Consider the following 223,798-nt stretch of genomic DNA (forward strand, 5'->3'; position numbering starts at 1 on the left):
AATAGTTATAAATTTTGCAATATTTTCGTTTGATTATTTATATCTGCCAAACCATGTCACCTATCGCAAATTCCAAAAGGTCATTTTAGTGGACTGATATGCTGAACACATCTGTGAAGTTTCCCCTCGATAGGATAAAAAATGAGGGAGGAGCTAGGTTTTAAGTTTATGCTAAAAAACATTATAACTCCGAAACCATGTGACGCATGACGTCATGCTCGCTGACTTTTTTGTTCGTCATGGGTATGCGATTTTGCCTGCAAAGTTTGACCTCGATCTGTTCAGTCGTTCTGGAGAAAATTGGATTTTTGTGGTTTTTCAGGCTTTTCACTCAAAACAATATGGCGGCCGAACCCCATGAGCCATGACCTACTCATTACAATTTTATTTCTTCATAAATTTATACCGAGAAGATGCTCAAGAAATTTCATCCTGATCGGATAAAGTTTTTTACTTGTCGAATTCTGACGTCATAACGGCGGCACCTATGATGTCATCATTCACATATGTTATTCCACATGGAGAGTTCTTTGCAATGGAACCTGTCTCAATTATTTATGTGCAGCGGTTTTTGAGATATAGAGGTGCAAAGTTTTTTGTTTTTTCCACGTGCAAAAGTTTTGCAGACACGGCACACGGCACACACACATACGGCACACGGCACACATGCGCAACCGATTGCTGAACCCCGCTTTTCACTTCGCGAGCTCAGTGGAAGAAAAGACATTTTCCATGAAACACAATTCAGAGTAAACCATTTTGGGGGAATTTATTTGGTCAGTTGAATGTCCATATTGCCCAAAATAATGTAGTCTTCCTGTTAACCTGTGTTAGATAATTAAAACTAGATGGTATTCATAGAATACTTACCCTGTGCAATCGACTTGTTGCGAGCCAACTCTTCTGTTTTTGAACATTTTTTTCCTTTGATCCAATATGGCTGCCAGACCATGTGAGCGATGACATCATAAATTTATATTCTCTAAAATAATTGTTGCATCGATCACGCTCAATACATTTCAAACTGATCAGACCAAGTCAGACTGACCAGTCCCTGTCGAATTATGACGTCATAATTATGGCACCAATGACGTCATCGTTTATAACACCTTTTCCCCATATGGAGTTCTTTACAATGAGCCAGGTCTCAATTTTTTCCATGGAGTGGTTTCAGAGATATAGAGGTGCGAAGGTTTTCCAAGATGGCGCCTGTACCACGTGACCTACAATGTCGTAATAATCATTAAAATATTCTACAGGAGGAGGTGCTCCTGTGGTGAAAATATCACGTCAATCGGAGCAACGGTTGCCGAGAAAATGATTTTTTTTTAATGCAGACACATACGGCACACGTACGTACGTAAATGAATGCTTAACCCTGCTTTTCGCTTCGTGAGCGCAGGGTAAAAACATTACTCTGCCCTTTTGGTGAAGCCAGTTCATTATCAACTCTCCCCCCCCCCCCCCCCCTCTCCTCTCCTTCACCCCTCTCTCCCCTCACCACACACTCCATCATCTCCCTCCACCCCCCTCTCTGTCCCTTCCCTCCCCACCCAACCCTCCTCCCATATCTCTTCCCTCCTCACCCACTCATCCCACCACCCGATGTCTCTCCCCTCCCCCCCCCCTCACCCACTCACCCCTCCTTCCCTTCTATCTCTCCCCTCTCCCTCCCCACCCACTCACCTCACCTCCCCCTGTCTCTTCCCCCCCCCCCCTTCCTCACCCACTCAGCCCTCCTCCACTTCTCTCTCCCCCCTCCCTCCCCACCAATTCACCCCTCTCTCCTCTCCTCCCCCCATCTCCTCTCTGCTCTACCCACCACTCTCTCCCCTCCCTGCCTGTCCATTTCCACGGTCAGTCTCTTGAACTTCTCGGTCATGACCTCTCCTGGACAAACCACAGAGCAAAGCTGGCCTCCAAAGCCAGCCGCAGACTGGGTATTCTTCATCGATCCAAGTCTTTCCTTGGGAAATCAGAGGTATGTTTCGGCTACATGGCCTTTGTCAGGAGCTCAATGGAGTATTACTCTCCCATACGGCCTAGCAGCCCAGCATTGACAGATCTGTCTCTCCTGGGTTTTGTGAAATCTAAAGATCTGAACATTGGAATCTCCTGAAATGAGGCTGAAGAAGAAGGTCTGTTGCTTTCACATTGGCAAGCAGGTCGGTGGTTTCTCTGCTTTCCACTGCCTCGTCTCTGATATTTCTCCCTCTGCTCTCTGTCCTCTAACCCTCGCCAGGACCTATCGGATGCTCTTCCAGTAACCCTCTTCTTGTTAAACTTCCAAAATTGAGGCTGAAATGCACATCTCAACTCCTATTTCTTGCTTCTCCCATCTATGGAATCACCTTCCAGAGGTATTTCTTTCACACTCTTCCCCTCCCAACCCCCGCAGGTATTCAACTGGGTAGTGCACCACCAATCACCTTCCAGTGCACCACTGACCCATGATTATTACTCAGATTAACACTTCCTTATCCAACCCTCTTACTAACTGATTTTGTTGTTTCCTTCCTTCCTTTTTTCTTTCCACTAATGCTTCCAACAAAAAAACATTTCTGTTTCCCATAATGATGCCCAGTCTTCCCATTCTGATCATTTAAACGGTGCATCAAACATTTAGGATGGTTTCACCCTCATGTTATGAAGTAAAATAAGGACTTTTCATGAGTCATTTAGCTCAGAAGAAGGCAGCATTTACACATCATGCACCAACTTGTAGATAATGTTACCCCACTCAGGATTGATGCCACTTTACAAAGTTTACCCAGAATAGACCTGGTACCTTCAGCCAACAAATTTGGCCCACCTTCATGTGAGGATACAAATGTTTCTCCAACTCCTACAGATGCTGCTCTACCTATTATCACAGTTAATGAAAGTGTTTAATCTGTTCAAGACTCCTTTGGAGAAGTCTTCTGAAGAATATGCTCGGAGCACAAATCTTGAATCTGCATGATTTTATTTTGAAAAAAACGTTAACCTTTGCGCTTATTGCTTAGCGAAGATCTTTGAGGAGTTTCTGGGACCAGAGAGAGTTTGGAAACCCCAGGCGTCTCTCTGGTGTTGTGGAGAAAATGCCTTTCTAAACAAAGTTTCTGCTGCACCTCTTCACTTACCTCTGCATACTGTAGTTCTGAACTCTGTTCCCCGTGAGCCCAGTGCCTTGAATGATCCGTTGAACCTGCAACAGCCACCAACCCTCACTGGGCACATTCCAACAAAAGACTACATCACAGATCTCCATGACAACATGATGTGATGACATGGCATGACAACTTCCTTGTGATGGCAAAGTTTGAAAAACTTCCGGGTTGGGTTCTTCATGCATGCATGGTGAATTTTGAGCCGCTCGGTTCCACCTCACCAAAGCTTATTTTTCCGAACTGGATTTGTTGCGTTTTGGGTCATTCGTCAATGTGTTGCTGTTTCGTCCCGTGCAATATGTCAATTCATTTGTTGTTTTGTGCAATTTGTTTCCTCTTGTTGAGGCCTTCGGACAGAAAGTGTGCCCAGCCTTCTCCAGGGTGAAATCCCGAGTATCTTTGCCTCGATTTTCTCAACACCAACCTATCCTGTTTCTATTTCCTCTCCTTGTTTCAAAAAATTTAATTTCCTTCTGCATTTCATGCCCACCCCTCTTTTCTCCAAACTGAATCTACATTAAATATACATGCTTTTTTTTTAAACAAATTAAAATATAAATTTAATAACGTATTTCAAGCTTGTATCTTTTTCACAAGTTCCACACGTGTTTTTGTTCTTCTCCACCAAAATGCATGTCTTCTTCCTCTTCAAAATAATTATTTTTCTGAGGTTTTTTTCTTGTCTGTGCCCCACCCACAAACATCATCCCTCCCCCTCCACTTCCCCTTTCCTCCACCCCCACTCATACAGCACAGCGTTTCTCCATGCATTTAACAAGCATTCTAATCTTCCATCCCATGATCTTTACCTCCCTTTGTCAAAGTTGGGTATATGTCCCCCTTTCTGCATCCCTCTTCACCCCATCCTCTCAATGCTTCCCCTTCACCCCACCCCCTAAATGGTGTCACCTCACCTCACACTCTAACCCCTTCACTCACACCTCGCACTCAAACCGTCCCCCGCACAGGCCATCCTTGGTTGCGACACACACACACGCACACATGTTCTCATGGAATCATACCACTATCCTTGGGACAGGGTCGAGGGTGAACTGTGAGATTATGGAGGCCTGGTACTCTTTCATCAAAACTCCATCAAACATTACCAGTCAGGTCAGTCTTTTGGGACTGCCATTGGTAACATGTAACTCAGTGCTACCTGCCGCATGGTCGGGTTGTCCTCGACGAAACCGACACCTCTCACTGGCTTTGCCAGTACGAAGGGTGACTGTGACACCCTGCCAGGACTAAAAACAACACCAGGCAACAGGCGGATGAGCTCCCTTAGGGAGCCAACGGCCATCTAGTAATACTTAGGCAGTTAAGACCGAAAAATCACTGGTACCCTGAGTATCTCACACTCTTACGATGTCTCTCCGAAAAGACCGACTGGACAACCCTCCCATCCACTTTCTGAATAATCCTCTCCAAGAAGTTCTGTCACTCAAGCTTTTGGGTCTCACTATCTGCCATGATCTTTCCTGGAAAAACCACATTTCAAATCTGGCCTCCAAAGCCAGTCGCCGACTGGGCATCCTCCGTCGTGTGAAGTCCTTCCTTGGCACACCTGAGCTCCTCACCACATACAAGGCTTTCATCCGCAGCTCAATGGAATACTGCTCTCCCCTCTGGGCTGGTGCTCCTGCCTCACACCTAGCTCGTCTTCGCGCTGTTGAAACCAAAGCATTCAGAATCATTGGAATCTCACGCGATGAAGCTAACTCCAAGGGCCTCTCACTCACTCACCGCAGGCAGGTTGGTGGTCTTTCCGTCTTCTACCGACTCCTCTCTGGCCTTGCCCCCCCAGCTCTCTCTGGGCTCTCCCCGCAAATATTCCTACAGGTCGCACAAGATCTGCCTGCAACCCTCTTTTGGTTAAACTGCCAAAATCAAGACTCTCTGCTCACCTTCACTCCTTCATTCCTCTTTTCTCCCGCCTCTGGAACAAACTCCCTCACTCTCTTCAATCCCACTCCACCCTCCAAGTCTTTAAAACAGCTGTTCACCACCATCTCTTATCTTCCCCCATCCAAAACCTTGATCTTTTCTACCCCCGCTAATTTCACCCCAATTCCACTTTTTGAAATACCAACTTCTGTCCTGGAAGTCCTTGGTGTCCTTGTGCTTTATACTTCTCCCCCCCCCCCCCCCTTCCCATGCCTCCTCCCCCCGGGCCCTCTACCTTCCACACATCTCCCTGCTCTCGGATGTTGTGTTTGTGTGCTTCCCCTTTTCTCCCCATCTTGTCTTCCGCTCCCTCTTTTTGTGTATTTTGTTTGTCTGGTCGATTTGTTTGTGAAGTAAATGTTAGCTCTTTCACGAGCCTCGATTCAGTATACAAAAATAGGGCGTATCATTCATTTTTTCAGGAAAGCACCAAATTTGGCACAGATGTAGTATGGACCTATACAATTGTTTTCCTGAGGGGCGCCCAAAAATTCAGAACCCCTGGTGGCCGCCATATTGAATTTCAACATGACCGCCTTCTGTGACCTATTTCCCTCAATAACTTCTATACTATGAGCGATAACACCACAGTTCCAGTGTCTTACCCCATGTTTTCACGGCCTCTGAATCCAATGGGATCAATTGCATAAAGATTGGCATCCATCATCTTTAATTTCAAGATGGCCGCCATGGTGTTTCCATTTTCCTTGAATCTCTCATAGTATTTTAGGTAAAATTTCAATTCCAAGTGATACACATTGTTTTATTGGTCTCTGATAACAATGGAATGGTATTAATTAATCAAAGTTACACACAGTTGCAGTTTTAACTTAAAATATTGTGGGCACTTGAAAGGTGGAGGCTCTCACACAGACGCGTAGTACTACAAGCACTGTCCATTGCAGTCACACAGTGATGTGCAGGGCAGATTTGCCCTGGAGCATTTACAGTTGCCTTTACAGGCCGACTTACAATGGCAGCTTGTAAGCTCTGAACATGCATCCTGTATCAGTGGTATTGTGGTCCAAATTGGTGTCCAAGAAGTCCCTGTTTTCATCCAGCCCCAATCAGCTGGTGATGGAAGTTCTGGGTAGGGCACAAGTGCCTGACTCCATACATGTCCAGCCTGAAAACATGCACGTTTTAGGTGTTGTTCGAAGGCGTCTGCTGTTGGGGGAATGTGATCAATTGTTCTTCCCTTCTTCGTGAACAAGTGTCGGTGCATGTCATTCACTGTCTTTATCTCGGTAGACCGGTCATAGAGGATGGCAACATATCTTTCTATGCTCTGTAGTTCCATAGTAATAGCGTCCACAGATGGCCTATAAGCGAGAGCATGAAAGGTCTGCGTGATGCTGGGGTATGCCTCACAAGCCTTCCAGGCTGTCTTTTTCCCAATTTGGGCAAAAAATGACACTGTGACAAAAAAAAAAAAAAAGACAAAAATGACTGTGCCAGTGAAGGCATGAAATAATGGCAAAGACTCGGACTTCCTGCGGCCAAGGCCGGTGGCAATTTTATGGATGGCAAGGTAGCGGTAGCTTTTACCAGTGTCAATGGCGATCCAGAGTTCCTCCACACTGTGTGACTGGTAGGTAAAGTAGTGTGCTATTGCCAAGACCACAATATCAGAATCTAGTTCGAATCAATACCCGTTTTCTCCCCTTTTTCAAGCATCCAGGACATTTTTTTGGATTTTTTGAATTTTCTGAATTTTTGGGCGCCCCTCAGGAAAACAATTGTATTGGTCCATACTACATCTGTGCCAAATTTGGTGCTTTCTTGAAAAAATGAACGATGCTTCCTCTTAACTGCCTAACTATAAGGAGATGGTGTCTCCTAAAAAACATCCATCCGAATTGGACCGGTTCAATTCATACAAAAGACTTTTAAAATGTCATGTGCTGCTTCCTTGCTTGAAAAGGACAGTCCCCTTCAGATGGCATCCATGGGGAGGAGGAAATTCCTCTTGAGGAAATGCCACGTTGAGTACGGCGAGAAAAGCCGTTGTTATGATGTCACTGGTACCCTGAGTATCCCAGGAAGTGACGTTAATGACGACACTTCCCCCAAGCTGTGGCTGTGTTGTGTGTGTGTGTGTGTGTGTGTGTGTGTGTGTGTGTGTGTGTGTGTGTGTGTGTGTGTGTGTGTGTCAGCTTATGTGCATCAGATATTTCTGTATTTCATTTCATTATTTTGTAAAGATTTTGCTTTTTTTTTTATTCCACTATGACATTATGGGGTATTATGTGTAGCCCAGTGACAAAAAAATCTCAATTTAATACATTTTAAATTCAGTTTCTAACCCAACAAAATGTGAAAAACGTCAAGGGGTGTGAATAATTTCTGAAGGCATTGTAAACTGAAGGAACTCGAAACAAATTTATATATCGCAAACACGAACACAATACAAACTAGAAAGAGCAATCAGATTGCAGACCCTCGCCAGGACATGTTTTCAGTGGTTTTTAAGGCTTTTGGGTTCAAACAAACTAGTGAGGTACCCGTGCTACGCACGGGTGGGAGGCCAGAAGGAAGCAGGCAATGCAGAAAAGGCGAATGCTAAAGCATGAAACCAATAAATTCCACATTCCTGCAGCACCTTCAGTCGCACGTCAGACATGGACAGCAAGTTTGTGAAGAACTTCCATGAAAAACGTACCCGTTCGCAAACAAATGGGTACGTTCACATGTAGAAACATCGATCGTGGGTCCGTGGTGAATCTGCATATGGCGATCCGCGAAGTTCACATTCAGAAAGTAGAAACCATCATGGCATGTCGTCATTCACTTGAACTCGATATCTCTTTTTCATTCCAAACAACATAACTCCAATCACAAATTAATCACAAAATAAACTTTTAACAACTGTGTTAATGTTTCCTTCATTGTAAAAACTACCAAGTCAACAGTTAAAAGGATTTTGAGCCGATAGGTGTTACGGCCTTGGCAGATCGATGGAGACAGTGATCTGTTAGCATATACACCCCCCAAATAGCTATGTGGAATTCCCTCATGCAGAGATTAAACTCACGTCGTTTGAACTTTGGCCGAGGTCATTATTTACTTTTAATGATGTTTATATACGAATCAAAAAGAAGACAAGTAAAGATACATTCAAAGTACACCGCCCCCATGCCAAATAATTAAATATTCCACAGCGCGGCATTGCGGCGGCGCCTCTGGCGCCTGGCAATACCGCAGTGCAGCTCATAGAGGCTGCATTGGGAGGGAGAGGTGTACACTAATTGATTGATTAATTGTATAATTAAAATCAATAAAAGATTATCACAAAATATTTTCTTAATCAATTGGCTAATAGCATAACGAAACCACTCGTGCTTCATCCGAAGATGTATCTTTTAGAAATTTAATTAAATAGGTCATTAATAAAAAATCAAATAATTAATTGATTAATCAATAAATAATTAATCGATTAATCAATAAATAATTAATTGATTAAATGATTTATCAATAAATCAAAAATATCCTTGATAAACCACCACCATTTCATCTGAATCTGTAACTTAAAAAATTAATTAATTAGGTCATTAATCGAATAATTAAATAATTAATCGATTAAATGATTAATCAATAAATCAAAAATATCCTTGATAGCCACATCACTTGGTCACTGTTATGTCCAAATATTAGCTTCCCAGCTCAAAAGGTGCCTGAGATATTGGCCAAATGAGAAAGAATATAAATAAATGATTAATAATGAAAATAAATAAATAATAATCATAAAAAAATTAAATTATCAATCAATTCGGTCACAGAACACATAAACCACCACCATTTCATCAGAATCTGTAACTGAAAATGTTTTTGTTTTTTTTAGTAATTAATCGAATAATTAAATAATTAATCGATTAATTGATTAATCAATAAATCAAAAATATCCTTGATAGCCACATCACTTGTTCACTCATGTCCAAATATTAGCTTCCGAGCTCAAAAGGTGCCTGAGATATTGGCCAAATGAGAAAGAAAATAAATAAATGATTAATAATGAAAATAAATAAATAATAATCATAAAAAAAATAAATTATTAATCAATTCGGTCAGAGAACACATAAACCACCACCATTTCATCAGAATCTGTAACTTAAAAAAAATAAACAATTTTAGTCATTAATCGAATAATTAAATAATTAATCAATTAATTGATTCATTGATTAATTAATAAATCAAAAATAGCCTTTGCAGCCAAATCACCTGGTCATTGGCATGTCCAAATATCAGCTTCCTAACTCAAAAGGTGCCTGAGTTAATGGTCAAAAGAGAAAGGAAATTTGATTAATTAAATAAGTACTTAATTAATCGCTAATAATTAAATAACTCCTCAATTAATTCATTAATCAAAAAACAAAAATAGCGTTTTTGACAAAGGACTTGCTCACTATTGTGCCGAAATTTCAACTTCCTAGCTCAAAGGATGGCTGAGATATTGCCCGGACAAACAAGAAAACAAGAAAGAAAACAAGCAGAGTGAAAACTGAGTACTTCCTTTCAGCGTGCGTCACTGCCGAGCCCCCTTCGGTGCCCGGCAATGACGATATGCAATGCCTGGAGATGGCATAGGAAAGGTGCGGTGTACAATAATTGGTTTTGGGTCGTCCTTTCTGCATATCTCGTGGGATTGTGAGTTGGAGAGACGACCGTGATGGCGGGGAGGGGGTTGGCATTCTCTCAAGCCGGGATTCAACCCATGTCCTTATAAAAGGTCTTTGTCCGAGGTCACCGAGTCCGATCGGTGCAGCCATTTGTGCAGCACCCGGGAAAATAACGTTATGCGGGAGTTCAAACCTGAAAATGCTGGAGGCCAAAGCTGAAATTGGAAAAACAATACAGCCGATTTTACTCCAGGAGATCCCAGGATTACACACCCAAAATATCGTCGCGATCGGTTCAGCCGTTTTTGCGGTACCTTCGAACGGACGGACAGACAGACAGACATTTGGTGAATTATAGTAAGATATGGCGGCCGAACCACGTGACCGATGACGTCATTTTTTTTTCTCGACAAATTTATCACTAGATGACGCTCAAGAAATTTCATCTTGATCGGATGAAGTTTTCTACTTGTCAAATTATGACGTCATAATGGAGGCACCTATGACATCATCATTAACATATTTAATTCCGCATGGAGAGTTCTTTTCAATGAGCCATGTCTCAATTTTTTCTGCGCAGCGCTTTCAGAGATAGAGGTGCGAAGTTTTTTGGTTTTTCCAAGATGGCGGCCATAACACGTGACCAATAACGTCATAATCATCATCAAAAAATTCTACTGGTGGAGTTGCACCTATGGTGAATATTTCCTGTCAATCAGACAAACAGTTGCAGAGAAAATCATATTTATTGTATGCGGACAAACAAAGAAACAGACAGATAGACAAACGGACTCAAATGCAATACCCTCTACTCAGGCGAGGGCAACAATGCCCCATTATATTTCTTGTCCATTTGTTGAATATTAATATCTGAACTATTTAAAATGTTCATCGTTTATGTCATTGCCCATTTGTAGCTCACCTAGTCCGGTGAGCTTATGTGATCGAGCAGTGTCCATAGGTAAGTCAGTCAATTAGGCAGTGAGTGAGCGAGCCTGTAAACACTTCAGTTTTTATTGCTTGAACCAAACACAATGAAACTTGACCACAAGCCTAATGACGGCATACTGACAGTATCAAAATCTGCGCTAATTAATTAATGGGAACCCTCCCCCCCCCCCCCCCCCCCACCCTCCACCCTAAATAGGTGATTGCTCTCTTCTCCAAAACCACACACACTATTTCAATGAAGCTTGATCACAACCTTCGTCGCCCATGATGTACCAAAATTTGTTCACGGGATTTAAATGTCAGGGTCTAAGAGGTCTGTGGGGGGTTTGAGTGACTGTTGCTTCTGATCCAGGTAAGCTTCAAGACCCGTGGTCCTATTTTTACGGCGTAGCCCATAGGGCAAAGCCGTCTAGAACAGTGTTTGTCTATCCGTATGTATGTATGTATGTCCCCTCAAACGTACACCAATCAGAGCTGAGGATCTGGCCACATGACAGGGGTGATGTGATGTCATTAAGCATCATGGATAATAATGAGTTCATCTTCCAGGATTCATCAGTAACTTGATTAATAAATTATTATCAGAAATCAGAGTTCCAGAACCTCCATGTTTAACAGTTACTACTGTAGTATATACTGAACGGTCCTTAACCCACATGACTCACTTGCATCCTGTTCATTTAAGAATCGTTAATAGGTATCATCACACAAAGGTTAAAAAAAAACTAATCTTTTATTCAAGACATTTGCACTTCAAAAGGAACAGCAGCTTGTAATGCATTTACAAAATGAAGCAAGAACATCCAACACATTCACCATTTTCAATTAATCAAGTCAAACCTGATCCATCATGTGCTGGAATCCCAAAAACCTTTGCCTGGTCATGCGGCGCGTATTGTATCCCCAACCTTATTCTATCCCCAAACAAGGAAAAAAAAATCCCAATACAAATAAACCTTGAGGATAACTTTGTTAAAGTTAATATTTCCTACTTGATGGATATCATAATCCGTTTAATGACGTAGAATGGAATGTTATCCACTGACAGGTTGTTGGAAACAGGTGGACAAGAAACAACACCTGCGATTGTCAAGAAATTTGAAACCACGAGTGCTTGCCCATTTAAAGCCAGCTTGCTAGTTTTGATCCCATAGGAATGAGCACACAATTACCAACTCCGATATTACAACTGCACAACCCAAACATGTTCTGTGCTAAGGATAGTACATGGATTTTACAGAACACATAGGGGGAAAAGGGAAGGCAGGTGGAGATGCAGGGGAAGGTCAAAATAAAAGTGCGAAAACAGTGTGTAGTAGAAGTTTCAGCAAATTGGTAAAGTTAGAAAAGCAGCTCGACAAGATACTTCCATACAAAGCAGTTCGATTTCACACAGAAGTCGCAGCTTGGACGAAGAGCATGGATGATGAAGAAATGCCAAGTGGATTGGAGGATGGAAATGAGAGAAACTTAAAGGGGAAAAGAGCATTGATCTTACGCACACACGCTACTCAAACTCCATAATCATTCCAAGTGTCTTCATTTCCTGTCCATGATTATGGATCTTTTTGACGTGAAAAGGCCGAGCCACGAGACATCGTTGTACTAACTTTGCCGGTTAGAACAATTACTCTTTCAAAGCTCATACAGCAATGCAACTAATGGAAAGGCACTTCCTTTTTCCCCAAAACGTTTACACAATAGTTTTCAACTCTAACAAACCTGCATTCGTGGGTAAAACATCCATTTGCTGAGTCACTAACCAAGCAACCGAATGGATGTGGCATATACGGCACTTGGTTGCTGAGCAAATGCTTTAACCACTTTTTATTGCACTCCTACCCTACCTCCCTTTACATTACATCCCCACAATGTCACTCAGCTCATCACTGTTCATCTTTTTTAAGTTGCTGCAAATGTCGGCTCAAAATGCTAATATGCTGTCTCGCCATCGCCATGTCTCCCTCTGCTATTTGTCTATCCTGCAACATGTTACCATCAGGTTTGTCCACCTCTTTCGAGCAATCCTGGGTTTTACAATTCACCAGAGACCTTGAGTCTTGTTGTCGTTGCTCGGGATCCAACGACCTCCGTCTCCTTTTCAGATCATGTCCATCTTGAGCGTCTACGCGATCATGCATGCCTTCCTGTGTTTCTCTTACGACTCTGCTCTCCATTGCCTTCTGTTCTTTCACTTCTAAATCTTCAACTTTCACAGCTCTCTCAGCTTCTTTTGCTGGATCTACAGAATCTAGGCCATCGACATTCTTAGATAATTCTCCCTCATCCGACTTTTTCACTTGCATTGCAAGTGGTATCACTTTATCTGACGAAATGACACCATTTTTCCTTTCGATCTTGGTTTCCTCTCCGACTAGTCCAGCTTCAACAAGCAAAACATTTGCAATTGTTATCTCTTCCTTTGCTCTAGAAACCAAAGGAATTGGAGCTCCAACTGCTGCAACATTATTATGATTATTATTGACAACCTTGTTGCTATCTCCATCTTCAGCAATTTTCTTCTGTTCAATGTCGTTACTGGCCTTTGGCAAGGCAGGTATGAACCCACCATCCACTTCAGGCTTAGAATCCTTCAAGGCCAATCGATGGGTTTCTGATACCATGCCTTCAACTCTGAGATGGCCATCTTCCTCTGCATTGGCCACTTCCACTTGAGTACCTTTGGCATCGATAAAAAAAAAGAAATCAAAACAAAAGCAATGAGAGAGAGAACAAGCCTCACTGTGTTTGCAAACTATGAATGCAAAACGAGCCTCTTTTGAGCTGATCGCACCTGAAAGCAATAATAATTGTTAAGTGAGAAGTAACAATGTACAGTAGTCAGTTTGCCATTTTCGATAAAATCTTTCACCAAAGATCTCAACAACAAATTGGCTTTGCCTTACCACTAACGCAAATGTATAGAGTGCAGAAGGCAAGAGCAGAAGTATGCCAATCCCAAGATAAGTTGCACTGCCACTGGTAGTTAAGATAAAGTGGTGGGTAATTATTTAATGGGCACTCACCTCTAAGCCATCGAGCCTGGGTTAGAATCCCGACCCAGCTATAAACTGTCAACCTGGTGTTTCACAAGCAGGGCGATTCATCAATTTGTGCAGCGTCCCTCGGATGGACGTAAAACTGGGCATCTATCTTGTATGTCGGCATTAGTTGGTGGACATTAAAGACCCCACTGTGTCCTGCACAAGGAATAGGCGAGCTATCACCCGCACCCTGGCCAAATTTCAAAAGTGCAGTGAGAAGCCTGGGGGTGGGGTTTAACCCTCATTTCAATATATCTTCTTGGACTCCTTGAACGAGTGGGAAAACTTAGGTGTCAGTCCTACAGTGGCCTGCAAAAGTATTCACCCCCCCCCCCCCTCGTCCCCTCTCCAAAGTTTTCACATTTTGATGCCACCTGAGCTTATTTCATGATGCTTTCAAATCAAACTTCATATATATAGTCTTCACAAACTCCTCCAAAGTGATAAAGCTTAAAAAATGCAGTTAAAATGTGAATAATTTTGATTAGCAGAAAACAAATCGGATGATTCTCAGTTGCACGAGTATTCAAACTCTTTGTCTAATTAACCCTAAATCACTCCAGGGGCAAATTATTTCTTTAAAGGTTACAAGATAAGTAATAGATTTCAGATCTTCCCCAAAACCTCATATTTTTGGTCCTTGTCACACACACCCAACCTGTCCACTAAATTTCATCCAAATCCGTCCAGACTTTTTTGAGTTATCCTGTTCACAGACAAACAGACAGGGGTTAAAACTAATCTCCGCCCACCTTAGGTGGCAGAGGTAACTAAAACGACACTCGATGGAGGGCATACCTCTGCCAGGCTGAACGTTTTGTAGCCCACTGATAGGCTGGATGTGCATCCGCATTCTTAACCAAAAATTAATCGACTTGTTCTTGTTACCTACCCAACTCATCCACCTAGTTTTGTCATAATCTGTCTACAACTTTTTGAAATACCATGCCATATATAGTTTTTAGCCTCATCTCTAAATTGTGCAGAATCACTATAAAAAATTATATCTCATCAGGATCGGGATCTTCACCCAAATCCAATCAATCCATCCTCGTCACACACCCAACTGCCCACCAAGTTTCGTCCGAATCCATTCATAACTTTTTGAGATGTCCTGCTCTCAAGACAGACAGACAAACGGGTGAAAACATAACCGCCGTCCACCTTAGGTGGCCGATGTGATAAATATTTACAATGTTTTGTTAATGCCACGATAATTGTTCAGCATACAATATTCAGAGATTGACATTTAATCACCCACTATCAGTCTGGCATATAACGTACACAGTTTACATTGATGTCGGCACGTCTGGGAACCCCGATTGATGGATTGATTACTGCTTCCAAGGTGATAAACAGATTGCTTGCCTCTCGAACGATTCTTTGAATGCAAAAAATGAATTTTATGTTTTATTATTTGAGCACGTTGTGTGGATGGAAACGCTGCATTTGTCCGTGTTAGGACATTCTCAGATGTACATTATTGTGTCAATGTACATTCAAATGCACAATCTCTGACTTGCAAACTTAGAAAAATGAGTGATAGATCAGTTACAGATGTGGGCGACACTAAGAAAGAGGAAAGTGTGAAATAAAAATAAAGAACAACGAGTGCAAATGAAAGGCAAGAATATTTTCAGAAGCTTTTGAAGAGGTTTACTAATGACTACAAACAAACAGAAACCACACCTTGCAAATCCTGTCGTGGAACTTGCCCGTGGTGCATCTCCTTGTGCTGCTCTTCGATTACAGCGAGAAGTTTCACTTGTTGTTCCAGCAAGCGCTTTTGCTGCTCCTGCTGCTCCTTAATGAGCTCAAGCAGCTCGTGTCTTCCCTCAGGAGGTGCATCCTGTCGATCGACCCTTCCCTCATCTCCCATCTTCACCACTGCCCGTTCGACTCTCCGCTCCATTTTCGGCTGCTCCGGGATCACATCCTGAATGTCTTTCTCCTTGGCCCCCGCGGCTGCGGCCACTCCAACACCTGCTTCTTCTGCATTGGGTTGTAAAACTTTCATCTTTTCCCTATCCATTACCAGCTCATCTTTACCATCAGACTTCACTTGAGCATCGATTACCCTCGCAACATCTGCATTCACAGTGCCAATAACTCTGTTCTCCAATTGTGGTAAATCAACCAAGATATTTTCTTCTTTTTTCTTCTCCTCTTTCTTCTGATCCTCATGATGGTTTTCAATATTTGGCACATCACCCTGAATATCAGCACCTCTAGCCACCACAACCTCATCTCTCTTGCCAATCTCTCGTTTTTCTGCTACAGCCTTGACCTTTGGCTCGGCTACAATCACCGGTTGCTCCAGATTCTTAGCCTCCTGTCCTTTTCTGCCATCTGGATTAATTTGCTCCTGTTTCTCCATCTCCAGATCCTCCCCTGCAATGGCTAATGGGACAGAAAAAGCCTCATAAGTGGAATTTTAAACAAAACATTTCGGTTTTAAATACAACCTTTTTCTTTTCTACAACAATTTATGTAACATCACTGCACAGAGAGGAAATTATTTATCAGAATTCTGTTAATTATACAACACTCTAATGTCATACCCTGGGGTTCATTTACAGCTTTACTATTTCCCCCTTTCTTCTCCATCGTAAAATTTTCTTATGATGCTACTTATGACTGCTACTGCTACTTATGATGCAAAAAAGCAAGTTTACTTCAACAAAACAATTCCAATGTTTCCTCCTCAAGCACACTCAAATTGTCATGAATGATACATGGACAGGTATAACACCAAACCAAATTCAGTTCAAAGCATTGACTCCCTCATCACCAGACATTTGGTTAGGAAGTCAGCATTACTTCCAGTGCCGATAGAGTCTACACCCCCCTTTGAAAATTTTCACCTTTTGTTGCCTTGTATCCTAGAATTAAAATGCATTAAATCAGGCTTTTTTCACCTTTATTTACACATCATAACCCACAACTTCAAATGAAAAACAAATTCTACAAATTTGAGAAAATTAATTAAAAATACAAAACTAGATTATCTTAATTGGATAAGTGTTTTATCCAATCTAGATTGTTTATCCAATCCCCTGAGTTAATACTTGGTGGAAGCACCTTTGACAGCAATTACAGCTGCGAGTCTGTTGGGATAGATCTCTACCAACTTTGCACACCTTGACTGGGCAATATTTGCCCATTGTTCTGTCAAGTTGCGTTCAAGCTCAGTTAAGTTGTGTAGAGGGTGTTGATGGACAGGAATCTTCAAGTCATGCCACAGATTTTCGATTGGATTTAGGTCGGGGCTCTGACTGGGCCACTTAAGGAGATTTATCTTTTTGTAAATTAGCCACTTCAGTGTAGCTTTGGTTGTGTGCTTTGGGTCATTGTCATGGTGAAAGGTGAACTTAGTCCCAATTTCAGCTTTTTTGCAGAGGACAGTAGGTTTTCCTCTAGGATTTTTCTGCATTTTGCTCTGTCCATTTTCCCTTCTATCCTGACAAGTGCCCCAGTCCCTGCTGATGAGAAACATCCCCATAACATGATTCTGCCACCACTATGCTTCACAGTAGGGATGGTGTTCTTTGGGTGATGTGCTGTGTTGGGTTTGCACCAAATGTAACGTTTTGCATTTCGGCCAGAATGTTATATCTTGGTTTCATCAGACCACAAAACTTTTTGCCACATGGCTTCAGAATCTCCAGAGTGGTTTTTTTCATACCTCAAGCGGGACTCAAGATGGGCTTTTTTTAGTAATTGCTTCCTTCTTGCCAACCTACCGTACAGGCCAAACTTGTGGAGTGTTTGGGATTTTGTTGTCACATGCACACAATGACCAGTCTTTGCCATAAAGTCCTGTAGCTCTTTCAAAGTTGCCATTGGCCTCTTGGTGGCCTCTCTGATCAGTCTCCTTGCTTGGTCATCCAGTTTGAAGGGACAGCCTGATCTAGGTAGGGCCTTGGTGGTACCATATGCATTCCACTTATTAATGATTGTCTTGACTGTGCTCAAAGGGATATTCAAGGCGTTTGAAATATTTTTATACCTGGCCGGCGTGACCGGCGTGACCCCTTCACTTTGACCCCGTGACCATCTTCACTTCACTTCACTTTGACCCCGTGATCACGTGACCCCGTGACCCCTTCACTTCACAAATTATTCAGACCCCTTCACTTTTTTCACATTTTGTTATGTTGCAGCCTTATGCTGAAATAAGGATAGGCCCGAGATCCTGGTGGGAACAGCTGAAAAGGCTGGCCGGCGTGACCGCTTTGGCGCGGTTTGTACCATGCTAAGGGGTGTTGCAAAACATTTTACCTTTTTTCCCCCCCGAGAACCCGTTACGGTTGTGCACGCATTCGGGGGGAAAAAAGGTAAAATGTTTTGCAACACCCCTTACTGTGACAGCCCGGCGACTACAATAATATAATGAACATTAATTTAATTCTGTTAGTGCTAATAAAACTGGCCAACCCTTCAAATCTAAATACCCTATGTGTGTGATTGACTCACCCCAACCCCCCTCCCTCCAGTCTAACACATACCCCTTTGTACGTTGTCTCCATCACTCTCCCCCCTCTGCACCAACACCCCATCACGTGGTACAGGAGGTTCATGCCTATGCTCCTCGGGTTCTAAGAAGGTAACCATTGAAGCAATATAAAAATCTGCCAACAGCTCAGTGTACAGCCAGTGACAACGTTTTACAAATTACATTTTAAAATGCGGAATAAGTTTGACACAAATAGAGGCCGTGGCACAGTTTGTCATACAAGCCTATCAATCCTCTCATCCCATTTCCATTACCGTGTTTAGGTTTAGCAAGTTGGTCTATTCGCTGATCTTTGCTTTTCTACAACTTCATCCCAAAGGTCTTTTGAAAGGCCATTGGTGCTCATGGTTGAGTCTTCACTGTAAAATGCACTACCCAGCAGAGGAATCTACAGGAATAGATGAATTTATTCTGAAATAATCAGAATCACTACAATTTAACACAGGTGGAGGCCAATTAACTTGGTGTGTGATTTTGAAGGTGATTGGTTACACGTGAGCTAATTTACAGTTGCTATTATAAGGGGGATGGAAACTTATCCAACCACGATATTCTAGCTTTGTATTTTTAATTAACTTTCTGAAATTTGTACAATTTGTTTTTCATTTGGAAATTGTGGGTTACGATGTGTAGATGAAGTTGCAAAAAGTCTGGTTTAATGTAATTTAATTCCAGGCTATAAGACAACAAGCTGAACCGTAGCATCTGGAGGCCCAAAAGTTTTGGTGTAGGTACTTCAGAATCTGTGCAAAGTTTTAAGCTACTGCACGTTGACCTTGAAGGCTGTTTTGAGGCCACTATAAAGTGTATATTGGGATGTGGGATCAGGCATTGCTGCCGCCAGCCTGCAAGCAAAAGGTATCCACCATGAGGCCAATAACTCCATGGCTTTTCAATGTCCAACACATCCCGAAACCTCCAGTCGGAAAAGCTCACCCAGGCGGGCAGCACCGTCTGGTTATGTGTGCATTGTTGTGTGTGGGCACATCAATGGGGTTGAATAAGCTTGTTATTAATTCTTGTGATTATTTTTTGTCTTTGTATTCTGGATTCTGTGTCGTCTGTCTTGTGCTTCATAAACTATTTATATTTGCATAAGGCTGTGTGTGCTACGTGTTCCTGCGTCAACGATTTGGTTAGTTGAGAAACCTTGAGAGAAACAAATTAAGGTATTGCCTTTGTTTAGCTATTCGCCACACATGTTAACATGTGTGAGACTAGAGGCGCATCACAACTATCAGTTTGGGCGATGTTCTGTACAAATTTAGTCTTAAACCGGCTATCCATGGGATATAAATTCCTGGCATATGCAGTTCCTGTCTAAGGTCGCTTGCGTTTTTTTTGGTGGGGGCTGTATATACGAAAATGTGTCAATGCCTCCAACATGTTTCCAATCCAACAGACAGGAATCTGCACTGACCGGAAAGAACAAAACATAAAAACCATGATAGTGTTGCAAAAATGACTCCTAGCGGGTTAAAACTGTTCAGTGAAACTGAAGTTATTTTTTAGTACATGTTTAAATAAGTGTGAGGTGATTTTATTTGATTAGAAAATGCATCGTTATTTGTCTGGCCAGACATTCATTCATTCATTCTGACAGACTCTGTATGCCCTCTCCTAATACTTGTTTCGAAAACTGCTTCTTCGTTTACTCTTTTTCAATCAAAGTTCATTATATTGTTGTAATCGTTCTACCCTTTGTAATCTGTCTTACATGTCCTTTTGAGGAGAATTGCGGCCTTGCACACCGCGATAGGTGTGCAAGGCCGCAATATACAGTGCATTCAGAAATTATTCAGACCCCTTCACTTTTTTCACATTTTGTTATGTTGCAGCCTTATGTTGAAATAAGGATAGGCCCGAGATCCTGGTGGGAACAGCTGAAAAGGCTGGCCGGCGTGACCGCTTTGGCGCGGTTCGTACCATGCTAAGGGGTGTTGCAAAACATTTTACCTTTTTTCCCCCCCGAGAACCCGTTACGGTTGTGCACGCATTCGGGGGGAAAAAAGGTAAAATGTTTTGCAACACCCCTTACTGTGACAGCCCGGCGACTACAATAATATAATGAACATTAATTTAATTCTGTTAGTGCTAATAAAACTGGCCAACCCTTCAAATCTAAATACCCTATGTGTGTGATTGACTCACCCCAACCCCCCTCCCTCCAGTCTAACACATACCCCTTTGTACGTTGTCTCCATCACTCTCCCCCCTCTGCACCAACACCCCATCACGTGGTACAGGAGGTTCATGCCTATGCTCCTCGGGTTCTAAGAAGGTAACCATTGAAGCAATATAAAAATCTGCCAACAGCTCAGTGTACAGCCAGTGACAACGTTTTACAAATTACATTTTAAAATGCGGAATAAGTTTGACACAAATAGAGGCCGTGGCACAGTTTGTCATACAAGCCTATCAATCCTCTCATCCCATTTCCATTACCGTGTTTAGGTTTAGCAAGTTGGTCCTTCTCCAATTGTCCCTCAACCTCCTTTGGTTGCTCTTTCTGCTCCTCAGGCAAATCTGGTTTTTCAAGCTGGCGTCCCTCACCAATCCCATTAGCAACACCTTCGCCAGCAACTTCAACTCCAGGCTTATCTTTCCACTGCATGGCTGGTTTTTCTACTTGAAGGCAGACCAAGAACAAGGAAAGTCGAGAAATTGCACATAAAGAGACTTAAATACTATTACACTGCAGGAAAAAGTAAATTGTACTGAAAGTGGGATAACATAGTATACTCCAACATTCCATGTTTATCCAATCCTTAATTGAGAATAAGAAAAAATTGGAATTTGACACGAATTAGTCAATGCGTTATATGTCAACCTATGATCTGCAAAATTATTTTCAAATGCCATGACTTTTGACCAGCTGAACCCAAATTTTTGAATCAGTTCATACTTTTGCCAAGTTTGCTTGAAATACCTTCCGTGGTTCACAAATTATTGTGGTAACGAAAATATGCCACAAAAACGCATGTACAGATGGATGTACAGCCAGACGCACAGCCAGGCAGCCAACCCAAAAACATAATGCCTTTGGCTGCTGCGGCATAAAAAAAAGAATTAATCTCTCCAAAACTACAAAGTATTTGAACTTTTCAAAAAATACAAGATGAAGGCATAGCCTACAATATGACGAAGTAACAACCTGCAAGTCATGCTCGAGCATTAGCTGTGCATTTGTTTCATGCTGTGTGCACTTATAGTGTTCCCGGGGCTGTGCCCTGGCCAAAGTGTGAAAAATGCAACCTGAAAGGCTTTTATGATCAAGTATGAGTCTGACGTAAAATCATTTAGTTTAATGTCATAGCATCATCATGCAACATATGCTGCATGGATAACGTGGAAGATCCAGTTCAGGGGCAGCCAACATAACGTGCAGGCATAATTTGCACATTATGTAGATTGCCCCTGTAATGAAATTGTATCTAAGTTGAACCCAGGTGTTATGCTCTCTCTAACCACTGAGAGGCGTCTATAAGAACTCGGACGGCCATCGCTCCGGAACATTCCTGTGACATTTAATCTGTGACACGTAGACTCGAATGGTGCGTATATGTAGATGATCTAGGCTTGCTTGCACTGATTGATCATTGCTGAACTTCTCCTTGATTATATAATCCTGATATATTGCATGATTGTATTTCTACAGGATGTTGCCAGAGATCGAATTGTCATTAAACCTACTATTAGGACAATGTTGTGGATTTGACTTTCATAACAATTAATTACAATTCGTCTCTTCGTCTGAACGAGAACAAGAGGCGAACGAGAGCGACATGGCGAGTCACAAAATGATCCAGATGCCGATCTTCGCAGCTGACCCTCAAGCGGCGGACGCGGCTGCCGAATTGACACACTGGCTGAAAACCTTGGATAACCAATTCAAGGCTCAGGAAGCCGTCATCACCGATGAAACGAAACTAGACGTACTGCAAACAAAGGTACACCACAACGTGTACCGGGCGATCGAACAATGTGTAACGTTCGATGCTGCCGTGGCAGAGCTGAAGCGTATTTACATTAAAAAACGAAGCGCTGTCTATTCCCGGCATTTGCTCGCAATACGACGACAACAGCCCACGGAGACTTTAGATCACTTTGCTCAAGACCTCCGACATCTGCTGAACGAGAGTGCCCCAGAGGTACGTACTCATGAACAAGTCCGTGATGATCTTGTACGTGATTCTTTCGTCGCCGGACTTAGGTCCCCAGTCGTCAGACAGAGACTTCTTGAAGAAGCCGATTTGACACTCGCCGAAGCACTACGGCTATCTCACGTTTATACCCAAGCACGGGAACAATCCGACGCGTATGAACATCCATACGTCACTGCGGGGACATCTCGACAAACTCGACCGGAGAGAGTGACCGCCGAGGTCGTGGATGCAGCCTCGGCACCTCCGCCGGAATCGGAGACCCAGGCCACTCCCGAGGAGGATCCTGATCCGGGCTTGACGGCAGCCGCAGCAGCTGGACCCAAGCCCGGAAGTAACACTACGTGCTATTTCTGCGGGAATCAAAATCATCTCAGGTCTGTTTGCCCGGCTAAAAATGCGACATGTCATTTGTGCTCAAAGCCGGGTCATTTTGCAAAAGTTTGCCGATCGTCGTCGCGGGGCAAACGAGCCCGCTCGACGATGAATGTGCTTATCGCCGAGCCAGCGGACCGAGCGGTGCGCGGGGCACCTCACCTGACTTTGATGGGGATCGCCCCTTCCCGTGGGCCCCTAGCTGAGAGCTCGACCTTGGTGAGACTCGTCGCACCGACTAAACAAGTGGCGCAAACACGACAGTACGCGGTGCAACCGTCCTTGGCCGGCGTTCTTCCGACACCCTGCCAACTTCCTGGATCGGCCACCCGAACAGCTAATGTTGGCTTTGAAACTCCGCACGTGACACGAGCGCCATCCGGAGGCTGCACGTATGATCTACAAGCTACTGCAACGGCACGAACGCTGGGAACTTCACGCGTGGCACGTGCGCCCTCTGGAGGCGGCACGACTGGCCTACAAATGATTTCAACGGCACGAAAGACTTTAGCTGGCGTTGGATCCACACGCGAGGCACGAGCGCCTCGCCTTGACGACTCGATAACTACAGGTCCACCTGGCCTGGCTCATGCTATAATCCCACTTATGATCGAGGGAATTTTTGCTAATGCTTTGGTCGACACAGGTTCCACAGATAGTTATGTTGATTTTCGACTTGTGCAAAAACATGGATGGCCGATTCTTCGGACAAGACGCCGAATCTTTATGGCCTCTCAGGGGCTATGGCTCAGCACAAAAGGGGAACGTTGACTGAAGCTTGTGATTAAGGGACGAATGTTTCCGGATGTGCATCTCATGGTCTTACCAGCATTATGTGCAGAAGTTTTGTTAGGACATGATTTTCTCAAGCGACATGGACGTTTGGAAATGGAATTTGGTGGCACTGATACGCTTGCTGTGTGTGCTCTTGCAGGGATGGAAATTGAGCCGCTGTCGCTGTTCCCCAATATGACCACGGACTGTACACCTGTAGCGGTTAAATCGCGACGCTACTCACAAGCTGACGCGCAATTCATTGCTGAAGAAACGGCCCAGCTATTAAAGGAAGGTATCATAGAACATAGTCGGTCGCTATGGCGGGCCCAAGTTCTAGTGGTACGAAGCAAAGCGCATCGCAAACGCATGGTAATCGACTATTCGCAGACGATTAATCGGTTTACACAGCTGGACGCCTACCCCCTTCCGGGATGGACTCCCTGGTTCGACAGGTGGCCCAGTATTCGGTCTATAGCACTCTCGATCTGCGTAGTGCGTATCATCAAATCCCCATCTCCGAGGCCGATCTCATCTATACAGCGTTTGAATCGGGTCAAAGGTTATACCAGTTCACCCGGCTACCTTTTGGGGTCACGAACGGGGTCACTTGTTTTCAGTGGGCTATGGACGACCTCATCACTAAGGAGAACTTGACCGATGTCTTTGTATATCTGGATAATCTCACGGTTTGCGGGTATGACCAGGAACATCATGATGCTAATCTGAAGCGCTTCCTCAAGGTCGCGCAGAGGTATCGCTTAACTATGAATGAGGCTAAATGTCGTTACTCCGCTCGCACGACAGATCTTCTGGGGTACACCGTGACCCATGGCTCTGTTTCTCCTGATAAGGAGCGTCTGCGACCCTTGCTCGACATGGCCCCGCCCTGCGATCGTGCTTCGCTGAAGCGTGCTCTCGGGCTGTTCGCTCATTATTCTAAGTGGGTACAAAATTTCTCCGCGAAACTCCGCCCACTTGTGGACTGCGAAGCGTTCCCCATGAGCCTTGCCGCCAAGGCCGCTTTCCATAGCCTTAAGTCCGACATCGCTGGTGCCGCTGTGGTGACGATTGACGAAAATAAATCTTTTGTTTTGGAAAGTGATGCATCGGATCATGCGATAGCTGCGACTCTCTCCCGGGGGGCGCCCTGTGGCCTTCTTTTCGCGGACTTTCACCTCCGCTGAGCGGAGACATTCATCTGTCAAAAGGGAGGCGTATGCCATCATCGAGTCGATTCGGCGTTGGCGTCCCTAATTGCTCGGACGATGCTTCCAAATTATCACGGACCAACAGAGCGTTGCGTTTATGTACAACGCCCTGCATGCTCAACGCATTAAGAATGAGAAAATCACTCGCTGGTGCATCAAACTCGCCCATTTCTGCTACACAATCAAATATCGCCCTGGGAGGGATAACCTGGTTGCCGACGCCTTATCGTGGCCGGCAACGTGTGCGGGCCTCATATCTCTGGAGGATCTGCGCGCTTTGCACGACACTTTGTGCCATCCTGGGATGACTCGTTTCGCTCATTTTGTGCGTAGTCGTAACTTGCCCTACTCGGTTGAAGACATTCGCCAGGTCTGTCGCAATTGTTCTGTATGTGCTGAACTCAAACCGCGTTTTTACAACCCTCCTATGGGGACACTGGTCCGAGCAACTGGGCCGTGGGAGAGATTGGCGATGGACTTCAAAGGGCCACTGCTGGCGTCACTGGCATCGAGTAACTCTCGTTATCTGCTCACTATCGTTGATGAGTTCTCGAGATTCCCTTTCGCTTTCACGTGTGTAGATATGACAGCCGCCACAGTTAACCGGTGCCTGCAGAACTTGTTTTCTATGTTTGGGAAGCCGGCCTACGTGCATACTGATCGAGGTGCGGTGTTCCTGTCCCAGGAGGTGAGGAGCTTCTTACTCCAGCATAATGTCGCTTCTAGCTATACCACTCCGTATAGACCGCAGGCGAATGGACTGGTCGAACGCTTCAATGGTATTATATGGAGAGCCGTCACGCGAAGCCTTAGGTCCCTCGGCCGAGGCCTAGATAAATGGGCTTGGTCGTTTCCTGCGGCACTGAACTCGATCAGGACTTTACTGTGTACGGAAACCAACCAAACTCCCCATGAACGGATGTTTCATCACCCGAGGAGCTCGGGTAGTATCCGACCTTTACCTAGTTGGCTTGCAGAGCCGGGGCCGGCTTACCTCAAACGTGCGGCCCGCATGAGTAAGTATGATCCACTAGTGGATAAGGTGCAAGTACTCCAAGCTAATCCCGAGCATGCTCGCATGTTGATGGCTGATGGACGCGACTCAACTGTCTCCGTACGCCACCTGGCCCCTTGCGGGGAAATCGACGAACCAATTTACGAGTCTATGGACTCTCCCGTTGCTCCGCCTATGGAGCATCTGCCGGCCATCTCGCCGCCAAATACACCCCAACCTGTAGGCTCTGTGGTGCCACCTTCGTCACCTGACTTAGGCGGCTACTCCAACGCAGGGGACTCCGGACTTGGGGATGTAGTACCCGGTAGTTTCCGGACCCGTGCTGGAAGGGAAATTCGTCGCCCCGATCGCTACGGATGGACCGACTGACATGGACAGACAATCCCTGCCCTACTATTGCTGCTGCGTGCCTGATTCCTGCCTTAGCGGAAGTGTCATTTTAACGGCGGGGAGAATGTAATGAAATTGTATCTAAGTTGAACCCAGGTGTTATGCTCTCTCTAACCACTGAGAGGCGTCTATAAGAACTCGGACGGCCATCGCTCCGGAACATTCCTGTGACATTTAATCCGTGACAGGTAGACTCGAATGGTGCGTATATGTAGATGATCGGCCGCTTCGGCACGGCCGCTTCGTCACCCTCGCGCAACTACAACTACAACCGCAACTACTTCTCCGACCCTGCATCCTCGGGAGGCCCGCGGGGAACCTCGGCAGCCTCCCCCGAGGCCTTGACCAGCCCCTCGGTTGGCTCACCCGCTTTTCGCGTGCACCGCTCGAGCCTTCTCGGCACTGCACCCGCGACCTGCAACCTCGGGAGGCCCGCGAGGAACCTCGGCAGCCTCCCCCGAGGACTTGCCCAGCCCCTCGGTCGCCTCGGCCTACGCATAGGCCAGTGGAGTGCATTCTGGGGGGACGTATGTGGCGGTTACCTTATGTGATTACCTTATTTGGGCATAATACACGTGCACGGGCCTTTTGGACTTGTGGTTGTGCGGACGTGACGCACGCACGGTTGCCAGAGCCACGCCCTCCGAAGAGGGCTTTTGGCTTTATATAAGCATGCTGACTTCCGTTCGAGTTTAGTGTGCTGGATCTTGCTGTTACAATAAACCATCTTTGAACCCTACGAATGGCCTCGTTCTCTCGCCTTCCGCGACTCCTAAAATAACAATCCGAAAGCATGCTGAGGTATAAAGCAGCAGAATGAAAACTAGAACAATGTGACTGTGTCGCCAATATGCCTCCGCATAGTCCCACAACGGGTAGATGCCATCACTCTGCATATGTATGGGTAGGGGATCACATTTGTGAAGTTTCCTGTTGATCTGATAAGGTTCGTTTTTCTACCCAATATGGCTGCCAAACCACGTGACCTATGACATCATAATTTTCAAACTATATGCAACAGTCCTGTTAGATGATATGTCTAAAATTTCGCATCGATATGGTGAGCGGTTTCAGATATAATTATTTAATATTTTCCTTCAATCCAATATTGGAGCCTGGTGTTGGCTTAGCGGTTAGGGTGCCGGCTTGGGATCGGAGGATCCTGGGCTCGAATCCCGGTCAATGCCAGGGGGGTTGACTCAGCCTGTCATCCTTCCGAGGTCGCCAAATTGAGCACCAGTTCACTGGTAATTCCCTGTGCTTCGCAAGAGGCGACTAACAGGGTTGGCGGCAGGAAGGGCATCCGGCCATAAAACATTGCTTCAAAAAGGGGACCACGGTGCCCGGAAAAGGCCAACCCTTTGGTTATAACAAACTTCCCTGAAAATGTCTGCTGCTCTTCTTCTGCTCCAATCGGCTCATCTGATCATGTGCTTGTCAAAGTGGACATCTCTCTGACCATTCTCAGAGAGCCTCCTCAGCGTCGACGAGTCTGGCATTTCACTCAGGCCAACTGGCACGGTCTTCAAGCAGCCATCAATCATCTGGACTGGTCTCCCATCTCTACCGCCTCTGACATAAACTCATCCTGGGAATTCTTTCAAAGTAAATTGCTCTCTCTCATGCACAGATTTATCCCATCTCGTCTTCAGTTGTCATACCCTTCCTCCCGTCCATGGTACACGGAATCTTGTGGTGAGGCTGTTGCCCTGAAACAACTTGCTTTCGTCTCCTGGAAAGCAAATCCAATGGAAGGAAATCTCATTTCCTTTCACAAAGCCCGAAACAAGTGTGTGTCCACCCTCAGGAGAGCCAGGAAACAATATCTCACCATTCTCAAGACCGAACTCTCTTATCTGTCTCCCTCTTCCAAATCCTGGTGGCGTCTGGTCAAATCTGTTTCTGGTGTTTGTTCCCCCTCCATCCCCTCCCTCACCTCAAACGGCTTAACGGCTGACTCCGCACGTGAAAAAGCTGAATGCCTCAACTCTGTGTTTGCCTCTAAATCCTGTGTCCCAAACCCATCCCTCTCTGTACCCACCATACCCAGTCGTACCCAGCTGCTCCTGGACTCTGTGTCCTTTCCTCCTGACAAGGTGGAAAAGTTTCTGTCAACCCTCGACTCTGATTCTGCAACTGGTCCTGACGGCATCAGCCCACGGGTCCTAAAATCATGTGCTTCCACTCTTTCACTCCCTCTTTCTGTTCTCTTCACCCTCTTTTGCTCAAGGTCATCTGCCATCTGCTTGGAAATCAGCCAACATCACCGCTTTGCACAAAAAAGGTGCAAAAACAGATCCCAGCAACTACAGACCAATCAGCCTTCTCCCAATTATCAGCAAAGTCATAAAATCCATCATTGCTTCAGATATGAAATCTTTCCTCTTCTCCAATGGCTTGATCTCTGATCATCAATTTGGTTTCAGACCTGGTCACTCTACTCTGGACATGCTGCTTCTGCTTTCTCAACAATGGATGGAGGTCCTCAACGCCAAACAGGAAATTAGAGCCGTCTCCCTTGACATTTCACGTGCCTTCGATACGGTCTGGCACCCTGCTCTGCTCACCAAACTCTCCTCCTTTGGTATCCATGGAAATCTCCACGCATGGCTGGCGGACTTCCTCTCTGGTCGTAGTCAACGTGTGGCCCTGAATGGGTTTCTCTCATCTCCTCTTCCTGTTCAGGCTGGTGTTCCCCAAGGTAGTGTTCTGGGCCCTGTGCTTTTTCTGGTCTTCATCAATGATCTCTCTGACTCTCTTGAAAATCCTCTCTATCTCTTTGCTGATGACTCTACTCTCTGTCGCTCCATTCCTCATCCCCCAGATCGGCAGTCTGCAGCCTCCTCACTCTCTGCAGACCTGGACAAAATCACAGACTGGGCAAACAAATGGAACATGTCTTTCAATCCTGATAAATCTCACACTCTTACGATGTCTCTCCGAAAAGACCGACTGGAAAACCCTCCCATCCACTTTCTGAATAATCCTCTCCAAGAAGTTCTGTCACTCAAGCTTTTGGGTCTCACTATTGCCATGATCTTTCCTGGGAAAACCACATTTCAAATCTGGCCTCCAAAGCCAGTCGCCGACTGGGCATCCTCCGTCGTGCGAAGTCCTTCATTGGCACACCTGAGCTCCTCACCACATACAAGGCTTTCATCCGCAGCTCTATGGAATACTGCTCTCCCCTCTGGTCTGGTGCTCCTGCCTCACACCTAACCCGTCTTCACGATGTTGAAACCAAAGCGTTCAGAATCATTGGAATCTCCCGCGATGAAGCTAACTCCAAGGGCCTTTCACTCACTCACCGCAGGCAGGTTGGTGGTCTTTCCGTCTTCTACCGACTCCTCTCTGGCCTTGCCCCCCCAGCCCTCTCTGGGCTCTGTCCCCCAAATATTCCTACAGGTCGCACAAGATCTGCCTGCAACCCTCTTATGGTTAAACTGCCAAAATCAAGACTTTCTGCTCACCTTCACTCCTTCATTCCTCTTTTCTCCCGCCTCTGGAACAAACTCCCTCACTCTCTTCAATCCCACTCCACCCTCCAGGTCTTTAAAACAGCTGTTCACCACCATCTCTTATCCTCCCCCATCCAAAACCTTGATCTTTTCTACCCCCGCTATTTTCGGTCCCCTTGCGTTTTATACCTCTCCCCCCCCCCCCCCTCCCCTTCCCACGCCTCCTGCCCCCAAGCCCTCTCCCTCCCACACTTCTCCCTGCTCTCAAATGTTGTGGTTGTGTGCTTCCCCTTCTCTCCCCATCTTGTCTTCCGCTCCCTCTATTTGTATATTTTGTTTGTCTGGTTGATTTGTTTGTGAAATAAATGTTAGCTCTTTCACGAGCCTCGATTCAGTATACAAAAAAAAAAAACACAAAAAAAACCAAAAATAAAACCCCTGCCCCTGCCAGGGGGAAATGGCCTCTGAAGGTGTTTTTTTTTTCTTAACTCCAATATGGCTGCCAAACCATGTGACCTATGATGTCATACATTTAATATTTCAATACAAATGGGTCATAGATCATGTGCAGGCAATTTCAGATTTTTAGGATTAGGAATTTGATTAAAACATTTTTGGCTGGTATACCACTTCACCTATGATGTCATCTTTATCTTGCTTTTGTTCCCCATTTGGAGTACTGCATGGGTGTCACTCCTACCCTGAAAGTTTCGTCTCAATCGGACATGTGGTTGCTGAGCAAAACTAGGTTTAGCCCGTACGGATGGATGGACGGTCAACCCGAAAACATAATGCCTCCAGCGACTTTGTCGGCGGAGGCATAAACAAATACAGACAGACAGACAAAAGACCAGAAGAAAAATGGAGAGCATAATAAACTAATAAATTAAATTGGAAAAGGAACAATTACACCATTTTTCGCACAAGGTATGAGGGGAAAAAGAAGAGTAAATTAAAAAAGAACAAACCATTGACATTTGGCTCCACAGGCTGGGACGTTGCTGGAAGTTGAACCTCATAACCATGTAATTTATCAAGAGGTCCAGCAGCAAGAGCGGGATTTTCCGGTGGTGAACCCATGGGTAGAGGTGACAGTGCGGTCAGGGTGCTCATCACCAGAACTACGAGCCCTACCCACAGTACCACCTTAAAGAAATAGCAGATAAGTCTATTTGCTTCATTTCTACCACGACATCACATTCAATCATGCATCTTCCCTCCATCGGTGCCTTCCACTGTACCTGTGCCTCGATGCTGTTTTTATGCAGACGTTTGTAAATGAGGGCCGGGCACACAAAATATATAAGGGTGCCCATGGTCGCTCCTGTCAGTCCTAAAATAGTCTCAACTAGGGGGGGAATGAAGAGAGAGGAAAAAGTTTTATTCATTTTGAGAATATAAATAGGCATTTATAATGCTCAGTATAAATAGGCATTTGATCCCACAATGCCGTGTGTTACATAAGAAAAGGAAATCTTGAGAATGCGAGATAAAGAGCAACATACAACAGACGGTGAACGTCGGAATTGGACCTTCAGTCAAAATAAAGTGTGTCCTCTCCGATACATATTGAGATCACCTTTAGGAATGAAGACTGCTATAGCCATTGTGCAGTAGACGATGGCAGCAGTTACAACCTTGAACCTCAGCGCGGGCATGAAACCCGTGGCCACAAATGTCCCATCCTTCTGCTGTTGGGTACAGGAGATATATGGGAAAATGAAAATGTTTGATCCAATAAAATGGGGAGGAGTGGGAATGTAGAGGGCATGTGGTGAAGGTCTATACTCGATAGTAAGGTGTAACAGTGGTGAAATGGGTTTATCCATCTTGCGGCTTTATCCATCTTGTCCACCCCTACCACTCATTCTTTCCCACATCCATTACTTCTCCAAGTCTCCCTCTGTTTTGTCCCTCATCCATGATTTTGATATGTTCCCCTCCCCTCTCTCTTTATACTGTTCCTATTGTTCTGTTATGTCATGATTTATTGTATATTTTAGCTCTATGAGCCTCGACAATGTATACAAAAAAGTTGTTTTTCAAACCTTGATAATATATCTCTTTAAGCCAAAAAGATATCTCTTTATACACAAGATTGAAGTAATTAATAATGCTTTCATGGACTCCATCCTAAACATTCTCAGCGTGTTGATGAGCGACTACTAAATATCCCCTGAAGTCATATCTGGAAAATTTGCAGGTGTGAACTTCACCCAGACATTGATGCAAGCAGACCAGGCAGTGGATTTAATAAGCCCTTGTTATAATTAGGATATGCTTTGTATCACTCTCATCAGCATACCATGACCAAACACAAAGTATCGTTACCTCCACCACTGAAGATGGACAGAGGTTATGCCTATATTTTCACCCCTGTTTGTCTGTCTGTTTGTGAGCAGGATATCTCAAACATTTATGGACATATTCGGCTGAAACTTGGTGGGCATGTTAGATATGTGCCAAGGAAGAATCAATTCAGTTTTGGTGAAGATCCGATTCTGGATCCGGATCCGAGGATTTTTAAAGTGATTCTTCACCATTGAGAGATGGGCTATGAACAATATATAGCACGGTATCTCAAAAAGTTGTGGACGGACGAGTTAAGACAAAACTAGGTGGATGAGCTGGTTAGGTGACTAGTCTGGATCCAGATCCGACGTATCAGTGGGATACAACACGTATATTGTTCAGACTGGCGGAGGTATGCGCTCTATCAAGTGCCGTTCTACTTCTCTATGTTTTTTGCCACATTCTGGTTCTTTGTTACAATCGCCAGAGGAGAGGGTATTGCATTTGAGTCCGCTTGTTTGTTTGTCTGTTTGTTTGTCTGCACAGAATAAATATGATTTTCTCTGAAACCGTTGGTCCAATTGACAGGAAATTTTCACCATAGGTGCAACTCCACATGTATAATTTTTTTAAATTATGACGTCATATGTCACGTGGTATGGGCGCCATCTTTGAAAAAACGAAAACCTTTGCACATCTATATCTCTGAAAGCGCTGCATAGAAAAAATTGAGACATGGCTCATTGTAAAGAACTCTCCATGGGGAATAAAATATGTTAATGATGATGTCATAGGTGCCTCCATAATGACGTCCTAAATTGACAAGTACAAAACTTCATCCAATCAAGATGAAATTTCTTGAGCTTCATCTCGAGATAAATTGGTGGAGAAAAAAAACAATGATGATGTCATCGGTCATGTGGTTCGGCCGCCATATTTGTTTTAAAACAAAAGCCTTCAAAACCACTGAAAACACGTCCTGGTGAGGGTCTGCAATCTCTGAATGCTCTTTCTACTTTATCAATACTTTTCATGTGATGTCACATTCTTGTAAACATGTTTAGTTCAACAGTGATGCTTCAGTCCAAATACACTTGCCACAAGTACATAAATGCAATGTGAAAACAGAAAAGATGCAAGAACAAAGCACATGGTCCGTGATTTCCCATTACCTGCTTTTCAAAGAACAATGTATTCACTGCCTGGCGGCACGGTAGAATCATCAGTGGGAAGCTCACAGCCACCGACATAACAAAGCCACATCGTACCACCTCCGTCACGAAGTTTGAAGGGAAATTCACAAGGACGTTGCCAGAAATGTTGTCAGTGAAGGTTACATAGCCAAAGAAGCCAACCTGCAGGCCACGAGACATACTGACACTTGCTGTGATTTGAGGGTCATAATTAATTTTTTAACATAGGTTTTAATTTTCCAATCCTGTTATCTCTACTTCCCGATTTATGTCCATAACATATTCTCTATTGAAGAATCTCACCGGAGGTTATTTGAACTGTTTGCTTTCTCAGTACGAGTTCAGAATAAATAGTAGTAGTATATCTTACAATGTGAAAAAAATCCCTGCAAATTGGTAATAAACAATATAACATTAATGAAAACAATAATGTCTTCTCAACCGTCACGTAGAGAATGTAAACGATCTTGAGTGCATTGGTGAAGATTTTATTCATTCTATTCACTGAAGGTTCTTCCAAAGTATCATATGTTGGCAGGATTTGCCTGGATATAGATGAGAAAAAAGAAGGAAGGGAAAAGGAGAAGGTAGGCAATAAATGAGGAGTTTACCAGTGAAGTACACAAACTGTGAAGAAATCGTTTTTGGTATTTCTGATACATACGACTGGCAGCCAAAGGCCATGCTGAAGATGGAGTAGCTGTGGAAGAGGCCCTTTCCCCAGCGACACAGGGAAACAGATTCCCACCATTTACCGCTTAGCAATCCACGTGGCAAGGCCAAGAGCACCACCTTGTGAGGAAAAGCAAAATGGATCAAAATAATAATACGAGTTCCCTTACAAAGAACGTTGATGCAGGAGGAGGCCATTTGGACCACAAAAGCCTGCAATATTATTACTAGCATATGGTTGTTTGTCTGCAGTCTGTTATTTTTAAATGATGAGCGTCAAGCAAGGAAGCAGTACAAATAATTTTAAGTCTTGGTAGGACTCGGCCAGGGTTTGAACTGCTGACCACCTAGAGACCTAGACTTAGAGCGGACGCTCTAACCATTACGTCAATCAAAGCTGGAATGCAGGATTTTCAAATGGGATTGAAAATCCTGCATTGAAAATTCTCATAAAGTAAGGCATGCAAAAATAAAAGGTGCAAAATATGAAAGGCATTTGCTCTGTATTATTAGTACAAAGAGTATCATGGCAAGTTGAAGGTAACAGCATACCACAAACACAAAGACCGAATAGAAGATGAGAGCCAGTGCGCTCAGTGACTGGGCAGAAGACATGAGGTTGCGCTGGAGGCTTATGGGAAGCACAAATGCCGAGGCCACAAAAAGGAGAATCAATGCACGCAAACCAAAAGAGGCCTGCAAAGTAAAAAGAGGATATCACATGAATGCATCATCTAAAACAAAGATTTTTTTAAAACTGCCAATATTCTACAATGTGAACTAAAACCTATTAACTTCTAAAGAAATTTGATTGGTCAAGACAGCATATAATGAACTTTTATGTGAACTTTTCCCCCCAAACTATGACCAAATGGTGTTCAAATATATAATTTCAAAAGGTAAACCAGAAATAGGCAAATCTCAACACATTAAAGAGATGCAAGATGACTCCACATACCGGGATCATGATGGTGCGAGACAGGAAGCTGGAGCTGAGATCCGCGATGACGACATAAAAGGCAATACACGTACCCAGCATCAAGCCGATCATGCTGTAGTGGCACATTATAAATCAGCACAACATCCACCCGTTTTGTCAACATTAGGGAACACACAAAGTCTCTCTAATCAGTAGCAATAAACATACCACAGTGGTATCACAAAAACACCATAATTCATAAGTGCAGAAAGGTATACAGGATATCCAGATATATTCATTGTGCAGGCGAGTATGTTTAAAATGCAGCACCTTGCTTTCACAGCACAATGACAGTTAAATGGGTTAATAAATTATCAAACAAGCTTTATAGCATGAGGCAAACTTATCACATAACTCACGAACAAAAAATGGGAATTCAAATATACTACACCTTGCTTCAACAAAAAACTTTCCTCCTGTACCGTAAGCTTGATAGGCTGCAAAAGAAATGAAAAAAGTTAAATAAATGCAACAATTTTCATGCACTACTGCACTATTTTGACAAGTTGGTTCCAAATATCTTAACAGGTTTTATTCACATCACAGGCAGGTCAGGGTCCCCATGATTTTTCCTCGCATCTCCTCCGGTTTAGCTCCCTCTGAACTCCCAGCCCTCAGACCCTCCTCTGCTCCTACAGGAGGCACGTGTTCTCCAATTATACTTATCCTGGTTAAACTCCCAAAATCCAAGCACCCCTCATCAACTGATGTCCTTCACTTCTCTTCCATCTTCCTGAGACTGTTATAATGGAGCACGGCCCAGCAGGAGGATCCCGTCCTGGGACCGGTGTACAAATGGGTCAAATTGGGGCAAAGACCTAAGGGGGAAGAGGTCACCCCCCTCGGGGCACAAACAAAGGCGTATTGGGCTGAGTGGCAGACCCTAGAATTGAAAAGTAACATCTTGTATCGCAAGTGGGTGGAGGTTCCCTCTGAGAGAACTTCCTGACTGGTGATAGTCCCTGACAAATTTAAGAACGTCATATTACAACAGGTGCATGGTACCCGCTCCGGTGGCCATTTGGGCAGGACAAAGACAACATCTCTGGTCCGCCGGAGGTTCTATTGGGTGAATATGGGGCGCGACATACAGGACTGGTGTCGGAGATGCGACGCCTGTTCTGCCAAAAAGGGACCAGCACGGAGGATGAGGGCCCCCCTTCAATTACACCAGGTTGGGGCCCCCCTTGAGCAGGTGGCTATGGATATTCTAGGACCGCTACCCTGCAACCGCCAAGTTAACAAATACATCCTTGTTGTAATGGATTATTTCACCAAGTGGCCGGAGGCCTACGCCCTCCCCAACCAAGAAGCCGGGGTGGTAGCGCAGGCCTTCGTGGAAGGATTTGTATGTCGGCATGGGATTCCACAGGAGCTGCACAATGATCAGGGACGAAATTTTGAAAGCCAATTACTAAAAGATGTGTGCAGACTCCTGTCAATTCGGAAAACACGGACAACGCCCTTGTGGCCACAATCTGACGGGATGGTGGAAAGATTCAACAGAACATTGATACAACAACTAGCATTGTTCACCACCACCCGTCAGGATGACTGGGACGAACATCTCCCGTACTTGTTGATGGCCTACCGAACTAGCCAGCACGGGGCCACCGCATGCAGTCCAGCGTTGCTTATGTATGGGCGGGAGTTGCGGGCTCCCGCCGACTTGCTTTGCTGTCCCGTGCCAGACACCACAGATACACCACCGAGGGAGGGTTACGCACATCACCTGGAGGAAGGCATGGAGCGGGTCCATGCCTTCGCCCGCCGCCAGCTCCATCTGGCAGGGGCCAAGAGGAAGCGCAGGTACGACCACCGGAGCCAGGGGAGCCAGTACGCTCTGGGGATGAAGATTTGGTTCTTTAATCCCCGGAGGCAGAAGGGTAGGTGCCCAAAACTCACCTCCCCTGGCAAGGCCCGGGAGTCGTCCTGTCGCAAGTCTGTGACGTGGTCATAAAGATCAAAATGGGGCCACGAGCCCTCCCTCGGATCGTCCATGCCGACCAGATAAGACCTTACGCCGGCGAGCAGGCGCCCTCGTGGATTGCCTCGGCTCTAGATGCCGAGGCAGGACCCAGTACCTCTAACAAAGGGGGCTCGTAGTGTCAGAGGACTGGGGGGTGATAGTGGGAGATGCCCGATGTGGAGGAATGGCAACTCTGCCATCCCTCACATCATCCGGGCACATGAGCTATAGATTATGGGGTTATGGCGGTGCAAACCAAGCCAGGGAGGGTTTGGATAAATGTATAGGGACCTAGAGATGACCATAGGTAACTGTAGGGTTAAGTAGCGACATGTACCTGTAGTCGGGGACGTAGCAGATTAGTTGGATGATAACGACGTGGGAGCGCAATAGTATAAGGGGCGACTGGGAAGCGCGAGTTTCAGAAGGGGGATAGTCAGCTTAGACGATGCAGTGTGTGTGAAGGACGTGATGGAGCAGCGTATGGTGGAAAGTGCGATTGTGAGTTGTATGGAGCGAATGGTCCCGGAGGAAGGAGGGTGCAGAGAGCACCAGGTGTGTGTGAGCACAGGTGTGCAAGTGAACAGGTGTATGGAGAATGGTTGTGTGAAATAGCTAGTATGGAATGGAGTATGGAATGGATGGTGTGGAGTGAGTAGTGTGGAAAACGTGGAGTGGAGTGGTTGGTGCGAAGGGAGTGGATGGGGAAGCTGAACCCCTATCACGAATACCCGGGGAGGGTAGTTTAAGAGTTAGGTAGAGGGTATAGGTAAATTGTGGTTGGATATTGGCATCTATGGTGCGTGTGGTAGAATGGTGTTTGGATGGGTGCATTAGTGACGTGGAAATGGCTGGGCGTGTGGCCTGTTAGTGTGTATGGTTAAATGGGCACTCCGCCACTGTGAGGATGTCGGCCAGGTGAGGCCGCAGGTGGGCTCTGGGAGCCGGTAGAGTTGTGAATGGGGCCCGAGGATCCGGAGGACGGACCCGGGTAGCCCAGTGCCAGAGAGGACACCGAGGGGGTAAGTGCCAGGGAGGGCCTTCCCCAGTTAGATAGGTTAGGATAAGGAGCAGGTAAGCTAGGAGGCAACTGCAGTGGCGGAGGTGTGCAGGTGAGCGGACCTGCTGGGAGCGCCACACGGCCCAGTCCTGAAATTGTGCAAAGGCACAGGCAGTTGAATCGGGGGAGTGAGACCCCAAATTGGAGAGCGCCACAATATGTGCAATGGGAGTTCGGTTTTTAGAACCGCATAGTGTAAGACGGCCAATGGTTTGGCAGAGAAAGACCCCGGGTAGGGTAAAAGTGTTAAAGTCATTTAGAGGGTAGTTAGGATTAGAATCTCCTCGCACCATCTACATCCACTCACCTGAAGTGACGATAGAACTCCACACCATGGTTTGGTTATTTTTGTGCAGATGTTTTTGGGAATGTGAGACGCATCATGACGTGGGCGAGCCATTGTGCTGGTTGTTCCATCTCTTCCTCCTTAAGAGGGATTGATGATGAATTGGGTGATGGCAAATTTGGTTAGAGGGATTGTGAACCAATTTGGGATATTGGGGAGGACGAGACGATAGTGACGGAATTTGTAAATTGCCGTGTAAATACAGGGTAAGGGGCGAGGGTAGAGTAGGTGACAGGGGGGGGGGGGGGGTGACGTACGTTTGGGACGAGCTTTCTCCGCTCGATCTCCAGGCGCACCTCACCTCTGCATTGCCTTTATTGATGTGTACCCTTGCACCCTTACCCATCGCTGACTCTGCTTTGTCTTCCTCCCCACCCATGGACCGTGCTCTCTGGGCACTGAGGGAGAGCGTGCGGGAGCCGCATCTGTGTGCCCGAGCCACCGCTGCCAGCTGCCTGGATCGATGCACCACCTTATGGACCACACGTTTGTGGCTAAGCACCACACCCATATGGACCACAGTACTGTGGCCGAGCACCACGAATGGACCCCGCGTGTTGGGGCCTGGCCACTCTGCTGGGACCGGCCATGATGGCCAGGGAAGAGTTGGCTTGCAGACCACGGTGAGGTGGCCCCTTTTACCCGACAGGTGGACCACCCATAGTTGGCCCCTGTGGGCCATAAATAAAAATGGACACGTTTTGTGCCTTTTTATTATTGCAAATAGGCAGCAAGCCACCAAGAACGACAATATCTGGAAGAAACATCGGCCAGCAGAGGGAGCAGCAAGAAGAAGAACAAGACCATCAGTTTGTTTTATTGTGTGTGTGCAATGTAGCACTGGATGGTGCTTGATGGTGCTTATTGGTGCTTTGGTGCTTGCATACTCGGGGATGCATTGTAATATCAATTCTGCATCCCCGGGCATGTAGAGGTGGTGTATCGGTGCAGTGCATGCTGTTTCCTCCCTCCCACCGGATTATTTTTGTCTCCCAAAGAAATGACAGGTCCTGGGTTGCCATGTAAATACAAATAGTGCTGTGTAAATAATGCTCCCCACCGTACATGTATAGTTTGAGAATAATTCCGCAATTCGGTTAATTGTGGGTGCGAATCTGTTAGGCAGGATGCAACGTAGCAGGCGGGACATACTTAATTGTGTTTTAAAACTGTCGCACTCAAGGGCAAGGTTAATAGTAGAGGGGTATTACACCTGCGTGTCACATTAAGTTAAAGTTTTTTTTTCGGCCCGGGACGTGCCGTGAGGAATGAGGGTGCTGTGTTACGGTTTTTAGAACCTTCACATGTAAATTTAGTAGTAAATTCCCTTATAAATGACCCCTGTGTACATGTCCCCTTAATTGGCTGTTAATTAAAGATTGCACCTTAGTTAGTCCGAGTACAACACGTAGGACACTTTAGGATCTCTATAGTTATATCATTATTATGTGTTCCAGGTAAGGCTGTGTTTCCAATAGTTGACTCTACGTTGCATCAATCAAATAAGATAGGTCCCTTTCAGTTCCCCAATCATCTCTGCAAAGTGCCAGTAACAGTTGGGCTGTTTTCGTGGGCATCACACCGCCTCTGCTCGCCCAGCAGCGTTCGCTGCCTGGCACCAAACTCCATTACGCACGAGGCCAAGAAGGGGGGAGGAGCCGCCAGAGCATGGGCGTGGCACCACCTCATCATCAAAGGTGGAGTCAGAGAGCCCTTAACACCCAACCAGGGCTCGGTGGGCATGGCTTGATAGGGCGTGGCAAGAAACGTCTGGACTGGAGAGCTCGAGAGGGTTCCAAGGGCGTGGTAATAAAACCCTTGGCGCGAGGCCCCCACCAGAGACGGTGAGAAGGCAGAGATGCGTGAGGAGGTTCAAGAGAGTCGGTGGGAAGCAGATGAGCGAGGAGCACTGAAAGACGCATGAGAAAGGAGCACTGGAGAGAGACGCGAAGAGAGACGCACTGACGACCGGGTTTTGCTGAACCAGGAGCGAGTGCGTGCACGCGGGACACCAACGGCATGCCAGGATTCCCGAACCTCCCTGCCCACCAGTCCTGTGGACCGTCTGCCCTTCTCATCCTTCCCCCATTCTTGCCTGAAAACCCCATTAGTGTACGTGAGTTTGTTCTGTTTGTCTTGTCCCTGGGTATAAGTAAGAGTGTTTAAGAATTGCTCTGTGTATCTTCTTCTTCTTCGCCCTGTTAATTACTTTCGTTCCCTTCTTCTTTGGTTTTGGTTTTTGTATAATAATTAATAAATCCCTGTTCCTTCTTATTCTTTGGGTTCTTTCTCGTCCGATCGCTTTAGTGATTTCCCCATTGAGTACCTGTGGCGTGATTTCGGCCGAACCGCTTACAATCGGGTTTAGTCTTTTGTTAACGGCCCGCGTCGCAGCTCGCTTCGCTCGGCGCAATCCATCTATTACGCTACGGCCCGGGTGGGAGTATTTCCTCGCGTACCGGAAGGCGCTGGTACTTAGGTCATAGGAATAATTGGCCTACTACCCTATTCAGCGCTGACCGGGCGTGAGATCATACCCCCAGGACCGGTCGGACGGCCAGCTTAACAAGACAAGGGGATTAACCCCCCCCCCCCCCTTGCTAACGGGAGTACCGTCCCCCGGATCCGTAACAATATATATATATATATATATATATATATATATATATATATATATATATACAGTGGAACCTTGACTTACGAGTTTAATTCGTTCTGTGACCGAGCTCGTAACTCAAATTGCTCGTTTCTCAAATCAAATTTCCCCATTAAAATGCATTGAAATGCTATTAATCCGTTCCAGCCCGCCAAAAACCACACCAATTTTTTTTTAAATATACAGTATATATAAAAATATCTCGCGCTTTATATTTCACCTGTATGCAGCATACAAGTTGGCAGGATGGCCTGGACTGGAGGTACGCACACTTGACTCTAAAGTCTAAAATGTCCAGCCTGGGTTTGAATCCCGACCCAGCTATAACCTGTCATGGGTGAATCACAGGCAGCGTGATTCATCAATGTGTGTACCGCTAAACTGGGCGCCCCGTTTGCGTCCCATTAGTTGTTGGATGTTAAGGATCTCACCATGTTTTCCACAAAGAGAAGGCGAGCTATCGCCGGCACTCTGAACAAGTTGACGGCAGAGATACTGTACTTGCACGGCAAGATAACCACGTGACCGGAACCCACCTGGCGGCGTAAACTCAAAATAACCAACATGCGAAAACAAAAATGCAGCGCTATACGACAGAGATACTGTACTTGCACGGCAAGATAACCACGTGACCAGAACCCACCTGGCGGCGTAAACTCAAAATAACCAACATGCGAAAACAAAAATGCAGCGCTATACGACAGAGATACTGTACTTGCACGGCAAGATAACCACGTGACCGGAACCCACCTGGCGGCGTAAACTCAAAATAACCAACATGCGAAAACAAAAATGCAGCGCTATACGACAGAGATACTGTACTTGCACGGCAAGATAACCACGTGACCGGGTGGCGAAAGCTCGTAATTCAGATCTCGGCTCGCATCTCAAAGCAATAAACCGCCCGAGCGACGGCTCGTATCTCGAAAAACTCGTAAGTTGGGGCACTCGTAAGTCAAGGTTCCACTGTATATATATATATATATATATATATATATATATATATATATATATATATATATATATATATATATATATATATATATATACACACACACACACACACAGACTTGGCATTTAATATGGAATTTTTTTTTTTCTCGACTTGAGTTTCCTTTCTGAACTCAGTATATCAATCTGGTGAGTTTCTTTTATGCTTCGGTGATTTCTATGTTAAAAGAACCATGTCACTGATTGTCTGTCGCAACAAGACGTCAATAACAGGATTATATCACAGGTGGCGTGACAAAATGTACAGACAGGTACATTTGACGATTGGCTTCACAATCGGGTATATAAGGGTTGTTGCATTCTGTATTAGTGGAAAACAACTGCTGCATGTCTACAAAAGTTATTGCCGCTTCCTCTGGAGATGGTCCGTCAACTCGACAATGCTGTTTGTCATGGAGTGGTGGCTTTACGAAATTCCGGCATGAAACAGTGTGCTATTGCTCGGCAGTATGGCATCACTCAAGGTCAGGTGTCAAAGATCCCGAAACAAAATGCTCAGAGGGGTGTCCCTCCTCCAATATCGAGGCCAGGACGTCCCCACAGAACCACAAGGAGGGATGATCGCCAGCTGCACCGGTTAGTCCGCAATGGCCGTACCCAGTCAGCTAATCGGCTAATCGGCAGCTAAGTGGCAGCAACTGACAAATGTGCCTGTATCCAGAAGGCTAGTCAACCAACGACTGGTTCAAGCAGGCTATCGTGCCAGGTGTCCCCTGAGAAAGCCACGCCTGACAAGACAACACCGCCAGCGCCGATTGCAGTGGGCCAGAGAGCACCGTCAATGGCAGCCAGGACACTGGAATCACGTGATCTTCAGTGACGAGTCTTGATTTCTGGTCTATCGTCAAGATGGCCATGTCCGAGTGCGCAGACAAGTGCATGAAGCCTACAACGAAGATTGTATAGTGCCAAGAGTCCAAGCTGGAGGTGGTGGGGTGACCGTTTGGGCTGCTTTTCATGCAGGGGGAAAAACTGACCTAGTTGTTCTGAATGGAAACCTGAACCAGTTCAAGTACAGGGCCATTCTGGAAGAAACATTGCTTCCATTTGCTCGTGTAGCCTTTCGAGGAAACTTTGTCTTCCAAGATGACAATGCATGGCCTCATCGTGCTCGCATGATCCAACACTTTCTTGCTAACCGTGGTGTAGAGCATATGGAGTGGCCTGCCATGTCCCCGGATATGAATCCGATAGAGAACTTGTGGGCAGAATTAACGCGTCAAATCGACCACTTGGATCAGCAGCCGACCTCTTTGCGTGAATTGCAGCAGGCTATTGTCACTGCATGGCAAGCGATTCCTGTCCAAACCTTGGCAAATCTCGTGAACAGCATGCCTCGACGTGTACGTGCTCTCCTGAATGCTCGTGGGGGTTACACGAAGTACTGAACTGTAATTTTACTGTCCGTAATCCCAGTCGTGATTTAACTTTTGTTTAAATTTTTTTTAGCTGATGTGCAAAATAAAGAGATACTTCTGGAAAACGTACACGAAGTTTAACACAGTACTGTCCATGAATTGAGTTCGATATCAGTTTACATCACTTTCAAGGATCAATTTATTTGTTTCGAAATGTCAAATGTGGTTTTTGTTTCTTTTAAAGGTCACATTAACAAAATCTAGAATAATTTCAACATAATTCCAATGAACTTTTGGTTCTAAGACATCTTGAAAAGTAAGTTCACCCCCACAAAAAAAATATTCCATATTAAATGTCGTCTGTGTGTATATGTATATATATTATATATATATATATATATATATATATAGATATATATATATATATATATATCAATTGTTACGAAAACGGAGAGGGCTTCCCTCGTTGCCCTGCGGAGATCAACCCGCCGTTCCTTCTACTAACCACTCTCTGTTCCTGGTCGTCCCAACGCTCTCTCCCGCCCGCAGCGCCGCCAGGGTATTCGGGCCAGAAAGTCGGAATGGGCCTTCCCGGGACCTGAGTGCAACGCTCGGTCGTGAGACAGGGAAGAGACGGCCGTTCGAGCTACGGTTTTAGGTTACCGAGCGGGTTTAGTAACCCGTAGTTCGAACCATTAACAAGCTACACCCGATTATAACGTTGGCCAAATCGCGCTATGCTAAATCAATGATAGAAAAGACACGACGACTGGGAAAGATGAAACGACGCAAGGGGGTACAGTTCTCAAGACCTCCGGAGGAGGGTGTAATTACAGTGGTGGAGAAAAGGGGTAGATTACAAGGTAGAGTGAGGTAAAGAACACAGAAGAGATGGGCACTTAAATACAGGCTTATTTATACCCAGACAGACCACGGACAAACGGACAAGGCAGACTCACACAGGGGTTGATGGCAGGAATGGACAGGTAGATCGATGGCACAAGGTGCACCTTGGCTCGGGGACAGGATAAAGCACAGTCCAAAGATGCAGGGAGGTCTCACTGAACGGCAGAGGTCTCACAGCGCTCAGAGGGTACGTCTTTCTTGCTTCAAGCTCAGCGCGCATCTGACGTCACCTCTCTCTCTACTGCGCATGCTCAACGGGGAGTGACACGCCCTCAGCTGGTTGGTTCCGCCCCAACTGGGGCCGGTCCGCCGCTTCCATTGGGTGCGGGGGTTACCGGGCTCCGCCCTTGATGAGGAGCCGACAGGGAGCCATGTTCTGCCCCTGTTTGGTAACCCCGTCAAGCACATGTCCGATGGCGGCTCGTTGGGAAGGCCTGGTGTCCTTCCACCACTCCTACCAACCAAGCCGGAGTGAGGACGCGCACTCCCTGCGCTCGTTGTTGTTGTTGTTGTTGTTGTTGTTGTTGTTGTTGTTGTTGCTGCTGAAGAGAACTGTGAGGAAGAGCTGCGAGGAGGTATTGGGAGGTCCTAAACTTCCTAACGGTGCCATACAATCACATTCTGGTGCAACGAAGGGTCAGAATTAATGGAAACGAATCCTTAACTGACATAGACTAAGAATAACTAGCAAGATGTCCTATAGTTGTCTACATGAGATGCGGTGGACCTGGATGCGACATTTAATGGGGGAAATAGGGGGAGGTCGGGTCTACAGAGTGTTGTTTACAGAAAATGGGACTAGGGAATGGGGGATTGGGGAGAGTTGGGAAGTATTGAGGAAATAGGGGAATATTTACAAGCGGATATGGATGGATGCAAATCCCATATCCGCAACAATATATATATATATATATATATATATATAATATATATAATATATATATATATATACTGAAACGCAAAAGAAACTTACCACCTTTGAAACCTTTAAATATCAACAATAACACTGCGTGTAGTAAATGTGTGAACTTATTTGTGGACAATAGTGTCCTCACTGTCAGACAAAATGGTCACGGATGGTCACTTGAACCTTCAATGGTCACTTCATAGCACAGCTGTTGAACAGCCGTTTTGACTGTCAGTGATTAGCCAAGAGGTACGGGATGATTTTAATGAGCTGCACGTGATGTCTTGATATTGGCTTTAAAAAGGCCAGTGCAAAATGGGCATTTTGACCGAAAAATTTGACCATTTTGACCAACTTCAAAAAGACCGAAAACACAAAAGAAACTTACCACCTTTGAAACCTTTAAATATCAACAATAACACTGCGTATAGTAAATGTGTGAACTTATTTGTGGACAATAGTGTCCTCACTGTCAGACAAAACAGTCACGGATGGTCACTTGAACCTTCAATGGTCACTTCATAGCACAGCTGTTGAACAGCCGTTTTGACTGTCAGTGATTAGCCAAGGGGTACGGGATGATTTTAATGAGCTGCACGTGATGTCTTGATATTGGCTTTAAAAAGGCCAGTGCAAAATGGGCATTTCAATCAACATGCCACGATTGTCAAGGGATCAACGGCAGCGTGCCCTGGGCATGCTGCAAGGTGGACTGAGCTACCGTGAGGTGGCACGTCGCCTTGGCTGTTCACACCAGACGATATCGGCCCTGGTGGACAGAGACACCCTCCACAACTCTGCAGATGACAGACCTCGATCAGGGAGGCCAAGAGTCACCACTGCAAGGCAGGACAGGCAGATGGTCCGAAGTCACCTGCGGGATCGATTCCGTCCAGCATCCCACACTGCGGCAGAAACTCCGGGGCGTGCAAACCCACGGATCTCCAATGATACTGCACGAAGACGACTGCATGACTATGGTCTGACTGCCAGAAGACCATACAGAGGCCCCGTGATGACGGTTGCCCATCGCCGCAACCGTCAGAGATGGTGCCAGCAGCATCAGCGGTGGACCTTGGCGCAGTGGAACGAGGTCACTTTCAGCGATGAGTCAAGGTTCTGTGTGGACAGTCCTGATGGGCGTGAGTGTGTCTGGAGAAGAACTGGCGAGCGATATGCCGATTGTTGCGTGCGTCAAGCCAACAGGTGGGGTGGCCCAAGTGTGATGGTGTGGGCAGCCATATCAGGCCGGTACAGGACGCCACTGGTGGTTGTGGATGGGAATCTTAACGCCCAGTGGTATGTGGATAACAACCTGCGACCTCATCTGCTGCCATTCCTGCTAGACCACCCAGAACTGAGAACCTTTCAGCATGACAACGCTCGTCCCCATGCTGCTCGCTTTACCACTGCATTTCTCCAAGGCGAGAACATCAACACCATGCAGTGGCCTGCGCTCTCCCCTGACCTGAATCCCATCGAGCACCTGTGGGATGAGCTTGGGAGACGCGTAGTTGGCAGGGCCAGGACACGGGCAGAGCTGCTTCAGACATTGAGGACTGAGTGGGACAGAATCCAGCAGCAATCCATCCAAAGACTGGTAGGCAGTATACGCCGACGATGCACTGCCTGTATCCAAAACAATGGTGGCCATACACGCTATTGAAAGGGGACTGACATTGCATCCTGTGCTGTTCTGTACTGTAGAACAAACTGATGAGATGGTGTATCTTGGTCAAAAACTTGACATGTCATCAATAAAAGGCCAATGTTTCAATTAGCAATTGTTGGTTTGTTTTATTTTGAACTGTTACAATTTTATTACATTTCAAACAAGTGGTAAATTTCTTTTGCGTTTTCGGTCTTTTTGAAGTTGGTCAAAATGGTCAAAATGGTCAAATTTTTCGGTCAAAATGCCCATTTTGCACTGGCCTTTTTAAAGCCAATATCAAGACATCACGTGCAGCTCATTAAAATCATCCCGTACCCCTTGGCTAATCACTGACAGTCAAAACGGCTGTTCAACAGCTGTGCTATGAAGTGACCATTGAAGGTTCAAGTGACTATCCGTGACCATTTTGTCTGACAGTGAGGACACTATTGTCCACAAATAAGTTCACACATTTACTATACGCAGTGTTATTGTTGATATTTAAAGGTTTCAAAGGTGGTAAGTTTCTTTTGTGTTTTCGGTCTTTTGAAGTTGGTCAAAATGGTCAAATGTTTCGGTCAAAATGCCCATTTTGCACTGGCCTTTTTAAAGCCAATATCAAGACATCACGTGCAGCTCATTAAAATCATCCCGTACCCCTTGGCTAATCACTGACAGTCAAAACGGCTGTTCAACAGCTGTGCTATGAAGTGACCATTGAAGGTTCAAGTGACCATCCGTGACCGTTTTGTCTGACAGCGAGGACACTATTGTCCACAAATAAGTTCACACATTTACTACACGCAGTGTTATTGTTGATATTTAAAGGTTTCAAAGGTGGTAAGTTTCTTTTGCGTTTCAGTGTATATATATATATATATACATACACACATACACACATACATACATACATACATACATACATACATACATACATATATATACACACTAGCAGAAGTACCTGGCATTGCCGGGCGGGGGAGGAGAGGGGAGGGGGAAGAGGAGGGGAGGGGAATGGGGGGGAGGGGAGGAGAGGGGGGGAGGGGAGGAGAGGGGGGGAGGGGAGGGGAGGAGAGGGGGGGGGAGGGGAGAAGAGGGGGGGGGGGGAAGTACCCGGCATTCCGTGTATAAACATGAGGGAGAAGAGGGGGGAGGGGAGGGGTAGGGGGAGGAGGGGAGGGGGAGGGGAGGAGAGGGGGGGAGGGAGAGGGATGGGAGAGGGGTGGGAGGGGGGAGGGGGAGGAGGAGGGGGGAGGGGGAAAAGGGAGGGGGAGGGGGAGGGGAGGGGGTAGGGTGGAGGGGGATGGGGAGGGGGAGGGGAGGACGGAGGGGGGAGGGGGAAGGGGGAGGGAAGGGGAGGGCCAGTCAACAATGACGTTGCAGTTCTCATGGTCGGAGAGCAGCACAACAATCGCGACATCGTCCTGAATCTTCGCAACAGCACGAAGCGGATTTTGGAGACTCACCGATCCTGTGACGCCCTCCAGTACCAACGTTGCCGGGTGGGGGAAGGGAGACCCGTACATTCCCAACCCGTACATTCGCCCTCTCGACTCAAGCTCACTCGGACAAAAGCCTCGCACAAATTACACCGTGAAGGCCCAATGGCCATGTCTATGCCACAAAGCAAGTACGTGAGCGAGTCGGGCGCACTGAATTGAAAATATATAGAACGCTCATACTCCGTGAAAAGTGAAGCCAACTGGCGGCGGGGATGGAACATCACGTGATCGCTCTGAGCGAATCAGCGCGCTGCTCTGCCACCGGTCAGAATCCGTGTATAATATTCCTCGCTGAAAAAAAATCTATGTGAAACATGCTACTATCTATGCTAAATCATGCTAAATCATGCTAAATGCTAATCATGCTAAAATCTATGCTACTTGCTGTGAGTTTATGGCGGCAAGGAACATCACGTGATCGCGTCACGAACATCATTCGTGATCACGTGATCGTGATCGTCATCAATGAGCGCGAATGAGCGAATCAGCGCGCTGCTCTGCCACTGGTTCAGATTCCGTGTATAATATTCCTCGCTGAAAAAAATCTATGTGAAACGTGCTACTATCTATGCTAAATCATGCTAAATGCTAATCATGCTAAAATCTATGCTACTTGCTGTGAGTTTATGGCGGCAAGGAACATCACGTGATCGCTCTGAGCGAATCAGCGCACTGCTCTGCCACCGATTCAGATTCCGTGTATAATATTCCTCGCTGAAAAAAAATATGGATCTAAAGATGAAAGAAAAAAAAACCTATGTGGTGTGAATGGCAATGTTCCTCGCTGAAATGTGAAAAAACGCAATCGCTTTTCGCTCAGAATTACGTGCGAACGCGTAACTGTGAGTTTATGGCGGCAAGGAACATCACGTGATCGCTCTGAGCGAATCAGCGCGCTGCTCTGCCGCCGGTCAGATTCCGTGTATAATATTCCTCGCTGAAATGCGCTGAGGTAAAAATATGGTAAAAAAATATTATGAAATTTTTTTTTTTAGGTCGGCCATGTTCTTCCCAGGCTCAATGGCCATGTCTATGCCAAATATCAAGCACGTGAGCCTCTCCGTTTAGGAGTCTATCGGTAACATTACACACACACAAACTGTGTTTTATATATATATATATATATATATATATATATATATATATATATATATATATATATATACATACAGTCACGTGAAAAAGTAAGTACACCCCATGTAAAGTTTTGACTTTTTCAACATATTTCAACATACAGCTATTTGATCTTCATTTCAACAATACTGATAGATAAAGGTGATATAATTTAACAAATATCATGAAACATTTACATTTTGTAGTCCATTGTATAATTTAAATAAACATAAATGCAAATTTCGCATGTGGAAAAAGTAAGTACTTACACCGCAGCAAAGGGGGCAATACCACCCATTAGAGCCAAGGGTGTACTTACTTTTTCCACATGTGAAATTTGCATTTATGTTTATTTAAATTATACAATAGACTACAAAATGTAAATGTTTCATGATATTTGTTGTATTATATCACCTTTATCTATCAATATTGTTGAAATGAAGATCAAATAGCTGTATGTTGAAATATGTTGAAAAAGTCAAAACTTTACATGGGGTGTACTTACTTTTTCACGTGACTGTACATACATACATACATACATACATACATACATACATACATACATATAACAGTAAAGTGCCGATGGGTATGAACTAACAGTGGCGGACAATCGGTGGACACAATAAGCAAGGAAATTGATGAACAGGAGAAGAGAATGGGGAAGGAGGAAACACTCTAACCTACAAGTAAAAGGGTTGGGTATTGAAAGGTTAATGGAGGTAATTAGGGCGGGGGGGATGATATTAAATGGTACTGCACTGCCTGCTTGAAGCCTTGGAGGGAAGAGTGCCATATAACACTGGTGGAGGTAGTGTCATGGCTTGGGCTTTCATGTCTGCCTCTGGAACTGGCTTAACTCATCTTTATTACCTCCGCCACCAAAGGTGGATGGAGGTTAAATTTTCACCCTTGTCTGTCTGTCTGCCCGTTTGCCTGTCCATTTGTCTGTCCGTTTGTCTGTGAACAAAATATCTCAAAAAGTTGTGGACGGATTTGGACGAAATTTGGCAGAGGTGTAGTGTATGTGACAAGGACGAAATGATTAGATTTTGGTGAAGATCCGGATTCGGATCCGGCTAATATAATTTATAAGTGATTCTTCACCATTGGGAGATAGGGCCAAAAACGATGCATAGCAGGATATCTCAAAAAGTTGTGGACGGATTCGGATGAAACTTGATGGACCGGTCGGGTATCTGACAATGACGATTCAATTAGATTTTGGTGAAGATCTGAATATGGATTCGGATATGAGAATTATTTAATTCTCTAAGTGATTCTTCACCATTGGGAGATAGGGCCAAAAACGATACATAGCAGGATATCTCAAAAGGTTATGGATGGATTTGGACGAAACTTGTTGGACAGGTTGTGTGTTTGACAAGGAAGAATCGATTCAATTTTGGTGAAAATCCGGATCCGGATCCAGCTGGTAGAATTTTTAAAGTGATTCTTCACCATTGAGTGATATGGCCAACCAGGTGGATGTATGCTCTCTACTGGGTGCCGTTCTAGTTGATGATGTAACGAATGATGGCAACGGCAGAATTAACTCGGAAATGTACAGAAACATTTTGTCTGCCTATGTACAAGAAAATGCCTCCAAACTCATTCGGCAGCGCTTCACCATACAGCAAGACAATGTCCCAAAACACACTGCCAACGCAACCAAGAAGTTCATCAGAGGGGAAAAAAGTGGAAGGTTTTAGACTGGCCAAGTCAAACTCCTGATTTAAATCGAATGGAGCATGTATTTCACTTGCTGAAGAGGAGACTAGAGTCAGAAACCCCCCAAAACAAACAACAACTGAAAATGGCTGCAGTAAAGGCTTGTCAAAGCATCTCAAAGGAAGATACCAAGAGTTTGGTGATGTCAATGGGTCACAGGCTTGATGCAGTTATTGCATGCAAGGGATATATGACCAAATACTAACTATTATACTACTTTAACTTACTTTCAGTTAATCTGTTTCAATTCTTATGCTTTTCTAAAATGGGGGGACTGAACATAAAAAGAGCGAAAACACATCATCCCCCACGAGTTACTGTACAGAATGAAACACTCCACCGTATCTATTAGTGCAATTAGCTGTCCCCCTTTTCCACATTGAAATGATGCCCCGACATTCGCGGAATTTTCCTTTACATTTGCGGGATTTTCCTCGACATTTACAGGATTTTCCACGAATCGGGAACTGCTGGGAACCTATCCCCCCTTTTTCACTTGAAACAATGCCCCCACATTTGTGGGTCCGACTATTCTCCAATATACCATTCTTTAGACTTGAAGTTTAGATAATTATTATTATTTTGCATGCAGCTTGTGGGTGCTGGTTGCATCATTTTCTGGAAATGCGCCTGTGCCACTGATGCAGTGACCTGGTTTCAGTGAGCTGGTACTCATTTTGTCGACATTAGAAGGGTTTCAGGCTGAGTCAACCCACCTGCTGGTATGTAACGACACAACAGGGGTTCAAACTCAAGACTCTAAAATCTCAAGCCAGCCACCTTAACCATTTAGCAAGATTAAAGTTTAGATGGATTGGTAGATTCCCCTGGTGGAATTAAACCAAAAATGACAATTTTAGAGTCACAGGTTTGACCCTCATCAGGGATTGTACCCAAGACCCGATACTGCAAAGAAAAGCATGCTACAAACCAAGCTATCATGCACTATGAAGCTGAAAACATACCCAAACCAACGTATGTCCTGCGTTTGGTTGCCACAGCAGTTTTCACCAGCATGATGCAGGACTGGTGCGTCATCCAGGCACAGAACAGCAAGAGCAACGACCCCAAGATGATACCACACTGTGGGGTGTATTAACATATTCATTTATTTTCAACTACTGTACAGTATTATCTCATCAATGATATCCTGTTTTAAAATTCATATTTGTTTTATTCATGAATTAGATCGTCCATAGTTAGCTATGATCTAATGTAAAAATGGCTTTTGGTTTGGCAGAAAATATACTTGCTAACAAGTAGTAGTTAGGAATACAGGACTTTATTAAAGTTTTAGCATCAGAATTTCTTAAGGTTAACATCACATAGAAAAAAAGTATACATTTTAAAGAACTCATAATACATTAACTAATATTTTACAACATATATAATTATGTAAATGACAATTTGGTACCTTCTAGCATATCATAATGAATACCTGAACGGTACTCAGTAGAAAGCATACCTCCGCCTGGTTGGCCATATCACTCAATGGTGAAGAATCACTAAAAAAATTAAATAATTCTCATATCCAAATCCATATGCAGATCTTCACCAAAATTGAATCGATTCTTCCTTGTTACACACACAACCTGTCCACCACGTTTCGTCCAAATCCATTCATAACTTTTTGAGATATCCCGCAATGTATAGTTTTTGGCCCAATCTCCCAATGGTGAAGAATCACTTAAAAAATGAAATAATAATCATATCCGAATCCATATTCAGATCTTCACCAAAATCTAATATATTTTTGTCAGACATTCAACCGGTCCACCAAGTTTCGTCCAATCCGTCCACAACTTTTTGAGATATCCTGCTTTGTATCGTTTTTGGCCCCATCTCCCAATGGTGAAGAATCACTTTAAAATTTCTAGTAGCCGGATCCGAATCCGGATCTTCACCAAAATCGAATCATTTCGTCCTCGTGACATATGCTACATTTCTGCCAAATTTCGTCCAAATCCGTCCACAACTTTTAGAGATATTTTGTTCACAAACAAACAAACGGACAAACAGACAAGGGTGAAAACATAACCTCCATTCATCTTTGGGGGCGGAGGTAATAATAGTTAGGGAGCCAGCTTGATTTCAATTGAACTATTGCATACAAAAAGTTTGATGATCGCTATCTATAGGTGTCAGTAGAGTAGCAAAGAAAACCCATTTCTTGAGCGTCACATTCTTGGCATTCCGGGGGTGTAGACCCCCAACCCCTCCCTCACGCTCCTGATATAACTTCCAGTTACACTTTCACGTACCCGTCTCATATCAGTCCTATAATACTAATATAAACAGTGATTTAAAAATGCAACTCAATAAATGAAATTGACTGGCATTACTTTTCAAGGTTCAAAAAGGGGGGCAATTACACTTCCCCATACAAAGAAGCTTTTTTTCCTATTCTTATCACATCAAAGGTATCGAAAACCAAATTCATGCTCAAAAAATGTTCATTCTTGGCATGTTCAGATAAGAAGGGGGCATTTGGCCTTGAAGCATCCAAAAAGTGGGTCAAAAATCCTCAATTACACTTTTGCATACAAGAAACTTTTTCGCCGTGATTATCACATCAAAGGTATTAGAAATAGAAATCATGCTCAAGAAGTGTTAATTCCTGGCATTTTTGGACAAGAATGGTCATTTGGAAAGCATACAATAAAAAGGGTCGCAGGCTTTGACGTCTCAATAAGAGCGACATCTGATGGCGACATCCAGTTCAAAAGAAATTGTACTACAAGCTGATGTTAATGGCAGAACGTCTATGTTGATAGAATAATTCTTTAAACATAATCAATAATTTCCTGATTAGAAGATATGTCTGCAGGCTTAATTGAATGGGGTTCAAAAATTTGTATCATTAGACACGTCTCTATGACGGGGTTTGAATCACTGTTCAGGGTGGATTTTGATGGATGTTGATTTGGGGGGTTTACACTATCTTTCAGTCACACTTGTTCAGGATGAGATATCAAGAAGATGGTTTCTTCAGCTCCACAACGCTCTCGTTCACAGTCTTTTTGAAGGGTAGGCAAGAACAACATGCAACACTGCGTGCGACAGTATATGCAACTATAGGCTCGAGGCAGATTTGGTGGCAGAGTGTAACATGAAATTCCCATCAATCAGATGCGCACCGATTTCCTTTGGGTTCCCGTGTTCCTTTACCTTTTCTTCAAGCAGCGAGAGCAACACACTTTTGCCTGTTTCCACAATTGTACCATCGGCTTGATACATTGTCAATGGCACAGATGTCAATGGATATGTAAGCAGGAACTCAGGATCAACTGCTCTCTTTTTGGCAATAATTGCAATCCCAAGCATGTCTCTATTGCATCGCAGGTCTTTGACAATAGCATCATGTGAATGCGTGTTTTTGGTTACCTGATCCGCGAAGGTCTTCAATTTATTTCGTGAAATAGCTTTCTTAAACCGAGCTAAATCGTCGTCATATTCCTGAATGAATGCAATTGTGTCTTCCACTTCCCTCTATTCCGATGCTGAGTAGAAAATCAGATATATCTGGTTTGACACTTTTCCCTGTATTCCGATGCTGAGTAGAAAATCAGATATATCTGGTTTGACACTTTTCCCTGTATATGTATTTGTCAGTAATTCTGACTCCAAGTTGAAGGGATCAGCAGAGGCCTTTATGATTCTCATAAGTTTCTCAAGATCATCATTGTCACGACGGATACAGCTGTTAGACAACTCAGGTTGAGCGTCATTGCTTTTATGTATCCCTGCCATTTCAAGTGCAGCACTGATGAAAGCAGTTCTGCTACCCTTCATGACATTCAATCTGAGACGGGTGTTATAGTTGTTGTTGTTGTGTTGACCCAGTCAGTTCTGCTTGAACAGACCAGCGGCATGGAGAAAGCCAATCGATCTCACAGTAGTGACCCAGAGGTCCCTTATATCCAAGATGTTGTGTTCTTGCCTATGTGAAGCCAGGACAACACAGTCTTCCATGATATGTTTTATTGTGTGTGGGCAGTCTAGCAGTTGTTGCAGGTGTCATCAGTGGTGTCATCGAGTCTATGTTTGTAGTGTAAAAGTTGTGGGTGGTGTCCACAGCGAAGGCATGAAAGGTAAACATGATCAGACCTGGAGAGTTCTGTGTAATCAGTGATGGGTGGGGATTTTGTGCTCAAGATACTGTTTGGGTCCAGGTTGTTTGTTGCGTTTATGGTGATGTGGGTGTGGATGTGTTTTTTGTAGTTTCCGTTGTTTGGTGGAGGGATGTTACGAAAGATGTCACTGATGTTACGAAGATGTTACGAAGGATGACATAGAACTCCCAGTATATAGAATGAAAAATCTGATAGTATTTGCATTACTGTATATAAAATTTCTCTGATAGGAAAAAATTCCAACAAAATCTAGTTACCTCTGCTACTGAAGGTGGATGAAGGTAATGTTTTCACCCATGACTGTTTCTTACTTGGCAAAAAAAAATTTTTTGGACGAGTATGTTGATCACCGGTTTGTGTGTGTGTTTGTCTGTCTGCTCACTTATACTTGCTATTGACTTGAAATTTGAATATAATTTTCATATCAGCAAACTTAATTCAACCACCAACTATTTTGAGGTCAACATAGGTCACAAGGTCAACCACATTTTTTCAAATTTCTAAAGTCCTCAATTTTCATCCGATTAACTTGGAATTTGAATGGGATTTTCATATCAGTGAAATGAATTCAACCGCCAGCTATTTTTGAGATCACAATAGGCCAAAAGGTCAACCACTTTTTCCAAATTTCTAAAATCCTCAATATTCATCCGATTGACTTGAAATTTGAACAGGATTTGCATCTCGGCTAACTGAATCCATCCAACAACTATTTTGAGATCAGAATAGGCCAAAAGGTTAACATAGGCCAAAAGGTTAACATAGGCCAAAAGGTCAACCACTTTTTCCGAATTTCTAAAATCCTCAATTTTCATCCGATTGACTTGAAATTTGAATAGGATTTTCATATTGGCAAACTAAATTCAACCACCAACTATTCTTGATGTCAACATAGGCCAAAGGTCAACAACCTTTTCAAATTTCTAAAATCCTCAGTTTTCATCTGATTGACTTGAAATTTGAATCGGCTTTTCATATCAGCATACTGAATTCAACCATCAACTATTTTTGACGTCAACATAGGTCACAAGTTAAACATAGTATAGGCCAAATTTCTAAAACTGTCAATTTTCATCCAATTAACTTGAAATTTGAAGACGATTTGCATATCAGGTCATTGAATTCAACCACCCATTATTTTTGAGGTCAAAAGGATGCTCTATGAGTGCCATTTTACTTTGTTATATTTTGCCAAGTGTTGCTCTATGAGTGATTTTTCTTCAGTCTGATTGTCTGTGAACAAACTATCTCAAAAGTGATTCTTCACCATTGGGAGAATTGGGCCAAATACAATACATAGCAGGATATCTCAAAAAGTTGTGGATGGATTCAGACGAAACTTGGTGGACCGGTTGGGTGTGTGACAAGGAAGAATTGGTTCCATTTTGGTGAAAATCTGAATATGGGTTCTTCTTCATGAATAGTGATTCTTCACCATTGACAGATCGGGCGAAAAGCGATTATATAACATGATATTTTAAAAAGTTGAGGATGAGTTATGACTAAACTTGGGGGACGAGTTGGTTAGGTGACGAGAACAAGCCGATAAGATTTTGGTTCAGGTCCGAATCCAGATCCGGCCTATCAGTAGGATACAAAACTGATAAATACATTATCATACAGGAGTGAGTAGTTTTGTGGGATACAAACTCAGAAACTGATCAGCCTGGCGGAGGTATGCGCTCTACCGAGTGCCGTTCTAGTACCAGATGTTTACATTCCCTTCGCATATTAATTTTTCAACTCGCGTTCGTAGGTTGTATTTTTTAAATGACACCCACACGTAATCAATCTAACTTGCACTGTTCGTCGTTCGTATAATAAAAAAAAAAAAAAAAAAAAAAAAAAAAAAATGACGTCATCAATCAAGCTTACGTTATTTTAAGGCCCATGGAGGCAAAGTTCTTCTTCTTCTTTAGGCATCAACTGATCGTGGTGATATGTTTCATGCTTTCAACTGGCTATTACAGAAGTACATCGGCACTGCTACCGAAAGCAACGTTAGCCAGAAGCAATGAAACAAAATTATCCAAGTGGGGCAGAAAAACGAAAAAAAATAGAAGCAGAGAAGAAATTACATGTTTACAAAAAGTTACAAATTTCTTCAAAAGTAAATCCACGGATGAAGCAGCAGCGCCGGCAGCAGTCGGTTGAAACTGCCAGCGGCAGCAGTGGTAACGTTAGGGCTAACAGGTAGAAACACTCCAACCTCACGAACCCCATTTTTTGCGAGTTATAGCTGGAGTGTGTTGTTTTTTGAGCTCAATACAATGCACTTACACTTTGAGATGTCACATGGATCTAGATTCATTGCATTCCTATTATAATATTCATTTTCTTTTTTTATTGCAATAGTTCTACGTTTTCTGCCTTATTTTGGTGAATATTGGAGAATAAGGTCAAATCTCAAACTATAGTGCGTTATTGAAAGGACATGCATTGTGAAAATTGGGCGCTTTATTCTTCTTTAGTGGGTTGGTTGGGAATAAAGGGGGTGTGAGGGGCCTCATCCTTGACTTTTGCCCAGGTGCTCAGAATCACCTGGACCGCCCCTGCGTTTATCAGTACTTGTACAAAATATTACGGCATTTTACGTCATCACGAAAAATCAAATTTGCCGCTCGCAGACCCCGCCCATGTCCTTGTTTCTCAAGACTGTCTTCTCAAGACTCTCAAGACAAGTCTTTCCGTCTTCTACCGACTCGTCTCTGGCCTTGTCCCCCCAGCTCTCTCTGGGCTCTGTCCCCCAAATATTCCTACAGGTCGCACAAGATCTGCCTGCAACCCTCTTATGGTTAAACTGCCAAAATCAAGACTTTCTGCTCACCTTCATTCCTCTTTTCTCCCGCCTCTGGAACAAACTCCCTCACTCTCTTCAATCCCAGTCCTCCCTCCATGTCTTTAAAACAGCTGTTCACCACCATCTCTTATACTCCCCCATCCAAAACCTTTATCTATTCTACCCCCGCTAATTTCGGTCCCCTTGTGTTTTATACCTCTCCCCCCCCCCCCCCCCCCCCCTTCCCACGCCTCCTGCCCCCAAGCTCTCTCCCTCCCACACTTCTCCCTGCTCTCAAATGTTGTGGTTTGTGTGCTTCCCCTTCTCTCCCCATCTTGTCTTCCGCTCCCTCTTTTTGTGTGTTTTGTTTGTCTGATTGATTTGTTTGTGAAATAAATGTTAGCTCTTTCACGAGCCTCGATTCAGTATACAAAAAAAAAAAAAAAAAAAAAAAAAAAAAAAGACTGCCCGAAGTAATGTGTTCAATTAACTCTCTAGTTTTCAATGCCACATGTCCTTTAAAAAATAATTCGTCACCATTTTGTTCTATCAGCAACAACGATGAGAACCAGATAAAAGGTTCATGTGGAAAAGCAACAATAGAAAAAGCAAAGTGGAATAAGACAGCAACTTACCTCCTTAAAACAGAAGGGCATAGTCAGGAGACTGACACCCACAATGCTGTTCACCAAATTAACGGTCAATCCCATGTTTGTGACCGTCATTTTGCCGGGTGCTCCTGGACAGATAATACAAACAATAAAAAAATTAATATATATATATATATATTATTTCACCATTTGCTTGAAAATGCTCTTTAAGGTTTTGATTTCCCTTTGAAAAATAAATTTCTGATAGATTACATGCAAAAAGCAAAACTTGGTAGTTAAACTTTTCTGTGACGAATCAAGGGACTTCAAATAAATTCCACGTGGCAAGACAAACAATGGAAGGAATGATAATAAAAAAGTATTATTTGAATATAATATTTTATTCGCTCTATGCAGTGTCAGTGCTGCCAAAGCAGTTTCTCGGCTAAGGTAACAGTCCTGGACAGGTCGCCACTTTGATACCAGAAATGAGTGTCGGAACTTGTAATTTGTTCAGGGCGCCGGCAATAGCTCGCCTACTCTTCATGAAGGACACCATGGGATCTTTAACATCCGCCAACTAATGCCCGCAGAGGGGACGCCCGTTTAACATCCATCCGAAGGATGGCCCACACATTGACGAGTCTTCTACCTCAAAGCTCTGTCAGCCTTCAAAAAGGAGTAAACACGATATCACTGTGCTGCAAATGTAAAGCATGCATTGCATGTTGAAGCATGTTATCTCTTGATAGACTTGGAGGTGGATGGAAAGCTCGACCATCAGGCATTCCTTCGACAGCAACTCAATGTTTGCAATCAATATCGAAGGGCGAAGGAAGGTCCTAAATGTATGCCTCTACCCCCATCTAGTAGTGTACACACAACAATACATTATAATACATTATTGTACAGTTGCATACATACAATACATTGTAATACATTATTGTACAGTTGCATACATACAATACATTATAATACATTATTGTACAGTTGCATACATACAATACATTGTAATACATTATTGTACAGTTGCATACATACAATACATTATAATACATTATTGTACAGTTGCATACATACAATACATTGTAATACATTATCGTACAGTAGTATACACACACCAATGCATTATTGTACAGCAGTGTACACACAACAATGCATTATCGTACACCAGTGTACACACAACAATGCATTATCGTACACCAGTGCACACACAACAATGCATTATCGTACACCAGTGCACACACAACAATGCATTATCGTACAGCAGTGTACACACAACAATGCATTATCGTACACCAGTGTACACACAACAATGCATTATCGTACACCAGTGCACACACAACAATGCATTATCGTACACCAGTGCACACACAACAATGCATTATCGTACACCAGTGCACACACAACAATGCATTATCGTACACCAGTGCACACACAACAATGCATTATCGTACAGCAGTGTACACACAACAATGCATTATCGTACAGCAGTGCACACACAACAATGCATTATCGTACAGCAGTGCACACACAACAATGCATTATAGTACAGCAGTGTACACACAACAATGCATTATAGTACAGCAGTGTACACACAACAATGCATTATCGTACACCAGTGCACACACAACAATGCATTATCGTACACCAGTGTACACACAACAATGCATTATCGTACAGCAGTGCACACACAACAATGCATTATCGTACAGCAGTGCACACACAACAATGCATTATAGTACAGCAGTGTACACACAACAATGCATTATCGTACACCAGTGCACACACAACAATGCATTATCGTACACCAGTGTACACACAACAATGCATTATCGTACAGCAGTGTACACACAACAATGTATTATCGTACAGCAGTGTACACACAACAATGCATTATCGTACACCAGTGCACACACAACAATGCATTATCGTACACCAATGTACACACAACAATGCATTATCGTACACCAATGTACACACAACAATGCATTATCGTACAGCAGTGTACACACAACAATGCATTATCGTACAGCAGTGTACACACATCAATGCATTATCGTACAGCAGTATACACACAACAATGCATTATCGTACACCAGTGCACACACAACAATGCATTATCGTACACCAGATGCACAACAATGCATCACACAAGACAATACATCATCATACAGTAGTGAGTAGCGTACACACAAGACAATGCATCATCATACAGTAGTGAGTAGCGTACACACAAGACAATACATCATCATACAGTAGTGAGTAGTGTACACACAAGACAATACATCATCATACAGTAGTGAGTAGTGTACATACAAGACAATACATCAGTACCCAGTGGACCAGCTCGTGTCTGACAACTACCCTGGTCTGATTTGTCAGTGGAGCAAAGCTAATGCTCTTTTCAAGCCTCCTGTTATCAATGAAAAGGTGACCATCATGTCCAAGCTCAAGGAGGTCTGGAATCAGGCAGTGAAGTTTTCTCTTGGGAAGGGCAAACTTGATGCCAAAGAGAGGTTCATTGTCAATTAGACAAGTTATTTGATATTTTGACTTGCGTGTCAGATTACCAGTTGTGAGGGGGGAGGCTGTGAGGCCGGTGAGGGCTGTGTGATCCAAGCCCACCTTAACTGTTCCTGCAGCAGAGAGAAAATGATTCCTGTGAAAGATCTTGCCTACATCAAGGGACAGAAAGAGAAGGTTGGAAGTAAAGGACCCCACCAAATGGGGAGCCCTGATCTGCCAGAGCACAAGAGACAGGTGAGGACATTGGAAAGGCGGGAAAAGAAAAAGAATACAGAGAAAAGGAGGAGCAAGGAGGAAAATGCTGCAGCAGCAGAGAAGGCAGCCAGGAAGGATGTTGAGAGATTTTTGTCAGATGGTGACGAGGATCTGGAATTGGCGAGAAGTGGTGCTGAAGATGAGTTTGTCACTGAAGTTGAGCTCTTACCTGAAACTGACACTGAGCCTGCAGCTTCAGCAAAGGTCCAGAAAAACTATGATGAGATTCCAAACATTGCCCTTGCTAGTGTAAGGTATGGCATAGGGCTGAGGCCAACTGCAGCGATAGCAACTGCAGCTCTGATTGATGCAGGACTCATCACAGAAGACAATACAAGTAAAGTGATTGATAAGAACAAGGTCAATAGAGCACAGGAGAAGTTGATGACAGAGCTGGGGGAAGAGTTTGATGAGAAGTGCAGGGAGGAGGGGGGGATCTCCTGCATCCTCTTTGATGGGCGGATTGACCTGACCAATGTGATGATGGAAGCTGAGGGCAGTGACCAATCTTTTCCTGCAAAGATCAAGGAAGAACACTATAGTGTTGTTAGTGAGCCTGGTAGCTACTATCTGTTCCACTTTACCCCAGAGAAAGCAACTAAAGAGGAGTCACATGCGGAGCAGATTGCTAAGGTCCTGTTTGCCTGGCTGAAAGAGAGGGGTTTTGATAAGACCTTGTGGGCCATTGGAGGAGACTCAACAAATGTCAACACTGGTGTGAAAGCTGGAGTAATGCGGAAGCTTGAGCTGCACCTGGGGAGAAAGCTGGTCTGGTTGGTGTGCAACCTGCACACTGGTGAACTTCCCCTGCGCCATCTCATTGTTCACCTTGATGGCCCTACTCTGTCAGACAACACATTTTCCGGGCCAATAGGAAAGCTCCTTGCTTCTGCTACAGACTTGGATATCAATCCAAACTTCACCTGGATCTTTGTTGGCTGTCCACTGATCAAGCTGTCTGACAACAAGGCCATTGAAGATCTCTCAACTGATCAACACTATGGCTATAAAATTGTCTGTGCAATCAGGGATGGAGTGCTTCCTGCAAGGCTGGCTCTCGTGGAGATTGGACCAGTAAACCACAGCCGCTGGCTCACCACAGCGAACAGACTTCTCAGGCTCTGGGTGTCAAAGCGTGGACTGAAAGGAAAGAACCGGAAGAATCTGCAATTCATTGTGGAATTCATCATTGGAGTGTATTATCCATGTTGGTTCAACGTGAAAGTCAAGCACTCCTGGATCGAAGGGCCCCAGGCACATCTTGTTTCAGCTGGACTGCCTCAAGTCCCAGGGGAAGGAGGTGCTGGACCTTGTGATGCCGACTGTGAGAAGATCTGCTTGGTATGCCCACAGTGAAGCCATCCTCCAAACACTGCTGTGCTCTGAGGATCAGAAGGAGAGGGCTGAGGGGGTGGAGAGAATCCTGGCCATCAGGGGAGAGGGGGACCCAGACACTCAGCTGGGGGACTCCTCTGTCAGGACCAGAAAGACACCTGACATCAACTGTGATGCTTCCAGCATTGGTAACTTGATCAGCTGGTCAGGTGTGTCAGAGCCACCTCTCACCTGCTCCCTAAGCACCTCGGAGGTGAAGAACTTCATCAACACCCCCATGGAGGTGCTCAACTGGCCTCGCCACACACAAAGCATTGAGAGGGTTGGTAAATGGTGACTGAGGCTTCTGCTAAGTACTTCTCACAGGAAAAGAGGGATGGAGGCATCAGGGCTCAGGAGACCAGCAGGAGGCTGATGTCCAAGAATGAGTCAAAGCAGGACTTGTGCAACCTGGTAAAGTTCAAGAAGTAAGGAGATTGATCTTTGTAGTTGTAACCAGTGATATACATGCAGTTCACCTGTTAATAAATATGTACATTTGATTTGGCTGTGTCAGTATCAATATGAATGATTTCCCTTATATCTTTTAATATCTTATAAAGGGGTTCGAAAGGGTAAAATTGGCAATTTAGAAATACAAATTGATGTAGGTTAGAGTTATCCTATCCAAAAAATAAACTCATATTTGAATTCCCCATAAAAAAACACATAATATAGACACCCCTCATGTTAGGATTTCCTTCAGATTCATTTTGGCACCTGAGTATGACCCGCCCTAATACATTATCATACAGTAGTGAGTAGTGTACACACAAGACAATACACTATCATACAGTCGTGAGTAGTGTACACACAATACAATACATTATCATACAGCAGTGAGTAGTGTAGACAAAAGACAATACATCATCATACAATAGTGAATAGTGTACACACAAGACAATACATCATCATACAGTGGTGAGTAGTGTACACACAAGACAATACATTATCATACAGTAGTGAGTAGTGCACACACAAGACAATACATCATCATACAGTGGTGAGTAGTGGACACACAAGACAATACATCATCATACAGTGGTGAGTAGTGCACACACAAGACAATACATCATCATACAGTGGTGAGTAGTGGACACACAAGACAATACATCATCATACAGTGGTGAGTAGTGTACACACAAGACAATACATCATCATACAGTGGTGAGTAGTGTACACACAAGACAATACATTATCATACAGTAGTGAGTAGTGCACACACAAGACAATACATCATCATACAGTGGTGAGTAGTGGACACACAAGACAATACATCATCATACAGTGGTGAATAGTGTACACACAAGACAATACATCATCATACAGTGGTGAGTAGTGTACACACAAGACAATACATTATCATACAGTAGTGAGTAGTGCACACACAAGACAATACATCATCATACAGTGGTGAGTAGTGGACACACAAGACAATACATCATCATACAGTGGTGAGTAGTGCACACACAAGACAATACATCATCATACAGTGGTGAGTAGTGGATACACAAGACAATACATCATCATACAGTGGTGAGTAGTGTACACACAAGACAATACATCATCATACAGTGGTGAGTAGTGCACACACAAGACAATGCATTATCATACAGTAGTGAGTAATGTACACACAAGACAATACATCATCATACTGTAGTGAGTAATGTACACACACAACAATACATCATCATACAGTAGTGAGTAATGTACACACAAGACAATACATCATCATACTGTAGTGAGTAGTGTACACACACAATACATCATCATACAGTAATGAGTAGTGTATACACAACAATACATCATACAGTAGTGAGTAGTGTACACACACAACAATACATCATCATACAGTAATGAGTAGTGTACACACACAACAATACATCATCATACAGTAGTGAGTAGTGTACACACACAACAATACATCATCATTCAGTAATGAGTAGTGTACACACACAACAATACATCATCATACAGTAGTGAGTAGTGTACACACACAACAATACATCATCATACAGTAATGAGTAGTGTATACACAACAATACATCATACAGTAGTGAGTAGTGTACACACAAGACAATACATCATCATACAGTCGTGAGTAGTGGACACACAAGACAATACATCATCATACAGTAGTGAGTAGTGTACATACAAGACAATACATCATCATACAGTAGTGAGTAGTGTACACACAAGACAATACATTATCATACAGTAGTGAGTAGTGTACACACAAGACAATACATCATCATACAGTAGTGAGTAGTGTACACACAAGACAATACATCATCATACAGTAGTGAGTAGTGGACACACAAGACAATACATCATCATACAGTAGTGAGTAGTGTACACACACAACAATACATCATCATACAGTGGTGAGTAGTGTACACACACAACAATACATCATCATACAGTAGTGAGTAGTGTACACACACAACAATACATCATCATACAGTGGTGAGTAGTGTACACACACAACAATACATCATCATACAGTGGTGAGTAGTGTACACACACAACAATACATCATCATACAGTAGTGAGTAGTGTACACACACAACAATACATCATCATACAGTAGTGAGTAGTGTACACACACAACAATACATCATCATACAGTAGTGAGTAGTGTACACACAACACAATGATTGATGCGACGGTTCAGATCTCAGGACTCATCACGCACCGTGAGATTTCCGGGTCTACCTGCAATTGGGAAAACCAAAGGATAAACAAACGAATCATCATTATCATTATCATTATCATTATCATTATATTATAGTCACAATGACTCTTTCATCCACGGATGAATATCACAAACCGACAAGTTTTGTTGATCGTGAAATAGGAAGACAGATCACAGATTGACCAATGGCACTTCCTCAAGGCTTTCGCCGTGAACGACACAATTCCTTTGCAAATGAAGATTGAATATCCTGACAAATATTGGGGGATGGGGAAGACAGGATGGGGGAAGGGGTAAACAAGGGCCGAAAATACAAAGGCAAAATAAAAGCAGCTTGAGAAGAAGAGAAACTGACACCAACGTGGCGTCGAAAGAAGAAGAAGAAGAAGAAGAAAAATTAAATAGATGAAGAAGAAGCGTAAAGACGGAAGAAGGGTATGAATAATTTGTGATTCAACGGTTGGTTCGTTCAACTCGTAACCCAGAGTGGAGGTTCGAACCCACACAGGACGACGTTATTTTATTTTTTTGGATTACCTTAGGTAATACCACTTTTAAAGCGAGGCTTTATAGGAAAATCCTCTAAAACACATAAAATGACATTTCTTTTCAAATAGAACACAAAGTAGAGTAGTTACTCTTTTAACCAGACACGGCGGTGTAAGCTAATGTAATGGTTGAAGCGCCCGCACTGAATTTGTGAGGTTGGTGGTTCAAACCCCAGCCGAGTCATACTAAAGACTTTTAAAATGGTACGTGCTGCTTCCTTACTTGATGCTTGCCATTTAAAAGTACTCGTACGCCCGTTCACTACGACTACGAGATCGACCGGAACCGTCATTCCCGTCTGGGGTATGTAGATTAACGTAGATCTAGGATCGGGTCTCAGGAACATCGGGGGTATGTTAATTTACCAAGTTTCTTGTGGAGTGCTCGCTGAGCGCTTTAAGCATTCGAGCAAGCACTCCATAAAAAACCGTTGTTAGGAAGCGGTTTGCTTGGCAAGCGCTAGCTAGCTGCTTGGGAACTGAGCACAGCCTGGGTTTACCTCCCTTTCGGTTTATGGTTAACTAGCAGCAGCGACTGTTTCAAAAGGCAATTATACGTGTTTGTGGTTTATAATATTTTCAGCTCATCTGGAACGTAATTCTGGGGAGCTTAAGCGATGGCGCGCCGTCTGTCCGTCAGTCCGTAAACACTTGCAACTTCTTCTCCCGAAACCGCTTCTTGGATTGTAACCAAACTTGGCACAAATGATATTTAGTATGTTGCAACTCAAGTTTACTCACTGCTTTTTTAAAAATCGTGATTTTGTAGCGACCCATGGGTCCCCCAAAGCTCGAGACCAGCAACAGAATCTCCTGGCCCAAGCCGGTGACGTAACCGGCGGCCAAACCGCGGCGCCGAGGTTATAATCCTTTGCACCTGTCGGTCACATGACCACCAAAGCGTGCCTCGCCTGAGAGGCGTGGCTTTGGTTCTGATGTATGCTTTTTGGTTTGGATATATATATGCGAACCCGATAAACGGGCTTTTAGAGTTCCCGAGATGATTATACAATAAACATCTTCTCGGACGAGTTTGTGTCTTGTCCGTCACTTTGTCCGTCTCAAGCAGGAGCGCTGCTCCTTCAATTTCATATTTAAGAGTGCAACCATCTTGGATTTCCCTTCACCATGAGAGGACATACATTTAGTTCTCCCGCCTCTGGAACAAACTCCCCCACTCCTTTCAATCCCACTCCTCCCTCCAGGTCTTTAAAACAGCTGTTCACCACCATCTCTTATCTTCCCCCATCCAAAACCTTGATCTTTTCTACCCGCGCTAATTCACCCCAGATACACATTTTTTTCCTTTTTTTTTTGAAATTCCAACTTCTTTCCTGGAAGTCCTTGCAGTGTTCATATGTTTTATACCTCTTCCCCCTCCCACATTTCTCCCGTTGTCCCTGCTCTCAAATGTTGTGTTTGTGTCCTTCCCCCTCTCCTCTCTCCCCTCTCTCCTCTCTCCCTCTCTCCCCATCTTGTCTGCCGCTCCCCTTATTTTTTGTTTTGTGTGTCGGTTTGACTTTTTGTGTGATTAATGTTAGCTCTTTCACGAGCCTCGATCTTGTATACACAAAAAAAAAAAAAAAAAAAACTGCTTTCGGTTTAATTCATCCAAAAATGGCAGAGGTGCTGTTCAAATCATGAATTCAAAGTTGAGAGGGCATTTTCAAAAAGCAGGAACTGCAAAAAGAAGTTTGTAAAATTGGGAGAGAGCTGAAGTGAAACAATATATATCTCATTGTTTGAGCTGTCGCATGCCACCAATTTAAAAAGAAAATAAACATAGGGGCAATACCCCTGGCGCTCACCTGGTAGAATAAACAGTATACTGCACCGACTAATGGTATTTTAAACCAATTTCAATGGTTGCGAGAAGACAGGGCAGCATGTAGAATCATACTAACATAATCATAAGACTTTGAACAAACAAACCAAAAAAAATACCTATTTTGGGGGGCAACCTTCCACCCCCCCCCCCCCCCCGCCTCCCCCCCCCCCCCTTTCCCCCCCGTGTATCTTCTCAGACCCCAAATTTCCAATGGTACATCACGGATGATGAAGGTTGTAGTGACGTTTCATCAAAATTGTGTGTGTAGGTTCGGAGAAAAAAGCAAATACCTATTTTGAAGACCTTGACAAAAAGTGGGGAAAGGGGAAGACAGGATGGGGGAAGGGGTGAACAAGGGCCGAAAATACGAAGGAAAATGAAAAGCAGCTTGAGAGGAAGAGAAACTGACATAGAATAAAGAAGAAGAAAATAGCGGGGAAAGACTCCCCCTACCCCATAGACCACCTTAGACCCAGATTTTTTAAATGCCAGGAAAAAACCCTCACGGGTGATGAAGGTTGTGGTTAAGTTACATCGGAGTAGTGTGTGTAGTTTCAGAGGAAAATGCAAATATCTATTTTGGGAGGTCAAACCTGGATCCACTTTGACCCCCGGTAAACCACCTTAGACCGCGAGTTTTTTTTATGCCCTGAACAAACTTTAGTCACAACACAACAAATATAATTTGTGCCAAATTTGGTCGCAATCCCATCAGCGGTTTCGGAGAAAAAGTTTCAAGTGGTTAAGGATGGACGGACGATGCGCCATCACATATGCTCCCCTGAACTTCGTTCGATGTGAGGTAAAAAAAGAAGAAAGTTACACAATGGAAGCGAATCAAAATTTTAAAAGTTGACATTTCTCTCATTCGCATTTCAGAAAATGAAAAGAAATAGCATTGAAAAAATTATTGACACCCAAGACTTAATATTTGGTCGCACAGCCTTTGGACAAAATAACTGCAGTCAAGCGCTTCCTATAGTCACTAATGAGCTTCCGACACCTCTCTACTAGCAGCTTGGTCCACTCTTCCTGTGCAAACTCCTCCAGTTCTCCCAGATTTGAAGGGTGCCTTCTCCCAACTGCTGTTTTCAGATCTCCTCACAGGTGTTCAATGGGATTTAGATATGGACTCTTAAGAATTCAGAATAGTCCAGAGTTTTGTCTTGAACCATTCCTGGGTGCTTTTTGAAGTGTGTTTGAGATCATTGTCCTGCTACAAGACCCATGACCATCGACGGACACCCAGCTTTCTGACACTGGGTTGAACATTGCGCTCCAAAATGCCTTGGTAATCTCCTGATTTCATGATGCCATGCACACGTTCAAGGCGCCCGGTGCCAGAGGCAGCACAGCAACCCCAAAACATCACTGAACCTCCTCCATGTTTGACTATAGGTAAGCTGTTCTTTTCTTTGATGGCTTCATTTTGTTTTCTGTAAACAGAGATGATGTGCTTTACAAAAAGCTCTAATTTAGTCTCATCTGTCCACAAGACATTCTCCCAGAAGGATTTTGGCTTGTTCAGGTGTGTTTTGGAAAACTTCAGTCGGGCTTTCTTATGTTTATGTCTGTCTCTCTTTCTACCCACCTCTCTCTCTCTACCCACCTCTCTCTCTCTACCCATCTCTCTCTCTACCCATCTCTCTCTCGCTACCCATCTCTCTCTCTCTACCCACCTCTCTCTCTCTACCCACCTCTCTCTCTACCCACCTCTCTCTCTCTCTACCCACCTCTCTCTCTCTACCCACCTCTCTCTCTCTCTACCCACCTCTCTCTCTCTACCCACCTCTCTCTCTACCCACCTCTCTCTCTCTACCCACCTCTCTCTCTCGACCCACCTCTCTCTCTCTCTACCCACCTCTCTCTCTCTCTACCCACCTCTCTCTCTACCCACCTCTCTCTCTCTCTACCCACCTCTCTCTCTCTACCCACCTCTCTCTCTCTACCCACCTCTCTCTCTCTACCCACCTCTCTCTCTCTACCCACCTCTCTCTCTCTACCCACCTCTCTCTCTCTACCCACCTCTCTCTACCCACCTCTCTCTACCCACCTCTCTCTCTACCCGTCTCTTTCTCTACCCGTCTCTTTCTATCTACCCGTCTCTTTCTCTCTACCCGTCTCTTTCTCTCTACCCGTCTCTTTCTCTCTACCCGTCTCTTTCTCTCTACCCGTCTCTTTCTCTCTACCCGTCTCTTTCTCTCTACCCGTCTCTTTCTCGCTACCCGTCTCTTTCTCTCTACCCGTCTCTTTCTCTCTACCCGTCTCTTTCTCTCTACCCGTCTCTTTCTCTCTACCCGTCTCTTTCTCTCTACCCGTCTCTTTCTCTCTACCCGTCTCTTTCTCTCTACCCGTCTCTTTCTCTCTACCCGTCTCTTTCTCTTTCTCTCTCTCTCTCTCTCTCTCTCTCTCTCTCTCTCTCTCTCTCTCTCTCTCTCTCTCTCTCTCTCTCTCTCGCGCCCCCTGCTGGTCGTTTGCATGCTGGTTGTACTGTCATGGCGTCTGCTTGTGGAGGCCTGTGAGTGCTCTGTGTTGTTGCTCCATTCCCCCCCCCTGCTGGTCGTTTGCATGCTGGTTGTACTGTCATGGCGTCTGCTTGTGGAGGCCTGTGAGTGCTCTGTGTTGTTGCTCCATTCCCCCCCCTGCTGGTCGTTTGCGCGATTGCTGATCCTCGGTTGTTGACTGTCATGGCGTCTGCTTGTGGAGGCCTGTGAGTGCTCTGTGTTGTTGCTCCCATTCCCCCCCCCAGTTCCCCCCGCCCTCCAGTTTCCCCCCCCGTTTCCCCCCCCGTTCCCCCGCCCGTTTCCCCCCCCGTTTCCCCCCCCCTTTGCCCCCCTCCCCCCCGTTTTCCCCCCCTCCCCCCGTTTCCCCTCCCCCCCCCCGTTTTCCCTTCCCCCCCCCGTTTTCCCCCCTCCCCCCCCCGTTTTCCCTCCCTCCCTCCCCCCCCCGTTTTCCCCCCCTCCCGCCCTCCCCCGTTTCTTTCCCCCCCTCCCCCCCCCGTTTTCCCCCCTCCCCCCCCGTTTTCCCCCCCTCCCCCCCCGTTTTCCCCCCCCTCCGTTTTCCCCCCTCGTCCCCCCCGTCCCCCCCGTTTTCCCCCCTCTGTGTCCTTGTACCTGTTCGTGGAGTCTTCCTGGTGATTCCCATATACATTGAGACGGGAGAGAGAGCCGGAGAGCACAGGGTGATCGCTGGTAAGGGTCGCCGATTTTTGGGCGTCGCCCGATCGGTGTTTGCTCCTTCATCTTAAACCTCTATTTCCTTTTTTTTCCTTTCGTTTATTCCTTCCTTCAGTTTGTTTTGTTGCCTCCCTTTTCCGAGTTAGGAAATCGGAGAGGTCTGATTGCTTCCCATTCCCGGAGTTCGGGTAGGGAAGATTGTATTATATATTCACCCTCCCCGAGTTGGGGAGGGGTTGTAAGTGCAGCTGTTCCAGCATGGCAGCTGCACTATCTCGATTTACGGCCTTTCAGAGCCTGACCCGTAAGCACGGGTTCTTTTGTGTACCTCCGGAACGTGAGGTTAGTGTCGAGGACGTTGTCCTCGCAACCGGTCGTGTTGTCGGGATCGACAAGGTTGTTGCCGCTTCGCGGATGAACAAGCGGATCGTTATTTTTTTGTCCGACGTGGATTGTGTCCCACAAATTGTCGAACAGGGTTTGACAATCGATCCAGATTTATTTGTAATGATTTCCCCACTAGATAGCCCAGCGATAAAAGTCGTGATATCAAATTGCCCCCCATTTGTATCCGACGATGTACTAATTAAAGAGTTGTCCCGATACGGTACCATCGTGTCTCGTATCTCCATGATTCCCTTCGGGTCACGAAACAACGATTTAAGGCACGTGGTTTCATTCCGGCGGCAAGTATTTATGATTTTAAAAAATTCCCAGAAGGATTTAAACCTTATAATAAAATTAAAACATCAACAGAACGAATATACAGTGTACGTGTCCACCAACGTTCTAAAATGTTTTGGCTGCGGACAATTTGGGGATGTTAAGCATGACTGCCCCCGAAAAGAGAATTCTCCACAAGTGCAACCTCCCCTCCGAACCGGGAATAAGCACCCCCCCCCCCACCTTCCCACCACCAGTCCAAACCCTCCCACCACTGACCCAAGCCCTCCCACCACCGACCCAAGCCTTCCCACCACCGAACCAAACCTTCCCACCACCGAACCAAGCCCTCCCGCCGCCGAACCAAGCCCTCCCACCACCGACCCGAACCTTCCCACCATCGACCCAAGCCTTACCACCACTGATCCCAATCTGTCCACCACCGACCCAAGCCCTCTTACCACCAATCCAAACCCCCCCGCCGTACCCCCCTCCCCTCCCCTTGAAACAGGGGCCCCTCCCTCTACTGAAGGATCTAATTGCAGCCATCTCCTGTTAACTATAGATCTCACCCCCCAGGCGACATCGTCCAATCACAGCTTGTTGCCTGCTATAACTGATCCTACCTCTCCCGCCGTGGTAGCCGATGGGATCCCCCTCCCGATGATCACGTCCTCCCTCCCCCCCCCTCCCCCCAAACCCTTGCAATCTCTTCCCACTAACCAGGACGAGTTTCAATTAGTCTGCCCAAAAGGAAAAAGACATCTGCAAACAACAGATGAAAACGGTCACCTCTTTAAAAAAACCTACAACTGAAAACCGACAGCCCCTCCTCTCTGGCCTAGATTTGTCCCTCGTCACAGAAAATCGTTTCTCGGTATTGGAGGACATAGATGTGGATGAATCCTCGCCCTTGTCTACTGACCTAGAAACTGATATGGTTGAACCACAAAAATTAGTGCCCCCCCTCCCCCCCCCTCCCCTGAAGATGGCTCATTTCTCTCCCTCCCCGTCCCCCCCCCTCTATGGACTATGCCCCATCCGATAACGTGGAGGGATGTGATGACGGTGAGGAGATAAATGATGAAAACCAGTGTGACACACCATCTGAGCCATCTGATATATACACAAAGAATTAAGTTAAGCACCCCTACACAAAGAATTAAGTTAAGCACCCCCTAATATATATTCTTTGTGTATATGTATACATTGGCATATATTCTAAGGTTGCGAAGATGGTCCCTCCAATAGCCAATCTGGATGAATTGGAACGTGCATTACATCGGGAATGGAACAACCTGCCACAGCAACGCATACGACGGCTTACAGGGTCTATGAGACGTAGGGTTGAGTCAGTGATCCGATCACGTGGGTCCTACACACGTTATTGACGCAAAGATCGCTAGAGGTCTTCTCAGAACAATGACTGTACGTTAGAAAACATAAACGTCATCCACACTGTCCGTGATGGACCTATAGCTCCATACTTAAATTGAGGTGAAAATATGCCTAAAATTCCCAAAAAATTTCACCTTAAATTATTCAGAATAAAATATTGAAAACGGCATGATTGTTATGTTTTTATGTGACCATAATATCACTTCTCCAGAAAATATAGCAATATCATGGGTATATTACACTGTTTTGACGACAACAAACTTGTAATGTGCGAGGTTGTAAAAAAACGGGGGGGGTGCTTAACTTAATTCTTTGTGTATAGATGACTCTGTTAGTGAATGTGGTAGCCTTAAGGAAGAAGAAATCCCTCCAATCCCTCCCTCCGAGATAAAAAGGTTTCTTAAGGACACATTCCGAAAAAGGAATGTTGTAATAGAAACCTTTTTTCCGGAGCTACCTGATTTTATACATTCCGCTAAACTGATGGTAAAACGGCCCCACGTTTTTAATTTCAATTCCTCCCAACGTCACCGTTTAAAGAAGTGGTTGCAAAAAGCTAAGAATGAACTGCTATCAAAAAATTGAGTGGTGGTCACTCCTCCTTATAGCTGTAATGAGTTTTTCCATTTGTAGCCTGAATATTAACGGAGGATGTAGCTCTGTCCGTAAAGTTCAAGTAAGGGATTTTTTATTACAGAAGAAAGTTGACATTGCCCTCTTACAAGAGACCCATGCCAACGACTGCTGTGTCGCAGAGTGGTGTAGGCTCTTCCCCGGCCTGTCCTTCTTTAGTAACGGTGACTCCCGCAAAGGCGGTGTCGCAATAATTCTTAGCCCCTCCTTTTCGCCTTCATCGCTTAAATTCGGCGAAATACACAAGGGATCCCTAGCATCCCTAGAATTCCACTACTATGGAAAATTCTATACTATTTTTAATATCTATGCCCCAAGTACGCCTGTAGCTCGGCGAGTTTTTTTTAATGACCTCGGGACACACCTAACGTCCCTCGACAGTCAAAACGCCCTAAAAAACCAAGACAATCATGTTTGTATTGGTGGAGATTTTAACTGCACCCTCCAACCCCAACTCGACAGGAACAGTGCAGAGCCCCATCCTGCCTCCACAATCCCTCTCACCAAATTTTTAAAACAAATGAATTTGACAGATATATGGCGGGTACAGCACCCATCAATCAGGCAATACACATGGTGTCGATGCATTCAGGGTAATATTGTACTTGCTCGCTTGGACAAGTTTTATATTAATCCTCCACTTGAACGCCTCGTTCTGTCATCCAAAATTTGCCCATCAGGATTCTCGGACCACAGCGCAACATTTCTCAAAATTTCTGCCCCCTGCCCGAAACACAAGAGTGCTTTTTGGAAATTTAATAACAACTTACTTGATGATAGTACCTTTAAGGACATTTTTCCGGAAATTTGGAATATTCTGGTTGCCTCCCAAGGGAATTTCTCAAACCTCAGACAATGGTGGGATAATGCCAAAACGCACATCAGACTGTTCTGCCAACAATATCGTGCGTATGGTGTTCAAGAGGAAAGAATTACAGGAACAGCTTCAGGGAACCGCAAGTGTGAGCTACCAGGGAATGAGGCAACAAATCCATGGAAAAACGGCCTTACTGAATTCCATATCCGAAAGGCGAGCACAAAATGCTTTATTGCGCCTGAAGATGAGGTACATACACGACCTTGATGCTCCAACCAAATTCTTCTTCAGCCTTAAAAGGGGGGCCTCTTCGTCAATGATTACACGCTTGCTCCATGATGGGGAACTCCTTTATGAAGATGGCAGAATCAGGGAATGTGCCCGGAAACATTTTAAACAACGGTTTATGCGACATGACATTAACCAGGATGCAATATCGGAACTTGTTTCTAACCTTCCAACATTGGCGGAGGATCAGAAGCAGCAGTTGGAGGATCCTCTTAGGTTACCTGAGCTCACCGCTGCCTTGAAGGCCTTGGAACCTGATAAAGCCCCTGGACTGGATGGGCTGACAAGTGAATTTTTCCAGTTTTTTTGGGACACCATTGGACCTCACCTACTGCGGGTATTGAATGAATGTTTAGAGGATGGACAACTGCCGTGGAGTTGCCGGAGAGCAGTCACCACCTTAATTCCTAAGAAAGCGGACACTCAACTTATAGAGAACTGGCGTCCTATTTCTGTTTTATGTACGGATTATAAAATTTTAGCCAAAGCCTTGTCTAATCGAATGAAACCTTTTATGAATGTACTAATAGGAGAACATCAATCCTTTTGTATTCCTGGACGTACTATTTTTAATAATATCTTTCTTATCCGTGATACCATTCGGTTTTGTAACAATTTTAATATGAATGTTGGTCTGTTTTTTATTGACCAAGGAAAAGCCTTTGACTGTATTGACCACATGTACCTTTTTAGAGTTTTAGAGAATTTTGGGTTTGGACCTATTTTTATCTCGTACGTTAAACTTTTGTATTGTAATATATCCAGTGTTCTTAAAATCAATCAAGTATTGTGTAGCCCCATTGCTGTACAACGGGGAGTACGGCAAGGTTGCCCGCTATCTGGACTTTTATACTCTCTTGCCATCGAACCTCTTCTGCTCCAATTACGTACGCACATTTCTGGCTTCACTGGATCAATTCTTACCACACCGCTAAAAGTCTCTGCCTATGCAGATGATGTCTGTATTTATATAAAAAATAGTACTGACGTCACTGCGGTGGCTCAGGCACTAAAAACATATTGTCAGGCTTGTTCAGGCCAGGTAAACTGGAAGAAGAGTGAAGCCCTTTGGATAGGACCTGGAGATTGCCCGCCAATTGTCCTACCAGGAGGAGTGAACTGGCAGAAAAGTGGCATTAAATACCTCGGTATTTTCCTCGGAGACAACACCTTTGAGCAGCAGAACTGGGTGGGATTACCAGACAAGGTAATGGCAAAACTGGCCCGCTGGAAAGGACTTCTTTTCCAACTTTCGTACCGTGGAAGAACTCTCGTCATTAACAATCTTGTCGCCTCTATGCTATGGCATAAGATGATATGCCTACAACCGCCTGGGAGCCTTCTTATTACACTGCAAAAGAGCATTGTCGACTTTTTCTGGAGCGGGAAACACTGGCTCCAACCCCCCGTGGCATACTTGCCACTCGCTGAAGGTGGCCAAGGTCTTATTGATATCCGCAGCCGGATTATGGTCTTCCGGCTTCATATCGTGCGCCAACTTGTATATGGAGATGAAGCCCTACTCTGGAGGCCTCTGGCTAACTGCATATTACAGCTCACATGCAAGCTGGGTTACGACCGAGAACTTTTCTTGATGAACCCTCATCAAATCGATTCATCCTTGCTGCCCACCTTTTACCAAGGGGTGATGAACGCCTGGCAAGCCCTGTCCTTTTCCCGTGAAATGGCAACATACAACATGGAAATGTTGTTGAACGAGCCCCTATGCTACAACCCCTTCCTGGAAAACAGCTTGAATAATAGGGGACTCGTTCAACGTTTTGTTGATGCCAAGCTGCTGCGAGTGAAAGACCTCATGACAGAGTCTGGGAGGTGCCGGCTGAGTGCTGCCGCTGTGGCACAAAAAGCCGGAATAAAATCTGTCAGGATCATCTCTCGGTTCCTTCAAGGGATATCCACAACGTATCGTAATACCTGCGAGGAACTTGGCCCTTCCCCCGAGGAAACAGCGGGTGACTTCCCCAAACTCCTAGTCTTCAGCCCGCCACTTAATCTGTCCCCTGGCCTGAACAGCCCTGATGATACTGCATTATCCCTTCCCGCCTTTCCAAAGAAAACTCTGTACAACGCGTACGTTAAAATTTTATACGCAAAAACATTTTCTGAGCACCCGAGGCTTCGATGGCGGGATGTTTTACCCCCAATACCACCCAATTGCCCCAATTGGCGAAGTTTTTATCTCTTGCCTACTCCAAAGTATGTTGGAGATATTCAATGGAAACTTGTACACTGGATTTTACCTTATAATGTTTTACTGAACCGGTTTTCTACTGCTAACTCTAATCTATGCCCTTTCTGTGCATCCATTGAAACCCTACCGCATATATACCTGGAGTGTGAACGATTGCAACCTCTTTTTACATTCCTTCAGGAACGCTTTGTGAAGCTTGGTTCCCTCTTCAATCACAATGTTTTTATTTATGGTGTTTTAGGACCGTCTTCCCTTAGGAATGTGGTTTTAATGAATTTTTTAATTGGCCAGGCCAAGTTTGCAATTTATAAATCCAGGAAGAAAAAAATGGGAAACGCTTCTGACTCGTCATGTGATGTACTGCTCACCCTTAAGGCTCTTGTAAATGCAAGACTAAAGCTAGAGTACCGGTTTTTTAAAATGAACAAGAATTTAACATGTTTTAAAGAAAAGTGGGTTTTTAATGATGTCATATGCACACTTGATGATGATGATTTGAAAATAACCTTTCCTTGAGACCATTTTATTGTGTTTTGTTTCTTTGTGACTGAACATAACTGATTTTTTGTACTCTTGTAATAAAAGGAAGAAACAGTCAGTCTCTCTCCAGTTTGGTCCTCCTGGGTCTCCTACCATAGAATCCCCTTTCATTGAGTTGGCGATGGATGGTGTGAGTTGAAACTGTCATACCTGGTGTCTGAAGTTCAGTTGATCGAGGTGCTTTCTCCACCATTCGAACAATCCTTCGCTGCAATCTTTGATCAATTTTTTTTTTGCGGCCACGCCCAGCGATGTCGGATACAGTGCCATGGGCCTTAAACTTCCTGATAACATTACTTATGGTGGACACAGGAACAGCAAGGTCTCTGGAGATGAACTTGTAGCCTTGAGATTATCCATGCTTGGCTACAATCTTGTGTCTGACCTCCTCAGACAATTCTCTGGTTTTCTCTCTTTTCTCCATGCTCATTGCGGTACACACAGTGACATAAAACAGCAGAATAACTCCTTTTCTCGACTCAAACTGGTTGAATGAGTGATTTTTATATTGCAGGCACCGGCAACTCACCGCAGGTGAGTTCATTTCCAAAGTAAAGGAGAATCACCTGCTTGAAATCTCATTATTTCTAACAACTTCTAAAAGGTGCCAATAATATTGTCCGGACCATTTTAGGATTTCTGTGTGGAATAAGATAAGATTTCGTAATTTTTTCACCTTTTTTTGTTTTGTTCCACTGCAAACCAAAGAAATACATATGTGGATACCAAAATATTTTTTCATTTCAACAATTTTCTGGAAGAAATGGTGCATTATTTGAAAAAAGTGCAAGGGCGCCAATATTTTTGGCCACGACAGTAGATGGCCTGATGAAATGGAACATGTTTCAACTTTCAACCCTAATAAATCTTATTCTCACCATGTCACTTCAGAAGGATCGTCAAACTAACCCACACCACCTATTTCCCATGGTCATCCACTGGATAGAATAGGTTCAGTTGCTTGAAATTGTGGGCCTAATCATCAGTCATGATCTATAACTATGTAGCAACGCTGGTCTCCATAGCAAGCCACACACTGGGCATCCGTGGTCATTTATTACACTTACAAGTCATTCCTTGAAAATCTGAATTACTCAGCAGACAAGGCCCAACAGACATGCAAATTATTTGTAAAAAACAAAAAGCAGTAAAATTATGCTTAAAATGTCCTGCTGCCTTCCATGACGCAATCCAAACTGTTTAAAGTCTATAATATTGTTGTAACCATTCAACTCAAAGGGGTAATTATACAATACTTCCTGCCCATAGGTTCTGCTGAAGCAGTTGCTTTGGCTGAAAACAAAACCCTGAATGTGTCACCTATTTGATGTGGGGTGAATAGGTTATTGCAGGAATTGGGAATTTGACCAGGGCATCAGAACGCAATGATTTACATTTTTAGAAAGTGCTTTTATTTGTCATTGTCGTCATCAAATCTCCATGTGCAGTAGTCCGAAAAGCAGCTGGTCACAATGTTGTGGTAGGCCCCCCTGGATTTTAAGCACACATGGAGAAACCAGGTCCAGGTGCACTGTCCTTTTACTCGACATATGGTGGAGTACTTAGGGATTTGTAGGCAATGGATACGCTTCAAAAGAAAGAAAATTCGCCCACAATTAAAACAACACATGAGAATAAAATTAACTTTAAAATTAAAATAAACAACACAAATAAATAATGTATTTGATGAAAAATGCCCGCTGTTCCATGCCAATGCACATGATTGCTTTGGCTAACAGATTAATGGAGGCAAAAGCACAAACTCAGGCCAACTGTTACATCATTTTTGCTTTGGTTTATAATTTGTATGCATGAAGCATAAAATTAGTTGAAAGGTAGAAACCCTTCCCCTTCCTTTTATGCCTCGTCCAAATAGAGCATCTCATCATCCGTCACTGCCATTTTAGACATCACAAAGCAATTTTAAACACATGATGGAAGAATGTTAACGATAATGTCAAAGGAAATGACAAAACTTGGCAGAGTTGGTTTATTCATTGAAAGTTGCAGTTCAACTCAGTATAATGTAGTGTTTATACAAAAAAAAGCCAACTAGCCCCAAGCAAACAAAAAAATAAATTACAGGAACCGTTTGTGGGGTTGAAGCTGAGTTCATGTAACACAATGGAACAAACAATGTGATTTGATGGAAGTTACATGAAACAGCAACCTGGTACAAAAAGCTAAAATAAACCGTGAATTTGCAGAAGGCTGATGTAAAAGATATACTTTCCCTGTAATTTTTTAATCTATTTTTTAACAATCACCTGTTGGCATATCCCAAAAGTTACAACGCTTTGAATCATGAAAAATGTCACCAATTATTGTTTCTAAAACAGAGGGGGGAAAAACCAATCCCTTCAAACTCAAATCAATTTCACCAAATGTAAAGATATGAATGTTTATGAAACGATGATCATAAAAACGTTCCGTACGTGAAAACGTCCCCAAAGTACGTGAAACCGAAGCACAAACAAACAGTGTTTATTTACTAAAATTACATCCTCTTAAAGTGGCATCTGTTTCTGAAATCAATTACTTTAAAAAGTCTTTAATCCTTACTTGCTGAGCATAAATATACAAATGATTCCATCACATCTTGAACGTTTTTCTTTACAATGCTAAAGCTGTGTGCGCAAACATACGGGGAAGTTTCCAATTTCCAGCAACAAATGGGTTCACTTTCTTTGATCCACCTTCTTAATCGTAAAGTTATAAACATTCTCGTCAAAATTCACAATGCCTTCCCAGTTATCCACGAAAGCAAGAAGAATAGCATGCGATAGTGGAATCTCAATATAATGGAATCTCAATAAGTTCCGGGTCTAATTGTTGATTAAATAAAAACGATGCTACAAGCATCCTCAAGACAATTGAGCTTCCCATCATCTTTGTGATGGTTTCATTTCATTTGGCAAAGTCTGTTCTCAGTCTGTCCTGGTTCTGAATCCTTGTGGTGTGAATATCCTGAATATCCACGTCCTGAATAAGTGTGCACGCTATGACAATGTACAATTGATTTATCCTCTTACTTTGGTTTTCGGAAACTTGTGCTGTGGCCATACCCTGGTCATTCTGTGTTACCAGTTCTGCTCTCTGCGGCATCGGGCTGAAACCGGTTGACCAGAGTTATGGTAAAATGTAAATACGTAATTTCAAAATGATCCATCATTTCATCACACTTTATGACAGATTACTTATCGTCATATTCATATGTGGAGACATATTGAAACCACCTTTGGAGGCCATTTTCCCCCGCAGAGCAGGGGTTGGCCTTTTTCGGGCACCGTGGTCCCCTTATTGAAGCAATGTTTTATGGCCGGATGCCCTTCCTGTCACCAACCCCGTTAGTCACCTCTTGCGACACACAGGGAATTACCAGTGAACTGGTACTCAATTTGCCGACCTTGGAAGGATGACAGGCTGAGTCAACCCCCCTGGTTTTAATTGAGCGATCGACCGGGATTCGAACCCAGGATCCTTGGATCTCAAGCCGGCACCCTCACTGCTCAGCCAACACCAGGCTGATGTGGAGAGATATTGGTCCAAGTGTATTTGGAAGCGATCATTCTTGCAGTTATTCTGTAGTTTACGTTGCAATGCTTTGTTTTCTTGAGAATGCATAATGTTAAAGGTATAAAATTAGCCGTTTTCCAGCATTTTTCAGTCACTGCAAGACGAATGTCTCCCTTTATTTTTCAGAAGATAAAGGAATGTTTGGCCAACTTGCCAAGCTGCCAAGGTATGGCTTCACAAGAGTGAGCAGTCATGGGAATTTCAGCAAAAGGTATACTGACGATGAATTGTTTCTCTCTGTGCTTAACAACGTGACTCCGTTTTAGGTTTAAAACAGGTTTACACTATATTTTTCCTTCTTTTCTGGTTAGCACGTGACTTCACACTAATGAGGACTACTAAGGACCAGACCGCAGTGTTCCAACTGTATAGGGTTTCGTAGAGAACAAGATATAACAGGATAGTGTAGTGTGACGTCAAAATAACAGCTGGAAGGATAGATTGTAGCATTGTCACTCCATCATTAAAGACGTAAAAACATAATAATCTCTTATCTGTACATCGCAACTATGTTCAATAATGAGGCAAAGCATGGAACTCTCTGCAAAAATGAAGGTCTGAACACATGAGCAAGTATTTGAATATACACAACCCAAAGCCCTGCTTTGATTCATTGCAAATAGAGCACTTAGAACTAAAACATACTGAGAAGAAAAACAAGAGAAAATGACAAAAACAAAAAGTGATGAAAAAAGTGTCTGAACATGGTATTAAAAAGCTACTTATGTAAAACAGCAGCAACGTTTTTGTTAATACAGAGGTCTAGTTTCATGGAAGAACTAGAACGGCACTCGGTAGAGAGCAAACCTCCGCAAGGCTGAACAGTTTATGTTGTGTATCCCACTGATAGGCCGGATCTAGATTCGGACCTGAACCAAAATCTTACCGGCTTGTTCTTGTTACTTATACAACTTATCCCCCAAGTTTCGTACAAATCCGTGCATACCTTTTTTTAATATCATGTTATTTATCGCTTTTCGCCCGATCTCTCAATGGTGAAGAATCACTTAAAAATTAAATAATTCTCGCATCCGAATCCATATTCAGATCTTCACCAAAATCGAATCGATTTGGTCTTGTCACACACACAACCGGTCCACCAGGTTTCGTCCAAATCCGTCCACAACTTTTTGAGATATTATGCTAAATATAGTTTTTGGCCCCATCTAACAATGGTGAAGAATCACTTTAAAAATTCTACTAGCCGGATCCGGATCCGGATCCTCACCAAAATTGAATCAATTCTTCTTTGTCACACACCCAACCTCTCCACCAAGTTTGTCCGAATCCGTCCACACCTTTTTGAGATATATTGTTCACAAACAGACAGACAGACAGGGGTGAAAACATAACCTCCATCCACCTTCGGTGGCGAAGGTAACAAGTCATAGGTATAGTAACTATCATCTCCATGCTTACAGGAAGACTTGTTTGCTTTGCACTCTGATACAACCTATTCTTATTTTTGTCAACTCATCACTCATTTTCGTTTCGGCTCTTGTTGTTGGCTTATCAAACCCCTAAGCACCACAATGTTTCAGGACATGAAGCCACAGTTTTTGTGTTGCGGAAAAGCTCCTTTATGCAGCAGAAGTTAGCAGGCCTACCTAGTGTTCATCCTGTCACTACCCTTGAAGGGAGACCATTCCATACATTCACCGCATACAACCAAAAGCGGTTCTTTCCACAATGTCGACCAGGAAATGACATAATTGCAGTTTCAACAGATGCATTCAACTTCAGGAATGTAACATGTAAAATACATTGCTTCAAGGCAAGTATTGCTCCTTGCCAGGAAAAACCAAGAAAGTATTATTTTAAAAGTCTGTTATACACCTGCTCATTATAGTTACCCACCAGAGGTGCTAAATCTAAAATAACTCAGGTGTCCACTGTAAAAGTCCTTCACTGATACTCAACTCTAATCTGTATGTTACTTTCTTTCCATCGACCATTTCCTAATTTCCATACTATCTTTGCACTCCTCCCTTCCACCAACTCCATTATGACTCCTGACTACTCTGCCTTACTGCTCACATTATTCTGTACAGTAATTTTTCATCCTGTTTTGTCCCACGATCAAAGTGCCGCAGTGCCTTTCAGGCCTTCCGCTTGCGAGTCTCTGTGTTCCACATGCTTGATGTCAGATTTTGCAACATTCGAAGGCCTTTGTGGCCCTGTGTTGAGGTGCTCTCTGGATCACTTGGAGATGACTGACCATTCTACAGAAAGGGGCAGAAAAAGCGAATAAAAAGTCACGTATGTACCTTCGTGAATCATAAAATGACAATCCAAGATAGCCAATGGTGTCAGATATTGATCACAACTTTTTCAGTTAATTTCATATGGGGCGTTAGCTTTACACCTGTCTGTGTCCAATTGTTGGCGAAGCATAACGAGTTTATGAATACACACTCTAAAGTTTATGAGACTCAAAAGTTGTAATGTAATATTTGATGTACAATGAGGAAGAAGGGGGTGGGGGAGTGTACTTGCAAGCAGTTATGGGAATTCTCTATTGGAACATCCATATTATTATCTGATACAATGGAATACCTGTCTCTGTGAAGGCTAGTGTCAGTCTTCATCAACAGACATTATAAACAATGGATTTTATAGAAGGGAATACAAGGAACTTCAATGTAGAAGGCCATTAGGCCCATCAAGCCTGCCAATTGTGAAAACATCTTTGTAACCCTCCCCCATACCCACTACTTCAAGATCCCTATCCAACTCAATTCTAAAACTATCCACTGACTCGTCTGTCACTACCCTTGTAAGGAGACCATTCCATAAATTCACCTCTCTCTGAGGGAAAGACCTCTGCCTTACTACTGTCCTAACTCTCCTCTTCTTCACTCTTAAACCGTGACGCCTTGTCCCGTCAGTTTCCATTCTGCTGAAAAACTCTTCTGCACTTATTTTGTTTCTATCCTTCATTATCTTAAACATCTCAATCAAGTCCCCTTGTAATCGCCTCCTTTTCTAATGTGAAAAGTCCTGTCTCTTTTAGCTGCTCCTCATAGCTTGGGATTTTATCTTTGAAACGTTGATGGGATGTTTGCCACTGTGTGAAACGAGTTACCACTGACTTTTCATTAGTCTGTTGTCAGAACAAAAAAAACACATCTATTATTATCTCCTAATAAATTAGAATATTTTCACCTTAGCCTTATCAAGATGACCAAAATCAGTGCAGTGGATCCTTGACTCGGTCTATATCTGATATCCATTCTAACATTTCCTCACCTGTTCCACTGCTGGTGATGAACGAAGCAAGGAGTGTTCAGTGCTCTGTCATGACACAGATAAAAAAAGGCAAAGATTTGGAAAATGCATCTTACTTATGTTATAATTAAAACATTCACAGCTACGTGAACATACTGCACTCGCACGAGCACACCTTTGAGTCCTATGTCTGTATTAATGTCTTGAATATATGAATAGCTGAATGCAATACCTTTACCTTTATTACTCTGACTTCCCATTGAGAGACATTGCATTTGCCAGAAACCTATATTGTATTTCCTCGGTTGTTTTTGAATGATAAAATAGTACCTTTGTGACTATGTACAGTCCTGGCCAAAAATATTGGCACTCTCACACTTTTTCCAAATAACTCACAATTTTCTCGAAAAATAATAGACGGGTCAATATACTGCCTGACCCCAAAAAAATTGCAAATTTTTGTTTTATGCTTATTTCTAGTAGTTTATGAAGTGGAAGACAACATATTAAAAGTTGGACAATTTTGACGCATGGGAAAGTCCCTCAGTGACGTCAGAAAACAAGATGGCTGCCGGCAGATAAAACGTAAAAAAATTGACTGATAATCATCAGACCACTAACAATTTAAAGTAAATTTTGCACCAATATTTGTATTATGATCGTTGCTGGTAGTTTATCCAGTGCTAATCCTGAGACCATTCGCAATTTAAAGTAAATATTTGCACAAATATATGTTCTTTGATTGTTTCTGCCAGTCTATGACATGGAAAGCCACATATAAAAAATTGGACAATTTTGACACATGTGGAAGTACCATATGCCTTCTAGTCTTAGATTGCAGTTTCATCGTCCTCCTCCTCCTCCTCTATGTCTGGTTCAACACTCATATTGTCACAGTTGCTGTCCTGGCAATGTCCACATGCACTGGTGCACTCTAATCCATGCTTCCTACATGAACACCTTAGTGTTTTGCACCCCCCTGAACAGTTGCAGTGAATCATCTGAAGTAGTATGTCTGGAGCAGGGCTTTTGTCTGTCATCACTGGAACAAGTTTTCCTCCTTCTACCTTCCATCCCCACTCCGTTGGCTCCATTCCACAACAAAGGCCCATCCATTCCATTACCTGGTAATAGGTCCGCAGAGAATGAAACTTGCAGGCAGCGGATGTGGGTGGCAGTCTTTCAGGAGTGACAAATGCCTTAGCCCTTGCAACCTTTTTGCAGAGAATGTTGTATCTGATCGATGCCAATGAGTCGTTCTGATTTGCTTTAAACAATGCCACCATTGCTCTGCAGCCTGCAGTTTCAATAACATCCTGACTCTGCTGTGGTTTACAGAACACCTTTGAGCTGTCTATCAGTTCCTTTTCTTTCTTGATGATTCTTTGAAACCCTGACTTCTTTCCAATCCCAAAGACACGAGACGTTGCGTCACAGCCAGTTAATGCATGAAGGAACAATATATCTCTGCAGGCTGCATTTCCAAGTATCTGCTGAAGGACTTTGATATTGTAGACATTTGATTTTGCCTTGTCAGAACGGAAATAGAGTTCAATGCAGTTTGTCTCCACCATATAGAAGAGCAGGAGGAGAAGGAGATCTGTATCTTCTCCAATGAGGGTTGTAGATCTGGGAGCCGCATTTGCGACGGCCGCTTTTGCAATCTCAACATCAGCATCTCCCTCTGCTTGGATCACCTCACAGCCTTCCTTGTGCAACACCTCTATAATCAACAGTATCATTGCCTGCTTGTTTGACTCATTCGACAGAAAGTCCTCCTTTTTCCCAACAAATTTTGTTGACTCCGTAATGTTAACCTTGGTGGCATTCTTGTTTCTATTCCGACGTTGATGAGAACAGTCCTTTGTGCTTGGCCCAGCCTCATAACCATCAAACACAACAGTAGCTTTGCCATAGTGTCGTACTGTAAATGAGGCATATTCATCTGCAATGGAACTGTAGGTGAATCCCTCTGTCCACTTTAAGCGGCGAATAAGTGATCCCCCGTCAAGAACATAGTGATCTGTTCCTGGAACTGTCTGGTTGACAGCATTGTCAGATTTGGTTGTAGCATAATTCCTTATTGCCTCCGCCAACTGTGGTTTATCTGGCTGGCGCAGGATGTTTTTTGCCTCAAAAAGAGACATTGGGTATGGGCAGAGTTCATATTTCATCACTTCACCTATCTGGAGATCTCCCGTCTGTGACACCACTAAGAACCTCTGGAATAGTAACGCTGGATCTATTGTGCGGTCCTCAGCAACTTTGACTGCCCTGCTGAATGCAAGTGTCTTGGCTTTAGAACTCCTTTTGTGTGAATAGGAGTAAGCTGGGTGATCATCCATCTTCTTGACAATGTCACTACCTACTTTGAATAGGTCATGAACATTGACATCCTCATTTGCAGTAACCCCTGTGATGATATTGCGCAATGACTTGTCATCAGAAAATGGTGTGAAGCTGTCCAGTTTTTCGGCAACTTTGCCACGATCAGCTTCATCTCGACTCACCCTGGATGTTGTCAACTCCTTATGTTGTTCACTTGTTGAGTAGCTACTCGAGGTCAGTTCTTGCATAGCAAGGTTGTAGGAGGACGATATGGTTGAAGACAGAGTCCAAACTGCTCTCTGGTGCTCTGACATCCCACTTCCTCGAGTCAGCCCCCCTTGGCTTTTCAGTGAGCGCATTAATGTCTGTTCTATCACAAGATCAGAGCCTAGGCCAGCCCAGTATTGGTCACTGCACCGGATTACATGATAACCAGATTGGAACTTCTGATGAACCTCAGGGTTGTCATCCTCTAACGCAAGCATCTTCTCGAGATAGAGTCGAGCTGACTTCAGGTAATTGGGATGGCCAGCAGCTGCAAATATCGGCAAGCAAGCTGATATGGCTTGGAGATGCATCCCAGGACCCCGTCCGATCAGCTGCCACAAGTGCCCTTGCAATTCCCAACATACGCTGGTAGTTGATCCAAAGTGCACTGGTTTTCGAGTCCTTTGCAAGTTTATTCCTTTCCTGATTCAATCTATTGTCAATGAAATGAATGCACTCTGATTGCAACACAGACTCTATAGTGTCACTTTCGACAGTCTCCAGGGAAATGTACAGTCGCTCCAGTTCTGCCACTTGTTCTTGAAACCCAGGGTCAACTTCCACAATCTTGCCAACAACCTGACGTGTAAGACACTGATCCACAAGCAAATGGCCACGAAAAGCACGTTGCACCGCCTTCCCACTCAGCATGTGCACAACAGCATTTTGACCATACACTGTTTCCAGGATCTCTTTCAGTCCACTTCCATCCATCAAACTTCCAATGGCACCCAACAAATTCATTAATGTGTGGAAGCTCCCAAGCAGTAGCATTGCATTATGGATTGGGTTATCAGCAGGAAGAGCATTCACTATCTCAGAGGCCTTCCAAAACAGCGGTTGGTCAAATGTGATGATTGCTGGCATGTTGTGTTTTGATGCAAGTTTGCTCAGGTAATCAAGAGTTGACAAGATGCAGGTTTTGTCACCTGGGTTCATATCAATCATTGGGAGAAACTGTATTGAGGCTTTCCCTGGGTGATCACACTCCTCATGCAGAAAGTGCATCATGCCTTGCCAATTTGGTGCACTCTTTTCGAAGCAAAATGACATCTCCCATAATATGTCAATTGGGCGATCACAAATTGATAACAAAGGGAGGGGCTGAAATTTGAGGTTGCGGTTGACGTGCTCTGCATAGCGGTAATCTATTATATTGATCTTCGTCAGTTCGACGAGCTTCCTGTCAGACATTTTCTTTCTAGATATGATGTGGCTAGATTGACGCCCTGGTGTAATAGCTGCTATCATGCCCATCCCATGAAAGGTACCCTTTCCATCCAACGTTATGATGTTGTGGTCCACATTGTCTCCAGCAAATAACAAGGATGTATCAAGAATGTCGGTGTCACCTCCAAACACATCCGGAGCAAGAGAAGAGGCTGCATTTACTTCAAACCGTTGCACTTCGGAGTAAGATGAGGAAAAGCCAAAGGTTGATAGACTATCTATCAAGAAACGAGACCTATACAAGTGATGCATTTGCACTGCAAGACCAAGCTGCAATGGTGCAATTACAGCCCTTGGACGCACTGCTTGGATGACTGCTTGTCCAATACCAGCAACCTCCCTAGATGTATCTTTCCCGACCAAAAGATGCTGCAGCAAGAATCGCAGGCTAGTTGGGACATACCCCAATGCAGCAGTAAGGCTTAGGTCTGCAGTAGTTGGGTATGTATCCCCATGTGGTGCAACTGTTGTTTTTATGTCACTTTTTATTAGTTTTGCAGCAGTCTGAAGAATTGCACGTTTTTGTGCTTCTTCATCATCTTCTCGTGGTGCATTGTAGTGGTCACGGAGGATCTGGGACATTTTTTCTCTGAATGTCACAATATCTTTTAAGCCTCTACCCTCTGCCATGAATATAGATTCACCATATCGTTTTTTAAGCTGTTCCTTCATGTATTGGTTCCCATATGCATTGGATTCACTATCGCCCAGGTATTGTTCCATTCTAGCCACGAGGTCTGTAATTGTTAACTGTTCCTCATCATTGTCTTCAAGAAAAGAGCACACCTTATCGAAAGCCTCATTCTGGTCACTGTCCTTAGGCCTTCCCATTTTTCGTCTCTTGTTTGACTCAGTCGGCTTGAACCGTTGTGGAATGTCTCGCATTGTGCGGAAATTAATGTTGCAGGACTTGTGGTACACACAGTCAGCTGCATGGAGATCACCCTCAAAATATTCAATGCGGCCTTGAACAGCAAGGGCCCATTCATCGCTCCTTGTTTTGCAATGAACTGATATAGTTTTAACAAATGCGTCAGTCTTCACGTAGCCAAAACTGGCTGTTTCTGCATGGCCTCGCTTTGGGCCCTCTTCCTTAACTTCAGTGCCGCAGAAAAGGCAATGTGTTTTACTGTCATATAGTCCTTGAGCCAACCGGCCATTTTTTGAAGTGAATGCTCCGGGGGGGGGAGTAATTCTCATTATGATTTTCCATTAGACCAATGTCTCAAGTGTCAGAAAAGGTGTGATGGACATCTGAGAACGGTAGCTTAGTGCCCGGATGGACGCCATCTTTGAAACCACCCAGCTCGAAAATGCCCATTTGGTGGGGTACATTGTTGCACGTGTATCTGGACTTCTATACTAGCTATCGATGTGCGGTTGACGACTAAATATACGTCCGATGTGTACCGTCTAAATAAAAAATAATATGAAGCATTTTGTTTTAGATTAATTATTATAAAAATCAATTATCGAAAAAAAATCATATATTTTTCAATATTTTATTATTAGACTTGTACTTTTTTTAGTGAAACAACACTGGTATGATTTTCCAAATTATGCATTGTGCTACACCGTTTATCTGTCTATAAAAATAACTCAAAAACTAAAACATATCATCCACCACGAGTGTACACAAAAAATATATGAAAAGGCATGCACTTTCCACAAACCGAAACTATGTCAGTTGGAATTTCCCGCCGATAATCAACCCACAGAACCCAGTGCCGAAAGTGACGTCAGTCTATTCTATATCTATATTCTATATTCTATATCTCAGTCTGAGATTTGTTGCGGTGACCTGATTAATTTCTGAGGGGGGGGGGGGGGGGTGGGTGGCTTAAGAACTAAAAGTGAACATGTTAGATGGCGCCACATACAACTCTATTAAAGAGTTGTATTGTGGCGCCATCTAACATGTTCACTGACTTGGATGAGTATGTCTATGTAAGCTGGCGAGCTTTTCGGATATCGGAGTAATCTAACGTCAGTCTTTTTGTTCTTTCAGCTGAGATGGCCGGTGTCGAGGCGAAACGGGCGAAGATTGAACCTGAGTCCGGAACGTGCATCCTGTGCAGCAAGAAGTCGCCACTCTCTGAACTAAGCAAGGCAGCGGGCAACAGTTCTTGGAAGACATTGTGTGACGCAGCCGCAGTTAGAAACTTTTATCCAATTCTAAAGCTAGTCCAAGAAGGCGCAGTTGAACTTCCTAATATTCCAATATTATACCATAGGGCTTGTAGATCAGACTTCACTCACAAAAACCACCTAGCTACTTTGACCAATGCAGCTAGAAGTTCTTCAGTTGATACTGGCGATCATCACGGGAAGAGACAGGATCAACTTCAACGGTCTACGATGATAAATGCATTTTTTGCCAGCGTGCTTCAAAATTCATAAAAGGCAGTCGTACCCGTGAAACAGTTGTCTTGGCTGTTGAACTTCGAGCAGATAAGACAATAAGAGATGCTGCGATAGCTCGCAATGATGAGAGAGTTTTGGCATTGACTACACGAGATATGGTTGCAGCTGAGGCTCACTACCACTTCTCCTGCTATAGAAACTACACACGGCCCCAAAAACCTCAGGTAGAAACTGACATTGAAGATAATATCGAGAAAAAAGAAATGATACGATGTATATTCAATTTCATTCGCACTGACTTGTTCTTGAACCCGAGGATTGTTCCAATAGTTGATGTTGCAACAGATATCCTGTCTTCAGATACATTTTCAGTTGATGTTCGTGACTCCATCAAGAAGAATCTGCAGCGCACATTACAAAGAGAGTTTGGAGAATCGCTCATCTTCTTCAATGTGAAACACCGTGTATACTTGATGCCCGATAATCTGACAAAGCGAGAGATTGCTGCAGAGTGCGTAAACCTGAAAGCAGAAGTGAAAGCATTTGAACGAACGGACGGTGAAAGTAACATTGTGCGTGCAGCTACTTCACTGCGACACCAGATCAAAGATGCTCATTACAATGAACGTTGGCCGCCTCAGCCAGCAGAACTCACTTCAGATTACGTGAAGATACCAGATTCTCTTCGTGTATTTCTGCATACTTTGATTTGCGGGAGTGGGGGTAGCTCTGCGCGTGCCGACACACTGGTATGGTCGATGGCTCAAGATATCATCAATGCTGTACACCGGGGTACCATCAGAACATCGAAGCATGTCCTACTTCCGTGGGTCATGAAAACGCTCACCGGTAATACAGAGGTCATCAGAATATTGAATCGACTCGGGCACGGATGTTCGTACACAGTTCTGGAAGAAATCGAGACAGCGCTATGCATAGACAAATTAGCAAGTGTGGAGAAAGATACAGTACCACTTCCGTCACATGTGCACCCTTCGGTCCCGACTGTATTAGCATTCGATAACATCGACAGGCTAGAGGAATCGCTGAGTGGTGGCGGAACATCGCATCGCGTCAACGGTATCATCGTCCAACCGAAGTCGCAGTCGTGTTTGCCGCCCCAACCTCCATCGGCAGTATCCAAAGCAGATAAGAAGCGATCTATCCCGTCATCCAGCGATTTAGTTCCAATATACAGCGGTGGGAAACGAGAGGGCCCACCTGCAATCAAGCCTGCAGATCTTTCTGACACTCTTGCAGGCGCAACATCCCTTGCGCAGCGCCGAAATCACGTATGGATTATGACTCGCATGCTGGAACCATGCGACCAGACAATCAGTTCGTGGACTGGTTTCAACATCATGACTAGAGATCGTGTTCAGGTGACGGAAGATGTAGTTGGCTACCTGCCGACTATAAACGCGCCTGCCACAGATATGGCAACAGTGCAAGAAATCCTCAGAGAAGCTCTGAACATCATGTCATCACTTCAGCTTGAGCGTATACCGGTGGTGCTAGACCAGGCACTATTTGCTAAGGCGACCGAAATAGCATGGAAAGATGTCGATCGATATGGAAGAATCGTGCTCATGATGGGGAACTTCCATACCATCTGTAACTTCATGTCGAGCATTGGGAAAATGTTTGGAGATGCAGGCCTTCGGGATGTAGCTGTTGAGTCAGGAGTAATCGCTGAAGGTTCCATCAACAGGGTTCTGGAAGGCAAGCAATACAACCGTGCTGTGCGACTCCACAAGTTGATGTACGAGGCACTAATGCGCATCATTTGGAAGGGCTTCCAGGTGTGGATAGAAAGCAATCATCCTGACAAGGAACCCCAGATTCGAAGCACTGACCTCAAAATTCGCAGCATCAAGGAGGATGTTTGCCACGAGACTCTCGCTGCTGCTCTCGATGATGATTCATGTGTACAGAGCTTTGACATGTTCGCGAAATACCTACATTTTCTGCGAACCAAACATGGAGACCTGGCTCGCTTCTGGATGATGTATATTGATATGGTAGAGACCCTGCTGGGGTTGATTCGTGCGGATAGAGAAGGCGACTGGATGCTTCACTTGGCTTGTGTCAGAAGAGTGATCCCTTGGTGTTTCGCAATGAACAAGGTGAACTATGCTAGATATCTACCAGTGTACTATGCACAGATGACGCAACTCCACGAAACATGCCCCGAGTTGTACAGGCATTTCAATCAAGGCTACTTCTCCGTACAGCTTAGACCAGGGAATCCATTTGCCAGAATCGCTGTTGATCAGACAACAGAAGAAACAGTAAACAAAGATACGCAAACAGCTGGAGGAACACGAGGTTTTAGTCTTCGACAAGGGGCTGTGTCACGATACTATCTAACTGCAGAAAATCGGGCTACTGCACTGAGGCAACTACGAGAAACTATCCTTGTGAATGGCAGCGACACATCTCACGCCAAGCACCCTGACTTGTCTACTTCTCGCATCAAACGTGATGAGTCTGGCGTCACAGCTATCTGTGATCTACTGGAAAATGACTGGACCAATCCATTCGCCGATGATCCGTCATGTCTTCTCAGTATATCTACCGGAGCGGCTGCGAGGGAGGACGTTTCTAATGACCTACTCAACACCCTGCAAAAGGGGGAAGCGGCGTATCAAAGCTTCCAGAAACGTCTTGAAGAGGGAACAGGCTTTCATGACACATTGAACAAGCTAAACTTGAAGACCTTTGGTAAGATCAAGCAGAAAGTTGTGAAGGGCACAAACAAGGAGATCGTCCTGAGAGCTGACAGACAACTGTTTGCCACCATGATACTCATCGCCAAGACAAGGAACCTCGACATGCAACTTGTCCTTTGTCACCCACTAGGGCCGTTACCATGGTCTTTGGCAAACGTTGATGGGTCAATGAAAAAAACGAACAAAGCTGCACTTGCGAAACACATGGAAGGTCTTGTGGAACCAGCCGAGAACGTTGACAAGCGAAGTGCAACAATAATTGATGCGATGGCTCTCATACAAAAGATGCATGGCGAGAACGCCACGTTCGAAGAACTATCTGACCGCATCCTTGCTGCAGCGCTTCACGCTGGTCAAGGCAGTGAGCGCATCGATGTTGTCTTTGACACATACACAGAAGAATCCATCAAAGCAGCTGAGCGTGTGAACCGCGGTTCAAATGAAGGCATCAGTTTCAGCGAGATCAGACCCGCACACAAAATCATGAACTGGCGGCGTCTCCTTGCTTGCAGCCAGACAAAGGAGAAACTGGTTGTGTTTCTGGCGGAGTCGTGGAAACATGAAACAAATCGCGAAAAGCTAGGCAACAGAACACTGTATGTCACCTGTGGTGAAAAATGTCTGGTACTGACCCGCGATAGGTGGAAGTTGGTGCAAGCACTCGAATGTAGCCACGAGGAAGCAGACACGCGTATGTTTCTCCACGCAAAGCACGCCGCTACCCACTACAAGACGATCATCTTAGTGGCAGATGACACTGACGTTCTGATCATCAGTCTTCATCTCAGCAGAACCATCGATAGTCAGCTCTTCATCAGACGAGGAACAAAGGTTCGAGTCAGAATGATCGACGTTGGAAAGTTGGCTGCGGTATTGGGGTCTGGAGTTTGCAGTGCATTGCCAGGGCTTCATGCATGGAGCGGGTGTGACACTGTGAGTGCTCTGGCTAGCCAAGGAAAGATAAAGGCTTTGAAGCTTGTGCAAGCGAATGAGCTGTATCTTCAAGCATTCACAGATCTGGGATCTTCGTGGAATGTACCAACAGACGTCTTCAATAGCATTCAGGCCTTCACGTGTCAGCTGTACGCCAAGAACACGAAGATCGTCGGTGTTAATTCGCTCCGTTATCACATGTTCTGTGCAAAGAAGGGCCAGATCGAATCTGGACAATTGCCGCCTTGTGAAGACTCCTTGATGCAGCATACGCTTAGGGCCAACTATCAGGCGGCTATCTGGCGACGCAGCCTTGAAAACCTACCAGACGTCCCAACACCATCAGCAGGACATGGTTGGGAACTCGATGATGGCGGTTCGCTCACAATCCGATGGATGGCGGGTCTACCAGCTCCAGATGTCGTCTTGAATCTCATCTCATGCACATGCAGAAGGACGTGTCGACCGTCAGATTGCTCCTGCATACTGAATGGGTTGAAGTGCACTGTTGTGTGTAAGCTGCAGGGATGCTCCAACATGGTGCAGGATGATGCTATCGTGGCTCAGGATGCCAATGACTCTGATGGCGACTCTGATGATTAACTTTGTGTGCACTGTATATTGTATAGCATATGTTGTTCTCTATTATAATGCAGGCCAAATTGCCTGAAAATCTTTATAGACAGATAAACGGTTTAGCAAAATGTATAATTTGGAAGATCATACCGGTGTTATTTGACTAAAACATGACATGTTCAATGATACCTCCGCTTGCTTATTAGGAATATACATCGTATGGTGTTAAAATCAGCTCCATACGTCTTTCCAAACTCTAGTAATGAATAATTAATACAATTGGCGGCCATTTTGAAATCCAAGATGGCCACCAAAGTGCAGATTTCCTATGTAACAATTTCCGCCTGCTTATTAGATATCGTATGGTGTTAAAATCCTCTCCGTACGACATTCCTAACTTGCGTTATCGTCAGAATAGATAATGCCAGCGGCGGCCTAAGTCATTTTATGCCTCTTTACATTTATTTGTTGTAAACTCGTGGTGGATGATATGTTTTAGTTTTTGAGTTATTTTTATAGACAGATAAACGGTGTAGCACAATGCATAATTTGGAAAATCATACCAGTGTTGTTTCACTAAAAAAAGTACAAGTCTAATAATAAAATATTGAAAAATATATGATTTTTTTTCGATAATTGATTTTTATAATAATTAATCTAAAACAAAATGCTTCATATTATTTTTTATTTAGACGGTACACATCGGACGTATATTTAGTCGTCAACCGCACATCGATAGCTAGTATAGAAGTCCAGATACACGTGCAACAATGTACCCCACCAAATGGGCATTTTCGAGCTGGGTGGTTTCAAAGATGGCGTCCATCCGGGCACTAAGCTACCGTTCTCAGATGTCCATCACACCTTTTCTGACACTTGAGACATTGGTCTAATGGAAAATCATAATGAGAATTACTCCCCCCGCCGGAGCATTACTTTTGGTCTGGCTCAAGGACTAATATGGTCCCAGGGAAATGCGAGCACTCCTCTTGACTGATGGACCTGATTCCGCATGATCCTTCTTGGTTAAAGCAATGTCCTTTTTGTTTATGTGATTCACTCGGCATGATTTGTGAACACTGGTACCAGCTAGAATTCTGATGTCAACACCCCTTTCGGCACTTGCACGGTTGATGCCTTCTGCTCCTTTCTCACGAACTGATACTGTTTCCTCACAGTCCAATCCCCTTTGGCATAAAGGGCAGGTCTCTTTACCATATAAAGAGTTCATTTTCTATCTCTGAAAATACAAAAATGAGATCTTTTAGAAGCATGCAGTCAATTTACATTGGCCATATACATTGAATGCCATCAGAGCATTCTCCGCCCCTGAAACTGAGATATTTATGTAAGATATATATTAGGAGGAAACATACTATGGAATAATCTGCATAGTGGTCATCCCATTGCTTTCTGCATCTGAAATGAATTATATACAAGGGCTCTGTTGCTTAGTCACAAGGTGCACCAGGAAAAGATATGTATAGTCCAGAAGAAAAACATACTGATAGAACCCCCCTTCCCCCAATCAACTGGTCCCATTCCTATTAAATAAATATGCATCCCCACAACTCTAGAACCTGGAAAATAAATACCATCATACACTACAGTTGTAGGAGTACAAAATACATGTAGAATATATGGGGCAATTGTATGCATAGGCCTACCTGTCTTTTTGCTACTGCCTTGGCCTTGGTTGTATTGTACTGTATCTCCTTGGTTGTATTGTATTGTATCTCCAATGTTTACCATACAACGTTGTCCAATTGAGTCCTAATTAGGTGTAATTAACTCATTCATGTGGAGTTGTTACTCAGTCAAGCTGCACAACTACCAGTGAGGAATTAGGTCAATAGCCTACATGCTGGGAGGTCATATTGTTAAAGACATGTGTCAGGTAGCAGATGTAAACATTGTTAAAGACACGAAACAAGTGTTATAAAATGTTGCCTTTGCAGCTGGTCTCAGTGGAACAAATTAATTTATATAAACAAAAAGAAACAAAAATAAAAAACCAAAGACGTTTTCGACGTAGTGAATCGTGCATGGTTTTGTGACATTTTTATCATGTCAAAAATTTTTACTTTCCCATGGTCCATTTCTGTCCAACTTTTGATATGTTCCTAAGTAAGTCTTAAAATATAAGGAAATGCAATAAAACTAAAATTTGCAATTTTTTTGGGGTACGGCTGTTCTGGTTGTATATTGACCCGTCTATAAGTTGAAATTGACAAAGGTATTTGGTCTCCACAATTCTATATTTCACTGTTAATATTACAGAACCTTTGTTTTTGATTCAGAACTTAATATATCCTTTTAAATCAGAAAATAAAAAGAAATGGCATTGACAAAATTATTGACACCCGAGACTTAATATTTGGTCGCACAGACTTTGGACAAAATATCTACAGTCAAGCGCTTCCTATAGCCATGAATGAGCTTCCTTCACCTCTCTACTGGCAGTTTAACCTACTCTTCTTGTGCAAACTGCTCCAGTTCTCCCAGATTTGAAGGGTGCCTTCTCCCAACTGCTGTTTTCAGATCTCACCACAGGTGCTCAATGGGATTTAGATCTGGACTTATTGCTGGCCACTTCAGCACAGTCCAGTGCTTTGACTTGAACCATTCCTTGTGTGTTTTTTGAAGTGTGTTTGGGGTCACTGTCCTGCTGAAAGACCCATGACCTTCGACGGAGACCCAGCTTTTTGACACTGGGTTGACCATTGCTTTCCAAAATGTCTTGGTAATCTTCTGATTTCCTGATGCCATACACACATTCAAGTCACCCAGTGCCAGAGGCAGCACAGCAGCCCCAAAACATCACTGAACCTCCTCCATTTTTGACTATAGGGAAGGTGTTCTTTTCTTTGAAGGCTTCATTTTGTTTTCTGTAAACATAGAGATGATGTGCTTTACCAAAAAGCTCTAATTTGGTCTCCTCTGTCCATAGGACATTCTTCCAGAAGGATTTTGGCTTGTTCAGGTGTGTTTTGGCAAAGTCCAGTCGGGCTTTCTTCTGTCTTCAGCAGCAGTGGGGTCCTCCTGGGTCTTCTACCATAGAACCCCCTTTCATTGAGATGGCGACGGATGGTGTGAGTTGAAACTGGAGTGCCTTGTGTCTGAAGGTCAGCTTTAATCTGTTTGGCAGTTGATCGAGGTGCTTTCCCCACCATTCAAACAATTCTTCACTGCAATCTTCGATTAAGTTTTCTCTTGCGGCCACGTCCAGGGAGGTTGGCCACAGTACCAAGGGCCTTAAACTTCCTGATAACATTACTTATGGTGGACACAGGAACAGCAAGGTCTCTGGAGATGAACTTGTAGCCTTGAGATTATCCATGCTTGGCTACAATCTTGTGTCTGACTTCCTCAGACAATTCTCTGGTTTTCTTTCTGTTCTCCATGCTCATTGTGGTACACACAGTGACATAAAACCGCAGAATGACTCCTTTTGTCTATTCAAACTGGTTGAATGAGTGATTTTAAAAAAATATTGTGGGCACCTGCAACTCACCACAGGTGAGTTCAATTCCAAAGTAAAGGAGAATCACCTGCTTGAAATCTCATTATTTCTAACAACTTCTAAAAGGTGCCAATAATATTGTCCAGGCCATTTTAGGATTTCTGTGTGGAATAAGCTAGGATTTAGTAATTTTTTCAGCTTTTTTTGTTTTGTTCCACTGCAAACCAAAGATATACATTTGTGGATACCAAAATATTTTTTAATTTCAACAATTTTCTGGAAGAAATGGTGCATTACTTGAAAAAAGTGCAAGGGCGCCAATATTTTTGGCCAGGACTCTATATGATGGTCGTGTAATTTTTCTTTATGAAGGAAAGTAAAAACAAATGTCTGAATGAATTGAGCTGGAGAACATGTTTGTTTGAATATCCTTAATTAATTGGAGAATATGTTTATTTGAATATCCTTATTCCATAATTATACTCTTGCCCATAATTTTGGCTTTCATTTTAGGTGATACAGTCACATACTTTAAATAAGAATGGTGTGCCGTATAGCATCTACCTCTGCAAGGATGCACAGTTTATGTTGTGTATCCCACTGATAGGCTGGATCTGCATCCAGACCTTGACCAAAATCTATTCTGCTTGTTCATGTCACCTAAATAACTCATCCACCAAGCTTTGTCATAATCCATCCACAACTTTTTGAAATATCATGCGATATATAATTTTTGGCCCAATTTCTCCATGGCGAAGAATCACTTCAAAATTAAAAATGTATTGTATCCAAATCCGGATCTTCACCAACATCGAATCGACTCAGCCTTGTCACACACCCAAGTCATCCACCCAGTTTCATCCGAATCCATCCACAACTTTTTGAAATATCGTGCTATGTATCGTTGTTGGCCCTATCTCCCAATGGTGAAGAATCACTTTAAAAAATTCTACTATCCGGATCCGGATCCAGATCTTCACCAAAATATAAACAATTCGTCCTTATCACACCCCCAGCCTTCCCGCAAAATCTCATCCAAATCCATCCACAACTTGTGAAGATATCCTGTCCAAAAAACAGACAGACAGGGGTGAAAACATAACCTCCACCCACATTTGGTGGCAGAGTTAACATGGAAAGCTGCAAATAGAGTAGAATAATATAAACTAGAATTTCAGGCAATTACAAGTGAACGCAATATGTCTTTCCCTTGGATTTGGTGTGATATTTGTCGCAAGTTCAGATCTGAAAACTTCAATTGGCAAGGTAAGAGAAAAATTTCACACTACTGTTTATGATTATTACCTCCACCACCAAAGATGGATGGAGGTTATGTTTGCATCCCTATCTATTGTTTGTCTGTTTACTCTCTGTCTGTGAGCATGATATCTCCAGAAGTTGTGGATGGATTCGGACGAAACCTGGTGGACAGGTTGGGGGTGTGACAAAGACGAATTGATTTCATTTTGGTTAATGTCCAGATGCAGATCCGGCAGATCAGTGGGATACAAAACGTATACACTATTGAGCCTGGCAGAGGTATGCACTCTTCAGAGTGCCGTTCTAGTTTTCAATGCACTTATCAGGAAATATAACCAAAAAATAACAGGTTGTAAAATCTGTGTTCTATAAACCTTCAAAACAAAATAAAGATACAATATTGTGTAGTGTATTTGCTTAACTATTACCGTCAAGATTATTAATACTTTAAAACCCTTAACCACAATCCAACCAACCTTGAGGTCCTCATCTTCGCTTTGCATTGACAATGCTGCTGGGTTCAGTTCTTTCCTGCATGTTCCAATATTCTCATTATGAAGACAACCCTCTGCTGATGCCATTACGTCCATCTCCCTTCCACTTTCTACCTGCAACTCAGAACCATCAGTCAAGCTGGTGTTTCTTTGACTGTCCGCAGTCGGCGAGTTAATCTGATCTTCATATGGACTACGTGGCACACTCTTGGTTTGTCGACCATGAACACCAGATCCCTCCACCAAAAGCTCCAAGGTCTTCTTACCAGATCGACTACCTGAGCGCAGGGCTGAGGTCAGAGCAACCAATTGCTTACGTGGGAAGCGAATCTTGTACTTTGACTTTCCACAGTGGTCTTCTGCACCTGAAAGTGGTACTTGCCTTTGTGACTCCATATTTGAGGTTCTGGGATGCTTTGTTGATGTTTCTTTTGTGCTGGTTTCCCTGTCTGGTGGTGGTGCTGGTTGCATTTCTGCAAGAAGTCTCGTCTCATTAAGAGCATAATTAACACCTCCACCATCTGATCCATCGACGGTTTTCTCTGTTACAAAGTTAGCATCTTCTACACGTGAAACCTCTTGTTTCATTGTTAACTCATTCTGTTGCTCGAATCTTTCCTCAAAATCATAATTTTGAAACGAGTTCCCTTCATTATCCATCCTTCTTAAATCTTCCTCAAACTCACCGTCTTCGAATATGGTAGACAGTCGTTTGTAAGCTTGTCGGATGTCCATTGGTTCATCAAAAAACACCACAATCTGCTTGGATTTTTCTTTGGATTCGCCATCACCATCCTCTACTTGTCCCATTTCTGCAGGTGTCGCCATGTTCTTCGTCAAAGTATCATCTTCTGATACCAGTCTGCTCGCTTCGTCGTGCGACATTGCTTGAACTCTGTGTTCTCCAATCACAAATGCCAACTTCTCTTTTTCTATTTCTTGCTCACAATAACCATCATCACCCTTTGTAGCAAGTGGTGATATCTCCTCAATATAGCGAACTGTAATGCTTCTCCTATCAGACATTCTCTTAATTTGCTGTTCTGCACTTTTATTGCTGTCATTATCGACACATGTTTTCTCACCATATGATTTACTGAAATCACAAGAAGCTGACAATTTGCTCAATTTCTCTTCACTGCATTCATGTTCAAGCTCTGGCTCAACATCCTCCAGCAATGTCTGTGGCCTGTCTGGTTCAGCCAATTTAGTAACCGTGTATGGAGACTCCAGGTTGAGGTCCTCCAGAGATTCCTGCAAGAACAACTCGAGATGATTAAATGGTATTTGCATTCAGGTTCATGTTGATATGTGAGACTTCATTACAAGAGAGAAATGTCGATTTAAGTTATAGATGATGCTCACCCATTCCCTTGAAGCTGGAGAGCTCTCTTCAGAAGATAAACTATCGTTGCTCGAACTGCTGCTCAGTGAATCTGAGTGCTGCCACACAACACGCAGCATGTAACAGGTAGTCACTCCTCATAATACATATTTTTTATATATATTTATTTATTTTAGGGAATATCTACATATTATGTATGCAAAAATGGTGGATTCATCATTTCCTCATTGCATATTCTCTTTTCTCTTTCTCTTCTCCCAAACCCCTTTTCCTTTTCTCTCCTCTATTTCCCAACTCAACAAAGTGTGGCCAGAGTCAATGACAGATTGTCAGAGATTGAAGCATTTCTTGCGTATATGCGGCCAAACTTCATCAAGGTGAATTTCAGTGCTCTGTAAAAGTGACCTGGAAGGCCTTCAACAGTGACATCACAATGAAAATGTGTCCTTACTTTCCAAGTCCGCACTTACTGTCAAGATTCACTTGCTCATGATATTACGCAAGCAACATAGATGAGAAAAATAATGACAAGGTAGTCTTAAATGTCAGCTATCCCAACTGTCTTGGATATAGAGGTTATATAGCAAAACTTTTGGGATTGCCCTCCTTTGTATACAGTGTAAATATATGTTGGGGAATTAAGGGTAGGTGGTTGCAGTATGACGTGGTTTGCTGACTTTTCTCTCCCAGAAATTATGATTATGAAAATAAAAGCTTCCTTCTTTGTAAGGCTGTTTTTACAGCACAGCATATGTGAATAAAATCTTGATGTCTGCCTCAGGTTCCTCCATGCCAATGTAACGGAGTTTGTTGCCATTGACACCTGGTTCAGGCACAAATTTGCAAATAAACACAAAGTATGTGAGGCCTCATCGCACCTTCAGACTATCACTGAGTTTTTCTTCCATCTCTTCCTCTTCTTCTTCGGTTTGCCTCTGTTCCTTTGTTTGCTCTGCCACCTTCTCCACATCCTCACAACCATCCTCCTCAAGCACAGGGCTGCGTATAGATGGTACCTGTACATAGAAGAAGTCCCACATATAAGCAATCACTTCTGGGTTACAAATTTCAAAAACTATCATCACAAATGTCATGTCTTCTTCCAGATACAACACATGTTACTCTACAAAAGACTGAAGCTGTGGCTTGACTCATGCAATCAGGAAGTTCTGTCATACCATTAAAAGTGGCTAAATGTATAAAATAAGGATGGTTTATTGGCTTTGTAGTAGCAAGCAAACAAGAATAATAATTCATTTTAAAATTGAGGATGAGAGGTCTGTCCAATCAAAAAGCATTTTTTACTGATATATTATTAAGGTATACCTAAGATTTGACAGTATATAGTAATCAAACACTGTACTGCAAATGAGACTATCTACATAGTACATATGCAGGAGTGTGGGAATGAGGTACATCTCGATAAATAAATAAATGCAAGACAAAAAGGGGATAGAAGGAGGATGGAGGAGAAAAGAGAAAGCAGGAAAGTTGAGAGTAAAAAAGGAGAAGGGAAGTTATAGGATTAAGGGGAGGAAAGGAGGATGTACGAGACATCTGGAGTTGGGGTAGTTCAAGGTACACCATCTCTGCATCGGTAAAATATAGATGAGTACTCTATGTACAAAATTTATTGTAATGTCTAATGCGGTATATACGATATACAGTACTTATAATAAACATATTACAGAACAAAGGAAGTTATACATTATACTTTGAAAATACACGTGGCGGATGGTACCGGTACCCTACTGTATTTTTCTTTTCCTTACCTCTCTTACTAGTTACTACCCCAGCTACCAACAATCATTGAATAGTAAACATGCCTTAAAATTTCTGCAGTAGGCATTAAATTTCAAATTGCTTGTCCTTATCTTCGACAATGTCTGCTGACATCAAATTTATACAATGTGCCTGCGGTGGGAAGACAGACTGTCGATATAATGCAGTTAGGAATGTAGACATTTTACCAGCCACCTGATGTTTTATAGAGCAGAGAGGACGTCGTCGTACACTGGTTTTTACGGCTGGATTAATACCAATAAGAAGGGCACGAGCATCACTATGAACAGCTCTGTAAAATATGGTGCTAAATCCAACAAGGATAGAGGTCAGAAGGTCACGTGACTACAATTTTACATGTGTCCCAATAAGCCTTTTGATACAGCCGGATGGGCCTGGAAAGTGGTACGTCAACACAGACTACAGTCTAAGGTATTGCATACAAAGTAGCGATCTGAACCCTACCAATGTTCGTTAAATAGTTGGTTTAGAAAAAGGAAATCAAGGAACATCTAGCTGCCAAAATTGGAACAAGACAGTTTCCACGGTTCAGTGTTAGGCCATCAACAAGCTGAGTTAGATCATGGCAAGAGGTTTCCAGATATGACCCTCTGTAACCGTAGAACATTTACTGAACAGCTGTTCCTAATGGTGGCACTAACAGTCGCATGCACGATTGGGAATTATGGCTTTCAATTTACTTGACTTATTTGAATGCTTGTTGTACCATTCAATGTCACGAGAACAAGCAATGGGCGTTCGCTGGAGTAAAGGGTGGTGAAAGGTTTCCTGTCTGAAGCTAAATTATACATAAAGATCATCAAATTAACAATCAAGCACTTCACGTGTCGGGTCTATAGTTAGTAGAATACACCATCTTACTATAATTCACCAAATGTCCGTCCGTCTGTCCGTCCGTCCGTTCCCAGGTACCGCAAAAACGGCTGAACCGATCGCAACGATATTTTGGGTGGGTAATCCTGGGACCCCCTGGAGTAAAATAGGCTAGATTGTTTTTCCAATTTCAGGTTTGGTCTCCAGCATTTTCAGGTTTGGACTCCCGCCTAACGTTATTGTCCCGGGTACCGCAAAAAAGGCTGCACCGATTCCAACGATACACCTCCATGCCCGGGGGATTCCCACGGGTGACCCCACTAGTTCTGATAATGCAACAAGCGTCTTTCAAAACCAGAGTTGTCTTGTCTAACCTTCCACTGAGTATCCTTGAATGATATGGACACTTCTTTCATGTGTAGCATATGGCTGCAGATAGCATCATCTGCTAGGGGTGCAGCTGTGCCGCTGATGCAGTACCTCCTGTAGGTTAGTACAATAATTTAGAATTTTTTCAGGGTGTAGGCGATAGTTCGCCTACTCTTCACGAAAGACACCGTGGGATCTTTAACATCCACCAACTAATGTTGACAGACAGGACACCCAGTTTAACTTCCGTCTGAAGAGTGGCACAAACATTGATGTCTTGCCCTACCTGGGAAACACAACGATGTAAATTTGTAGCTGGGCCCAAAATCAAACCCAGGCTACACAGCTCTGAGAAGAGTGTGTGTACCTCTCGAGTCGAGACCATCGTGCCAGCCCTGCTATGAGCCCTGTTTGGAGTTGATGGTAGAATCAGGTTTGGTGACAATCAGTCGTAGTAAATATGACTTGGTCTTAGCTGCATGAATCCTGGCTTCAAACTGACCATTATTAGAGTGCAGGCCCTATGGATTTTAGCTGACCAAATAAATTTGTTGTCCATGAGACATATCCGTTTGCACATAGTTTGTACGTTTTTAGCTGCGACGAGCAGCTCTATCAGAGGACCGTGTTGTTGTTCTTGTTGTTGGGGTGCCTTTTTAGCTGCGACGAGCAGCTCGATGAGAGGACCGCGTTGTTGTTCTTGTTGTTGGGGTGCCTTTTTGAATAGCGCATGCGCATACACTCGGACGTGCGTTGGTATGAGGTAAGAACATCGCGGACTAAAATCGCGATTTGTTTGAAGAAACCAGAATAAATTTAGCTGAAAGACAAAAAGACGCTAGTGCCTGCGTATAATTTAATGACTGGTCGAATTTGGTAGCGCATATTGCAACGGATATCCTCATGATTCTACACGTCGCAGCTGGTGACCACACTGGTCATTTTTCTCTTGTTATATTTGGACAGAGCTAGCCTGGCTGCATGGTACTGCCACCTGGTATAAATGCAATTGCACTTGCTACCCACCCCATCCCTCTGCCCTGCAATACACTGCAATAGTATAATACCTGGGCCCTGGTAGTCTGAGACATATGGGGTTGGGGAATTACATCAAAGTCATACATCAATAACTACAGACAAATATACCAGGTTGAACAACAAATAATTCCATATTTTGTAGCATCCGTTGTCCTCCATTGACAACTGTTGTGCTTGTGCGATTATGTGGGATTTGTGAAGAGATTAGTTATGCAACTAGAAACTGTAAGCAACTAAGAATTTCAAGAGTAAAAATAAATAGGTCCATGCAAAGCACTTACACAAGTAAAATAAAAGCCAAAATCTATCTCGACGAAAAAGACAAAAAGATTAATCATTGTTGCAAGTTCCCGTCTCCTTTGTTGAAGATGTTCTTGGCAATTCTAGATGTAAAACTGCAATTATATGCTCAGTGGCTGTGTTCGTCGCGTCCAACAATCTTGTGTTGTGTCACGCATGTTCGTCTGTATGTCCATGCTATGTGCGGTAGCTCCCCTATGAGCCATACATCATGTAAAAAGAAAAATGACTAGACATAAATCATTTGAGGTCGTGACGTCGACCGATATGCCTCTGCCCACATTAAGTATTTGCTTGCCCTAACTTTGACCTAAAAGCTCAAGACATAAATCATTTGAGGTCGTGACGTCGACCGATATGCCTCTGCCCACATTAAGTATTTGCTTGCCCTAACTTTGACCTAAAAGCTCAAGACCATTTGACCTTATCTAATCTGTACGTACGTATGATGGTACATGTACTGTACTTAGTGTAGTTCAAATTTCAACCTCGATAACAAAATTTTTACCTGACATGACCTTTGGCCTCCTGATGCTAAAATCGAATCAGTTCATCTATGCATCATAAATACTTATATCAAGTTTGGTCAAAATTCCATCACTGGTTCACAAGTATCGAGATAACAGGATTTTACCTAACATTACCTCTGACCTTTGATCTCTTGACCCAAAAAATGAATCAGATTATCTTTACGTCATTATACATACTTGTACCAAGTTTGTTTTAAATCCCTTCAGCTCTTCTCAAGTATCACATTTTTACCTGACCTGACCTCTGACCTTTTACCTCTTGATGCCAAAATCTAATCAGTTCATCTTTGCATCATAATATATTGTTGCGGATATGAGATTGGCATCCATCCATATCCGCTTGTAAATATTCCCCTATTTCCTCCATACTTCCCAACTATCCCCAATCCCCCATTCCCTAGTCCCATTTTCTGTAAACAACACTCTGTAGACCCGACCTCCCCCTATTTCCCCCATTAAATGTCGCATCCAGGTCCACCGCATCTCACGTAGACAACTATAGGACATCTTGCTAGTTATTCTTAGTCTATGTCAGTTAAGGACTCGTTTCCATTAATTCTGACTCTTCGTTGCACCAGAATGTGATTGTATGGCACCGTTAGGAAGTTTAGGACCTCCCAATACCTCCCCGCAGCTCTTCCTCATGGTACAACAACAACAACAACAACAACAACAGCAGCGGCGGCGCGGGGAGTGTGCGTCCTCACTCCGGCTTGGTTGGTAGGGGGTGTTGAAAGGGCACCAAGCCTTTCCAACGAGCCGCCATCGAGCATGTGCTCGACGGGGTTACCACGTAGGGGCTCGCTGTCAGCTCCTCGTCAAGGGCGGAGCCCGGTAACCCCCCGCACCCAATAGAAGCGGCGGACCGATCCCATCTGGGGCGGGGCCAACGAGCCGAGGGCGTGTCACTCCCCGCTGAGCATGCGCAGGAAGAGGGAGGTGACGTCAGATGCGCCCTCAGCTTGGAGAGAGAAGGACGCCACCTCCGAGCGCTGCAATACCTCCCCGCATCTCTGGACCGGACCGTGTTTGATTCTGCCCCTGAGCCAAGGTGCACCTTGTGCTATCGACTGCCTGTCCTTCCCTGCCATCAATCCCTGTGTAAGTCAGTCTTGTTCCGTTTGTCTGTGGTCTGTCTGGGATAGATAAGATTGTGTCTAAGTGCCTATCTCTTCTGTGCTTTACCTCTTACCTTGTAATCTACCCCTTTTCTCCACCACCAATTATATCCTCCTCCGGAGGTCTTGAGAACTGTACCCCTTGTGTCGTTTCATTTATCCCAGCCGTTGTGTCCTTTCCATCATTGATTTAGCGTAGCGCGATTCGGCCAACGTTCGAGTGGAATCGGGTGAGTTGGGGGTAATCGGGTAAACTGTGCGAACACGGCGGCCATTCCGCTCGGCCCATCATAACATCTTAAGCCGTGTCCGTAACAATATACATGTACCATGTTTGGTCAAAATCCCATCACTGGTTCACAAGTATCGAGATAACAGGATTTTACCAAACATAACCTCTGACCTTTGACCTCTTGATGCCAAAATCTAATCAGTTCATCTTTGCATCATAATATATACTTATACTAAGTTTGACTTCGATCCTTTCGGCCGTTCTTAAGTTATCACGGTAATGAAAACCTATGAAAATGAAAAAATGTCATGAGTAAGATCGCTTATATATACAGTAACTGTGAATTACAAAAAGACACGGGTGTAAAGGAATAAAATAGATTGAAATCATTGATGGCTTGTGACATCATCGTGATGGTGGCTGATTTTAATCACCGTGAAAAGGCACTGTCTAATGGAAGACTTACCACCTTCATCTGGAGATTTCTGTGCACTTGATGCTATTTGGGGGATTCTTTGGGGGGGGGGGGGGGGGGTCTAAATAAAAAGTGTGATATAATAAAAAATATATTAGCAGTTATAGTAGTGGTAGTAGTAGTAGTAGGAGTAGGAGTAGTAGTAGTAGTAGTAGTAAAAATAGATGCATGCTTTTGAGCTTTAGACGCTAACTATTCTTTACCAGTTCTCTTTCTCCTTTGAATAGAGGTTCTTGCTCCTTCGACTTCTCAGTTTTGTTGTGAAGGCTAGAGTAATGTGGGATTGGAGGAAGTTTTGTTTGTGGTGGTGGGGGTGGTGGAGGCAGAGAAGGAGGTGGTGGTACTCTGGAAGGAGGCGGTGGCATCCCCAAGAAAGCCCGATTAGGAAGTGAGCGTGCAGTGAAGGACTTTGAGGGCAGTACAAAACGTTTCGGTGGAAGCACAGAACGCTTGATTATTGCACTAGGTGGTGGTCCTGGCAGTGATGGAGGTTCTGCAGTCGGAGGTGGCGGAACATGTGGAAGAATCCTCAAATTAGTGGTTGTTTCTGTGGTTTGTTTCTTCATGAGTGGTAGGCCTTCTGTTAATGTAGGATAAGCAAAGTCCAAATGGGGCCTATAAGAGAGAGTGGTTGGTTCAATGTCAACAGTGCTAGTTTGGTTTGATGTGATAGAAGGTTGTTGAACATCACTGTCAGGTGATGATGAGCGAGCATTGAGATCAAAAGGCTCAATTGATGTCAAGTTGGTTGAACTGGTGGTCTCGATGGGTTCCAGAGAATGCAAAACATTCACTGTTTCAGAATATTCAAGGCTGGCTGCAGGTAGAAACTGGGAACTATCAGCATTACTTGAAGTATCTGGATCTGAAAGCACCGAAGTCTGTGTAGAGGAGAAGCATGTGTCAGGTGAAGGTGCAGAAGATTGAAGTGAATCTAAGGACTGTGATGGTGAGAGGGACAAGGAAGGATGCAAGGGCGAGTGCGACTGAGGTGGTGAATGCTCAGGTGAGAATGAGCATTCGACAGGCAAGGTTGAAGAGCAGGTAGGAGAGCTTGTGGAAACTGTGGAATCCATGTCAGCATCGAGGACCTCGGTTGATTTAAAGACAGCATCTGAGGAACGTCCATCAATGGATTCTTCAGCATACTCCACAGAAAGTTTGTTTGCCACTGTTGGATGGACAGCAGACATCAAATATATGGTTATCCAATTAGGAAATACCATACTATGAAAATCCTTTTACAAAAGGCCTTACATTTTATAACGAGTTTTTAAAAAAAATACTGAAATCAAAAAAATTACCCTGATTGTGAAATGTTTGCTTAAAATACAATTGCACCCAAATGTTACGTCAATTTGAATGAGTACAGGTACTTTTCGTTTTTGTTCGCAAATAAAGTGAGTGGTACTTGCCTATTGACTCACCATTTGATTCAGCGTTATCTCCCGCTGAATGTTCATCGATGATTTCAATCGCTCTAGATGCATCTGTAATTGATTCCTGGTCCATGACGTCTGTAAAGGAAGATGGCCTTTCTTTACCCGAGTCGCTTCTGCTGGAGAAGGTCCTTGTGTCTTCTTCCTCGTTCTCAGTACTACGATCCTCATCACTAGCAATAATGGTGTCTGTTTCATCATCTTTCATCTCTCCTTCAAACATCTGAACAGAGTCAATTTCAGGAACGGTGCTTGATGAAAGCATTGCAAAATCTTCATCATCTGAAGACTTCTGATGAATTTCAGCAGACATTTTTGTGACCGTCTCATGCAGCTCTTTTAACACCTGAATCTCAACAGCTCCTCTAAATTCACCTCCGTGCTCTGTGCCATTCTGTGTGCATTCCTTTGGTTGACGACATGTTTCAACACAATTTTTGTACTTAGTGATGCTTCTCTCTTCTTGTTCAAGGTCAGAAACCTCCTTGTCCCCTGCGCATTCCTTATCCCTCTCCTTGCTTTCCTTGAAACCTAGAGTCCTGCGGGATGAAATGTAAGTATGTTAGACCAGCGTGAGGTTAAGGTTGAGCGTGTGTCAACGAATAAATCCTTAGATTAACACTGCAGTAAAATGCCTCAAATTTGTATTCATGCAAGTAAAAAAGATGTGTATTATTATCATCATCGTCATCATCAAATCCAGTTACAGAGTTAATAGTGCTGCACCCTTTTTGGAGGCAGAATTTTAGTGCCTATCCTGAGTTGCCCAAAGGGCTTTATGAGCCAATCATAAGTGTTGACTGGGTACAGAGACCAGGCAGATTACCTCTTTCCTGAAGTTAATTAGAGATTAACCAGCTTGGTTCTTCCTCGCAATTCAACAACACGTGATGTTTGTGATTGTGTGCTGGTCCTCGGACTACAAAAGTGCAACCCAGGATGCAAGAAGTAATTTCACTCAACTACTATCACTCCCTTAATCGCTCCTTTACTTTCTAATGCATCTCCCAGGAACTGCCTTGCACTTCCAGCAAATATTCAGCCCCTGTCCATCCTCCCATATTTCTCCGGCCTCTGCCCTACCCTCCTACCCCTCAACAATCCAAAGTCGCCAACCTTTCACCACAATACTCCAACACCCTCCCACACTCCTCGTCTCCGCATCCCCTCACTCACTCTCTCATTTCATGGATTTCAAACATCAGAGAACTTCACTCTTAGCCTTCTCCCTAACCAGGCAGCTTCTGCATCTCTTGACTTTACTTATCTGATAGAAACTTGTTCACACATAATGTTTCCAACTCATCTGTCTCTCTCCTTTTAATTACTCCCTCTTGTGCTTTGACATACTCAGCCCTTGTAATGGTAGGATTGTTACTTTCTATGTTTGCAACTCTTCACCACAGCCCACACCACTCATTGCCTGTTACAACCTCATAGAGTGTTTGTGGTTTTCCATCTTTCTCTATGAACAACCTTCTGTTTTCTGTGTGTGGTCAACTATCCCATATACTCCTTGGCAGCTCCCCTCCCTCCCGAGCCCCACCCAGCCAGCTGTGATGAGGCCTTTTCCTCAAACATGGATTATTTGCTGTCCTCCCTTCCAAAGTTCTCTATATATATTCTGTGGAGATTTAATTTGCCACCATTTCAGCTGACGCAGAGCCAATCCTCAAACTACAGTCCTCAGTATTACAGCCAAAACCTTCTGGAAAACAGCTGGCCTTGCTTCTTGTTCTTATATACTGTGTTGGTTCATTTTCATTTTTCTTATATACATAAACGACCTGTCCAAGGCTATGGAAAACCGTTTGTTCCATTTTACAGATGACTCCACATTATGACATACAGTAGGGTAGCAAATCCCACTGACAGGCAGGCAACAACTGCATCACTCTTTGCTGATCAGGGATTGATAAGATGCTGGTAAGATGAATGGAACATGTCTTTCAACCCTGGGAATTCCAAAAGCCTCGCATTGCCACTCCAGAAGGATCATCAAATTAATCCATTATTTCCACAGTCAACAACTGGAAAAGGTCCAGTCTTGTGAACGTCTAAGCCTCATTCATCCTCAGCCATGACCTCTCCTGGGCCAATCACATCGCAAAACTGGCCTTCAAAGCCAGCTGTAAACTAGGCATCCTTCATTGATCCAAGTCTTTCCTTGAAAAATGAGAGATACTCCCCGTCTACAAAGGCCTTTTTCCATAGTTCAATGGAGTACTGCTCCCGCCCCCCCCCCCCCCCCCCAATGGGCTGATGCCCCAGCATCACATCTGTCTCACCAGGGTTCTGTGGAATGGGAAGCTTTCAACATTATTGGCATCTCCTGTGATGATGCTGAAGCACAAGGTCAGTTGTTTTCACATTGCAGGCAGATTGGCGATCTCTGTATTTTTACCATCTCTTCTCCAATGTTGCGTACTCTGCTCTCTCAGTCCTCCGTAAGGACGCTTCCCCGGCGCTTCCCCGGTCCTTCCTTGATCGTGCCGCTTCCGGTCCGGTCCTGAGAGGACGCTGGCGTCGCTTGCTCACCGCTTCTCTGACTGGACCATTGTCCGTATCTTGCTTTTCTGGTGGTCGTGGCGGATTTTTGGCCATTGAGTCTGCCCTCTGCATGGTCCCGGCTCTGCTCTGTGCTCCTAGCATCACCTGCTCGGCTCCTTCGCTGTTTCCTCGGGCCCGCTCCCGTGGGTTGTGCCCATTGTTTGCAGCGGTGGTGATGGCGGTTTGCCGCCGTGATCTTGATTAGCGGCGGCGGTCGTTTGCCGCTGCATTTGCCGCTTTGCCTCCTCAACCTTGGCCTCGTGCTCTTCTCTTCGCTCCTGTCTGCCCTCTGCATGGTCCCGGCTCTGCTCCTAGCTTCACCTGCTTGGCTCCTTCGCTGTTTCCTCGGGCCCGCTCCCGTGGGTTGTGCCCATTGTTTCACTCCTTGACCTTGGCCTTGTGCTCGTCCCTTCGCTCCTGCTGGCATGGCTCTGCGGTACTCCGCCGCAAGGCTTCTCCTGCTTAATACCCGCTCCACCCCATCATGCATCTCTGCAATCAAATCCAATGGACTCCTGCGTCGACCCAGGTACATTCACCGTGGCTCCGGTCGTAAGTTTGTTTATTTACAATCAGGTCACTCCATCCCCGTCCTCTGGTCGGCTCAGCGCACTCCCACTCATCGTCCCAGCGCACCTGGTCACAACAACGCACACAATCGCACCTCCTGTCTGCGAACCCTGGCCAAATCACCTGAATTCATACCTGCCGTACAAAACAACATCAAGCTCACCCTGTTCAATACCCAGTCCCTCAACAACACATGCCTCATCCTGAACGACTACATCCTGGAAAATAAACTGGACTTTCTCTGTCTCACTGAGACCTGGCAACAACCTCTGGACTACTTCGCACTCAACCTCACCACACCCAATGGATATTCTTACATCAATAAACCACGCTCGGAGGACCGAGGTGGTGGAATTGCCGTTATTCACCGACAAGACATCAGGACCAGCCTCATCTCCATCGCCTCTGCTCCATCATTTGAACACCTGGCTTTTAAACTCTCTGGTCACACACAGTCAGTCATGGCTGTTGTCTACCGCCCTCCCAAACCACACCCATCATTCCTGTCTGACTTCTCCTACTTTCTGACCCAGCTATGTTCCCTCTCCCCCTCAATCCTCCTCCTTGGTGATTTCATTATCCACATGGACTCCACTGACTCCACGATAACCACTGACTTCACTGATTTACTCACCTGCTTTAACCTCACTCAACATGTCAACTTTCCTACCCATAACCGTGGTCACATTCTCGACCTTGTCTGCTCTACTGGACTAATTTTGCACCATCTCTCTGGCTCTGACCTCACTCTCTCTGACCACTTAGCCATCACTATGACCATCAACATCCCCACCCCAGCACCAAGGCATTATCGCACTATCAACTTCCGTAAGCTAAACGCTCTTTCACCGACCTCATTCTCACCCACCCTCTCTGAAAAAATGTCCACTTCTCCCTTCGTTGACCTCCACACCCCTTCCGACCTCACTGACTACTACAACCACACTCTCTCCTCCTGCCTTGACCAGCTTGCGCCTATGAAAACCAAAACAGTTTCTTTCACCCATTCTGCTCCCTGGTTTACCCCTGAACTCCGCCTGATGAAAACTCGTGCTCACCAACTTGAAAGACTCCGCAATAAAACAGGTCTCACAGTTCACTCCCAGGCCTACAAGGACCACCTACAACACTATAAAGATGCCCTCTCCCACGCCCGCTCCGCCTACTACTCTCAAATTATCCACTCTGGCTCCGGAAACCAAAAGCACTCTTCTCTACAATAAACAAACTCCTCAGCCCCCTGAACACCACCACCCAGTCATTCACAGTAGACAACTGCATCTCCTTCCTTTCATTTTTCCAATGCAAAACTGACAACATCTACAACAGCTTGACCACCGCCGCACCCGCTCCCCCTCAAACCACCTGCCCCCCCCCCCTTATCCTGCCATCCCCTGTCTCAGTTCTCCCCAGTCTCCCCTACTGACCTCTCTGAACTCCTCATAGGAATGAAAACTGCCACCTGCACTCTTGACCCCATCCCCTCCAGCTTTGTCAAGGCCTCCCTTCCTGCTCTCTCTCCACTTATCATTGCAACAATAAACTCCTCCCTGTCTACAGGCATCGTCCCACCGTCCCTCAAAATTGCTGCTGTTACCCCCATTCTGAAAAAACCTGGACTAAACCCTGACACCCTAAATAACTTCAGACCCATCTCCAACCTACCCTTTCTGTCAAAAGTTTTGGAACGTGCTGTAGCCACTCAACTCAAACATCACCTCTCTGCCAATAACCTGTATGAAACATTCCAATCCGGATTCCGCTCCAACCACAGTACTGAAACTGCTCTCCTCAAAATCACCAACGACCTTCTCCTCTCCTCTGACAACCTCAACATTCTCATCCTCCTCGACCTCAGCGCCGCCTTTGACACCATCGATCACACCATCCTCCTCACCCGACTTGAAACCACCTTTAACATTACCGGCACTGCCCTCTCTTGGATTAAATCATACCTCTCTGACAGACGCCAGTTCATCTCCATCAATAACTGCAAATCCCCCACTGCTCCCCTCCTCCAAGGTGTCCCCCAAGGTTCAGTTCTTGGCCCCCTCCTCTTCATCCTTTACCTGTCCCCCCTCGGTCACTTAATCCGCCGTCATGGTCTCCAATTCCACTGCTTCGCCGATGACATCCAGCTTTTCATCTCCACCAAGTCCATCTCCACCGCCACCCACTCAATCCTGACAAACTGCATCACTGAAATAAAATCCTGGCTTCAAATCAACTTCCTCAAACTTAACTGTGATAATTGATAAATCTGAAATAATCATCATTGGCCCAAAAACGCTCATAAAATCCACCCATAACTTTGTCCTCAACATCGACGGTTTCGCAGTATCCACCTCCCCTCACATCTGGAATCTTGGCATCATCTTTGACCAAACCCTCTCCTTCGACAAATACACTAAACAGATCACAAAGACAGCCTTCTTTCACCTGAAAAACATCGCCCGTCTCCGTCCATCCCTCTCCTCCGTGGCTGCAGAAACCCTCATCCACGCCTTCATCACCTCCCGTCTGGACTACTGCAACAGCCTCCTCTATGGTTCACCCTCAACAATCACCAATAAACTCCAATACATTCAGAACTCCGCTGCCCGTGTACTCACCCATTCCTGGACCCGTGACCACATCACCCCCGTCCTTTACAAGCTTCACTGGCTCCCCATCTCCCAGAGAATCCAGTACAAAATCCTCCTCTTGACCTACAAAGCCCTCCATAACCTGGCCCCATCCTACCTGGCTGACCTCCTCTCCAGACACACTCCCACCCACAACCTCCGCTCTGCTGGTACCAACCTCCTGACCCCCCCCCCCCCCATCCGGACCAAATTCAGATCCTGGGGGGACAGGGCCTTCTCCATCGCTGCTCCCACCCTCTGGAACTCACTACCTCACACCATCAGAGACTCCTCCTCACTCACCGCTTTCAAAACATCACTCAAGACCCACCTGTTCAACACTGCATTCAACATTTAACCCACAGCATCTAACCCCTGACTATCTCCTCTCCTTCTCCCTCCTTTGTGCTTTGAATATTTCCCTATTGATTCTTCTTTTTTGCAATTGTTTTTATGTTTTGCTATGCATTATGTTTTGCACTCTGTCAAAGCGTCTTTGGGCTTCCTGAAAAGCGCTATATAAAATAAATGCATTATTATTATTATTATAAGCCTGAGGTTGGCTTAATGGTTCAGGTGGCTGGCTTGAGAGCTTCGGGTTCCGAGATCGAGCCCCTGTCATGTTGATGAATTAACACCAGGTGGATTGACTCAGCCTGTCATCCTTCAGAGGCCGGCAAAAATGAGTACCAGATGACTGGTTATAGAGAGGCATCAGTGGCAGCCGCTCCCCGAGAAAATGATGCAACCAGCATCCACTGGCTGCACACGAACCACCGCCACTCAGTCCTCCGATCCTCCCAAGTAACTCTTCCAGTAACCCTCTCCCTCACTAACCAACCACCTTTAGAGGCCATTTTTCCCCGCAAAGCGGGGGTTGGCCTTTTTCGGGAACCGTGGTTGTTGTTGTTTTTCGGTCCCTTTTTTGAAGCAATGTTTTACGGCCGGATGCCCTTCCTGACGCCAACCCTTTTTGCCGCCTTTAACGACAAGCAGGGAATTACCAGTGAACTGGTACTCAATTAGCCGACCTCGGAAGGATGACAGGCTGAGTCAACCCCCCTGGTGTTAATTCAGCGATTGACCGGGATTCGAACCCAGGATCCTAGGATCCTAAGCCGGCACCCTAGCCGCTAGCCCAACACCAGGCTCACTGTTGCTCACCTCTCCCTCACTCCCAGTTAAAATTCCAAAATCCAGTCTGACTACACACCTCAATTCCTTTACTCCTCGCTTTTTCTGACTACGAAACTTCCCTTCCAGAAGCCGTTCTTTTCCACTCTTTTTCTCCAGGAATGCAAGCACAGAGTGCACCACCACCTCATGTCAACCCCCTTATCCTGACCCATGATCTTTATTACCCCTGTTAACCCTACTTAACGCTTACTTGCTGGTGGTTTCAATGTTTCCTCCTCTCTGTCTTATTTTCTTCTTATTTCATTCCCTTGCTGAGTGTGCCAATTTTGTGCTCCACTATGCCACTGTTAGTTCAACCTTGCTCTTCTACGAGCTTCTCTCTTGTAGAAAAAAAACATATTTCCCGCTGTTGTTCACTAGCTCGTACATGAGCCTAGACCTCTGGATTAAAAATAAATTCACAACATATAGAATGAATGACAAGCAATTATGAGTAAAGTTTGTTTGGTAAAAGCCATCCATTAGAAACATTCACATTGTGGTGAAATAAAATCTCCCCTGAATGGACGGCATTTACATAAATGATCTAATGATGACCATTTTTTCAGACCACCATATTACCTTCAACACCTAGGGATTTTTTTTTTTGAAACAGAGTGTAAATTAAGAAAATGTGTCCCATCTATAATCTGTCCATAAAACTCAACATCTACAGAATTTCATTGAGAAAGTCCCAGCTGGCTCCAAGATACAGCTTGGAAATTGATATTGCTTGGAAATTGGAAGTGTTGAGAGTGCAGGAAGGGAAAAAATTAAAATGGTGGTTTAGTACTCCTAGCGGTCCAAGAAACACCGTGGTACCATTAAAACTTGGGGAAGCTAATTATAGAAACAAACCCTACAACAGCAATAAACCTTCCCCTATGCTATGAGAGGGATGTGGGGAAGGTTGGAGGCTTAACTAGAAAACATCTCAAAATGCAAAACCCGTCCGCGTCCGCTTTGTACTCAAACTAAACTTGACGAAAAGGACAGGAAAAATTTTTGTCCCGTCTCCGACCTCGCGTACACAAGCCTGGTTACCAAGATGGTTGCCATGGCAATACAATTCAGCCAAGCACAGCCATGATATAATCAGGTGGAGATAATGTTATGAGGAATAGATATCTGCAATAAGAAAGATAAATGTTCAGCGATTTTTGAAATATCACATATACAAGCAAAGTTACAGAGATTGTTGCCATGGCAACATAATTCAGCCAATCACAGCTGTGATCTAATCAGGTTGAGATAATGTCATGAGGAATATATATCTGCAACATGGAAGTTCAACGGTTTTTAAAATATTGCGTACACAAAAGCATGGACAGATGATCGGTTGATCGGTCGGATGGTCAGACGGAGCTTATTGTAATGGCCCGCATCTCCGACCTCGTCGGTGGGGCAGGGGACAAAAATGCAAGAAAATCTCTCTCATAACAAAAAGGGAAAACAAATTTGCCAAATGGAGATGTGTGCACTTTCGGGACAACAACAGGACCAGGACATCTTCAACAAGCAAAGATTGACCTGACCCCCAGTGCTTGGAGCGAGCCCAACATTGAAAGTCAAAATTTTATGTTCAAATATTACCGTACATATGTTATACAATAGCTTGTATTAGCCTCACCCATGAAAGCGATGCAGAATGCCCTCCACATTGGCAGTGCGTTTGGCCAGGCTCTCCAGGCGATGTGGTTCATCCTTGAGGAACTTCATTGCCTCAACCTCAGCACGAAGCAGGGTGCAAAGACGGGGCTGCAAATTTTGGTATTGGTCTGTCAGGAGAAGTTGCAAACAACAGGACATCCTTGATTTGTTTATGTTCATTCCTCTCTTGCTGATGACATCTGTGACATCAGATTAATCATTAATGTATGAGCACCTTTACTATGACAAAACTGCAGTAGCTCCTTGACCATGGGTACTAACACACAATATTGGCAAGCTTTTTAAAAGATGTCTTGGAAACATTAATGTCCACACCTAAAAACAGAAGGCACATCTGGCTTTACAGCCGCATCACAAAGATACCATGTTTAAAGATGTACCAGTCTCTGCTAGAAAAAGCACAAAAATGGGAGATTTAGTCAAAAGGATGATCTCAGGGAGTTCAACCTAGATCCAACAGTTCAGTAGCAAGCTCAAGAGCAAATTCATTTGAGGAACAAGGACATGTGCCCAGGCTGTAATATGCCTCATGCTCAGTGTTTATGCATCATGTGGTAATCACAAACAAGTCATGGGTTTGAACATGAAAAAGAAAAAAAATACTTTTGAAATTAAAGCAACCACATACAGCTACCAATGGCATCCTGGCACGATAGATTGGCACATTATATTGGGCATTCAAAAAGCTCTTAGAATGATATACTAATGATATAATTAAGAATGGTCGCTCTTTATAGCTAAAAATGGTCACTCATTTACGACGTGCAAAACACCTGGTAGCATGAATTTATTTATCGTGTATGAGTTGCAGCCAGCACAGCAATCACATTCTGAGATAGCAAGCAGGGTAACCTGGTATCAATATCAGACCAATTTCTCACTTTATCACATGATCAGATTCACTTGATTACTCATGTGATCAGATTGGATCTGAGAAAAAAAAAGACCACTTGCTACCTGCAATTTAGGGCAGAAATTTGGAGTTTGTTCAGAGTGATAGCGATACCTCGCCTACTCTTCAATGTAAACCAGTGTGGGACCTTTAATGTCCATCAACTAATGCTAACGGATGGGACAACCACTTAAATATCCATCCAAGGTACCAGGTACGGCACACTAAATGATGTAACGCCCTGCTTGCGAAGCAACAATTTGATAATGTAGAGTCAGGTCCACAATTGAACACAGTCTAGACAGCTCAAAAGTAAGTGTGCTACCTCTGTATCTTCCTGTCAAAACGAAACTGGCAATGGTCCAATAAATGCCAGAGTTATTAATTTTTCAATAAATAAATACAGTAAGTGTAATTAGTAAGAAAAACTACTTTCTTTATGTATGTATGTATATATATATATATACAGTATATATATATATATATATATTGTTGCAGATCCCGAGTCTGTCGACATACTAAGCGGGGGTTTATGACACCCTTATCCCCTTAGACTCCGCGTCCACTGGGCCGTCGGCGGCGACGAAGCTCGCGCCCGGCGGGTTGCGAAGCAACTTCAATCGCCAGTCTCCCAGCCACACGCCGTAAGGTTGCTGGTCACTAAACCCAAATACCTTCAAGGACACGCGGCCAGAAAGACCGGGTATTGAAGCCCCTCGCAATTCACACCCAATTCGATTGAGTGCGCCGAGCAGTTTTGCACGGGGCGAATTGTGGTTTTACCCTGCGTGATTGATGGGCCTGATTGACTAGTTGAATTCGGTTTCGGACGATGCTTAGCCAATGAAGGAAAAGACGTACTCGAACAGGTTTGAAAGGAACAAAATGTACAGCCTTTTATTTGCAAGGTACAGATAAAAAATGGACGAGAGGCAGACTTTTCAATTCTTACCTAGCATAGATCCCGACAGGCGCCTTCACACACACACTGAGATGAAGCACACCGGTTATTTTTGTACCAGGAAACATGCAGGCGATGACTTGGTCTGGCAGTTCCTGCGCGCAGCTCAAAGGAGCTTCACAGGACGAACCGCCGCTTCGAAGTCCACACGAACAATGATTCAGGACGGATGAATTTCAGCGCAGGAAGGACGAACCAGCACGTCGGACAGCCAGCTTCCATATGAAAGCCGAGAGAGGGCTCAAATGACGATGGGAACGGACCTTTATTGGGTGGAATGTTCTTCTGGAAGGCTCCACGGCCTCCCATTGGCCGAGGTTGGTCACGTGCGGTCATTCAGCCCTGCCTCCCTCTAGGAAGGTTTCATTCCTCCTTCCCTCTTTCATTTGGGGAGGTTTTACAACCCACCATCGGTCGCCTGCCGGTGACGTGTCCACGACCCCTCATTGGTCGCTTGCTGGTGACGTGGGCTTCGACCTGATTGGTCGCCTGCTGGTTACCTGTCATTGGTCGCTTGTTGGTCACATGGCCTGTTCTTTAAGCCACGCCTTCCCGCGCATCAAAACGTTCCTTCCTCGACCACATGGAGGTTTGAAATCCTGCCTAACTCAGTGCATATTGGTGTGGATTACTAAACATTGGGAGGGGAGCTAATCTTTACATTTAATAAGAAATAACTAACTACTGCAGGCTACATGTTGTCGTGTAATTAACTATAGGGGGTTTGCCTTTATTGTAAAACCGCAACAATATATATATATTGTTATGTTTGTAGGGGGTAGGCAGTGATTACCCGAGAACCAGGTAGATTTGTAGCCGGCGAAGCCGGTGTTGGCAATGAACGCGTACGTATTATGTTGAAAAAACAGATTATGCTGGATCCCTTGGCTTGAGAATTTCGAAGCTTTGACGCACCAAATCGCTCAATGGAGGCCGCCATCTTGCGGATGCGGAAGTATGCATAACAAATTTGAAAAAGTTCAATAGGAGTTTGTTTCACCCGTTTTTGTTTGATTCACAATCTTATGCACCTCTAATTTGTAATTAAAATACTTTAAGACCAACCTCGGCCCGCACAGGCCTGGTTATCTTTAACGAAAATCGTCACCAAACACCGGAACCAATGAGATTCGAGCATTTGAAAAAATATTTCCAAAAAGCGTATTACCCGTTTCGGAGGCTGAAAACGGCGTCAAATATTCTAAAATTGACGAAGAATTATTTTTTAGAAACCTCGCGGCCACAGGGGATACTTTTTCACGGCCGGAAATATCCGAAGTTGAGACGGAATTCACCGAATTAATCAAGAAGGAGGTTTTATAAATTTTAATCTCATCCAGAATGCAAATGGTGTCATTTGAAACTAGGTCCGGTACCTACTACACCTACCTACGATCAACTACCTAACCTACTGATGCCAGAGTGATGGGAAAAATAGTGGCAAGAGGCTTTGGCTTCGCCGGCTCATTGCGGCTTTGCAGTCGGGTACTACTGTACTAGTATAGATTAGTGTGCCCCGATTGTCATGAGGAAGAAGAACCACCATGTAATAAGTAGGGATCCGGTAGACTGTGTGTTCGGACTAAGGTGTATCTTCGTCCCCATTACGAGGAGTGGGGTATGTTAACTAGCACAGGGATTATGGGTAAATTATCCCTTGTATGTCGATACCTCTAGTTTATTCCATTGTTCCTTTTGACACGTAGAGCTAGAATCGCGCATTTAATGGCACTCATTAAATAAACTTACCGGAAGCCAGGGCATTGAGTGCTGCCGCTGATAACACCAACTTGGATAGCAACATTGAAGCAGGCAGGTCCGTGGGGTCACGCCCAGAAGGGCAGTGAGTGGTCAGGGTTTTGATTGACGGGAAGGACTGGTAGGGAGCAACTCGCTGATTGACGAAGCACGACCGATGACGTCAGAGCGGTGTGTACAAAGTAGTTGGAGCGGCGGACATTTTCCCTTCTTGTTTTGGATGCCTTAATGGACGGTCGTATTTGTTTCTCTCTCTTGCGTCCCTTCTCGTGCTGGAGACGACAAAGAAGGGTCGCAATTCTCTCTTGCGCATTCTCGCCCTGAACCTCGTACGAACGGTGGCATTGTGCTCTCGGCTCAAGGAAGCGATCGGACCGGCCGTCTCCCGAAATCTTGCTGGTGGACGTGGAGAGGCACAACCGCAGTTCGGGAACTGCGGTTTTCCGTGCAGAGGACAAGTGGACGAGCACGGTGTGGAGGAGCAGGCTGCATGCCTGCTGTTCGCTTTGCGCTGAGACCTACTTCGCACCATTGGGCGCGGCTTCGTGAGGCGATGGCGGACTGAGGTCTACTCGCGCCAACGAACGAGCGGACTTCCCGCCAAGAACGGGGCCGGGACCTGGAAGAGCTCAGACGACACGCACCGGTCAAGTCGAGCTAAGTGGACTAAATAACCACACAGTTATTTTATATAACGTTATTTTATCCTTTGTCTGTGTGCAAGTATGTTGTGGGGACGTCCCAATTAATGAATTTAGTTTATGGCGCATTTTCTTTGAACTGGCATTTATTTAAATAAACCTGTTATTTTTGTACATTTTAAATCCCTTTGTACATTCAATAATATATTTAGTACCACAAATGATATGACAATACCCTTTGTTTTATATGGTCGTTTTGAGCTTGTGTTTTGATATATTTATTTATATCTACCATATAATATAATTATAAAGCACAATGTCAGCTTGTGTGTTTGTACAGGTCTGTCCCCTGCAAAAGGGTAGGTTTTAAAGGCCAATTTTTTAAACAAGAACATGTGTTCACTTTGGTCTATTTTGAGGATAAAACAAACTCGAATTTTTCCATAAAAGAGTAATTATGTCTCTTCTCCTGGAATTGTAGACAGTGGCTTGCAAACTGAGCCTCAAGGACGGTGTACAGAAGTGTTTTTACGGCGTAGCCCATAGGGCAAAGCTGTCTCGAACAGTATTTGCCTATCTATGTATGACCGTATGTCCCCTCAAACGTACACCAGTCAGAGTTGAGGATCTAGTCACATGACAGGGGTGATGTGATGTCATTACAGCGGTACGGCGGCTGAGTCCGCACACCGCCATTTTGATTCCAATTTCGTTCAGGCCGAACATATTGTTACGGATACGGGGGACAGCTCTCCGGTTAGCAAGGGGTGATTAGCCCCTTGTCCTGTTAAGCTGGCCGTCTCCCCGGTCCTGGTACTTGTAACGCTCTCCCGCGTGATGGAACGGATCAGGGTTATGGGTCCAGGGTTTATCCCGAATACCTTTATCCGTCCCTCCGCAGACCAGGGAGACAAGTACCGCTCGAACCCCGGTTTTAGATGGACTAGTTGCCGAGCGGTTTTAGCAACCCGAAGTTCGAGCCATTAGCATTCACTAACCCGATTCCGAAACGTTGGCCAAATCGTGCCACAGGTATTCAATTGGGAAAAGACAAGGACGAAACGGATGTGAAGAAGAAGAAGAAGGCAAAAGGTAGGAAATACGAATATGATTTATTACTACTATTTACAACCAAAATAAACCAAGGAAGAAGGAAGGATAATAAAATAGACAGAAAGAGGGACGGACCAGAAGGACACAGTGAAACTCTAGCTTAACTAAACAGGCTTAACTTATACCCCAGGACAAGACACACAGAACAAACTCACGTACACAGAAGGATGGAATGGCAGGAATGAAGGACTGGAAGGAGAGAGGAAGGTTCAGCTGGGGCAGATGGTTCGGGCTTGATCCCGCACGGGACGTCGGGCTGGACCTCGACGGCCACCAATGCCACCGATCCTGGTTCCCGCGGGGTAACGGGTCGAAGCTGCCTGGTGGAGCCGACGCTACTTGGTGGAGTCAAAGCTGCTGGGGGGGGGGGTCTGGCGTGACGGGTTCTCTCTCTCTGCTCTGCCGTTTCTCTCACACAACTCTCAGGACTCTCTTGAACTCCCTCCCGTTTCTCTCTCTTCGCAAAGGCTTCCGCGCGCGTTTATATATCGCCTCGGGCGATCAAGTCGCCGGCCTCCAGGACACGCCCATCGGCGAGCTCGCCTCGGCCCTGATTGGTCGCGAGGGCTCACCGATCCCGCCCTTAGAGGAGGCGTTGGCCAGGCCACGCCTTGCTCCCGGCGCTGGGCTGACTCCTCCCACCTTCCGCTCCGAGATGACCTCGTGGCTAATGGAGTCTTGCAGCGAAAAACCACCACCCCACAGCAGCGGCAGAATGCAGCAAACCGCTCAATGCAGTTGGCAATTGATGAAAGGGGAATGTGAAGGGAATCTACTCTATTTGAATTCGATGCAATGGAGTGTTAATTAATGGAAGACACAGCCTTAATCTAATACACATAATGAGATAACTACTGAACAAGGAGGAAATCTATGATTGGCTACGTGTGGTATATGGAATAACTAACGGGAACGACTTTTGACCTTTATACACAACAAATGGGAGGAAGGAGGGTGATATCTTACAATTAAACACAATTCTCAAATCCATAACAATATCGTCAAACCTGTCATATATCACAATCACCATGCTCTACCTTTACGTTTTTCATTCAGTGTAAAAAGAAAACAAACCGATTGTTAAAATGACCATAAAATATAAAAAGCATAGGTGTTACGGCTCTTCCAACAACACGGTACTTATCGGCCTTAGGCTTCGTGCCTTCATGCCTCATCTTCAGGCCGCTTCGGACAAATTAAGCCCAGGTTTCTTAATACAGTTGTAACGCTTCAGTAGTATCGTTTTCATAATAATAATAATTATATAGTAAATATAACAATAACACTTTAATCCCAATGCCGTGAATGCAAAGCTAATGGGTTGAAGCAGTGTATGGTAAATGAATCGATGATAAGCGGTGTACGGTACTAATAACTGCGGAAGTAAGGAATTAGCCTTGGTTTTTTGATAGTAATATCATTTTCGTAATAATGATTACATAACGTTAACATAATAGTAAATCTAATAGTAACACTAATCCCTTCATCGTGACTGAAAAGTTACTGTGGGTTAAAATATATCATCTTCTATATATTAAAGTAGCAGCAGTTTTCTGTCCGTCCATCACGCTACGTCATGACAGCTCTGATGTCATTACGATGTACAATGGCATACGGTGGCTGACTCCACTGACCGTCATTTTAATTTATATGCCCTATATGCCCTGGTGTTGGGCTAGCGGCTAGGGTGCCGGCTTAGGATCCTAGGATCCTGGGTTCGAATCCCGGTCTAATCGCTGAATTAACACCAGGGGGGTTGACTCAGCCTGTCATCCTTCCGAGGTCGGCTAATTGAGTACCAGTTCACTGGTAATTCCCTGTTTGTCGTTAAAGGCGGCAAAAAGGGTTGGCGTCAGGAAGGGCATCCGGCCGTAAAACATTGCTTCAAAAAGGGGACCGAAAAACAACAACAACCACGGTTCCCGAAAAAGGCCAACCCCCGCTTTGCGGGGGAAAATGGCCTCTAAAGGTGGTTTTTTTTTTTTTTTTTTATGCCCTACATGCCGAACATGTCGAAGCAGTCGAACCTGTCATGTGTTTTTACACACAGACAGCTGTACATTGCAGCGAGTAGGGTAGGAGACCCACTCGATCTGCGCATTTTTGCCAACCAGAATGAATTCCAGATAAGGAGAGGAACTGCACATGCTGCAGGCCGACTAACCCACAACGCTGTTAATAGTGAGATCATATAAACTCAGGAGCAGATCGAGTGAAACCTAGAGGGTTAATAGCTCCCAAGAAAATGTTGCTTTAAAATGTTTTTTAATGGTCTAAAATACTGTCGCATTCCTGGCGACTAAAATCTTCCCCAGGAAACGGATTGCCGAGCGAGCTTTTACTCTGAAGCGTTCAGTTCAATGGCGGAGTTAATACACGCGGGAGAAAGAAGGGGGGAGGAAGAGGATGAGGATGCTGAAGCACTTACCTGCACGGATCCCCACCACAGTCCTCACACCTGCGGAAAGTAACTCAAACAAAACCGGATTTTAAATGTCCAAAACACCAGCTTTATTAAAAGAAAATGCCGGCACAAAATAAAATGTGCGATAAACTAAAACTCCTAAATGGGACGTCCCCACAAACAGACACAAAACACAGACGAAGGATAAAATAAACTCGAAAATAATTGTGTTGGATTTATGTGATGGAATTAACTCAGATCACTGGTGAGGTCTCGTCAGGTTCGTAAAAATCGTCCGGGGCGCTGGCGACGTTGCACGCTAAGCGCGCGCGTTGGCGTGAACCAGGCCTCACTGTGCGTCCCTTCACTCCATGCCTCGCGCGCGAAACGAACAGGAGTTGTCACGCCGCTAGTCGCGCTTGCTTGGGAAAACCCGCAGCTCTCCGTCCCGGGCTCTTCCGCCTCACGTCCCCCAGCCCGACCAGGAACACGGCTGCTCGCGATGAATCCTCCCGTTCACTATCGTTTTTGGAACGAGAGGCACAAGAGGGAATGTTCGCTCTCAATGTCCAGACGCTAGACGAACAGGGGAACAAGGAGAAGATGCCGGCACAACCGTTACTGTCAGAACCGAAACCAAGAAAGTGGAGGAGAGGAGCACTACGACCGTTCGAAATGGCATCCAAAAACGATCAGGCACAAGAGAGAAAATGCCGGTCAGAGCGTTCTTTTAAAGTCCCGGCTCTAACGTCATCTGTGGTCCTTTTCCAATCGGCGAGTTGCTTCTTACTCATCCTTCCCTTCACCAATCAGCGAGTCCCTTCTTACTCCGGCCTTCCTGTCAATCCACAACCCTGGCCAATCACTGCCGCTTTTGGGTGTGGCTCTCGGCCTGCCTGACCTTGTGGTGATGTAGCTGGTTGCTGTGTCATCGCCAGTACTCAGAACTGGCTTCCGGTTGGTTTTTATTGTTATTGCGTTTAAATGTGGGATTCTAGCCCTACGTATGGTGTGGTGCCAAAAGAGACAAAGGGATAAATCACAAAGGGAAAGACATACAGGGAATTAACATAATCCCTGAGCTAGTTAACATGCCCCATTCCTCGTAATGGGGACAAAGATACACCTTAATCCGCCATCCGGGCTAAACAAATTCCCTACTTATTACATGGTGGTTCTTCTTCTTCACGACAATCGGTGCACACTAATATATACAAATCCACCTGGTCTAAAGTCATCACTGCCTACCCCCTACAAACATAACAATACTTTAAATACACCTTTTATAGTTCACCAATATATACATTACAACAAACGTCGGCTATATGTAAAAATAGAATTGTCCATGGTGACGGACAGCTTAGGCCTTAGAGACTTGGAGTACTTCAAAATAATTTAATACTCACATTATTTGCGAACTGGTATCTCCACCAGGTCATACTATCCTCTTCAACTAAAGTATCAAACAAGCCTGGCTACGCCGCTGTTAGACTTTCGGTCTTGTTTTTATATAACAATAAATACAAGGCGCAAGGAGGTGAAATTCGCTGCACGAGATGTGCAACGAGCGCAGAGTAAAACGAGTGTTCATTTACATCTGTATGATGTCTAATAAATAAAGAAGATAAAAGCACACCAGGCTGTGGCACACTCACGAGACTGCACCACCGAATAAACTGTTCCAACCCATAATTTTTCATGGACTTCTTACTAGTGCCTATATATTTAGAGAGTGTGTGTGTGTGTGTGTGTGTGTGTGTGTGTGTGTGTGTGTGTGTGTGTGTGTGTGTGTGTGTGTGTGTGTGTACGTACTGTATATATGCAGTACTTGGAATTTCAAAATAAAAGTTGATGTCTCGAGTAATTATGAGTACCAGTATCTTGTTATGAAAACATTTTGAATGTTGGTTTAAAGAGCATACAGTGGATTTACATCAGGAATAAATCCTGATCAGAGTATGGTAAAATAATGGATGACGAACAAGGACGGCAGCATGACATCCTCTCCTGGGTTTTTAAGAAGGGGGTCTCAAAACTTGATATCTTGGTGTGCACAGAGAAACATTAGTGTGCATTAGAAGCATTAGTAAGACATTAGTGTGCACAAAGAAATTTGGGTTTCTCTGTGCACACTAATGTGTTAAGTGTTGAAATAAAGTTATTGGAAGATGAAGTATCAAGGAACAAGATAAGGAGAATAAATGGTGAATCTCCTCAACACCCTACTCTATTCTCTCTACTCTCTTCTGTCTGTGTTTGTGTTATATTTTTTCAGAACTTGTCTCATTATTTGTTACAGGCATGAGTCATTCCCCACTCCTCTGAAAGAGGAGGAGGGAGGCGGGGGTCGTGGGGAGTGGAGTATGTAAAATCTGAGCACAATAGTAGTCCCTGATAAAGGGCATTTTGTGGCTAAAATGTTGGACTTTCTAAGTTTTCGTGGTTTTGGACAAAACCTTAAGTTGGTTGTGTTTGAGATTCTTGCAACTTTTGTGAATAAATACATCGGTATATATTGCTCAACATATGATGGAATGTCTTTGAATTATGACTTGGCTGGAGTGCAAGATATTCTGGTGCAGCATTGCCTCACCATGCAGCTGCCCCAACACTTGGTGCACATGTTCCAAATCCCGCCCGTTTCTCCGCAGCTCGGCATCAAGCACCTCTTCATTCTCACCCATATGACCATCCATTGCCCTCATTGCCTGCTCCAGTTCACTGCAATGGAGGCCATACACAAGCTGATTATATAACTTCAGAGCTTGCAGGATGATCCGCACACTTGCCTCTGAACTGTCTAGCCTGGGTTTGAATCCCGACAGATATAAGCTGTCATCCTGGTGTTTTGAGGGCACGGCAAGGCATCAATGTGTGCGCCGTCCTTCGGATGTACATTAAACTGGACGTTCAATCCGCTCGCATTAGTTGGTGGATGTTAAAGATCCCACGGTGCCATTCCAAAGAGTAGGCGAGCAATCACAGGCACCCTGAACAAATTCCAAATCTTGCCCTAAACTAAATGGGGAATTGTATCGGCAGCACAGCTTACCCCCTTAGAATTTCAGAAAAAGGAAATGAGAATGACATCGATCCCTTAGAATGAAATCAACCCCCAATGAATGACGCTAGTCACAATCATGTACTGCAAACGAAAGAAGATGATCAAAAAAGAAGAATATGTAACTTGAATTCACTTTGTTTTATTTACCTTTAGCATCTTTTGCAAAACCTCAACCTCAAATGTCCCACCAGTGTTTGGCATGCCTTGTACATCTTAAGAGATGAACTACAGACAAGCTAGCTAGGATGTTCTTGTGTGTCATACGTGATTACCTGTTAATTATTTCGATTAAGTTTGACACTCAGAAAAGAACTACATGACAGCTAGAGTATGAGAAAAGTGAAAACGGAATATGATTGTGCGGGCAAGCAATGAATGCAAAGAAAACCTAGAACGTAACACGGTAGAGCGCATACCTCCGCCAGGCTAAACAGTTTACATTTTGTATCCCACTGATAGGTCGGATCTGGATTCGGACCTTAACCAAAATCGAATTGATTGTTCTTGTCACCTACCCAAATAATCCACCTCGTTTTGTCAAAAGTCATCAACTTTTTGACATATCAGGCTCTATATCATTTTTGGCCCTATCTCAATGGTGAAGAATCACTTGAAAGTTTAAAAAACTCTCTGATCCAGATTCGAATCTTCACCAAAATTGAAACAATTCTTTGTTGTCACACACCCAACTTGTCCACCAAGTTTCGTCCGTATCCGTCTTTGACCTTTTGAGATATTGTGCTATATATCGTTTTTTTGCCCTATCTCCTAATGGTTAAGAATCACTTAAGAATTCTTAGATCCAGATCTGTATCTGGATCTTCACCAAAATCGAATCATTTCGTCCTGGTTATATACCCAACTTCTCCACCAAATTTAGTCCGAATCCGTTCACAACCTTTTGAGATATCCTGTTCACAAACAAACAGACAGACAGGGGTGAAAACATAACCTCCGTCCACTTTCGGTGGCAGAGGTACAAAGGCTGTTTCACCACACCTGAGCTGCCAGGAGAGTGTCTGGGCCCGTGCAGCATAACGCTGCCGCTGAGTCTCAGCCTGCAACCGCTCCTTCCTGCTGGCATCATTGCGGGCCATTTTGCTCATCATTGAAGATACAGCCACTGCCAAGTCATGCTTCCCAGCATGAATCAGCGTTGCACAGGCCTGTTGCTGTTTTAACTAGGTAAATGGAGTAATGAGAGTTATGTAAATAAGTGGTGCAATGAAAGATTGCTCGTGAATATTGAGCAAAACTGAAGACGATGTTACCTGCATATGCCTGAGATTGGCAAGTTCTGTCCGGAGATGCTGTATTCCCTCCTGAAGTTGAAACAAAGCAACTCGTTGTCTGGGTCTCGCGGCACGCTCTGCCCTCGGTACATGCAGAATATCTGTGACAGAAAAAACAACAACTCCACTTTCAGATACTGCATAAATATTTCCTTGCCTCAAGAAAATCGAGACTACTTATTATGTGATGTATCTTCTGAGTTAAATAAATAACACCGCAAAGCAGGCGTAACCCCTCAGCCCGTGCATGGTGGAAACCAATTTCAAGATGGCTGCCGTGGCGGCCATATTGAAAATCGCAGCACGCCCATTTTCGAAAGGAACCTTCCTCTACCCAACCCCAACACACACTACAAACATGGATTTAATTGGACAAACCATTCTGCTCGAAATTGACGGAAACCAATTTCACGATGGCTGCCGTGGCGGCCATATTGAAAATCGCAGCGCGCCCATTTTCGAAAGGAACCTTCCTCTACCCAACCCCAACAAACACTGCAAAAATGGATTTAATCGGACAAGCCGTTCTTGAAATTGACGGAAACCAAAAGTTGACGGAAGCCCGGACGCCCGGACGACAATACCCCTTAGCCCAATTTGGGCTGAGGGGTGAAAAGCGTTTGATCCATAAATTTATCTTTGGATAATACAACCAGAATCTTTATGAATTGTTCTACCAAATGATGGCAATCTTACAAACGAAGGTCTACATTCAAAAAGGTTCAAAGCATTTACATCAGTGCACCGTTTTTTTTTTTGGCCCAATTGTCCATATTATATATCCTGAGAATACTGAGACATACTCACAACAGCACTCACAATATGGAGAACTTTTCAGAATACAACAAAGAGCCTACGGAGAAAAAGCAGGCCCACCTCCTCTTCCCAGATATGAAAGGGAGGAGAATAATGGTGGAGCTGGTGGGTGGGAAATATAATTATATAGATATATAATGTCCGTCTATTTGTTTGTCGTGTTATAACTTGAGAACAGATTAATGGATTTCAATAAATACATCTACAGTTGATTCAGGGAACGCCCAGGACAGCAGAACAGCCAGGACAGGACCAGGACAGCAGGATAGGAACAGGTACAGTGTCATCCTTCAGGTAAATACGCATGACCCCACCCTCCATAGGTCGAATGCTATAGTCTGTGGTGAAAACGTCTGCAAATTCGGCTATCAGATGATCACGAACCTGCGATCATAGTTGCTGATTAGGTTCATCGCCGAAATCCCATGCGCTGGAGTTCGTTGAAGACACGGATTGTGAGTCATCATCGGATCGACTGACCGTGTTATGTTGTACAGGTTGTGTTTTCCTGTTCGACTGTTCGAATGGTCTGCCACAATTGCACCATGCCAAGTCGTTCAACAAATAAAATGCCAGACAAGGTGTTCGGACCCCATCGCGCACGTATACAGTCTCATAAACAGTTTTACCTCCATGACGGATACCAACGTGAAGAGTGCCCATGCACTTCATTGAAGCACCATCTGCGTTCACCACTCGGAGGTCGTCACCATCATCCAAGTTATCTGGATGCATGCCAAGTTGCTGCAGGTGTCCAGGACCGATGATAGTTGCCTCAGCTCCTGTGTCCGGGAGCGCCTCCAGGGTACCAATATAATCACCCTCGAAGTCATCGACGTCGACACAAATCCGCAGTGAATGTTGCTTCCTCTGCAATGTGTGAAACACATCAGCGACCAAGACAATCCGCCGAACAGCTGGTGGTTGCTTGTTGTCATTGTGCTGTCTAGCTCTCCATACAGGCTTGTCCCCCTTCGATTTTCGACATCCACGTGCAAAGTGGCCCATGGTGCCGCACTTCTGGCACTTCCTATCACGAGCCGGGCAGCTCGTTGTGTTCTTGTGGGCATCGCCCCTGCAATTTCCACAATTGGTGGTCTCAGGTCGGGACTGACTGGGACGATAAATTGGTCGATGAGAGTTTTTAGCAATGACAGCCCGGGACTGACGTCTGGCCATCATATCAGCCTTCCTGCTGGCTTCCTCGCTACGGCACATGTCCAGAGTACGTTGTAGTGTGAGATCTCTCTCAGCCATAAGCTTACGACGCACCTCTGAATCAGGTATGCCAGTGATGATCCGAATAACAAACTGTTGTTCAACAGTCATGGTTGAGAAATCACAATCGACAGCAATCTCCTTTAGTGCACAATAAAATGAGTCCAAGGTCTCTCCATCCCCTTCGTGTCGCTCATGAAAATCAACCAGATTGTGGATGATGTGCCGCTATCCTCGTAGATGTGCTTCGATGCTGGCGAGAACATCCCTGACAAAGTGTGTCCGATGTGAAATCGATATTGTTATGGATTCGGCCCTAATTACTGTTGGTATTATTATTATTGTTGGTTCTCAGTAAGGGTTATTGTGGTTAAAAGGCTTAAAAGCGCTCATGACAAAAATGATGCCGGAAATCGGATAGGGCACCGGAAGAGGTGGAGCAAGGAAGAAGAGCGCGTGAGGCAGGGGTGAAATGAGGCGTTTGGTAACAGCTCTGCACCCAGCGTGGTCGAGCGTCCATGGAGAGGGAACTTTGAGTCTTGGAAAGGAATCTCGTGCGATCGTTGATATCGTTGGTGTCGGGGAAAAGCCTGCGAAGCCAGGTACAGGTGGGAGATTCCGGAGAATCTTCGCCTAGCGGCTGCGGCCCGAGGAAGAACCGACCGCCATTTCGGGGGCCTCGCGCGTCGTTCGCGGACCCTTGGTTAGTCGCGTCCGCTGGTCCCGCCCTCCGGTGGTTTGCCGAGGATGTGTGTGCGCGACAGTGGCCTTTGAAGAATACGGTGCGGTTCGCGACTGCACAGTGTATGTGCACGTATTTTTTGTTTTTTTTGGGGTTTTTTTGTATACAAGATCGAGGCTCGTGAAAGAGCGAAAGAGTTTGTGAAAGAGTTTTGTGAAAGTGAAAGAGTTTGCTTGAAAGCTCGTGAAAGAGTTTGGATAGCGTCTTTGGGATTCCTCTTTCCACCGCCAATTGGGGTTGGCTGGGACCACGTGACGGTCCCCGCCTTACCTACATCTCCTTACCCACCTCATCGCCATCGCCTCTTCGCAGGGAGCACCGTTGTGTTCTAGAGACATTGAGAAGGGCTCTGCTTTAGTCCCTGGGGTGCCGTGAGTCTGAGCTAGGGTACCATATTAAGATTGGATTGCAGGGTTGATTGCCCCCATTGTTGTATGGTGCTTTTTGTGTGCTTTTAATATATTGTTTGTTCATAACCCTCGGTGTGGTTTCATTATTGGTTAATTTCAACCAAGGATAACATATCTTTCTGCCGGGGACCCTCTTGGGGTTCGGAGGTTTACCGAGACCAGGGGATAGGGGAGGACCCCGTAACAATATCAATGGCATTCTTGAGGACTGATCTCATGCCCAATGTCAGACAGTTCTGGAGAGTTGCTAACTGCTCACACGCTTGCATACAATCGAGACGTGTGATGAGGTAGTAATCATCCCATTGTTCTCTCCGTGCCTTGAAATCCCGCAAGGTCGTAGACTCGGATAACACTGGCGGTTGTTTAACCGAGAATTTCCGAGCAGATAAAGATGATGTCCCAGGGGTGTTTTGACGATCTGGAACACCATCGTCACCGACGTTCCACGGCGGCCTGCTATGGCCTCACGTAGCAGTTTCATTTCCTGCATGTGTGCCTGTTGTTGGTTCAACAAAGCACGTTGCTGCATAGCCATCATGTCCTTCATAATAACCACCAACGAGGTCACATCCTGAGAGTGCTCCGCAGGTTTCTCTTTGCGAGGCATGTCTGTGTGTTAAACGTGTTGGTAGGTTTCTCTTTGGGAGGCATGTCTGTGTGTTAAACGTGTTGGTCGGTTTCTCTTTGGGGAGGCATGTGTGTGTTAAACGTACTCACTGAGAAGTGAAACAGACACGAACGTGAGAAATCCCCTTCCCGCGAACGATGACGGACGGAAATCGAAAGTCAATCCGCTGCCATCCACCGTTATCAGCTTGGATTGGAACCGATGATCACACCCAGAGCTGCGCAGAATGTTCCTTTTGCCGACTACGCCATGTTAAAAGTTAAAGGAGGCAGAGATGAACATCTGAGTTTATCCAAACAACACAGTGACCGAACACGCAAGCCTTCGGCTGCAGGGCATCATCGAGCAACTGACTCCGCCTACCCGGAAACGGAAACAGCTTTACATAATACGTCATGCGTAATACAAAAGGGTTTTGCAGTATCCAACAGGTTTGTGATGTAAAAACATTATTTTAAAATAAAGGTCGGTTTGTGTGTATGGGTACATGGTCACACATGTCGAAAGTGCAAATGCCAAGTTGTGACGCTGGTTTTCTCCCAGACTAAGGGCAGAATTTTCAGGAATCATTAGCTCACCTGGAACGAAGTTCAGGGGAGCTTATGCGATGGCGTCGTCGATCCGTCCGTCAGTCAGTCCGTAAACACTTGAAACTTTTCCGAAACCGCTGATGGTATTGTGACCAAATTTGGCACAAATGATATTTGTTGTGTTGTGACTAAAGTTTGTTCATGGCATTAAAAAATAATCTGCCCCTTTGGGGATCTATGGGGATTTGCCCCCAAAATATGTATTTGTTTTTTTCTCAGAATATACACACGCAATTCTAATGAAACTTGACCACAACCTTAATCACCCGTGTTGTACCAAAGTTTATTCACAGCATTAAAAATATTTGGGCTGTGAGGGGTCTACTGGGGAGTTGCCCCCCAAAATAGGTATTTGCTCTTTTTTTCTGAAACTACATACACAATTTCAATGAAACTTCACCACAACCTGCATCACCCGTGATGTACCAATGTTTTTTCAAGGCATTAGAAAAATTGGGGTCTGAGGAGGTATACAGGATGGGAGGGGTGGGGCGGGGAAAGGGTTTGCCCCACAAAATATGGATTTTTTTGTTTGTTTGTTTAAAGTCTTATGATTATGTTAGTTTGATTCTACATGCTGCCCAGTCTTCTAGCAAGCATTGAAATTGGTTTAAAATACCTTTATTCAGTGTGGTATAGCTTATTCTACCAGGTGAGCGCCAGGGGTTTCCCTCTTTGTTTTGTTCTTGTGACATATATGAGCCATCGCAGAAAAGATTAGTATTTCCGTCAGCGAAGTGATGGGTCTTATATTCTCGCATATATAACATGTGGTGAAGATATACAGTACAGTATATACCTGTGTGTGTGTGGTGTGTGTGTGTCACTGTGGTAGGTATGAAGACTTTTCCTTGATTTTCTATATAATTACACACCTCTGCCCCAATCTTCACCAAACTCTGCATTTGTGCTGAGAGTACCCAGGGTCAAGTCATGGGCACACACAAAAAATATCCCTCTCCAAACCCCCCCCTCTCCTCCAACAAGGACATTTTCTGTACAGTATGTGTGAGTGTGTAAGCCTGAAAATCACAGAAAAAAACGCTGCGAAAATCTCCACCAAACCTCGCATCGGTGCTCGGGGTACCCAATGTCAAGTCATAGGCACATGACCCCCCCTCCCCTCCCCCACAAGGAAATACTCTGCATGCATATGTGTGTTCGTCTAGAAATCATAGAAAAAAATGGCTGGGACAATCTCCATCAAAGTTTGCAAATGTGCTGGGGGTGCCCAGGGTCAGGTCATGGGCATAAAAAAATCCCTCCCCCAGTACTCTCCACCCTCCCCCGGCACTCTCCACCTTACCCCAGCACTCTCCACCCTCCCCAACCCATCAAATTTACTTTTCTGTATGTGTGTGTGTATGCCTGAAAATCATGAAAAAAACAAAAAACAGCTGGGCCAATGTGATTAGATCGTGCATGCATGCTGCGAGTACCCATGTTTCCCCAACATCCCCCCCTCCCCCCTCTAAAATCCAAAAGACAAATCTCCGTAAGTTTGTGTGTACATTAACAAATAATAGAAAGTAAAGACCGCTGGGCCAATCTTCACTACATTTTGAACACATGCTGGGGATTCCCAATGTCGGGTCTTGGGGACAAATACCCCTGCTCCCCCCACCCCCTCCCCTGCAAATAAATTCTCTGTATATATGTATGTGTACCTCGTAATATCATAGAAAGAAAATGTCTGGACCAATCTTCACCATGTTTTGCATATGTGCTGGGGGTACTCGTTGCATGCATTCTGGGGTTCAGGTCTTTGTTGTATTCCTGGGATTCATGACCAGGTTCAGGTCATGGGAACAACCCCTCCCCATTAGGGTGTGGTTCCCTCTTTGTAAGCGGGTCACCATAGCGGGGGGTGGGGGGGAGCGGGTGTTTCTAGATAAATGAAAATAAGGGAATTACCTGTCTGTGTATGTGTTTCCATCTGATCATTATAGAATTGAAAACGGTTGGGCCGATCTGGGGAGACTACTTGCAATTTTTGCATGTACATGTGGAATAGCTGTGCAAGTAGTTTAACCATTGATCCATGCCTCAGAGAGATATTGACACCTTATTTACCTTGGGGTAACAGGTATTTCTATAGTTAGAATAAAGACAGACAACAGACTGCTCGACAGACAACATGATGTTGAGGAGAAACTGACCCCAAACAAAGGAATTAGGCCATTTGCCCCAACATTGCAACACTTTCCCCTGGTCATAGTACAGGCATTTTATGAAAAATCTTTTCTCGACCTTGAACAAATTGCAAGAAAAAGTATCTCTGCTGTTTTATACTCCAGAATATGTCCTCTATAAAAAGTCTTAAGGGTTGTTAGAAGGGGGAACCTGTGGAAATCACTGGAATATGACCCCACCCAAAAATGTCATTTTTCTGCATCTCGGCCTTCTTTAAACATATTAAAGCCTTTATGAACGTTTCAGTGGACCGTTAGATTCTGATTTTTGTTGAAAATGTTGGCAAACAGTTAAGGATTATGAAGGCAGAAGAGACAGCCCCAGTCGATAGATTAAAAAAAGTTAATGCTAAAAGAATGAAATGAAAAGGCAAGACAAAGGTACAATTGTTCTTGACACATAATAACAAATGTCAACGAGTTAGGACTGATGCTTCTATAATTATGTTATAAATGGCGAAATAAAACACTGAAGACCATTTGCAATGATTGCAGATTGCCAATTAAATCGAAATGCAAATATTGAACAACATCAACTGGCAGGACTAGTAATGGTAAAACGTAATACTGTACCCAATTGCAAGCATAATGCAAGAACCTTCACAATACTGGGAGCTTTCAGAATACAACAAAGAGTCTGCGGAGAACTTGGCAGTGAACATGTATGTGTTATATTATGCAAGAGAAGCATCGATCTGCATAGAAGATGAGTAGTTGCCATGTTGCCAGCATCTCTCCACCATGAGTAACCTGCGTCAATGTACAAGATGCATTCAGAAGCCAACGATGTCAAAATCTTCATCTTCACCAAATGCCAGCTGTGTTGTGTTTGTACAACCAGATCCTCTGCAGATTCCACAAGCAGGAGTACACTTAACATCGTTGTTCTTGCAGGTGCACCTCAAGCTGTTGCAGTTGGTCCTGCAGTTGCACCTGATGACCTGCACTAGCTCCACAGGTGTAGGGGCTCGGTCTGTCTGGAGACGAAGAGCCCCTTGTCACTCTGCTGCCATTCCCACACTTTTGAAAGAAGTCCATCCCCAGATCCCTTCCACCCCTGAACCAGAAAGTACACATGGAGGCTGTGGTACTTTGCTGCTGCCGATCTAGGTGATAAGCTCTGTGGCGGAACATGAGACGTGCTTGAAGCCACAGACATTGAACCATCCATCAGCTTCTGATATAGGACAGAAACCTCGCCCAGTTCTGTTCTCCCGCTCGTATCAGCCGTAGTGTCGTCATCTGATGGGGTAGCGACTCCTCCATCAGAATCCAGATCTTCAGACTCTGTGTCTACTGATTTGTCAGGTTGGCATGATATAAGGACCTTGTATAAGGACCATATACACACAAAGTATATGTTTTTCGCCTCCTTTGTCCACTCAACCCCCTCATTGTTGCTGTTGAAGGCATTACACAATTCATCTCCGAGGGTCTTCAAGGTTTGGTTCACTATCAATTACGAGTCAGATGGAAAGCTGGGTCTGGTTTCAGCCAACTAGCACACCCACTCCGTACAAGAGCGGCAGGAAGGGTCGTGGTATTATCCTCTCTGGGGTATATAGATTACAGTAGATCTAGTCACGGGCCTCAAGAAGGTCAGGGGTTACCAAGTGTTCAGTTACCAAGTTTCTTGTGCAGCACTCGCCCAGTGGCTTCAGCATTCAAGCAAGCACTCCATTTGAAACTGTTGATAAGGAACGGCTGGCCTGACGAGCGTTAACTAACTACTTAGTAACTGAACATACCCCGGTTTTCTTCCCTTTCAGGTTAATGTTATTTTGGGCAATGAAATTTTTTTTACCTCACGGCTCGGCTTACATTCTCTCATCTGTCTCATTAACCTTGTGCTATGTCTGTGCTGTGTCTGTGCTGTGTTCCCCTGTGAATGAATAAGATTAGATAGAGACGTGTCTATCCAGTGCTCCCATATGAATGAATGAGATTATATGGAGCCATGTCTGTCTGTGTTCACATGTGAATGAATAAGATTAGATAGAGCCATGTCTGTCCATGTTCGCTTGTGAATGAATAAGATTATATAGAGCCATGTCTGTCTGTGTTCGCATGTGAATGAATAAGATTAGATAGAGCCATGTCTGTCTGTGTTCGCATGTGAATGAATAAGATTGGATGGAGCCGTGTCTGTCCTGTGTTCGCATGTGAATGAATAAGATTATATAGAGCCATGTCTGTCTGTGTTCGCATGTGAATGAATAAGATTAGATAGAGCCATGTCTGTCTGTGTTCCCTTGTGAATGAATAAGATTATATAGAGCCATGTCTGTCCTGTGTTCGCATGTGAATGAATAAGATTATATAGAGCCGTGTCTGTCCGTGTTCACATGTGATTGAATAGGATTACATGGAGCCATGTCTGTCCGTGTTCACATGTGATTGAATAGGATTACATGGAGCCATGTCTGTCCAGTGTTCACATGTGAATGAATAAGATTATATAGAGCTGTGTCTGTCCTGTGTTCGCATGTGAATGAATAAGATTATATAGAGCCATGTCTGTCTGTGTTCCCCTGTGAATGAATAAGATTAGATAGAGCCATGTCTGTCCTGTGTTCGCATGTAAATGAATGAGATTAGATAGAGCCGTGTCTGTCCTGTGTTCGCATGTGAATCAATAAGATTATATAGAGCCATGTCTGTCCTGTGTTCGCATGTGAATGAATAAGATTATATAGAGCCATGTCTGTCTGTGTTCCCCTGTGAATGAATAAGATTAGATAGAGCCATGTCTGTCCTGTGTTCGCATGTGAATGAATGAGATTAGATAGAGCCGTGTCTGTCCTGTGTTCGCATGTGAATCAATAAGATTATATAGAGCCATGTCTGTCCTGTGTTCGCATGTGAATGAATAAGATTATATAGAGCCGTGTCTGTCCGTGTTCACATGTGATTGAAAAGGATTACATGGAGCCATGTCTGTCCAGTGTTCACATGTGAATGAATAAGATTATATAGAGCTGTGTCTGTCCTGTGTTCGCATGTGAATGAATAAGATTATATAGAGCCATGTCTGTCTGTGTTCGCATGTGAATGAATAAGATTGGATGGAGCCGTGTCTGTCCTGTGTTCGCATGTGAATGAATAAGATTATATAGAGCCATGTCTGTCCAGTGTTCACATATGAATGAATAAGATTAGATAGAGCCATGTCTGTCCAGTGTTCGCATGTGAATGAATAAGATTGGATGGAGCCGTGTCTGTCCTGTGTTCGCATGTGAATGAATAAGATTATATAGAGCCATGTCTGTCTGTGTTCGCATGTGAATGAATGAGATTAGATAGAGCCATGTCTGTCTGTGTTCGCATGTGAATGAATGAGATTAGATAGAGCCATGTCTGTCCAGTGTTCACATGTGAATGAATAAGATTATATAGAGCCATGTCTGTCCGTGTTCGCTTGTGAATGAATAAGATTATATAGAGCTGTGTCTGTCTGTGTTCGCACGTGAATGAATAAGATTGGATGGAGCCGTGTCTGTCCTGTGTTCGCATGTGAATGAATAAGATTATATAGTGCCATGTCTGTCCGTGTTCGCTTGTGAATGAATAAGATTATATAGAGCTGTGTCTGTCCGTGTTCGCTTGTGAATGAATAAGATTATATAGAGCCGTGTCTGTCTGTGTTCGCTTGTGAATGAATAAGATTATATAGAGCTGTGTCTGTCCGTGTTCGCTTGTGAATGAATAAGATTATATAGAGCCGTGTCTGTCCGTGTTCGCATGTGAATGAATAAGATTATATAGAGCTGTGTCTGTCCAGTGTTCACATGTGAATGAATAAGATTATATAGAGCCATGTCTGTCCGTGTTCGCTTGTGAATGAATAAGATTATATAGAGCCATGTCTGTCCAGTGTTCACATGTGAATGAATAAGATTATATAGAGCCATATCTGTCCTGTGTTCGCATGTGAATGAATAAGATTATATAGAGCCGTGTCTGTCCTGTGTTCACATGTGAATGAATAAGATGATATAGAGCCATGTCTGTCCAGTGTTCACATGTGAATGAATAAGATTATATAGAGCCATGTCTGTCCGTGTTCGCTTGTGAATGAATAAGATTATATAGAGCCATGTCTGTCCGTGTTCCCATGTGAATGAATAAGATTATATAGAGCTGTGTCTGTCCGTGTTCGCTTGTGAATGAATAAGATTATATAGAGCCGTGTCTGTCCGAGTTCGCATGTGAATGAATAAGATTATATAGAGCCGTGTCTGTCTGTGTTCGCTTGTGAATGAATAAGATTATATAGAGCTGTGTCTGTCCGTGTTCCCATGTGAATGAATAAGATTATATAGAGCCGTGTCTGCCCGTGTTCCCATGTGAATGAATAAGATTATATAGAGCCGTGTCTGTCCGTGTTCCCATGTGAATGAGTAAGATTATATAGAGCCATGTCTGTCCGTGTTCCCATGTGAATGAATAAGATTATATAGAGCCGTGTCTGTCCTTGTTCACTTGTGAATGAATAAGATTATATAGAGCCATGTCTGCCCGTGTTCCCATGTGAATGAATAAGATTATATAGAGCCATGTCTGCCCGTGTTCCCATGTGAATGAATAAGATTATACAGAGCCGTGTCTGCCCGTGTTCCCATGTGAATGAATAAGATTATATAGAGCCGTGTCTGTCCGTGTTCCCATGTGAATGAGTAAGATTATACAGAGCCATGTCTGTCCAGTGTTCCCATGTGAATGAATAAGATTATATAGAGCCATGTCTGCCCGTGTTCCCATGTGAATGAATAAGATTATATAGAACCGTGTCTGTCCGTGTTCCCATGTGAATGAATAAGATTATATAGAGCCATGTCTGTCCAGTGTTCACATGTGAATGAATAAGATTATATAGAGCCGTGTCAGTAGTGTAATAATGTTGCTTCTGGGACACCTCCGTTTAACATGGGAAATCCCTATCTAATGTCATTTACCCCCTTGTCTTTTTCAAAAATCATAAACACCTCTATTTCTCCCACCCTCATCTTTATGAACCTTTTGTCTGTAGTACCTATCCTTAATGTTGTTCATTAGACCACTCAAACACTACAAATATTTGTTTTCTCTTATAGACCTATCATCCTTCTTCTACATATCATCTGGCAGATTAATCTTTGACCCACTCAAACATTGACCCATTCACTTCCATATTAATTCTTTCCCTCCCTCATTGCCCCTAAAGACCTCTATTTCTCTCACCCTGTTCTTTACGAACCTTCTAACCTTTTGACATGTTATCCTTATTCATTAGACCACTTAAACACCTGTGATCCTTCTGACCTTATGGACCTTTTAACCTTTTACTCTTAATATCATCTGGTGAATATAACCCACTCAAACATCGACCCTACAAATATTTGTTTATGCGTGGGAAATAATTTAATTCTCCTCCAACTTCCATCACCATACTCAAACCTTTTTAAAATTAATTATTCGCTTTTGAGAAATGACGTTGTTTCACTGACTTGGATAACTTCCCAGAAAGTTTTCATTGTCTTATTTCCTGTTTCCTCGAAATGTTAAAGCTGAGTTCTGTTCCCGAAAATACATTTTGGTCATTATAAAGGTCGGGTTGCCGTGCTGTTTTTATCATTACGAACCGAAGAACATGAGCATCAACATGTCTTATTCCAGTGATGAAGAATACTCACAAGGGTAAGTTTGAACTGTTTGAACATTCAGAATTGAACTGTTGGTGAGAGCTTTGTATGTGATTAATTTAAATTTATATAACTCATGATATATTTTTTTATTACAGCAATTCAGGTTTTCAAAATGACCTGGTCTTGGCAGAGTTTCAAGTTGTTCCACAAGAGGTTTACAACGAATTGAACACGGGTTGGAGCGACCTGCCTCACAGATTGAATGAATTTGATGTTTCACCGTTCTTAGAAGATGATCACCATCGGAGTTTGTCTCAGGTAATTAATTATTCATTTCTCTGATTGGTACCATTAAACGGGAGCTGTCATTTATTTATTCATTGTCAATACAATGTATCTTTTAGGAGAAATTATTAACGTTTTTTCTTTCTTTTTTGAAAGAATATAACACCATCAACAGATGACCACAACCACAACCACGGCTTTGAGTGGGATGCTTTTGATTTTCCAAAGAGTGGTTATTTCCCGTCAACATGTGGTACCCTAAATTTTCAACTCGACCACTTGAACACAAAGCTCGATTTTTTAGAGGTATGTATCCCAATATCCTCATATCCTTGTGTGTGTGTGTGTGTGTGTGTGTGTGTGTGTGTATGTGTATGTGTGTATGTGTGTGTGTGTGTGTGTATGTGTGTATGTGTGTGTGTGTGTATGTGTGTGTGTGTAATATTTTCTCTCCCCTCTTGTCCTCTTGTCTTCAGGAAGAGATTCAAAAACTCAACACATCTGCTGTCTTTGACTTGTGCTGGGAACAAATTGATGACTTGTGCTGGGAAGAAGTTGAATGTATAATACCTCAAGGAAAATGTTTTAGTAATATGAAGCTTTTAATGTTTTCACTATTATTTATATATATTTGTTTTGTTTACAATTATTTAATTATTAATTACAAAAAGAGAATAAAGGAGGGAACGGGGAGGTGCACCCCTGCCAAAGACCCTTCACCCCCCTCATCCCACCCCTCCCCTCCCCTTGTGTGTGTGGGGAAGGTGGGGGTGGGATGAGGGGGGTGAAGGGTCAAGGGTGGGGGTGCACGGAGGGTGGGGGATGATGGGTGTGGTCTGTGTGGGCGGGGTCTGTGTGGGCGGGGTCTGTGTGGGCGTGGTCTGTGTGGGTGTGGCTTATGATTTTAATTTATTTAAATTTTTTTTTATTACCACTAATTAAATTAGCTAATCTGGGTGGGGTGAATAGAAATGTTGTTTAATGAATTATTAGCTTTGTTTTTTGTAATTCTTGCGAGTAAAATGAACCCAAGATTTCCTCTCCATTTAAATCATATAATTTGTAGGTCCAAGGGACTGTATCCATTACATCAATGATTTTAAATAATTCACGAGTCCATTTTTGTGTATAACCTTTCTCAAAATGGCTTTTCCATTTGTATATCCTTACCATATCACCAACTTTGAACTTGGGCTTTCTCAAATTAATCTCCTTTTCATATTCTAATTTTGTAAATGTTTCTGATGGTTTTGATTTTGTTGATGAATGAACTGTATTGTTGTAATCATCTACAATATCCTGAATTAAATACACCCATTTTTGAGAACCGAGTTCTGTGAATTTTTTATATAATTTCTCTTTCAAAGTACGATTAAAACGCTCAATAACAACTGCCTTTCCTTCATTAAAGGTGCTGTATAATTTAATACCCTTCCCCTTAAGAAATTTCATGAATATTTTGTTATAGAACTCTGTTCCCTCATCAGTCCATAACTTCTTTGGTTTCCTTTTATCCCGATCAAATATTAGCTTAAAGGCTAACATTAAAGTATCACCCCTTTTATTTTTTAAAGGGACAACCCAGGCAAATCTACTCCTCAAATCAATAACGGTTAAAGCATACCTGTATCCCCTGTCATTATTCAATTCAATTAAATCAGCGGACCATATGTGGTTGGTGTATTTAGAATAAACCTTCCTTCTTTTAAACTTTGTGATTATAGGTTTGTGTAATTCTTCAGCCAAAAGCTCCTCAGTCTTGATGACATCATTAGAGCCTAATAGTTTTTTGAGGAATAACCAAGACCAAGTTTCAATTTAGCATTTATCAAATTTCTCACAATAAACCTATCAACTTTCTCTCTCAACGTTGGATTTTGTATCAAAGACAAATTATACAACATTTCGCTGTCGGCTTTATGTTTTTCAGTCAACGTAGTGGTTTTCCCATAAGCAATATCATGCTTCATACACACTTCGTCAACCCTATTTGTAGGTTTAGACCAAGGTTTAGGATTGTCAGCCTCATCTAATCTTTTATCCAAGTTTGTTCCTGGACCACAGAAAGAATACCCTGGAAGGTGTAATTCCCCTGGAATTCCAGTTGTTGTAAATTTACTTCCTGACAGAAACTTTTGTATGTCTCCTCCTCTTTTAGGAGAGATGAATTGGCACTTTTTAGAGCCACATACTTGACATATTCCTTTTTGATAAACTCTATTATTTTTAGCTTTAACATAAGAGATATTTTTAGATTTAGTTTTCTTTTTACATTTGAGACAATAACTCATATTTATTTATCAGAAAAATTCCGACAGAGTATCAAAACCTTTTTGGTTTTCAACATATACATTTCAATCTTTATTTTTAAAACATAAAGAATCCTAAGGAATGCCTTCACTCTCTCCTCCATTTATTTACAAATAAAAACTAACTAAAGTCAATGACACCAACATCATCAATCACATAATCTTTTCCTTCTTCTTCTTCTTCTTCTTCTTCACCACTTTCTCGTTTAAATCTCCTCCCTGAAATTGAAGACATTGACGTTCTTATTTTTGAAACCATTATCTTCATAAGAGTTGTTAATTCTTTAATTTCCTCTTCGGTGCGTTGAGATTGATTTATTTGCTTTAATACACTCAATCTTTTATGAATCTCACTGATTTCCATCTTTTTATATTTTTCCTCCCTCTCTCTTTGCTCCCTCTCCTCCTCCTCCATTTTCTCCCTCTCCTCCTTCTCCTTTTTCTCCCTTTTCTCCCTTTCCTCCTTCTCCCTTTTCTCCCTTTCCTCCTTCTCCTTTTTCTCCCTCTCCTCCTTCTCCTCCTTTTTCTCCCTCTCCTCCTTCTCCTCCCTCTCCCTTTCCTCCTTCTCCTTTTCCTCTCTTTCCTCCTTCTCTTCTTCAACTCCTTCCTCATCCCTTGCTACCCTTGAGTTTGAACCCCAAAGAATATTATACATATACTCATCTGGATTTTGAGATATTCTTGTATCTATAATTATTTTTCTCATAATAGGATACCAATAAGATTTGTTGACGATTTCTAAAAGAGTTTTATATTTCATAACTTTGAGAAGTTCATTTTTATTTAATATTTTAAACAAGTCTCTATTTGTGGGTTTAACAATATCAGTATAAGGCCAGTTTTTTATGACAAAATTCCCATGTATATGCTCCAAATCATAAGGTATGTAATACCGAGCACCCTTTTCTTGTAGGTATCCTTGAATACAAAAATTATAATTCTCTTGTAGTCTTCTTCCTGCCATTTATGTATCAGAAATATATGTGAGATTAATATTATGACAGGTAATACCACCCCATCTTCCCACTACCAAATCGGTTTGTATTCCTCGGCTTTCTATCCTTATCTCATTACCTTCCTTCTTTGTCATGCGAACCATCGCTATACTATCATATATTTTTATTTTCTTAAAATCACGTATTTGTTGTTTACTAATTGTACTTCCACATAAATCCTTATCTTCACCAAGTGGATAATATTCTTCTTTACGAGACTGATTTAAATCATGTAGGTCTTCTATGTTTATTGAAAAAGACCAATTATACCCTAAATCAGGCATATCATACCCCCATTTATTAATTCGCATATTAACTAAATGTCCTTCTTTATAAAATTCAATTGTAAGCAGGTAGTTAAATTCAATGAGGAAAGGTGTATGGTCAGTATAACCAGGTGTTGTGGTTGTAAATTTTACTTCTTTCACAAAACGTGCTGTTTTCTTTAAAAATATATATTGTGATAAATCACTTAATCTAATTAAGTCATTCGCATCTGTAGGGTTTGGATAATTGATTAATTTATAAGTATTCTTCATATTAATATTTTTACTTACACTATATTTTTGTCGTTCAGCCTGTGCCTTTGTATAATAATTTGATAAATCAATATCCTGAGAGGATTTTCCAAAGATAGAACCATCTTTTCCAACATAAGTCATTTATATTAGATTAAAAATGATATCATAAAAATTTTCATTATTGTTGAGTTGAAATAATACATATAAACATAATTGACCACAACATTTAGAATTAATTTCTTGAACTTGAAATGTTTGATAAACACCATTCTGTAAGAATTGTATTACTTCAACAGGTGGTGGCATACCATAACTATCAAAATAATATTTATCCTGAATATTATGAATACAAACCCAATGAGAACCATTCTGTGTGTCTAAATTCATAATAATATTCTTTGTATTCTTATTTATATGTGTTAATTCATCTCTCATACAAATAACCACATTATCAATTTTTAGTGTTTTACAATACTTAGCTAGTTCTATATTTGACGTTGTATTCTTTCCAAATTGTTTAAACCATTTATCCATTTATTTATGAGAAAGATACAATCCATTACCCCGTTTAGTTAGTTTAACACCCGCTTGAGCGATAGAGGAAAGCATATCTCCAACCAACAATCTAGCTTTATCAGGTAGACTTTCAAGTTTTTGAGCAAAATCTACAATTACACCACTTCCACTAATTTGTTTCTCCAACTCCTTGTTATGTCTTTCCAATTCTTTTTGAGCTTTTAGTTGTGCCTTCCTTTCGTTAGCAGTTTTTACCGCTGCTGAAATACCACCAGTCAATGCTCCCGCCGCACTTAAACCAGCAAATAAAGGAATTGGAAACGGGAGAAATCCTCCTCTTGACTCGTCTATTGAATATTTCTTTAACATAGGTTTCGTCATTTTAATTTTAAGTGATCCAACATCATTTAGTGTTTTTACTTGTGTGTGTGTGAGTAAAACATCAATTCTTACAGCTCCTTTTCTTTGAATTGTATTAACATTAATAATACAAGGCTTTTGATTTTGAATACAAGATGTTAATTTATTAAGATTGATTTGATTAACATATACCCCAACCATTTATTTATGAGAAAAAACCTATGTGATATTAATCATAACACCATTATCTGTATTAATCTGTAATTCTGTTTCCTCCAAAAGCAAACAATATGCATTAACCTCTTCACTCTCCCCTCTTTCAATGTATAGAGAAGTATCCACTCGATTAGACTTTATAGTTTCCTTTTGAGAACTCAGGTCAATTGCGTAGATTGTATAAAGTTTTTGAAACGCAACCATATCCAAAATAGGATCATTATTACCATTACTTTCACACACCTTTTGGTAGGACTTGTAGGCTTCCGCATAATCATTTTTTTCCCAATCAATTTCCAATCTATCTCGCGGATAAAATGTGCCATCAAGAGAAACCCGAAGTTGTTTCACCTTTGCATTATCACTCAGGGCATTATTCTTATTAGTACCGTCCTCTCCATCTGGTTTTTTAAAAATGAGCCAGAGGTATCGTGGCTTTCCTTGAAGAACACCTAAATTCCAAGTGTAGGTAGTGTGTTCCAGTTTAACGTGTTGACATCTTCTTTTAAGGTATGATACATTTAGCGGTTTCTTTGAGTTAAGTCTTCTATTTAACATCTCTTCCGTTTTAAGATTAGGAGTATATTCACTGATATACCAACACAAATCATTAATAACAAATTTATTATTTTCTCCAAAAGCATTTTCATCCCCAAAAAGCAATCTATTTACATTATCATTCCTTTGTAGTTGAAATCTAATTTTAAGCCCATACAAAACTTTATCATAATCACAAAATCCAAATATACCTTTCAGAGGTACTGCTACGGTAAAACTATTCTCAGCTTTTGCGTCATCATTATACATTGACTTCCTTTGACTATAACCAGGGTCTGCGTTTGTACCCGTTGACATATCAGGAATAAAACCCTCAACAGCTCCCTTACCCATTCTATCACTAAACGAATATAGTGTAAATTTCATCATTTCAGATGTAGCAGAGACATAATCAACCGCTTCAACCTCTTGTGTTCCAATATACAGGCGGACACTGTCAAACATTTTCCAGAAGAAATCATTTACGAGTGTAGCATTAGTATTATTCGCAGCCTTAGTGAATTTAAATTTACACAGCAAGAAACTATCAGCTATATTCAAGTAAGTTTGTTGATTATTTATTTCAAAACTTTTTGTTCCGTTTGAATTCCAGTCTGTTCCTGTTATAGCATTTACCTTAAAATAGTCTTCCTTTTTAGTGGAGTTTGAAATGATAATCGTATCATCCAAATCATAGATACTATCAATCGCTTCCATACTTGTATTTATATAGCATTAAAATTGTTGAAACCCTGACCCAAGTATTTTAATGATTTTTTGTCGTTCTTGTGAAGATAGTTGAGTTTTACCTTTTTTTATTTCTTTGATTGCTTGTAATTTATGAGACTCCTTTTGAGCATCTTTTATACTCTTTATAGCACCCGCAACGGAGCCCACGGCAGAAGCAGTTGAACCAATTAGGTCTTTATGTTTAAGGATGGTTGAACCAATACCCATTAGAGTATCAATTATCCCATCTCCTTTATTTCGAAATTGATGACCTACACCTCGTTGTCTCTTAGGTTTATAGTATCCTCTACCCACATACCTTGTATAGTCTGGTGAAAGGAACATGCCCTCCCCTGTAATTATTTTATATTTTCCCAACTCGTGTTTTCTCACAATAACCATTATTTATTTATTGAAAAACTTCACGTAGGTGAATTCTGATGGATATAATTTCATCATTAAAGGATATCATACGATTATCTTGGTCGGTTATCCTAAAATTTACTCTGTATATGGTTTTTCCTGACACAGGTAAATAGACAAGATTTTTTGGTTCCATATTAAATTTATAACCAATCGGGGTTGAGTATGCACTGAATGAAAATATTGTATTTGTTCTTATTCCATCGTTATAAGCACCATCAATCAAATCACAATGAATTAATACTGAATTTATACCGGAGGATATTTGGATAACATTATCACTGTAAAACGTCCCGTTATTTTCAATCTTTTTTGAAGAGAAACCCAATAGCTCTCTAAACGAATTTTCAATCGTGAAATCAACTTTATAATTATTTTTAAGTTTAATAGTTGATTTTGAAGTGTGTTTTTGAATATCTATTACAATATTTTTTGGTTCATCACCTTTTTCTTTCATAAGGCGAGAGACTTCTGAAGATATTTGAGAAATCTCGTAAGCTCCAGGTGAAACGGTTATAGTTTTATATCCACTTCCTGGATTATAACTAAACTTGTTGTTTTTCTCTGTGATATTAAAAAGGGTATTGTAAGTTTCCATTGACAACAAAGATGCCTCATATGAGGTAAGGGGGTCAAGTTGTAGTGGGTAAGGGAATGAAGCTGTGTAATCGCTCGTTGTGAAATTAAAACTAAGAATTGTGCTTCTCATCTTATTTAATATCTAATAAAATATCTTTGTATTGACATTTATTAATTATTTTCATGTTCATCAACTGATCTAAAATGGCTGAGGATTCATTAAAACAATTGTTGTTTCCAGCCTTCTTACTACCTAACAACAATAATAGCCTATTAACTAATTGTGATGGGTCATTTGGAAGAAAACTAACACCCGAACCAAGCTTACTTAAAGCATCAATAATATGTTTCTCCTTCTCATTCTTCTTACTTTTACCAGCAACAGAAACTCCATAATCAAGTGCATTTAGCAACTCAATATATACCCTATCTTCCTCTCTTTCCATATCAAGTGGTTCCTCAAAATATTTTGAACCGCTGAATCCGGGGTTTGTTAGAAGAAACATTAATCTTGGAGTTAATTTAACATTTGGTTGAGTAGAACTCAAGAACATCAATTCATCATTAAATATCAATACCTTTTCTTCCACAAGATGAAACACTGCTGGTTCTTCTGTTGGAATGAGACCTGCTCTGGTTTTTGAACCCGCCGAATATTCATTGTTTTGAAGAGCTTCCACAACATAATTAGGGGGTTGATTTACCTCCTCAAGTTTCCGAAATAATCCCTCGTCATCATATTCTAATTCACCAAGTTCTTGTTTTGTTATCTGACTAAAATCTTTGAGCATTTGAAGTTTTTTCGGAGTAAATTCTACCGTGGGAACTGTAGGTGAGTGTTGAGTTTTCAAAAGTGGTTTAAAGAATTTCTCTTGTTTTCTTTCAAAGGCTTCTTCACCAGTTAGTTTCTGTCTCCGTTTCTTCTTTATCTCTTCCTGTTGTTTAACAACTTTTGAAACTAATTGTTGATGTTCCTTAAACTTTCTTTCTCTTTCTTCGGTATTCATTTTCTGTATTTATTTATTGAAAAATATCATTTAGTATCTCATCTTGTTTCACAACAATATATTTATATTTTCCAATCGTGTGTTTCATATAATTTTCAAATTCTTTTTTACTACATAACGTAGAGCAATTATCTCTCCAAAAATTATTTACATCTATTGAATTTAACTTAAATAAAATAAAAGTATTGGCATTGTTTCTTATTGAGCGTCGAGGGAGTTGAAAATATGATTGACTAAGATATATACAATTACAAGAAGAATGTCTCCCTCTTGTATAGTAGCTATCCATTACTGTTTGGTTTCTCTCATTAACACAATCATCAAAGATGACGAGGTTCTTTTTTGATTTATCTAAATCTTGAGGTGAAGGTATATCATCCGTATTATCACTGAGAATACAAGTTATGGGTTTCGATTTTGATTTCTGTGTATCACAAAATAATTGTATTATATCTTCAATATTATAATCATTCAGTTTGTTTTGAAGTTTAAATAAACCGATAATGTCTTCCTTTTTAAGACCTGCATTAAAACCCTGGGAGAGTAGTTGATACTCGGGTTGAAAACTTGACTTTGTAAAAATTATTAAATTATCATAATCTAAAAAATTAGGACCAAGGAGCATCTTTAAAAGTAAACAGGTTTTCCCACATCCGCTTGAACCAACTATTAGACATCTCAATGAATTTGGAATGTTTTTATGGTTATTAAATTTTATCTTATTTTCCCAAACGGGTAAAAAATCATTCATTTATATATTTGGAAAACAAGTCATCCAACTTTTTTTGAGCTATTTTAGAAACTCTATATTTTATCCTGAGTTCGGGTTTAATTTCAAAATAATTCATTATTTTATTTATGTAGTATCTTGTATTAACATTTCCATTAAAATTATTTTGAATAATAAATATCATTAAACCCTTATACATTTCCTCAATACAAAGAGTCTCTTTCCTTGTAAGAAATGGTGTATTATCACCATAATGCTTAACATTCATCTCTCTTATTAATCTTGTAAAGTAATTCATTTTTGGTTCTAATTTAAAAGAGTTATATGTTTTTTTATATTTCTTATTATCATTAATTAGAATATAATCACAGAATAAACATTGTTTATATGAATCCTCATCATTAAGCCCCACTCTATCACAAGCCGGACAATTCTCTAATTTATCATATGGAGAGTCTGGAAATTCTAAATATCCTTCAGAACTTATCATATTTATGTGGTAAATTTTTACTTAAACTAAACGCAAGTTTATTCATTAATAAATACAATGTTTCAAAGCACAAAAGACAAATTTCAATCAATCTCTACTTCGGTGGAAGATATAGAAAAATATGTCAAAGATGTTAAATTGAACAAAGATAAATATGGAAATTTTTGGGTAAAACCAGTTATGGAAAATAACATGAGCCCCTCTATTTCATTTAAAGGAAGAGCTCTAACTATACCTGGAAAGACATCCATTAAAGTAAATCTAACAAAAGTTTCTCCTCTACTCCTGGCAATTTATTCAAAGCTTGAAAAAGTGATTGACCACGATACTTTGAAAAAGAATGATAAGACCATTAATAATTCTAGAGGAGACATTTGTATTTTCTTTAATAATCCAAAGGGTGTAGATCTAAGTAAAATGAATGATGTTAATATTTCTGGTGAAATGTCATTTCGTTCTATGATAGTTAGAGATTATTTAAAGATAACTTTTGATATAAAAATTGTAGAGATTGAATCTGTTAATGAAAGAAAGTATATAGATATTGATGGGAATATTTTTCTTGCTAATTAAATATGAGTCAATACAGCAGTGAAGATTTTACTATTTCATTGAACTCGGACGATAGTGATGATAGTATTTCATTGAACTTGGACGATGGTGATGATAGTATTTCATTGAACACAGATGATAGTTATGATACTAATAGTTTGTGCTCAAATGATAGTTATGAGAGTAGCTTTATTGATGACTCTGAGTATGATTCTGAGTATTCATGTGATAGTTATGACTTAGATGATTCTGAGTGAAAAAGTGTTTTAGTTTAAGCACAGCGATATATATAAAACGGAGCTGTAAAGCTCAAAAGTGTTTTATTTTAAGCACAGTGATATATATAAAACACCACGTTTTCTCACGCTATAAATATGGTTTATTGTGATACTTGCGAGAAGGAAGTAAAATATTATAAACAACATATTCTCACCGCAAAACATACATACAACATTTTAAACAAACTTTCCCCTCTTCCACCTGAAACAAAACACTGTTCTACATGTAATAAAAATATCCTCAAGAAAGGCTTCAAAATACATCTTAAAACAAATCTACATTTATCAAATTTTATCACAACTAAAAACTCTGATGGAGCATTCAAAGGACATATTAAAATAAGAGTCTTTAACTTCAAACCTCCTGAACCAGAGTCTATAGTTGATGCTGTAGAAATAGTTAAACCTGCTGTTCAAACGTTGATTGAAAAAACACTAAAGGAAATGAAACCACTTAAATTTTATATGGGAGTAAAATTAGAAATGACAAAGGATGAAGGAGTTATAGATGCACCATACATGAGAACTGAGCCACACTTTATATCTTCATATCAAGATTTTAAAACATCAGGAGTCTATGATGAACTTATTAAACAAGAGCAAGATGTGGATAATTCAATCGTAGGAAGTGGATTCAATATAGGAAAAATTATTTACATAGACATTCATATTCTTAAATCAGATCCTCTAAAAGCTTCTTCTTACATTGATTTACCCAGTGTTATCAAAAATAGAAAAGCAGTTATCAATATCAAAAATAAAGACAATAAATGTTTTCTCTGGTCTATTTTAGCACACTTACATCCTCCACATTTTCATGATGAAAGAGTATCTCATTATAAAAAATATGAGAATACATTAAATACGAAAGATCTAAAGTTTCCGATGACTTTAAATGATATTCCTAAATTTGAAAAGATGAATAATTTATCAGTTAATGTTTATGGTCTAACAGAAACAAACAACATTCAGGTTTTAAAGCTTTCTGACAATTGTAAACAAACTCATATTAATCTTCTATATTTTAATTCAGACGAAAATTCACATTATACATACATCAAAGATATTGCTAAATTAATAAAACCACAAGTCTGTAAGAGAACAAATAAAATATATATTTGTTTGCGTTGTCTTAACTTCTTCAATTCACAAGAAAGATTAGATAAACATTCAAATTATTGTGGCGAACATAAATCAACGGTAATCAATATGCCTAAAGAAGGCTCAAAGATCACATTCAAAGATGAAAATAAAAAGATCAAACATCCATTTGTTATATATGCTGATTTTGAAAGTATTTTAGAAAAAATTGATACTGCTTCTCAAGATCCAAAAGAATCATACACAAATAAATATCAAAAACATACTCCTTGTGGTTTTTGTTATTATATCAAATCATCCGTTGGTGATAAATATAACAAGTTAGAGATGTATAGAGGCTCAAATACCCCAGAGGAGTTTGTGAAACGACTAGAAAAAGACTGTGTTCGATTAACCAAGATAATGAGAGAAACCAATAAACCAATGTCCTTAACAAGTAAAGAAAAAAGGGAATTTATAAAAAACAATGTCTGTCATATTTGTGAGGAGAAAATTGGTAAAGGTCTAAAGGTTAGAGACCATTGTCATCTCACTGGTAAATATAGAGGTCCGGCTCATCAAAGTTGTAATATTAATTATCAACTCCCCTCTTTCATTCCTGTCTTTCTTCATAACAACGCTCATTATGATACACATCTATTTATCAAGGAACTCTCAAAGACTTCTGGAAGTATCTCAGCAATTCCAAACACGGATCAGAAATACATTTCATTCACAAAAACAATTCACACATCTCCTATTACTCATATCAGATTTCTTGATACATTTAAATTCATGGCAAGTCCATTGGTTAACTTGGTTCAAAATCTAAAAGAGTTTCCATGTCTTTCAGAGTATTTTTTAGATAAAGATTTTCTAACACAAAAGGGAATTTACCCCTATGACTATATGGACTCATTTGAGAGATTCAATGAAACACAACTTCCTTCAAAAGAAAATTTCTATAACAAATTAAATAATAGTCATATATCTGATAAAGATTATGTACACGCACAAAATGTTTGGGAAAAATATAACATCAAGAATCTTGGCGAGTATCACGATTTGTATCTCAAAACTGATGTGCTTTTATTGGCCGATGTATTTGAAGCCTTTAGATCTGTTTGTCGCACTGGATATGGATTGGATCCTGCTCACTACTACACAGCACCTGGATTGGCCTGGAGTGCGATGTTGAAAATGACAAAACAAGATTTGGATTTGATAACCGATGTTGATATGCTTTTGATGATTGAAAAGGCAAAAAGAGGTGGAATTTCACAAGTCTGCTCGAGTAGATACGCAAAAGCAAATAACAAATATCTTCCAAATTATGATCCAACGAAAGAGAGTTCTTACTTGATGTACTATGACGCGAACAACCTGTATGGCTGGGCAATGTCTCAGGCTCTTCCTTATGGAAAACTTAGATGGGTAAAGGAAAAAGACTACAAAAACGTTTTACAAGATGTATGTATCTCTACACAAAAAGAATTGGATGAAGAAAAAGTTGGTTATTATTTTGAAATTGATTTAAAATATCCAGAGGAACTCCATAACCTACACAAAGATCTCCCATTTGCTTGTGAGAAAGAAAGTCCAAAGAAAGAATGGTTGAGTGATTATCAACGATCGTTTGATATAGGTGAATCAACAGAAAAATTACTTACTACATTATATAACAAGAAAAATTATGTTCTACACCAAAGAAATTTGCGACAATATTTATCAAAAGGTCTAAGAGTAGAGAAGATCCATAGGGTTCTAAAGTTCAATCAAAGTCATTGGTTAAAGGGGTACATTGATTTTAATACACAAAGAAGAACAGAGTCAAAAACAGATTTTGAGAAAGACTTTTATAAATTGATGAATAATGCGGTCTTTGGTAAGACTATGGAGAATGTGAGGAAAAGACAAAATATCAGACTATCAACATCTTGGGAACAAGCATCAAAATTAATTAATAGACCGAGTTTTACTCGAGCTGAGGTCTTTACTGAGAACTTTTGTGCGATCCATTTGATTAAAGAGAGTATTGAAATGAACAAACCTATTTATATTGGAACAACAATTCTTGATTTATCAAAGTCATTAATGTATGATTACTTTTATAATAACTTGAGGAAGAAATATCAAAATGATGTTAATCTACTTTATATGGATACAGATAGTTTTATTTTGAAAATTAATACCAACGATGTTTATTCAGACATGAAAAGAGACATTAATATCTATGACACGAGTAATTACAGTCCAGAGAGTGAGTTGTTCTCTTCTAAAAATAAAAAGGTGATTGGAAAGTTCAAGGATGAATTAGGAGGAAATGTTATGAGTGAATTTGTGGGATTGAGGTCAAAGGCTTATGCTTATAAATACATTGTGAATAACGTTGAAAAGACTGATAAGAAGTTAAAAGGTGTAAAGAAAAATGTTATTAAAGAAACAATAAACTTTAAGGATTATTATAACTGTTTAACAACAAAGAAAGAAGAGTTTAGAAAGATTAATGGAATAAGAAGTTATAAACATCAATTATATTCAGAAGAGATAAATAAGAAAGCATTGGGGGCTTTTGATGATAAGAGGTTTATTTTAGAAAATGGAATTGATAGTCTCCCTTATGGTTATATAAGTATATAAGTGATAAGATATATATATAAGTGATAAGATATATATAAGTGATAAGATATACATAAGTGATAAGATATATATAAGTGATAAGATATATATAAGTGATAAGTTAAAAAGGGGGGGGGTTGGGGATTTTAACGGGCTACCGCCGCCTTTTTTACTATTATATAAATGATAGAACCAAGTATCAACCAGACTAAAGAGTGGAGGTGTAATCAACCTTGGTATATAAATGGAAAACATAATGAATGTGAAAAATATCAAATAGGTATAATTGAAAAGGCAACTGGTAAAAAAATTCACAAAACAAATAAGAGAATTAATTTAAATACCGGTGAATTGGGTAAAAAAGATGGAAATATTTTTGAGTGGACGGAAAACTTTGATGGTTGTCAGGAAAATATATACTTTAATTTTAAAATGGTATGTGGCACTGGAGGTGCTCAAACAAGAACATTGAGGGAGGTTTACCATTTTATCTTAGCTCAGTTAAAATATCTTAATAAAGAACCAAACTCAAACATATTTTTTGTTAATATATTAGATGGTGAAGAGAGTGGCAAGAGAATTAAATTATTTCCCACGCATAAACAAATATTTGTCGGATCGATGTTTGAGTGGGTTATATTCACCAGATGATATTAAGAGTAAAAGGTTAAAAGGTCCATAAGGTCAGAAGGATCACAGGTGTTTAAGTGGTCTAATGAATAAGGATAACATGTCAAAAGGTTAGAAGGTTCGTAAAGAACAGGGTGAGAGAAATAGAGGTCTTTAGGGGCAATGAGGGAGGGAAAGAATTAATATGGAAGTGAATGGGTCAATGTTTGAGTGGGTCAAAGATTAATCTGCCAGATGATATGTAGAAGAAGGATGATAGGTCTATAAGAGAAAACAAATATTTGTAGTGTTTGAGTGGTCTAATGAACAACATTAAGGATAGGTACTACAGACAAAAGGTTCATAAAGATGAGGGTGGGAGAAATAGAGGTGTTTATGATTTTTGAAAAAGACAAGGGGGTAAATGACATTAGATAGGGATTTCCCATGTTAAACGGAGGTGTCCCAGAAGCAACATTATTACACTACTCGTGTCTGCCCGTGTTCCCATGTGAATGAATAAGATTATATAGAGCCATCTCTGTCCGTGTTCCCATGTGAATGAATAAGATTATATAGAGCCGTGTCTGTCCGTGTTCCCATGTGAATGAATAAGATTATATAGAGCCATGTCTGTCCGTGTTCGCTTGTGAATGAATAAGATTAGATCGAGCTGTGTCTGTCCGTGTTCACATGTGAATGAATAAGATTATATAGAGCCGTGTCTGTCCATGTTCACTTGTGAATGAATAAGATTAGATCGAGCTGTGTCTGCCCGTGTTCCCATGTGAATGAATAAGATTATATAGAGCCATGTCTGTCCGTGTTCGCTTGTGAATGAATAAGATTAGATCGAGCTGTGTCTGTCCGTTTTCACATGTGAATGAATAAGATTAGATGGATAGGATTCATTGCGATTCCGAACAGGGAATTTATTTGATATTGTTACCTCAGTTTTGCTATGTCTCTCTCTCTCTCTCTCTCTCTCTCTCTCTCTCTCTCTCTCCCGCCCTCTCTCTCCCGCTTTCTCTCTCTCCCGCCCTCTCTCTCCCGTCCTCTCTCTCTCCCCCGCCCTCTCTCTCTCCCACCCTCTCGCTCTCTCCCGCTCCCCCTCTCTCTCTCTCTCTCGCTCCCCCCTCTCTCTCTCTCTCTCTATCTCGCCCTCTCGCCCTCCTGCACTCTCGCCCTCCCGCCCTCCCGCCCTCTCTCTCTCCCGCCCTCTCTCTCTCTCTCTCTCGCCCTCTCTCTCTCTCTCTCCCGCCCTCTCTCTCTCTCTCTCGCCCTCTCTCTCTCTCTCTCCCGCCCTCTCTCTCTCTCTCCCGCCCTCTCTCTCTCTCTCCCGCCCTCTCTCTCTCTCTCCCGCCCTCTCTCTCTCCCGCCCTCTCTCTCTCCCGCCCTCTCTCTCCCGCCCTCTCTCTCTCCCACCCTCTCTCTCTCTCCCGGCCTCTCTCTCTCCCGCTCCCCCTCTCTCTCGCTCCCCCTCTCTCTCTCTCTCTCTCTCTCTCTCTCTCTCTCTCTCTATCTCGCCCTCTCGCCCTTTCGCCCTCCCGCCCTCTCTCTACCGCCCTCTCTCTCTCTACCGCCCTCTCTCTCTCTCTCTCCCGCCCTCTCTCTCGTAATAAACTGTTCGTTCAAAAAAACCTGTATGTGGTCATTCGTAGAATCAGACTTTATCATTATGCGCGAGTGAATTGACTAAAAATCCAGTAACAGGCCGATTGGGAAATGCGCATATACTGCACATATGGGGCCGTTCAAAAATTACATAACTCTATTTTTTAGGAAGGCATGTACAACCTTGATTGAACCTTACTAATAAAATAACATTCGACCTAGACAAAGCAAATAGGAAATATGACACACCGAGTCCAGGCATACGTATAATCAGTAGAGGCCAACAGGCCTGTGTTACGCCCACCAGGAAAAAAAATATGGCAGCCATATCATTTTGTCTCTGTACTCGGGTGGGTGTAGTCAAGTGACTGATGTTGGTGTGGTGTGGCAGCTGTCTGACCAATGGGTGCACATTTCAAAAATTGACCCACAACAAGTACCCCAACAACAATACGAAGGTTTTTTTGATATGTGACATGTCGCAAGTAAAAATTAACAAAACCACTGAATTTAATTATTGTTTCAGGTCATTTGTTGAACATGCATACTTTTACAATTCTTGATTTTATTTTTTATACACATTAAAATTTCTAAATAATTTTCTCGTTTTTTGCTATGATCAGGAATGATTTAGCCCATGATTAACATTTTTTTGTATATGTTGTTACAGTTATGGAAAACCGACCCCGGGGAGTCACATTCAACATAAAGGGAATTCCCAGTTAGTTATTCCATCCGTATGTGTGTTTACATAGGTCCCCTTACTTTGTACAGGGGATGGGAGGGGGGGGGGGAATGCATCGTGTGGGTTTAGCTAGGTTTTTGCCCTTCATCTAACTCTCCAACTTTCCCACTTTCCGACTTTCAATCCATCCTTCAATCCATATTTTAATCTCACAATCCATCAATCCACCACTCCACATCACTCACTCCCCTCCAGGTCAACTTCCCCCATGCTTCTTTAAACACCATTCATCTTCTCGCACCTCATATCCCCACTGGAACACCCACCCTTCCCTCATTTAACATCAATCAATCCTCACCCCTTTGTTTCCTAACCAATATCTCCCATACCCCACTCCTTCCCCTCCCACACCAACCTCCCCACCCCCACCAACCCCCACACCTCCCACTGTAAAACTCAAACCAGGCTCCCGTACCGGTTCCACGGATGTTACAATTGGTTGCCAGGATTTGGACTCAAACCCGAGGTGCAAATTCTTGCACATCAAAGTGATATTGCAGAGCCGTGTGTTCATTATTTTTTCATAACCAGCCACCACAATGTTGAGCCAGGATGGGCAGAACCCAGAGGGTAAAGCTGACTAGACACAACCGCTCTTTCCTAGTCTTCTCCTGATAGACTCCTCCAAGGGGCCTTCTATCTGGGATGTTTCCATTTCAGTCATGCTTGCCTCTTCATATATAACAAGTACAAAAAGTTTTAAAATAAAACAAAAGCCGCGTCGATGTTACACAATGCCTAGATGCAGCTGTGCCTATAACGTCGATGTTATAGGCACAGGACATTCCTATTGATTCGATTACTTGATGTTATTTTTGTGCAAAGTGAAAATATATCTCTGCAATTTCCCGTGTGTGGCGACGAATTTTTAATATATCTCGGCATTTTCCCGTCTGTTATTTCAGGCGGTGTATGACTGACCATGCCGCGATTTAAAAAATATATATCTCGGCAATTTCCCGTGTGTGGCGACGAATTTTTAATATATCTCGGCATTTTCCCGTCTGTTATTTCAGGCGGTGTATGACTGACCATGCCGCGATTTAAAAAATATATATCTCGGCAATTTCCCGTGTGTGGCGACACGTGAACGAAGCTATGCTCCTCTCTCCACATTATTGTGACGACGTATAAATTAAATATTTCATCGTGACGATTGTCATCAAATGGACGAATTTTTAATATATCTCGGCATTTTCCCGTCTGTTATTTCGGGCGGTGTATGACTGACCATGTCGCGATTTAAACAAAATATATATATCACGACATTTTCCCGTCTGTTATTTCGGGCGGTGTATGACTGACCATGCCGCGATTTAAACGAAAAAATATCTCAATGGACTTGAAGTTACAGGCCTTTGAGAATTCATTTCGTTCTATAAAGGGCAACTTTCATCGGAATTTCTTCCCGTTTTTTTTCAACCGAGTCTAAAACTATGTTAGCGACTGTGAAAAATGAAATGATATCGAATTTGATTTGAAATAAAACTGTGTGAGAGAGGAAGACACCACGGGCCTACAAAACAGGCCTCAAAGCTATGCGAGTTAATAAAATGGTGGATATTTGTTTATATGAAGCCTCTCCCACAATGGGTGGAGCTATGGTTCCCAGAATGGGTGGAGCTTTGAGGTTTTGTCTTCTCTGCAAGAACAACAAGAAGAACAAGAAGAACAAGAAGAACAAGAACAACAGCAGAGGGCACTCTATGACCAGCGTCTTGCGACGCGGCTAATAATGACCAGGGTATTGTTCCACAAACAGGGCCATTTCCATGGCCAACTAAACCCGACTGTCTTGGATGATGTAGAGAGGATAGTGTCACGGACAAGAGGCCAGTACTGTTCCGAACACAAAAGCGAACATTTTTTGTAGGCCTGATCCCAGATCCACACTCAGGTATCTTAGACAATCCTCGTCCAATTTTCTTCATCCAATATCCAACCCACGGATCTTTCAGCCATTGGTGTAGCATGAAACCATCTCGATTTGCATTACTACAACCACCAAGGACATATCGACCTGGCACACTTGTATAAATTCAAACATTATTCGTCATTTCAGTTAAATCGTTCCTTAATGTTATCTGTAAACAATACGGAAGTGGCGGTCAGTTTCATGGTGTGACATCATGGCTTATCATGAAGAAGAAGAATAAGATTTCGACTTTTAATCGCAAAATTACCCACTTCATAAATAGCAAATCGGAAAAGGCAAATCTCGGCTCTCTGCTCACCTTCACTCTTTCATTCCTCTTTTCTCCCGCCTCTGGAACAAACTCCCTCACTCTCTTCAATCCCACTCCACCCTCCAGGTCTTTAAAACAGCTGTTCACCTCAGTTGTTCAAACAGCTGTTCATCTCTTATCTTCCCCCATCCAAAACCTTTACCTTTTCTACCCCTTTTAATTCACCCCAGATCCACTTTTTTGAAATACCGACTTCTTTCCTGGAAGTCCTAGCAGTGTCCATGTGTTTTATACCTCTCCCCCTTCCCATGCCCCCACCCTCCAAGTCCTCGCCCTCCCACAGATCTCCCGATGTCCCTGTTCTCTGCTGTTGTATTTGTGTGCTTCCCTCTCCCCCCCCACCCCCATATTGTCTCCCGCTCTCTTGATCATATGTTATATGTGTCAGTTTGTCTTTTTGTGATCAATGTTAACTCTTTCACGAGCCTCGAACTTATATACAAAAAACAAAAACAAAAAAAAACGTTATCTGAGTTTTCCCAGAGCATCAAAATGGTTCTGGATGGAGATGTTATATCAGGCCATAGCTTCCACGTTCAAGCATCGCCCAGGTCTTGCTTGATGATGGTATACAGAGTGCAGTCAGATATCAGCCACATCTAATCTGGGGTCAGTGTTTGCCAAAACTCTGTTTGTTGCATAGATAGCAAAGACTTTGTGTTGTTCATGAATTGATGTGGATTATGCTGAGAGAAATCTGGGGGGACTTACTTACTTTTTCCACATGCGAAATTTGCATTTGTTTATTTAAATTATACAATGGATGACAAAATGTAAATGTTTCATGATATTTGTTATATTATATCACCTTTATCTATCAATATTGTTGAAATGAAGATCAAATAGCTGTATGTTGAAATATGTTGAAAAAGTCAAAACTTTACATGGGGTGTACTTACTTTTTCACGTGACTGTACATTACAAGCGCTGATGCTAAAACAGAAACTGGCATACATTGGACACATCATGCATGCAGAAAACTAGTCTGGCGAAATCAACCATGCTGGGTATGGTTGAGGGAAGAAGAAGAAGAATAGAAGAAGAAAAAAGCAGACCTATTTGCTGGATGGGTGGGGTAGAGGCTGCAACCAAGCTGTCTGCCAGAACTTCAGGAAGTAGGAGTCGGGCATGGAACTGGATGATGACTAAATGATATCTTTGAATTGTTTTGAAATTTGAAGTACCACATTTTAAAGTTGGTGTGCACGGATTTTGTTTCAAAAACTCCTGTTCATATGCTCGAAGTAGCATTTCATTGAGTCCACGGCAAAGGTAAGTGAAGTAACATTATCAAACCTTAAATATAATGTGAGGCATCTATTTGCCGCATCAATGTATCCGCAAAAGAATTAATCTGTGGGGCTCTTGTTCAACACAAAATAGATGAAAACGGCTTAATGGAGTCTCACATCACTTAGGTGAGTACTTTATAAGATATTTGGTTGGTTGTTGACTTCAGGCATATTAGCCCATCCCCCACGCAGTGGGAAATGGGATTTTACAATCACTTTTGTGTGTGTGTGTGTGTGTGTGTGTGTGTGTGTGTGTGTGTGTGTGTGTGTGTGTGTGTGTGTGTGTGTGTGTGTGTGTCATAACTTTTTATCATTCGAGTTTTTTCATCAATTTTTCAACAAAGAATTATTATGAGAATATGGAGAAGACAAATTAATAATTTGGTCAAAAGGCCAAAGGTCAGTGTCACAAAATTGTCAATTTTCATCCGATTGACCTAAAGTTTTAAGAATTTTCATATTGGGTCACTGAATTGGTTCACCATTCAAAAGCTAGAAGACAATTGTGGGGTTTTTTTTAGATGAAAAGGTCAAAGGTCAAGGTTGCATAAAATTATAAATTTTCATTTGATTGACTTGAAATAAGAGCAGGTTTTGCATATTGGGTTACTGAAGCATATTGCTCTTGAGGTCGAAAGGTCAAGATCTCCTAAAATCGACAATTTTTTACATTTTTTTTCAGTTTTCATCACATTTAGCATACGGAAAAAAAAGAGTCGAAATACAAAGTGGATGCGGATGGGCTTTGCATTTTTGTATGCTTTCTAGTTAAAGTCTGTTTTAGGGTTATTAATTTTAGACATCTTTATTTTATGGTTATAAATGACCCACTGAGATCAGTTAGTAAATTACAATGGATACTGTTATTCTGGCACCCTTACCAAATTTCATATTCCTGCTCCAACCTACTCATTCAAATATCAGATCGGGCTTATAATGATAATACATTTTATTTATATAGCACTTTTGAAATACAAAGAAATCTCAAAGTACCCAGCAAGGGAAAAATCAGTTGATCAAGTAAAAAAGAAAAGAAAAAAAATGTAATAAAAATCAAAGTAGAGTAGAGTAAAATTACATAAAAAACAAATATCAATGAAAAAATAGAATCAAATTTCACAAAATACAAATAACAATCGGGGGGGAAAAAATCAAATTACATACAAATGAAATAATAACATCGTCGACCTTTTTCTTATTTTGCAAAACTTTTTGCAAAGCAGGTTACTTCAAAACGAGGCAATAAAGGTGGGTTTTAAGCCTATATTTAAAAACTGTAATAGAACCAGTTGCCTTCAGGTGATCTGGGAGCTTATTCCAGAGGTGGGGTGCAACCGAGCAAAAAGGCCCGATCCCCCATGGTGCGCAGCCGAGTCCTGAGCACAGATAGGAGACCAGCAGTGCTAGACCTAAGGGTATGCATGTGAGGTCCTGGGCACAGATGGGAGACTGGCAGTGCTGGACCTAAGGGAGTGCATGTGGCGTCCTGGGCACAGATAGGAGACCGGCATTGCTAGACCTAAGAGTGCGCATGTGGCGTCCTGGGCACAGATAGGAGACCGGCATTGCTTAAGGGTATGCATGTGAGGTCCTGGGCACAGATGGGAGACTGGCAGTGCTGGACCTAAGGGTGTGCATGTGGCGTCCTGGGCACAGATAGGAGACCGGCATTGCTAGACCTAAGAGTGCGTGTGGGCGTGTAATAGCCAAGTAAACTTTCCAAACATGTTGGGCTGATGCCATGTAAAATCTTAAAAACCAAAAGTAAGCCTCGATGGGGTTAAACTCAATTCGATATGTCACTGGCAACCAATGCAAGGAAGCCAGCACATGAGTGAAGTGCTCTAATTTGTTCGTTTTGGTTAAAATCTGTGCAGCATTATCCTGAACATATTGCAGCTTTTGAAGGTATTTGGCAAGTAGACCAACAAAGAGTTAATAACAGTAATCAAGCCTGGAAGACATAAAGACATGCATGAGCTTCTCTGCATCAGGCATCTTTAAGGAAGATCTCAATCTGGAAATGTTTCTGAAGTGAAAAAATGAAGGGCGAGCCGGTTCGTGAAAGACTTGGGCCAAATATTTTCCCCTGCCAATCCCACGAGGGGGAAATACTTGTGCCCATTCTTTAAAGACTCATCACATTCCAGTGCACATTCATACAGGAAGTGGGAGAAGGGGAGGAGGTTGAAATCTGTCGTGGGTATGTAAGTAGGTCACCACCATAAAAAAGGCCCACCATATTTGCTTGCATACATAATAAACAGATGTCAGATGATGTCAGATGGAATACTGACAAATATTATATTTTCACCCTATGCATGGAAATCAGATAATTAGTGACTGAAAGCATGTTAGCAACATTCACTTCATCACGGGAAGTACAATTCTCAATTTGAATAGCTTGCATGTTAATAATAAAATATTAATCTTAATAATGGCATTGTACTCAAGTACAATGACAATGGATCAAATTTATTCTTACACCATCTACAGTTCAATACCTTGGCAGCATGACCCACCTGATGCCGTACCATAGCCCTCAGGCCTGGTTCTCCTGCCTTGCCGCTCTTCAGGATATAAGTAAGGGCGTGTAGCTTGCCTTTCTGGACAGCTCTCCAGACCTCCGTGGGAAATCATCTGCCTCAACATATCTGTCAGACCACCAATTTGTCTCTCCAAGGACTCCATGCGGTTACTGTGGGGGTTTCAGGCAGATAGCCCAATTAACATCAGTCACACACCTGTACATTTTCTCCATCGTGGCAGTTGCACTTTGGCAACCAGGAAGCCATTCACAATTTGCCATATTGCATCGTTGATTTACAAGTGGCAGACATGGCTGCAACGCTTTCTGTGATTGGTCAGTGAGATCAGCATTATTTTACTCGACCAATGCGAGCCAGAAACTTTAGGCGCTAAGGGGTTGAAGAGTTATGGTGTTTCTCCACCAAGTGCAAACAAACAGTGAGCAAACAACTTTTTTTGCTCCTCCTAGTGGATTAACGCCAGGGGGGTTGACTCAGCCTGTCATCCTTCCGAGGTCGGCTAATTGAGTACCAGTTCACTGGTAATTCCCTGCTTGTCGTTAAAGGCGGCAAAAAGGGTTGGCGTCAGGAAGGGCATCCGGCCGTAAAACATTGCTTCAAAAAGGGGACCGAAAAACAACAACAACCACGGTTCCCGAAAAAAGGCCAACCCCCGCTTGCGGGGAAAAATGGCCTCTAAAGGTGTTTTTTTGTTTTTTTTTTAGTGGAGAAATAGCATGCATCCGTTTTGCACCTTTTTCACTGACAAATAAATAAGTTTGATAATATTTAAGGATACTGATTTTTTTTTTTAAGTGCTGGTTTGTCGCATGAACCACACGCATTTGAAAACTCAGATATATTTATTTTTCCTTATTCACTTACAGGAGGTGGCTGGAATTGTTTTCAAGCGGACAACGAGCGCGCCCATTGCAATTTAACCTGCGAAGATGTTGGTGGACCAGTATGTTTATATTGTTGTTTAAAAGATTCACATCCATCAATTTAAGGCTAACCCCCGCTCTAGCAGGGAACATGGCCTTAAAATGCATGTGTTGTTGTTGTTGTTGTTGTTGTTGTTGTTGTTTAAAAGATAAAACAATGGCTTGAAATAACACAAAAATGCTTCATTAATACACACAATCCCACAAATGCCAAAATAAATAATAAATTGGCATCACATCTGCATAAATTCTCGGACTATGTTCATAATATCCTGGATGGGTTATCATCAGATGGTCTTGGTGACTGGTGACCAATGTGAGAATATCACAGATGAGCCCATTTGAGTCGCTCTCTTTCCTTGAGGTGATGGCTATATTTGCTCAGTGTACACATTTTTATGTGACAAATTATTAACCAGATTTTAGATTTTACATGCACTTTTGTTCACAGTTGTCACAGTTTGTTTGTTTGTTTTATGCCAAGTGGGAATGCTCCTTTATAGATGATGTCAGACATGTTGCTGTTGCCGGAATTGGTCAACCCTGCCATGACAAGCCCTGTATTTCAGTTGTTAAGTTTCATCGACACAACTGCAATTATATTTCATGAGCATGGCATTATTCAAAAGCAATGTGGCAACAAATTTGTATTAATTTTCATGAACGTGTATGCAGCAACTGCAACATACGGTTTTGTATCATGTCTGAGGACGTGATTATTCCGTTGAAGTGGTGCCCACTGTAGATCAGGGCAGGAAAAGAGAATTTGGCCAGGATGTCAGCAAGCAAGATGCCTACTCTTCTAAAGGAAAAAAGCTACCTTTCAACCTTTCAGGGCACAGGTTGCAAATTAATAATAATGATAATAATATAATTATAATTATAATTTGATATATGTGGGAAAATTACACACCCAAACAAGGAATTGAACCCAGGTCCTCTGGTAAACCATACCAGTGCTCTCCCATCTGAGCTATCTGGGCGACCCTGACCAAGTATGCAATTTTCCCACACATAGAATTGCCACTCTCTTTCCGTCAATGCTTCCTGGGCACTCGCTGCCAACCATAGGAGCACCAATGACCTGCTCATGAGAGGACCTGGGTTCGATTCCTGGTCTTGGCATGTAATTTTCCCACATATGTCAATTAATTAGTTATAATCCTGTTCATTTATTTAATTGTGTTTCTATGCCCCCAGTGGTGTTTGTAATAGAGGAGGTGGATTTGTTCCTCCATTGAAGGAGCGCGCACAGCTGTAAGGACGAAGGACGGGAACAGTGGTGAGTTTGAGGTGAAGGTGGGAGTGCATCAGGGGTCGGTACTAAGTCCACTACTATTTGAAGCTGTGATGGAGGTGCTGGCTCAGAACGTAAAGGAGGGTTTACCGTGGGAGTTGTTGTATGCAGATGATCTGGTGTTGATTGCGGAAAGTATGGATGGACTGAAGGAAAAGATGAACAAGTGGAAGGAATGTATGGAGACAAAAGGTCTGAAGGTGAATATCGGAAAGACGAAGGTGATGGCAAGTGGTAAAGCATGTGGTGAGGTGGAAAGAACTGGGAAGTGGCCCTGTGCTGTGTGCAGGAAGGGTGTCGGAGTGAACTCCATTCAATGTACAATGTGTGCTGAGTGGGTTCATCAAAAATGTAGTGGTCTGAGAGGGTCATTAACCAGTGTGGCAGCTACATTCAAATGTAAGGTGTGCACAGAGGGAGCTACAGATGGAGGAAATGTTGAGTTGGATCTTGGAGACGGCGTGAAGCTGGAAGGTGTGAAAACATTTTGCTACCTCGGAGACATGCTGAATGGAGAAGGTGGATCAGACTCGGCAACGGTTGCTAGAGTGAGATGTGCATGGAAGAAGTTCCGGGAACTGAGTGGCGTGCTGATGAGGGGAGTGTCGTTGAAGCTGAAGGGAAAGGTGTATGCTGCATGTGTGAGAAGTGTTATGATTTATGGGAGCGAGACATGGATAATGAACGTAGAGCAGCAACGAAGGTTGGAAAGGGTGGAAATGCGAATGGTTCGATGGATGTGCGGAGTATCGTTGAGAGAGAGGAAGACAAATGATGAATTGCGAAAAATGATGGGAATAGAGCCTGTGATTGATGCTGTGAAGAGGAACAGGTTGAGATGGTTTGGTCATGCGTTGAGGAAGGATGAAAGTGACTGGTTGAGAAGAGTGATGGAAATGAATGTAGAAGGAAGTAGAGGACGGGGAAGACCGAGAAAGACTTGGCTAAAGATGGTGGAAGAAGAAATGCGGGCAAGGGGGTTAACAAGGGGAGATGCAGAAAATAGGGCAAGATGGAGAAGATTGTCATGGGGACCGCAAGGCTAACCCCCGCTCTAGCAGGGAAAATGGCCTTAAAATGCATGTTGTTGTTGTTGTATTGAAGGAGAACCCTCTTGTGAGCAGGCCATTAGTGCTCCTATGGTTGGCAGCGAGTGCCTCAGAAGCAGTGATGGAAAGAGAGCGGCAATTCTATGTGTGGGAAAATTGCATGTTTGGTCAGGGTCGCCCAGATAGCTCAGATGGGAGAGCACTGGTATGGTTTACCAGAGGACCTGGGTTCAATTCCTTGTTTGGGTGCATAATTTTCCCACATACATCAATTTAATTATTTAATTATTTAAATATAATAATATGAGTCCTCTTCCAAGAAAGGTCAATGCAGGAGGAGGCCATTAGGCCTCCTGTGAGGACTGTGTTGTGAGGACACTGCCTGTGAGGCACTGCCTCCTGTGAGGACACTGCCTGTGCTATGGTTGTTTGTCCATTCTCTTTCCTTTGTAAATGCAGAGCAACAAGCAAGGAAGCAACATGTACCATTTTGAAAGTATTTGGTATGACTTGGCTGGGGTTCAAACCGCCAACCTGCCAAACTCGGAGCAGACGCTCTAACCTTTATGCCACTGAATTTGCCACGACATATTTGTAGCATGTGCCTTGAGAAGGTTAATGCCACCTGGGGGATTCTAGGAGACTGGACAGAAGAGTGAACATTAGCTGTGAAGGTGTACTCATTGATACAACACCGTGCCTTCAAAGTACCAGGATGACCATTTATAGCTGGGTCAGGAATTCAACACCCACCATGCAGCATAAAAGTGAGCATGCCACCTATTAGTTATGCTATAGGCCCAACAAAAGTAATTCAAAGGTTGAATTAAACTGCATGTGGATGGGATTATGGGCAAGTCAAATAGAATGTGTAACTTAAAGAGACATGGGAACATAATTTTTCAGGAATTCAATCAATTCTATCTAAACAATATTCCCAAAATCATTGGGAAAGCAACATAAATGAATGATAATTAATTAACAATTGCTTATTTGATTTCTAACAGGGTTTTCATCCGCCTTTGGCAACAAACATATCTCAAGACTCTTTCTATAGCAATTTTGGGAGATCATTTGGCATAATTTTGTGGCATTCTACATTGTAAGGTTTTTCTAGTTGATTTGCCAATATGCTGTCGTACCTGTTCTATTTTTTCAACATGAATACAACCTGTTGCCTTCCATTTCTGATTTACCCACATCTGACTTGGGAATGCCCAATGTGATGGAAATGCTTCAATATCTGGTACGTATTGACAAATCCATATGATGACTCTTTGATTGCCAATCAGCTCATTATCACATGGAATATTGATTATAACTGAGTTTCAATACCTGCAGTATAGGCTAACTTACTTACTGCTTTGCAACCTGCCAAAGTATGCACGTGCATGCTGGGAAGGTGTGCTGTGCACTTTTCGTGATATCGTGAATTTAAATAAAATAGTTCGAAGTTAGGTGAGACAAGCCTGACCTAAAGTAAACAATCAATCACCTTCTAATATAGCAATATATTAAGAAGTAAAAAACATGTCAAATAGCTTTACAAAGAAGAATGAGGTATGAAAATGCAAATCTAGAAAATATTGTATTTCAGGTGATGTTTCTAAACTGCAATTGATGAGGCTGTGGAAGTTTTAAGAGGCAGTCTCTGGAGTAGAGGAGTATAACTGAATACTGCTCGATCCCTAAAAGTAAAATAAAAAATGTAGAGATTTCAGGTTGGAATAGGTCAGAAATTTAGGCAGGAACCGATTTATATTTGCCTTGAAAACTTATATCAGCAAAGTTTTCAAATCTGTCCATTGGTATACTGAGAGCCACAGTGTTTTGACAATTGGAATGATGTGGTCAAATTTATAAGCGTGCATCTATAATAATAAATGTCAGTGTGTGTGTTTGTCTCCTCCATAATTCCAAAACCATTAAATCTAGCAGCCGAAAACCTTGCATGCATAATCAAGGGAACTCCATTGGAGTGCATGAATGAAAACTGGGTATTTGAATAAATTTGAACACCCCTTTTGAAGATGATTAATGGATTTATCAAATTACAACAAAAACAAACAGGCATTACCTTTGGTCAGCTCATGTTCACCTCGCAAGGGGCTTAATTAATTCAGCCTAATCAAAAACACCCTGCCTTGAAACAGGTTGTAATGGTTTCTGTATGATATAACTTCATACCGACAAATCGTTATATACATCGCTAATCGCTTGCCTAGCCATCGCTTCGCTTCTTATCAACCGATATTTGCAAGCCATGCAATATAGTACACAGTGGTGCAATTGACTTTTTTGGTCATTTTTGAAAATAAAATTACAAATTGACATTCAAGACAATATTACGGTGATAAAGTAAACAAAGTACACCTATAAGTGTGTGGTTCGTTGTCTTGGTTAAATCTGACAAAAGTTTAAAAGGTAACATTCACCTTGAGAGTCCCAGTTTCACAGCTGGTACACGTCTTTCCTCAAGGTAAGACGTTATAATCTCTTTTAAAATGGTACGTGCTGTATACAAGTGATGGGTGGTACTGCTATTCTGTTTGAACAGGACATCCGGAGATGCGTGCGCACACACACACACACACACACACACACACACACACACACACACACACACACACACACACACACACACACACACACACACACACACACACACATAAACACACACAGACACACACACAGACACACACACAGACACACACACAGACACACACACAGACACACACACACACACACACACACACACATTCTGACGAGACAAACACATAACATAGCCACTGAGCTTGGGGGAAGTTCGTTTCCGGCGTTTCCGGGCGAGGGGGAGGGGATGGGGGGAAAGGGGAGGGGTGGATGTGGTGGTGGTGGTGGGGAGGGGGGGAGAGAAGGGATCTATAGTATAGCAGGCAGCGTGGAGTTTGGCGGCAAGGATGGAACATCACGTGATCGCTCTGAGCGAATCAGCGAGCTGCTCTGGCACAGGCTGAGATTCCGTGTATAATGTTCCTCGCTGAAATGCGCTAAGTTAAATATGAATAAAACATATGGATCTCGTCGTCGGAGATCATTTTTAGGTAGGCCATGTCCTTCCCAGACCCAATGGCCATGTCTGTGCCAAAAATCAAGTACGTGAGCCTCTCCGTTTAGGAGTCTATAGGTAACATACACACACACACACACACAAACACACAAACTGTGTTTTATTTATATAGTTTTCAAAAAGTTATGGGCGGATTCAGATGAAACTTGGTGAATGAGTTAGTTCGGTGACAATAACAAGCCGATTAGATTTTGATGCAGGTCCGGATGCAGATCCGGCCTCAGTGGAAAAAAACAAAAAAACACCTTTAGAGGCCATTTTTCCCCGCAAAGCGGGGGTTGGCCTTTTTCGGGGACCGTGGTTGTTGTTGTTTTTCGGTCCCCTTGTTTTGAAGCAATGTTTTACGGCCGGATGCCCTTCCTGCCGCCAATCCTTTTTGTCGCCTTTTTACGACAAGCAGGGAATTACCAGTGAACTGGTACTCAATTAGCCGACCTCGGAAGGATGACAGGCTGAGTCAACCCCCCTGGCGTTAATTCAGCGATCGACCGGGATTCGAACCCAGGATCCTAGGATCCTAAGCTGGCACCCTAGCCGCTAGCCCAACACCAGGGATAAAGTCACTTCTCAGTGGAATACAAAACGTAAACTGTCTAGCCTGATGGAGGTACTGCATGTGCTCTACCGAGTGTCCTGTTCTAGTTCATAATGTATTCCCATTTCAATATGCATTTGTTAACAACGACCGTAATGAAACTTATTTTCTTCAATAATTGTAACTAACATTTTGTATATTGTCAGTTTCTCATAATTTTAATTTTTTAAGTGAAGGATCAATTGTTTGTTTATTTACTTATGCATGAGGCCACATAGTTACTGACCAGTCCTTGTAACTTTCTAATAAGGATAAGTATGTTAAGTATACAGTAACATCAACAAATTATTATAAATTCAAGTCTGTATGATGCTTGTCGTGTCACTCAATTTTTGAAAAATACAAAAATATATTATGCTATGAAAATGGACAAAACAAATAGCAACAAAAAATACAGATATATTAGTGTCGTTTAAAAACATGGTGTTTGGTCCTCACCGAGTTTCATTATTGCTTGCCATGGACGAGCGTGAGGAGAAGGAACTTCTTCCCAGATCCCCACGCCTCTGTGCCATCTCCCAATCAATCATTGCCCGGTCCCTTTCCCGTGCTTGCATCCAACTACTCAAAGTCATTGCCATTTGCTGCAAACCATGTTGCAAATTATTTCCATCGTAATCTGTTGTGTCAAACGCCATGTTTGGTGGACCCCGCCATGTTCTCTCTCCGGCCCGCTTTCCTTGTGTCTCAACCCAGTCATGCCTTGATGTAGTGGCTGTACCATCCCAAACTGGGTGCGCTGTGGCTCTGTAGTCGGCAGGCCCTGGCTTGGGGTTCATCCGTAAGTTGGATTGGTGACGAGATGGCTTACCAGTGCGCTGTAAAAACCCATCATTCGGACGCACATCACGACGCTCCAAAATCCCTCCAGGAGGCATGATGGTCGTGCTAAATCCTGGAGAAACAGGGCTGGAAACTTCCCCACCAATCCAATCTGCATTTGCGTTGTGAGGTGAATGGAACATTTTGTTTTGGTGGGAAAATGTTGAGTCTTTTGAGAAGAGAGTCCGGTATCCAGGTGCATTTTGCCAGAGCATATCATCCTAAGAACAGGAGGTTGGAAAAGACGCAATTAAAGTGAACCAGAACAACAGTGCATATATTGTCAGTTCATATAAAAATAGTCTGGAGTCTTTATGGATTCGACAAATTGCTTTGTGACATGAGTCTTTGAGAATGTTTTAATTAAACACCAGGTGTCATCAGGCAAAAGTGGGATGTGGGTCACATTTGTTCAAACGAATGATTGTATCAAGAATCAAAACACGCCACCGAAGGAAACCAGTGCCTGTGTACCTCACCGACAACTCCCCACTGTTAGGAAAGTCATGTTTCTGGGTTGAAGAGCCCAGCACAGCATGGGAGCTTGAACGGAAGCAGAGCTTGAGGACACTTTGGTCAAGTACGTCCCTAGAAATGACAGGATGGAAAATGTCGTGGGATTGTGCTTAAAAAACATTCACGTGTTGAGGTTAAAACTTTGTAGGTGATTTGTGAGAAATATGACGTGAACGAAAATAAAGGGAATAATAACAATTGACAAAGGAAGGAGAGAAAAGGAGAGAGGGAATGTAGAATATCAGAAATGAAGAAAGGAAAGAATGAAAGAAGGAAAATATTGCAAAAACTAAAGAATATTCAATTGTAGAAACAAGCATTACAACATCAACAAACAAAACGGGATTAAAATAATAAACAACAGTAAGGTTATAAAGATAAACATAAGATGACATTTCCATAATAAAACTAACATATATCATATAATAATGTATTATTATGATATATTAAAGTCTTTAAATTACCAATGGTTATCGAGCGGTCGGAATGTGTGTATTCCTTCATCCAGAATGTAGAGCCGTGCATCTGGTGAGTTTAAAGCTGCCATGGACAAACGTTCAGGAAATGTTCGGACAAAGAGTGCACGGACAGTGTCCAAGGAGGTCAGCACATTGGGCATTACAGCCTTACGTGTGTCATTGCCTACCTGTAGAAAAAGAACACCTGGGAACAAGGAAAATGAATCTGTGAATGTCGTAGGAATAAACCGCAATGAAGAATTCATCATTTTCTCTAAATTATAAAACAATGATGACCAGCTGTTTTAATGTGGAGATCCCATAATTAATTAAATTTGAGTGAAAAGCCAAAGGAGACTGTGAGAGATGTCAGACTTGGTGGACCTCACCCATGGGCCTTTCCCTGCTTTGGTTGTTCGGGCGTGTGATCGGCATGGAGGCCCGGGCTCTGCTCCCTCTCAAGAAATTTTCTGAGTCGCCATTATAGCGCACCTTGTCTGATCCACGCCTCATCATGTGTGGGTCCATTGTACTGCTCGTGTCCATTATGTCCACTCTGATAAACAGGAAATGATGCAATGAACAGGTGGGGAACCTGTCAGTGTTTTGAATGATTGCCAGCCAATGCTCATGCACACAAGGAGGAAAGAAATCTCTAAGTCTCATTTAACTCTTATTTTAACTTGCACTATAAAACATCATTCAAAGCTGAAAAAGAGGTAGAATGGCAAAACACAAGTTAACTAGAAAACAAAAAAAAAGACGTCATGCAGAGTACGATACTTGCAAAATCCACCCCTCCTTCCCCCAAAAAGGTTGCCATGGATACATCAAATTGACCATTTCATTAAGACTTAAATTGACGATAGTCATCAAAGCTCAGTTTAATTGGATAAAAATTGATCATCTTTCAGATTGATGATAATTAATGATTTTAGAAGTTTGACCTTGAGATAGCCTTTGACCTTTTCATCTCAAAAATAGTTGCTTTCCCAATTCAGTGATGCACTTTGTAATTGCTGTTTAATTTTCAAGTCAATCGGATAAAAATCGATGCTTTTTCAGATGAAAATGGATGATTTTAGAAATTTGACCTTGGGTTAACCTTTGACATTTTGACCTCAAATAGTGTTTCCCAATTTAGTGACTCAATATGTAAATGCTGTTCAACTTTCAAGTCAATCGGATGAAAAATGACAATTTTAGAATTACGACCTCAAGATGACCTTTGACCTTTGACCTCAAAATCAATGGGATTCTCCCTTATGACCAACTCTATCATTTGTTGAAGTTTCCTGAAGATCAGTTTTAAATTGTGACCTGTAGGTGATTGACAGACAAAGAGATAAACAGACAGAGAATAACGCACAAGACCAACCAATATACAGTACTTGAAAAATCTTCGATTTTGCAAGTAAAAAGAAAACTACATGTAAATTGATGAATAAACACATGAAAGAACTGTGGAAAAGGTTAACAGAAATCAGGGTGGAAAATTGAATGAAACTTTGTGGATAAAATATTAAAAAATTAGGAATATGAAGCATGGATTCATCATGTTTCATTCACATTCACCCCTTTTTGTCAGTGAAGCTTTTAAAGGTCAATATTTGTCAACACTCGCACATTCAGACTGAGACTCGCACGTTTAATGTTCCTCTCGAGCTGTAACGCATGCCAAGGATCATTGTACTCGTTAAAAATAAAAGATATGAAAAATTGAATTGTTGGTAAAACTGTTGGTGTAAAATTATTGGTGGTGGTAAGCTTTGAAGATCCTGTCCACCACAACAAAGCATTCCATTTTTTAAACTTCTGTCTGTGATTACACCTAACCATATTCCTGTGGTGGTTTCTATAAATACATACTTCTTAATTACTGTAGTTTGCCTGATGCACTATGGCTACAGTCAATTTCACACTCATTGTTGCAGTCATGTCTGAAAAGCCATATTCTACCCTCCTGAGCAATCCAAAGTAAAATATCCTAGGTATTGGGATACCTTTTGCAGTTTATTATATAATAAATCATGATGAGGGTGGGAAGTCACAATGCAAGTGCATTTTACATCACTCTCTTAAAATGCAATGCCAATAAACAAAATACATAGTGTGTGTGTGTGTGTGTGTGTGTGTGTGTGTGTGTGTGTGTGTGTGTGTGTGTGTGTGTGTGTGTGTTAAATATACATGTGCACACACACACACATATATATATATATATTATATATTCTGTAAATACTGTATATACAGACGGCATTTAATATGGAATTTTTTTTTTTTCTTGACTTGGGTTTACTTTCTTAACTCAGTATATCAATCTGGTGAATTTCTTTTACACTTTGGTGATTTATTTGTTAAAAGAACCATGTCACTGATTGTCTGTCGCAGCAAGAAGTCAACAACAGGATTATATCACAGGTGGCGTGGCAAAATGTACGGACAGGTGCATTTGACGATTGGCTTCACAGTCGGGTATACAAGGGTTGTTGTGTTCTGTATTAGTGGAAAACAACTGCTGCACGTCTACAAAAGTTATTGCCGCTTCCTCTGGAGATGGTCCGTCAACTCGACAATGCTGTTTGTCATGGAGTGGTGGCTTTACGAAATTACAGCATGAAAGAGCGTGCTATTGCTCGGCAGTATGGCATCACTCAAGGTCAGGTGTCAAAGATCCTGAAACGAAATGCTCAGAGGGGTGTCCCTACTCCAATACCGAGGCCAGGACGTCCCCGCAGAACCACAAGGAGGGATGATCGCAAGCTGCACAGGTTAGTCCGCAATGGCCGTACCAAGTCAGCTAATCGGCTTAGGGCTGAGTGGCAGCAACTGACAAATGTGCCTGTATCCAGAAGGCGAGTCATCCAACGACTGGTTCAATCAGGCTATCGTGCCAGGCGTCCCATGAGAAAGCAACGCCTGACCAGAGAACACTGCCAGCGCCGATTGCAGTGGGCCAGAGAGCACCGTCAATGGCAGCCAGGACACTGGAATCATGTGATCTTCAGTGACGAGTCTAGATTTCTGGTCTGTCGTCAAGATGGCCGCGTCCGATTGCGCAGACAAGTGCATGAAGCCTACAACAAAGATTGTATAGTGCCAAGAGTCCAAGCTGGAGGTGGTGGGGTGACCGTTTGGGCTGCTTTTCATGCAGGGGGCAAAACTGACCTGGTTGTTCTGAATGGAAACCTGAACCAGTTCAAGTACAGGGCCATTCTGGAAGAAACATTGCTTCCATTTGCTCGTGCAGCCTTTCGAGGAAACTTTGTCTTCCAAGATGACAATGCACGGCCTCATCGTGCTCGCATGATCCAACACTTTCTTGCTGACCGTGGTGTAGAGCATATGGACTGGCCTGCCATGTCCCCGGATATGCATCCGACAGAGAACTTGTGGGCAGAATTAACGCGTCAAATCGACCACTTGGACCAGCAGCCGACCTCTGTGCGTGAATTGCAGCAGGCTATTGTCACTGCATGGCAAGCGATTCCTGTCCAAACCTTGGCAAATCTCGTGAACAGCATGCCTCAACGTGTACGTGCTCTCCTGAATGCTCGTGGGGGTTACACGAAGTACTGAACTGTAATTTTACTGTCGGTAATCCCAGTCGTAATTTAACTTTTGTTTTTGTTTAAAAAAAATTTGGCTAATGTGCAAAATCAAGAGATACTTCTGGAAAACGTACAGAAGTTTAACACAGTACTATCCATGAATTGAGTTCGATATCAGTTTACATCACTTTCAAGGATCAATTTATTTGTTTTGAAATGTCAAATGTGCTTTTTGTTTCTTTTAAAGGTCACATTAACAAAATCTAGAATAATTTCAACATAATTCCAATGAACTTTTGGTTCTAAGACATCTTGAAAAGTAAGTTCACCCCCACCAAAAAAATATTCCATATTTAATGCCAAGTCTGTATATATACAGTCACATGAAAAAGTAAGTACACCCACCCCATGTAAAGTTTTGACTTTTTCAACATATTTCAACATACAGCTATTTGATCTTCATTTCAACAATATTGATAGATAAAGGTGATATAACATAACAAATATCATGAAACATTTACATTTTGTAGTCCATTGTATAATTTAAATAAACATAAATGCAAATTTTGCATGTGGAAAAAGTAAGTACACCTCGACATTTATCACTACTTCAAATACCTAAAATTAGAATCAGGTGCACCAGCTCAGGTGCAAATGATTAGAACATCGTTAGAGAGGATCTTGGAGAAACCTTTCTTATTTAAACGTCAGACATTTCGTTTGGTTTGCTCTTTGTTGTTGAAGTGTGCAGCGTCACCATGCCTAGATCAAAAGAGCTCTCTGAGGCCTTCAGAAAGAAGGTTATAGATGCCTACGAGTCTGGGAAGGGATTTAAAAAGATCTCCAAACAATTTGAAATCAATCATTCGACTGTCTGGAAGATCATCTACAAGTGGAGAAGATTCCAAACAACTGCCAACTTGTTCAGGACAGGCCGCCCCAGCAAGTTCAGCCTGAGAGGAGACCGCAAGATGCTGAAAGAAGTCTCTAAGAACCCCCAGAATGTCATCACGGGACCTACAGGTAGCTCTTGCCACTGTTGATGTCAAAGTGCACGAGTCTACCATTAGAAAGAGGCTGCACAAATCTGATCTACATGGGAGGTGTGCCCGGAGGAAACCTTTGCTGTCCAGAAAGAACATCAGGGCAAGACTAAAGTTTGCCAATGAACACCTAGGTAAAGACCAGCACTTCTGGAACAATGTGCTCTCGACAGATGAGTCAAAGGTAGAGCTATTTGGCCACAGTACCAGAAGACATGTTTGGTGAAAACCAAAGACAGCATTTGACCACAAGAACCTGATACCAACTGCAAAGCAGGGGGGAGGGGAGGGAGAGGGGGGAGGGGAGGGGAGGGGGAGGGGGAGGGGGAACGGCTAGCTTGGCAAGCGATAGCAGGCTTTTTACTTTTATTTTTACCTCAATGAGGGCTATATATTATATAGTCTGTGCTTGGAGCCTTCAAGTTCAACATAAAGTTTTTTTATGAAAAATAATGCAGATGTATAACAATCCACCAATGCAAGTTCAGAAATGAATGCAGATCCTTTACTTTGCGATACAAACGCAATTCCCGCCATTTCCACTCACGATCGAGGCCTCCACAGTGACCGCGCCTCTTCTTCCTCCTACAACCTCGTCTCACTTCTTTCACTCAAAATGCACGAAATTCTGCCGCATGAAATTATGTAGAGGCCTCGTCGGGGGGATATTTAAGGTAGATAAGGAAGGCGTTGTAACAGAAGAATCAAAATAAAAGTGGAAGAACATAAGGAAATGGGAGCTATTCTGGATCCACAGCCAAACCCGACAAACCATTGCAATACACCCCGAACGTCTATCGCCGCCACAAACTACACCATGGAATTGCAGCTGGCGCGGTTTTTTTAAACCATTGATATTAAAATAAAACGTAGCCTAAAACCACCGGGATTTTATGCTGATTCCGAATCTGTGTCTAAAACTTTTCTCCGATGTGTAGTTCTTGAGTTATAAGCGGACATCCAGACAGACACACACACACACACACACACACACACACACACACACACACACACACACACACACACACACACACACACACAGACACTCCTCCTTTATATATAGAGATATATATTGTCGCGATCCCGCCTGGTAAATCAATATTTTGTATTCAATCTGAAAGACATAACCACTCACTGCTGAAAGCAGTATCAGATGGAAAATGCTACCTCCAGGAAGAATTTTTTTGGCAATGCCTGCCCATTCCTTGGGGAAGCAATGCAATTTTAATCCTTTATCCTTGCTACAGCACAAACATAATCAAAAGGACTGAATGTCACAATCAACAAACAAAAAGCCATTGAGTGAAAAATAAGTTGATGTTGGTTTGAAAAGTTGGACAATATCACATGACAAGTCGAGGGTCATAACCAAATTATACATTAAACAATTACTGGCCAAGTGAACCATATCTATATGTTTGCTGGATTTCGTTCACAACATTGATAAATTAAATGCAAAATAATAAATTAAATTAACACCGAGTTAACTAAAAAGATATATTTTAGACCTCACCTTTTAAGTGTGTCTGTTTGTGGGCTGCCCTTAATACAAATATTGGTCTTCTACTGCCATGAGGACATTACATTTCGATGTTGGGGCATGGAAAGATAGCCCGATTTCGCCAGCTCATCGTGGCTTTCTGCCAAGATGACCACCCTCCTCCCTTGAACCTCTGCCTTTGGAAACAGTGGGACATACGTCACATTGTGTGAAGGGCAAAGAAGAGAGAGGAAAGGAGTTTTTGACAAAGATGTTATGCACACATACCACTAATGCTTTGCCGATTCTGTCGTTTGAGATACGTATTTTTAATATCTAAGAATTATACAACGATGACTGTTTATACCTCACTACTGTATATTTCTACTGTATATTTATTACTGTATATTTACTGTACTGTTACTGTTACTACTGTATTTACTGTTATTACTGTACTGTTACTACTGTATATTTTTACTACTGATGACTGTATATTTCTCACTCTCATCTTCCCTCACAGTGTCTTTCAGCCTCCTTCCTTTTTATCTCATCTGGTGTCTTTTTAATGGCAAAGACAAATCTCTTCTTTCCCTGCACTTCCTCCAATACACCTGGGTCGGACCCAGATTTTGGCTTATTTTCAATCCAAGGCCTGAATCTTTAATGCTATGCTACACACGGAATGTGTCCTCATTGTTCCGGTTGAGCTTGCCTTAAGATAAACACAGATCCAGGCAACATAAAATGAACAGTTTTTTTTTAAACAAAGGATTAAGCAGGCAATACAACATAAGACAAGAGAGCAAAACAAAGACCAGATTTAAAAAATTTTAAAGCAATGTTGAGTTAAAGGGTGAGCCGGAGGTAAGCAATGAGGATGGAGTTACATATTTTTTTAATTAAAATTGGACAATCTAGCAGACCAAGTTGAAACGTAAGCCAGTAATGACTGGGGACAAGAGGGTGTGTAACAAACAATTACCTTCAGTAATGTTTCCAAATGATCTCAAAGATAATAAAGTGACATCAGAGCTATCTGAATGCCCTGAATGGGTTTCTCTCATCTCCTCTTCCTGTTCAGGCTGGAGTTCCACAAGGCAGTGTTCTAGGCCCTGTCCTTTTTCTGGTCTTCATCAATGATCTCTCTGACTCTCTTGAAAATCCTCTGTATCTCTTTGCTGATGACTCTACTCTCTGTCGCTCCATTCTTCATCCCTCAGATCGGCAGTCTGCTGCCTCCTCACTCTCTGCAGACCTGGACAAAATCACAGACTGGGCAAACAAGTGGAACATGTCTTTCAATCCTGACAAATCTCACACTCTTACGATGTCTCTCCGAAAAGACCGACTGGACAACCCTCCCATCCACTTTCTGAATAATCCTCTCCAAGAAGTTCTGTCACTCAAGCTTTTGGGTCTCACTATCTGCCATGATCTTTCCTGGGAAAACCACATTTCAAATCTGGCCTCCAAAGCCAGTCGCCGACTGGGCATCCTCCGTCGTGCGAAGTCCTTCCTTGGCACACCTGAGCTCCTCACCACATACAAGGCTTTCATCCGCAGCTCAATGGAATACTGCTCTCCCCTCTGGGCTGGTGTTCCTGCTTCACACCTAGCTCGTCTTCACGCTGTTGAAACCAAAGCATTCAGAATCATTGGAATCTCCCGCGATGAAGCTAACTCCAAGGGCCTCTCACTCACTCACCGCAGGCAGGTTGGTGGTCTTTCCATCTTCTACCGACTCCTCTCTGGCCTTGCCCCCCCAGCTCTCTCTGGGCTCTGTCCCGCAAATATTCCTACAGGTCGCACAAGATCTGCCTGCAACCCTCTTATGGTCAAACTGCCAAAATCAAGACTCTCTGCTCACCTTCACTCCTTCATTCCTCTTTTCTCCCGCCTCTGGAACAAACTCCCTCACTCTCTTCAATCCCACTCCACCCTCCAGGTCTTTAAAACAGCTGTTCACCACCATCTCTTATCTTCCCCCATCCAAAACCTTGATCTTTTCTACCCCTGCTAATTTCACCCCAATTCCACTTTTTTGAAATACCAACTTCTGTCCTGGAAGTCATTGGTGTCCTTGTGTTTTATACTTCTCCCTCCACCCCCCCCCCCCCCTTCCCATGCCTCCTCCCCCCAAGCCCTCTCCCTTCCACACATCTCCCTGCTCTCAAATGTTGTGTTTGTGTGCTTCACCTTCTCTCCCCATCTTGTTTTCCGCTCCCTCTTTTTATATATTTTGTTTGTCTGGTTGATTTGTTTGTGAAGTAAATGTTAGCTCTTTCACGAGCCTCGATTCAGTATACAACAACAACAAAAAAAAAAAAAAAAAAAAAAAAATATTTAAAAACCACCTTTAGAGGCCATTTTTCCCCACAAAGCGGGGGTTGGCCTTTTTCGGGAACCGTGGTTGTTGTTTTTCGGTCCCCTATTTGAAGCAATGTTTTACGGCCGGATGCCCTTCCTGACGCCAACCCTTTTTGCCGCCTTTAACGACAAACAGGGAATTACCAGTGAACTGGTACTCAATTAGCCGACCTCGGAAGGATGACAGGCTGAGTCAACCCCCCTGGCGTTAATTCAGCGATCGACCGGGATTCGAACCCAGGATCCTTGGATCCTAAGCCGGCACCCGAGCCGCTAGCCCAACACCAGGGATCAGATTTAAAAGAAACCAGGGACCAGAAATATGAATGCATCATAATATTTCCAATGTTTAAACAAGAAAGATGTCATGCATACGATACTTGTGAAATCCAAACAAACAAAAGTTGCCATGGAAACAACAATTTGGTAATTTGGGAAATTTGATCTATCAAGTGTTTTACATAATGGAATGTTGGGCACAACAAATTTGGTTGATACATTTTTCGAATTGCCACCTATTAGATGTTTTATATGTTTTGGATGGCATTGACCTTGACCTTTGACTAATTTTAACCAGATTTTGTACACATACACTACACATGCATACAAATAAGCTGTTTAAGTGTAAATCTGATACTTTGAAAAATTCCTGAGGTTTGGCAAGAGTAAAATCACAAAAAAATGTGGAAAATGGCAATTAGAAATTTGACCTCCAGATGAGCTTTCACCTTTGACCTCAAAATTAATAGGCTTCTCAATTGTGACGACCTCTATAACTCAGTGAAGTTTCATGACGATTGTTTTAGAATTGTGACCTGTAGGCAAGTGACAAATAAACAAACAGACAGACAGAATAACAAACCCAACTGACTAAGATACTTGAAAAATCTTAGATTTTGCAAGTAACAAGAAGACGTCATGCAGAGCAAGATACTTGCAAAATCCACACCCTCCCCAAAATAAAGAATTGCCATGGATACATCAAATTGTCCATTTCATTAAGATCAAAATTGATGATCTTAATCCAAGGTCAAGTCAATCAAATTATTAATTTTTTTTTCAGATGAAAATTGATATTAGAAGTTTGACCTTGAGTTGACTTTGACCTTTTGACCTGAAAATAGTAAGTTTCCCAATTCAGTGATGCACTATGTAATTGCTGTTTAATTTTCAAGTTAATAGGATGAAAAGTGATGATTTTTCAGATCAATATTGAATTGATGATTTTAGACGTTTGACCTTGAGTTGATTTTGACCTTTTGACCTCAAAATAGTAAGTTTCCCAATTCAGTGATGCACTATGTAATTGCTGTTTAATTTTCAAGTTAATAGGATGAAAAGTGATGATTTTTCATATCAACATTGATGATTTTAGAAGTTTGACCTTGAGTTGACTTTGACCTTTTGACCTGAAAATAGTAAGTTTCCCAATTCAGTGATGCACTATGTAATTGCTGTTTAATTTTCAAGTTAATAGGATGAAAAGTGATGATTTTTCATATCAACATTGATGATTTTAGAAGTTTGACCTTGAGTTGACATTTTAGAAGTTTGACAGTTTGAACTTGAGAGGCTCTATCTTGTCAGGTGTTCTCACTGAAGGTTTTTGACCACTGTGTCCTTTAATTTGGTATTTTACACTTCCAGTATCTCTAAACCTTTCGACAACACAGTTGATGTTTTTTTTCATGGAATTATTGCATTTGGATGGACCTTACAAAACTTCCTTTTTGTGTGTAAATATCATTTTGTCACAAAAACGTCTCTAAAATGAGTGTCTTCTGGGGCATAGAAAAATTATTCAACATGGTTGAAATTTCTATGGGGAAAAAAACTTTAAACCTTGTTCTTTATAGGCAAACTAAAAATACAAAAGTGTCACATTAATAAATAGTGGGGTGGCTTAGCCCAAATATTCAAAAGAATTGTGCATTTTGTGATACAAGCACCAAATTTGGCACACTAGTAGACTATCATATTATGAAAAGATCTGGATATTGGGCCATCTCAGATTCAGAGATTTGATTTTTGCAAGATTTGCAGATTTTGCAGATTTGCAAGCTGAGATTGCAACGCCAGGGACGGCCGACTCCTTCCTGCGAGCTGCCCACGTCACCCGCACAAGAAGAGCTCATCAAATCACTGCAGCGGCACTGCACATCCTGCAACACCGTGCGTATGAACGCCACTGTATGACATATGCTGATGATGCAGAAGACCTGCCTGAGTTCGAAGACTGGTGTCACCAGAGAGAAGAAGACATTCCCAACTTTCAGTACTGGGCAACTGTGCTGGAACTAGAGATGTTGGTACTGGTCTACGTGCGTTCTCTGCGGCAGGCTTCATTCACGATGTACCTTGATGCCCTGACGGAACTGGTCCCATGGTTCCATGCCTTAGACCACACACACTATGCCAGGTGGGTCCCTGTTCACCTGAGGGACACGGTTGCACTCCCAATGAAGCACCCAGATGTAGCCAGAGAATTCAGGGCTGGCAACTTCACTGTACAGAAGACGAAGAAGGTGTTCTCTTCGATCCCAATCGAATCGAAATCTTGCAAAAATCAAATCTCTGAATCTGAGATGGCCCAATATCCAGATCTTTTCATAATATGATAGTCTACTAGTGTGCCAAATTTGGTGCTTGTATCACAAAATGCACAACAGGTTTGCTATGCTGCTACACTAAAAACCAGAACAACACTCTACGACATAACGACGTCAACCGATATGCCTCCATCCACATTATTATATCATTATAATACTTGTACCAAGTTTGATTTAAATCCCTTTAGCCATTCTCAAGTTATCACATTTTTACCTGACATGACCTCTGACCTCTTGACTCCAAAATGTAATCAATTAATGTTTACCTCATTAAATATACCTGTACCACGTTTTCATTTAAATCCCTTCAGCTGTTCACAAGTTATCACATTTTCACTTGACATGACCTCTGACCTTTGGCCTTTGACCTCAAACCGCCAAAATCTAATCAGTTAATCTTTACATCATTATACATATCTGTACCAAGTTTGAATTAGATCCCTTTAGCCATTCTCAAGTTAAAGACCTATTACAGACTTTGACTTTTGACCTCTTGACCCCAAATTGCGTTGTGACTAAAGTTTGTTCACGGCATTAAAAATATTGGGGTCTAAGGGGGTTTACCAGGGTCAAAGTGGATCCAGGTTTGACCTCTTCCCCCCCCAACTCCCCCCCCCCAAATAGATATTTGCTTTTTCCTCTGAAACTACACACACTATTTCGATGAAACTTTACCACAACCTTCATCACCTGTGATGCACCAATGTTTGTTCAAGGCATTATAAAAATCGGGGTCTGAGGAGGTATATGGGGCTGGGGGAGGGTGTGGGTTGCCCCCCAAAATATGTATTTTTTTGTTTGTTTGTTTAAAGTCTTATGATTATTTTAATATGATTCCACATGCTGCCCTGTCTTCTAACAACCATTGAAATTGGTTTAAAATACCCTTAGTCAGTGCAGTATACTGTTTATTCTACCAGGTGAGCGCCAGGGGTATTGCCCCTATTTTTTTTAAGTTAAACCACTGACCACATACAGGTGAAACCTATTATATTTACTTTTTAAGCTTTCAAACAAATAATTAGCTCCTGCAGTGATTTAGGGTTAATTAGGCAAAGTGTTTGAATACTTATAGAACTGAGAATCATCTGATTTTCTCTGTTAATCAAACTTATTCACATTTTATCTGCATTTTTTGCTTTATCACTTTGGAGTAGTTTGTGAAGACTCTTTATATTAAGTTTGATTTGAAAGCATCATGAAATAAGCTCAGGTAGCATCAAAATGTGAAAACTTTGGAGGGGTTGAATACTTTTGCCAGCCACTGTATCTCGATCATTTGATACAGTCTGGCATTCCACCTTGCTCACCAAACTGTTTGCCTATGGCATCGAAGGCCACCTCTACACATAGCTTTCTGACTTACTCTACTCTTGTAGCCAACGTGTTGGCTCTTAACGAGATCCCCTCATCTCCCCTCCCTGTCAAGACTGGAGTGCCACAATGTATTATCTTGGGCCCAGCTAGTCCTATTCCTAATTTTCATCATTGTTCTTTCTGACTCTGGAAAATACTGCTTATCTCTTTCCTGACGACTCCACCCACTGCCGTAACATCCCTCACCCTTCAGATAGGCAGGGATCAGCTTCTTCCCTCAAACACTTTGAATATGTCTTTCAATCCTGACAAATATCACACTCTTTCCAGAAAGACAGTCTGGCGAACCCTCCCATATACTTCCATAGCAATCCTCTTGAAGTTCAGTCACTCAAACTTTTGGTCTTCTCTATCAATCATGATCTTTCTTGGACAAGACACATATCTAATTTAGCCTCCAAAGCCAGTCACCGACTGGGCATCCTCTGTTGTGCAATCTCTTTCCTGAGCACATCCGAACTTTTATATACCTACAAGGCCTTAATCCACAGCTTGATGCATTACTGCTCTCCCTTATGGGCTGGTGCCGCTGCCTCAAAGGTTGCCAATTTGAAATCTGGAAACAAATTCCTTCAAAATCGTATGAATCTCCCACTACGAAGCCAATTTCACATCGCAGACAGTTCAGTGCTCTCTGTCTTCTACCACCTCCTTTCCATTCTTGCACCCTCTACAGTCTACCCTTTCCATGGTCTATCCCGCCATCCCTCTTCCCACATCCTTCTTTCGGTACGCAGATTGGGCTCGGCTGCAGGGTGTATGCAGTCTGCCAGTAACCCCTAGCTGGTGAAACTCCCAAAATTCATACTAACTGCTCACCACCACTCATTTGTTCCTCTTTGCTCCCACCTATGGCACCAACTTCCTCAGTGTCTTCAATCTCATTCTTCCCTCCAGGGCTCAAGACAACTGTTCCCCACCATCCCCCATCAATAACCATGATCTTTTCTACCCCCATTGATCACCCTCCCTAATCCCACCTCTTTCTGGGTTTCCAGTTTTTCCTTCCACTTTTGTGATTGTGAGCTGTATCCATATTGTTTACCCCCTAGCTGTGTCCTCCCCTTGCTCTCATTCTTCCCCACATCCCTTATTCCTCCCTCTATGTTGTCCCAAAACCCTGCTGTTGGTGCCCCCACCCCCACAATCTTTTTACTCTTATTTTCATTCTGTTACGTCTTGATGAACACCGTGTATAAAACAAAAATTGCCATATTGCGTTCCCAAGATAGATTTTGCATACTGCTGTAAATAACAATTTTTTTGATGTTTTATTAAAGACCATGTTGTAGCGGTTACCGCTGGATGCACACAGTCGCCTTGCACCGGCCAGAACACGGCCAGACGCGCCTCTCCCGGGCACGCCCGAACCTCCCGGGCACGCCCGGTCTCGCCTTTCCAGGGCTCGCCCAGAGCGTCCGGGCATGCCCGCTATCGCCTTTTCAGGGCTCGCCCAGAGCGGCCGGGCATGCCCGCTCTCGCTTTTCCAGGGCTCGCCCAGAGCGTCCGGGCATGCCCGCTATTGCCTTTCCAGGGCTCGCCCAGAGCGTCCGGGCATGCCCGCTCTCGCTTTTCCAGGGCTCGCCCAGAGCGTCCGGGCATGCCCGCTATCGCCTTTTCAGGGCTCGCCCAGAGCGTCCGGGCATGCCCGCTCTCGCTTTTCCAGTGCTCGCCCAGAGCACCCGGGCACGCCCAGCCTCGACTTGCCAGGCCGCAGCCAAACACGCCCGGGCAGGTCCAGACTCGCCTTTCCAAGGCTCGCCCTTGACACCCGGGCATGCCCGGTATAGCTTTTGCCGGGCAAACTTCCCGACATAAATGTGTATATATATTGCTGCCCGATAAACGGGCTTGTCAGAATACCTGAGCTGTTTTGTTTCAATAAAGCAACTCGGACGAATTCCGTCTTTGGTCGCGTCAATTCTTTCGACTCGCGTTGGAGCGCAGCTCCTTCAATGTGACATTATAACCCAATCTGGATTGGGTAACCCAACATGCATTAAATTATATATGCTTCATGCAGCAGGGAAAAGGAAGGAATGGTGTAATCATTTGAGAAAAGGATGGAAATGAAGAAAAGGGAAGATAGGAATTGTGAAGAGAAGATTAAAGAGAAAGGAGGTTGGGGATCTCGGGTAATGATGCAATGGAATGGAAGGTAGATTGGATGGAGCATATGAGGAAGGTGGCGTTTTAGAAGGGGAGTGCCAAGCGTTTCCATTTTTGCATTAGGAATCTGGAAATTCTTCCTTTCTTGGCACATCTTTTGCGAAAATGATGCAACCAACATACCCATTTTATATGGCATCCTATGAGATATCCATTTTATAGATAGATTCTCAGGTACTGATGAACATAAAGCTATGAATCTACATCTCACACAGTTAAATTTGGTTAGGGTTAGGGTTAGTAAATATATATTTCAATAAAGCATAACATCTGTAGCAACATCAATTCAACTAAAACTTTTCAACTTCTTAGGTTCTGCAATTATGAACTTCGACAGCATTTTTCAGGATTCAAGCTTTGCATCCGCTGCTTGGGATGAAGGATAGGTTCCCACAGGATGCGATCCGGAAAATGGTAACTGCCATGTTACCGGTGTGAGAGAGCACAAGGGAAAACTGACGATAGAAATTCCGTAAACAATGAGGCAAGAGCGCAGGCCTCATCTCCTTGACCAAATCTGCACTTTCTATAAAAATGGAGATTTTGGGAGATGATACCTGACTTCATCAAGATGCCCATGATAGCACAATCGTGTTTTTAATCCCTTACAAACCCAGTGTTGGTTTGTAAACAGTGAAATTTATGGATATTTCAAGAAATGAAGGGTCTTTCAATTTATTTATATATTTTTTGAATTCCCTATTTTATTTTGTACATTTTACAGGGTCTAAGGCTCACAAATAAATGCAGGCAGCACGGGGCTTGACTTTAGACAAACAGCTGATGACCTTCGGGAAAGTGATGTGCCTTTGCAATGCAAACAATGGTAAATATGATTTCATAATATTTTGTGGAAAATAAATATAATTTTGAAATGAGAAAATTGGAAGAAAGAAAAAACTTCCATGCAATGGTACTTTTTTGTATACTTGGTCAAGGATCATATAATTGCTAACACACAGAACATATAATAAAAAGAGAGGGAGATAAGAGGGGGAGAGAGAGGGAAACACAATAGTAGCGAACAGGGACAGTGGTAGATCTGTGGAAGAGAGGGCTAGGGCAGGCGGGGTATACTGGATAAACAATATGGATACTACAAGGGATTTCAAGAAAGAAAACAGGGAATTTGAAGGATGTGGGTTCAGGGTGTATTAACAGGGGTAGAAAAGATCAAGGTTTTGGATGGGGGAAGATACGAGATGGTGGTGAACAGCTGTTTTAAAGACCTGGAGGGAGGAGAGGGATTGAAGAGAGTGAGGGAGTTTGTTCCAGAGGTGAAAGAAAGAGAATGAAAGAGTGAAGGTGAGCAGAGAGTCTTGATTTTAGCAACTTCACCAGAAGAGGGTTGCTGACAGATCTCGTGGGGCCTGCAGGAATATTTGGGAGACAGAGCACAGACAGAGCAGGGGGAGCTAGACCAGAGAGGAGTCGATAAAAGACAGAAAGACCACCAACCTTCCTGCGGTGAGAGAGTGAAAGGCCTCAGAAACAGCTTCATCGCGGAAGCTACCAATGATTCGAAAAGCCTTGGTTTCTACAACGTGAAGCCGAGCTTGGTGTGAGGCAGAGGCACCAGCCCTACTCCATCAAGCTGCGGATGAAAGCTTTGTATGTGGTGAGAAGCTCAATACTGCCAAGGAAGGACTTCGCCTGACAGAGAATGCCAAGTCGGTGACTGACTTTGAAGGCCAACTTGGAAATGTGGCTTTCCCGGGAAAAATCATGGCACATAGTGAGCCCCAAATGATTGAGTGACAGAACTTCTTCGAGAGGATTGTTGAGAAAGTACATGGGAAGTTTTTCCAGATCTTTTCTTTTCGGAGAGACATAGTGAGTGTGTGAGATTTGTCAGAATTGAAAGACATGTTCCACTTGTTTGACCAGTTTGTGATTTCATCCAGGTCTACAGAGAGTGAAGAGGCTGCTGCCTGCCGATCTGAGGGATGAAAGATGGAGTGGCAGAGAGTGGAGTCATCAGCAAAAAGATGGAGAGGATTTTCAAGAGAGTAGGAGAGATCATTGATGAAGACCAGAAAAAGCACAGGGCCCAGAAAACTGCCTTGATGAGCTCTGGGGTACTGCAATCTTTTGATGCCCCTTTTTTCTCTGACGTCAATGAAGCAATTAAGGAGAAATCAATGCCAACCATAGGGTTTGTCCATGCTCTATCCCCTAATGCTGTGTATCAAGTAAGGAAGCAGCAACTTCTCCAACTAAGAGTGGATGTTCTAACCATAAGGCCACTAATCTGGCCAGTTTTATCCAGCTGATTAATCTCCACATTATGGAAGAGTCCAAATGTATTTGCCATGATTCTGTGTTTGTTGAATCAATATGACAAATAATACCTATTGCTATGATTTTAATCTATATAGACTACATGGATTTATGGAAAAAGGCCATGGATAAGCTTCTAAGTGCATTTTTGGGTAAAAGTTGGGAACCTCACTTTTTAACATAATTGGGGTATGCTGAATTCGATTAACCCGGTTCCCAAGCCGAATTTTGAGGGGTTGTTTTGAGTTTTGAATGAACTGCTCAAGAACTTGGGCATTGGTGAACTCACAGAGGAGACAATCAAATCTGCAGAAGCGTTGGTCTGCAGAATATATAATGTGCACAGAACAACCTCTGTTGATTCAGCACGACATATGTTGTTCTCCAAGACTGGTAAACCAGAAGCAATGTCACCGACAAGTGATGTTCTTCATTTCCATTTGATGCGAGTGCACTATCAAGCCCAAGGTATGGAGAAATGCTCATTGTGCCATACCTGATCTTCCTGCACCTGTGGAAATGGGATGGAAACGTGGTGATTCAGGACTAGAGCCTATTCTGATGTCATTGAGTCCAATCCCAGAAAGTTGCCTCGAGATGATTTGTTGTGCAACCCAGAAGCAATGCAAGACTCGACGCTGCAAATGTCGCTATTCAGAGTTGAGGTGCCCATCAATGTGTACCTGTCAGCATCAGAGTGATGATCAGACCCCGTGTATGAATTTGATGTAGTTTGGAAAAACAACATGTGTGGCATTCCTGAATGTTTGTACTTCATGGCCATGTATACTTAATTTTAGAATAAATGGTTGTATGAAACATTGTCTTATTAAAACCATTTCCCATTTTATAGTGTCCAATTTCAATATCAGTTTGAATGTCTCTTTCAATATGTCGCCAACCATAATATAGACGAGGGATTTATGAAAAAAAGGCCATGTATAAGCTTCAAGGTGCATTTTGGGGTAAAAGTTGTAAAGTTAAAGTAAAAGAGCTGCATGTATATACATAATATATAAATGCTTGTTAAAAGAAATTGTCCAAAAATGGAAATTTGGCGGCCATTTTGTTTATGCTAATTAGAAGATCAAAAACTCAAAATTCGGCTTGGGAACCGGGTTAATCGAATTCAGCATACCCTAATTATGTTAAAAAGTGAGGTTCCCAACTTTTACCCAAAAATGCACCCAGCATTCACATTTCTCAGAAATCCGTCTCGTCCAACAGAAGAAGAACTATATTTTCACTTTTGCTGCAGATTACATCACATGATCAGTCACCTACCATAATTTCTAAGAAAATGAGCTTCTTCCTGAAAAAACAAGTTTAATGGAAGTTTTTAATGGACTAACCAGTCATCATGTGTAAAAATAAATATAGGCAGGTCGATATACCACCTGACCCACAACAAATTGCAACAAAAGGTTTCTCAGTGGTTTTCATCCCTACTGGGTATACTGATCAACAGAAAAAAAGTCTACCAAAATGTGACCTCCGGAAATGGGTTAAAACTGGGTCATTTCAAAGATGGCCGCCGCCGGGATTCAAAATCACTAAAACAGCTATAACTTCTTCAATAATTCTGATAGAAACATAATTGTTGGTTCTAGTCCATGGTTTTAAGGGGTGAGCAATCCACTGGTGTCATTTAATTTCAGATCTGGGCAGTATTTAACCTGAAATCCAAGATGGCGGCAAAAATTCAAGACCGAAAAATCAATAAATTGTCCATTATATAATATATCCCCTATCTCGAAAGGCAATGATGTATGAATGATATGGTTGGGTCACTTTTGTGCATCTCTCATATAATAAACTAGACCGAGAGAATGCTGGGTCCGAGAGAATGCTGGGTATAATGATAGATAAATATCTTTGAAACCCAATCCTGAGCAGGCCTGGATACAAATCTGCGACCTGGTGATCGGATGCTCAGTCCAATACCACTGAGGTACCGTCTCATCTACTTTTTTTTTCAGTTGTATTTCATTTCTGAATTTTGTTATTTGTAAATCCTAATTTTATAATCTTTGCTGTATAGATTGTATTTTTCATGTGTATCATGACAGATTGACAGTTGCAAGATGCTCAATATTAAACCTGCAAAACTTCATCTTTATGTCAAAAAATGCCCGTCAGTACCAAAATGACTGAACACCAGGTGTCACTGATATATTTATTCGTGGACATTACATAATGACAGTTTAGGTTACGTTTTCATCCAAGAATGTTATGTCCATTACACTGCCTCAGTTCAGTCCTCATCACTGTCCTCTAGTTCCTCAGAGACTTGATTTAGCGGATTGTCACAACACGTCACTTGGCACGATCCACATGCAGACGTACATGGAAGCCCATTCTTTCTGCAGCTGCAACGGGGCATACCACAAGCTGTAGTGCAGTTGCAGTGTATCATCTTCAGAAGAGTGTCTGGTGCAGCATTCATGGCAGTCATGATGGGTACGAAACGATTGTTTTCAAGTCCCCAGCCCCAGTCCAGAGGATCGAGGTCACTCTCCATCCCCATCCAAACCATGACCTGGTAGTACACTCGGAGACAATGAAACTTGGTGGCAGATTCCGTTGGGGGAAGACGTTCAGGTGTAACGAAAGACTTAGCAGCAGCGACCTTCTTGGTGAATATGTTGTAACGCATGGCTGCCAGAGAACATGTGCTCTCCCCACCAAATATAACGGTCATCGCTTGGCTGCCAAGGTTCTCTATTTCAGCGAGGCTCACGCCTCTTGAAGTGAATGTATCTGCACACAACTCGAGGACTTGATCATCTTTCACGAGTTTCTGAAAGACTGATTTCTTCCCAACGCCATACACACGAGACGTTGAATCACATCCTGTGAAGGAGTGCAGGAATAATAGTTGGGTGCACAACTTATTCCCAAGAAGATGCTTCATCCGATTGATGTCGTATACTTTCAGATTGCTTCTTGACTGGTTGTCTGATCTGAAATATAGTGGTTTCCCATCTGCCATACAGTAATGGAGCAGAAGCATCAACAAATCCGTGTCCTCTCTGATTAGTGTGGTGGAATGCAGAATTGTGCTGTTTACTGCTGTCTTTGCAATGTCCACATCAGCGTCCCCTTCTGCCTGAATAACTGTGCAGCCCACTTCCTTCAGCTGATCACCTATTAAGGTGATCAGTTGTTGCTTGTTACTGCCGATGGATAGGAATTCATCTCTCTTTCCGTCAAATTCGGTTTCTCTGGTGAAGTCCACAGTCGGATAGCTGTTGGTTTGTCCCCATCTCTGCTGAGTGTTATCCTTTATCGAAGGACCTGCACCATAGCCATCAAAGACAACAGTTGCTGCCCCATAGTGCTTTGTTGTGAAGTCCGCATATGCTCTGGCTATTTTGCCATACGTATCTCCCTTCTTCCACTTGAGGTTGTGCAGCAAGGATCCTCCATCAAGCACATACCTTTCAGTCTGAAGGTGTGCTGAAGGTGTGGTGTCAGGTGCTCCTTCACATGCCAGTGCCTTGGTACAGTGGTCACTGACGGCTTGAGCCAGTTGAGGTTTGTTGGCCTTTATCAAGATCTTGTTGTCCTCAAAGAGGGATGGTGGGTATGGACTGAGCTCAAAACTCATCACTTCCTCAAGTGACAAATCACCTGTCCGGGATACCACCAGGAATCGTTGGAACAGCAAGCTGGGATCGATGGTTCTGTCAGGAGCAACCTGGACAGCAGTTGAATTTCCCAGGGTCTTGGCTTTCTCTTTCCTCTTGATGGAGAAGGAAAACACAGGTTGTCCAATCATTCTCTCGATGATTTTGTTCCCAACAGATTCATATTCATGCACGTTGATGTCTTCTTTCGCCACGATACCATTGATGACATTTCTTCATGCAGGATCCGAGGAGAAGGGTGAAAATGCGTTCAGCTTTGTGCTTATCTTCGAGAGGTCGGATGTGTCTCTTTCAATTCTGGCACCAGTTGCTTCTTTATGCTGTTCGCTTGTTGCGTATGTGAGGTCATTGAAGTCCTGCATGGCGATGTTGACCTCAGATGTTATGGGGGCTGACATTGTCCACAATATCTTCGTAAATCTCAGGAGCACTCATTCTTCAAACCTGAGTAAGATATAAAACAAAACATTCAGGAAAAGAGCATTCGAAGAAGGGGATACTTAATTAGATCAGAGCCAGTGACACAACCACTCAATCGATGATGAACATATGACATCCTGGAATGAAAACAAAGTTTATATCAATAACCCCCAAAGAAACGAGGTCATCGTGGATGGATTACATGTCGTTTTCCATCTCTGCTCCTGTTATTGATGGATGAAAAAAAATTGGCTTGAGTTATGGAAAATGGTAATCTGAATTAGTAGAGATCAAAGAAATGTCAACATATCAATCGGCTGCCATCTTGGATTTATGGATTCAGCAAGCTCAATGGAAATTCCGTTTTTGCACAAGTGACTTCCTTGACCCATAAAATCCTGGGGTAGAATAAAAACAGATTTACTGTTCTACAATGAGCTCTGGGGAACAGACCAGTAGCAGTTTAGTAGTCCATAAGAGTCTGCCTTGGCAATCTTGACCATCTGCAATGTGACCGACTTTAAACTTTCGAGGGCAGATTTTAACTTTCGAGGGGCAGATTTTAATAAAATATTCCCCTGACATGGAGTACATCACATATAATTACCGGTAGGAGAAGACTGAAAACCCCTTTGTTAGAATTTGTTAAAGGTTGGGTGATTGCCTAACAGGGATTTGATTATATACGGACAATTTATTGATTTTACGCCCTTCCTTTTTTGCCGCCATCTTGGATTGCAGGTTAACATGGTTAAATACTGCCCAGATCTGAAATTAAATGACACCAGTGGATTGCTCACCCCTTAAAACCATGGGCTAGAACCAACAATTATGTTTCTATCAGAATTATTGAAGAAGTTATAGCTGTTTTAGTGATTTCGAAGCCCGGCGGTGGCCATCTTTGAAATGACCCAGTTTTAACCCATTTCCGGAGGTCAGAGTTTGGTAGACTTTTTTTCTGTTGATCAGTATACCCAGTAGGGATGAAAACCACTGAGAAACCTTTTGTTGCAATTTGTTGTTGGTCAGGTGGTTGTTTGTCATAAATTGACCTGCCTAATAAGAAATAAAACATTTTAAAATAAATATATACGAGTATTTTTAAACCTTGAATAAGAGAAGCGTGAATGTAGAAGCAGGTCACGTGATATGAATCACGAATATGCTGGGTCCGCGAATGTTGGGACCACGAATGTTGAGGTCCGACTGTATCAAACCAGCAAATGTTTCTGCTGAACCCAAGATTGTGTTTACTTTCAGATTGGGAGCACTTTTGTACAGATCAAAAGTCAAAATCATAATTGTATTGAGATATTTATGAAACTTCTCACCCACCTTGGGACACCCGCTGGGACCACAAAACGTTCCACAGAAGGTTTGGTGGGGCTATCCCCAAAACTGAGGGAGTAGTTTGGCGATGGACAGACAGATGGACAGACACTCCTGTTTTATAATATTGTTACGGATTCGTCACTTCCGTTGATGTGGTTTTCCTCCACTTGAAACATTTCTGGTTCTATGTATTATTATTGTGGTTTGAAGGAAAGGGCGGTTATTGTTGTTAAAAGGGAAAAGGGTTAATGTTTTAAATGAAACAGGAAATCGGATCGGGAACCGGAAGAGGGAGAAGAGGAGGAAGGAAAGGAGGCGTAGCGAGTGAAGTCGGACAAGAAGCGAGTCGCTTGAAGCTCCGTAGCGAGCGTTGTCGAACGAAAGTCGCGAGTGAACTTTGAGTTCCTTGAAAGGAATTCCTGCGATAGGTGTTATCGCTGGGATTGAGAAACCTGCATGGTGAGGTTTGGCGTTGGGATTCTGACGAATCATCGCCGGGTTGTTTCGACTCAAGTACGAGCCATCGGCCATTTTGACCCTCGCGCTTTGTTCATCGCAAAAGGTCTTCGCTACCCGTCAGCTTTTTTCACCATCCTGTCGTCTGTAGGGGATGTGTGACTGTGTGTGCACAACGCTGAGTTTGAAGAGTAATCTGCGGTTCGCCGACTGAACCGTGAACGTTCACATCTGGAGGGCGCCTTTGGATTTCCCATTCCTCCGTGAGTTTGCCGTACACGGTGTTGGACCACGTGACTTTTTACGCCGCTTCGGCCGCCTACGCCTGTGAGCTGTTGTGGCAGTGTGACCGGGACCGTCATCTGAACGGGGTTCGGGTTTCGATTAGATCGCGCTCTGACACTCGCTGGAGGGAATCACCTTTGAGTTATAGAGACATTGGGGAGTGTTCTTTTTCACTCACTTGGAGCACAGTGAGTTATCTTACCCTAGCTGATGGTACCATCATAAGATGTGTTGATTGTATGGTTGATTGCTATCATTGTTGTATTGTTATTCCTGTGTGATTTTTAATACATTATTTGTTTGTTGATAATCCTTGGTGTGGTTTCAATATTGATTTTTGACACAGAATAACACATTATTCTGCCGTGGCTCCTCTCAGGGCTCGGAGGTACATCGTGACCAGGGGTCGGGGAGGAGCACGTAACAATATATACTAATGGGGTACCCGTGGGAAACCCATGGGTATAAATGTGTATGACATTTGGACATCTTAAGTTAGATGCTGCACCAAGAGTTTTACAAGATGGTTACTGGCAACTTGTCAGATCCAGAAATGATGTAATCTACACAATTTCTTTACTGCACATAATATCTGAATGGATGGATGGATGGATGGTGTGAGTCGTCGCTTTTGACGAATCTCTTATACATGTGAATGCAACATATAACAAGAAAGAGCAATCAGAGATTGCAGACCCGCGCCAGTATGTGTTTTCAGTGGTTTTTAAGGCTTTTGTGTAAACACAAATATGGTGGCCGAACCACATGACCGATGACGTCATCACTTTTTTTTTTCCACCAATTTATGCCTACATGGCACTCAATCAATTTCATCTTGATCGGATGAAGTTTTGTACTTGTCGAATTATGATGTCATAATGGCAGCACCTATGACATCATCATTAACATATTTTATTGCCAATGGAGAGTTATTTACAATGAGCCATGTCTCAATTTTTCCTATTCAGCGCTTTCGGAGATATAGAGGTGCAGAGTTTTTCGGTTCTTCCAAGATGGCAGCCGATCTATGATGTCATAATTATCATTAAAAAATTATACAGGTGGAGGTGCACCTATGGTGAAAATTTCCTGTAAATCGGCCCAACGGTTGCAGAGAAAATCATATTTATTCCGTGCGGACAAACAAACAAACACACAGACAAACAAACAAACGGATTCAAATGCAATACCCTCTCCTCTGGCGAGGGTAACAAGCAGCATTTAAAATCACATGTTCCCCATGCAATATATAACAAATGTCATTTAAAATGCCGTGTTCATGACGTGTTCTTGCTTTTGGACACCTCTTCCTATCTCCAATCTGATTGGTGCCTGGCATAGCAATAGCTCCTGAGGATTTCCTCAACTTTAAGGAAATCCTTTGCTGAGTATTTCCTAAGAGTTGTTTACAACAGCCCTTAAGGAAATCCTCAGATAAAGAATTAGTGTACCCTTAAGGTTAAGGTAGTTTATGCAACTGGCGGGGCAATGTGTTCATGTGGCAGACGACACTTGTTGCTTACAGATCATGCAGAGGTCGTGCAGCAAGGGCTGTGACAGATACCATCCTAGTTTATCGGTGATGTGTCCACATAATTTTTGTGCATGACGTGTGTTATGTCACATATCGGGTCAATGTGCTCCTTTCATTAAATTGATTATTCCCGACTGCAAACCTCCTAACTGGTGACCAGCAGGGCAGAGACAATGCGTTCGTGTGGCAGACATAACTGATGTTGTGGGCCCACATTTGGAGAGGTTCTGAGTTAAAGGGTCAAAATCTCAGTGAATAATGGAACCAAGCTAAGGATAAGGGTGGTCATATAAAAGTTAGTTATAAGTCAGTTAATCTATCTATAATTCCAGTAATCTCTGTACGTCTGTACGTCTGTACGTTTGTTTGTCTGTGACCGCTGTTTCTCGACAACCACGGGTCCGATATACTTTTAACTTGCCAGGTATATTGCTGGGGACCCGAGGATGTGCCTTTTCAAGGTTTCATATTAATCGGACAATTACCGAGCTATGTCCAAAAAACGATTCAACCAATCAGAGAGCAGCGAACGATCGCGTGTGCCGAACGTGGAGGACACACTCTGCCTCGGATGGCACATTTGACAGCGTATTCATTTATTTCACGTTTGCAAACTATGTTGGCGTTAAACTATGTTTTAAAACTAATAAAACCGAATTTGCGATTCATTCGCTTTCCTGCGCGTTTGTGCACGCGATGGCGATTTCTTTACCAAACTCCGGAAGCCGTTCGCTTTGGACCAAACCATTGCATGTAAATAGAGGGGGGGGATTGTCACCGTACTCGCAAGCCGTTCGCTTTGGACCAAACCATTTCATGTAAATAGAGGGGGGGGATCGTTTTGGCGTTGCGAATGGACCAAAACATTTCATGCACCAAACCATTTCATGTAAAGCGTTCGCCGTTCGCTTTGGCGTTGCGAATGGACCAAAACATTTCATGGACCAAACCATTTCATGTAAAGCGTTCGCCGTTCGCTTTGGCGTTGCGAATGGACCAAAACATTTCATGGACCAAACCATTTCATGTAAATAGAGGGGGGGATATAATTTTAGATATAGATATAGTACGGGCATGCCCTAGTTGGTTTCAATGTAACATATTGGACAGAGGTGCAGATGTAAGTGTGATGTGAGAGTACATGGTTGTATACATCTTTGTGTCAGTGTTGTGTCATGGTTCGTAAAAGCTGCAGGAATCTTTCAGTTTCATTCTCATTCTCATTCTCCCACCCTGCTGTCCTCCACCCCACATCTTCTTTCTTCCTCAAACCTTTCCCTATCCATCTTCACTTTCCCCTCCCAACACACCCATACACACCTACCATCTTCACCAGTTGGTTTCCTTGCCCGACTTCATAAAAAAACATGAGGCGGGCATTCAAAGTGGGAGGGCGATAAGTTTACTCTGCTTGCATTCCAGCACAGTTACTTATTCACAAAGGAGGAAGGTATAAATGTATACTCCTACTGCCATAACTGCACTGGTCCATTGGTCAAGCCAAGAAACATCGCTACTGCTAAGATTATGCAACTTTCGAGATTTCTTGCATGGTAACATAATACAAAGCAAGTCAAAGTATCTTTTTCGGATTAAACACCCTTCAAAGTGTCCATAAAGGTGGACCATAGAACCGCTCTCTGAGAGTAGCTGTGACAACCAAGGGCAAATAAAGTTAGAATAAAGTAGGAAGCGACAAATACTTTAAGTAAAGAAATGTCTTGCAAATACCTCAACCATTAAATAGTTTTGACTGTAAATAACTCATTGGTTAATTGTACACAATGTACACAGTTGTGACACAGAGGAAAAGTTTGCAGATGTTTTATTGTTTGCTTGTTTGTTTGTTTTTTTACAACAGTTTAGTACAATTATTTATACAATAAAACAAAATATTTGGGGGGCAGAGGAGAAAGGGAGTTGTTGTTCTCATCTGAGAACGTAGTTCATGATAAAGTGACTCTAGGTTCAAATCCGTAAACCGCGTTGATTAGTTATTTGTTGAATAATTTCCTTACAAGTTCATGTACAAGTGCAATGTTGGCTCTTATTGCCCTTGTCCTACATAAGGTATACAGTATAGGCAACTTCTACACGATCCTCAGATGTACTGTCAAAATTAAAAAGGAATGTATTGCTGAGAGTGACGTTCTCAAATTAAAAAACTAGAACACTCAGTAGAGTGCATATCTCCGCCAGTCCGCCATGCTGAACAGTTTAGATTTTGTATCCCATCAATACACCAGATCCCAATCCGGACCTGAAGCAAGCAAAATCGAATCGGCTTGATCTTGTCGACTACCCAACTCATCCACCAAGTTTTGTGATATCTCATCTACAGCTTCTTAAAATATCGTGCTATAGAGTTTTGGCTATACTGCTTGAAATATATAGTTTTGGCTATACTTCTTGAAATATATAGTTTTGTCTATTCTTCTTCAAATATATAGTTTTGGCTATACTTCTTGAAATATATAGTTTTGTCTATTCTTCTTGAAATAAATAGTTTTGACTATACTTCTTGAAATATATAGTTTTGGCTATACTTCTTGAAATATATAGTTTTGTCTATTCTTCTTCAAATATATAGTTTTGGCTATACTACTTGAAATATATAGTTTTGTCTATTCTTCTTGAAATACATAGTTTTGGCTATACTTCTTGAAATATATAGTTTTGGCTATACTTCTTGAAATATATAGTTTTGGCTATACTTCTTGAAATATATAGTTTTGGCTATACTTCTTGAAATATATAGTTTTGGCAATACTTCTTGAAATATATAGTTTTGGCTATACTTCTTGAAATATATAGTTTTAGCTATACTTCTTGAAATATATAGTTTTGTCTATTCTTCTTCAAATATATAGTTTTGGCTATACTTCTTGAAATATATAGTTTTGTCTATTCTTCTTGAAATACATAGTTTTGGCTATACTTCTTGAAATATATAGTTTTAGCTATACTTCTTGAAATATATAGTTTTGTCTATTCTTCTTCAAATATATAGTTTTGGCTATACTTCTTGAAATATATAGTTTTGGCTATACTTCTTGAAATATATAGTTTTGTCTATACTTCTTCAAATATATAGTTTTGGCTATACTTCTTCAAATATATAGTTTTGGCTATACTTCTTGAAATATATAGTTTTGTCTATTCTTCTTGAAATACATAGTTTTGGCTATACTTCTTGAAATATATAGTTTTAGCTATACTTCTTGAAATATATAGTTTTGTCTATTCTTCTTCAAATATATAGTTTTGGCTATACTTCTTGAAATATATAGTTTTGTCTATTCTTCTTGAAATACATAGTTTTGGCTATACTTCTTGAAATATATAGTTTTGGCTATACTTCTTGAAATATATAGTTTTGGCTATACTTCTTGAAATATATAGTTTTGGCAATACTTCTTGAAATATATAGTTTTGGCTATACTTCTTGAAATATATAGTTTTGGCTATACTTCTTGAAATATATAGTTTTGTCTATACTTCTTCAAATATATAGTTTTGGCTATACTTCTTGAAATATATAGTTTTGTCTATTCTTCTTGAAATATATAGTTTTGGCTATACTTCTTGAAATATATAGTTTTGTCTATTCTTCTTGAAATACATAGTTTTGGCTATACTTCTTGAAATATATAGTTTTGGCTATACTTCTTGAAATATATAGTTTTGGCTATACTTCTTGAAATATATAGTTTTGGCAATACTTCTTGAAATATATAGTTTTGGCTATACTTCTTGAAATATATAGTTTTGGCTATACTTCTTGAAATATATAGTTTTGTCTATACTTCTTCAAATATATAGTTTTGGCTATACTTCTTGAAATATATAGTTTTGTCTATTCTTCTTGAAATATATAGTTTTGTCTATACTTCTTCAAATATATAGTTTTGGCTATGCTTCTTGAAATATATAGTTTTGGCTATACTTCTTGAAATATATAGTTTTGTCTATACTTCTTGAAATATATAGTTTTGGCTATACTTCTTGAAATATATAGTTTTGTCTATACTTCTTCAAATATATAGTTTTGGCTATGCTTCTTCAAATATATAGTTTTGGCTATTCTTCTTGAAATAAATAGTTTTGGCCCCATTTTTCAATTGTGAAGAATCACTTAAAAATTAAGTCCATCACTTAAAAAATTATCGGATTTGGGTTTTCGCCAAAATCGAAGAAATTCTTCCTTGTAACATACCCGACCTGTCCACTAAGTTTTGGCCAAATCCGTCCACTACCTTTTGAGATATCCTGTTCACAGACAGACAGAGGTGAAAACATGTCAACCTTCGATGCCAGAGGTAATAATTAAAGGATGTAAATGTACCAAAATACTTGTAATATGTCGCTCAACTTTTCATGCAAAAAGCTAATTTTTGTTCCTCGTTTGTATTTTTAAATCATTACATAAAGTATACTAAAATCTGTACAATGAATATTTTATAGATCCTATTTTGTCTATTGTCTTTCAAATAGAAATACACAAAGCACATTCTGAGCCTTCTCACAAAGCCAAAATCTCAGCCACATGTTAAGAGAAATAATTCAATGTGTGTGTGTTTTCCCCATGTGTGATGTATAGCATATGGAACCAGGCTTCCAGTTGCAAGAAGAAACGAGTCCAGTTGCATGTTGTTCAAGCCTGTGTTGGCACCGCAATTACAAGCTCAACGATGTCGACCATAGGGATCCACTATGTGAGGTCTGGCAGATAATTCCACCTCTGACCTATCAAAAAGTAGCACGAGATGTGGTCCAGGTTGTGATTAGAGCACAAGAAAGGCCAGAAAGATTTTAATGTGACAAGTCAAGATTAGTTGTGCATCGTTAATAAAATTGTGTCCCTTGACCATTGGTGTGCACTTGCACTGTGAGAATGCACAACCTCACATCGGATGACGCACATAAACAATTCGACAGGCCAAAAGACAAATTACCGAATGCGCACCACTGTACTTGGTTAAACAAACTGTACAGCTGCAATGGTAGACAATTGCTGTCCAGTATCACTAACTTCAGACCCATGAGGACATTTTTCATGATGAGCTTGCAAGTTTGAAAATAAATTGTGAAATAAGAGTTAGCGATGAGATGAGATCTACCATACTCCTTGCAGAGCGTTGGTGCTGTCGAGGCAGTTTCTTGGCACGGAATATACTTGGTGGTTTACCATTGCCATGCCAGCAGTTAATGAGGGTAGGAATTTGTGATTAGTTCAGGGTGGCAGTTGATAGCTCACCTACTCTTTGAGAAAGACACCATGGGATATTTGACGTCCATCAACTAATGCTGACAGACAGGATACCCAGTTTAACATCCGTCCGAGGGACGGCGAACACATTGATGAATCGCCCAGCCTGTGAAACGCCAGGATGGCAGTTTATAGCTGGGGTGGGATTCAAACCCAGGATAGACAGCTCAGAGGTGGAGGAAACAAGAGAAAAAGACTGTTGAGTAAGACTAGAGTATAAATTAGGTCAGTAATATAAAAAGAGGAAGCAATGGCAAGCAAAAATTGCAGTTAGCAGTATACACCTGGACAAGGGCTCTGCAACATTTAAACATTCAAAAAACGCCAACGAAGCCTAAATATTCAACTTTAACTGTGCATCAGACTGGGGAATTTAAAAAGACTTCTTCTGTCGATGTGATATGCAGCCTTGGATTTTGTACCGGTCAAAGGCAGGTTCCTTAAAATTACCATTCAAACTTGATCATTTGCCATGTGTTATTGGTTTGTCCTGGTTTTAAGGGTTAATAATGTTAAATGATTTCTGACAGCTGGCTGGAATCTGGAGATAAAAAAAATTCTTTTGTAAATTTCCGCTTAATCCACTCGTATAGTTTACAAGCAATTTCTGATTGAAAGACAAAGTTTGAAAAAAAAAAGTTAAACTTGATCCTTTGCCATGCGTTATTGGGTGTCCCGGATTTAAGGGTTAATAATGTCAAATGATTTCTGACAGCTGGCTGGAATCTGGAGATAAAAAATTATTTTGTAAATTTTCTGCTTAATCTACTCGTATAGTTTACAAGCAATTTCTGATTGAAAGATAAAGTTAAAAAAAAAGTTGTATTCAATTTGAGGCTCAAAGAAGAGTAAGGTGACGGACGTAGTGACAGTGAGGCCACAGTAGAACACAACAAGTAATACAAGGGGCAGTGAAGAAAATGATAACGACCAGACCAAGAAATCTGAGGATCTGAAACTTCATTTTAAATATAAGATATGAATATAAACATCAGATGTCTTTAATGTGCCTCAATGTCTTGTACGAGACATTAACGATGAATTAAAATAACTAGTGGGGTCACCCGTGGGAATCCCCCGGGCATGGAGGTGTATCGTTGCGATCGGTTCAGCCGTTTTTACGGTACCCGGGACAATAACGTTAGGCGGGAGTCCAAACCTGAAAATGCTGGAGGCCAAAGCTGAAATTGGAAAAACAATATAGCCTATTTTACTCCAGGTGGTCCCAGGATTATATTAAAAAATAATAACCACCTTTAGAGGCCATTTTTCCCCGCAAAGCGGGGGTTGGCCTTTTTCGGGAACCGTGGTTGTTGTTGTTTTTTGGTCCCCTTTTTGAAGCAATGTTTTACGGCCAGATGCCCTTCCTGCCGCCAACCCTTTTTGCCGCCTTTTACGACAAGCAGGGAATTACCAGTGAACTGGTACTCAATTTGCCGACCTCGGAAGGAATGACAGACTGAGTCAACCCCCCTGGCGTTAATTCAGCGATTAGACCGGGATTCGAACCCAGGACCCTAGGCTATCCTAAGCCGGCACCCTAGCCGCTAGACCAACACCAGGATTACCCACCCAAAATATCGTTGCGATCGGTTCAGCCGTTTTTGTACATGGGAACGGACGGACGGACGGACAGGCAGACGGACGGACATTTGGTGAATTATAGTAAGATGAGCATTTTTATTATGGAAGTTTAGGTGTTGCAGGTGATGTGGAAATGGAAATCAGCCATTTCATCAGGTGTGCTGATCTCTCATAATATGTCAACAAAAGACATCCACATATTACGTAGGCAAGAGAGGAAAATCGAGAAAAAGAAGGATGAAGGGAGAGGGAAGAGGAATGTATTAAGAGAAGAAAGGGGGAAACAGAGAGGGGGCAAAGGTGGTTGAGTGAAATATTTGGGTTTTGTTTAATAATATGTAAGCAGTCCCCGACAGAACTACCTGTGCTCCACAACAAACTGCTATGTATATCCAGTAGTGTGGACAATAATCACTCTACCTTACTGTATAAAGTGCTGTGCAGTTGTGACGTCAACGCTGTGTCCAACTCGTGCTGTGCCATGATCGGCCACATTGAGCAAACAGGAACAGCTGAATTCCCTTTACCTTTAATTATCCCCCAATAGAATTAATGTAACGACCAATAAGGGCGGCCGGGGAAATAAACGACGTAAAAGCTCAAAATATCAAGTCTTCCCGATTCATTCGGCGAAACGTGTTTTGGGGGATCAAAGTTTCATTACACACGGATTTCGTGGGGAAAGTCGATGACGTTTTAAATACAGTCGGCAGGTAACACCGCGTCTCGTTCCCGCTTTCGTACCTTGGGTTGCGGTGCTCACTGCTCTGGCCGGATCGCGCAACGTCCGAACAGGTGAAATCGAGGAAGCGCGATCCACACCCGGCCCATTTGCGTGCGTGCCTCCGTCCGAGCTTCCTCCGGTATTCGTTTGCTTGCCCTGTGTCTCTCTCTCGCTCCGGAACGCAAACCGCGCCTCTCCTACCCCTCCCTGTCCCCAAAACAACCAGCCCGATCCGGTCCGCCCCATTCTCTCCACTCGAGCAACACCGTCTCGTTTGGGCACGACTAAACACGCAGAGCCACGGGCAGGTAGCCAACCACGAGAAACTCCGGGGCTCGGAAGCACCAACAACGATCTCGTGCTGGAAACAGAAAATTCCACACATTCAGGGCCGGGCGCACGTGCATATCCCAGATTCCCAGGTTCAGATCAGATTGATGGATCGGCATTCCAGGACAACATTAGAGGGAAGCTTACATCAGTGATTCAGGGTCAAAGGACGCGAGTACAGAGGTAGACTTGCAACAAAGTAACTCTACAGCAAAGGTACGACTTACAGGTAGAGATGGGTATAGAAATCTGAGGATATTGTCCAAGCACGGAATCAAAGGAATGTACAGATGGGATAATGTCTGAAGGACGACTGATCTGGCTCATCATCCAGGACTCAACTCCAGCAGCAAACAACTTGGTGCATAAGCACTTTGTATCTGTGTATGTATAAATAAATTAAATATTATAATAATATATACGAGCGTGACGGCGCGCTTTGCGCGCCTCACCACACGTCGTTTCAGAGGGGGAGGCATCTTTGACCATTTCGGTGTCTTTTAGGTCTTCATGGTGTTTTGGGTCTTCATGGCCATTTGGATCTTCAGGGTCTTTTGGATCCTCTGGGCCTTTAAGGGTATTTTGGGTATTTGGTGTCTTCAGAGGCTTTTGGGTCTTAAGGGTCTTCGGTGTCTTTTGGTTCTTCAGGGGCTTTTGGGTCTTAAGGGTCTTTTGGTTCTTCTTGGTCTTTAAGGGTCTTTGGGACTTTCTGGGTCTTTGGGGTCTTTTGGGTCTTCGGGGTGTTTTGGGTCTTTGGGGAGCTTTGGGTCTTCAGGGTGTTTTGGGTCTTCGGGGTGTTTTGGGTCTTCAGGGTATTTTTGGGGTCTTCAGGGGTCTTGGTCGTTTGAAGGGTCTTGGGGAAATTAAAGGGTCGTCAAAGGTCTGAGGGGTCTCAGCAGTCTTAACGCAATTAAGAGGGTTAATTAAGAGGGTGGTAATTTTTTTTGAAGAAGAAGAAGACGTTTTCATCGCATACAAACATAGCGACATACATAACCATATACGTTTGCTCTATTATAATAAGATATATATACTCTATAAGAGAGCCTGTCAAAGCCACCCCACCCCACCCCCCCCCCCCCCCCTCAAATATGTATATGCAGCATATCTTTCCCTTCTCTCTCTCCGCTCATCCTCCCCTCTCCCATCCACTCCCCCTTCAACTCCCCCCACTCCCTTCCTCAACCCTCCCTCTCCTGCTTCCTCCCCCCTCCACCCCACCATGGCAACGCCGAGTACTCCTGCTAGTATATATATATATATATATGTACACATAAATAAATAAAATATAATAAATAAATATAATTAATTAACAGATATATAAACATGCCCTGTACGCTGAACTAATGCAGTTTCGTTATTAAATTTCTCCCAAAAGTTTGTTCGAATAAGAAATTACTGCAAAGAGCTAAACCAGTAAACGAAAAAACATGTTTTAGGGCTACACACTTTTTTAAAATAAGTTTGAAACCAATGTTTATTTATTTATTTTTAAACTTTTTATTATTATTAAAATTTGATAGATGAAAATGCACCAGAAAAGAGGACCGTGGGCCAAATATCAGCTCTCTAGGACGTATAGAACCTAGAAAACGAACGGCTCAAATATTTGAAACGGGACAAACAAACAAAGTTCAGATGAAGTTAAATAAAAGTGTGTAAAAAAAAATATATATATATATATATATATATATATATATATATATATATATATATATATATATATATATATATATATGTATATATATGTACGTATATATCATGAAAATATGTATATATATATACGTATATACATATATATATATATATATATGAAAATATGTATGTGTGTATATATATATATATATATATATATATATGTTTATATATATATGTTTATGTTTATATATATATGTTTATGTTTATATATATATGTTTATATATATATATATATGTTTATATATATATATATGTTTTTATATATATATATATATGTTTATATATATATATATATGTTTATATATATATATATGTTTATATATATATATATGTTTATATATATATATATGTTTATATATATATATATGTTTATATATATATATATGTTTATATATATATATATGTTTATATATATATATATGTTTATATATATATATATGTTTATATATATATATGTTTATGTTTATATATATATATGTTTATATATATATATATGTTTATGTTTATATATATATATGTTTATATATATATATGTTTATGTTTATATATATATATATGTTTATGTTTATATATATATATATGTTTATGTTTATATATATATATATGTTTATGTTTATATATATATATATGTTTATATATTTATATATATATATATATGTTTATATATATATATATATATATATGTTTATATATTTATATATATATATATATGTTTATATATATATATATATATATATGTTTATATATTATATATATATATATATGTTTATATATATATATATAATATATATATATATATATATATATATATATGTTTATATATATATATATATATATATATATATATATATGTTTATATATATATATAGTATGTATATATATATGTTTATATATATATATATATGTATGTATATATATACTGTATATATATATATATATATATATATATATATATATATATATATATATATATATATACTAATACTATATATAGTACTGCTATACTATACTACTGTACACTATATACTATACTACATACTCTCTACTATCTATACTCACTTCACTACTATCACTCACTCTACGTGCAAAAAAGAAACGCAAACACCTCGCAAAAAAGAACCGCAAAGTGCTTTTAGATGTATACTTCTATACATCATATAAATAATCACCAGATGGTAATCGATTGTTCAAAATTGGCACACATCATTCTCATTGACCCAGGTTCCATATGGCACACATGGAACAGTAGATTTTCAAGGTGCAGGTCATCTGTGCTCAATATCTTGTATGGCCACCATTAGAGTCCAAAACTGACTGGCATCGTCGTCCCATGGAAGTAATCAGATCCCGAATTGTGGCCTGGTGAATGTTCACCCATTCTGCCTGCAGTGCTAGTGCCAACTGTCGGAGGTTCTGTGGTTGTTGCTGACGTGCTCGCAGTCGTTGCTCCAGTGCATCCCATAAATGTTCGATTGGGTTTAAATCTGGAGACCTGGAGGGCCATGGCAGGACCTGGATGTTGTGATTCCTCAAAAAGGCTGTTGTCAGTCTTTCCGTGTGAGGTCGGGCGTTGTCTTGTTGGAAAATGACGTTCGCATGTTGCATAATGGGAAAGACGTGTGGCCGAAGAATCTCATCCGTGAGTCGTGGCATGTTTTCGCTGTTCACTTGCTGTAAGATTGTGATGGCATGAAAATGAAAACCCAACATTTTTATAGCCCAACAAGTGATGTGTCATGTTGGTGTGTTTCGGTGCCAGGCTCACGTGGTTGTGTTTTTGCGATTGTTCCATCTCTTCGCCAAATTTCTGCAGTACCTCATTCTTTCCACACAAATCAATCCCAATCCATGCAGAAATGACCAATTCATTTTTGGTATTAATTTTGTATGGATATCGGCTACACTCTGTCAGATATTTACGATTTTACTACTTTTGCGTTTCTTTTTTTGCAGGGTATATATACAGGGGGCTGCAAAAGTAGGTATACAGTAATGAAAAACAAAACGTGCACACAAAACGTATTTTATTGATTATACAAGCCTATCAATAATAACATATCAATAATAAACATATTAATCCCTCAAATGTTCAAACTGTTTGTCCCCGGCATTCACACACTCCACTAGTCGAGTGTGGACACCCATGCACACTCTGGCACAAAGGTCTTTATCAGCATCAATTTCCTGGCAAGCCTCCCGTATGAACTGAATCATGGCATCAACAGAACGTGGCTTGCGTGCGAAAACCCTGTCTTTTACACATCCCCAGAAAAAGAAGTCCATAGGGGTGAGATCCGGCGAACGTGGTGGCCAGTCAACGGCTCCCCGACGTCCAATCCACCTGTTGGGAAATTCTTTGTCAAGTAGCGCACGCACAGTGAGTGCAAAGTGCGGTGGCGCCCCATCCTGCTGAAAGTAGAAGTCGTCCTGCTGCTGTTGTTCGCGTACCTGTGGTATGATTGTATCCGTCAGCATGTTCAGATACACGTGTTGATCGATAGTCCTGTGCAGAATGATAGGTCCAACGACACCTTTGCAGGATAGGCCAGCCCACACTGTCACCCCAGGTTGATTGAGCGGTTGCTCAATCGTGACTTTAGGGTTTTCAGTTGCGTAGTACACACAATTGTACCGATTAACGGCACCCGATAGCTTAAAGTTTGCTTCATCGGACCACACGATTTTGTGCAGAATGCTGTCACCCTCTCGTTCCTCGTTCAGGATGGCTTCGCAAAATTGTAAACGCCGATCCGAGTCGTCCTCTAATAAACCATGTATCAATCGTGGCACGTACATTTTCAGTCCTGCACGGTGCATCAAACGACCCAACGATCTGCGTTCAATACCCAATTCAGATGACGCCCTGTTTTTCGATTTCTGAGGGCTCTGGGTAAATGCCAGGGCGACTTGCATTGCATTCTCTGGCGTTGTCACGGTGACTGGTCGACCACTCTTCGGCGAGTTGTGGATAGACCCCGTCCTCTCAAATTTGTCACGTATCCGGTAAATCGTGAGCCTCGTTGGTGGAGGCGATGCAAATGTTTCTCGCCACTGCTCTCGCACACGTTCACTATTCTCTGTCTTCCAGAACTGTTTCAAAATCCATTTGCGCTCCTCGTCCGTTGAATTACCAGCCATCGTTAAATTTCCACTTCACCTGCAAATAATAGATGTATTATAGAAAAAATTACGAAAATAAAAATATTAAAAATGGTAATAATGATTTTAATGAATTAAATGAATTCTAGTATTAAATGAATCCTAGCACCACTATTATAATACTGGTAATACTGGTATAATCCTTACTGTATACCTACTTTTGCAGCCCCCTGTATATATATATATATATTTATTTTTTTATTTTTTTCTTTTTTTTCTTTTGATGTCCCCAAAGTATAACAAACTTTTCAAAGTGTGCGGAATCGAACCCCAAAAGCTTTAAATAATGTATGGCATATAATTGTCATGGAATACCACGTCCAGATTCTGATTGGGGAATTCGGGAAACTTCTTTTCTAATGCAGGCATTTAATCATGATCTTGTTCTTTGTTTAAAAAATATTTCATGCATATTCTATGTTAAACGGGTGGCGGGATGACCTGCAGGCACATACACTGTGCCTTGTGCTGTTTAGCCTGGGTTCGAATCCTGACCCAGCTATAAACTGCCATCCTGGTGCTTCACAGCTCAGGTGATTAATCAATGACGCCCGTAGGTGGAACGCCAAGTTTAATGTCCATCCGAGGGCGGCACACCCATTGATGAATCACCCTACCTGTGAAACAGCAGAAGTGACAGGTTATAGCTGGGTCGGGATTCAAACCCAGGCTAGACAGCTTAAGAGACTAGTGTGAATACCTCTAGACCACCCTGCCAACACTATGTTACATGATGCGGATGATATATGTTATGCTAAAAGGATTTTCACATCATAATGTAAACAGGTTCAGTGACTACGTCATCGCCTTTCTGATAAACAGAACCTGGTGCGTCAAAGCATTTTTCAGAATAAGCATATCACTTTCGCCAACTGTGTTGAAGTTTAAAATTTCTGTTGTAATATGATCTGCCCAGTATAATGTCATAACGTGATACCGTGGAATACACCAATCAAGCTTCCATGCCCAGGATGGCCAAAATATCTTCAGCGATGGTATTCAACCTCCATTTTGTTGTTTTCCAGAGATGTCGTACGAAATGGCAGGTGCTGGCTCAGAAGACTTCAACTCAAAAGCAGATCGGATACCTGCTGAGAGCACAGTTGATTTAGATTTGAATCACGTAATGTTATTATATAGTACGCTGCCAAAATCTGCCTTTCATATTTATATGGCAAGTATGGCAAGCAAACACAAGAGATTAATTATGCTCCTCGGGCTACAGGTATTTGCCAAGTCACAGTTTGCCAACCCAGGTATCCAGGAGCCATTTCCATAATATAATTTTCTCCAAGTTAGAGTATATACAGTCACGTGAAAAAGTAAGTACACCCCATGTAAAGTTTTGATTTTTTTTCAACATATTTCAACATACAGCTATTTGATCTTCATTTCAACAATATTGATAGATAAGGGTGATATAATATAATAAATATAATGAAACATTTACATTTTGTAGTCCATTGTATAATTTAAATAAACATAAATGCAAATTTTGCATGTGTAAAAAGTAAATACACCCTTACATTTATCACTACTTCAAATACCTAAAATTAGAATCAGGCGCACCAGCTCAGGTGCAAATGATTAGAACATCGTTAGAGAGGATCTTGGAGGAACCTGTATTATTTAAACATTAGACATTTAGTTTGGTTTGCTCTTTGTTGTTGAAGTGTGCGGCGTCACCATGCCGGGATCAAAAGAGATCTCTGAGGCCTTCAGAAAGAAGATTATAGATGACAACGAGTCTGGGAAGGGATTTAAAAAGATCTCCAAACAATTTGAAATCAATCATTCGACTGTCCGGAATATCATCTACAAGTGGAGAAGATTCCAAACAACTGCCAACTTGTTCAGGCCAGGCCACCCCAGCAAGTTCAGCCCGAGAGCAGACCGCAAGATGCTGAAAGAAGTCTCTAAGAACCCCAGAATGTCATCACGGGACCTACGGGTAGCTCTTGCCACTGTTGATGTCAAAGTGCATGAGTCTACCATTAGAAAGAGGCTGCACAAATTTGATCTACATGGGAGGTGTGCCAGGAGGAAACCTTTGCTGTCCAGAAAGAACATCAGGGCAAGACTAAAGTTTGCCAATGAACACCTAGGCAAAGACCAGCACCTCTAGAACAATGTGCTCTGCACAGATGAGTCAAAGGTAGAGCTATTTGGCCACAGTACCAGAAGACATGTTTGGCGAAAACCAAAGAGAGCATTTGGCCACAAGAACCTGATACCAACTGTAAAGCATGGTGGTGGAAATATTATGGTTTGGGGCAGCTTTGCTGCATCAGGGCCTGGGCATCTCACCATCATAGAATCCACTATGAACTCTTCATTGTACCAGAGGGTGCTTGAGGATAATGTGCGGCCATCTGTCGGAAAGTTGAAGCTCAACCGAAGGTGGACCTTGCCACATGACAATGACCATAAACATAACAGTAAATCCACCAAGGAATGGCTGAAAAGAAAGAAATGGAGGGTTCTGGAATGGCCAAGTCAAAGCCCGGATCTAAATCCCATCGACATGTTGTGGGGGGATTTGAAACGAGCTGTGCATGCAAGAAACCCCTCAAACATCGCACAGCTGAAAGAATTCTGCATGGAGGAGTGGGCCAAAATTTCTTCCAGTCGATGTCAGAGACTGGTAGACAGTTCTAAGAAACGCCTAATTGAGGTTGTTTCTGCCAAAGGGGGCAATACCACCGATTAGAGGCAAGGGTGTACTTACTTTTTCTACATGTGAAATTTGCATTTATGTTTATTTAAATTCTACAATGGACTACAAAATGTAAATGCTTCATGATATTTGTTATATTATATCACCTTTATCTATCAATATTGTTGAAATGAAGATCAAATAGCTGTATGTTGCAATATGTTGAAAAAGTCAAAACTTTACATGGGGTGTACTTACTTTTTCACGTGACTATAAGGTAGTAATCCGCACACACCGATATAACAGAGGGCAACAGTTGGGCTCAAAAGCAGGGGAATGAATTAATTGGAAGGAGGATAAAAACTGAGCAGAGGGAACCTGAAAGTAAGAATGTTGGATATGGTAAGGGGGTATAAAAGATCGTGGATAAGGAATGGGGCTGACATTACAAGGTAGTAGCCCACCTGCTTGAAAACCTGGTGGGATGGGTTCCCCAAATGTGAGAAAAGAGGAACCAAAGAGATGAGGTGTGCGGAAAGGCTGCATTTTGGGGTTTTAGCCAGAAATTGGTTATCAGAAAAACAGGTGCATCCTGGAGGAGCTGGGGAGGGTAAGACGAGAGCTTGACTGGAGGAGGAGATTCAGGTAAAAACTAGAGTTCATATAAAACATTACTCTGCACAGCCTTGAGAAACAAGTCTTGGGCGGGGTCTAAGAGCAGCAAATTTGATTGGTCGTGATGGCATAATATTTTGGATTATATAACACTTGTGAGGTACCCGTGCTCCGCACGGGTGGGAGGCCACAAGCAAACAGACAATGCAGAAACGGTGAATGCTGAAGCATGAAACCAATAAATTCCACATTCCTGTAGCACCTTCAGTCGCACGTCAGACATGGACAGCAAGTTCGTGAAGGACTTCCATGAAAAACGTACCCGTTCACAAACAAACAGGTACGTGTGTTCTATACCCAGTCAATGGCGAATCTGCATATGGCGATCTGCGAATTTCACGTTTAGAAAGTAGAAACCGTCACTGCATTTCGTCATTAACTTGAACTCGATATCTCTTTTTTCACTCCAAACAGCATAACTCCAATCACAAATTAAATAGCATTAATATAAAAAATAAACTTTTAAAAACATTTGTGACATAAACAAATATTTAAATCCTGACGTGAAGTTCCATACGGTTGGGTGAATACAATTACGAATTCAAAATCGTAATTGTATTCACTCAATTCCAATCATCAATTGATACTTTAACAAAATACTGTTTTAAATGACGGTTGTATTGGGATATTATCAAACCAGCTCATAGCCATAATCTGTCCACTTCCGCATTCGCGGCAGGTTCGTAATTCATCAGGATTTTCCTCAATTCTGCAATGAAATGTTCAATGAAATACTGTTCAGCCGTTTTTAATTTTCATGTCATGTTCTTTTGGTGAATTATCGTAGGATTTTACTGCAGGGGTTCCAGGAAATCGTTGCGATCGGTGCAGCCGTTTGTGCGGTACCCGGGACAATAATGTTATGTGGGAGTCCAAACCTGAAAATGCTGGAGACCAAAGCTGAAATTGGAAAAACAATATGGCCTATTTTACTGCAGGGGGTCCCTGGATTACCCACCCAAAATATCGTTGCGATCGGTTCAGCCGTTTTTGCGGTCCCTGGGAACAGACGGACAGGCGGACATTTGGTGAATTATAGTAAGATAACAAACTTACCAGGTACTGTTAAACAGGATTTATAAAGTGTCAAAAACGTGATTTGTGTCCTATAGTGTTCAAGTATATAATTCAATTGAAAGAAAAAAATGATTTTATCGGGCGCACAAAAAAAAATTTTTGGAAGTTCACCACCGTTGATGCAGCATCTTTTACACCACCCAATCTAACATGTTACATTCATTCTTTGTGCATGTTGTTTGTGTCCTTTATGGCGTCCTTACAAACAGTATGTTTCCTGGTTGGATTGATTTTCAATTTCGTTTGACTGCCAGACAAAGACAGACTACAACTAGAGTAATGCGACTGTTTCGCCAATATGTCTCCGCGTAGTCCCTGCCCGTGGCAACGGGTAGATGCCCTTGTTCACTGTCCTAAAAATAAACAAGTTTGATTTAAATCCCTTCAGCTGTTTTCAAGTATCACATTTTTACCACAGGACAGGTTTCACATCGATCGTTGAAGCGGTTTCGGAAAAGGGATTTTTTATAATATCGCTTTTCAAGTTAATATGGCTGCCAAACCACGTGACATATGACATCAAAAATGTTCATTCTGCATTTGCATGACTAGCACTAGGGGGTCACGTTTGTGAAGTTTCGTGTTTATCAGATAAGGTTCGTTTTTCTATCCAAGATGGCTGCCAAACCACGTGACCTACGATGTCATCATTTTCAAACTATATGCAACAATGCTGTTAGATGTTATTTGTAAAATTCCACATCGATAGGGTAAGCTGTTTCAGAGACATAATGATTTAATATTTTCCTTCAATCAAATATGGCTGCCACACCATGTGACCAATGAAGTTTTCGTGATCAACTTTGAATTGCCATGCCTAGTCAATGACACATAAAGTTTCGAGTTTGGAAGAAATTTGGTGGTTTGGGAGAAGTTGTTTTTTAAGCTTTTAGGTTAAATCCAATATGGATGCAAACCATGATCTAATGAGATTAATTAGTATCTAATTTTAATTTTGATTACGATTAATTTTGATTACAATTTTAATTTTGATTACGGTCTAATTTTGATTATGATCAAACCTCTTATGTCATACATTTAATATTTCAATACAAATGGGTCATAGATCATATGTATGCAATTTCAGATATTTAGGATAAGGCATTCGATAAAAACATTTTTGGCTGGTATATCACTTCACCTATGATGTCATTATCATGCTTTTGTTCCCCATTGGGAGTACTGGACAATGTGCCAAGTTTCAAATTTTTCCATTCAGCGGTTTCTGAGAAATATTTTTTTTATATATTTGTGTTTAATCCAAGATGGCTGTCATACCACGTGACCTATGACGTCACAATTATCATTTTAAAAAACATTCTGCATGGGTGTCACTCCTACCCTAAAAGTTTCGTCTCAATCGGACATATGGTTCCTGAGAAAAATTAGGTTTAGCCAGTACGGACAGACAGACAACCCGAAAACATAATGCTTCCAGCCACATTCGGGGGCAGAGGCATAAAAATTATCTCCAAAGAGCCAAAGTCATGCTAAACTACAGGTCAGTGTTCCAATTCATGTTCCGATTTGTGTTCAAATTCTAACGTTCAATTAAAATTACGTTGTTCCTCAATCACAAACTGCCGTTTGTAGACAGACAGAAAGGCAGACAAAGTAAAATAATTGCTTAACCCCGCTTCTCGTTTAGTGTGCGTGAGGTAAAAACATAGGCCAGTAACCTGGCTTCATTGTAACAGCAGCAGGCGTTGTGCTTACGCCTCAACACAGGAGATGCCAAATAACGTTGAGAGCTTTGGATTTCACATATTCCAGGAGAGACGGAAGTGAATCTGCAGCGCCAGCCCATAGGGGAGAGCAGCACTCCATGAAGTTACACTTATAGCCTTGTAGGCTGAGTATTTGAGATTTATTTCATCTAATCTCTCAAATCCCCTGCAATATAGCATGTGACGAGTTATATCATACTCGGGAAGCAATCTATTACTCAAACTAGAGGGAAGTAAATGGCGCGTCATCGCAAACCCCCACGCTTCCCACCTAAAGCAAAGTTGAAAGATGGAAAAGCGTTCCACCAGGAAATACCCATATCAAAATGGGTGTGTGACAAGGATGAATTGATTATATTTTGGTCCGAACGATCCGGATAGGACAATTTTAAAATAGATTCTTCACCATTGAGAAAAAGGGCCAAAACGATATATATAATGATATCTCAAAAAGTTGTGGACGGATTATGACAAAAATTTGGTGGAAGAGTTCCTTAGGTGACGAGAACAAGCCGATTAGATCTGGCTGGGTTCATGTATGGATGCAGATCCGGCCTATAAGTGGGATACAAAACTGTTCTGTAAACTGCTCAACTGAAAAAAAAAAAAAAATTGTATACAACATCGACGCTCGTGTAAGAGCTAACATCAATCACAAAAAAAACAAAAAACAGACATAAAACATGATAAAGGGAGCGGGAGACAACATGGGGAGAGAGAGGGAAGCACATAAGCACAACAGCAGAGAACAGAAATATCGGGAGATCTGTGGGAGGTAGAGGGCTTGGGCGGAGGAGGCATGGGAAATGGGGTGGGGGGAGAGGTTTAAAACACATGGACACAGCTAGGACTTCCAGGCAAGAAATTGTAAACCACACTGTAAACTGTTCAGCCGAGCGGAGGTGTGCGCTCTACCAAGTGCTGTTTTGTTCACTATTGAGTGATGGGTCCAAAAACGATGTACAGCGCCTTCAGAAGGTATTCACACCCCTTGGCTTTTTCACATTTTGTTGTGTTACAGCTTGAATTTAACATGGATTAAATTGAGATTTTTGTCACTGATCTACACATAATACCCCATAATGTCAAAGTGGAATTTTTCAAAGAATTTTTTACAAAAAAAGCTGAAATGTTTGGAGTCAATAAGTATTCAACCCTTTTGCTCTGACACTCCAAATTGAGCTCAGGTGCATCCAATTTCCTTTGATCATACTTGAGATGTATGCTGAAATGTATGTCCATAGAACCCAGAGATAAAATTGTGAGGAGGCATAGATCTGGAGAAGGTTATAAAACAATTTATAGAGTGTTAAAAGTTCCCAAGAGCACAGTGAGCTTCATCATTAGGAAATGGAAAGAATATGGAACTACCCAGACTCTTCCTAGAGTTGTCCGTTTGACCAAACTGAGCAACGGGGCAAGAAGGAACTTGGTCAGGGAAGTGACATAACTACAGAGTTCCTTTGCTGAGATGGGAAAACCTGCGGGAAGGACAACAGTCGCTGCAGCACTTCACAAATCCAGGCTTTATGGGAGAGTGGCCAAATGGAATCCATTCCTGAGAAAAAGGCAAATGACAGCACACCTGCAGTTAGCAAAAAGGCAGGTGAAATGTCCAGAGCATGAAGCAAAATATTCTGTGGTCTGATGCGACGAAAGTTGAACTCTGGCCTGAATGCCAAGTACTACGTCATTTAAATCCTGATACAGACATACCCAATAAGACTCGAAGCTGTAATCACTGCATTGGTGCTTCTACGAAGTATTGACTCAGGGCATTGAATACTTATGTAAATTAGATATTTCTGCATTTCATTTTTAATTGTTTTGAAAAAATTTCGAAAAAAATCCACTTTGACATTATGGGGTATTATGTGTAGATCAGTGACAAAAATATCAATTTAATCCATTTTTAATTCAGGCAGTAACTCAACAAAATGTGAAAGAGGTCAAGGAGTGTGAATACTTTCTGAAGGAGCTACATAGCACGATATCTCAAAAGTTATGGATGGATTTGGAAAAAACTTAATCGACAGGTTAAGTGTGTGACAAGGACGGATTGATTCAGTTTTAATAAGGATCCGGATACGTACAGTCACGTGAAAAAGTAAGTACACCCCATGTAAAGTTTTGACTTTTTCAAAATATTTCAACATACAGCTATTTTATCTTCATTTCAACAATATTGATAGATAAAGGTGATATAATATAACAAATATCATGAAACATTTACATTTTGTAGTCCATTGTATAATTTAAATAAACATAAATGCAAATTTCGCATGTGGAAAAAGTAAGTACACCCTTGGCTCTAATAGGTGGTATTGCCCCCTTTGGCAGAAAGAACCTCAAGTAGGCGTTTCTTATAACTGTCTACCAGTCTCTGGCATCGACTGGGAGAAATTTTTGCCCACTCCTCCATGCAGAATTATTTCAGCTGTGCGATGTTTGAGGGGTTTCTTGCATGCACAGCTCGTTTCAAATCCCCCCACAACATCTCGATGGGATTTAGATCTGGGCTTTGACTTGGCCATTCCAGAACCCTCCATTTCTTTCTTTTCAGCCATTCCTTGGTGGATTTACTGGTATATTTAGGGTCATTGTCATGTTGCAAGGTCGACCTTTGGTTGAGCTTCAACTTTCCGACAGATGGCCTCACATTATCCTCAAGCACCCTCTGGTACAGTGAAGAATTCATAGAGGATTCTGATGGTGAGCTGCCCAGGCCCTGATGCAGCAAAGCCACCCCAAACCATAATATTTCCACCACCATGCTTTACAGTTGGTATCAGGTTCTTGTGGTGAAATGCTGTCTTTGGGTTTCGCCAAACATGTCTTCTGGTAGTGTGGCCAAATAGCTCTACCTTTGACTCATCTGTCCAGAGCACATTGTTCCAGAAGTGCTGGTCTTTGCCTAGGTGTTCATTGGCAAACTTTAGTCTTGCCCTGATGTTCTTTCTGGACAGCAAAGGTTTCCTCCTGGCACACCTCCCGTGGAGATCAAATTTGTGCAGCTTCTTTCTGATGGTAGACTCATGCACTTTGACATGAACAGTGGCAAGAGCTACCTGTAGGTCCCGTGATGACATTTTGGGGTTCTTAGAGATTTCTGTCAGCATCTTGCGGTCTGCTCTCGTGTTGAACTTGCTGGGGCGGCCTGGCCTGAACAAGTTGGCAGTTGTTTGGAATCTTCTCCACTTGTAGATGATCTTCCGGACAGTCGAATGATTGATTTCAAATTGTTTGGAGATCTTTTTTAAATACCTTCCCAGACTCGTAGGCATCTATAACCTTCTTTCTGAAGGCCTCAGAGAGCTCTTTTGATCTAGGCATGGTGACGCCGCACACTTCAACAACAAAGAGCAAACCAAACTAAATGTCTGAGGTTTAAACAAGACAGGTTCATCCAAGATCCTCTCTAACGATCTCCTAATCATTTGCACCTGAGCTGGTGCACCTGATTCTAATTTTAGGTATTTGAAGTAGTTATAAATGTCGGGGTGTACTTACTTTTTCCACATGCGAAATTTGCATTTATGTTTATTTAAATTATACAATGGACTACAAAATGTAAATGTTTCATGATATTTGTTATATTATATCACCGTTATTTATCAATATTGTTGAAATGAAGATCAAATAGCTGTATGTTGAAATATGTTTTAAAAAGTCAAAACTTTACATGGGGTGTACTTACTTTTTCACGTGACTGTATAAGAGAATTTTTAATTTTTTAAAGTGATTTTTCATCATTGAGAGATGGGGCAAAAAACGACATTTTACATGATATTTTAAAAAGTTGTGGACGGATTATGATAAAACCTGGTGGATGAGTTGGGCAGGTAGCAAGAACAAGCAGATTAGATTTGGGTTAACGTCCAGCCGGATGGGGATCCGATTAAGAAAGTGCTTAAGAAAGATTATGGTTGTAGATCCAGCCTATCAGTTTGATACACAACATAAACTGTTCCGTTTGGCGGAGGTATGTGCTCTCGTAAGTGAAGTATGAGTCGTTCTTGCAATCCATGGAATTTTTAATATTCATCTACAACACCACATTTAAACTGTCAGACTTCTTCCTCTTTCTTTTTCACTGTCCACGACTCACATCCACACATTGCAACTGGAAATACAAGAGCATTCAGCAGCCCCCTCTCGGTTTGCATTGTCACAATATTGTGTGTTTCCAGATCTTTGTCAATCCTGATATTGCTGTTCTTCCCAATGTTAGCCGTCTATGAATTTCTCCTTTAAATTCTCCACTCATTCCAACCTTAGAACCAAGGAATATGAAACTTTTCCACGATTTCCACATTATCGTCTCCCAATCTGAACACATCGATCTTCTCAGTTGACAAGATTTGGGTCTTTTTTAGGTTTAAATAAAGACCAGCTTTTTCACTTTTCTTCTTCACTCTCTGCAGCAGTTTCATCAAGTCCTCTTTACTTCCTGCCAACACAATGGTATCATCAGCATACCTTATGCTGATGTTGTGCAGTGCCTTCAGAAAGTCAGATTATTGATACATCGTCCTCCAATCCTGACTCCAGCTTCTATCTCATCCAAGTTAGATTTTTCGTCAAAATTATTAGAACCACAAATTAATCAGTCAATTCCGTCCGATGGTAATGGCATAATAATAATATGAATACGCATTGCGTAGAGTGAGAGCTTCGTCGACAATGGTCAGTCGATCGAGTATGCAGCCCTCGCAAACATCTGTAGGCCTAGGCCTAACTAGGCTAGGTTGTTTGATCTTGGGCTTAGAATTAAAATTCAAATTAATTTTATTGAATGGATAGATTGGGATAGAATGCAGGACTTACCTACTGTAGGCTATATAGTCTAGACTTCTAGTCGACTGCACCAGGTACGTAGGTCCGACTGGCAGGTACGTACTGAAATCGGTGTACCTGGCTTAAATGAAGTCGGTGTAGCTGGCGGAAAACTGAAGCCGGTGTAGCTGGTGGAAAAAAGAAGTCGGTGTAGCTGGCGTAAATGATGAGCGGTTTCGAATTCAAAATCCGTTCTGTACAGTACTGTATTGTAATTTATTGATTTTAATCACCAGGTGAAAATAGTTTATCGGTTGCGCCAGAACAAAGCAAGATCACGTGAGCAAGATGGCGGATCATGGAAGGGACAAGATGGCGGATCATGGAAGGGACAAGATGACGGATCATGGAAGGGACAAGATGGCGGATCATGGAAGGGACAAGATGGCGGATCATGGAAGGGACAAGATGACGGATCATGGAAGGGACATTTGAAATGACAACATGAAATTTTGTTCCCAAGGGAATGGGGAAATTTTTTACATTTTTTTTTTGTGAAATTTGAAATGAAAGTGAAATTTTGAATGGATTTACATATACATGCAATTGGCATAGAGGTTCGCTTACGAAGCTCTCTAATAATAAAAACAACAAAGAGCAATCAGAGATTGCAGACCCTCGCCAGGATGTGTTTTCAGTGGTTTTTAAGGCTTTTGTGTAAAGACAAATATGGCGGCCGAACCACGTGACCGATGACGTCATCGTTTTTTAATTCTCCACGAACTTATCCCTAGATGATGCTCAAGAAATTTCATCTTGATCGGAAGAAGTTTTGTACTTGTCGAATTATGACTTCATAATGGAGGGACCTATGACATCATTAACATCTTTTATTCTCCATGGAGAGTTCTTTACAATGAGCCATGTCTGAATTTTTTTTCAATTCAGCACTTTCGGATATATGGAGGTGCAAAGTTTTTCGTTTTTTCCAAGATGGCGGCCGAACCACGTGACCTATGACGTCATAATTATCATGAAAAAATTTATACAGGTGGAGGTGCACCTTCGGTGAAAATTTCCTGTCAATAGGACCAACGGTTGCTGAGAAAATCATCTTTAATCTGTGCGGACAAACAGACAGACAGACAGACAAACAAACAAACGGACTCAAATGCAATGCCCTCTCCTCTGGCGAGGGTAATAATAATAATAATAATGTGGGGACTGACACGATGGCCTCGATCACCTCTTAGCTGTCTCG

At 42.4% G+C, this 223,798-nt stretch overlaps 3 protein-coding genes across 7 annotated transcripts; 1 reads left to right on the forward strand and 2 right to left on the reverse strand.

The window, feature by feature from the left end:
- Positions 1-11,377: 11,377 nt before the first annotated feature.
- On the reverse strand, positions 11,378-65,722 carry SLC38A10 (solute carrier family 38 member 10). 5 transcript variants are annotated; one of them, XM_078779154.1, is made up of 17 exons: positions 65,443-65,720; positions 58,500-58,603; positions 51,918-52,035; positions 35,137-35,182; positions 34,725-34,818; positions 34,319-34,462; positions 33,759-33,886; positions 33,537-33,639; positions 33,074-33,256; positions 31,189-31,300; positions 30,851-30,957; positions 30,578-30,755; positions 20,669-20,848; positions 20,407-20,496; positions 18,216-18,305; positions 15,397-16,107; positions 11,378-13,343 (listed from the first exon to the last, which is right to left on the reverse strand). In XM_078779154.1, the coding sequence occupies exons 2-17, from the start codon at positions 58,587-58,589 to the stop codon at positions 12,550-12,552; spliced, it is 3,168 nt and encodes a 1,055-aa protein (XP_078635280.1). In that variant the 5' UTR covers positions 58,590-58,603; positions 65,443-65,720; the 3' UTR covers positions 11,378-12,549. The 5 variants fall into 5 exon arrangements, with proteins under 5 accessions (XP_078635280.1, XP_078635277.1, XP_067977219.2 ...); XM_078779151.1 differs by having other exon boundaries at positions 20,669-20,851; XM_068121118.2 differs by lacking the exon at positions 18,216-18,305 and having other exon boundaries at positions 65,443-65,722.
- Positions 65,723-79,386: 13,664 nt separating this feature from the next.
- LOC137430341 (uncharacterized) lies at positions 79,387-209,621 on the reverse strand. Its single transcript, XM_078771154.1, has 19 exons — positions 209,545-209,621; positions 206,917-207,018; positions 206,460-206,723; positions 174,702-174,868; positions 174,319-174,517; positions 173,818-173,926; positions 172,955-173,559; positions 165,517-165,692; positions 130,019-130,140; positions 129,747-129,928; positions 128,277-128,404; positions 117,874-118,021; positions 109,312-109,862; positions 108,088-109,055; positions 102,085-102,222; positions 101,227-101,304; positions 99,844-101,115; positions 84,236-84,280; positions 79,387-83,208 (listed from the first exon to the last, which is right to left on the reverse strand). Exons 1-19 carry the CDS (start codon positions 209,619-209,621, stop codon positions 83,086-83,088), a joined length of 5,454 nt encoding a protein of 1,817 aa, XP_078627280.1. The 3' UTR covers positions 79,387-83,085.
- On the forward strand, positions 141,535-162,305 carry LOC137428183 (uncharacterized). The gene is made up of 10 exons (XM_078771004.1): positions 141,535-142,314; positions 142,418-142,580; positions 142,704-142,853; positions 143,024-143,311; positions 159,103-159,169; positions 159,382-159,432; positions 159,903-160,026; positions 161,265-161,353; positions 161,519-161,667; positions 162,186-162,305. The coding sequence occupies exons 1-10, from the start codon at positions 142,268-142,270 to the stop codon at positions 162,303-162,305; spliced, it is 1,248 nt and encodes a 415-aa protein (XP_078627130.1). The 5' UTR covers positions 141,535-142,267.
- Positions 209,622-223,798: the final 14,177 nt, after the last annotated feature.

This window comes from Myxine glutinosa, chromosome 1 (genome assembly GCF_964187855.1).
Source record: "Myxine glutinosa chromosome 1, kmMyxGlut1.1, whole genome shotgun sequence".
NCBI lineage: Eukaryota > Metazoa > Chordata > Myxini > Myxiniformes > Myxinidae > Myxine > Myxine glutinosa.

Coding starts and splice junctions, on each gene's coding strand:
- LOC137428183 (XM_078771004.1), top strand. CDS start 142,268: ATGAGCATCAACATGTCTTATTCCAGTGATGAAGAATACTCACAAGG. Junction 159,433..159,902: donor CAACATAAAGGGAATTCCCA/GTTAGTTATTCC, acceptor ATTGGTTGCCAG/GATTTGGACTCAAACCCGAG. Junction 161,668..162,185: donor TAAATAGCAAATCGGAAAAG/GCAAATCTCGGC, acceptor GAGTTTTCCCAG/AGCATCAAAATGGTTCTGGA.
- SLC38A10 (XM_078779151.1), bottom strand. CDS start 58,589: ATGACGGTCACAAACATGGGATTGACCGTTAATTTGGTGAACAGCATT. Junction 35,183..51,917: donor CAGGACATACGTTGGTTTGG/GTATGTTTTCAG, acceptor TTTCTTTTGCAG/CCTATCAAGCTTACGGTACA. Junction 33,257..33,536: donor TTTACATTCTCTACGTGACG/GTTGAGAAGACA, acceptor CGTGGCCTGCAG/GTTGGCTTCTTTGGCTATGT.
- LOC137430341 (XM_078771154.1), bottom strand. CDS start 209,621: ATGTATAGAAGTATACATCTAAAAGCACTTTGCGGTTCTTTTTTGCGA. Junction 206,724..206,916: donor TTTGACCCTGAATCACTGAT/GTAAGCTTCCCT, acceptor CTGCGTGTTTAG/TCGTGCCCAAACGAGACGGT. Junction 173,560..173,817: donor CTAACAGTGGGGAGTTGTCG/GTGAGGTACACA, acceptor TCCTGTTCTTAG/GATGATATGCTCTGGCAAAA.